At 40.5% G+C, this 282,975-nt stretch overlaps 4 protein-coding genes across 19 annotated transcripts in view; 1 reads left to right on the top strand and 3 right to left on the bottom strand.

The window, feature by feature from the left end:
• Positions 1-123,524, bottom strand: part of GRIA2 (glutamate ionotropic receptor AMPA type subunit 2) — a 128,718-nt gene extending 5,194 nt beyond the window's left edge. For 8 of the 11 annotated variants that reach the window (XR_010601823.1, XR_010601822.1, XR_010601824.1 and 5 more), the window contains exons 1-12: positions 122,836-123,388; positions 122,166-122,306; positions 69,316-69,555; positions 63,619-63,815; positions 59,469-59,522; positions 54,216-54,377; positions 32,678-32,845; positions 32,297-32,401; positions 31,435-31,545; positions 30,013-30,219; positions 29,100-29,470; positions 24,520-24,718 (exon numbers count right to left, since the gene is read on the bottom strand). Coding sequence is in view for 8 of the 11 variants with exons in the window: in XM_065597881.1 (XP_065453953.1) it covers positions 24,520-24,718; positions 29,100-29,470; positions 30,013-30,219; positions 31,435-31,545; positions 32,297-32,401; positions 32,678-32,845; positions 54,216-54,377; positions 59,469-59,522; positions 63,619-63,815; positions 69,316-69,555; positions 122,166-122,306; positions 122,836-122,929 (2,049 nt within the window). In the remaining 3 variants the exon portion in view is untranslated. Of the gene's footprint in view, positions 1-24,519; positions 24,719-29,099; positions 29,471-30,012; positions 30,220-31,434; positions 31,546-32,296; positions 32,402-32,677; positions 32,846-54,215; positions 54,378-59,468; positions 59,523-63,618; positions 63,816-69,315; positions 69,556-116,872; positions 116,989-117,511; positions 117,631-122,165; positions 122,307-122,835 lie in introns of those variants that run through there. The other 3 variants (XM_065597886.1, XM_065597887.1, XM_065597884.1) reach the window with 3 other exon arrangements.
• A 26,808-nt stretch (positions 123,525-150,332) lies between these two features.
• Positions 150,333-263,316, bottom strand: GLRB (glycine receptor beta). 6 transcript variants are annotated; one of them, XM_065596484.1, is made up of 10 exons: positions 263,180-263,316; positions 217,372-217,526; positions 199,838-199,944; positions 197,322-197,389; positions 194,558-194,787; positions 192,657-192,739; positions 180,784-180,924; positions 176,524-176,676; positions 167,861-168,153; positions 150,333-151,183 (listed from the first exon to the last, which is right to left on the bottom strand). In XM_065596484.1, the coding sequence occupies exons 2-10, from the start codon at positions 217,491-217,493 to the stop codon at positions 150,887-150,889; spliced, it is 1,494 nt and encodes a 497-aa protein (XP_065452556.1). In that variant the 5' UTR covers positions 217,494-217,526; positions 263,180-263,316; the 3' UTR covers positions 150,333-150,886. The 6 variants fall into 6 exon arrangements, with proteins under 6 accessions (XP_065452556.1, XP_065452555.1, XP_005299380.1 ...); XM_065596483.1 differs by lacking the exon at positions 263,180-263,316 and adding an exon at positions 236,446-236,566; XM_005299323.5 differs by lacking the exon at positions 263,180-263,316 and adding an exon at positions 219,639-219,862.
• LOC135983656 (uncharacterized) lies at positions 182,957-185,143 on the top strand. Its single transcript, XM_065596487.1, has 2 exons — positions 182,957-183,680; positions 184,674-185,143. The coding sequence occupies exons 1-2, from the start codon at positions 183,104-183,106 to the stop codon at positions 185,141-185,143; spliced, it is 1,047 nt and encodes a 348-aa protein (XP_065452559.1). The 5' UTR covers positions 182,957-183,103.
• Positions 183,686-191,918, bottom strand: LOC135983657 (uncharacterized). Its single transcript, XM_065596488.1, has 2 exons — positions 191,870-191,918; positions 183,686-187,656 (listed from the first exon to the last, which is right to left on the bottom strand). The coding sequence occupies exon 2, from the start codon at positions 186,875-186,877 to the stop codon at positions 185,906-185,908; it is 972 nt and encodes a 323-aa protein (XP_065452560.1). The 5' UTR covers positions 186,878-187,656; positions 191,870-191,918; the 3' UTR covers positions 183,686-185,905.
• Positions 263,317-282,975: the final 19,659 nt, after the last annotated feature.

Below are 282,975 nucleotides of genomic sequence, written 5' to 3'. Positions count from 1 at the left end.
AAGGGAGTGAAGAATTTGGATTGGGTAGCATTTTACATCCCCACTTTGCGCAGGTGGAAATGATTGCAGAAGGAGCAAGGCAGTCCGAAAAATATTGAGCACAGAACAAAAATAGCGCAATGAAGGGCTTTTCTTTTCTTTTTTAATATATTACTCCACTGATGATATTTAGACTTTATTCAGTCTCACTTATTTAAGGAAATGACCCATACCAAGACATGCAAAAATCTTCAAAACAAAAGTGAGGTTGTTCATGAAACCAGTTTTCCCAAATTGTAAGAGTTTTCAAAATATTGTCTAGATGCTTCAAAAAGCTAACCCAGGCCTTATTCTTGGCTGATTAATGGCCACAACCAGCAACTTTCATTCATGTGAGCAGTCAGTGGGGCTACTTTCCTGGGTAAAGATGGCAGAAAGAGGTCTAACAGTACAGGGACATTACATGTAAATACAGAATTGCATTAAACAGACAACCTGCTATCACCAAATTTAGAATTATGCTGCATGTAACTCCGTTATTATTAGATTTGTAATTTGCTATCAAAACAAAAAGCATTTGCTTTTATATTGCCTAGCTACTTATAAGGACATGAATTATTACTGTAAGTACAAATATGCTAAAACTGTACTTTAATGAAGTGCATTATAACCACTTCCCCACTGGTAACACTTTGGGCGAAATCGTGGCCCCACTGAAGTCAATGGGGTTCACAACTTATGTGCACGTAGCTCTCCTTTAACTGAACTGATATAAAAATTGATTACTAGGAGATGCAGAGATTCCAAAAGTATTTTTGCAGCTTTTCTGTCCAAATAATTTGTACACCAGAGACCAGGTCAAATGAATACATATCATAAATATCAACCATATAGGAGTTCTTTCCTTGCTATGGATCTTAGAATTGTATTTCTGCTTTAAATAAAGCATCATTACTCATCGCTATTAAAAAATAAAGCAAACAAGTTAAAAAGTATCGATAATATTTTGTTATAGTTTCCAAGATTTCATTCTCCCTTTGTATCAAAGTGAAAATGGATTTACAGTCAGATTCACAAAGTTCCTATGCACTATCAACTATTAGTAAAGGTCCAGTCCTGCACCAGTGCTTCTTCCTCTTATTATCACTTATGTTTCTGTAGTATCTAGAATCCTTACCTATGGTAAATGAGTCCCTGCCTTAGAGAGCTTACAATTTAAGGCCCAAAGTCAGCAAAGCACTTGAACATGTTCTTAACTTTGAATTGGGTTTGCTGGATTGTATAGAAAGGCCTAGATTCTGAGCAATAAATCAAATGCTCTAAGCACAGCTCAGATGTGTGTGTGTGTGTGTGTGTCGGGGGGAGGGGGAAATGCAAAGAAAGCTTTATGCCACAGTCCTGAGGTTGTCCCTGACATAAACTAGAGCAGTCTTAGGGCTGATTTATTTACTGTTGCTGACAAAGGCTCCCAGAGGGTTGTTCTGGCAGCAGGGCATTGTTGGAGAATGGGATTTCCCACTGCATGCCATACTCCTGGCTATGGCCGTTAGGCCAGTGACTGTGGGGGTGCACTGTAGGAGCCATATGGTGGCTCTGCACCACTCTGGAATTCCTTTATAATGGGAAATCTCCAGGGATGGTTAAGCAGGCTTTAGGACTGTTTTGTGCCATCCGAGCAATACAAAGCAGACAGAACGAGGCCAAGAATCCAGCCCTAAGTCTTACACGATGAGTCTCCACAAGATCTCACTCTGCATTTTGAAGAAGGAAGCTATGAGATATTTTTACTGCACTAATATATAAATCCACAATCATTTGGATTAAAACAAATGTTCCTTATTCAAGGCGCTTCATGATGTAGTGTTATTTAGCATTGTATGTCGCGTCTTAACTATACAACATTTTACTGATAGAATAAAGGCAAGGTCCCAACTTCAAACAGCTTACACATAGGGTCTGATCCTGTACACATTACCAGGTATTCTCCCACTAAAGGCAAGCATCATGACTTACGTATACACAACCTGACACAATGCAGTAAGACATGCCATCAGGCAAGGGACGTGAAGGGAGGTGTACACAAAAAGTAAGAGAGTAAGATGGCTTGTTTTTGCAAGGTATGCTTCATACTGGTTCTTCTGGGGATTTTATTAAGTGATTTAGGTTGAGGTGTTTGAGCCGAAGAGGCTTTTACCTTTGCTAAAATTTCATAGCTTTTTTGAACTATCCTATCTTAAAAATAGTTTCAGCTAAAATTTTGAATTATTTGTTTGCCTTTTAGCAGACTTGCTGCCTTGGACTGTTTTGGTTAATCCTGGAGTTCTGGAACTCATTTTTCTCACACCTGTGAGAACTCTGAGGTCTGTACAAAGTTTTCTTCTCAAGGTGACTGGCAGAGTTAATAATGTCTTCTGGGCTTCTTGCAGAATGTATAAATCCCACATGGTATCTGGTGGAGATTCATGTGAAATTGTGGGAGTTTAGGTTGGGATTTTAAAGGAGCCTATGTGCTAGTCTACATCATGAGTTAGTGTGCAGCACTATAGTCCACAGCTTCCAGCACACTGATTCACTATGAGGACACTGCTACAGTACAGTAAGTCAAACTCCAGTGTCCACCTGGCAAGTTATGCACGGCAAGCTGATGCACTCTAGAATCACACCCTTGTTGTATGCTAACTTGCCATGTAGATAAACTCAAAGGGAATAAGGCACCCAATCCTATAGTATCTCTTGAAAATTGCAGCCTATAAACTCGGCAGGAGCATAGACACTCACTGGATCAATATCGTTTAAAGGGATTATAAATTCTAGAGAACCAGAGAGACCTGCAGGGACAAATAACATTTCTGATTATCCAGATCTGAGGTACTCCAATCTTTTTCCATTGTGATCCTGAAAACCATGCACTCTTTCACCCCCTAACTGCATATCCAGAAACTTTTGTGCCCATATGCAAGAATTCTTTGCAGAGTTTGCAGTTCTCTCATTTTCCTCTTCTAGTCTCTTGCTTGTTTCTTTTTTATTTTTAAAGTGTATTTTCCTGGTACTGTATGAAGCACTTAATTAAGTTTTAACAGCGTTTCAGCAATTAAACCTTCTGGTTTTACCCCTCTCCTTGTCTTGCAAGTCCCTGTTTCCTGCTGTCACCTTACTGAAATCTCAGCATGACAATTGAACAAGAGGGTGAGGAAACATCACAGGAGTAACATCACAGATTGAGAGGAGAGGCTGAAAGGTTGGTGAGAATTGGGGATGCAGAGAAACAGTCAAAAGGAACCAACTAAGAAACATGCAGCGTAGATTAAAAGCTGTGCAGGCTTCCTGGACCTGAAAGACAACCTCATCTAAGTCCTGGCAGCTGTCTCTTGATCTGCAAGGTTTATAAGCTTGGAATGAGCAGAGTAGTGAGCCACCAGATAAGAAGATTAGAGCATTTTTCATAAATGGCTTCCATGATGTGTGTTTGTATGGCATAAACAGAATAGTATACAGTATATGCTAGACATGTGTACGTAGGTTTGTAGAAAATGTATATGATATTGTAGTTTTTTAAAATTGTATGTACTCATATAATTAAGGGCTATAGAGTAATGCATATGTACAATAGGGCCAAATTCAAGGTAACTTTTCCCCTGGCATTTCCTGACTTTGGCATGCATGGTTATTCAGCTTTAATCTTCTCTTAATGTAATTTGAAATGGAATATAAACATATGTATCTTACTTATCTGTATAAAATCATATACATGCTAACAAACACATTGTAAAAAGGAAGACAAGCTTATTTAAATTTGACTGCTGCTGTAGCTGACTACATGTTTTATTCATATACATATGTGAATCAAATCAGTGAATTAAACTTTACTTGGAAGAACATAACAGCATTTAGTGGAGATGGACCAAAACGTTTTGGAAAGTGGAATACATCTGAATTTTGGGTGATCAGAGGACAAACTGGGTATTTACCCACCCATTAGGGACAGATCCAATAGTATATACTGTTTCCTTAATGCCACTGAAGAGGAGGAGGGCAGAAGCACCATAAAAGGATCTCACTTAAAAAAGTGGTCTGAAGAATGAACCCATTGACGAACTGCTACATTAAAAGACAACAAAGAATAAAACTGCATTGGAACAAATCACCAAGAATCTTTCCAGTTACTATAGTTCACTGCTCTAGTATAGAATTATATCTTGGTGAATATCTGAAATATTTTAATCTAACTGTAAAAGGTACTTCTGATGTTGTGATCAATCCCATTGCTACAGCACAGACAAAGCTATAGTATATACACTTACTCTCTTGTATGATTTTTCCTTCTTGTATTAAAAAATTGTGAACTGAAATCTCCCAGAAGCTAAAAATGCCTTTGGAATATCATGTCTTCACTAGGCAGCATAACTATCAAAATTATTCTTTTTGCTAAGTACACCTCCCATTTACATGTAAAATATTGCCTTAATTAAACAGGGCTCTTTCCAAAAATATTCATAAAGAAATTCAATTATGCAGCACTTTATCAAATTAATTAACTATCTATTCATTTTGTGGGGCATCAGATAACTTTTCCATTTTGTTCTTAAAATGGGATGATGTCATTAGTATGTCATTTACAGAAATAGCTCCATAGTCTATCAAAACTGTGCTAAAATGTGATCTGATATTACATGAAGCAGAACTTAAGCTGTGGAATATGGTTTGTAGAATTATATTTTTGACCTTCCATGTTACAAAAAGGATAGAAATTGCTACTGCTACCTACAGATGGTAAAGTAGAACAATAAATGAATCTTGCTAATTTGATATAACGGGAAAATACCATCTAGTTATTATTCTATTTTTATTGTAATTATTCCAAGATGAAATGTTTGGAAATATATTATTATATATTGAAAAGAAATATAGATTCAAACATAGGGAATACACAAATATGGTACAGTGTACTCCTTTTATCCGTCTCAGATGATTTCTTATAAGCAGTTGACTCTTACAAGCAGAAGAAATGGATGAAATTGACCTTTATGTTTTAAACAACAATTTTTTTAATTCAATAGAGAAACATCTCATTTACCATAACTAAATTCTGTAGACTTTAAACATATTTAACATGGAACAAAACCATACCAACATTCTAACTGAGCAACATGCTATTGTTGTTATTTTTTTTATCACCCAATCATTTAGCTCATGCTTTTATTCAAGGCAATTTTTAACACTGTACAGCATGTTATAACTTTGTTTAAAGTGTAAGTTAGCAGAACTTTAGGTTCTTTTGGTAAAGATCCAAAGATACAAATTTTAAAAATCTCTCAAATGAACTGGAACAAACATAACATCTGAAAATGTATTACACTGACTTTTATAGCATAAATATAAATGTAAGATAACAAAATGACTGTCTAACAGTATTGACTCACATTAATATTTATTTCGGAGTATCACTGTCTGTCACTGGAGTGGCATGTCTGGCATGGTGAATGCACAATGCAGTGGCGCAGTCACTGATTCCAACTTGTCCAGTGTTCCCTGGATCAGTCATTGCATCAGGTGACATAAGAGGTTAAAATCATTGAAGCCCCTGTACACTAGGTCTTTGGTCAAAATTTTCATTACATCCTTCATTTGGATCAAGGATGGGACGATTACCTCGCCATCATCAGAGTCCACCACTGCATTATTTTCAGGTTTCACTTCCAATTGGTGTCTGATCTCAGTCACAATGTTCTCATCAGAGACAGGCTGCATAACAAAAGCATTGTCATTGATGTCTAGCCACTCTTCAAATTTGTGTGCATTGAGTTTTCTTGGTGGCTCAACAACAATTACTTCCTCGATGGGTGCTGTGACCAAACCTCCTTTTTTCCCCAGCAATTTCAGATTGTTGAAGCATCCAAGTCAGACCAGGCATTTGCAAGAATTAGAATGGCATCTAAAAGGCTGATCTTACTGGCAATTTCCACATCGGTAGCTTTGTTGTTCTCATCATCAATGTGGTGCAATGCCATGCGAGCTATTTGCTTGTGAAAGTACACCTTGGAGGTTCTGATAATTCCCTGATCACATAACTAAAGGATAGAAGTTGTGGTCTTTGGTAGGAATTCAAGTAGGATGTTCCTCAGTGCTACATCTTTCATCACATGGGTTGTGCAGTTGTACATAAGTAGCAAAAATCTCTCTCCTTTTTTGGCCCAACTTTTGATCCCAGTCCTTCAGCCACTCACCAAATAGATACCCCATCATCCAGGCAGATGCATTGGCAGCATAGCAAACTGGAAGATGTCTCACATTTTTATAACACCATAGGTTTTGACTTTTCCTGATGATGAAAAGATCCTTTTATTTACCAGTCATGGAACAGATGAACAGAGCAGTAATTCTTTCCTTAGACTTTTTTCCTTCTTTTTTTTTATTGCCAGATTTAAAGGTTAGTGCCATCAGGCAGGGCTCAGAAGTAAATTCTGCTTTCACCTGCATTCCAAATGTCGTCTTCAGTGAAGTTATGTCTCATTTCGATCCACTAATTTTCTAACCATTTTTCATGTGACTTAATGTCTGCGTCTTCTGCTTCTCCATGCATTTTCTTTAAAACAATCCCCTCTCGGGTACTGGCCAGTGCTGGCCTTGAAGTTAGTAATGCCCAGGGCCACCAGTTTTTCTGCTTTCTGCATCACCAACAGTCCAATTGGCGGGCGTGGAGGGGCATTTCTGATCCCCTTCTTTTTCTGTCTCCTTTGTTTTGTGTGTTGCTCTCCTGTCCTTGAGAATCTGAGATAATATAGCTTGTGAAATGCTCAATTTCTGAACTGCATCTCTTTGTCTGGTCTTTGGAAGCCTATCATAGGATTCCAGAAGGGGTGTCTTTCATCTGCAGAAAGTGTATTTCTTTTTCCTGCCATGTTGACTCACACATAAATGGCACGATTTGTTTTTTCTACACAGGGATTATATTTTATACGTGCTACATGACATGTGATCAAATTCAAATCAGCTTTACTGGCTTATTACATGACATTGCACTTGATTATCATATTACATGTAGTCAGTTTGCCCCAAAATTATTCTTATAAGCAGATTGTCTGATTCTTACATGCACAATACTTGAGCATGGTTAGTATAGGAATAATTTTGTCCCAGGGGTTTTGATCAGTATATACAGTTGATTCTCATATCAGTAATTCTTATAAAAGAGGGCACTGTATTATATTTTCACCCCAATGTATCTGGAGTTAATGGATATTCCTGAAAATAGATTAAATATTCCAAGGAGACATTGAAAAGTAGAGCAGAACTTTGTGGATTTTGAGGTTATGCTGTCCTGGCTTTCCTTTTAATAAAAATCTGAAAGAGTCCTCTACAAATCAAAAAAGAGTCACCAGAACTGTTCAGCCATTTCCTCATTTTATACATATAAAATCCCTCAAATAATGCATAGGGCTGAGCATTACTCACTATTAGCACCTGCCTGAATTACTGTCATTCTACAAAGTGACTATCTCTAGCAAGATGGGGGGGTGGGAAAATAAGGAAGAACACACATCCCAATACCCCATTTGAGCTGCTGAGCATTTTCCCTACAAGAGCATACACTGAAAAAAGTGACAAATGGGACAAAGGATTGTAAAGATGTAAGACATGGATTGATGAAGTACCAACCATATGCTTCACCTGACTTAAAGTGGTGAACATTCAAGAAGGTATATTCAAACATAGGTGTTAATGCTAAAGGTTCAAAACCTTTTAACCAGTGTTAAAGGTTTTAGTCAGTGTCCATTTCTATGAGAGTTTTGCTTTTATTGAAGTTCTGAGCTTCCTATTGTTCAGTTTCAGCAGAATTTAAATTACCCCAGATCATATTAATAGATTTTAAGGCCAGAAGGGATCATTCTGATCATCTAGTCTGGACCTCCTGCACAACATAGGTACATAACACACAGCTTATCTCTACTCAGATATTCCAGTTCAAACCCACTGTTTTCAAAGTTCTGCCATAAAGAAAATCAGCTTTCTTTTAATTTGTTAAAAACGTCGACAGGATAAGATATGCTAATATAAAAATAGGCTAAATTATTCCTGGTGTAACTTTATTAAAATAACTCTATTGATATGCACATTACAGACACGTTGCATGTCTATGAATGAGACTTTGTTACAGTTTAAATACATATGGGTGATCATTTTCACCTGTGAAAGTCTTCAAAATATGATGTTATGTGATTGTCATAAATTGTATTTGCTTTTGTGCACGCCCTGTATCCAGAACAGTTATTTATTAAATGTTAACCACAGCACGATGCACTTTGGCTAGGATAACAGTAATGTCTCACACAACCAATTTATGCTAACATTTGCCTCCTGAATCAGACACAAACTGTGCTTAATAACAGCCGGAATACTGTAGAAAAAGATGTCTGGAAGTTTGTTTTCTAAAACTTTATGAAATATTAATTAGATAAGCATTTTGGGGATGTGCAGCTGTATTATTCTGACCTTTGGGCACACAACACTGTGTGCTAAAAGTATTTGAATAACACAAAGCAGAAAAAAATCATACATGGGAAACCATATCTGAAGCCACTGATAACTTTTAAAGACAAGACACTTTACTCAAGGGAAAAAAGTGTAGAATCCACTTCTATGTATTTATTTCCGATATAAAACGTTTACTTCTACATTGGGATAAATTGTCTCTCTCTGCATATTATGTAGCTGTAGCAATCTTGCAACACAAGGAAGCACAGTTCAGAATGGGACAGGTTGAATTCTCCAGTCCAATAAAAACTCAGATTTTTTCTTTACTAGCTATTAATAATGTACAAATACCAAAGCACCTCAGTCATCACAGTGCTCCACATCTTCCTCTTTCCTTTTTATTTCAGCTAAAACACCTTTTTATTTCCTCCATCAAACATTATCAAAACCAAACCAAACCTGCTTAAATAAATAAAAGAATATTTGAAGCAGCAGCTGAGATTGGCACTCTCCTCATCTAACATATTCTTTACTGCTGTTCCTCTTCTTGAACTGGGTGGTGAAACCCCCTTTCTAGCAAAGGGATGGATAACTCAAAGATCTGGTGATCTATGTTTCCCTTCTAAGGGTGAATTGGACACTTTTTCTTATTTCACTTGACTTTTCTGTAAACCACAGAAAATAAAGAATAGAAATATTATTGATCATCAACACATCTTCTGTACTCATTGGGGTCTAGACTGCACTACTACCATCTCCACATGTAGTTGTGCTGCCCCAGACCAGCCTCGGAGATTCCCAGTTTCCCCCCTCTGCACTAGACCTATAACTGGCACAGTGTATGTCACCCATTATGCCAGCACAGATATGCAGAATAAGGTTCCATCCAGTCCCCACCTCATCCCATGCCATCCTGCTCTTCAGAGACTTCTTCCCTTCTCATGTTGCAAATCATGGTACAAGTTGTCCATGCAAGAGAATAAGGGAGTGACTCATGCCCTCTTATTCTCTTGCATGGTCATCTAGGACAAGAGACAACCTAGCCCTGGCAATGCATGTCCTAATTAAAATATCCTCTGCTGGTATTTCAATAGCCCTTAGAAAACATTTTGTATCTTCTCAGATTTGGGGGATCTACAGCTTTTTGTAAGATGTTCAGATCCTATTGTGATAAGGACTGTGTAAAGAATTAAATGAAACACAGAGAATGCCTTAAGAGTCAAAACACTTTGTTGTTGTGCATAATCAAACACATTCCCTGAGCTGCATTTCCTTACAAGTTTAACAAAGTTTTTTATGCAGCAATTCTGTTTGCTATTCCATTCTGGGTACCAGCATGGAAATAATCTGTCCCTGGAATGATTGCAACTGCCGGAAGTGATGGACTGTCACACACATTGGTCCTCATTTTGCCATATTGCTGACTGAAACAGCAGCTGGTATAAAAAAACCTCTTAAACAAAACCTTATGTAAATGTCGGATTGTAAATTATCATTATTACTGCTGTGGGTATTCAATTTATTTTATTTTCAAAGTAACTTCTGCTTTGTACTCAATAATAAATGCAATCTCAAATAAGGAAAATGAAAACACCCACCAAGTTAGCTTGCAAATCAATTGTGCACATAACTGGTTAACTGAGTGGGCAAATATCACCAAACATATCTGTGATGAATTGGCTTTGGATATATTTGTGCCCCTTTTGTATTTGCTTTCAATGAGGGTTTCAGCAGGTAGAAATCATGAAAACGACAAAAGCTTCATGGAATGTTCAAAGTGAATGTTAACCTTAGTCATGCTTTACGTCTCTTTATTCCTCTGCTGCTGTGCGGAGGTAGACCTGGTTTATCATGATTTTATTTGTATTGCTGGACCCCAGACATGATTTTGTTCTCCAAAGATAGGTCATCATGTTTCCTAACTAATGTGACATCAGATCCACTGACCAGCTTCGAGAAACCAGTGAAGGGCCTCAGGCTGTTACACAGAACCCTTATATTGGATACTCAGTGGGGCACAATGAAGACTGCGCTCTCTCTCTAGATTTCGGTGGAACTATGGAGATAAACGTGTTGTATGGCTGCACACTGTTCATGGAGTCACTCCAACACATGGAAAGTGGAATTCCACTGCATCACCATGCCCAGAAACATCGGATAGCATTCTCCACTTGACAGCGAGGAGATGATATGCAGTGCAAAACCACAGTCCTGTCCACATTCTTATTCTAATGTAAATGAACTTCATCACTAGCATACAAATGAGTACGTTTTTGGGAAACCATTGTCATACACTGCTTTCTTTGTGTTTTGCTCATTGCCACAAACCCAGAGAAAAACAGAAAAGCTTATCTGCCACTTTTTTATTATAACTGTGGTTTCACCTACATATTCCTGGCAGTGTGTTGTTTCTCAGATCCACAAATTCACATCATGTCATACAGGCTGACCTGCATACACTAATGGTTTCACCATTGTTCCACATGTCTGTAGTCCGGCTAACCCTGCACACTCACTGGCAAGAGCATATTTTACTGTAGAGGCAGTGTTGCCTAGCTAGACATAGCACTGGATTGGGACTCAGAAGAACAGGTTATATTCTCTGCTGTGTTACTAGCCTGCTGGATCACCTTGGGCAGTCACTTCCCCTCTCTGTGCCTCAGTTTTTTTTTAAAGTACTCCCCCATACCTGATTTTCTGCCATTGGTATGTCTATATATTGCATTCTGTGCTGCTTGTCTTAATGCAGAAGTAGACAGCACTGTTGGAATCCCCTTCACCTTGTGATCTCCCTGGATTCAGTAACAGCCTGTGCTCTATCTGCAGCTGATAGGACTATCTATGAGGAGCCACAGGTCGTGAACCTAGATTTTCAGGCAGCCTTTGCATCCCAACTGCCATCCAGCAGCCTGTTAGTAACTGATCGACTGAGTGGCTAATGAAACCCCAGCCCTATCAGAGGCATTGACCATGGGAGTCCTGATTGGAGGAGTGCCCGAACCCACTGAGTGGCTGGCTGAACTTTTTAAGCCAGAAGGAGGCACAACAAATTGTCTGTGCAACTGGGTGAATTCCTTGCTGGCTACTACATCAGACCCTGCCTTCTTTTCTGACTCCTAAGCACTACTTTCCTGCTCCATGCTTTAACTTTATACATCTTGAACTCTGTTTTTCATTTGCAAACTAATCTGCACCCACCCATCTAAGTTTTGGACATGTCAAAACCTGATGGTCCAAAATCACACTCCCAAAAAATTGCAAGTGCAATTTTCAGCACATGTATAGAGTCCTTGATTCGGAAAAGCACGAGCTTTTATCTATCATTATTAAGCAAAGCACTTGTACATATACATAGGTACCTGCATCCCTGACTTGCTCCTGTTCATGCTTTACTGATCTGTTCCTGATTCCCGCCTTGCTCCTGATTTTTGCCCCAGGTGTCTGATTCTCGCTCTGACCCTTGGCTCAACTCCTGATTCGACTCCAGCTCTGTCCATTAGCTTGACTCCCACTTCTGATGCCATCTCCAGTTCTTGGCTCAGGTTTCTGTCTCTTGACTCAGACTCCTGCTCATACCACTTGATCTGACCACCCAAACCCCACTCCTGCCACTCTGACCCAGTGTGGAACTTCTTCACATGCTGACTTGATCCACCTGCTACCAGACACCCACTGATTCTACTTCTCATTTTCTTCCCTCATTCACTACAAAACTTTGCTGCCTCTCTTAATTATTTCATCCCATTGCAGCTTCCTCCCATTGACTCAAAACAGTGACTTTCATCTCAACTTACAATTATAAATGTAGTTTGCATATCATACTTCCTGAGCATATTTAAATAAATCCTGCAGAATCCTTTCTGAGATCTGATTAAAGTCAAGGTCAAGCAGGAGAAGGGTTCAACCAGTACTGGTTGTTATCCCATGGCAACACTTTTCTGTCAGTTCTATCAGTTTCTGCAAAATTTAAGCTTTCATTTAAAAAAAAAAATCTTATGGTTGTGATAGAAAACTTTCCAAACATGAATTAGAGCACTGCTCTCTTCCTGAGTCTATTTATATACAGCACAGCCTAGAACAATAGCATTTAGAGAGATGTGAATTGTCCCCATTATCTTAGTAGGGTAATGATATTTAAACTGTCATGGTTAGGATTCAAGCTAACATTTAAGGTTGTAACCCACCTTTATCCACCTCTAGTGGCTGGATCAAGTATTGAGGTTTTTGAGTCTACTACTTCCCTTAGGCTAACAGACCTCACCAGTTTTAGCCCAAGGAGTAGAGGTTCATGGTTTTACATCCTGAAGTCCTTGGTTTAATATTCACTGATGACTGATTGTCATAAGTGATTACCTCTATAGGGATTCGAACTTCTGCAGATTTCTGGAGCCCAGAATGAGCTTCCCTGGCCAAGATGAAGAAATCTGTGTCTGTAAGGGTCCTGATTAGCCTTTAAAACAGAAACATTTTTGCAGATGAGGTATTTGGTGAAAAACTGCAGCCCATCCCATCTTGCCTGTATATTTTAAGTGGATGTAGCCATAGTGAATTAGAACTAGTGTGGAGTGTTCCAAAGTGGACTTAATGAAAAGTCATTTTGTCATGTCAAATAATTTCATTCTTACCTTTTGGTTGGAACACCTGAATTACATTGAAGCATTCCTTCTGGATGTTTCTATAGTGTCATGATATCTTAAGATACACAATGAATTAATACATAGACACAGACCATAGAATGTACTCCAGAAAAATAATTTCTTACATACATTATTTATTTATAATAAAATTACAAAGTTGGGAAAAACACACCTGTCAAGCATGCTGTCTAGTAAAATAAATCAACCCACTTTAAGGTTGTCAACTCAAAGAAGAATATAATTTGTATATGGAGAAACCTTCAGAAAAGATTAAATGAAATGTGTACATTAGGCATTCTGATATTGGGCTCACAACATCTCTGTTTCTGGTCATTTTTTGGTTAAATAATAATATTCTTCCTAAAATTAAAAATGGCAGGTCAGAGCCTCAGCAGACATAAATCAATGCAGTTCTACTGAATACATGGAGTTCACAGATATAGACCAGCTGAGGATCTGCACAGCATATTTTAAAGAGTTTTCATTCCCCCCCCAGAACTGGTTCTAATCATGGAAATCAATCCACCACCACAATGTTCTCTCATTCAGTACTGCTTTCTTGTCTGTGGATCCCTCATTCTGTCCAAACCTAAACGTGTCAAAATCAAAATAACTGAACAGAGTCAGAGTGAATCAAACTGAAGTAGTTTCATGCTTTAACATTCTAAATTTTAAACTCTGTTTTATATTTGCAAACTAATCTGCATCCACATCTAAGTTTTGGACATGAAAAAACCTGGTGGTCCAAAATCACACTCATAAAAAATTGCAAGTGCAATTTTTAGCACATGTATATAATCCTTGAGTCAGAAAAAGCATGTGCTTTAATCTATCACTATTAAGCAAAGCACTTGAATATATACATCGGTACCAATGCTTGTGTGCTTTGCTGAATCAGGGCTTGAGACATACATTTTGGAACCATGGTTCTCCAAGTCTGCTTTGCAACTTATTTTCTGATCTAACCATTCCTGGAAGTATTAGGGCTGCTGAATATGCTGCTTTTCAAAGGTCTATACTGCTACAGAAATTGGCTGCTGGCTTGGCTAGACTAGAACGTTGCAGTATTTAACTAAAGATATTATTTTAATCTGGTTTAGTTAAACCAGTACCAAAGGCTGTGTGGACACTCAGACAGAACATCCAACAGACCAGACCCAACAGCTCATGGCCCTGGATCTTCAGCTCTTTTCAAACATGAAAGACCCAGAACATTGCCCTCAAAGACTTGATAGAATTTAAACAAAATAAAACAAAACCCTCAAGTTATGATATTCCCTTGATATTCAACTTTTCTAAAACAGTGCTGCCTGTTTGTCAGTCAGATAGGGCGTGCCCAGACCTCTCAAAGAGTCTAGTATAGGTGCTGTTTACTTTCCAACTAATATCCACATACCATGGGACAATGCATGGAAGCAGTGAGACCACTCTCTGCCTCATCCCTAGGAGGAGCACAGAGAAAGCAAGCCTTGCACTCTCACTTCTGCCAAGGTACAGCACAAGGGAAGACCCTGTCTTTGTACAACTACAACCCATTTGCGCTCCCAATGGAGCAGCTGGACATCATCTGGCCCTTATTTTTTTTTTAAACTTCTCGATCATTTAGTCCTACCATTCTGTTGGACAAAACCCAAGAAAGTATATTATAGGATACAATCTTGCACACTGGATAGACTAATTTGAACTAATAGGCCTTTTACCATTGCTAATTTTGAAGATTGATCCTATTAAACTAATCTATATGCTACATGCTGCCCTTGAGCCATGTGCACAACTCCCATTGACATCTCTGACATTAATTTGGAACTTTATTCTAATACATATTTCCAAACGAGAATTGGGTGAAATGATGAAAATCTCAAATCATTACCCCCATTAACAGTTCCCTTTTGACCCCATATTCATCTAAAAATCAACTTGGTTACAATCTAAAGTGCACTCCTTTGTATGAGCAGCTCAGGAACAAAGGAATATGAAGATAATATACAACTACCTTTGTTCTCTCCACCCACTGCTCTGCCCAAGGATTGAGGCCAAAACTTTATGGTTTAGTTTAAATTCAAAATCAAAAATTAACTTTCCCAGATTGTGGGGGAGGGGGAACTCCATAAAAATACCACTGTTTGCTGCCTTAGTGTTATCAGAAAAAAAATCTGAAAACTCAGTCCAGTCACTATGCATTCCTTAATTCCAGATATCATGCACACTCAAAAATAAAGCACTAGTAACTAGTTTTTATATATGAGAACTAGTATGAGTACTCATTTTAATATATGATATTCAGGAGCTAATATTCAAACAAATATCAAAAGATCTTCAAAACAATTCATTCTTAAAACAACCAAGTGCTTAGACCACTTCAAAAACTGACTACAATTTAGGGATTCTGATGGTACCTCCCATAAGGCTCTATGGAAATATGCTTAGAATGTGTTTTATGATACCTATGCCATGTAACATATCTCCATAAAGGTTATGATCTACTGAATGTGTTAGTCCTATTTGCATGCATGTATCATTTTTGTATTTAACGTTATGAATGTTGGCTATGTACTGACTTGATTTCTAAATAACCTTAGTAGAGCATTTGGTCAGTTCCTGGAGAAAGGAATGTTGAAATTAAGTACCTAATCAAGAAACACTTAAAGGACAACGGATCTTGGAATGCTCCAATCCACATAAGAAGTCTACTTGAGGACGTTCAAGGTAGCATGTGAACAAAGAATGCTACCTGTAAAAATTGTGAGTCATGCATGGACATGTGACTTGCCCAGGTGACTCCTAAACTCCATCTTGGAGCTGGACTTTGCATAGGAGTGAGGAGGGGAGTCTCCACCCACAAGAGAAAGTCTATTTAAATCCGTGGGAGACCTCTCCATTTTGTCTTCAGCTGGCTAAAAAGAGGAGGCATCATGAAGAATTCCCTAGCTACCACCTGAGCTGGAACAAGAGCTGTTCCAGGGGAAAGAATTGTGCCCAGGCCTGGAAGGTGTCCAGTCTGAGAAAAAAAAAACTTACTGAAGCATCTCTGAGGGTGAGATAATCTGTATTCAGTTTGATTAGATATAGATTTTCACATTTTATTTTATTTTGCTTGGTAACTTGCTTTGTTCTGTCTGTTACTACTTGGAACCACTTAAATGCTACTTCCAGTATTTAATAAAATCACTTTTTACGTATTAATTAACAGAGTATGTATTAATACCTGGGGGAGCAAACAGCTGTATATATCTGTCTATCAGTGTTATAGAGGGCGAACAATTTCTGAGTTTACCTTACATAAGCTTTATATAGGGTAAAATGGATTTATTTGGGTTTAGACCCCATTGGGAGTTGGGCATGTGAGTGTTAAAGACAGGAACACTTGTGTTAGCTGCTTTCAGGTAAACCTGCAGCTCTGGGGCAAGTAATTCAGACCCTGGGTCTGTGTTGGAGCAGACGGGTGTGTCTGGCTCAGCAAGACAGGGTGCTGGGGCCCCAAGCTGACAGGGAAAGCAGGGATAGAAGTAGTCTTGGCACATTAGGTGGCAGCTCCCAAGGGCAGTTCTGTGATCTAACCCGTCACTGGGATACTCTTGTGTATGACTAGATTCTGTCACTCTTTCTCACACTGAATAGTTCCTTACTTTGGGAATAGTGTCAATGAAGGAGGGGACTTCTTGTGGTCTAAGGAACTGCTAAGCATGAATAGACTCTGAACTTTGGAAATTTAAGTTCAAATCCTACCTCAGATAACAAGTCCAATCAAGTTTGGTGTTCCTATCCAAGGCCTCTGTAGTACAAAACCACCACATAACTGATAGCATCTTCTCAGCAGAGGTCCAGGATTGTGTTTGGTGCTCAGAATTCAGGTGCTGTACACTGGCAAATGTGGGGAAGTTTGCATGGCCTATGTCTCTAGTTAATATTATTAATGTCTATTACATGATCCTCATCTCCATAGTGAAATAAAAAAGTGTTCTCTTTTAATTAATGAAATGATTAAAACAGGAGATAGCAGATTCCAATCTATTGCACTTGCTGCCAACAGGTTGCTCACCTTAGTTCTAGCTGTCCACACAAGGAACTTATGAGCCCGCCCCTTCAATTCACAGATAAAATCTGACATCTCCACTCTGACTCAGGGTCAGATTTCACAAAGGTTTTAAGTACCTAACTCCCATTAATTTCAATGGGAGTTAGGGGTCTAAATGCATTTACAAATCCAGTTCTCAGGCTGCATTACATTTCTCTTAATTTGAAGTGACAGTCACCTCACAAAACACAGTGGGTGAAATGCGAGTTCCACTGAAGTCAGTGACAGAAGTCCCACTGGCTTCACTGGGACCAGGATTTCTGGTGAGAAAGCACCAGAAAATAAATTTGGATTTCTATTCTTGAAAAACAATTGTACAGGTTTATATTATTTTTGATACACAACAAAAAAAACCTTCCCAACTAAGAAGTTACGTTCCAAATTTGAGCCTGGTTAGTTTGGAACAGAAATCAGTAAGATAAAACTCCAGGGGCTGATAACTGAAAGCCTAATTTTTACTAACCATAGTATGCTACAGTACTGCTTGAATTCGAGAGGATCATCAGAAACAAAATGAGTCAGACTATCATTTTCAACATGGTCTGAGCATTTCCTACCTCAAGATGAATACTGCAGAGCATCAGAAACAGAGAACCCCCCAAAATTATGAGGAAACTTTCCCAACAAATCCTTTCACGTGTCCTCGATCTGAAATACACACCAGTGGTGTAGGAAGTGTTGGACTTATTAATTTTCTCGTTAACCTTCAAAACCATGGGAAGCAAAAAAGTGTAGCAGCTGTTATTGGGTGCTGCACATCAAGATTCAGGCAACTTGACAAGCTGTGTCAGGTCACTGGGGTAAAAACTACTCTCACTGGGCCCAACAAACCTACTGCAGACACTTACTACTAGACTTAGTACTTACTACCAAAAGTTACTCTTTTGACTTCAGTGGAGTCCCCCACTGCTGGAAGACGATCTTCATGATGTCCGGGCGAAGGAACCACTTGTGGTGACTGGAGAAAGACCTGCTGAGCAGATCTGCCAGTTTGTTCTGTGCTCCCAGCAGGTAAGAAGCCTCAATGTGGACTGAGTGGGCTATACAAACTCCCATAAGCGAATTGCTTCCTGACACAGTGGGGAGGAGCAAGCTCCTCCCTGCTTGTTTAGGGAGAACATGGCTGTGGTGTTGTCCATGAACACTAACATGCTTTTGTCTGAAATGTGAGACAGGACTGCTTGACACACCAGGTGAACTGCCCTGAGCTCTCTGATGCTGATGTGCAATGAAAGCTCTTCCAGGGACCACAGATCTTGGGTTCTAAGGGGCCCCAGGTGAGTTCTGATGAATCTGAGAATAAGGATATTGAAGGTTTAGGTTTAGGCCTAGCAAAGGGAATGAGTCCCACCACCAATCGAGGGAGGTGAGGACAGGGGAGGCACTCTGAGAACCAAGTCCAGACGGTGGCAGTTCGGTGAGTACACCGAAGTCAGCTAAGCAAGAATTGGCCCGAGGCATAGCCTTGTATGCTGCACCATGTACATCCATGAGGCCATGTGGCCTAAAAGTCTGAGACAGAAATGAGCTGTCATAATGGGGTGGTCCTTGACATGTACTATTAGTGTCACCGTCATCTGAAATCGGCCTTCTGGGAGGAAGGCCCTGGCCTGGGTGGAGTCGAGCACTGCTCCAATTAATTCTATCCTTTGTATGGGAGTCAGGATAGACTTCTGCTCATTTATTAGCAGGCCCAGGACCTGGAAGGTTGATTGTATAAGGTGGATGCTGGGTTCTACCTGAGCTTTGGATTGGCCTTTGACTGGCCAGTCGTCCAAATATAGGTAGACTTGCAACCTCTGTCTTCTCAGAAAGGCTGCCACTAGCTCAATGTACTTTCAAGAGACCAGCGGAGCATTTGACAGTCTGAACAGGAGGACTGTGAATTGGTAGTGGGTTTGGTTCACGACAAACCCAAGAAACTTACCGTGGCCTTGGAAAATTGAGATGTGGAAATAAGCATCTCTTAAATCAAGGATGGCATACCAGTCCCCAGGATCCAGAAAGGGAATGATGGAAGCCAGGGAGACCCTGCCGGGTGGTGCAGATAAAGACACTGAGGTAGGTGGGAGCAGCTGTCTGCACCTAAAACCCTTGTTTTGTTTCCTATGCAGGTCTTGGCGGGGCAGTGGGGTGAAGAAATGGGTGGGCTGCTGAGGCCGGTAATGCTTTCTCGAAGTTGCTGGGGTATACAGACCCAGGGACTGAGTACAGCTCAGGAGTCCTCCAGCCCATGGAGTTTTGCATCTGTCTGCTCTGAAAAGAGCAATGTCCCTTCAAAGGGAAGGTCCTGAAGGGACTGCTGGATCTCATTCAGAAGTCTGGAGGACTGTAGTCACAAGCTCCTATGTACGGCCACCACAGAGGCCATGGACTTGGCTGCTGAGTCCAATGCACCACCAGCAAGGAGAACTCCTGTCTGGACACTCATGGAAGCGAGTCTTTGAAGTTCAACCTGGAGTCCCACACGTTGAAAATGTATCTACCCAGCAACGCCGACTGGGTGGTGATCCAAAGCTGTAATCCTCCAGTAGAATAAACCTGTCTACTGAAAAGGTCCAGCTTCTTGGAGTCCTTTGCTTTAGGTGTCGCTCCTTGCAGGCCCTACCTTTCCCTTTCATTGGCCACAGAGACCATCAGGGTGTGTGTGTGTGTGTGTGTGTGTGTGTGTGTGTGTGTGTGTGTGTGTGAGAGAGAGAGAGAGAGAGAGAGAGAGAGAGAGAAGAGTATAGGAACTCATAATGCTGGGCGGGCACAAAGTATTTCCTTTCAGTTCTTTTGGAGGCTGGGGAAAGGGAGGAGCGGGTTTGCCATCGGGCTTTCACTGGTTTCATAATGGCTTCATTGAGAGGGAGGACCGCTTTTGACAAGCTCGCGGCAGCCAGTATGTAGATGAGGCCATGGGACTATTCTTTTACTACTTTTGCTTGCAAGCCTAAGTTTGAGGCCACCCTTTTCAGCAATTCCTGGTGGGCCTTGAAGGCATCCTGAGGAGGCTACATGCCCGATCCTGACACTGCCTTGTCTGGGAAGGAGGATGAGGATGCCTCCACCAGCAAGGAGCCCCCCTCTTCTCCTTCTGCGCTGATGGGATCCCAGAAATCCAGATCAGAAAGGTCGGTATCGGAGTCTGGGTCAGGTACTGCCTGATGGAATGGAGGTGTCCGTCTCTCAGAGGTCACTGTCATTGGGGGGAATTCCCATAGGTTCCAAAAACACCACTGCACAGGCATAGATCAGTGATCACTGGGCCAAGCACTCTGAGACATCCCTGTGCCAGGGTCCAGGTGGAGTAGGGAAGTCTTCAGTGAGAGGACTAAGATTTGACCTTTGACTCTGACAACGAGCCTTCCTCTGGGGACCACGGAGATGTGGTTCCCACTGGTGCTGGAGATCAGTGCCGGGGTGGGGAAGCTTGCACAGGTGCCAGCAAGGACAGGTTCCCTCTGGAGGGTGCCGCAGGACCTGGAACCGGATGGCAGCTAGGGGCTATGTGCTCTCTCCTGCCCACCTACCCACTTGTACTGCTGGTGCCGGCGGTACCGAAAGTGCCACTAGATCTCTGACTGCGGTGAATGCCTCTGGAATGAACATCACCGCAATAACATTTGCGCTGTGATGACCTTCTGGTGCCAATGGCTCATTCAAGACTGGACTCAATGGAGCCTGCATACAGGCCAGAGTTGATGGTGCCACCTGTGAAGCTGAGGCAGAGGAGTGGCCTGACCTATGGCACACTCTGCTCTGCTCTCCATGCCCAGCCTTCTTCTGAGTTGGGGAATGTCCCGTTTCTTATGCTTTTTTCTCAGCATTGGGATGGCGAGTGGTGCCAAGACTGGAGTGTTCTGCACTGACACCGAGCTACTTGGTATCAAGTCCAACCGGCTCAACTTGGAGGAAGGTCTGACTGCTGCTTCCATTAATAGGAATTTTAGCCTAGACTCCTTGCCCTTCTTCACAGGAGGTTTGAAATCACAGCAGATCTGACAGCAATCTCTGATGTGAGCCTCACCCATGCACTTTAAACGGCTAGATTATGGATCACTCAAAGGCATAGCCTTGCTGCATGAGGCACAGGGCTTGAAGTCCGGTGACTGGCAATGCCTCAGCCTCGGGAGCAGATGAAAAACTGCTAATGAATGAAGAGGTATCAACTAGACTGACTAACTAACTAACTATCAACTATTTACTCTATAATTATACAAATATTCAGAAAAAAATGAAAGAAACAAAATCCACTGAGAACAGCTTGCTCTAACACAGAGAGCAGTTGCAGTGATCATCACAAGCGGTAAGAAGGAACTGAGGAGCACGGGTCAGCTGGGCCTTTTATGCTGGTGTGCAGCACCGAGTCGACCCGACGAATACCACTCAGGGAAAAAATTACAGCAACACACACCCCTACAACAGAGTGGACATGTGCAAGCACTCAAAAAAGAACTGTCTTTTCCATTTTTCAGTAATTAGCTGCAGCAGTAATTCACAAGAGTGAAAATACTGCACTGCTTTGTGATTTACTCCATTCTCTGGGTCACCTGGGGTATATATGTCAGAATTTGTATTGTCTACCTACTTAGATTGTAAGCTTCGGGGGTAAGGATTGTGTCTCCTGTGTGTTTTATGCAGCACTGGGTACTATCATTTTCCCTCCTCTCTAAGGCAAATAATAAACTGGCACATTTTATTGCAGATGAAGATGAAGTAGTACCATTCTGAAAACTCTTCTTGGTGGATTGTTGGAAAGCAAAATCTGCAATGCATAATAATAAAAAAATACCTTTCACCTTTCATCCTGGGTCCCAAAGTGTTTTACAAAGGTGTATAATAATTATTATCGCCATTTTTCTGACAGGGAAACCAAGGTAAAAAAATGTCTGATTTGCTTGCAAAAGGTTACACGCTAATCAGTAGTAGAATAAGGAACAGAATGTATGCCTTCTAACTCCCATAACTAACCAATAGATCTGCTGCCCCCGTCAGTATAATCAAACTTGCTGCTTGTAAGGATGACAGACATGGCAATCTCCTCCAATATCTTTGAGAGATCTTATTAAATTACATTTAAGTATCTTTGGAGTCCTATTAAACACAAAGATTATGTATTATTGTGGGCCTTGATGATCAAAGAACTATATTGAACAATGCGGGAGACAAGAATGAGCTTTTTGAAACAATGCATGTAAAGTGGCTTTCCAGGGAAATATCTAGGGGGGAGTGAATGCAAATTCCTGCCCCCTGCCTCTGGTTATGTAAAAACCCAACCATCTGAACCTAAGCTGTGAGGAGAGGGCAAATGTCTGCTGATTACCTGCTCCTAAATCAAAGGCCCAAACTCTATAAAGGGGTGACTCACAGATTCACAGCTTGTTCTAAGCTAACAGCTGTTATGAACTTGTGACCACAGAAAAACTCCTTGGTGTGGTTTGAAGGACTGAATCCTACTAAAGCCCTTGCTGAAGATGGGAGTATAAGCTTACTGGCATGTGTGGACATTCGTTTATTGTTTTTAATATGTTTTCTCTGTAAAGTTTTCAGCTTAAGAATAGTATGTGCTTCCTTAGAAAGGGCTATGTGGTACCTTGTAACTGTGGGCAATTATACTGTTTATAGCCTTTGGAGAGAAAGAAATATGAACTGTGACATTAAGATAAAAACATTTACCGGTACAGACAGAAACAAATAAAAACTTAAAAGTTTGAAAATTGCCAAGGAAACTCTTCAAATCTGTCCCTACCAGTATGTGGTACAATGTGTTATCATAGACAGGGGTGGCACTTGGGGGAGCGGAGTTTGTGGGGGCTATAGCCACCCCAAAATTTGCCTTAACTCTCCCACCCCCGTGTAACCACCCCGTAGCAGCTGCCACTCTCCAGCCACTGAGCTCTTAATGCAGAGTGGAGGGCATGGCGACTGCTGGTCGGGTGTCCAGCTCTAGTAGCAGCAGAAAAGTAAGCCTGGGTGGAGGGGCTGGGGTGCCCGAGAGCAGTCCCCAGCCTATGTCCCCCCAACCAGAGCATGCTGCCCAGGGCAGGTAGAAGGTCAGGGGCTTCCCACAGCGGCCTGCACTGACCTATTCCGGCTCCGGGGCCCCGCCCTGCAGTCACTGCTCCCCAATGGCTCTGCCAGCCCTGGAGCCGGGTCCCCCCACCTGTGTGGCTTTTACTGGCTGCAAGCAGCCAGTGCTGCACACTGCCTGGTTCTGGCTTCCAGCCTGGCCAGAGGGTAGGGCTTTGGGGTGGGGGAAGAGGAACAAGAGGCAAGGCCATTGAGAGGGGCCTGACCTAGTGGCAAGGCGGGGCTAAGGCCCACCTCAGTGCCCTCACCAGGAAGAGATGCTGCCCCATATCAGAGACTATTAGCAACCTGGTAGTATGTATGGCTGACTATGGACCTACAGATGATACATGGAGGTGCAGGCACATATACAAAGGAAACTCATACTATCCTGAATAACCTCACACAGTTTTGCTACTGTGCCATGTTACTCATGAAAGCCTTGAAGAAAAATCCCTCCCCATGATTTTTCTACTGCCAAGATCAGAGAGAAACAATCTTCATATACAAATGCCTTTGTGTGGCTTTCTCATGAGTTTCTGAAGTGTCTGTTTTGGGAGCCAGAATTTGCCCCTTCACCTCCAGTAGGATATTAATACTAAATTAAATTAAATTCTTATTTGAGAGCCTTAATTTAAAGAATTAAGATAACAAGACAATGGCTTCTTCAAAGAGTAATTCTTCAAATCCACTGCCACCTCACAAGCACAGCCATGTCAAAGAGAGCACAGACACAACACAGCACACACATTCCTCATCTGAGCAAAACTAGTATCCTGTTTGTTTGATTTTCTGGGGTGCCCACCCTACAAGCTGGGATTTTAAGGCTGTTGGGAGACCTACTTTTGGAGGGCTGACACAGTAATAAAAATTGTATCATACGTTCTGAAACAAAAATATAGTATGGTATTAAAGGTTCAGCCTGGATGTGGCCTCTCAGGTACTACTGTAATACAAATAATAACTTAAATATCTTTTGTTGCTGTGCTACTCAAATGAATGGAATAAGCTCTTCTGTACTCTCAGGCCTTGCTTTTTTCCATGCTGTGGAATACTATATAGGTAAATCTTCTTTCAGCCACGTTTCACTTTAAATTTATTTTAAACAAAATTGTTAAGTTTCTTTAGGTAAAGAAATGGTGGAAGCCCCATATAAACAAGGAATGCCCTACTTTTGTGATATAGTGGAAGTGTGCATAACATTTTCATACAAACCTTTTAAAAGAACCTAAAAGAAAAAAGTTAGATGAATGAAGACTATTTAAGATCAAAACAGAAAGCTAGGAAAAAATAAATTCTTACCCTAAAAAACTCTTTTGTGGAGCCAGAATCTAGTGTCCCATAAGCAATTTCTGTTTGCTTAGAAAGATCCTCTGCACTTTCAATAGGAGACACCATCCTCTCAACCGTCAGGAAAGCAGCTAAGTTAGCCGTGTAGGATGAGATTATGATCAGGGTAAAGAACCACCACACACCTCCAACAATGCGCCCAGACAGGGATCTAATAACAAGTATGAAATGGATTTGTAAAATGAAATGAATGTCCTAAAAGGAACACAAGTTATCAGTTTTATGCAAATGATGCATTATAATACAGAGAAGTACTTCAGGTTATCCTGTACTGCTGCTCTGCATGCTAATCAAACAGGAAATTAATTCACTGTAAAGTTCTGCTGGGTGAGACTGTAAGCTTCACTAGATCTGGTGGACTTCGCTGAAATCAGGACTCCAGACTTGAGATTACTTTATGGAGAATTAGTGTCCCAGTTCTTCAGAGATGTGAATATCCTGAAATGAAACTGCTCAGATCACAGTGAGCCATATTAACAAATAAGCTTTTCATGCTCTCTCATTTGAAGTCCTGTGTATGACACATGAAAACACAGACAAGGGAATCAAACAACACCAATGAAACAGCATTTCAGATAAACTAGAAATGTACTTAAAAATTGAATGGCTGAAAATTGCTTATTTTCATGAGACATTCAGACAAAGACTGATATCCACAAAACAATGACTTATGCTACTGTGGACATATAGTAATTAGAAGGAATTAATCTATGCTGAGAAATGGGCAGCGCTACTTGAAATAGGCTTTGGTCAAGTGAATTCTCATAAACTAAATAATAAATATAACTATTTTTGAAAAACAAGCATTTAGCAAACTGGGGAATAGACATGAAACAATCAAACTGAAACTACAGTAAAATGGGTGAGAAAAAGTACAGGTTTTAAATAGTAATCTGACGCTTTAACTGCAACAGGTGGGCTCTTATGGGTCTTTGTTTTGCATCTCCTGCTCAAGAAAAGAAAAGAGGTCTCAAAAAAATAGATCAAACAATTTAGAGTTCACTACTAGAGAAATTCAGTGATTTTCGAAACTGAGAAAATATAATAAAATTGCTGATGCTGACATCATAGTCAAACGTCAGTCTACACTATAAACTTTCCAATTTATTACTGTACTGTTTCCTAGCAATACATTATACTAGGATATACATAACCTTTGGAGATGTGCTTAATAACTTGGTAGAAATCTGAGTATATTTGAGCATAGGAAGCCCATAAATCCAGTGAAACCGCAGCTCAGATATTTTGCTAATATATCTGCACTATGTAATATATAAAAAAGTTATGTCAATCACCCAACCTACCATAGTGTAAATGCAAATTTAAACTAAGTATCAAGTCAGAAAAAAATGCTGAGATTTTAGAAACTAAAATTATTTCTATAAAGCTGATTTATTAAATTGGGAACAAAAATAAAGAGAAACAATTCTAGACAAATCATGTTTGTGATTGTTATTGTAAAAAAACCTCAATGGTAATAAAGACATATTCTGAATAGCTATCTCCATGCAGGACTCTCTTACTGGAAGCCCTGCATAAAAATCAATGGCAGGATATGGCCCAGAATAAGCTACTGAAAAGGACCATAGATGAGAAAGTCTGAAATCCATCCTATTGTTCCTAGACTTTACTATGCTCTGCAAACCTTCTTTTTTCTCAGCTTTGAAAAAACATTTTTTGGGGCACAGCAATCATCCCAGTGCTCTTTGTTTACATGGTAATAATTAAACAGTTGATTACATGATAAGTACTATGTATTTGCAAGGTAAAGTATGTGTCTTTAAAAACACTAGTGCTAATTATATGCTAGTTATGTTAAATTCACACTATATGTAATTGGCAATAATTTACTGAAATACGAGTGTAATCTTTCAGTCCTCAGGCAGGCAAAACTCCCATAATCATTGTAAGAAGAATCAAGACCCAAATCATAACAACTGTTTCTTTAACTGTCTGGTATTTTCCATCTAAAAGCTATTCAGTTATCATTTATGTTCAGAGTTTTCCCATAATATCCATCCCTAGTAAAATAAACAATTTCCTTTTAACGTACATTTTGAACCAAAATTTCAAAGTGGTGCACCAGCAATAACTCACATTTATACAACCAAAAGAGCATTAACAGCTACATATAAGGTAATTCTGCACCCAATTCTCAATTGTGTACACAGTTACCCAATTTGCACACAATGCTTTGCATGTACAAAGGTAGGAATTTGCAGTTAGAAAGGGTGCATGTGCATTTTGAAAATTTGGCTCACTTCAGTCTTTCCTGTGCTAAGAAAGTGGGCTGTAGTCCACGAAAGCTTATGCTCTAATAAATTTGTTAGTCTCTAAGGTGCCACAAGTACTCCTGTTCTTCTTTGTGCTAAGAAAGTTTTGCTAAAATTACCCACCATTGCCACCACTCTTTCAGCTCTACCTGTAGTACCCATGGTAGAATCATTAGTGTAGACAAGGTTCCAGGGGGATGCCAGTGTTTTAGGCCCCATGTGATCTGATCTACTCAGAGCAGGTCACAGTATTTACAACTCCAGGACCCATTGGCAATTTGTCTGCATTAGTGCTCTCCGCAATGTTCCCACTGGTGGAAATGAAATGGTGATAACAATGGTGTGAACTGTGAGCAAAAATATCCTAGTGCAGACACAGCCTAAGTCATCCTCCCTACAGTTTAGGGGAAGAAGAACAGCACAGAGATTTTTTTTTGTCATTACTTTAATTAATTTGTTGGCTGTTCCGTAACCACAGTAATGGGCTTGGTATAAGAACACAGATTGATAGAAGAGCTTTCAGCCTTATTATTTTTATAGTAATATATGAGTAGAAAGACAAAGAGATAATTGTAAAAATTGAATGTTTTCATTATGAATTATGACTAGAAAGGAAATTGGGGAATCTCAAATGCTGTACTGATACTGTATCTTCCAAGTACATCTCCAAAATAATCTGAGTTTTATATACCTTTTGTGACAATAATATGCTAATCTTACTTTTGACAAAATTCTTTAAATTTTAACAAACTAATGCATAGCAATTCTTATGTTTTATTACCCAGGAGTGAAAAAAAAATTAAATCAACCTTTCACATTAAGCTACCAAGGGCTCGATTCATTAAAAACAATTTTGCAGTTATTGATTTAATAGTGTGGTGCCTGATAAGAGAAATTTATACAGCTGCCTAATTATTTGAGATGATGAGCCTCATTGCCATATATCATTTTGCTGGGCAGGGTTTGTGATTATATCCCCGGGAAGAGCAGCCATACCCAGCCACCAAAAGCATATTGTCCTCCAGAATCAGAAGTAGCTACCTTATTTCCATAGAATAGAAATGTGAAAGGCTGCCTTTTTCCTTTAGCAAGCAAGCCCAGGCCACGGAGAATGCTCCTTCATAGAATGTCCAACGGAGGACTGATTGCATGGTCACAAATAGTATTTCTGCAGGTATTTATTAGCCTACATATAATACAAGAATAGGCTTTCCTTGGTAAAAAGTAAATGTGCTAAGCACATGGGTACTGCCATATCAGCGAGAGGTTTTCCTGCTACCTTCCATTTTGTTTTTGCTCAAAAATAATTATTCATACATTACTGTGTAATTAGACACAGTAAACTCAGAGGACATAGACACTTCCCCTCTCCTATATTAGAATGTTGAGAAGAAGGTGAAATCACTGAGCATGGTTAGAAGGCTCCTCTGATTTAATTCCCATAAACCCAACTACCATATTTCAATTGTTCATGTAGGGTCCTGATTCAGCAAGGTAATTATGCATATGCCAAACTACTTTGCTGAATCAAGGCCCCAACCGCTTGTGCACAAAGGAAATAGAATATTTAATGAACTGCAAAAGAAAAAAAGTGGAGCAAGTAAAGTGCTTACTTTTCTCCCAAATAAAGCACCTGAAAATCCCTCAAGAAAGGCGTATGTATTTTTAATGAATCGGATCCTCATTTTCATCCTAGCAATTTATTTCACAATTCCTATAAAACTGAGCCATACAAAACCATAGCGGTTGTTTGTAACTACTTCACGTGGCTTTACAGGAAATTGATTACTTTTATTTCATTTCTCTGTGGAAAAACAATAGGTTAATATGTATGTGAGATGGTATGCAAAGTGGTCTTTGATGGGAAAGTGCTGCTTTGTAGCTAATTAGTGGTGAGTTACCCTTTTTTCCCATTACAGTTGGTGTGAACCAGATGCACAGTTGACTGTAAAATGGGAATATGCAGCAAAAACACGGTACCCCTCCAAGAAGGCATGGAATGACAGGAACCTTATGCATTTTACAGCCTCTGCATGGTGTATATAAGTTCACTGGGGAAATGTATGATCGACGTTAGGAGGATATCGATCAAATATTTCACTTGCCTGCACCGATGGCAATTGTTTTCATTTCAAGGACTTTTGAACTCTTTGGGAAAGAAGTCAGTAACCAGTTTCCTTTTGAAAGTGAATATATATGCACCATGAAACTCCATCTGAGACCAAAAATGCACAAAGCTGAAATGGACAAGTAACCAACCTTGGCGAAATATCGCATCCTTGCTGCATAAAGGCACCCAGGGAAAACCAGAGACTATTAAATATCCCAAATTCATTAGTTGATTCGTTACTTTGCGTTTCTCTTCCATCTTCAAACTCCTCAGTGTGCCACTCGTATGGGCTAAATCTGCTGACCAGGAATAAAACTACACTGACCCCAATGTAGGCAAAAACAATGCACATCCAGATCTCATATGCTAAGGGATCAAGAAACGAAAACACTCCTGGTTTAGACTTCTGTGGCTTCTTGATCATTATAGATATCCCGAGGCTCATAAAGGGCTTTGAGAAGTCAATCACCTCTTCTCTCACCAATGTTATAGTTAACGGAGCGATTGCAATGTCGGCTTTCTGTAAAGGAAACAAAGCATGGTAATAATAACTGATGTGATCGTTAACAAAGAATGGCTTCATTCCTGTTGCATATCACAAATGAAGAATAGGACAGCAGGGACATGGATAATAGTCATTTCACTGATAGTGCCCTACTGAGGGTAAACTAATTAGTAATTTATAGCCGAAAATCTTCTTACTGACATATATACAACCATCTGATTGGACTATTCCAAGCCTTCTCCTTACATACGTATGTTATAGTGCATTTGCAGTTTTTAGACATACTCCTTCAAAGTTTATGGGACTTAAATATGTTAGCAAAGCATAGTGTCTTGTATCTGTAGGGAAAAAAGATAAAATACAGACTCTTTCTCCTCATTTAACTTTCATATTTAAATCAAACTTCATGTTTTAATCTTCAAATATTTCATATCAAAACAAGCTACTATCTCCATAGCAAATATGAGTCAGACCAGTTTCCTGCATGACAAGGAGAACACCTCCACACACATCACTATCATCAGTCATAGTAGCTGTTATTAAGAAGGTTTTCTTACCCCATAAACAAGTTCTCCAACCATCCCATTCCAGATTTTTGTGTCTGCATCCCGGGCTCCATACTTGCCATCCCCAACAATTGTGAGCTTGTACTTGAATCCACAATGTTTAGCAATCTCTGCAGCTAAGTCCACACAGTAGCCCTCATATCGCTCGTTTCCTTCAAGCAGTTCATGATTTTTCTTCATCATGACATATGGGGACTCCTGCACAGAAAGACTGAACTTTAGCTAGCCAATGAAGAGACAACTGTGATAACTGTGCACTTATTATACAAATATATTTGATTTTAGACGGGGGGGGGGAATCAAACCCACCTTATTCACAAATGTTCTGGGTCATTAGATTTGTCACTCTGATTATTCGTTCAACATGTCTTATATAACATTTAAAATTATATGCTTCACAGTCAGATTCAAATGCCAACACTTACAGGTATAACCAGTCCCAGAGATGTTTAAATAATGACTGTGAGTGTAATAGGAATTATGTATACACTGTGGAGAGAAGAGGCTCCAATACATTGTTTATTTTACTTGTTTGTTTGGGGTTTTGAGCGTGGCTGGTGGGTTTTTGTTTGTTTGTTAAAATTGTAAAATCCAAGAGGGTTCTTCCCTATTCTGCAGCCACCTCTCTCACCCAGCCAATATTGCAATATCTCTAGGTAATACATGTATTGAGTTACTGCACAGAAATACTTAGAGGGTCCAGACAATAAACTATAGCTGTGCAGCAAAATTCTTACCACCACCAAAACTGGTGACAAACAATAGGTTCACAGTAAAAAGGGATTTTCCCCCTTCTTGCCCCAATTTATTTTCCCCCAAAAATCTTGCAGCCAGAACAGCTAGATGCTCACGCAAGACATATATCTATGATTAAGCAGCTGTGTAAATTAGATGACATTGCTACCATACAAACAGTGTATGATGTTCTCTTAAGATTACATAGAAGATTAAGTTTCTTATTCATTCCTCCATTTTGGCACAGAAGTTCAAAATGGCTAGAGATAAAACTCAAACTCCTAAATGCTCTTTTTTCTGATTTGGTGAATTCCATTTGCTAACGAGTATGGAGAGTGTATTTTAAAAATAAATAATACAATTTTGCCATTCAGACAAAGAGTTCTTCAAAATCAGGCTATTGGTTCCTTGTAGCTGGCATGGATTGTTTTTGAATAATTTATCAATCAAATAACTCTGTGGTTTTTACAAAGTCCATGTACTGATCATCCTTTCTTTAACAGCAATTGGATGGTATCAGTCCTCTCGTTAATATTCCATAAAAAATAGCATTTCAGAGTCTTCTGTCTTACAGGTATGAATTGGCATAACAATTAACTAATATAATGTAGCACAATAATTCATTATAATACTAAAACATAGATTGCCTTCTCACGAGAAATGTGTTAAATTAATTACCAAAATAGTGGTGACAACAATAGTTTTATTTTCTAGTCCTGTGGATTCATTCCCAAGAGGACCATCAATGGGATTCACAACCATTTTGTCCACTTCACTCCAATATCCAATCTGAAAAAGTTTGTAGGATGTATCGACACTGATGAATATGAACTATCATATATAAACATCTTATTACATTCAAGCATACCATACCCACTCCAAATATGCCACAGAAAGTTATAGTAGCTGCAGCTTCACCTATATAAACATGCAATCATTAGACAGGAATTGACAGGAACTTGGCACATGTAAACAAATTTTAATATTAATTTTCCTACTACGCAGGTTAAAATTTTCAGCTACATATCACCTGATTTTGATATAAAAATCATGCTGCAGCATTGTAAAGGTTATACAAATTAGGAAGAAACATCCACTGCTACTGCATTTGGCTTTTCTCTGAATGGCTAGGGATGTAGGAGAGAAAAAAAATCACATTTAGAGAACCCATTAATGAGAGTTATTCTCTGAAAAGTTGTATTCTGCATCATCAGTTCAGAAAGTCGTCGTTAACGTTTATTTGGATTAGTTGCTCCCACTTATCTGCTCTAACCAGAAAAGAAAAGAAAAACAAATCTACACAATTTATTTAAAATAAAATAAGCTATAGTTTCACATGGTACTTACCAGAAATAAAAGCTCATATTTATAGAAACAAACAGGGCACATTTTTTCTTTGCTCTGCAAGACCATTAAAATATAATCATATGAATAAACTTAATTGCAACATGGTCTTTTGTTGACTATACCTTTCAGTCACCTACCTTTCCATATCACTTAGCAGGGTATAACTTTTAAGGGCATTTAGAATTAAAATTACCTTCCGGGGACCAGTATTTTTGAGCTCCATGATGTTTATTGTATAATTTATTCTCTTTCCATTCTGGTCAAATTTTATATTTCCTGTTAGACCTTCCACCTGAACCTATATGAAGTAAGAATGGAAATAATGGTAGCATTAAATTCGTTTATCATGATTGCATATTGATGCAAAAGAAAAAAAAAGACTATTTAGGTTTATCCTAAAAATTATATATCCTTAATTACTAAGATGTTTTCCTGGGGCATTAGATATAATTGATGCTGGTTTTATAAATCTCTACCAACAAAGTCCAGTTTAGGAAGCAGAAAGATTCTTTCAGAACATTCACAGAGTATTTCATACAGAAATTAATTCCAGAACTGGTTCTAGAGAGACTACCTGCTTTAATGCCCTTTCTATTTCCACACCATGACCCCAGGGCACTGCTGGATTTGCAAGACAGTCTCCAGCATTTCCTCTTCTGGAGATCTCAATCCTCTGTTTACGCAAATTACGGAAAGCTTCAGTCATCACTTGAACAGCATCATAGGTCAGAGCAGATGTATACTGAAAAGGATTAAATATAATGAATTAAAAAGTGGTAAGGAGTTAAAGCTTCAAACACATTTTCCAAGGCTATCATTATTAATGCATTAAAGACAAAAATACATTAAAAATAAAAAGGATGATAAAATATTCTTTGGGATTAGACCATTTTCTTGTCATTTGGGGCTCTATTTTCCCACAGGAGTCCATATATTTTAATGGAGTATATAAGCACTTTCTATCAGGAGGAAGTGTCACTGGTGCACTAATGAATCCAAACTAGGGGTTTACAAACTTTCTCACCTTCCCTCCTAATTGCAACTGTGCAGCATCCCTGTTTGCAACTACAGCAAGTGTTCCATAGAAATGTGATGTTTGGAAAATATTTGTTTTAGGATTGTTGAGTGATTTAGCAGCAGGAAATAAGGATGAGATCCCCCTTTTGATCACAGTCTTCATTAAGATTCCATGTATAACTAGTTTATATAGGGTTAATAAATGACTGCTATATGTTATAAGCTTGTCTAGTGTATGCTATGGAGAGTTATAAGCACATCAGTAGAAGGTGTTATAGCTACATTCCCTGGTTATATTGATCTGTTGGCCTGTTGGAATCTATAATAATTGATTAACCATTTATTGAAGCAGCTATTAATATTAATTAACACTTTGTAAACTACAGTTAAATGGAACTCCAGTATAAAATGTGAACCACTCTTTAGCCAGACAGCTGGTCCACAGACCACCAGTAGACCATGGATCATAGTTTGGGAATCTCTGGTTTACACTGTATTGTTAATTAGAATGTTAGCTCTCTGGGAAAGGGTTCCCCCTATATCAGGTGCAGCAGTGAGCACATTGACAGCATGCAATAAACAACAACAAAAATAGCAATAATAATAAGTAGGGCCCTACCAAATTCACGGTCCATTTTGATCAATTTCATGAACATAAGATTTTAAATCAACCACTCTCTGGCCACCCAGCTCTGAAGGCAGCACAGAAGTGAGGGTGGCAATACTGCGACCCCCTAAAATAACCTTGTGATGCCCCTGCAATTCCCTTTTGGGTCAGGACCCCATGTGAGAAACGCTGGTCTCCCCAGTGAAACCTTTATAGTATAGGGTAAAAGCACACAAAAGACCAGATTTCACGGGGGGAGACAAGATTTCACAGTCTGTGACACATATTTTCATGGATGTGAATTTGGTAGGGCCATAACAATAAGATAACTTAACCCCTTACTAGCAAATAAATGAGTGCTCTGGAGGCAGATTTATGTAAGCTGAAATGGATTTACTACAGCTGAATGCAGTATTCAAGATGAGCGCATATCATCAATTCATATCTGTTATAATACTTCGATTTTAATTTCTATCCCATTCATTATACATTCTAACAGTTTATTTTTATTTTTTACCACTGCTGTCACTGAGCAGAGGTTTTCTTTTCCTTTTTTAATTTTATTTCTGTATAATTCATTTCATTATCAAGGTCTCTCTAGCATGCAGTGAATGCTGAACTATGCTATTAATACTTTATGACAGCCCTAAGTTTCATGGGATATAATGTTTGGTGTGCTTCAGGGAGTCATGTTACCATGTCTATTACTGATGGATATTAGTCTTCATTGACTAGGAAATACAGGTAGTGTTTAAACCTCAAATCCATAGCATTATGCTATTATTATTCCTTAATATTTATACCATGATGGCAGCTAGAGATCACAAGCCGATTTGGGTTCTATTATACTAGGCACTATACATATGAAAACCTGTTCTGAAAAGTTCATAGTCCAAGAAGACATTGTTATCCAAAGAATGGAGGGAGAAGGATGCAATTGTCACTCTATATCTAGATATATGTATATAAAACTGTATCTAGTTATTGCAAAACTTTTTTCTGGTAGTTATAAATATATAAACTAAGTGCCAGCTATCCCCATCTGCCTCTCAACACATTATGAGTTGGCTGATAACCTGTAGGCACATTGCAAAGGTGGGTTTTGAAGGAGGAGAGGGTGGTGGCCTTAGAGGTCAGTTTAGGGAGAGGCAGCATAAGTGTGTCACATGTTTTTAGCCCAAGACAAAACAAAGAGTTTTGCACAGACATCGTTTGAGACATTTGGGGAGAAGTCTGCTATTATATGCATGGATTTTATTAATCTAAGGCTAAACATTCACAATGGGTTATCTAAACTGAACAGGAAAATTCACATCTGCATCCATTCCATGGACAAATCCCACAGATTTCCTAAAGGTTTCATAGGTCATGGTGTATGAATATAAATAAATATTCAAGTCATCAGAGCAGATTCAACCCTAGATTCTGCCCAAAGGGTAGCCCTGGTGCAGGAAGGCTCCTACTCTTCTGGAAGATGAAAATAACTTGCAGTTCTTTAATGCCATGCCAAAACCTGCCAAGCCTAACTAATGAGGGGCTATGGCCATGGCAGCCTGGGGATGGACTGGTTCAGTCTCATTTATCTGGGCTCCTGTGGGATCCAATATACAATTTAAAGCTTCTTCCTCTTGGTGGAACTTCCAAATGAGCACACTGGTGCAAACATAACTTGCCCTCCTCAGGAGATGAATAATTCCTGGACTTTAGTGGCTCAGAGATGTGTAGTATGAGTACATAATACGTTACTCTAGTCATTTCTGTCTTCATTCCACAAGCCATAAATCAATCTGGAAGCTGATTTAATAAACTAAACTGAACATTTTTAAAGGTAATTTCAGGAATAGCTTCTTCATCCCAGAGGTTAAGAGATGGTAAGTGGAATCTCTATCCAAGCAACCAGAAGGGAGTCCTGCATTTTTGCATGTGCATTTAAGGTTGAATTTTGAACCTGAAATGAGCATCCTTATAAAAGCTCAAAAAACAAAAGTGAAATACAAAAAGAACAATTTTATTTTTTATTTATACTCTCATGGTTTCAAGCCAATCTCATGATTTTTAGGTATCTGACACATTATTTGGAGCCTCTGAACATGGCAATACTCTTTCTGTGTAGTTTTTCACAGTAAAGGAAATGCGATGTGCAAAGTTTTTAATGAAAGGAATTTTGGTTAACAACATTGCAATCAATGGCTGCAAAGGGGGAATAAAAGCTTATTAGCATTTTGTACCATCCTATAATTATTTATTCCATTCATTTTACTTGCTCTTAGCTGTATGTTTAGTCTTCCACCCCTCAGAAGTATAACAAGTACCCAGGGGAAATTATGTCATTATTGGGGAGAAATGTAGTGATATCCATGAGTAAAGTCCCTTTGTATAAAACATTGCACATATACATCATCTTTAAGTGGAGGGGCTCAAAATGATATACAAACCACTTACCTCCCTGTTACATATGGAAAATTGAGAGCTGGTGATCTAGTGACATTCCTATGTTGAGTTAATGGTGGAGTCAAGAACAGCACCTAAGTCTCTTGACTCCCAGACTATTTCTAATGTTATATATTTATTTGAAATTTAGACTATGATAAGTGAAATACAAGTATTTATGTGATGGTTACCATGATTATAAACAGGATAAGAAATATATATAAGTACAAAAATTGTGTAAGTAGTGTCTTGATTTTCCTATATATTGGAGGCTTCATCCTCCTCTCATTTAGGAGAGATTCATAGATTCATAGATTCTAGGACTGGAAGGGACCTCGAGAGGTCATCGAGTCCAGTCCCCTGCCTGCATGGCAGGACCAAATACCGTCTAGACCATCCCTGATAGACATTTATCTAACCTACTCTTAAATATCTCCAGAGATGGAGATTCCACAACCTCCCTAGGCAATTTATTCCAGTGTTTAACCACCCTGACAGTTAGGAACTTTTTCCTAATGTCCAACCTAAACCTCCCTTGCTGCAGTTTAAACCCATTGTTTCTGGTTCTATCCTTAGAGGCTAAGGTGAACAAGTTTTCTCCCTCCTCCTTATGACACCCTTTTAAATACCTGAAAACTGCTATCATGTCCCCTCTCAGTCTTTTCTTTTCCAAACTAAACAAACCCAATTCTTTCAGCCTTCCTTCATAGGTCATGTTCTCAAGACCTTTAATCATTCTTGTTGCTCTTCTCTGGACCCTTTCCAATTTCTCCACATCTTTTTTAAAATGCGGTGCCCAGAACTGGACACAATACTCCAGCTGAGGCCTAACCAGAGCAGAGTAGAGCGGAAGAATGGAGAGCACCCAATGGGAGTTTTATTTGGAACCAGCTTCACTGAGAGAAGGGTCAAGGCATGACTATATAACACTGAGGGCAGGTCTACACTACTGGGTTAAGTTGACCTAAATTATGCAACTCCAACTATGTGAATAAAAAACATATCTGGAGTCGAGATAGCTTAGGTTGACTTACTGCGGGGTTGACACTGAGCTGGGTCAACGGGAGAAATTCTCCCATTGACTTACCTTACGCTTCTCGTTCTGGTGGAGTACCAGAGTTGACAAGAGAGTGATCTGCAGTTGATTTAGTGAGTCTTCACTAGACCCGCTAAATCGACCCCCGGTGGATTGATCGCCACAGCGTTGCATAGATATACCCTTATACACCAGTATAACTCCACTGACATCACTGCAATTACTTCTGATTTACATTGGTTTGACCACAGAATCAGGGCCTGTTTCTCTAATAGTAGTTATTTTCTTGGGTACAGTGGTAGATTTCTTTAAAAATCTTCATTTCCATGACTTCATTTGGATATTTTTTCCTTAAAAAAAAGCATGATGAGGATAACACAGGCTCACAAAGCATTCTCTGATGAGCCTGAGAAGAAACCAGAATTTAACAAATGTACATTGCCAAGAGTCACAGTAATAGGTCAGCAGCCCGCATCAGCTCTCTCCCCCACCCCCCAATACCAGCGCCTCCCGCCCACCGGCAGCCCTGCCGATCAGCACCTCCCCCCTCCCTCCCTGTACCTCCCGATCAGCTGTTTTGTGGTGTGCAGGAGGCTTGGATGGGGGAGAGGGGGAGGAGCGAGGGCACTGCAGGCTCAAGGAAAGGAGCGGGAAGGGGTGGAGTGGGGGCAGGGCCTGTGGCAGAGCCAGGAGTTGAGCAGTAAGCACTCCCTGGCATATTGGAAAGTTGGTGCCTGTAGCTCCAGCCCTGGAGTCGGTGCCTATACAAGGAGCCACATATTAACTTCTGATGAGCTGCATGTGGCTCCGGAGCCACAGGTTGGCCACCCCTGGGATAAGGTCTCAGAGGCTACTGAGTGTATAAGGTCTCAGAAGCCACCGCATCATATTCCTGAGTCTCTAAGGCCTCAGAGGATACTCCAACAATTATGAGGTCTTGCAAGGAATTGAGCTTCCTCCCACCTCCCCAAAAAGTCTAAATAATGTAAATAATAACATATAGCACTTTTCATGCATTGATCTCAAAGCACTTTACCAAAGGGAAGTATGTGCCATTATTTGCATTTTCTAGATGAGGAAACAGAGGTACAGAAAGATGAAACATCAGTAGCATAGCCAGAAAAAGAACAAAGGTCAACCCTAATTTACTGTAAACAATTTAGAACATATTCTTTTGGATCATCATTGCATGGATGCATAAAATCTCCTTCCTGAAACACAAATTCCTGTACAAGAATCTGACACATCAGAAAACGGCAGAAAAATAAACAATGACAAGTTTTTAAAGTGCTTGTACACAAATGGGGGTAGGGGGAAGGAATAGCTCAGTGGTTTGAGCAGTGGCCTGCTAAACCCAGGGTTGTGAGTTCAATCCTGGAAGGTGGGGCCATTTAGGGAACTGGGGTAAAAATCTGTCTGGGGATTGGTCCTACTTTGAGCAGGGGGTTGGACTAGATGACCTCCTGAGGTCCCTTCCAACCCTGATATTCTATGATTCTATGAAATGCTAGAAGTCTAAATAATAAGCTGGGTGAACTAGAGTGTCTCGTGTTAAAGGAGGATATTGATATAATAGGCATCACAGAAACCTGGTGGACTGAGGACAATCAATGGGACACAATCATTCCGGGGTACAAAATATATCAGAAGGACAGAACAGGTCATGCCGGGGGGTGGGGGGAATGGCACTATATGTGAACGAAAATGTAGAATCAAATGAAGTAAAAATCTTAAATGAATCCACATGTTCCATAGAATCTCTATGAATAGTAATTCCATGCTCTAATAAGAATATAACAGTAGGGATCTATTATCGACCACCTGACCAGGACAGTGATAGTGATGATGAAATGCTAAGGGAGATTAGAGAGGCTATCAAAATAAAGAACTCAATAATAGTGGGGGATTTCAATTAACCCCATATTGACTGGGTACATGTCACCTCAGGACGAAATGCAGAGACAAAATTTCTCAATACTTTAAAAGACTGCTTCTTGGAGCAGCTGGTACAGGAACCCACAAGGGGAGAGCCAATTCTCGATTTAGTCCTGAGTGGAGTGCAGGATCTGGTCCAAGAGGTAACTATAACAGGACCGCTTGGAAATAGTGACCATAATATAATAACATTAACTTTCCTGTGGTGGGAAGAACACCTCAACAGTCCAAAACTGTGGCATTTAATTTCAGAAAGGGGAACTATGCAAAAATGAGGTTAGTTAAACAGAAATTAAAAGGTACAGTGACTAGAGTGAAATCCCTACAAGCTGCATGGACACTTTTCAAGACCATAATAGAGGCCCAACTTAAATGTATACCCCAAATTAAAAAACACTGTAAAAGAACTAAAAAAGAGCCACCATGGCTTAACAACCACATAAAAGAAGCAGTGAGAGATAAAAAGGTATCTTTTAAAAAGTGGAAGTCAAATCCTAGTGAGGTAAATAGAAAGGCGCATAAACACAGCTAAATTAAGTGTAAAAATGTAATAAGAAATGCCAAAAAGGAGTTTGAAGAACAGCTAGTTAAAAACTCAAAAGATAATAACAAAATGTTTTTTAAATACATCAGAAGCAGGAAGCTTGCTAAACAACCAGTGGGGTCCCTGGACGATTGAGATACAAAAGGAGCACTTAAAGACGATAAAGTCATTGAGGAGAAACTAAACGAATTCTTTGCTTCAGTCTTCACGGCTGAGAATGTTAGGGAGATTCCCAAACCTGAGCCTTCCTTTGTAGGTGACAAATCTGAGGAATTGTCACAGATTGAAATGTCACTAGAGGAGGTTTTGGAATTAATTGATAAATTTAACAGTAACAAATCACTGGGACCAGATGGCATTCATCCAAGAGTCCTGAAAAAACTCAAATGTGAAATTGCGGAACTATTAACTATGGTTTGTAACCTGTCCTTTAAATTGGCTTCTGTACGCAATGACTGGAAGATAGCTAATGTAACGCCAATATTTTAAAAGGGCTCTAGAGGTGATCCTGGCAATTACAGACCGGTAAGTCTAATGTCAATTAGTTGAAACCATAGTAAAGAATAAAATTGTCAGACACACAGACACATAGAAGAACATAACTTGTTGGGCAAAAGTCAACATGGTTTCTGTAAAGGGAAATTGTATCTTACTAATCTATTAGAGTTCTTTGAAGGGATCAACAAACATGTGGACAAGGGGGATCCAGTGGAAATAGTGTACTTAGATTTCCAGAAAGCCTTTGACAAGGTCCCTCACCACAGGCTCTTACGTAAATTCAGTTGTCATGGGATAAAAGGGAAGATCCTTTCATGGATTGAGAACTGGTTAAAAGACAGGGAACAAAGGGTAGGAATAAATGGCAAATTTTCGGAATGGAGTGGGGTAACTAGTGGTGTTCCCCAAGGGTCAGTCCTAGGACCAATCCTATTCAACTTATTCATAAATGATCTGGAGAAAGGAGTAAACAGTGAGATGATACTAAACTGCTCAAGATAGTTAAGACCAAAGCAGACTGTGAAGAACTTCAAAAAAACCTCACAAAACTAAGTGATTGGGCAACAAAATGGCAAATGAAATTTAATGTGGATAAATGTAAAGTAATGCACATTGGGAAAAATAACCCCAACTATACATAAATTAGCCCCGATCATATTGTAACTACAACTAATCAGGAAAGAGATCTTGGAGTCATGCAGACGTCCATGCAGTGTGCGGCAGCAGTCAAAAAAGCAAACAGGATGTTAGGAATCATTAAAAAAGGGATAGAGAATAAGACTGAGAATATCTTATTGCCCATATATAAATCCATTGTACGCCCACATCTTGAATACTGTATACAGATGTGGTCTTCTCATCTCAAAAAAGATATACTGGCATTAGAAAAAGTTCAGAAAAGGGCAACTAAAATTATTAGGGGTTTGGAACAGGTCCCATATGAGGAGAGATTAAGGAGGCTAGGACTTTTCAGCTTGGAAAAGAGGAGACTAAAGGGGGATATGATAGACGTATATAAAATCGTGAGTGGTGTGGAGAAAGTGAATAAGGAAAAGTTATTTACTTGTTCCCATAATATAAGAACTAGGGGCCACCAAATGAAATTAATGGGCAGCAGGTTTAAAACAAATAAAAGGAAGTTCTTCTTCACAGAGCACACAGTCAACCTGTGGAAATCCTTGCCTGAGGAGGTTGTGAAGGCTAGGACTACAGCAGGGTTTAAAAAAGAACTAGATAAATTCATGGAGGCTAAGTCCATTAATGGGTATTAGCCAGGATGGGTAAGGAATGGTGTCCCTAGCCTCTGTTTGTCAGAGGGTGGAGATGGATGGCAGGAGAGAGATCATTTGATCATTGCCTGTTAGGTTCACTCCCTCTAGGGCACCTGGCATTGGCCACTGTCGGTAGACAGGATACTGGGCTGGATGGACTTCTGGTCCGACCTGGTATGGCCATTATGTTCTTAACACTATATCACAGTTTACAAACAGCATTTTAAAAATATAAACTATTGACAAGATGCCAAGAACAGCATTTCAGCTTATTATTGCAGCAGTGAAAACAGACAAGATGAAAAAATATAAAATAGAGGATGAAAATGAGATGTAGCAATAGAAAACCAAAGTCTCCAGCAGCACTGAAAATGGATTTGAAAGGACTGATGTGAATGTTAAAGTGTAAACATGATTGATATGTAAACGAAAATTGATGGCTCATCCTGAAAGGATTATTAGATTAATATTTTGGTACTGATACACATGTACAGGACATATCAAACTGGTGTGAAAAGGAAATTTAAAAAGAAAAAAACAACAATAACATGTCTCCGTGAATTTAAAGTTGTTCCTACCTATTTTTCTTTTTGGTTGCGGGTTTTGTTGTTGTTTGTTTTTTAATGTGACTATGTGGCAAACTCAAAATTTAAAAAAGTCACAGTGTCACCTTTTTTATTCCACAGGCAAAAAATTGTAAGAGCTGGGAAACAAAGGACTAGTCTTTAATTTCTTCTGTCAGCTACCTGTATTACTATTATTAGTATAATGAATGATATGACCTGTTGCCACTGTAGACAGAAGAATATATATTAGACTAGTTTAGTCTTGCCTATTGTTTCACCACTGCACTCATGCCATAAGCAAATAAATATTTACTCTTCTCTACAGCCTAATATAAAATGTTATGTAAAAGCCATTAGGTTTCTGTGACTTACAGCAAAGGTATTCCATATCCCCAATCAACATTCCTTTTTAATTAAAATTAGTAATCAAAGCGCCATTAAGTATGATTAAAAATATCATTAATGATTCTGGGTTATTAGTCAACCAAGATGAAGTTATTGAGATGATCTTAAAAATAGTTTCTTATAATCATTTTGCTGGAAGAAATTCAACAGTCCTTCACTGTAAGATGATTGAAAACAGCATTTTATAGGAAGTAGGAGAAAACAGAATTTTTCATAGCAGCATAGTCTAACAGCCCAGTATCTTGTCTTCAAAAATGGTCAGTGTCAGATGAAAAAAAAGAGCTGTTAAAACTCCATTAAGCTCCTTAACTGTGCTATTTTTAAACATACCCTTATGGGAAAGTCCTACACAGATTAATGGAGATAAATCCTAGGGATAAGTTTCTACAGAAATTAAATAACATTCTATAGAAATGACTCTAAAGCCATATAGAATTTAAAACTGAAATGTATCCTTTCTACAGAATTTTGAGCTCAACCTCCAGAATATAACAGAGAATGAAGGCCTTGCTATAAGATTATTTATCATCTCTTTTTTTAAACTGCAGAAATGTTCTCATATTCTATTATGGTGTGTAGGAGTGCTCCACCAGGAATAAAGGTATGGTCTTGCAAAGTGCTAATCACTCAGCACCGCAATAAAGTCAATAGGAGCTGAGGGTGCTCAAGGAAGAGTTCAGCATCTAACAGGCTCAAGATTAGGGTTACCATTCGTCCAGATTCCCCCGGACATGTCCGGCTTTTTTGAGTTAAAAATAGCGTCCGGGGGGAATTTGTCAATGTCCGGACTTCCCCCCCATGCAGAGTGTGCGCGGCTTACAGGGCAGCCGGACGGATCGTGCCACTCGCACGGGCTCCGGCAGCCAGAGCCCTTCCTCCGCTTCCCCCTCCTCTCCCCTGCAACTTGAGCCCAGTCCCCTGCTCTCTCTCCCTCCCCCTCCCTCCCTGCATTCACAGATCGCCAGCCGTCGCCTCGGCCTCCGGCAGTCTGGAGCTCCAACCCTGCTCCCCTCCCCCGCTGCCGAGCGCGCTGCTCTGCAGCACAGTAAGGGGGCCGGGGGCCAGAGAAGCGGCAGGGAGGTTGGGGGGGGGCGGGTAGTCAAGAGACAGGGAGCAGGGGGGAGGGTTGGATGGGTCAGGAGTTCGGGGGGGGCTGTCTGGGGGTTGGGGGTGTAAGGTTTTGGGCAGTCAGAGTACAGGTGGGGGGGGTCTCAGGAGGGGGCAGTTAGGGGACAAGGCACAGGGAGGCTTAGGTAGGGGGTGGGGTTCTGGAGGGCAGATAGGAGCAGGGGTCCCAGGAGGGGGCAGTCAGGGGACAAGGAGCGGGGGGGGAGGGTTGGGAGTTCGGGGGGGGGCTTTCTGGGGGCGTGGATAAGGTTTTGGGCAGTCAGGTTACAGGTAGGAGGTAGGGTCCTGGGGGGCAGTTAGGGAGAGGGGGTCTTAGGAAGGGGCAGTTAGGGGATAAGGAACAGGGAGGCTTAGGTAGGGGTGGGGTTCTGGAGGGCAGTTAGGAGCAGGGGTCCCAGGAGGGGGCAGTCAGGGGACAGGGAGCAGAGGGGTTTAGATGGGTCAGGAGTTCTGGGGGGGGCTGTCAGGGGGTGGGTGTGTGGATAAGGGTTGGGGAAGTCAGGGGACAGGTAGGGGGTAGGGTCCTAGGGGGCCAGTTAGGATGTGGGGAAGGTCTCAGGAGGGGGCAGTCAGGGGACAAGAGGCAGGGAGGCTTAGGGAGGGGGTGGAGTCCTGGGGGGCAGTTAGGGGCAGGGGTCCCAGGAGGGGGCAGTAAGGGGACATGGAGTGGGGGGGGAGGGTTGGGGGTTCTGAGGGGGCAGGAAGTGGGAGGGAGTGGAAGGGGCAGGGGCGGGGCTCCTCCCGTTCTCTTTTTTGATTGTTGAAATATGGTAACCCTACTCAAGATAGGAAGGAGCACACTAATACTGCAGCAGTGCCATTTAAAAAAAAATATGTACGGTACATCCCCAAAACATAACAATATGTGACGAACCAGCATCACCATTCTATGCAAAAACACCCACCGAAAATATATAAAAATACAGCATCGACTTCCCCTTCAATACTGTCATATACCCCCATGAGAAACAAGTATTCACTCTGCCCCTCCTCCTCTTCGTCACTCAGCCCCAACTTCTGACCTTCCTCATCTCCTTTGTCTCATGACCTCTGAGAACCTTTCTTCCTCTGCTGTTTCAGCCTCGTGTCTCATTCTGATACTGTAAGCATCCTTCTCTTCTTTCACACGGCCCCCAGTCTTCCTTTTTCCCCCCTCATCTTACAACTTTCAGGCCCCTTCTTACTCGTCTTTGCCCCCTCTTTGAACCCTAAGGTTCCTTTCTGCTTCACTGCCCCTCCTTTATAGTCTGGTGGCCCTTGTTCTATTTGAGCTCATGAACCTGTCCTGCTCCCTATCCCACATTTAGGGTTTGTTTTTTGTTTTTTGTTTTTTTTGCTGCTTTGGACCGGTGGAGGGCCTCTGCATTGTGTGGCCAGATGTATGAATGACCCTCCTCAGGGGTGTGGAGTGCAAGGAGCAGGAGACTTAAAATGCTCAGATTAGTTGTATGCAGTCTGGGCTGGCTGCTGCGTAATGCAGCCCCTCCTCAGGCCACAAAAATGTGAAGAGGAAGGTCCACTGGGGTGGGCAGAAAATGGGAACAGTAGGTCTGCTGCTGCTTTTTCTGTGTGCCTGTACCCTGCAGACTGCACATCCTACTGGTGCCACTTGACTGAGAGTAGGTCAGACAACAAAAGAAGCTGGGCAATAAGCGGGGGCATGTCAAGAATCAGTTATATAGTGAAGATTTTGGCCCGCTATCCTACAAATGCTTTCTTCCACAGAAGTAGAGTCTTTGGATCTGGACTTAGTGGGTCCATGGGCATCCATGTACCATGTTACCACATCTGTGGCTCTATGGATCCTGCATTAATCCACCCCTGCTTGCCCTGATCAGTAGTTTAACTTTTTCAAAAAATTTGAAGCATTTTGGATTAATGATCATTTATGCCAAGAAGCCTTAATCTGTTAATATGGTGCATTCAGATTTATATTTGCAATTTTTTGTGCATGCATTTTTTCCACACCTAAGTTTTTGCAAACATGGAAACTTAAATTTGTAGGTCCAAAGAGCATTTGCATAGTCAAATCAGATAGTAAATCAGCTAGCTATCAGCTCTCCATCCCAATATTTTGTGCACACAAATCTGACTGGGTAAGCAAAATAATGGGCATGAAAAAATGCATGCACAAAAAACTGCAAATGCAAAACTGCAGGCACAGTTTTAGAGGCCACTTTTGAAAACATGGCCCCAATTCCATCTCAGTGTTCTGGTTACATAAAGTCATAAATCCTAAAATTCATTAACTCAGCCTTTATAAATTACTGTAGTCTCTGTGGAATTACTTGATTGTCAGCCTAATCAATCATGCTTTTCCCATTAACACTGTTGCAGGTACAACAGAATAGCATTTATATAACCCTTATTAATAAGTTTGGCATTACTGAACAATTTTACAATGTGATGTAAACATAGGAAACATATCTACTAATGGCAGTCATCTAACTCATAAATTGTACATTCATTTTCACTTAATGGATTACCTCTAAAATGCATACTCTGAAATTCCATTTTAAACACGAGTTCTCACTGTTCTATTCTATTCCTCATTATTTATGAGTTTATTATTCAGTCCTTTCTTCAGTTGCAGAAATAAATGAATTATTCTACCTGATATGTAATCTACAGTATATTATGCCTATGTATATTAGATAAAGAACCAATGCAACAGTCAAATTGTCAGCCTTTCATTACAAACTTCATTTTTTCTGAATTAGCAGTTTGGGATGGGGTGAAGTGTTGTTAACTCTCACAAGGTTATCATGAATCTCACAGAACTGTTGGGTATTTTTATTAATCACCTAATACCAGGAGCTGCAGCTTTATGTCAGAATATGTGCTTTCATTTTTTTAAAAAGTGTCCAGCTTCCATGGTTCTGGAGAAAAGCTTGAAAATATGAGCCCCTGAAGTCTCAAAAAACAGAAGACAAATAAAAAGAACCCAACATTTATTATTTTATAAAATGTCATGATTTTGGGGGGACCAATCTTATGATTTTTTAATGGTGCTGACAATATTGGGGGTAAGAAATTCACTTGAAGTCATCAGTCATAAAAGATTTCAGTCTGTGAGCAAATTTTGTACACATTTTTATAAATGTCAACAACGTTGTACTAACAATTTAATTAGTTACACAGGGTAGACCTAGATTTGCTTAATAGTGTGTACATGGATCGAGTGTATGTAATCATTTGGTACTTGACCACAGTCACTACAGAGCCTACTATTGCCTTGATCTCAAGCTTTCCTTTTGGTATTGATAGTCCTGAGTTCAATCCAGACCGATATACTTGCTTCCTGGGTGGGTACATATGGCCATGGTTTGTTACAGAATGAGAGCTGAACTACAGTGGGCTTCCAATGCTTGATATGAGCTTGTCTAATGGGGACTACGTAATATGTTGGCCTTGTCTGTGTAATCATAACTTCTTCTAGTTCCAGTGACCATCCAACCTATTACTATCACATACATAATGGCGTTCAAGTTGTAGAGGCTTGAGCTTTTGCTGCAGCAGGTCCCAGATTTGATGGCAGCTGATGTCAGTCATGTCTTTATGTGCATGATGTTGCTATGATTTATTACATGTGCACGCATCATTTGGATGTATAATTCTTCAGAGCATGGACTTTGTTTTTGTGTTCTGTATAGTTGTAGGTGCTTTACAGTAATAATGTATCTGATAGTGCTTTGAGATTGTTATTGTTTTATTATTTTGCATGTTCAAAATTAAATGTGGCCATTGCCACCAACCAGAGGGCATCTGCAGTGACTAGTCTGGGGGCATGTAACTTCCTTTAATTTACATATCCATAATAGAAAACTCCTATTAGCTCATGTCCATCCAGAAACTGTGATGTTACCTTTGGAATTACACTTGAATAATGTGATTAAATACTAGTAATACTTGCCACCTTCTGACAAAACTGTGCCATATAGGCACAATCCATTGTAAGGAAGGCATTCTGCTCTGCCCCATCTCCCTTGTGCAGGGAATGGAGTATGGCATGTCTCTGTCCTCCTATGTATTGAGAGGCAGGGTTGTCTTGCTGTGTGTGTATGAAAAGGGTAAAATGCTATATCAAAAGAATGTAGTAGTGGGTATGTAGGATATTGCCCCTAGAAAGTAGGATACCTCCAGAAGCTCCCAAGTGTACCCAGTATAATACACCTCACAATAGTGTTTGAATGCCTTCTTGCATTTGTAAATTGGTTTAATAATTTTAACATACATTTTATGTAGCTGTTGTTGAACATTAAGTATTATTCATTGGACTATTCCTGCCCTCCTTGCTCCGACAACATAAAAACTCAAAGAATGCAAGTTCAGACCCAATGGTTGTTATATAATTATATTAAAACTAAAGCTATTCCTTAAGATTCAGTTCAGTTTTTGTTCTAATCAATAAACACAGAAGCATCAGTAGCAGATGACTTTGCTTCCATAAAAGACAACTGTTCCCACTCATCCCTTTCAAACAATAGCAGAGATGAAAGCTGCAGATGGACAAATTCCTCTGGAAGATTTAGATGAATTACACATCAGAGCTTCATAGATTTTAAGGCTACAAAGGATTATTATGATAATCTAATGTGACCTCCTGCAAAACACAGGCTACAGAAGTTCATGTAGTAACTTCTGCATCAAGGTCATAACTTTTGATTCAATTAGAGTGTATCTTTTGGAAAGACATCCAATCTGATTTAAAAATGTATAGTGATGAAGAATACACCAAATCCCTAGATAAGTTTATTCAGTGGTTAATTGTTCTTACTGTTAAAAATTTGAAAACTGAAAATGTATTTCCAGTTTGAATTTGTCTAGCTTCAACTTCCACCCATTAGAGCTTATCATGCATTTTTTATAAAAATGTATGCATATTAAACGAATTAGCCTACTTTACTTGATTCACACGGTCACAATTTTCTGCACAGCATAGTTAGGAATTCAACAAATTTCCAACACCCATAATACTTAAACAGTCAAGCTCCTTATATGGGCAAAGGAAGTATCAACAAAGGATGGACTAGAGTATATTGCCACATTCTACATTGCTGTTATTTTTGGGATAATTCAGTATGACTCTTCATAGATGCATAGAATGAAATCCAAACCCCCCATTAACTTCAGGGAGGACAGGGTTTCACCCATAGATTTTTAAGGCCAGAATGGACCATTGCAACCAGCTCTCTCATAACATAGATCATAGCTTTCTTTCATTTAGTTCAACATTTTTTAGTTAAACTATAGTTTGTCTTTCAGAAAGACATCCACTCTTGATTTAAATACTAAAGTCATGTGCATTTAGCATATCCCTTGGCAATCTGTTCCAATGATTAATTATTCTCACTGTTAAAAATTTGCATCTTATTTCCAGTTTGACATTGCTGAATTCACCTTCTGCCTCTGGATCTTGTTATAACTGTCTCTCCTGGATTAAAAAGCCCACTAATATCACATTTCTTCCTGTGTAGGTACCACTATACGTATAGATAAGGTTGGCAAGATTTGATTTCTAATATAATTTTGACAGATAATATTGATGTTTATTTTTAAGCATTTTTTATTTTTATCAATTTAAATTTTCATGGGAAAAATTATGAGTTAAGGTTTTTTTTATTTTTATCAATTTACAGTTGTGGGAAATTATGGACGAATCAGACAACAATTATTTAATGATAGTAGACATTGAAATTCTAAAAGTTAAAGCTTTATAACCTCTATAACACAAATTAGGGAGACAAGGTGGGAGAGATAATATCTTTTATTGGACCAACTTCTGTTGGTGAGAGGGACACCAAAGCTGGTCCAGTAAAAGATATTACCTCACCCTCTAATATCTTGGGACCAACACAGCTACAACAACACTGCATAAAAGACAAATTGTCATCATCACACATCAAACTATACAAAATAGATATCCTTATACTCTAGTGAGTTTTCAAGCAGCATTTTTCTTACTTTGTTTATCTCTAAATTTCAATGATTAAGGAGGGAAACATTTTTTCATCAGTTTGCGTGTGTACAGTGAAATAAACCTTTATTGACATTTACCAATAAAAATCTAATCCTTCCTTATAAACCACAACGCTCAAATGACCTCTCAACCTACTTCGTGATAAGCAAAATAGCTTGAGCTCCTTTTGTCTTTCATTGTAAAATATACTTTCCAGGCCACAATCAATTTCAATTGATTATTTGAGGAGTAAGGTAGAGGAAGGGGGGAAAATGGGGCCCTAAGGAAAGCAGCAGCCTTCAAAGAACTCAGAAGAGAACAACTTATAGGTTGTATTCATCATTCACAGTCAAACTATACCTTCAATCAGTGCACTAATGCAAATTGCACATATGAACTGAGGGAGGATGCAGTCAGATGCATCATGGAGGTGAATGCCTGGCTGCGAAGATGGTGTCGCCAGGAGGGCTTTGGCTTCCTAGACCACGGGATGCTATTCGAGGAAGGACTGCTAGGCAGAGATGGCGTTCACCTTTCGAGGAGAGGAAAGACCCTATTCGGACACAGACTGGCTAACCTAGTGAGGAGGGCTTTAAACTAGGTTCGACGGGGACAGGTGAGCAAAGCCCACAGGTAAGTGGGGAACATGGAGACCGGGGAGATGGGTCGGAAACGAGAGGGAGTGTGGGCTATATTGGCAGAGAGAAAGGAGAGTCAGGACAAAACTGTGAGGAAAGATCAAACCAGTATCTTAGATGCCTATATACAAATGCGAGAAGTATGGGGAATAAGCAGGAAGAACTGGAAGTGATAATAAATAAATACAACTATGACATTGTTGGCATCACTGAAACTTGGTGGGATAATACACATGATTGGAATGTTGGTGTGGATGGGTACAGCTTGCTCAGGAAGGATAGACAGGGGAAAAAGGGAGGAGGTGTTGCCTTATATATTAAAAATGTACACACTTGGACTGAGGTAGAGATGGACATAGGAGACGGAAGTGTTGAGAGTCTCTGGGTTAGGCTAAAAGGGGCAAAAAACAAGGGAGATGTCATGCTAGGAGTCTACTACAGGCCACCTAACCAGGTGGAAGAGGTGGATGAGGCTTTTTTCAAGCAACTAACAAAATCATCCAAAGCCCAAGATTTGGTGGTGATGGGGGACTTCAACTATCCGGATATATGTTGGGAAAATAACACAGCGGGGCACAGACTATCCAACAAATTCTTGGACTGCATTGGAGACAACTTTTTATTTCAGAAGGTTGAAAAAGCTACTAGGGGGGAAGCTGTTCTAGACTTGATTTTAACAAATAGGGAGGAACTCGTTGAGAATGTGAAAGTAGAAGGCAGCCTGGGTGAAAGTGATCATGAAATCATAGAGTTTGCAATTCTAAGGAAGGGTAGAAGGGAGAACAGCAAAATAGAGACAATGGATTTCAGGAAGGCAGATTTTGGGAAGCTCCGAGAGCTGATAGGTAAGGTCCCATGGGAATCAAGACTGAGGGGAAAAACAACTGAGGAGAGTTGGCAGTTTTTCAAAGGGACACTATTAAGGGCCCAAAAGCAAGCTATTCCGCTGGTTAGGAAAGATAGAAAATGTGGCAAAAGACCACCTTGGCTTAACCACGAGATCTTGCACGATCTAAAAAATAAAAAGGAGTCATATAAAAAATGGAAACTAGGACAGATTACAAAGGATGAATATAGGCAAACAACACAGGAATGCAGGGGCAAGATTAGAAAGGCAAAGGCACAAAATGAGCTCAAACTAGCTACGGGAATAAAAGGAAACAAGAAGACTTTTTATCAATACATTAGAAGCAAGAGGAAGACCAAAGACAGGGTAGGCCCACTGCTTAGTGAAGAGGGAGAAACAGTAACAGGAAACTTGGAAATGGCAGAGATGCTTAATGACTTCTTTGTTTCGGTCTTCACCGAGAAGTCTGAAGGAATGCCTAACATAGTGAATACTAATGGGAAGGGGGTAGGTTTAGCGGATAAAATAAAAAAAGAACAAGTTAAAAATCACTTAGAAAAGTTAGATGCCTGCAAGTCACCTGGGCCTGATGAAATGCATCCTAGAATACTCAAGGAGCTAATAGAGGAGGTATCTGAGCCTCTAGCTATTATCTTTGGAAAGTCATGGGAGACGGGAGAGATTCCAGAAGACTGGAAAAGGGCAAATATAGTGCCCATCTATAAAAAGGGAAATAAAAACAACCCAGGAAACTACAGACTAGTTAGTTTAACTTCTGTGCCAGGGAAGATAATGGAGCAAGTAATTAAGGAAATCATCTGCAAACACTTGGAAGGTGGTAAGGTGATAGGGAACAGCCAGCATGGATTTGTGAAGAACAAATCATGTCAAACCAATCTGATAGCTTTCTTTGATAGGATAACGAGCCTTGTGGATAAGGGTGAAGCGGTGGATGTGGTATACCTAGACTTTAGTAAGGCATTTGATACGGTCTCGCATGATATTCTTATCGATAAACTAGGCAAATACAATTTAGATGGGGCTACTATAAGGTGGGTGCATAACTGGCTGGATAACCGTACTCAGAGAGTTGTTATTAATGGTTCCCAATCCTGCTGGAAAGGCATAACGAGTGGGGTACCGCAGGGGTCTGTTTTGGGACCGGCTCTGTTCAATATCTTCATCAACGACTTAGATATTGGCATAGAAAGTACGCTTATTAAGTTTGCGGATGATACCAAACTGGGAGGGATTGCAACTACTTTGGAGGACAGGGTCATAATTCAAAATGATCTGGACAAATTGGAGAAATGGTCTGAGTTAAACAGGATGAAGTTTAACAAAGACAAATGCAAAGTGCTCCACTTAGGAAGGAAAAATCAATTTCACACATACAGAATGGGAAAAGACTGTCTAGGTAGGAGTACGGCAGAAAGGGATCTAGGGGTTATAGTGGACCACAAGCTAAATATGAGTCAACAGTGTGATGCTGTTGCAAAAAAAGCAAACATGATTCTGGGATGTATTAACAGGTGTGTTGTGAGCAAGACACGAGAAGTCATTCTTCCGCTCTACTCTGCTCTGGTTAGGCCTCAGCTGGAGTATTGTGTCCAGTTCTGGGCGCCGCATTTTAAAAAAGATGTGGAGAAATTGGAAAGGGTCCAAAGAAGAGCAACAAGAATGATTAAAGGTCTTGAGAACATGACCTATGAAGGAAGGCTGAAAGAATTGGGTTTGTTTAGTTTGGAAAAGAGAAGACTGAGAGGGGACATGATAGCAGTTTACAGGTATCTAAAAGGGAGGAGGGAGAGAACTTGTTCACCTTAGCCTCTAAGGATAGAACCAGAAACAATGGGTTTAAACTGCAGCAAGGGAGGTCTAGGTTGGACATTAGGAAAAAGTTCCTAACTGTCAGGGTGGTTAAACACTGGAACAAATTGCCTAGGGAGGTTGTGGAATCTCCGTCTCTGGAGATATTTAAGAGTAGGTTAGATAAATGTCTATCAGGGATGGTCTAGACAGTATTTGGTCCTGCCATGCGGGCAGGGGACTGGACTCGATGACCTCTCGAGGTCCCTTCCAGTCCTATAATCTATGAATCTATGAATCTATGAATCTAACCTTGTTCTGTCAGAGAAATAGGATAAGGGATTCTTGTGCACATAATGTTTTTAACCAAATCATATGCACAAAGGTAAATGCAAAAAATAATGTCATTGACTGAGTCCCAAAAAACTGAGTCCCAAAAAACTGTCACGATTAAGTAATCAGCTATATTCATTTGTACTTTACATTATATTATGGTTGTTGCACATTTTTTGTTTGTTTTCTGCAATTCATAGTCCTGATGAGAATTTTTATCATCAGATGAGAACTGTTATCTATTTCCTTATGGTTAGTATAATATAGTAAAGATAACATGCTACTTATGTAAACATATTTTAGTCCCAATACATATTTCCCCTGCCGCTTCTGATTATTTGATTTAATTGTGCTGAATCTATAAATAAATACTAAAATCATTAAGTATTAACTGAGCACTGTTCATCTTCAATATGCCTTACTAACATTAATTGATCCTTATAACACCCCTGTAAAGTATGAAAGTATTATTATCCTGATTTTCCCAAGAGGGGAAACTAAGACAGAAATTAAATGATTAGTTCAATGAGTCACTCAGGACTGAAATCAGACCACACCTCTCTTTTAGTATAGTACAGTTTATTGTGAATATTTTAATTTTAAAACAGACTTTGTTCGATTTAAACATCTCTCTCAAAATACAATGCTTTTCCACGCATTTATAAGCCATTTATTTTTCAGGATACTGCAGGAAGAAGATGATGCTATACCACAAAGGGCTGTGGATGCATGTGCTCATGAGTGTGTTTGTGAGTGTGCATGTATATTTTCATCTAGAAGATTTAAGGAAGAGATTTTAAAATAAAGAAAAAAAATAAATCCCCAAAATGTCAGTGCCTATATGGTCATATCATAAACAACTGCACAACATGCTGCCAGGCACAGCTTTACAGTGGTATCTTGAACATTTGTGACAGTACAGGATCTCTGTTAACCAGCCCTAAGGGAGAGAATGTTAAAAGTAGCTTGGAGGAACATAAAACGTTGTTGGCATAGCTGATTTCATATGCCTTGCTCTATCTTTTGTCTTTCTCTCCAAACCCACCCCATCTTCTCTTCTATCCGAGTTAAAATAAATAAAAAATGTACCTTGATTGTACTGGTGTGTGCTCCTGGATATTCTTTTTCTTCCAATGTTGACCAGCGCTGTACAAATTTTGATACCAGGGGATCATCATAGTCCACTATCTGAAAGCCTGAGACATTAGCTCCTCCAAACTGGATTTTTGATAAATCTCCATCAGTAAATCCCTGGGCACAGAAAACATGTGTCAGTTATTTCACCACGTCTATCAGATTAGTAGGTACAAGTAAAGAGTTATCATGCAATTTTTATTGCAGAAATGTAACCCAACATTTCCCTTTCTCAGGGATCTGGGCTCAGACCAGCAGTGAAGATACAGAGAGTGTGTCTTGTCACTCTCCTTTACCATTTAAAAGCTGAATTTAGCAGTCCTTTTTAATGATGAGCATTTACTCATGTGAGCAATCTCATTTGTTTCAATGGGACTACTCATGTGAGTAAGTACTCACTATCATGAAAAACAGCTACACAATCTATCCCTAACCAGTGACAGTGAGTCAGCCACTGTCTCACTGAAGGATTGCTATGATCTGCCTTCACAGAGAGTATGGTGGGAAGACCCTTATAAGCCTCCCTGTAATAAAATATTATTTTTGCTGATATGAATATTCTTATTCTGTCATGGAAATAAAGTTGTTCTAGCCTAGAGAATGAAGCAAGTCATTTTAAGACAAATTGTTAGGGCCAAATTCCACCCACAGATACATGGAAACAGGGCTCCCCCTAAAAATTTGTGGAAGCCAAATACATGAATCTGAGGGCCTAGTTATGTCCCTGCTTCACGTATATGCAGTATAAAGAGAAAATGAATTACAGTGAAGTGTCACTTGCCCACATTAAATGAGGGGAATTATGTTAATTTTGACAAACTAGCTGTCAAATAAGCAGGTGATTTTTCAATTACTTCTCATTTTTTTCTTTATGCTTCATGAAGAAAAGACCAGTGTAAACAGCAGGGAGGAGCAGAGCTGTGAAATAGCCTTGAAGCCAAAGACTTTCTATGGCAGAAAAGGGGAAGCCAATGAAAGGATTCAAAAAGGTGGTCAGAATGACAGGCAAGAAATACAGGATGATTTTAGCAGCTGCTCTCTGAACAGACTGGGCGGGGCAGGATAATGTGCATGTCAGAAAGAGCAGAGAGAAGGTTATAGTAATTAAGACAGAAGATGATGACAGCCTGGATAGGTTTTCTCTGTAGTCTGAGTTTCTGATTTTCTTGTGGCACTGTTATAGGGAACAGTTAAGGTAGTTTGGGTCCCTAAGCTGTGAATGTCCATACTTTCAAAGTATTTTCATTTCTTGTAAGTTTAATGTTAACTCTGAATTTCCAGAGTTTTTCATTTTCTTAATTTTGCTCTCACTACAATATTCTTGGTAGGATTCTTAGTGCTATGTACCCTCACCTTCACCTTTAAGATTTTCTCTGGGAAATTCCATTTTTTAAAATAGTGCTAACATGGGACTGGTGAGAACAGACAGCTGGAGAGGCAGAACAGATGGGGGTATCCCTGTCTCCTTGAAGCTGATATGAGGGAAGCTCCACAACTACGGACATTCAAAGGTCACCCAAGTGCGTCTCTAACCAAGTCAGTAATATCAGTTCCTCACTTATTCTTAGGAGCTTGTTAGCCCTCCAGTAGTCTGAGGCAATGATGACACTTATCCTCATCCCTTCACCCTTACTTGGCTCTTCAGCCTCTGACAAGCCTAAATAGTGCCCTCAGAGGAGAAAGACTGTGGGAGGGAGAGGGAGATAAAGAGCCTTTTAGAGCAAGTCTACGTGGAGCATTAGTCTGGTGGAAATTCTAACATGTACTAACATGTTGCGCACTACGTGGCTCGTGGACCCAGCTGGCATGTACTAAGAGTCCTCTAAAATGTTAATGTAGTCCATTTCAAACAGCATTATGGTAAAGTGCACTAGGCAACTTTTAGTGTACACCGTGTTGACATGCCTAAGACTCACTGTGGGTTCTCCTCTTCTGCTGACCACAGGAGAACCATAGGAAAGGGGGAGAGAAGTGTTCTTCAGTCTTGTTCCCAAGCCCCATGTGATCTCCAGAACCCTCAGTAAATACCATTTTAGTAACTTGTGTATATTTTTAATTAGTGTGTATGTAGCTATAATAGTTACTGTATGCTAAACATACACCAACAGTCAAATCCTTCAGTCCTTTTTCTTACTGAATCAAAAACATACTCTGATTTCAATAGGAGAGAGACTAGGTCCCGCTCCTGCTCCCACTGAGGTTAATTGGGCTCTATGTCAGGACTGAAGGATTTGGTCCCAGCTAATGAACTGATCCATGATGGGTGTATATTTATCATTCAGCTGTACAATTAAAATAAAGATGTTTTGATTTTAATAATCTGTTATTGCTAAACCAACATAGATAATTATGCTAATTAATTTCAATGGAAACCTTAATCTGAGACACTTAACTCGAAGTGCACCCAAAATGTTTTCACAATGAATACAAAAAGCAGCAGCAACACCAACCACCATGACCAAAAACTGTCACAATTGCTATGGTGATGCATCTTAGCTGCTGTGCTCACAGTGGATGCCACATTGCTTGCTAATATGAGCATTTACATAGGAATCATGCAGTCTTTCTGAATCTGATCTTAACCGCAGGTTGTTTTGATATAAACATGCAATACATAATTCACAGTATTAACTATATGTCATCGGGAATCCTTCAAAGTCAAAGATGATTGTCTTTCATTGAATACCCAATTCAAATTATCTATGGGTCCACTGATGGCTGATAAGATGTACTTGCCTTGTATATTGTGTAGAACATTGTATACTGATCTGTACTATTTGCATTTGAATTCTTACTGTACAATTTTGTAGTATGCAAATGTATTATTAAAAAGGAACCTCCAAAATATTTTTGAGATAGTTTGGTTCAGTAAATTACAATCACACAGGTTCTCTGCTGCAAAATGAGAGCAAATGGATGAAATATCAATCTGTGTATTGAAATGGATTAGTCACACTTTTTAAACAAATATATTTGCTGTCCTTCAAAATTAAAAATTTATTTGAAATTAAGCAAAGTTTTGTAGTTCTTCAAATTTCATAGGCATGACATATTTCTCTGTTGTTTAATAAACCTACAGTAAATGGGGGTTGGGTCTTTTATTCTCAAGAAAGATAAAAATGAAGTTAATTCCAAATATGTTTCCCTACTATTCTGTTTTTAAACAGACATTCAGAATCTGAGTCTCAGTTAAGCCAACACCCCTTTATATCACGCTGGCAGCAGAAAGGGGCCTCAAAGTGGGTAGAAATGGCCCCTACAGAATATGTCCTGTACATGCGAGTGGAGAGGCTTCTTGATGTCCCAATAGAGGGTAGATTGGGAGAAGGCAGTGGCATGTCTGGAGCTGTTCTGTTTTCCCAAAGCCTTTAGAGGACCAGGGGAAACAGAATGTAAATTAGAGCAGCCCTAAACCAAGTCAAGCACCTACAAAGTGCCACAATACAGGAAACATAAAAGTGGCTTATAGCTACTTTGCGCCCATGTTCTCTCCCTGCCCCAAGCACAGGAACTGAGTAACAAAGAATCAAGCCTTCAGAATCTGGCCTTTGGGCCAATTTCTCTACTGGTGTAAATCAGCATACCTACATTGAGTTCAATGGCTCTTCATATTCAAAGAAAGAAAAATAGCAGTTCAGATCATTAACCTTAAAACAGTAAAGAGTTTGCTAAATCTCTCTTAGATAGGCTATTAACTAGAGGGTCAGATTGTGATTGACCCCTATGCAAGTGTGCTGTAGGGAGAGAGGGCTGTAGGAAGAGAGGACTGTACTCAATTTTTCCTCTTTCTGTGGCCTGTCATTGGTGCAGCCCCCACACTCAGATGGCTTCCTCAATGAGCCCCAGAGCTGAGAAGAGTAGGGAGGCCTCCTTTCCACATCAGCCCACTGAGCAGGCTAATCACAAAAACAGGAGAAAGTTGTACCATCCTAAAGATGGTATAGTCTGGGCACTGCCCTTGTTCTTAAACAATGTGCCATTTGCGGGGCCACTCACTGCTCATAGCATGGTGCAGCTCCACACTGCCACTTCTTAAGCAAATGATAATGTCACAATTTGGCCTTGGGGGTCCATTTTCTGTCTCGGTTTTGGTCTTGATTGTTCAGTCCTTACTCATGTTGCTGATTGCCAACACAAATATTGTCACTGAAGTCAGTGGGATTATTTGCCTGATCAAGTGCTTACCAATGTGAGTATGAACTCCAAAATTGGGCCCTGACACTAGAATCCCTTAAAAGAAAATAATGTAGCATGATCTTGGAATATAAGGTTATTTATTGGCTTTTTGTAATAGTTTAGTGACACAGTTTTACTGATCTTTGCAAAATCTAGACCAAGAGTTTTCAAAAGAGATAGCATATAAGATATAGTTCACCCAACATTAATTGGGTGAGCTCAAGTTCAACTTAATATTTATATATTATATCCAATAATATTGTATACTTATTCTCAGCCCAGTCCTGACCACACTAATAGCCAAAAGCAAACCCAGTCAACATTGTGATGGGAATAAATATCAGATGTCAGTATTGAGGTGCATTTGGAATAGTTTAGTTGGATGGTGACATATTACTTCTGTACATCTGACTTACTTTACTTTTTGTCTTTTCATTTTAACTACACATATAACATCCAATGTAGGAAAGACCTGCTATGGCTGTCCTGTAACATTCCATTAACTTCAGTGAGAACTGAATGCATGGACTAATTACAGTAGCAGCCTAAATGTAAAGCCTAGGAATTTTGAAAAGAGAAGATGCACCAAGAACAAAGCAGAAGGACACAAAAAACTGGTTCCCCCAATTAATGGCACAAATAATTTGCAATGGTAATGTTTTTTCCCTAACTGAATGATGTGGTCTACATGGAGGGCAATGAGTGTTCTAATTCCCACATATACTCAGACTGCTCTCATGCATATAGATTGATCCTGCAAAATGCTGAACATCTTCCTGGAGGTGATGAGCACCCTCAACTCCCATTGAGGGGAACCTGATAGAAAGCATTCAATACCTGAACGCACCAGCCCCAAAAACATTTTTGTAAGAAATAAAATAGCAAAAGTTTAGCAAGGAGGAAGAAATTTAACATCCCCCCACACCAAAAAAATATCTATTACAAGCTCATAAAACATAATACTGTCCTGGTATGTTACTATTAACGCTAAAAAAAGTAACGCAGGCACATGGTAATAATGAAATCACTTACCAGATTTGCAATGATGTAATGGTATCCTTTCACATGTTTACCAATCGTAATAACCTGTAAAAGAAAAGAAAACTCATTTTCATTGAAAATGAACAGTTACTACATGGGCTTACCCTAAAAAAGTAAAATACCCCCTGATTAGTTCTAGTCACTAATCTTTATTTATTTATATTGTGCTTTTTCAAAATATTTGCTTTTATTTTACCCAGAAAAGCCATGGGCCAGATCCTCAGCTGGTACAAATCAGCACATGTCCATTGAAGTCAACAGAGTAATGATGATTTACACCAGCTGAAGATTTGTCCCCAAGACATTGAGAGAGGTGTATTGAATTCCAAGGACTAGACTGTATCTTTAGGCATACTCCAATTGTAGTCCCAGCAGACACTGTGCCTCAGACACACCTTCTGTGGCACAATTCCCTCCCTGCTTCCTCCTTACTCTGAAAGAGCAGTAATTTACTGTTGGCAGTACCAGCAGCAAATAATGACACCCTCTGTGCTGGCTCAGCTGTCCTGGACACTAATTGGTGGAGGCAAGGGGAAATGGAGCCAAGGCTTTGCCCATCCCTGCCATGCTGTCCACTCCCTACTTATTGGCTCTCAGGGGAAATGGGAAGGGAGGCACAAGTGGCCATGCCTGCATCCAAGATCTAGGTAGTCGATCTACACTGGCACCCATCAAAGCTGCACATTTTTCTATAAAGTCAGGCTTTTGTTTGATAGAAACTTTAGCTTCATTCAATTCATGTAAGATTTTATATTTTTACATCTTGGCAGGTATACTATTATAAAAGATTTAGGGTTCATTATCACTGTATTTATATTTGCTCACAGAGTGTTCTTAGGAGGTGAAAATTAATGTACCAGTCAGCTTGTAATTAGTTTTTTTTCTGTTATTAATTGGTTTCTGTGAAGTATTGGATAATAAACTAAAATTTGGAAAATGATCACACTCAAAATTGTACATGAAATTTAGTATGGACCCCAAAATACTACTTAGGCAAAAAAAAAAAAATTGCCACTCCCCAAAGCAGTCATGTCTACTCCAAAATGGCAATAAAATATCAGAAATATAGAACACAGAATGGATTTATATAGATAGTAGTTTTGTTGCTTGATTTTGAGTCAATTTTAAAGATATTATTTTTCAGTGAAGCTAGGGATGAATGAATACATGATTAAATTTGGTCAGAAAATTTGCAATTATTGATATAATATATCTGTGGCATTTATATCTTTTTATATGATCTCTTCTGTACTATAGGTGTCATACCATATGTATTACTTAAAAGCTTGATTCTTCAAACACTTCCTGAGTGTAGGGCTTATTAAGTGAACAGTCTCATCATCACTCTGCACTATTGACTTCAATAGGACTATTCATGGGCTTCAAATTATGTATATGCTTAGGTACTTTCCTGAATCAAGATCTATACTTGGTGTTTAAATTGGTCTGACAGAAATAAGCACTATGCTTGGCAGGAAGTGTTTGCAGAATTAGGGAGTGAAAGTGACACTGACAACTTACAAATCAAAACGTTGCCTGAATGTTTTTCTACTTACTTTGTAAACACCTCTGAAAAAGATTAGAAAATAAAAATCTCTTTTTTCTAATTTGTTTACCCTGTACATTTGACAGTACTTTGTGTGTAGTCAGTTTCATTGACTCCCTAATACAATCTTTTGTCAATCAGTTTGCCCTGTTGTGTTGGTCTTTCACATAGTAACAGGAGAGAAAAAAACATTTTTAAAATAAGAAAATACAACTGCAAACCTGCCAAAATTAACAGGGACAGTCTGGTGGGAGCACAGACCAATCTGAAGTTGTATAGGGTGAAGCAGCCCAGATTGTACTAGGGCTGCCTTAATCTCCCTCACGGCTGATTTCCACCGCTTTGTAGTCAGTGTGACCTCTGGTAACAAAGGGTACAGATTAATAGTGTGAGAAGTAGCCTACTCTAGTGGATCAAGCATGGGACTGACAGCAAGAACTTTCAACTTCTGCTCTGGCACTAGTCAAATCACTTAATTTTTTATCATTATTTCTATCTTTCTAAATTTGGGATAAAAATACTAGTAATATATATAAGTGTTAAAATTCACCAGAATGTACACTAACCTCTTCAGTAGCTGGGAGTCTAATAAATTCCAGACTCCCTGCCAATTTAGAGAATTGTCCCTTGAAAATCATTTGAAAATGCTGGCAATTCTCCACAAGCCGCTAGGCTCCAGATAGCCTGCATCAGGAGTCCCATCCCAATGTCTGCCCTTTGCATAGTGCTCTGATTATGGTGGACAGGAGTTGGTTACTTTTCTAATATTCCTTCAAAAATCCGGAGTCAGGCAACAAATCATGAGATTTTAAAAATGACTATTTTATTTGCTCTTGCTTTTGAGCTTTTAGGAGGTAACATTTTCAAGATTTTCTCCTCAAACATGAGGGCTAGTAATTTATTGTTTTTAAAAGCAGAAATTCTCACAATCACTTGATAGCAGACACTGCGGCTTTAAGAAAAAAACTCACCAAATATCATGAGATTCACAATAAAATCACATGAGCTGCCAATATTGCTTTTCCAGGGATTGGAAGCCCACTCAAAATACTAACCGGCTTTGAGTTTAGGGAGGACATTCCAGATGCACTGGGATTAGGCATTACATGGACACTTGCAACAGTCTCTTTTCTGGGAAGTGACAGTGACATCAAAGACTCTACCCAGTTCAATAACTGTACTGAGAGGAAGGCACTCTGGGTCTGCACTATTCAGTACACCTCCCAGTTTTGAGGTCCTAATGTAGGTGCTGATCTAAAATAATTTACAATCAATCCAGAGTTTTAAGGGAGTCACGTGGTTCAAAGACATTTGCATTTCCCTGCCTAGCAGGTGACGCAAGGGACCAATAGAGCCATCTGCTTTTACACTGCCCTAAAAAAATAAAGACTGGAAGAAGGAGGGACTCTTCAGGTCTTCCCACATCTTTCAAATAAGTCAGAGGAGGAGCAATTTGAACAAGGAAGGAGATTTAGTTGATTCTCTCATTTAGTTTCTGACAAATTCACAGAGGCAGGGATGAGCATCCTGTAATTTACATTAAGCCAAGAATTAGTTGGCCAAATTCCACACATTAGCTTCAATGGAGTATATGGGTATAAGTAAATGCAATACCTAACACCAAGTATTGTAAATGTTAAGGCCAGAAGGGACAATTGGAGCATTTAGTCTGACCTCTTGCAGGCCACAGAATTTCATCCAGAAACTCTTGTGTTGAGCCCACTGATGACGTATGGTGTATGAACATAATTAAACTAATTACTAGTTATATGCATTAGATTATTTAAAGCCTATTTGGTTATTAAATATTTTTATTACTGAGGTTTAACAACTATGCATATATGCATGTAGTTGCTGCTCCAAGAGACATTGCAGTTAGATTGAGTAGATTAGTTACTCCATATTAAATGATTATCAATTATTGGTTTGGGATTTTATAATTGGTGATTGCAAATCTATTTATTGATGAGTAGCCACTGTATTAGATATAGAAAAAAATAATAATAAACCCACATTAAGCAACAGACTTACTTCCTTATCCGAAGTTTCTTTTTGCTACATCAGCATCATAGAAACACATCTATTATTGCTCCTCTGGCACAATGGAACTCTCAACAATAAGAGTAAAGCACGCGCGTGTGTGTGTGCTCGTTCCAAGACTGTGCAACAAACTTTCCCATGAACTAAGGAACATCACCAACCTCACCACACTCCGCTCTGAGAACAAGGTGAATATCTTTGATCTTGCCTTCTCTAACATAAACACATCGCAATAGGCATATGTATTTTAAAAAATCCCACCAAAACAAAACACTCCACTAGGGAGAGGATGAGAGAACAATCACGTGACAGATATGTAGTCATATTGCTTAATACACTACTGAAAGGTACTCAGATACTACAGCGATGAGCATGATATAAAAACCTATATAGAACAGAAAAGATTCAAAGGGTAAAGTAACTGATTATCAAAATAGAATCATACATAAATAAAAACTGCTGATAAAGCAGCACTACAGGAGCACTCATTATGTATCCTTATACAACCAGAAGTCTTCCATTTCTGCTGTCATTTAAAAATTGAGTGTAGCAAACCTGATCAACAATGTCGTTCACTTTATCCCGCTCGCAGTCCAGAATCACTCGTCTTTCCTTTTTCACCTCCAGATCTTGAAATAGTGAACGGTAAGTTTCATCTTTTCGGTCATTGTTAATATTTCCTACATTGATAGCAGTCACTTGCCATTTCTTTTCAGCAGCAGAATCCAGGACCGCTTGCAATGTTGATAAGCCTGGTAAGAGGTGAAAGACAACAAAGTCGCAAGAATAACACAGGCCCATAACATGTGAATTGTAGCTAATTTATTTTAAAGACCACTCAGTAACTTGTGTGGCTGACAAACAGAAAAAGACAGCTGTGACAGAACTCTCCTGAAAAGGTGATGCACCTGGCCCTGATCCTCCATGCCTTGTGCACACACAACTTCCATATAGGTCATTACAAGGAATACAGGATTGGATCCTATAAACAATTACATTTTGTTTTTGCTTCAGCTGGCTTCAGGAAGAAATTGTATCACCCTACAATAAAAGCTTCCAACGCATTTGGGAGATACTCTACTTTTCATAAGAGGCCTTTTAGGAGAAAAATGATCCAATTACAGCAGCGGCATCTCTTGTTTATTACTAAATGCTATTGAACTGTTTACTTTCCCATGCTTTAGCGGCAATGCATTTAAAGCCTGATCCTGATCCCAGTGTCATTGAGGTCAAGGCAAAACTCCCAGTTACTTCAGTGGTGCTTCTTGAGCCATTATTTCTGTTGACTAAAGTAATAACCCCAGTTATAGAAGATCTGATTAAATGCTTTTCTTTCTAACCCTAAACAGTTTCAGTACTAACACCTCACAAGCAATTTTTACAGATGTCTGATGTTATTTTATTTTATTTTGGAAGGACATGGAATCTTGATAGAGAGATGGATTCTGAGTACAATTTCAACAGCTAACAATATCCTGTAAGATCAGTAGAAATGTTAATGGTTTACATTTCTCTTACACAAAGTAAAGGAGAACAGAATAAAGAGAGATATGATTCAGTGCCAGTAATGAAAGCCTACCCTGAAATAAACACTATTTCTCCAACTGCCAGCAGTGAGTGAGAATTATCAGCTATAAATTTTACCCAGAGAATCCCAAAAGGAGTGTTTCTAGGATGGCATATAGTATTTATCTCAAGTCAGTAGATTTTTCACAACCACACTGGTGTCTGTGTATAGTTTATCTACCATAAAACCTGAGTAGTCATTTCTGATTTGTGTAAATAAACTGAGCCATGCATTTTCTTTGAGACAAGTTTCTGCCACAATATGTAAAGAAAGTTTCACACATTACTCTCATTAACAATAACAGCAGTTACACACATAGTTGGACAAGGAACACCATGAGAATTAAATTTGAATTGTAATTTGCAAATGGTTCATTAAACTAAGACCAATAGATTTTTAACAATTAATTTTGACACTTTGAAAATGTTAATGATATACAAGATTGGTCACCATCATTTCAGACTTAAACCTCTACATTCATTGTCTCCTGAAAACAACTGTAGATCTTTACATTGTGTGTGGGAAATCTTTTATTTTTTGATGGATGTTGGCTTTTTAAAAAAGATATAGATATCTTATCTAAAAATCAAATTAACAGACTCTAAAACAGATCAGGGCAGGCCAGCAAAACCAGAATCATTGTCCTAGCTCACATTTTGCAGCTTGCAGTCCTTCCACGGTCTTTAAACTATACACTTTCTATGTGCTGGCAATAATTTTAGTTGGGCATGGTTTGAATATATATTGTTATTTGCAATATATTCCCATGCATCTTTGCTCACAAAGGTTTCTATACTTTAAACTTAGGTGTAGACTTGTTAAATCTCCCTTAATAAATAGAATCTTCCTTGGGAGACTCCCTCTTTTTAGTGCCTTCTCCACGGATCCCACGTGGCAGCTTGGACCTCTTGTTTTTTTTATGGGCAGGCTCAATAAAGGGCCTCATGCAATAGATTGCATCCTTAAAGAACCACAGATTAAAGAACAGCCACAGCAAGGTCCCTACACAATTAGGGGTAACAGGGACAGCAGACCCTGGTGGTGGGAATGGGTCACTGCACCTCAGTAAATTAAAGCAGCAGTACCAGGAGTGCAACATGGTTTCCAAGTGGGAGTTGGTCAACAGAGAAATGAAAGTGGCTCATTCACCCGAGAGCAGGACTCATGGTCCAAAAGGATTACATGACGTTATGGGAAAGGCAACCACAACTGAAACAACAGAGGGAATTTTAAGAGAGTGGGGGAGGGCAGAATTTTCCTGGCTAGCATTTGGCCAGGACACTTGGGTTTACACCCCAATCCTTTCTGACCTCTTCAGTGAAACCCCACAAGATATTTAACTTCCCTCCCATACACACACACTGTGTAGCATAGTTTTATGTTACACTGGATAGATTATACTTATATATATATTTTTAAAAGTTTGATCCAACTTTAGTGCCTTTTGCATTGGCTTTGATTTGCACATGAAAGATGGCTAGGTCCAACAAGGGACACAAAGTTGAGCTCCCTCATCATCAATAACTGCCTCCAAGGGGCTTTCAGATTGTTATAAACTGATGTAAAGAGCTGCACAGACGAAGCCATTTGCAGTACACAACAAGACATTTTACTTGTCCTGCAAAAGTCAGGAACTACATCTACTTGGACTTTATCTATTAACTATGTACATAGAGATTTAGACTTCTCTCATAACACAAGTCACTCCCATGGCCTCCTCTACTTTTAAGGAAAAATCATAGAGTATTTATGATTGACCTAGAGAGAAAGAGAGGGGAGAAAAAAGGGTGGTGATTTTTTCATTCAAATGGATAAATGATTCAGGTTGTTATTGCACAGTCATCAAAATGCAAATTAGGGTATTGATTCATACATGAAATCTCGAGATTTCTGGCCCTTCAGCCTTAAGAGGTGTTTGATAACCCACTTTCGTGACACTTATACATGTAGAACATTATCACCTCTGATGAGACTCAGACAATGTTCATTCCATGAAATCCTTCTGAGTAAATGTAGCAAATGACATTTTCCCTCAATGAGTTTAGTTTTTGGAGCAAGGAGATGGTTACATATGGACATATATCTGACATATTGTCCCTATTACTGGACATGTTTATGTTGACATTGCATAGCTGTTAGGGTGGCCCCAAGTGCAAAGAGAGAGTGCATGAGGCCTAGTTCTAGTATATTAAATCTTCAAGTACTAATTCAGAACTTGGGGAAAAACACTTCTGATCCTCAAGTGCTCATAATGAGCACAGATAGTTGGTTCAGTGATCTTTTGAATGGGAGGACTAAATGGAGGCAATTGCATAAAATGTCAGATTGGCATTTTCTTTTTTGAATTAGTAATTTGGCTGCAGATAGAATCCTCTAACACTGTCTCCGTTCTCCCTACAACCTAGGCAAACTCTAGTTGCTACCACTCAGTATTACAGACAATGCACACACACACACAAAAGGGTATAGAAGGTAGAAAACACTAAAAAACAAGATGTGATTAATCCATACGAGAGCAAGTATTGTACTAAATAATGGTCTGATCCTTAACGGTGAATGGAATGGGATGTGAGAGCGCTCAGCACTTCACAAGATTGGTCCCTAACAAAGGTACTGGAGCTGTAGTAATAAACTCACTGTTGCAGAATAAGTAATTGAATTGTAATTGCTATTAGTTCACTTTATTAATGTTTTATCTCTTCCCACAGTAGAAGAAAACCTATAGACGCCTCCTTGGCACTGGTTACTGAGGTGATGGTGTTTTGAGCTGAAAAATGGCTTTTCCTCACTTAAGGTCCAATTTTGCCACATTTATTGACATTGAGAAGTACTTGACTCTGCAGGTAGCTCCATTAAAATCAATGAGAAAACTCCAGGAGTAATACATTTTGAGTAGTGTTGCAGATTCATGCCCCTAGAGATTTACAAATGGCACCTATCACCTTCCCTACTTCAGTGCCTTAGGGTTTGGGTGAAAAAGCAAACAAAAAATGGCAAAACCAAAATGTGGCAATATATAACTATTTCACTTAGTTATTTACTCCTTTCAGTACAGCGGACAGTAAGATGTACTGTAGAAATGGGTGCTTTGAAGAATTTTCCTAAATAGAAATCACATGCAGTGTATTGGCACACACTGCAATGCTAGCTGATTGATGGAGCATTGAATAAGCTATTTGCCCTTTCTGCAAAGACAAAGAATGTTTCTGATTCAAATGTGAACTTGAAGAGAATCTGAGAGAAGTCCAAGTTCAGGGATCATACTGCATGACATGAAGTCATTTTTAGAGGTCAGATGAGAGCTTTACTTTACCTAACTGCAGGGCTTAAAAAACAACAAAAACATAAACGTGCCTTGAAGAAGCCCCTTTTGATTTTTTTGAGCAACACAATGCAGACCAGACCAGTGGAAGGTGGTGACATTTGAAGGTGAGTAGGCAAAACCCACTGCACTGCTTGATAAAAAATGGTATGCCAGGGTAAATTTGAACTATCCTTTAAATCTAACTACATCTTGACCATTTTCTGCACATTTATTTACGGCAAGGCAACTCTAAGCAAAGTTTTTGGTCCATGAACATACTGAAGAACCACCACACACTCGCTTTCAAAGATAGAGGACAAAATGAAAACAGAAAGAAGATGAAGAAAAAGTAAGGAGCACTTGGAGACAAATAAAAAAGTGGAATTCCAACAAAGATAGTCAAAAACCTTCCCCTTTTCAACTTTGTATAAAACCCCCAAATACAATTAATTAACATACCTGCCACCTTCCAACTTTGCAAATTGTTTGTTTTGATTGTATAAAATAATATGAGTACTGTAATAAAAATAATCTTGAAAGGAGATAGGAATTGTGCAGGACATGCCTGGAGTGAGTGGGTTATCTGAGCCATGGGTAGTGGACTTTTGATTTGGTACTGTAAGTCAAATTCAACAGAGGGGGAGAGGAAAGGGTTGTGTCTAGAGTGCTAGAGCTTTTTCTTTAGTTCCTGTTTTGCTCTGGGATCCCCACTTACAGCTTCTGCACCCTGTGTGAAGTGACTCTGTGGGACTGAACCATACCTTGATGCCCTTGACTACCACCAAGTCTAATTGGACCTATGAGTGGTGTTCTAGGTGGATGGGATTTGTGATGAAATGAAGTTCTGGATCCTCATAAATTGGACAATTATTTTTTGGAACTATGAGACTGCAGCAGTGAATTATATGTTGGGGGATTTGCATTTAAAGTTGCTGTTTGGTAGAAGAAATGAACTGACTGAAATTTGGTTTAGTTCTCTAACTTTAATTGGTATGGCACGTGTAACCTTAATGTTCTAATTTTTTAAAAAATAGAGAAATGTTAAGATGCATTTTTTCTAAAACACTTACATTTTAAAATAAATTTTCTATGGGAACTATTTTCCAAAGACATTATTACACTTGCAGCAATGCTTATTAGCACATGTCCATAATTCTATTATATACTGCAACTATTTCATTCTCAATTAAACACATTTATTCTTTGACCATATACAGCAGTCAGATAAGCTTCTTTTCCTGAGACACGAGTTTTATATTGTTAAAGTGGCACAAGAGGAAAAATATTTCTCCTTGCTCTGCTTGTCTTTGTAATATTGCTTTAGCATTTCAATTAGGTACATCTAGCAAAAACTATACTGATAAGTTGTACTGTATCTTACCTCTGTCACTGTCATATAGATATGCAAACTTGTTCCACTGATAGTATTCAATCAAGCTAAGAAGAGCTCCCTTGAGGTCAGGTCTCATCTGAATGACAAATGGGTGTGTTCCATCAGTCGGAAAACTGGGAGTTATGAAGGAGACATGAAGAGTTCCACAAAATGATGTTATGGTATTTACTGACTTCTTGTCATAGAATCCAAAAATTGCAAAGACGCCTCTTGAAAACTGGGAACAGACTAGGAGAGATAGAAACAAAGAAAGATCAATTGTATGAAACAGCATGGATTTGTAAAAGTTTGAAACCTATTACATATTTATGTTCTACAAACATGTACACTCACACACTTTAATTAATGGAGAAAGACAATATTTCTAGATATAACAATATATCTCATATTATTAATCACTAACAAAACTTGATATACCAAAAGCTACCTTAAAACATGATACAATGTAATAATGTATTATATGGTTTACACTCATAAAATAATTATTTCAGAAAGAAAACGTAACGGCTGATTTATAAATTCCATGTATATTGTAAAGAACAGTATTCCAAGCACAAAAGCAAGCTGGAATTTATTTCTTTAAAAATTGATAATTTCATGTCTGACTATAGCACAATTATGGAAATTGCTACTTTTTATCCTATTAAATACAATCTGGTTTTGGTGACAAGGCTTTTTTAGACTTTTTTTCTTACAAAACATCTTAAACAAATACAGTTTCCATTTGTCCTGCTTGAGGAAATTGCAAATTCAAAACTACACACCAAACACACAAAACAGCAAACATAGAAAACAGGAGGATAAGAGGTAGTGGCACTGTATATTGTTGTGTTCTAGTGCATTATTTAATTAAATGTTTAATATCAGCTTTTTAGGACTCAGCAAAAACAGGTCTTCTGGATAACACTTGAGGTCACATTCAAGAAAGAATAATCTCTTGGGTGTAAATAATATGCTGATTATTCATTTTTTTAATCACCGCTACAGACAATTCAAGCCAATAACAATGCTGATCACTGCAGCCTGGGTAAACATCGATGCTTTCTGGGTCATTCTGTTCACTGACACTGCAAATGTCGAATGTGTAGAAGAATATATGGTTCTGTTTACTAAAACTGGGGAGAGGAGGAGAATAAATGAAATATTCATTCTGCTTTTGCTGTGTTATCCCTGAACATCTGTGTTATCTGACTCACATTTCTCCTCCCTGCTTTCATGGTCTGTATGTAGTCAACTGAAATAGTAGGCAGATCCGTCTAGAGCATATGCCCATTAATCTTGACTGCAGTCCTTCAACACAATGTGCTGAGATCTGCTCTCAACTGAATTTATGTAAATCTGGTGTGTAACAGAAGATGATGTTGCCCAAGTATTAATTATGATGATAATTGACCACAGAGACTATATTTTAGGGCAGTGATACTCAAACCCAAACCTCAGTGGTTCAGAAGCCAAATTAGCAATCAACGTTACCCAAAAATAAGAGTAGTGTGAATTCATTGTTTCATTTACTATAGTACTATATATTCATATTTAAACTGTATGTCAGGGGAAATATTATATATATTACATACATACATATATACACATACACACACCTCTACCTCGAGATAACTCTGTCCTCAGGAGCCAAAAAATCTTACCGCGTTATAGGTGAAACCACGTTATATCGAACTTGCTTTGATCCGCTGGAGTGTGCAGCCCTGCTCCCCCAGAGCACTGCTTTACCATGTTATATCAGAGTTCATGTTATATCGGGTCGCATTATATCGGGGTAGAGGTGTGTATATGTGTGTGTATATATATATATTATATATATATATATATAATTCTCACAGCAAAATGACTGACCAAGTACTATTATTTTATCAACTACAATTGGTAACATAGTAAAAGCATCTTGATTGGTTAATAATTAAATCACACATGATAATTAATATCATGTGCTGCAAAGAGTCAATGAAGCCACATTAAAGAGCCACTTGGGTCTGGCGAGCCTCAGTCTGAGTATCACTGTTTTGGGGCATATGTGGAGGGGTAGAATTAAGGTTGAGTTAATTTCAGAATTAACTGACTTCTCATTGATTTGTTTCTCAGACTTTGACTAGTATTAATTAAATGTTTTCTATTTTTAATTTTCTTGGTGTCACAAGCTAGCTGGCCCTTTAAGGCAAGCCAGGCTCACCTTTGCCTGTGACCAAGCAGCTAACCTCCATCTGATGGTAATATGACAACTTAATGATAATTAGTGATCCAATCTGTGAAAGGGTTAGGAAAAGATTATACAAATAGAGAGGAAAACTCAGTTAGGGATTGTGTTGTATGGGTTAGGAGCAGGAATACTGAGGTGGCAGAAAAGACTTGGGAAATACATGGGGTTTCAAGTTCTCCATAGCTAAACCAAAAGATTGATCTTTACAAAAAGGATAGCTACAAAGGAATGGAAACTGTATCTGTATGGAGAACAAATAAATATAGTTAAAAGGTTTAAATTCCTAGGACTAATATATGATACTAAATTATTTTGGAAAGAACATATAGACTATGTTAAAGATAAATGCAAAGGAAGGATCAACTTATTTAAAAGTATTGCTGGAACTAATTGGGAAGCAGATAAGAAAAAACATTACTGATGGTATACAGAGCCTTAATCAGACCAGTTATCGACTAAGGCTGCCAAGCTTTTTGGGTGGGCAACAAAATGAGCACTTTAAAAATTAGATTTAATACAAGCACAAGAACTATAAGTTGTGCATGGTGCATTTATTACAACACACACATGTGCTACAGATAGTTGCTAGTGAAATGCCCGTTACACCACAAATGAAATTATTGGACCTACCTTTCTGGGCCAAAGTTAATGGGAATTGCGAAGATGGAAGTACCAGATAAATATATGAAGATTGTTGGGAATTCAATAGGCAACCTATAGCACACAATGTTAGCGCTCCAGCTGCCGTCTGAGTGAATGTGGAGTTGAAAGACAAGGAAAAGTTGAATGAAGTCAGAACTGTTAGTCATGGGAAAAATAGTTATGGATGGAAATTAACATGTCTAAATGTGGATTTAGATTTATTTTATAAATTTGTGTGTAAAAAGGAGACAATAGGTATAGAAAATGAAGTATACCAGTATATAGATCAAAAGTGGGGTTGTTTTGTTAACTATATATAAGTGGGTCCAAAAAAGGGGAAAAAAAACTAAGACGACTAGGGACAGCATATTGTATATGAAAATTAGGAATTAGTACATCTAAAAGAACATCCAATTTTGTAGCTGTCATGACAGCTGAACTAGTAATAACAATGCTGGTGTTAAACTGGATCTGGGACATATGCCCAGCAGTGGTGGTCATTTTTTGGGACTCAATATCAGGCCTTATGGCAATAAAAAAGGGAGTCTCTGTAAGCAGAAGTGATTTACTCAACTAAATTATATTTCTAACAACAGTACAGATGGGAATACATGTAGCATTAGCCTGCATCCCAGCACATATTGGGATAGCAGGAAACAAAATGGTGGACAAAGCAGCTAAAAGGTCTGTAGGAATGGAAGGACTGATAATAACCTGCAGTAAACTGGAATTCAAAACCCTAGTACAGAAAAAAATAAAAGAAAAATGGCAAAAAAATTGGATCAATGAAAAAAAAGAGGAAGAAGATGTTTTTTGAATTTCGTTCTGGAGTTGAGAATAGCGACATCCTTCAGGGCCTGCATAGGAAAAATGAATTGATTTTGTTTACAGTACTAACTGGCCATTATGGATTAAACAAAAATATTTTTGAATAAACACAAAGATGGATTATGTGCATGCTGTAAGATAAAAGATGTTCAATTTTCTCTTATATGGGTACGTGAGGGTTGAGAAAGAAAGTGAAAAGTTTTCTGAGGAATTTAAATGGCTCAAGGTAACAAAAGTTACATTATGTTATTTAGTGAAAATATGAGAGAAATGGGGTAGTATTAGAAAGCAGTTGCTACATGACCTGAAAGACACAGGGCAGCACGAGAGAATATAAACTGCCCAGTATTTAGGAATTATAGTTGGTGGTGGCTCTAGACTATCCAATCAAGTCTACTTCACCATGGGGACGGAAAAAAAGAACAAGAAAAAGGGAGGGAGAGGCTGCAGAGAAGTAGGGTTGCCAGGTGGCTAGTTGAAAAGGGTGCTGGTGGTGCTGACCGGGAAGCTAAAAGTCTGGTCAGCACAGTGGAGCTATGGCAGGCTCCCTGCCTGCTGTAGCTCTGCACAGCTCCCGGAAGCAGTGGCATGTCCCCCCTCTGGCTCTTAGGTATCGGAGCAGCCAGGGGGCTCCACATGCTGCCCCTGCCCCAAGTGCCAGCTCCACAGCTCCCATTGGCCAGGAACCTCAGCCAATGGGAGCTGCAGGGCAGCGCCTGTGGATGGGGCAGTGTGCAAAGCCGCGGCTACGCCTAGGAATCAGAGGGGGGACATCCTGCTGTTTCCGGGGGCTGCTTGAGGTAAGCGTCACCCGGAGCCTGCACCCTTGACCCCCTCCCGTGCCCCCAACCCCCTGCCCCAGCCCGTATTCCCCTCCCGCCCTCTAACCCTCGGGGTCAGAGCCCAGAACCCCCTCCTTCACCCCAAATCCCTCATACCCAGCCTCACACCAGAACCCACATCTCCAGTCCGTCCATCCCCCGCACCTCAACCCCCTGCCCCAGCCCAGAGCCCCCTCCTGTACCCCTCATTTCTGGCCCCACCCCAGAACCCACACCCCCAGCCCAGAGCCCGTATACCCTCCCACACCCCAATCCCCTGCCTCAGCCCAGAGCCCCCTCCCATACTCCGAACACCTCAGCTCCACTCCCCCAGCCCAGAGCCCCCTCCCACACTCTGAACCCCTCAGCTCCAGCCCAGAGCCCCCTTGTTCACCCCAAATCCCTCATCTCGGGCCCCAACCCAGAGCCCTCACCCTCTCCCGCATCCCAACCCACTGCCTCAGCCCAGAGCCCCCTTCTACCCCTGAACTCCTCATTTCTGGCCCCACTTTGGAGCCTGCACCCCCCAGCCTAAGCCCTCACCCCCTCCTGCACCCTGAGCCAGCCCAGTGAAAATGAGTGAGTGAGGGTGGGGACAGTGAGTGACAGAGGAAGAGGGGATGGAGTGAGTGTGTGGGGGGGTGCCTCGGAGAAGGAGTGGGGCAGGGGCAGAGCCACGGAGGAGGGGAAAGGCAGGGCAAGGGTGTTCGGTTATGTGTGGATAGAAAGCTGGCAACCCTACAGAGAAGGCAGGACTCTGCTATAGGTAGGAAAACCCACAGTAAGCAGGGACAAGCTTCTGGGGCTGAGACACCTGAGACAGGACTTAAATAGGCAGGAAGTCAGGTAGGAAGACCCACAGGGGAACAGCACAGGGTCCTGCAGGGGAAGCCCTGAGCTAGGGCCTACAAGGAGCAGGGAGATCGCCAGGAGGAGCCGCCAGAGTCCCTGGGGAAGGGAGACCATGAGCAGGAGTGCCACCAGCTTTTCTGCCGCCCTAGGCAGCGGAAGGTCCCACCGCCGAAATGCTTGCCCCCACTGAGGCAGCGGAAGGTCCCTCCGCCGAAATACCGCCGCGGTCACAGCCCCCCAAATTGTAGCGCCCTAGGCGACCGCCTAGGTTGCCTAATGGGTTGCGCTGGCCCTGACTATGAGGAAAAAACTGCTATGACAACTAGTGATAAATGAAGAACTTTGCAGGGAGGCCATCAGGGAGGGCCAATAAGAACACTTCAGTGGAGCCTGAGAGGGGTGTTAGAATTATTATTTATTCATATACTCATAGATTCTAGGACTGGAAGGGACCTCGAGAGGTCATCGAGTCCAGTCCCCTGCCCTCATAGCAGGACCAAATACTGTCTAGACCATCCCTGATAGACATTTATCTAACCTACTCTTAAATATCTCCAGAGATGGAGATTCCACAATGTTTAAATGGATGTTTAGCTTAGACTTTCAGTTGGACCTTTCGTTACCCCGGAAAAGGACAGAACTTTATGTGACTTGACTGGAGGACCGAGCTACAGAAGACCTGGAGAGAGGAAGATGGCTCTCATCCTGACATAAGGGGGAGCTACTGGTAGTGAGTGCACTGCCTTACAACTGTTTTTTAATCAAGGAGAAAAGAAAAGGGAGTATCAAGTATTTTTTCCTTTCTTTTTTCTTTATCATTCTGCCTATCTTGCCTGCCTCTCTCTAGTACTGAGAGTCCATCTCTGAACTCTAAAAATGTATACCACTACCATCACCACAGCATCTGAACACTACCGCTATGTCTACACTGCACATCAATGGTTGCTGCAGGTAGGGTGAAAGGCTTTGGTGGGGGGTGGGGTGGGAAGGGAGCAGGGAAAGGCTCTGGCAGCGGGGAGCTGCTGGATTTTTCCCCCACTGCCTCCCCTCTGCCAAAGTCTTTCCCAGCTGCTGGAGCCTTTCCCTGCACTGAGGAAAGACTTCAGTAGCAGGGAAGCAGTGGGACGCTATGCTGCTAAAAACAGCAATGTAGATAGGGAAGGCACTGCTCGGGCATATAGAGAACTATGCATATACCCACAGGGTTCAGACATGTCTTTACTTGCCTAAGCAATACCTCACTGTCTCCACTGCTACTTCTACTCATGCTGAGGGGTGTGCAGAGTACATACTCTATATACCACTATAAGGGCTGTGCAGTGTAAACGTATCTAAAGGGTGAAATTCTGACCACATTGACTTCAGTGGAGCCAGGATTTCATTCCAAGTGTACAGGTCTCAGAGGTCAAAGTAGAAATGAAAGGAATTAAAGAAAAAAAATATAAAGACTTCTAAATATCCCTCACTACAGTAAGATGCTGCAGATCTATCAGGGCTAGAACTAAATATATTCCAGTCAGGAATCCCCTTTTCAATACTATAGCATTAGAAATTTCTCGTTTCTTCTTCTGATGGGCTATAAGCTACGGTCTTTAAGCCTGTTATAGGTATAGAACTTAATATTGGCAAGTGTTGGAAACATTCCACATTTGGGGGAAGGAAGGATATCTCTCTCTGGCAGGTCATTTTGTTTCAGGCTTTTTTTTTTTTAAATAGTTTTTTGAAAAAAATCTCAATGGAATATTAGAAGTAGATGCAGCAAGGATGGATTAGTGGGTAGAACACAGATGAGGTAGTCAAAAGTAACATTACAAATTGCATTTATCCAATGGATCTGCAATTTATCACATGCACATCAATACCACCTGTGGATGGTGTCTGTATGTGCCTAAAATCTCCACAACTGCAGTTCATTTCTCAGTAGGTATCTCTGCAGGTTTCTAAGAAAGGCTGTATACTCTCTGAAATTGTCTTCTTATGTTTTAAGCTACTGAAACTCCCAGTTCTAGTTACTGCTTTACTACACTTGGTTGATAAGAATCAATGGTCAAAAACAACTAGCTGCTTCCAACACTCCCAAGAACAAAGAATCCCTTAAACTCTGCCAAGTGAAGGGACTGCAATCCTTGCATGGGTCACACAAAGGAGTGGGGTTGGGAAGCTTCTTTAAAGGTTAAAATGTTCCCCACTCCTCTACTGTGCAGCTAAGCAGGGGGCAGTCAGAATCCAGCCTGAAAGAAATAAAGCTAGAAAAAAAAATATTATGATATCTTCAATGTAGTCTAATATTATCAGTCACACATTGTGTAATGATGTTTGCTGTGCTGTTAGAACTGATTACAAACGTTATTTAAATGAGTGATATTTAAAGGCAATAAAAATATTCACTTTGAGGCTCATTTACTTCTAGAAGGTTGCACAGATGGGAAAACAGAATTTGCTCCTGATAATCTATATAAACTGTCAAGCAGTAGGAAACAGCATACAATTTCAAATGTTAAACTATGTGGTCCAGTCAGAATATGGGTGTCAATTTTAAACCTGGACTACATTTTTCCCCATTCACAACAATTAATCTTACAATTGTATACTAAAGTAGCCCAAGCCTGTGGTGCTTTCATGCGCAAAACTCCCGTTAAAGATCAATGGGAGGTCATCCATGGAATGCCAGCAAGAGACACATTTACAATATGCTCCTAGACTTGTCACAAGGCAAATGGTCTCAATGATTCTAGGGCATTTGGCCTCTTGGGAGCAGGAGGGAGGAAATGAGGAAAGATGCTCATATGTATATATAAGATGAACCAGTGAATAATGTAAAAACTCTAATTCTTTTTGGCAGAATTCCCACTCTGCAAAGGTCTACAGTGATACTGCTATTGCTGGAGGACATTAGTTTTACAATGGTGAATCACAAGCTGTTCACTGTTATTAGGTTAAATAAATCATGACGATTAGGACTCGCAAACCACTGTAACATGAATGATATATTTAATTAAAGACATTATAAGCAACTGCCAGGGTTAATTTCTTCCAAGCTGTCTTATTTTCAAGTTTTTTCTTGTGTATATCCTTTTTGTTAGGACTGGAAAATGGCCTACCTGACAACATAAAGATTAGTGGAAAGCAAATCCATTATATAACATTTGTGGAGAGTAGTTGTCCATTCTGACACATAAATGCTGATCACCAAAAATGAGGTAAAACAATACAAGGTACTGGAGAAAGAAGAGACCCCAGTAGGTTTTGCTCTCACTCAGCAAAGCATTTAAGTTTGTGATTTAGTTCCATGGAAGTCAACTGAACTTAAGCACATGCCTAAATTTAAATGTGCTAAAACGCTTTGCTCAACTGGGATCTAAAACACTTGGTTCCTCCATTATAATCTCTTGCCTTGACAACTGTAACCATCTCTTCTGGAGCTCCTTACTATTATCCTGTTGTTCCCCTACAATCTGTCCCAAAATACAACAGCCAAAATTATCAACTTTGACTTTTGGCCAGACTATGTCAACCCTCTTTTTAAAAATAATTTCCACTTGCTTACTGTTCTGAGTTCAAACTTCTTGTCTTCATCTTCAAAGCCCTGCAAAACTCGTATCTTATCAAAACTCAGCTTATATTTTAATATTATCTTTTCCCCTCCTCATCACCTTTTCAATGGCAATTAGACTGTAAGCTCTCTGGGCACCAACTGTCATGATACTTGTTTTTTTTCCCCACATTGTTGGGGCTAAATAATAATAATAATAATTAAAAAAAAACAGCTGCAGAAATTATTTTACTCCTATCATTAGTGGCCTGCTTTAAAAAAGACATGTTAAATATACAGTCTACATATTACATTCACTTTGGTCCTTGAATTGAATCCAGTCCTTGAAATATCTAACTTTAAAAGAGTCACTGCAGATTTAAGAACTTAAATATGAAAATTCATAATATGAAATTATCAAAAATATGTACATTTGTTGCATTATAAAATGGTCCCAAATGAAGGGTAGTTAAATTTCTTCAGTTCTTATCAAGGTGAACATCTACAGAGGCATAAAGTGAGTCAGAAATGGTTTTCTCAAAGTATGTATGTAGAACAGGTTTCTAGTAATGCCTTTCTAAACCAACATCATCTCCTACATAGAAGAAAGATAAACCTAAATGTCCTTAAAACTCAAAGACAATGTAGGAGGGAAAAAATCCTTGAATTCAGTTAGTAAATGTTCAGTTAAGTTATTGTAGCAGGTGCTTAGCAGGATCTTCAACTAGTTAAGGTTGTAATTTGCTTAAATTATAACTCTTTTCCTCATATGTTCCTAACTTTTGAAAATATTCACCTTTTGTGCTGTAAGTTTCTATACTTGGTCTTCACCCAAAGGCAAATATTTTCAGTAAAATCCCTTAATCTGATTTTAGCCTTTTAATGCTCATATTTTGAACATCATAAGCATTAATCTACTGTAATTATATTAGTTTGTTTTGACAGTTTTGTGCTAACTAGACGGGGGTGGAGGGCTTGGCAAAATGTGTTTTTTGGGGGGTATATTCATGGTTAATATGAATTTTTATTTTTAATCTTTTTTTCTGATTTTTATCAGTAAATTTTCTTACTAGTACTTTAGGAGGGTCTCAGTGCGGCCGCGGGGCAAGTGGCACCAGATCTCTGCAAGCACAAGATGTGGGGAAGGTTGTGATCCTTGTAGGACAGATCAGAGACTGCCAGCCATAACTGCAAGGAGGAAGATGAGCCCCTGGTCACAGGAAAGGCCACCCCACTGTTGAATGGCCCATGAATAGCCCCCACATTTCAGTTAGTGAGTGGGGCTGTAACAACAGGGCTGCATGGGACTCCCTACAGGTTGACCAGACCGCAAATGTGAAAAATTGGGACAGGGGATGGGGGGGTAATAGGAGCCTATTTAAGAAAAAGACCCAAAAATTGGGACTGTCCCTATAAAATCAGGACATCTGGTCACCCTAAGGGCCACAGAGCTGGTGACCCCGTATCCCTGAACATGAAAGGTACAGGGGAGGTTGCACTTGCCAATACAATTTCAGTGTGTCAGGTAAAATCGATGCATACCGACATTTACCAATTTAAAGTGAATCCTGCCAAGCCTACACACACAATTTTATTTGCTATGGAGTCTCTGGCACTAATTGTTGACTGAATCAGAATAATTCCAAGACTAAAATAAGTACATAACTATATATCAATTTTCAGAGCAAGTTATTTAATCATGTCCAATGAAGTAATGATTCCCTCACTTCTGAAGAAAATATGGCACAAGAGTAGAGAAACAGCTAAAAAGGACCAGAAAATAAAGGAAAATGCATGTTGGGCTGAAAAGTTGATAGATGAAGAGGAAGCAGCCAGGAAATGAGAGACAGAATTGAATACCCAATTGGTAATTTCAACAATCATTCAGTTTCTGTGATAGGCCATGTTAGAAACAAATGGACATTAGAAGAGAACAACAAACAACAATACACTGAACAAAAGTAGTGAAGAACAATCAAGAACCACAGCTGCCAAAAGAATTCTTAGATGATAGATGCTACATTAGAAAAGCATTATGTGAATAAAGTAACAATATGGATTGTTTTCAAAAGCTATCAACCAAATGCAGCCTAGCAGAAAGCATGGGTTTCTTCTCAGCAAGGCTGAAAGGTGAAACATAAAACAATGGCAATTCAGAATCTGAAAACTATTGTAGTTCAGGACAGCACGATCTAGAAATATAGGGGGGGAAATAACTATGCAAAGTATTGACAACCCCAACCATTAAAAACCGTGAGTCAAGCCCCACAAAATAATTAGTTTTTTTTAAAGTTACACATTTAGATTTCTTGCCATTTGCTGTCCAGTCAGCTTAAAGTTCTCAAGATTTTCTCTGCAACCATGAGGGCTAGAAACCTCCTCTTTTATTTTATTTTATTTTATTTTATTGTAAATGAAGGCTGAGTTTCTCATATAATCTCTAAATTCAAGCAACTGGGCCTTCAGGGGGAAAAAATCACAAGACTGGGGATAAAATTGCAAGGATTGGCAATACTGAATATATAGGCTTAAATTAGACAATTCAAATGATTAAAACTAGGAAGATATGTTGGGGTTGGAGCCTGATTTTCATTTACCCAAAGGCCTACATTTATACTAATTTTAAAGGTCCTTTTATACTGTCAGAACAGTGTAAAGAAGCCTTACTGTGCATCAGAGTCAGGCCCTTACTGTACCTTAGCCCACATCTTTGCATAGTTATCTCGTGCAGAACCAGAGTTGGGTCATAATGAACAAATGCTTTGTATTTTTTTTTCTTTGGCAAATTCTGTGCATACATCAGATCTTCAACTTTCAACATTATTGTATGATATGATTACTGAATAAAGCATGGTAAGGAGTGATAAAATTTGACACAGTAAATTCAAATCCCAAACAAAAAAAATGATAATCTACTCAGCGAGGAATTGCACATCTTCCATACATTTCTGTAGAGTTTTCAGGACTGTACTGGGCTCATAATCTCCAGTATTATGAATCACAGTGGCTAGACACTTCCCTGAACCCTGGATTCTATGGTCTGGCAACTCTGTTGAACAGTGGAAGTACAAATGTATCAGCCTTCCAAATCTATCTGAAATCACAATATAATTCCTCAAAGCTCAACTTTAAGCACCTACAGATAACTGACACAAGCTGACCAGAGGCTGCAGAGGCAGATTATTCCCACCTGCCCATCCCCTTTTTTATATATATGAAATTTACTACTATATTTAAATTTGCATTTATTTTTTTCTGCTGATTAAGGCTGATCCTGCAAAATTTTACTCATATGAGCAGCACTTACTTGCACTAATAGTCATTAAGACTACAGGAGAAACAAGATGGGTGAGGGAATATTTTTTAACCTCCTTGTCTCTCTCATATCATGGGACCAACACAGTTACCAGGGCTGGCTCTAGGCACCAGCAAAACAAGCTGGTGCTTGGGGCGGCACATTTTTAGGGGCAGCATGGCCGGCACCAGAATGCCGCCCCTGCCACCCCTAAGAATGTGCCCCAGCCGCCCTAGCTCACCTCTGCTGCTGCCGCCGCTCACGCACCGCTGCTCACCCTCCCTCCCAGGCTCTGAAACCTGGGAGGGAGGGCGAGATCCCGAGCGGCCGCGGCGCGCAAAACAGCTGATTCGCGCGCCGCTGCTCCCCCTCCCTCCCAGGCTTGAGAGCCTGGGAGGAGGAGGCAGGGCTGGGGATTTGGGGAAGGGGCGGAGTTGAAGTGGGGCCAGGGGGTGGGGTAAGAAAAAAAATGGGGGGGGGCGTGGCCAAAATTGATTTTGCTTGGGGCAGCAAAAATCCTAGAGCCGGCCCTGACAGTTACAACAAACACTGCAAACATCAAGACTACGTGTGAGAGAGTAAAGAGGGCCCAGATGAGTGAAAGTTTACAGGATAGGGCTCTATATTTGAAAAACAATGCCAATAAAACATTCCCTGTTTCTTCTGTAGTAATTTTGCACAGTAACATAAATTTAGACTTGAATCATGAATTCTGTTCGGATTTATGCCTAATAAGTATTCAGTAGGTGTTTCCATTAAAACCATTGTTAATTAAATTGGCATGATCAAGAAGCTATTTCAAAATGAGAAACATTTAAAGAGAGATTGTACTGGGTAAAAGAATATTGTACTGATACTTTAGTTCCAAAACATAAGCTTTTTTTTAAAAGGGAAACAAAAAGCTTTTTACAAAACCTATAATTAAATGGAACTGTTTCTTAATTATTTCATTTATTTATTTTTATGAAAAACCTTTGTTCTTGATTTAAATGCAAACAGTGTAGCTTAGTGCTAATGCATGAGAACTAGGAAGTGAAACAAGTCAATTCCAGGCTGAGAGAAATGCAAGAAGTAAATAAGTATAAAAAATAGATATTGATTTTATTAACACACCTGCTTTATTTTTTTTAATCTCTGACTTTAACCTGACCATGAACCTTCTGTTTGAGAAATTTTCTTCCCGTAATGTTACAGGAAATTTATGACAAATATTTCTTATAGAGTTTGCATTTTGCCAGCACCTAAAAATTATAGTAATTTTAACACTTATACCAGTTTTCATCCATAGTCTTTAAGTACCTGACAAATTATTATCCCCATTTTATAAGGGGAGGGGTGGGTAACTGTCTCAGAGAGGCATAATGATTTATCCAAGGCTATGCTGCAATTCACTGCTGGGTCAAAAATAAAATGTAGGACCCTTGATGTCCAGATCCATGCTTACTCCACTAGGCACTCACTGCTGCTCTTCATTTGAGGGTACTGCAGCTGCATAGTAACCATGAACTTTTGCCCCTAATTTGAATACTGGGAAAATTGTTTTAAAATTATTACATTTATTAAAACAATACTTTTTTTTTTTTACTATTATTCATTTATTTACTTTTGAATGCTTGACACACAAGTAATAATACCTCCCCGAAAGCACTGTGTATTTTTGTTTATTGCTTTAAGTAATAATCAAGTATTATGATTGTTATACACTGTTATACAGCTATATTGTATTTTAAAGATATTTCAGAATGAATAATTATTAGATGGAATGTGAATAATTTAGCATGACATTGATTTTAATATATTGCTTAACAGACATTGATAAAATTTGCAGTTTTCCTGTTTTGACAATTATTGTTATTGATTACATGATAGCTAGTACTTGGTATAAAGATGAATACAAAAATGTTATTTTTGGCCTGTGCATATTTTTTGTAATTACTAGTAATGAAACATGGCATAGGAAAGATAAGTTCTACCAGACAAATATCTGAAAATATCTGTTCAATTATAAAATATGTAATGAAGATAAGAGCTGCCAGAAACACGATTGAGTCAAATGGAATTTCTGTTTTCATGAATTTAAACGGCTGGTCAGGTACAGTTCAGAATGAATATATTTTTTTCTGTGCCAAATTCTTAGCTGATGTAAATCTGAATAGGTCAGTTAACCTGAATGGAGTTATGATGATTTACACCAGATGAGAACGCGATTTTTAACATGACTATTAATACAAACTCTTAAAAGTAACTGAAATGTACTATATTTAATAGAAGAATGTTTAAAGTTCTGTAATCTTGTTTAGTATTGCTGGAAGCATCTTCTTTTCTATATTTCAGTAAACTCACCATCTTTCACAGTACCTATGAGATAGTTTTTATGTATAATTGAATGTTTAAAGTCACGTCAACAGACTGAGAAACTAGTTACTGAGTGGAAGTGCTTTGTATTAAACTGGCTAGAGACCATAGTTAGATTTATGAAACCAGTTTCTCACCCCCTGAACTGAAAGGGTCTGGGAGTATTGCCAAAACAGCGTGCACAGCACCTGGCTAAAGCCTCTTATATTGCTCAATAACACCTCAATTCAATAAGAAGGAAACATGGTTGGATTCAGCCCAGTGCTCCTTTGCAGAAAAAATAGTGGCTATGTTACGAGGCTCAGAAATTGAGTTGTAAATCAAAAACTGGTGTAAATCAGAAATCATACGGAATTTGATATGGATGAAGTCGTTTCCCCGGGGAGAAAAAACTGGAAAATATGGAAATGAGCAGTAGCTGTTAGCATTCTTTATGTTTTTTGGACTAATGACATCACAAAAATAAAACTGGATGCCAACTTCATGTAAAACTACTTAGTTAATTTTGTGGTGTGTGAAATCTTTTTAAAATATTTTTTTACCAATTTCTTCCAATCCTTGAAACCAGCAAAAACTTAATGAATCGTGTACATTCTCTTTTTACAATTTCACATTATAGGAACTGATACTATTACACCAGGTCTATACACAAAGTTATACCAGTTTAATTGATGGTGTGTTTTTAAACTGATTTAGTTAAACTAGTGCAAAGTACTGTGTACATGCTCTTTTGTCTATCTGAACCTGGCTTACATCAGTTTGAACTGATATAAGTGTATCCAAACAAAGTTGCAATTGTTTAACTAAATCAGTTTAAAAGATACTTTCAGTTAAACCAGTGCAATTTTGTGTAAAGCCCTGGGCTTAGGCTACTACTTGGATAAAGGGATGGGGATACTGTCCGTATGATGTGCCAGTGAAGCCACAGAACAAATCGAAAATGATGATCCACTAAATTCCTACTTGAACACTGACAATTCCAAAGTATGTGTTATTTCTTTAGCTGAGCAAAACTAACATGATGTCAAAAAATATTTACTGTGCATGCAAGACCAGTGATTCATTTTTACAAAATGAGCTTTTTCATCACAGAGATTGTCTTCATTCTTTAAAAGTTTATCATAAATTAATGGCAATAAACATTAATTAGCATATTTACAAACACTACTTTGTAAATACTATAATAATAAGAAATTATAAATAAATCATTGCAATTTCCTTTGCAAATGTTTCATGCAACTGTATACTCAAATGACAGGTTTCAGAGTAGCAGCTGTGTTAATCTATATCCGCAAAAAGAACAGGAGTACTTGTGGCACCTTAGAGACTAACAAATTTATTTGAGCATAAGCTTTCGTGGGCTACAGCCTACTTCATCGGATGCACAGAATGGAACACACAGAAAGAAGATATTTATACATATAGAGAACATGAAAAGGCGGGAGTAGCCATACCAACTGTAAGAGGCCAGTCAATTACAGTTGGTATGGCTACTCCCGCCTTTTCATGTTCTCTGTATGTATAAATATCTTCTTTCTGTGTGTTCCATTCTATGCATCCAATGAAGTAGGCTGTAGCCCACGAAAGCTTATGCTCAAATAAATTCGTTAGTCTCTAAGGTGCCACAAGTACTCCTGTTCTTTTTGTGTATACTCAAATGTTCAGGATACCAATTTAGTTTAAAAGTGATGGTTTTGGGGCACTTTTTATTAACTGTGTGGTGGGGGCAAAAATCATCCTTTGCTTGTATCAAATATTATTTTGCATCGAGAAACAATTTTTGATTAAAGCACCAACTAGGAAACATTTCAGTTTTTTCTGGTAACATACTAAAAAAAGAATGCATGCTCAAATATCACTAGGTTTTGATGAATTCCTAAGAAAAGTCACCCTGTAACTGTGACTCTCACAATCTGAGTCTCATAATATTTGGTGTATCTCAAAGTCCCAGCTGCTGGAACGAGATTATAATGTGAAATCTCAGCATTTTTTTAAGTGAGCTTCTGACTCTTCTGGGTAGGAGAAAAGCTTGGAAATGTGAACCTAAATACCCCAACACCAAAAGGCAATAAAATAAATAAATAAATAAACCTCCAAAATGTGTTTTTTATTATTATTATTATTATTATTATTGAGACCTCACTCGTGATTTTGGAACACTGGATGTTGGCAATTTTGTGCAGTAAATCAAGTACCCTGGCTCTTGAAGACTAGATTCAGAGGCCACTCAACACAATCTGCCATCCTAGTCAACACTACACTGTGCCACCCCCACCCCACTCAAATTAGGCCTCGCTGCTCCTCTGTCATGACTCAGTTTGAGTGAGCGATGTTGCAACTTTGCAGATGGGTTCACAGGGCCACTCAGTTTGGCCCAGCCACCCCTCTGTCATGATGGAAAGGTGGCTGGTCCAAATCTGCCACTCCTGGCAGCTGCCAAGAAATCTGCCACCCTGGGCAGCTTCCTAGCTTGCTTATAGAGATAGAGTGGCCTCTGGCTAGATTATGACTTTAGGTAGATCCCTGAGTAAGAGAAGTTGTGCATATTGCACAACCCAAGGAGGCATCTTACAATTCCTCCCCTGCTTCTTCTTTGTTCTAAGGGGTAGTTATTTGGTATATTCCAGCATCAGATTAGACACCCCCGTTCTGGCTTTGTTCTGCTGAGCAGCAATTGGGGATGCAGGGAGCTAAAGCTGTTTGCCTATGCCCTACCCACCCATCCTTGGGATGGGGAAGTAAGCAGGTCTGCAGCACCTGTTTACTCCTACATTTCTGGACTCAAAGACCTGGAAGCTTATGGAAGGATAAATTCAAACAAACAAGGCATGTACAGGCAACATAGTCCCTATGCTGCAATTGACATAAGGATAAAATAACTGATTTTTTTTCCTGGTCTGAGACTCTCCACGTTTAGACATTGTCCCATCATATAGTTGTAAAGCTCTGAAATTACTCTTACTTAGTTATTAAAAATAGTGGAGCAAGGCTTTATTGAAGGGCAAGCCAGAAAAAGTTGTCATTGTCCAGAAGATTCAGATCTTATGCTGAAACATTTTCATTTCAAACATAACAGAAAAGGCAAATTTCCAGTTTGAGGTGGGTTGGATGAAGAACAGAGTGTGGGGCAGGATTTAATTCACTATTAGATGGATTTAATTGCAGCATCACTACTGCACAGTGCACAGACCTTAGTTTTCAGCATCAGTTTGTTGGGATTTCTCCCATATTTGTGGGTAATTTACAGAGCAGGTCACCTTAATATTAATGGGAGCTTTAATTGCATATATGCTAGGTATTATAGGTGAAAGCTCCAGTATAAGGTGTATACACCTTGTTAAGTTCCAATCAGCGTATAGGCCACATGTTAGACCTATGCACAAGGGTGAATTCTACCTTAAGAATAGATTATATGCATAAGAGAGTATATTTTGCTTCAATATTACCTTTGGAGGTAAAAAGCAGGGATAGTACAAAATGGAGAATGGAAAGCATTTGAAATCATCAGTCTATTTCACAACACTGTGACAGAGAAAATGCCACACACAGAGCACTATTTAATAAATGAGATGCTGCTTACTGTTTAATCCCATGGATGGTCTCCTGGATATGGTTTGATTTGGCTGAGTAACATCAGACAGCAGCTTGCCTGAAGCAATGGCTTCATTGGAGCCGTGCTCTGATTTTCATATTGAGATGTCTATGCTATTGACAGTTTTGCAGTGTAAAATGTGTATTTCATTGCTTTTAATGAATGTCACTTGTTTTATAATCTCCTTTCTTCTTTATTATCAGAGAATATATTTAGAAAAATATATGGGCCAAATTCTCATATTTCATTCGGTCCTTTCTCAGGTAAAAGTCTCATTCATCTTCGGTGGGAAATTTTGCCTGAATAAAGAGTGAGTAAAAATTCAACCCTTACCTCACTACACTCAAATCTGCAAGTAAAGCTGTCTCTTTCCATGTGGAAGAAAGGCTCAGGCACTCATATACTCTAGAACCATAACCTCTTTCCATAGGTCCAGCTGAGATCTTTCCATTGGCCTAGAGATATACATAAGGGGAGAAGGTTGAGAGTGGACAGGCTAGGGAAGTGGGGGACTCTGTGAGGCATTGTGGTCCTTTTATGTTGCCGGAGAAGAAAATTTGTTCCCTTGTTAAAAAAGACACTTCAGTATTTTTTTTCCATAGCCATCCAAACCACTGCAGTGAGTAATACTATTGTAAAATGGAGTGTTTGGGACAATAGCTGATTATTGTAGCACTTTTGTTTCATAAGGAAGGGTTGGCCCTCTAATTTTTGTATAATAGCATAGTACAATAGGTATATAACACCTGTCTTCTATAAAGATACAGGGTCAAATAGTGGCTTTTTCAATGAAAAAACAAGTTTCAGCTGAAAACAGAATATTTTTCTGCCCATGTGGGGCATCAGAATTTCTATCAGATTGCGGCCTTTGACTTTTAAATCTCTGTGTTTCTGAATCTGGCTATGGGAAAGATTTTCATGGTTGTGCTTTAGCAGCACATAGCTCTCTGTGCCTCAGTTTCCCCATCTGTAAAATACGAGTAGTATAATCTCACAGTGATTCTGTAAGGATAAATTCATTAATAATTACAAGAGGCTTCAATACTGCAGTAAGGAAGGCCTCATAAGTATACAGATAGGAAAACAATAGCTTGCCCAGTTGCTGGGCTTAGAGCTAAAGATTCTATTCTATTTAAGGTACTTAATTCAGACTTCAAACCACAGAATGGACTATCTGCTGTTTCTCCTACTTGTAAGTATAAAAATCATATTCCAAACTCAGGGCAATACTATCTGAATTGAATGTATTATTGGGCTAAAAGAACAGGACCCAGAAATTAGATTATTCCAGATGATACTCATTGAATAAAGATCATGTCACATATATGGGCCAGCATTATTTAACCAGTGGAAATATTACCAATACTGATAGCATTCAGGGCAACCCAATATTGTACACTATCAACCCCTAGATTGTAAAGTGTACACAGATTTTCCTCATATAGCTTTCTAATACCCCTTCAATGTTTTCAGCACCAGATAGCTATGCTTCTATAAATATAACTTATCAGGATGTAATGAAATAAAATGCAGCATTTTGTAGCTATGGCATGTATGTCAGTGAAGTGAAGGACATGTCTGGCTCTCGGCTGCAGTATGCCACTTAATTTGTTCCATAACACTTATTTTACCATATGGCACATCTTAGGTGGCATGCCACCGCTGAAATGCAGGTGTGTGTTACTTCACTTAAATCAGTGACCCATGCAACAAAATACTGCAACCACTTCTCCTAGTAAGATAAGCTATGTCAGTCCTTTTGTATCTCTCTAACAACGTTGGTCTACAAGAGCTGGAAGAAAACACTGCATTACAACTGGACGTGGAGGAAATACTTGGTCCCCATAAACAAGAAGTCCAAAGGCCTGATCCAAAGTCTACTGAAGTCAACAGAAATCATAGAGTAGGGAGGATGGATTTAAAAAGGTAGGTTTCTGCTCTGAGTGTGTCACCTTATTTTACTTCTTTTTTTATAAAAACTAATCCTAAACCACCTAAAGAAAGGGCAGATGGGAAGGTATGTCATATAGAATATGAAAAAAGGTCATAAAGTTAGTGTCTAATATATAAAGCATATGCTACTTATATTAGTAGTAGTAGTAGTATTATAGAGCCATAGTCATGGCTCAGGACCTCACTGTGCTAGGCACTGGACAAACAGTACAAAAAGACAGTCCTTGCCTCCAAAGAGCATACAATCTAAGTAAAAACCAAAAGCTAACAGATGCAGACAGATCAACGGGGGAGTACAATGAAACAATGAGACAATATTGGCCAACATGATAGGCACTGGCCTCAGCCCTTGGAAGATAGCAGGTAGGCTGTTCGGTGTTGGCTGTCACAATTTTTTGTGGGCATCACAGCAAAGAAGAGTTTTAAGGAAGGTTTTGAAGAAGGATTATGAGGAAGCTTTGAGGATGTTTACAGGAGGCTCCTCCTGAGCATGAGGGGCAGCATGGGAGAATTCACAAAGGCATTTGTCTGAAAATTCAACAAGTGAGGGATGGAGGTTGACATTTCCAGTCAATCAGAGATGAGAATCGACATTTCAATACCAAATGCTAGCTGATAAGAAAGGTGAGGCTAAGCCATGAAGGTCCCTGGCAGTGAAGACAAGCAACTTGTGTTTGATGCAATAGAGAATGTGAGGAAGACAAAGAGAGGGCTGACATGGTCAAAGTGACAGCTTGAAAGAATGATCTTTGAAGCAGTTTATTGAACAGATATCAGTGGAGCAAAATTGCACTTCTCAAGGCCAAAGAGAAGGATGTGGCAATAACTGAGACACAATGACAAGAGCCTGGACAAGAGTTTTAGCTGTGTGGATGGATAGGAAAGACCAGATATTTTGCAGAAAGAATTGGAAAGATTTAGACTGCCTGGATGTGAGGACCCAGAGAGGGGTATTAGCTGAAGATGATTCCTAGGTTATGGGCCTGAGTGACAGGCAGGATGGTGGTGTTGGCCACAATGATTGAAAAAGGAGATAGCAGGGAGAGCGTGGGTGAGAAGATTGAGAGTTTATGTGCCATTCACTTATATGATGCTCACTTGCATTACAAAAGATTTGAATTTTATTGGAGCAAGATTATAACTCTTCGAAGAGACAATCCTATGTCTCATTGTAGTGTTCTTTTGCTCAATTACAAATGCCCTTCACAGATGTCACTGATCAACAAGAAAAACTAATTTTTTCATTTGGATCACTAATTTACAGTATCTGACTGAGAGCAGATGCCTGTCCCAACTCTTTTCTAAAACAAAATCTGAACACTGTGGAATCCAAAAAACCCACCATTCTGGGGGTTTAGCTTTTTTCTTTTTTTTTCTTTTTTAACAAAGAGATAAACAACATAATTTCAGCTCTAACCTTCTCCCCAGCCTTGGCTATCCTAGGGTTCCTACTTCAGGACTGATCCTCTCCCTCTAGACAGCCACTCCCACCTCCCTTACATCTAAGTGGAGTGATGAGCCACCTGCCACAAAAAGGCATCAGATCAACTTAACTCTTTTCCAAAAAGAATCAACATCTACAAAGAGGCAATGGTGTTTCAGGCAAACACTGCTAGCTTTTTGCCCTCACATATGTGCAAAATCACAAGTAGCTAGACAACCTTCCTATTACTCACACATCTGAAAAGACTCTAGTGTGTAAACTATATCTACTGTTCTCTACATTAACTTACCTAAAATAATTGCTCCCGACTTTCCTGCTTCAGTTGTTATATAAAACTAATGTTAGGATGGTTTTGCTAGATCAACATGCTCATTAAACCATTCCCTTTTGGGGGGATTTTGAAATGCACATCTGGAAATCCTCTCTTTGAGGAGGAATGTGCTATATCAGTTCATCCTCAAGTAAGTGCCCAGATGAAGTAAAGCCGTATTCCAGAAATTTTCTGTGCAGATCTGTCACCAAAATATCAGAAAGTAGCACCAGAAATTCAAGAAAATTAAAACACAAATATATGCAACATACTAAGGTCCAAAGCCTATTCTCAATAAAATCACTGGAACTTTTTCCATTTACTACAATGGGAGTAGGATCAGGCATAAATGGCTCAATCTTGCAAACCTTTATTTATGTGAATAGTGTTTCCTCACTTCTGTCTCCATTGTGCCTTATCAGCATTCCTCTGGGTAGGATTGAGGAGCCACACTATCCAAGGAGAAGAATTTCTCCTATCACAGGATTAATCCAGGAGCTCCCTGGCATGCTGTGGCATGGCCACTGCTACTGAAGTCCCAGTGCTACACCCCCTCTCCAGCTCTATGTATCAGGCCCCCACTATGGTCACAGGATGGAAAGGAGCAGTTCCATGGTCCTACCGCCTCTCTGTCCCTTTTGGGCTTGTGTGTGCCTTCAAGGCTGCATGGAGGACCAGTCACTGTGTTTCTAGGAGCATGACAATGGTGTCTGGTCTTTCCATGGAACACAGAAGACTTCTTCCATGTTCCCTTCATAAATACCCATGTAAGGTCTGGTCACCAACCGGGCTCTTGAATAGTCTCACTGAAGTCAATGGAACTACACAACTGACTATAGGTTTGCAGGATCAGGCGCTGTAATTCTGTGCACACAATTTTAAATGAATCCAGACCAAAGCTGCATCTTTATAGTTTCTACCTTTACTAATGTAATTTACAGAATGCCAGGAATATGTTAAGACATTGTTATGTTAAGACACTGATAAATGGCAGATGAGGTCATGTATATTCCACCACTGTCTTCTGTCAAATAAATACTAATCAAATACCTCATCAACACTTACTATGTATATTGGGTGCCAGAATGAAACAGATTTTTTCATCTTCACAAGACATTTTAACCATATGGCTTGATCAATTTATATGCAGATCTCTTCTCTAAGCAGAACTTTTTTGCAACACCTGTTAGCCCATATTGTTTAATTGAATCCAATAGAACAGAAATGATTTTTTAAAAAAACAACATTGCTACACTTATTTGAATAGCAATAGAAATGCAAATCAAATAAAGGTACTGTTTTTACAAGAGTCTGCAGAAGTACATATACATGGCAAGTGAAAAAATGTAAATTTACAAGGGAAGTAAAAAATTCTTAATATAGGAAGAATATGGTCAAACATTGCATCAAAACTAATATATTCCAACATTACCTGAACCACTGAAGTTCACACAAGAGAACCAAGCTACTAGGCTAGCTTTGAATTTGGGAATCACTCACACTAAAAATAAGTACAACAAATTAAAACAGTGTCCACCTGGGTCCAATTTTCTACCTCCTGAGAGGTGTCCAGTAGCCCCTACCACTTGCTGTTGAGTTCAGTGGAAATGAGAGTGCTCAGCCCCTCACAGAGTTAGACTTCAGTAAGCACGTGATCACAACATGATTTTATGGGGCACAGTGAGAGTTATGGCTTTGCATCTATGGAAAAGGGCTGTATAATTCTATCAGCATATGATTGGAGAATTGGTAAGATTTTACACCCACTGTGCACAGGTGCAAATGACTACACAAGATGCAAGACAGTGGGGGGGAAAAAATCAAGCTCTATGTCTTTGTTACAAAGTTGCTAGTAAATCTCTTTCATACTATCATATATATAATATGTGAAAGATTTACTAGTAACTTTAGGGAAGTAAATTATCTCCTAAAACATCATGCAAAGAGAAAAATCTGCACAGGACATCTTGCTCTCACTATTACTATGCAGCCAAAATTATTCATCGAACTTTAAAGATGGCCTTGTTTTCATGACTACAATCTGTCTATGTAATGTTCATGCAGTGACTGTTTAGTATATTTTAAAAGTCAGTCAATCCTAATCTATTTACAAAGGAAAATTTGAGGAAATAAACCTATTTCCACTCTCTATGAAATGCTCTAGTCTAGATAAACAGAATTATGAAATACAATATTGCATATGCCATGTTTCACTGTGTAGTTTCTAACACCAAAGGGAGACACAATCTCTTTTTGCTTAAAAACACAAACCATCTTACACTGCTTTTGTTGCCTGCTTTTAAAGTTCTGTGTTCAGTAAGTCTATAAATTGTAAAATTAATCTGAAGGCTGTCAAACTGGGCAATTCTAAGAACCATGTGGGTTATTTAACCTGAGTTAATACAAGTACTTGTGCTATGAGAAAAATTGGAATTATAGTCCACAGATAACAATATTGGAATAGATGAATAATATTAGAATATATGAATAATCAAAAGAAATATTCACATGTAATAACAGACATTTGTAATCACTTTGAGAAGAGGGGGAGTTCACATCAAGAAACCCTTCTGACAGTAAAGAGTTTAGTATGGCTCATCTTCCTGTTTTGCCACTCCTAACACAAAAGTATGGAAGATATATGACCTCATTTATGTAAATCTAACTATTCTCAGCCTTCCTTGACAAATTCAAATGACAACCATGAAAGTCAAATTTTGAGCAAGCATGTGCTAACTACCTTAGGCAAAGTCCATCATCAAACATTATTCATACTTTATTTAAAAATGTGACTTGACCAATGTTTGTTTACCACACAGATTGCATTGAAAAGCTTTCTTTGTCTTAAATTTCATTTTTGGAGGCCTCAACTTAGAGTGAGCTATTTTATTAAAAATATGCTTTGAGGAATGGTTGATTTATTCCGTTTTTACTTTCAATCCCTCTCACTTCCCTACACCAGTTTTCTTTTCCCTCCTCAATCGTTGTATCTTTTCTACAATTACCACTGTGGGCTCTTCACATTTAGGTAGATAAATGTTGATTTGTGGCTCAGCTGCCAAACAGCCAGCCTTATGACCAATGCTGCTGTCATAGCCATTAAAGATGGGAAAGAATGCTAAGTCTTCTAGTCCATGCCTCTGTCAGTGCAGTACTCTACTTTTGACCAAATGCATCACTATCATCATGTGCTTGGCAGGTTTCCATTAGGCTAAAGAAGTATAATCTCAAACTTCACTATCTACTTAACATGACAGTGCTCAACTCTGAAACAGTGGCATCTGAATACAAACTAACAGAACTAATCTATTTCTATCTTTTTTACAAGCACACATTTCCCAGAGCAAATGGATTATCATTAAGCCAATTGCTATTTCTGATAATACTTTAGAAAAAAATCACTGAAATCTTTGCACTTTCTTCTAACTGGAGACCTCCTTACGTGACCATGCATTGGGAGCTTTGTAAAGAGACCTCATAATAAAAATATTATTATGGTTGTGTTGCCCCTTTGCAGAATTTGGGTCCAGTTTCTAGCAGGAGCCAAAATTGCTAATGTGGAGTCAGATATTTTCTTGGATTTATTTATTTACAAAACATACATAAGTTCTGTTTCCTTGAACAGAGGTGGAGCAAAACGCATGCAAACAACTTCATGCACAAACTAAAGTAAAAGCACCTTTAGCCAGCCCTCAGAAGCAGCTGTCAGGAACTTCTGTCTCTCTCCAGGGTCTCACACAAGTCTAACCTAACAAACTCTGTGCGCCTTTTCCTTCTTCAGCCTCAGCATGTTTCACCTGGGAAACCCCTAATCCCCTCCTCACAGGGTGCATTTTCATTAGGAAAAAAGGAGTGTTCTTAAGTTACTTAAATTGAGTTAACTAACATGAGGTAAAATCCTAGTGAGGACAAGCAGTTTGTAGTTTTCACACTATATCTCACCTGGATATTCCAGGGATTTAAATTTCATGTGGATCCTGCCCCTATTTAGCTGTGCACAAAAAGCATTATATGTCTGTTGAAATTTCCTAACAGGTCATTTTGATAGGAGCTGTATCTTAGGAATCCCCTGATCAAGTGACCTCAAATCTGCCCCACACACTCCATCATAGTCATTGAACTGTTATGCCAATTTTCAGGCTGATCTATATATGCAGATTTTAGAGAGGATGCAAAATTCAGCTTTAAATAGAAACTAATGTTGCATCCTTAGCTATAGGGCTTTTAAGATTATGCAGTGAAATTGGTAGTGGATACTTAAAAGAGAAAATTGCCTAATAGTCCCACAGGTTTTTGGACAGAACAAAGCAAGTGTCAGACCAACTGGACTCAAACTGGTTTTGACTACCAGAAGTTTGGAATGGAGTAATATAGTGCTAGCATGCTAACTGACCTCTGAATAGCAGCCCAATGGACCATATGTAGGGTCTCAAATGACAAAAAGAAACAGATACTTCCTGGGTCTTGAGAACCTTTTTCAGAGACTAAAAGGCAGACAGATTGGCAGCAACTGGATAAGTCAAGGAATTCCCTTATATGTAAGGTTTTCATCTTTTTCATCAATATTCTGTGTTTATAAATAAGTTTCGGGCCTGGCTAGATAAACATGTGATCAATTCAACTGTGTTTAGATCTTGCTTAAAATTTGTTCTGCCTGTGATATTTTCTGCCTTATGCAAAATCAGAGTTAACTTTTATTTAACATAACTGAAATTGATGTTACTTACTACTGCTACTGGATGCCCTAGAACAAAGGAAACTGACTTCTGACTTCCATGAAGGCAAAGGCAGAAGTGAGGTGATGGCTTGGTCACAAGGTCAAGGGCAAATAGAATTGCAATTCCCCTCCCCAAACAGTAATGAAAAGGGACTGGCACAGGCCAGTGTGTGCACGCAGGAAGAGCCGAATGACTGGAGGGATGAAAAGCCTGGTTATACATACACTCGAGATTTTCATTACGTCTGTCATTGCACAGCACTGAAACCTCAAGAGCTCCTTATTTATTAAGTTTCACTTTAGCTATATTACTGATTACAGTATAATATTTCTAAGATTCTGGTTCATTGCATGGTTGACTGACTGACAAGCCTTTAAAGGCACATGCTAACTGTGAATTAAAATTACTCCCAGTTTGAATGACTTGTTTGGTAAATTGTCTTACTTAAATAAGCATCGCCTGTGTGTGTCTAAAGAAGTTTCTTTATAACCAAAATTCTCATAACTAAAGTTATGTATATTTAATTTGTAAAGTTTAGCTGACCTGGAAAATATTCAGTTAACCAGTATTTTAACTCACAAACATTGCACAGGGCATTTAAATATACAGGACTGAGGACCTGTGAATCTGACCCCACCCTTCTCTGTTAAAGAGAGTAATGAGCAACTGGTACCTCTCCTGGCGGGAACAGCCAATGTAAATTTAGTAAAGGGATCATCTCTTCCTCATTCAAAAAAAAGTATAGTCTGACCAACAATGAAGAAACCCATCCTGGAGAGACTGGACATGGCTCTAATACCAAGCAATAAGCTTCTTGTTCCTGAACAAGCTCATGCAGAAGCTAGCCAAAGGCTACCTTCAAGCTCTTCTAACTAAGCCAATACCATAGACCCTGCATAATCTGGATACAGATAAGGACATGGAATGAAAGCAGTATTAGTGGTCTGTTGGATGATTTCCTAATGTCAATGGATGGAGGGCACACATCCACTCTTCTATGCCTTGAAAACTCTGCAGTATTTGACATAGTCTATTAAGAAATATTGCTGTCCTGTATCAGGGATGTGCACTAAAATGCTCTGTGTTCTTCCTGGAGCCAAGGGATGCACCCAAAGGATAGTTATAGGAAACTGCATCTAAAGCACCAAACCTTTCATTTGCAACATCCCACTAGGATCAATTCTCTCTTGGTCATACACCTCTACTCCGCTATAACGCTACCCGATATAACACGAATTCGGATATAACGCAGCAGCTCCGGGGGGGAGCGGGGCTGCGCACTCTGGCGGATCAAATCAAGTTTGATATAACGCGGTTTCACCTATAACACAGTAAAAAAATTTTGGCTCCCGAGAACAGCGTTATATTGAGGTAGAGGTGTATTTATAACTCATGCACAACCACTAGGGGAACTGAGAAGACAGCATGGACTCAAGTCAAAGTCAAGAGTCAATGATATGCAGGTGACATATCATATCACAATACAGTTCTACCTATCCTTCACAACGAAGACAACAGCACTGTCATTAAGCTGACCGAGATGAACAGTTGGTTGAAACTGAATTCACTCAGAACAAAAATCATATTGGTTGGCAGAAGAAAACACTAAGAGTTTATAGGCACTGGTTAGGGATACAAACCACTTGGACAAATCAGTCTACAATTTAGCAGGTTCCTGGATTCTTTGCTTCTAAGCTCTCACACAGCAGCATCTGCACACTATACCATCTATTGCTGGCTAGCAACCTGCATTCAGGTGGACAATAATCTGCAATTGAAAATACACTTCTTTGCTATGCAACTACCTGGAAACTACACTAGTACAAAAATGCATGAGCACTTGTCCTCAGGAACACAACTTAGCACAAGCGCTTCAGACCTGTCCTCTGCTCACTACATTGGCTTCCCATAGGCTACTATGTAAAATTCAAAAAGTTTCAGTCATCATCTTTTAGGTGCTTAATGATCTGGCCTTGGGATACCTAAGAAATCACTTCTGAGATGAGGACTGCAGCAGCAAACTCCATTCTTCAGGCACAATAGAACTTTTTGCTGCAAGGATAAAGCTTGTTTGTATAGGAGATAGAGCGCTTCCTCAGCCAGTGCACAATTGTGGAACAATCTTCTGGAGAATCCAAGAACCAGCAAAAACTTCTTCAGCATCCATTGCAAATGCAAGGCACATTTCACCAACCTTTCCTTCACTTATAAAATATATAGTACATGATACAGAAATAAAAATCTTAAAATTGAAGAAATCCACTTGCAATTTTATCACTGAAAATATGTTAGGCCTGGTATTATATTTTAGTTCAGTAAATAAAGGGTTAATTATTTCTCAGATTGCATACTCATGATCTGTGATGCAGATCCTCTGAGATACTGTGTTCCTTTATTGGCTGGAAGAGTTTGGTATTGTAAAAAAGGCACAGTTCTACAATTTGCTCAAGTCTTTACTTGTATTTCTTTAATTAGTGTGAATTTGCTATGTCTAGAGACTGAGCTCTGCAAGAACACTGTCTGGAAACAGGTTAGGCTCATATTTTGATTTGTGTCACAACTTGGAAACTTTTTTGTTAAGAAAAATTAGACATTTTATTATGAACATACAAGTGGATGCCTTGTGATTCTTCAATATATGATACAATAAAATACAAAGGATGCCATTTTCCCCCCTCTGTTTTCTAATGAGCTTTTGCCCAAGGGAGCATAGTAGTAAAGCATTAAACTACATTTTTTGCAATTCAGGATGAAGCCTTCATAATCAGCAAACATGGACTTTTCTGTACCCTTGAATGCTAAACAATAGCATAATACAGTAAAAGAGGAGCGGAACTATGGCTGTGGTTCTCAAACTTTTGTACGGTGACCCCTTTCACATAGAAAGCCTCTGAATGCAACCCCTCCTTATAAATTAAAACCACTTTTTATGTATTTAACATCATTATAAATGCTGGATGCAAAGCGGGTTTCCTACATGAAACCGCAAGAAGAGTTACACTTCATGATAATATCTTTTCCAAACATGAAGTAATAGCTGGTAATTAATTTCTTCCCAGTATTTAAGTATTTGCAGACTTTTGAAGCAATGGGTGAAATAGTTATAGATTACTGTTCCTGAATATTCCTGGGAAAACATCCAACTTAATTATGTAAGTGGTAGCTAGTTATGCAGCTATGAACCCCTCAGAATGATACATAAATGTAGAGTGTAAAACTAGGATCAAAAAGCTAGGATTCTACCCTGCCTTTCTATTCATGTGCAACACTTGCATTGGCATTAATGGAACATGCCCTCTTGGAAAATGGAAATAAATGGCAGAGCTCCACAAAAAGGCCAAATACCAGCCTGCAGTATGCATTTTATGGTTGATTCTGATCTTTGTTAATTTCAATGACATTTCTCCTAATTTACATATGTGTGAGTTTAGAATAAGGTCCCTCAGTTTTATGGCCAACAGTACTAATCTATTACTGGCTGGCCAAAGATTTTATTTAGCTATTTTTCTGCCCCAATGATTGCTGTTTTAGATTGCAATGTAATTCTGAGGCAAAAAATCTTGGTTAAACTGGAATTAAGGGGGAGTCAAGACACCAACCCTTCTGAAAAGATTTTAAAGAATTTTTCAATTCTAAGGAACAAAAAACAAAAAAACCAAGAAAGCGCAGAAATTCAAAGCCAAGGTTCCACCTTAAAAATGACGAACAATAACAACATAAGTGCCCATCTCAGTCTCTCTCTCTCTCTCACGCACACACCCACACAGAGCTTGGCATCAAAAGCCTTTAAGCTTAAATCTCCCAAGCATCTTTCGGGGGTGGAGGAGGATAATAAATTCCAAAATAGAATTATAGATCATTGTGATAGCTAAATCAAAAGTTCCAGCAAAAGGCAAAAAATAATTTTTCCATACCTGCTGGGATTTTAAAAAGACAGTATTTAGTCTCATATAAAACATTTCACCTCTCTGTTAACACACTGTGAGGTAAAACACGGCAAGGCAAACAACAGAGGAGGGCTCTAAAAATAATAATACATTTTTTTCTCTCAGAAAGAGGATCATGTCTACATCTTAGGCACGGATTGAAATTGGCAGCTCTGGGGTTCCTAATGCCACCTTAATTTATTGCTAGAAGGTAACACTAATAACGATTCCAGAAAAGCGTAGGAAAAACTTCATCCAGTTTCCCTGAAGGAGCCATCATACTGAATTCAGATTTTTTTTTTTTGTCATAAAAGTGAATAAGAATTTTTGATGACATGACAACTTTTTTCCCCATGGAGTGAGTTTTTCTTGCATATTAGCAAAACTGAAAATTAATGCAACATATCATGGAATATTGCTTCCACAATGAGATTTAATAAACTATTATTAAAGAAATGTTGTGTCCTATTTTGGTGCTCTCTCTCCATTATGATAAACACGAAGATAAAGCTGTTAAATACGTTCGTATTTTTGTGATTGTTTCCAATAATGTTTACAGGAACACAGAGACTAGAACATGCATATTGGCCAGATTTTCTGATGCACTTGAGCAATGCTTAATCATATAAAGGGGGTGGTGGGGAGAGATGGCTTTCAGCCACTTTTGTATCCCTGATCCCTAGAGTGGCTGGCGGCTGGCTTGGCTGCTGGCACATCTTAGAATAAGCTGCCCTTCATTGCATCAGGATGTAAGGGGTTGCCTCCCCAGGGGCTGTTATGACAACAAAAATGGACAGAGAATAGTATGCTACTCCAACATGTCACTCCCTCTCCCCTGCCCTTTGCACACCCTTGACATACCTCCTATGCTAGTGGGAGAGGAACCAGGAGGAAGTAGCATAGAGCCAGTGTAGGAGCAGGATTTTATAATGTCCCATGAGAATTAATATATGCTTTGATTTCAGCCTGTCAGCCACCCTTTTTGAATAGCAGAAATAGGGTGACCAGATGTCCCAATTTTATAGGGACAGTCCCGATATTTGGGGCTTTTTTTTCTTGGGTTCCTATTATCCCCCACCCCCTGTCCCAATTTTTCACACTTGCTATCTGGTCACTCTAAGCAGAAAGGAATGACAGACCAGAACAATGCTTATGACTGATTATGGTCACCCTTTTGTTTTAGGATAAGTTATAATGTCTACTATGGTTTCCTATATATATTACAAATTAGGCACTCTAGTTAAATATACATTTCTTTGTTTTAAGGTTTAGTAAGTAAGAGACAGGATCTTATATTGTATCTATGTTAAGGAGATTAGAGGAATGTTGAGGGCCTGATGCCCCAATGTGAATTGTTTTTGTTATAAGATTTAGCAAGGCTTGATTTACAATGTATTCTGCTGAATATACAATACTGCTGTCTGTATACCTTTGAAGGTTTCTGTAAGAGATTGTTTGTGTGAATGAGGAATGCATGCATCAGGAAAAGAGAAGGTGTGAAAGCCATCACAAATGTCCGGATGGTCAAGAAAAAGTGAGAGACTTGGAAAGACCAGGAGACAATCAGAAACATCCATTGTATCTGATGCTAAACATGTTAGCAGCATTGACGACCTCAGAGGTGAGGCAGGCACCCCCGAAGGCGAGACAACAAATAGGAGATAATGATGGGAAGACCGACAATAACCATCAAATGATAACACCACTTAAGGACTAATGATTACAGGATGACATTGCAAAATGCATAGACTCAAATGGGAATTTACAACTATAAAGCTGGGGTGTTTTGCCATGGAACTCTGGGTTCAGTCCTGCAAAGCCTCTGGAGCATCGGATCGCGATCCCGTGTGCTTTGTATGAGCATAACACCAGTTAAGCTTTGCCAGGAGAATCCCTAGTATACTAGGGGAGTCCACATTACGGATAGTTTTAAGTGCCCTTAATATCACAGGAATTGTGCAAAGGGGACTTGGTGGGGCTAAAGGATCTGACCCACTATATATTTATGTTTACACACAATATGTTTTCAGCACTCGTTTGGATAAGCTGGTTACTCATGAGTGGCACAGCAGATAATAAAGAAAACTAACCAAAGATAATCTGATTTCTCACAAAAACTTAACTTTTTACCATCTGACCCCATCATGTATTCTCCATGTTCCATATATGCAATACACCACATATAGTATCATGGACTTTTTTATATAGCATAGACAAGCTATTTTACAAATATTCTAGAACATTCTTTATTGAAACTTTTTTCCTCCAGGGTTAAGGACTATAGTTCCAAATGGACTGAGCTCAAAGGGAAGCCATAATAAACTTCTAAAACACTAATAACTATCTTTAAAATAGCTTTTCAAAACCTACAAATGTTATTTTAAGATCCAACATGTTGGTATCTTCTAAGACAAAAATTAAGCATGGTCTGTCTTAATGTTATAAAGCTCTCCTTTCCACTCCTGCAGAGTTGTGAAATACCAGAACTTGGGGTTTCCTAACTGAATAAGCAGAACTCTCAGAATATTATTCTCAGTGTAAATAATACTTATGGTTACAAATTCAAATTATGTCAATATTAACTTAAAATTATATTTTCTTGAACATTCTTTCTGTACACATCTGCTAGAATACTCACAGACGTTGAATAAAGGAACACTATGTGTCCTCAAGCACCACTTACACCCTGAACTAAGGCAAATTACTACTAACACCTGCATACCAAATACACATACATTTGTACAATTTGGCAAGTGTGGAATTCTGGCAAACAGTTTTTGCTCATTCATATATCTACCTAGATCCAGACCAGCCTTTTTCCCCTTTCCTTTTTTGTCCTGAACTATCCATAATTGGGCCTCTTAAACCCTGACTAGTTAATCTGAAGAAATACACTTTCAGAATACCTTAATGCTTAACTAGGTTGGTGTTCAGTCTGTTTTTGGTTGCTTAGCTGGATTATTCCGGCCATTGTTGTTTGGCAAGTAAAGAATACAGGCTGACAGACTTCCCACATGTACCACTGTTCTAGTCAACAATAAAATATATTTCTGGGCTATAGTCCCAATGAAGCTTTTGTAGCTTTGTAAAACACATATGCCAGTGGGTTACACTTTTATGTTATCTGTTCCAACCTTAATGAAGTTAAGGAATTTTTGGCCTTTGTAATGTTCATCAAATGACCTTCACCTAACCAGCAGACAAAATCACCCAACATGCATTGCCTGAGTCAGCAGAATAGAAGCCTTATAGTGAGGTTGTAGAATGGCATCCTAAACCATTCAAACAACTAAAAAAAAAATTTTTCCTTTGTTTGACTAGGTTGGAGTCTTGCCACCACATCAAAGAAGAGGTGATTTTTTCATCAAGTAGCTTGTGAAAAATGTACCAAAATATTAGTACTGAAATTTTTCTAGAAATACCATTAAAATATTATTTCTTTATGGAAATTAGTAGCTTGACAGAGCTGTGCCATTATCTTCCATAGGATCAGGAAATAATACAATCACATTCTTGGGAGATGGCACTTTTGGTTGTTTAGTTTCCATTGTTCTATTAAAAGAGGTGGAACTACAACTAGATCTAGTTGAAACTTTTCAGCTTATTTTTTCCCCATGAAAAATGTTTAAAAAATTATAAAATGTGGGTGACAACAGGGGAAAGGAAAGAGAGTACTACAAACCCAGCAATGGCAGCAGTAGGTGGGTTCTGGGCACTTTGATGCATCTCTCACACAGCTGCAGCTATATACAGGCCTGTATAAATGGCTAATCTGTCTTGCCCCAGGATCTTAGATATCTTGAAAAGAAGGGCCAGGAAAGAGCAAGACAGAGGGAAATGAGAGTAGGGAGAGCGAGAGAGTGTGTGTGTGTGCAATTCGGGAGTGGGAGAAAAGGAGAAACAGAGATAGATAAAATGGAGGGAAAGACTGATATATAGTTAGTACTACATGTGTGAGAAAAATACAATAAGGGGAATCTCTGGGGAGATTAGAGATGGGCATTAGAAAAGCAGATAGGGAAATTTTTGGAGAAATATACAAGTGAGGTAAGAGGTACAGAGAGGGGACTCTAGGAGAGGCACAGTTTTGAGGAGGCCGGAGAGAAGGGCATATTGGGATCTTCTCTATCTGCCAGACATAGCAAATAGAATTGTCCTTAACCAAAAAACATTTTCAAATCTTCAGAAAAATTCAGTTTGGGTTTGCTATGAAGAATGAACAGTGGTTTAGAGGAATTCTTACTGAATATTTAACCAAATCAGATTGCACATCCCCAGTCATTATTAAGTGCTGACATATGTTCTACCCTGTACAACACAGAAATAAAGACATTGCACTGGACCATGGATTTTACACTCTGGATAATTTTCGTTACTATAAAGTTTATGCCATAGTTCTACTCAAACCACACGCATGCATCAATTAATTGCCCCGAGCACTCCTCATGCAAAGTTGTTATTTAAAACACAAAAATGTTTTCTATATACTCTGTTTTTCATATTTGTGTGTGTGGCTCAAAACTAGATTAAATGTTTTCAAACACATCAAACAGCTAAAATGGATGGGAAAGTATGGGCCAAATCCTGTGAAGTGTGAACTTTGGCAATTCCCACTGACTTCAATTAAAGTTGTAGATGCTTAGGACCTTTCAGGATTTGGTCTGTGTTACTTGTCAGAATTAGTTAGATCAAACAAAGAAAAAAAAATCAAACTGTTCCTGAGGGTTGCATAAGATTTTGTAATCACGGTGTTATTACACTGCCTGTAAAATAAATAAATAAATAAATAAACTTTTTTTGTTTGTTTGTTTTTTCATTTCCTGTTAAGTGACAAATGGCTACAGTTATTCTATTCTATTCTACAGCTTCAAATTGCTCACTTCTTGTGCTGTGCAAGAGAGGAATGTATCGTGTAGGGAGTTTGGTCTGATCATATCCATTTTGTTGTTATTTTAAAACCCTGCTAAATTTTCTATACAGCAAATGAAAAAAGAGGAAGCCATTCATACTGTATTCTCCTCCTCTGTAGGAGGAGATCAGGAGCATAAAGTGGGATGCAACTTTCACCCTTTGTGTCCAGTCATCCCAAGAGTAAAAAATCTGTCCACAAAGAAAAATGCCCTCAACATTGATTAACTCCCCATCTGGGAATGGAGCACTTACATGTGTGCATTGTTGATTGTGTGCATACACAGTGGAGATCTTGCGTATATGTTGATTGATTTATAAAGTGAGCTATGTCTACATGAACAAAATTTACAAAACAGACAATAATGAAGAGAAAAATACTCCTGTGCCATCAAATCCTTCCCCCAACCATGAAGGTCAACTACACCTTATCTGAGCTGAACTTTGCCCTGGTCTCAGCCATCTAAATACCAGATTTGGCCAGGCACTGGTCAAACACTGATACTAAACTGTCCAGATATGGAAAAAACAAGGAAAATCTGTATATCTTCTTCACATTAAGGACACCACACACCCAAATTTCCTTACCACCTCCATGCAGACACTCACAGATGTTGAAAGGAGGATGAGAAAACAGAGCCTAGCAAAAACCACTACAAGAGCTGCCTTGCAGGCAACTGCCCCAAATCACCTTCTGAGATCGATGGAAGAGAAAAGAATATCTACCTCAACCAAGGGCTGCAGGACAGCTAACAAAACCTCATGGGCAATAGTATCAAATGCTGTTAAGAGATCTAAAAGAGTCAGTATAGCCACCTGGCTATTATCCATCACCAGGAGGATATACCAGTTCATGGGAATAGTGTCATTTCCCCCATGATCAGCACTAACGATGGACTGGAAGGGATCAGTGAAATCCAAGGCCTTGAACTGATATCAAAGTTGCCTCTCCACAGCCCTCTCAACAATCTTCCACAGACAGGGAAGTTTATGAACAGAACAATAACTGACAAAATATCAGTGTCAAGACACAACTTCCTGACTAAGGGCCTACCAGCTGTTCATTAGAGGGAACTGGAACTCCACCTCCAATTGGGAGGCATCTACAGTATTTAACGCCAATGGATCCCATATTTCCCTACTTAATTTTACAAGATACGAGAGCATGAGTTCAACAGTGTAAAGTTTCTGGTACGCTTCACCAGTAAGTGGACAGAGAATATTATTGCTGTGTCTCTTAGTGCCTCTTTCTGGTACCCTGAAGACTACCAGGTTTTTGTCCAGACCTTCACAGCTTTTCCTCTGAACACAATAATTCCAACACCGAGACAGGCCACAGTTGAGTACTCTTTCAACCCAAGGTGGCCATCCTTTTGGACTAGTTACCAATCTGAACTCCAAAGACTTAAATGACAATGTGTGCCAAGATGATCTCTTCAGTCAAATGGTTACAATTACTGACCAAGAAGATGGACTGGATGGAAAACCAATCTTCATGTACATGTTCCTTGCTGAACTTGGCCTACTTATCATTGTTCGTCCACATGAAAGCCCGCCTTTGCAGTGATGCCTATAAAAAAAACTTGACAGTGGTTGGTGCACTGAGACCAGCCTATGAGGCTGACCAATACTGTCGCCTTGTTTCTTTGTACTCCCTCACCTATCTGTTGTCTCCTGTCTTATACTTAGATTGTAAGCTCTTTTTGTTCTGTGTTTGTAATGTAGCACAATGGGGTCTATGACTAGACTCCTGATCTATAACTAGGGCTTCTAGGCATTATGGTAATACAAATAATTAGTAATAACAATTCAGAGGTTTACAGTCTAAAATCTCCACTAGTACCGCCAAATGTTCAGTGAAAGAATCTGGTCAAAACATCCCTAGAAAAGATATCCCCTTCAGCCCTGGACCAGCCTCTACAATGGCAGCCATTCTAGATTGAATCCACAAAGTATAGTAAATGGAAAATTCCTCACAAAAGGAAAAACTATTTCTAAGCAGGGATTGCTGAAAATTAGGAGGCTGTCACACACACTATAAAGAACTATCTGCCTATTTTACAGAAAAGATCACAGAATCAGGGATAACCTCATAGAAAGTATGTAATGCTACCATCCCATCTTCATTCTCAGAATCTGAGATTCACACAACAGGAAGGCCTACTAACATTAAAGACCATCCAAACCTGACCAATAGTCCTAAGGATCTGGAGGGCTGCCTGGACATGCTCTAATCTGACTCAGAACCTTACTCTCAAAGTGCTCCCATAGTGTAGCAATAGACAACTGCACCTCTCACTTATGAAGATGTGCGAGGCTATATTGTTTCTCTCATGTCCTATTTAATGCATCTATGGAGTTACATGGGGGATTATGAGATGTCAAGGTCTACAGTGTTAAACGTATGTAAATATACTCAACTATGTAGCTCCTTCACTACCATCACCATCACTCAGCTGATCCAGTGCCTATGCAAAATCAACTCCTAGATCAGGGGTGGCCAACCTGTGGTTCCGGAGCCACAGGCAGCTCTTCAGAAGTTAATATGTGGCTCCCTGTATAGGCACCGACTCCGAGGCTGGAACTACAGGCGCCAACTTTCCAACGTGCAGGGAGGTGCTCACTGCTCAACCCCTGGCTCTGCCGCAGGCCCTGCCCCCACTCCGCCCCTTCCTGCCCCCTCCCCTGAGCCTGCCATGCCCTTGCTCCTCCCCCTCCCCCCCAGAGCCTCCTGCATGCCACAAAACAGCTGATCGGGAGATGCGGGGAGGGAGGGGGAGGCGCTGATCGGCGGGGCTGCCGGTGGGCAGGAGGCACAGGAAATGGCGGGGGGGGGAGCAGATGGGGGGCTGCTGACATATTACTGTGGTTCTTTGGCAATGTATATTGGTAAATTCTGGCTCCTTCTCAGGCTCAGGTTGGCCACCCTGTCCTAAATGAAAAGTTTCTTGCTGAAGCTGAACCTCGGAAAGTTGAAAATGATACTAGTGGGTAGAGGAATGGTCTACTCTCTCAGAACCCTGAGGAAGGAAATATTTTTTTTTGGGGGGGGGGGTGCATTGGTCAGGGGCAGAGGAGAATAGAAGAGCCCAGAAAAGGGAAAAGTAGGATTTTTTGTATCAAGAGGGAGAACTAAACATTTAAACCACTATCCTCCAAAACATATGTTTGAGCTGAATGCAGGAGGGAGCAAGGAACACAGCGACATGTTTGGTAAGTGTTTGGGTTTTTTTTTTTAGTTGTTACCAAAAGTGACACAGAAAGGTCACACCTGCTTCTGGGTGCAGTGAGAGCTTCAGCATCATGTTTCAAAGGATACTTACAGACAAGGTTGAAAAGAACTTTTATTTATTTTGAATGGTCAACCTGGAAAATTGCAAGATATAAATTTCTCCATATAGAATCACTGGTGAATCAGAATTAGAGAGTTAATATTATTATTTTCACAAACTTTTAAAACAACAAAGTAGTAGTAGCAGAGCTCATGTTTTTGAGAACAATGAATGGGGAAGATTTAATGGCTTGATATAAAGCAGATCTAACAGTGTAACACCTGGCTCCCATCACAACAGTGTTCACTTTTCTTTCATGTTTGAATATTGGACTAAAAAAGCTGACTCTGCAACATGATCTACGGTTTTCAAGGCTAGAAAATACAATAAACAGTACAAACAGGTGAAACAGGCAACTTCAAAACCAGGTGAATGCTGTCAAAAATATTTCACAGAAAGGAAAGAAGATAAACCTATAAGCAAAGTTCTGCCCCACTCCTTCATTTTATTATAATGGGTTTTTGACAGTGTAGATTCAGTTTGAAATTTTCTGTTTTTTCACATGCTGAAATGTTTTCTTCTCTATTTATCATGTCAGAATGAAATATCACACAATACAGGCTATTAGACGGATTTTGAATATTGACGGGATAAAGCCCAGAAACGGAGGCAGAAAAGCTTACGCAGTCATCTGGGTATACCATAAAATGAAACTAATACTGATAAGCATGACAGTATTCGTGGGTCCACATATAAGCCAGAAACACCTACTTCTCAACAGGGTGGAACACAAAATTCCTAAAGCAGAAGCAATTAGGCATTTTTGTCATCTCCGAAAGGATAAGGGTAACGGGAAGAGAAAAAGTATCATGATTCAAATGGTGCTCCAAATGGTTGTCACAGATGTAAAGTATTCTGTGGAATACACCATTTATTTGACACAACCAAAAAAGACATTATGATCTAGAATGATCCACTCCTGTCACAGCAAATAGGAATTAATCATGTCAGAAAAAAAAAGCACTCTAAGAAAGCTTCTGAACTCCCAAGAGTCAACACTCTACATGGTTGTAGGGATGTAGAGATGCTATTTTCATCATCACACTGAAAATAACATGCCCTCAGACTTGATAGTTCTATGAATTATGGTATATCTTCATACTTTCCACGTGCAAATGCTAATTCAATGGCACTGAAATGTCACTTGGGGTGGTTTTAGTTTGATGGAAATAACACATTTAACAGTAACTCAAGCATCATCTTTTTATTATTGTAATTATAAATTGATGTCAATGGGAGTCACACCTGCATAAGTGAGATTAAAATTTATCCCATAATTCATAGTTTAAATGGGGATCTTTTTTTTTTTCAAACCAGTAGGGAATACATCATCTTTATTTTTTAAATAAAAGACTTTCTTTCCCATTTCTTAACCAAAGCCTTCTCTTTTAATACATAGTTTTACTATTTGATCTTAATATTCAAGATGTGTATGTGTTTTATATTGTTCCACTAAATTTACTTTAAAGTAACATGCAAGAACCAAGACATAACAATAGCCCCATTGTTTTATCTTTGATGGTAGTCTAGAGAAACACACAAAAAACCCTATATAATATTTTAAGAAACATTTCATAGGTGACACAAACCTACAAAAAACAATCAAATCCTTTATGTATCGCATTGGGCTTTAGTATTGCACATTTCATAGAATTCTTTCATCTGAGAACCCTGCAAGACCAAGTCACACTGACAAACACAGAAAGAATGGCCTTTTAATATATTTGCTTTTGTCACAATATTAGTGTTGTTTATTTCAGTTTAGAATGTCAATTTATAGTCAACAGAACATTCACACTAGAGTTACAGATCTAAGAAACAACAACATTTACACAGAGGGACAGATCCAATGGAACTATGACCATTTACACCAGATCAGGATCTGCCCCAGATTGTTTGAATTAATTATATCATAGTTGATAGCCTCAGAAATTGATTTCACTTTTCATTATATTACTTTACAAGGACTACAGCTAAAATCTTCAAAATGATTAGTGATTTTGGGTGCCCAATTTGAGATACTTTAAGGAAGCCTGATTTTCAGAGCATGGCTAATCAGAATTTTCTGAAAATGTGGTCCCTTGAAGGTGTCTTACATTGAGTTTCCAAAAATTGAGACACTCAAAATTACTAGTCACTTTTGAAAATGTTGGCCACATACATACATACATACACACACACACACACACACTCAGGCAGGCACACACACACACACAGAAGTAAATATAAAGTTGTATTTTCCTCCAAACAAATGTTAGAATGCTCTGTTTCCTAGAAAATTCAGTGCTAGTAGTTCATAGTTGTGCACAGTTATTTCCAGAGTGGAGTTTTGCTACTTTCTATAAGAGCAGAACTGGAGCCAGTTTAAGTAATCCTGCAAGTAATTTCCTTTTTAAATTTCACATAGATATTGCCTAAATAAAGTAAGTATCATGACAGTATTCTTTTAAAGGTAAAATGCAAAAGAGGAAAGGGAAAAAGCATTATCTTTGCTTTGCTGTTCATTTTTAAGACCGATCTACACAAGCAGAAATCAAACCCATTTTCAAAAATGGCTTAACTAACAGTTTCAGCTACATACTTGTGCTAAATTACATTGTTTTAACAATCCTGCTAGTATTTCCACACTTTCTCTTTAGAAACCATGTTAGAAGTGTTTTGAAATACTTGGAATCCTGGGTCACATAAACTAGAGTACCTCATTATCCTCCACAGTGTTCTCTTGTCAAGAAAGGTAGATAAATGGCCAAATATTTTAGTACAATTTTCTAAAAATGTTCAGATTTCTCCCTTTTACACATACACTGCAATATACTAGTCCGCCATATTTACCGTGTTGACTAGATTGGAAAACTAAAAAGTCACACTACATGCACTTAGGGCTTGATCCTGTTCCCACTGAAGTCAATAGGAGCTTTGCCACTGCCTTCAGTAGAAACAGAATCAGGTCCTCAGCTTGCTGTCTTCATACTGCAAATTATCAGATCGCCTGCAGGGATGAAATCATCTGGTTATGTAGTAATCCTGTCCATATTACAAAGTAACCTTTAGCACATAGGCATAACACTTAAATATTGGCCAGATGTAATGAAATGATTGAATTGAAATAAAAATTGATAGCATTTTTAAATACCAAAAAGGTATTCTCACTGGAACTCACAACGTATGGCATAGCACCTCAATTCTGCTCTATTCCCTTATTTTTTATATCTGTCACTCTCTCTTTTAGTACTATTTAAGAAAATCACTTGCATTGTCAACAAGTGTAAATCTTTCATTAGAAGTTGGTAACTAAAACTATACTCTATGGGTAAAGCTGGTCAGTTAGTATGTGTTGGTTGAATAATTTACTCAATGATCTTCAGGATATTTCTACAAAAATATGTGATTTGTTTAACTCTGTGCCCAATCCTATGAAGAGATGAGACTCTCTAGTAAGCAGCAGCTCAGCCCCCTCAAGTCCCACCATAGTCAACAGTTTGAAGCAATGGACCCACTGAGCAAATGGCTGTAACACTTCCAAATGAGCCATTGGAGTCTATATGGTAATGTAGTTGGAGACTTTTTAAAAGGCAGATTATTGATCCAACTGCTTGCAAAAGCTCCAAATGGTTTAAATCCCTATTTTGTGCATCACTGAAATGACAGATCATAGCAGCTTTTTGGTGTTATGGGCACAGAGCAGACTTAGATAAATATCACATACACTAGGAACAACTCCAGAGCCTAGACCTAGACCGCATAACTTGGCCGGGGACTAGGCAAATGAATTGGGACAGAGATGGAAAGTGGGGTGGACCGTGAGAAGAATCCTTCCTTCAGGCTACAGAGCTACTTTATCGTCTACACTCTAGCTCAGCGACTGAAGTAACCTGTGAAGACCCTTAAACAATCCTCTCACTGCACAACAGTGGCTCTTTCAGGCGTATCTCCAGCCCTTCCCTCTGCCACCATGCCTCAACCTTTCCTCCCTCCGTTCCATTGCAGGGGTGTTGCCACTCACAGAGCAGGGCTCTGCACCATATAAGGACTGCATACTCCTTGAGCAGCACATTCACAACCTGTGCAGAAAAGCCATCTTGTCCCACTACCAAGAGGCCTTTCCTCAGCCTTGGAGAAGGAAGCTGGATATGCCCTTACTCCTGTTAAAAGGTAACAAATGGCATTTTTTATTAAAAAGGTTAGTTTGAATTTGCAGTAGCTATTTCTCTTTCCACCTCAAAACAAGCCACTAACTGATAGCTGATGCCATGCATTAGTGGGCTGCAAAATTTCTACAATTCAATAACAGTCATTTAAATTCTAGGAGGTGGTAAAAAAGCAACTGAAAGCACTACCTAATGGATGCTTTGTTTTTTTTGCTTTTCATTCTTAACATTTTAGAGTCAAACCCTTTTATTTTTCAAATAATTAAAAAGGAAATAAAATCAAACACTTTGCTCCCAGGCTGAAATATCTTTATGCCCAGTTTCAGCCTGGGTCAAAATTTTAACTCTTTATAAATGGACATTTCTAATAAAAATGCTGAGATGACATTCTTAACTACAGTAATATGAGAAAATGCAGCATTACGTAACTGAAATTCAATCAGAGACTAAAATGAAAAGGTGGGATAATATAGCAACTAGACTTCATCAGATGATGGTTATTGTGACCATTTTATGTACTGTCTCAGTTATAGTAACCTTGCCTCGAGTGGACTTGAAGCTGGAGTTAAGCCGATTTGGCTTTATCTATGAAAGAAACTTCATTTATAAGTTTTCAAGGGTGATACAGTCTACTGGTAAACAAAATAGAAATGGTGGCACAGGTTTTCAAGAGAGTCCAGTGTTCACATAGGCACCAAAATAAGTAGCCATATTTTCAAAAGAGCTCAGCATGTTTGGTGCTGAGTTCTTTTGAATATTGAGCCATGAAGGTCACAAAGAGAACCTGCTGAGTGCGGAACTCTTGAAAATCTAGCACCAATTGCGTATTCTGAAAACTTGAAAATCTGGCCCTACATGAACATTTTTACTGACATTTCCCCCTACACTGCACATGACAAGTAAATACTCTCATGGACTTCAGTGGGAATTTTGCCAGCAAAAGGATCATGGGATTAGACCACAAATGGGAAATTGCCATTTTTCTCTTCTTTTCGGTATCTAAAACAATTTAACTTCAGTGTTTAACAAATGAAGATACATTTTTGATGTGCACAATAAGCTATTCACAGAATAATTCAAGTAGCAATTCAATTGTAGGCACAGCACCATCAAGCAAACATCCAAGAGGATCCCATGCCAAGTTAACTCTGTTAATATAGAGCTGAACAGCCTGGTCTGATATAGAATAAAGTTATAGCTTTGCCCTGAAACAGGAAATTTCTTATGGCCTGATCTTGCCACCTTTAATTGCATTGAATATAGTACCTTCCTTAACCCAAAAAGCAATCTCATTAGTTTCTATAAGGTTGGCTGTGGAGTAAGATGATATTCAAAGTCAGCTACTGTAGAAGAACTGGACCCTTATTTTGTAGAGAATAATTAATATCTCTTGGTGAAAGTCTTTTCTTTGTTACATCTTTTTTTACTCTTTACCTAGGCATACTGAAGACCAATAGAGTTACACTGTCTGAAAAAGTGTAAATGAAATCAGAATCAGGCCCAAAAAGCGTTACTCACTGACTTCATTCTCCAAATGGAAACTTTGCACAAATACACTTCCCTTTTAAACTGACCAATGTATAGGTAAGAAAACGCTTAAAGTTTCTTAAAAGCATACAAAATGTCAAAGATGTATTTAGGGAAAAGTAAAAAAAAAATTAGGATGCATTCCCCTTGATCAGTGAGTCACAAAGCACCTCTGCACCACAGACAAAAAGATACATGAAGCATAGATATTAGAAGTAATACTTAAAACAGCATAATCCGTATCACTGTAAGTACACATTACAAATTAGAAATACAGTGTGGTAAATGGAGCTACTGATGACACAGTATGTATTATCTTAACAGGTGATTTTTTAAAAAATATGCATTCACTATATTTGCCTAGTTCTTTTAATCGCTCCTTTCCATTCAAATAAATTGTAAAGCATTCACTAATGGAATGCCAGACTGTTTATTTATCAAAGTATCTTTTCAATTTTAACTACCTTAAAACTAATATGTATTTGTAACCAATGTACAATTTTGATTAAACTTTTTAAAATAAAACCTGAAGATTTTAAAATAAAATAATAATGCTGATACAAAACACATTAATTTCAAATAACATAAGACAGATTTCTACAACAGCTAAACCTTCTACAACACTGAAACCAGATTTCAGTCAACTATGTGACACAAAAGAATAAAATCACCATGGGCAGAACAACTGTAGAAAACTACATGAGTGAATCCCTAATTCTTGATCTTCTACAAATATAATTTCTCACAGTACTGTGATGTTAGCCACTGTATGCCAGATACTTAACTTGTGGTACCTACAGTTATCAAACAATCTAAATATATAATAAAATAAAAATATTTTGACTCAGGAGTTCTCATATGAGAAGCACAATACTTAATCAACATGTGTGTGATGCATTTACCTTTTCTCAACATTACTTTGAGCCTGATCCTACAGGCTTTGGCTTCGGTGCCAGTGTCCGCTATCCAAGAATGCAGGACAGAGCCTTCAGTACAAAATATTGGTAATTCATGGTCCCAAATGATTTATAGAGATGGGAAGGTTGACTTAAAATACTAATTCTGGTTTAAACAATTTCCGTCTTTTTCTTTATATTACACCAAGTATTTACTTATTAGTTGCATTCATTTGACAAGTTTAGTATGGAGTATTTTCCCAACCATTTTAGTATCAAATAATTGGTCTTATTAGAACTTTCTATAAAGGTCACTTCAGATTTTACAAATGGTCTTATCATTGCATAAACCTTTTTCTGTCAAGATGTAGACAAGACATGTTCTAAAACAGAGGTGGGCAAACTACCGGCCCGCGGGACTGTCCTGCCTGGCCCTTGAGCTCCCAGCCAGGGATGCTAGCACCCCTCCCCCACTGTCCTCCCTACCCCGCAGCTACGCCGCTGCACGGGCAGCGCTCTGGGCAGCGGGGTTGCGCTCTCCTGCTGAGCAGCGCGTCTGGCTCCAGCCAGGTGGCGTGGCTGCCAGACATGCTGCTCTGAGCGGCATGGTAAGAGGGCTGGGGGGTTGGATAAGGGGCAGGAGTTCTGGGGGGCCTGTCAGGGGGCAGGGGTATGGATAGGGTCAGAGCTGTCAGGGGACTGGGAGCTGGGGGGGTTGGATAGGGGGTGGGGTCCCGGGGCGGTTAGGGAACAAGGAGCAGGGGGCATTGGATGGATCTTGGATTCTGAGGGGGGCAGTCAGCGGCTGGGAAGTGGGAGGGGTCAGGGGCCAGGCTGTTTGGGGAGACACAGCCTTCCCTACCCGGCCCTCCATACCGTTTTGAAACCCCAATGTGGCCCTCAGGCCAAAAAGTTTGCCCACTCCTGTTCTAGAAGAAAGTTATTGATAATTAAATTAAGTATACTGCTTGTATACACATTGACATAACAATGATAGCATACCTACAATTTCGTTAATAATCTGGAATTAATAAAAAACATTTTCCCTCAAGAATTATCAACTGTGCAAGTAGAATTGTAGCAGTTACACACCTCTTAATTCTCAAATGTATCTTTAATCAGAAATCTGATCCACTCTATTGACATCAGTAGTAAGACTATAATTTTCTTCAACAGCTTTAGATCAGTCCCCAGTTCAGGCAGTAGGTCCAGATCATGCAAAGATTTGTGCACATGTTTAACTTTAAAAGGACTACTCACAGTTCATAAAGTCAATGTAAATTAGTTATTAATAGTAGTAATTCACACAAATATATTACTAAGTATAAGGAACTAAAATTAATTTCAGTAGTTATTTAATGACAAGTAAAATAATAATTCATTCATCAAATATTTAGAGACTAGTAAAGATTTAATTGATGTGTATCTCATGATTAGCAGTTAAACCTAACTCATTTGATACTTAATTAAAATAAAACTATCTTCAGAAATATAAATAGGATGTATATTTAAGACACAGACAAGATTTGTGCAATAAATGCAAACATGCAATGAAAATCTGGAAAATCAAGCTGTCAAACCAAAAATGTCACTTATGTTTTAACTCCCCAACTTCTGGTTCATGGATCTGTGTATGTAAATTTAAATATCAGCAAGAAGCAAACAGGCACAGCAGGGAGGGAACTATCACAAGGAACAAGTGTCCTGGGTTTGATTTTGTAAGACCACCAGCAGCAAGAAAGTACTTTAAAGGCTGCTAAAGCTCTTGATTTAAGTGAGAAGATGTGGGGAGGAAGAGGGTTATTTGGGAGTGTGAAAATTATGACAGTTCATATAGCATACCATCCACAGATATTTTTACATCATTTTTATGGTAGGTACAGTTTGGCACTTGTCAGTTCTAACTATAAGGAAGTTCCATAGCTTTCCTGTGTAGAGATTTGTAAGGGAAAAGAAATGAAAAAGAACTAACAGGAGAAATATAAACAAACTTAAGCATAACTATTGAACCATTTTCTCTTCTCCTTAAAACCAAAACCAAACCATTATTGTGCAATATATTTGCTTTTGGTCCAGAGCATATTTACTCCACATAAACACAGATACATCTCTCCTGGCTTTCCTGGAATAGTCTCTGTTTATTTATTTATTTTTGAAATGTTTTTACTGGTGATGTTCTAAATGCTATTCTCTTAAGAATTCCATCTGTAGCATTATAGTACAAAATAGCTAGAAAACCAAATACCATGAATACCTCTCTCCTTCAAAGCTGCTGGTTGAGGATATAATGAGAGGATCTGAGATTTATGCATGAATCAGCAACTCGTTGTCATAATGTCATGGTGCAGTGATCCCTGCAGAGCTGTAAGACTTGATTTAAAATGGAAATGCTCAACCCCCCTTGAGCCAGCAAGATTAAACTTCCAAGAGCATACATATATTACCTCTGTGCCACGGCTACTTTATGAATAACTTGTTACTGTTATTGAGCTTTTGCATTACCCTGAGGAAATTTCTCTTGAAGGGACTCAAATCTCTTTTTAGGGTGAAAAAAAAAATCAGTGTTCACAAAATAATTGGTACTGTTTAGTTTTGAAGGGTTAACAGGAAGATTGTCAAGGTTCATCACCTCAGCTGTTTTCTGTTTTGATGTAATTACACAATAGTATCTATTCCTTATATTGTAGATGATGAGGGATTTCATCAGTTGCGTTGGGTTTAATTATACTGTGCTAAAGGACTAATAGTTCATTTTTCTGGATAACCTCAAGTTTTACGCTATAAACTATTAAACACCAAAAGCTCCCAAACACCAGTTTGTGGTGCATGGTAGTGACCTTGTAACTTTCCTTTCCCCTTGACTTCTTTCCCTGATTTACGTCATTGGAATCACCTATGCGCATCGAAATCTGCTGCTTCTAGCCCGCTTCCCCCTTGGGGAGAGATTGTACTCTTGCTCCAGAGCACCACTCACGCTTGTCTCATCCATGTAAGGGCTGCACAGCCCCTCAATGAAAACCACGAACCAGAGCCTCACCTCCGGCATGAAAGAAATGGTGCTACTCGATTGACACCAGCTGCTGAAGATTTGCCCTCAAGTATTTGCTAAAGACCAAAATTAACTCCCCCCCCAAACGACAGCTTGCGGTCTGTGCTACACAATTTACTGCAACCTGTGCTACCCAAAGCAGAGCCTCCCTCCCAACAGATCTGTCTTTTGGTCATTATCTACAGATCAGAAGGACTCACTCACCATATTGTTTGCTGCCTGTTTTGACAACTGTCAACCGCGCATGCCTCCTTCCTTTGTCTGTGCATATGGGAACGTAATACTTTAAACAGTACTGCTTTATGTAAAAGCCACTCGTTCCGTGTATAGACTCAGTATTTAAGTGCAATTAAATGTTTTCAATAATACATATGATCTTTAACTAAAAACACTTGTTGAGCACCCTGCGTCCTGGGTTTCCTTTAGTTATTTTGGGAGGTCCTTTGCTTAGGGTCCATTATTGGTTGTTGATGTGTCTGGGTGCGTGCTAATTTTTGAAATGTGTCTCTGTTTCAAAAGAATGATTTACATACATTGAAAATCAACATCCAACGCTGAGTAAGACTTCCTATTCTCTCAACAATTTCATCTGGTAGGAGAGGAGTTGGAAAGGCTGACTGCCTGTTGTTGGAACTAGTCTGCCATCTGCTGGGTGCTTAATCTATGTTTGACATTTTTGTCTTCGGTCTGTGAACCTACTCTTAAAGGTACAGAACTCCATTTTTACAAGTACTGTGTAGAGTTTCTAGCGGTCAGAATAGCATTTTGTTTTATTCAGTCACTGCCATGACTACTTTGAACAGTCACAGTTTCTCCTGACTATGATGATTGTCCATTTAGCTTACTGAACTTTGGTTAAGGGCATGGTCTAAACTAGCAGAAGAGCACCTCTGCTAAGCAAGGTTGATGAATTGACTACCGTAAAATGCCTGGGTAAAGATACAGTAGCAGTTTTCAATCTCAGTTTTATTTCACCAGTAATATGCTTTGTAGATAAAGCAGCCTGAGACAGAACCAGATACAGAATCTCAGAACTCAAACAAGAACGAATTTCATAGGATGAGGTAGTGGAAATGGTAATGGGGGGAAAAAAAGCTAATTTTGAAATGTTCAATATCTCCAGTTCTAAAAAGCAACAGAGAGTCCTGAAGCACCTTTAAGACTAACAGCTGTATTGGAGCATAAGCTTTTGTGGGTGAATACCCACTTCGTCAGACACGTATTCACCCACAAAAGCTTATGCTCCAATACAGCTGTTAGTCTTAAAGGTGCCACAGGACTCTCTGTTGCTTTTTTCAGATCCAGTCTAAAACGGCTACCCCTCTGACACTTGACTCCAGTTCTAAATGAACTGCTAATTTTTATCTGTCTCAGCAAATACTGGTCTCCAGTATCCTCTGTTGGCTAATCACAAACCTTTCTTGGATGGTAATCGAAGAAGTACTATTTCTAATTATTTGTAGTATGTGTCCCTTGATTCAATCCAGAACCAACAGGATGCCTGCACTAAACGGTCACTTATGATAGATTTGAGAGATACTACCTGCTCTTACTTTACTCACATTAGCTTGTCATGGACCAAGGTTGTTATCCTGGACACCGATCTTCAAGTTGCTTGAAAATGGAAGTTTGGGATTTGGCCACACACAGAAAGAAAAAGGAGAGCCCACATATCATCAACCTATTGAAAGCCTATCTCAGCTCTTTAATGACGTCAGTGCCTTTCATTAAGCGCCCCCCCCCCCCCCCCAAGGTCCGATAAATATTGTAGGAGTTATCTGGAGGAAGATATTTAAGATCAAGAACGAGTCAGGCACAAACATCCAATGTGGTTTATTAAGGAAAGCATAATTCCTCCACTTTCTGGAAGAAATTTAAAAGCAGCCATGTTTGCCGTTAGAGATTGTTAGCAGCAGGAAAATCACTGGTGCTGCTTTAACTAAATCACAGTCAAGAGTTCATTGACTTGGGAGTGGAAAAGCAAGAAAACACAGAACAATCATTCAGGCTGACCTTGAATTTTGTGAGAACTAGGATTTTAAGGAACATCTAGTTCAGTTGACTAATTTGTAACAAAATGTCTTGAAAATACTACCCAGAAATAGTATTAAGTCCCTGGAGTCTCCCATGATATTTGACGAGCTGAGAAATCGACAATTAAATAAATTGAGCAGTTCTCTCACATTATAGTAAATAACTAATGCAATAAAATTATGAAACTAGCTGGCTGTTAGAGGAAATCTGTGTTTTTCCCAGCCATTAATACCCTTATTCAAAGATAACAGCAAGGTTTTTCTTTAAAAAGGTACCTTCTTCTTTCATTCCCACTTTTTAAGGACATATTTAAAAATGAGAGACTCTGGCTGAGTGTGCAGCCTACACGCAGAATTAAGGGAAACTTCAGTGTGGCCGTGCAATGCTCTCTTCGTAGTGTACAATAAGGAACAGTCATTTTCCTAAGCTAGTATCAATGTGTGTTGCCTGTTTGTCCTTGTAAACGGTGTCTCTGCAGTGGGCTCATTTTCACTGCAAAAAGATGTGGTAGGAGAGCAAGACTGAAAGCTGGAGACTATGTAAGAAGCCTTTCGGAGCATGGGGGACAAAATACAGCTTTTAATGCTCCACCTGGACAGGTGTGCCTTTTTAGGGCTCCTGGATTTGTTACAATTGTCATTTTAAACGGTTGTTTGGGTTTTCTACTCTGTATCGCACGGTTTTCCCTTAAAGTTAGAATGACAAATTGCAGCTCTAATCGGCTGGGTCTGAGATGATTTTTCTCGTTAGGCAGGCGCCTAAATGGACGTCCCCCCTCCCCCCTTTTTTTTTAATGTGTTGCGCCGCCACTATACAATCAGGGAATCTCACAGGCCAAACTGAACGTTCATAATTCATTCCCCAGAACTTAAAAGCGCCTTTCTCATTCAAGATACTGCACAGGTTTAAACAATCCACCGACACTGAAACAATGCGAAATATGGGCGCAAAATTATCCCATCGGAATCGGTGTGTACACACATACACCACTAGCTAAAATTTGCAAATGATTCTATAGCATACGTAACTGCAAAGCACCCTACTCGAGGAATGGCTCTCCCTTTTCATCGAAATAAGACTAAAACCCTGACTCCAGCTATTTTGATATACCCCACTCAAAGGATGTATTTGTTATACATCCAGGCAGATTTATGATGTGCTCTTGATGTATCTTAATTTTATCAAGGAGACGAAAAACAACAGTCTCTGCCTGAGTGATTTTAAAACGGGGGGATAATCATGCCTCTCGCGTCTACATGCTCAGTCAAAATTGTTAATCGTTCAATCAACCATTTCGGATAAGGTGATGTGGTTTGCAACCGACGATGTTCCTAGGGGCTTTTCAGTGCTGGTTTTACTGTGGTATTTTTCCGCGTGACCCTGGCATTTTACTTATTGTCTGAGCCCACTGCAAAACAACTGAACACGGGGAAACAAACAGGAAATCCTGAGGATGGGAAGGGATGGCAGCTGTTCTGGCCCTATGAAATTATAATACAGTAGATTATAAGAAAAGCCCAGAGTCTGTGTCGGAAGAAAGCATCCGTTTTCCAACAGTACAACCCTCGAGGTGGCAATGATTAAATACAGGGAGTGAGCGGGCTCCTTCTTAATGTGCATTTCCTCCCGAAAATCCGATCTCTTTGCTGGTCTCTTTGTTAAGTTGCCCCCCTGCGGGGGGTTCCTCAGGGAGGCTTGAATTATTGGGGTAATGGAAGGAAGGGGGAGCTTGATGTAATATGGAGAATTGCAAACAGTAAAATGGCTGATCCGTGTCTCATTTAGCTATTGATGCTCAGACTCGAGCGGATACACTCGCGTTTGGCTTCCCCCGCTCCCGATCGCCTGGCACATCCTGCTTTATTTGCCAGAGCACCGCTGTACCACACCAAGGCGGAAGCCAGGACCGCCGCGCAACGGAGCTAGCACTGCACAGCTTTCGTGGGCAGCAGGCTCTCCCAGTTAAGTTTAATTGATTAATTGGAGAGTTAAATGGATCTCAGCTCAACAGCTCCTAGCTAATCATGGAGCGCTTAATTTGCTGAGCCTGCCTGTCCAGCTGGACGGGGAAAGCTAGCATATGGTCCCACGCCATGTGCAGTAAGCCAGGCTTATGTAATGTATGGAAAGAGCCTAAAAGGAACCATTTTAAACCTGGACCATCTGTAAAGCAGTGTGTGCCATCCGCGTGGGAGGCGCCCTTTGAGCCCCAAAGTCATCGCCAGAGGAGCGCATTAGATGGGCGCGTTCTCCCCGAACCTGCCCCGCAGCTACCCAAGGGGCAAAGCACTGCACAGCCTGCACACCACCCTCTCCCACCGCCCCATCCCCATTGCGCACGCGTCCCTGCTCCCCTCCCTCCCCCGAACACGAGAGAAAGGGGTCCCTGCGGTTTCACGCCCTCCCACCCCCCAGAGCAGCCCTGTGCACGGTTATTTGAATGACACGAGCATTCGTTACTCACAAGCATTGGTGACGGCGAAGCTGTTGGCTACCTCCAGGTTGTCGATGTGGGGCGTCAGCCTAAACTCTGAAGTGGAAAACTGAACCATCCCTACCCGAAATGCACTGTATTCCTGATCGGCACCCCTCGGAAACAACCCCCCTGCAGGGAAACAAACACACATAAAACAGAACAAGAGACCCGATCAGTGCTGCAAAGTGAGAAGCTTCAGGCAATAGGGGCATCCCCCCTTGGGCATCGCATCGCTGGGAGCCACTTAATCTCGCTGTCAGGGAGAGGGGCAGCTACATGCACGCTCGCTCTGGGGCGGTGGAGCTCTTCTAGTCAGCTGTCGTGGGGGGGCATGTTATTTGTCGGGAACCGTTGATTCTGCATCACGCCAGAGAGATGCGAGTCTCTTAACGTGAATAGCTAGCATCGCCAAACCGCTATCGGACCAGCTACACGATTTCGTTTCGATTTAAGGCAAACGGGGAATAGCCATCATTTCTGAAAGGAGGGGGCGTCATACAAAATCACACACACACATGTGTGTATAATACATAGCATTCAGGGCTTGACAGGACATGAATACGCGAGCGCAATGCCAGCTGTGAATGAATGAATAAATAACCCCTTCAAATTAAACCTCAATCCGAAAAAAAAAATCCTGCCAGGCAGGGACACCTACCTATTTGTATGCTGTTAGAATAGACCCCCCAAATCAGTCCCCAGAACACAGGAGCCAGGAAGACAGAAATATGCATAATCTTGTGCATTTCCATGAAAAGTAGAGCCTCCACGAAGCCACAAACGATCCCTTTCCTCCTCCTCGTTCTTCGTCCGTTCTCGCCAGCGAATTAGATCCTCTGCAGTGTTGGCCGAGGGACCAGACCACCCAAAGAAAGGAAAATAACCCCGAAGCGGCGGAAGCGGGAGAAGCGTTTGCACAAGGTCTGGTCCTTGTCCCGGCTCCAGAAGTAAGAAGGCTGCTTGAACGCTGCCGTGGTCCCAGTACATCCAGCACACGCACATGCACTCACACACTCGCACCCCCTCGCGCTAGCTCACAGGCTGGGGACCGGGGAAGAACCTGGCGCGCGTGCGCGAGCAGCATAGCGCGCGGGAGCGCGCGCCCACCCCCACTTTCTCTCCTTGCCCCGGCCCTAGAGCGCGGCTTGCGCTGCTCGCCCGGCTCAGCATCAGGGCTGCGCTGCTGCTGCGGCTGCTTCTCGCGTCCCTCCAGGGCCGCTGTCGCCGGGACAGCGCTAACCAGGTGGCTGGTGCCTTTGCGCACCGCGGACAGCGCCGCAGCAAGAGCAACGAAGCAGCCGCGGACCTACCCGCCGCCTGCCCCCAGTGCTGCAGGGGGCTCCCGACAGGCTCGCCTGGGGGGCAGCGGGAGGTTCGCTGGCCTAACCGGGCCCCCCAGTTGTGCTAGGTAAAGGTCTCCCTTACCTGTCAGTGGCTAGGTCAAGGAGGGGGGTGGGTGTGTTCAGCTGCGGCGGAGCACAGGGCCTCCCTTCCCCCACATCAGAGCCTTGCAGGCGCGTGGCGGCGGTAGGGGGAACTGCAGCAGAGCTGCTCTCCTGCATGCTCCATGCGGGCCGGCTTCCGGCTGGCACCCGGCGTTGGCACACTGGCCAAAGCGCCTCGTGCTGCAGCCGAAAGGGACCCGGAGCCACCGCGCGTGCGGCCGTGACACGGGATTCAGGCTCATATCTTATTTTGAGAGTGATATTTTATGTTTAAACAAACAAGCAAACAAAAATCCTGTTTGTGAGTTACAAAATACACAAGAAAACAAACAACAGCAAAATAACCTGAGACTATTTTGTGCTTGGATAAAAATGAAATGTAGAATAAATCCATTATGTGGACTCGTTGCCTTTACAGTTTGGAAAATAGCTAAACTGGCCAATACATATACGTAGAAAAAATATCTATTCATGTGCACATATATTTCTTTGCCAGAAATGTTGTAAGGATAATTTATGATGACACGTTTTATCCTGTATCTAGTAAAATGTTATTTTTATTTTTTATATCACAGTAACAACTAGGGGACTAAACCAAGTTGTGGTCCCATTGTATTAAGCGCAGCACATTTATATAATAAAAGACAGTGTCTGCCCCAAAGAGATTATAGTTGTGGGGGCTGAGCAGTCCACCTGTATGCTATGTAGAATAAAGGCCTAAAACACAAGGAATAAGAGGTGGATGAAACAAAGAAGTAGCAAGGGTAGAAAAGTGAGGACTAGGTAAAAAAAATGTTGGATGTTTAGCATAGACTGTGTGCACGGTTCTTGTGTAATAACAAGTCAGTAGTAATAGTCTGATCGTGTTATTGGAGAATTAAAAATAATCAGTTTTTCTTTTTGTTTTTATTTCACTAGGTGGCCAACTGCAGAAAAATATAAAAGCCATTTGGCCCCATTCTCTTTTCAGCTCCACCCTGGTGAGCCCACTGACTGCAATTTTGGTGAAATGGTTCAAATAAGAGGACAATGCAGTCCAATGAAACTGCAAGAAGGTAATTTCATCAGATGTTACAAACAGATGTAAAAAGTTATGCTGACAATAAAATAAGGCATCTCTGCATTCTTTTTCTATAAAAATCCTTAGTTCAGTGAAAAGTTGCAAGACAGGCAAGAGAGAAAAAAAGAAAAACTGGCTGATAATAAATTATGCTAACATAGTAAGAATAGACCATACTAATTAATATTATATAAAAAACCCAAATAATATGACTGAGATTCGTGTTCAGTACTCTTTGCACAAAAAAAGGAAAAGATTCTAGTAAGAATTCGGGTAAAATTGTGATCTAAAATAAAGAAAAAGAAGGTCATGTTCTCTCATGCATCCTTTCTAAATCCACTTTAAGAAATGTTTATAAGAATCCAAATCATAAGCTTAGAACCTGAACCTGCGGACTTCAGTGGAAGTATTTTGCGTAAGTAAGGACCATAGGATCAACTTTTATTAAAAGGAATGTAAGAGTACTATCATACTGAACCACCAAAGATAAATTACGGAAGTCCAGACCACAAACAACAGGGACATGCCTTTCAAAAGTTTAAGAACCTCATCTTAACTCCCCTGTAATCAATGGGATATTTGCCACTTACTTCTGTGGAAGCAGAGAAAGAACTGACAGGAAGGGGATGCAATGCAATGCATCCCCTTCCTGTCAGTTCTTTCTCTGCTTCCACACTTCAAAGGATGCAGGATGATGCCCTGAGATCCCAGTATGATCATTTCAGTGTTCCTAGCTAATTGATAGGTCTCTATACGTAATTATAAAGGGGGGGGATCATCATCAAGTGAGTGTGTTTCTAGTGGGGCCCGGCAAGGATTGAATCTTGGCCCTATGCTGTTTGACGTTTTTGTCAGTGACCTGGAAGAAAATTTAAAATAATAACAGATAATGTTTGCAGATGACACAAAGATTACTAAAATCATAAATAAAGAAGAGGGCAGGTCACTGATACAGAGCGATCTGGATTGCATGATAAATTGGGTGCACGCAAATTATATGCATTTCAGTACAGCAAAACATAAAGTCAAACATCTAGGAACAAAGAATGTAGGCCATAATTACAGTATGTAGGACTCTATCCTAGGGAGCAGTAACTGAAAAGACTTGTGGGGGTCATCGTGGATAATTCCTGAAAATAACAAACCAGTGTGACATTGTGGCCAAAAGGACTAATGTGATCTCTGGATGTGTAAGCAGGACAATATCAAGTAGAAGTAGAGAGATATTATTTCTGTATTTGGCACTGATATGACCACTGCTGGAATAATGTGTCCAGTTCTGGTATCCACAGTCCAAGGATATTGTTGAAAAATTGGAGAGGGCTCAGAGAACTACGAAAAAATTAAAGGATTGGAAAACTTTCCTTATATTGAAAGACTCAAGAAGCTCAACCTATTCAACTTATCAAAGAAAAGGTTAAGAAGTGACACAGTGTATAAGTACCTACAAGGAGAACTTTGATAACAGAAGACAAATCTAGAAGACAAAAGGTATAAAAATGTCTGGAAGTTGAAGCTAGACAAATTCAGAAATAAGGGACAATTTTTTAAGAGTGAGGGTAATTAACCTTTGGAACAACTTTCCAATTGTACTGGCGTCTCCATCACTGGAATTTTTCAATCATGATTGCTTTTTTTTCTAAAAGATAGACTCTGGTTCAAACAGAAATTAATTCAAGCAACTCCTATAGCCTGTGTTATGCAGGTGGTCAGACTAGATGATGATCACAATGGTCTTTTCTGGCCTTACACTCTATGAATCTGCATATTTGTTTTTCATAACTAGGAATTCACCTCTAATTTTGAAATCATATCAAATACATTTTTGTTCTTTCAAAAAACAAAGGTTTGCAGAATGCACAACTGCAATATCTGCTCAGATGTAAAAAAAAATTCTGATTTTAGACAACTAACATACTCTCCAAGGCTTGGTGTCTGTCAAGGAACAAAATACTCCATTTGTCCTAAAAAACCTGTTTTCTTTGGACTTCTGAAATAAGTAAATGGTTTTCTCCAAGCGAATGTAAAGTTCAATACAAAAGTAAATGAAAGCAAGGTGTTCAGGCCCTAAAATTGACTTACTTTAAAATTATTTAGTCTGACGTGCAGGTTCTGGATTTCAAATGTCTCTTTAAAAATAAAAAATACAGCAATGTCACCAATGTACAAAATAAATAAAGCCATTAGCCATTAGAACAACGGTTTCTGCTGTACTGTTCCCTCTGCTGGCTCTTCACCTGCAATTAACTAGCATTGTTTCTAGATATATAACCACTGGTGGTGAGTTATAAGGAAGACAGTCGACAAACATAGCCACGTTAAATTTCTGCTTCATGATATTGGTGGAGAAAAATTGCATCATGAAGCTTTGGAGTGGCTATTACAAATAATGGAAAGTAATAAGCAACTATCAGACAGTATCATTTAATGTCATTTCACTGCATTTTTGCAGTGGTTTAGTTATATAAATAATATGTTGGAGTTTCTAGTGCATTGGGATTCAGTATATCAATCCAGGTTATTTTCATCCATCTGTGACACATTTTCACATTATTTTGAGGATAAAGCCACTCAGATTCAAGCTAAGCTGTCTGTGTGTATAATAACAAAGCCATCTCTGGTGGAGACAAATACAGTTTTTACTGCTTAGATTTTGGCCTATGCAACATGCTAGATTTTGGCCAGTGACACAACCTGCAAATTAGATCTATGATTCTTGGCTGGAAAAAAATATGAAGCTAATTTTGGAATTAGTTGTCAATGCTTCCCTTTGGGAGTGGCTAAATCTTGTAATTTTTTCCACCACAGTAACTAAAAAAATTTCTCTCTTCTTTCAGTCCCAAGAAATAAATTGCTTTTTCATGTTCTAATTATCTCCTGCCTCACCTGCTAGTTCCTCTCTGTTGGGTTTTTTTTTTTTTTTTGCTTCCTCACCTCATCCCTTTCATTTTGTCAAAAATGCTGCCGCAAAAATAATTTTCTCATGCATTTTTTCATTACATCACCCATCTTCTAGTCCTTCAACTGGGTGTAGCAAGTCAAGCTTTTTGTCATTGCTTTTGAAATCCTGCAGCACTCAGCCCTGACTTTGTCTTCTTTCAAGTTCTGCCCTTCCCATCTACTTCACCACTTATGCCAGCCTTGACTTCAACTTTGTTTCTTATTCTCACTCGTGGTTTCCATGCCTTCTTCTATGCTGACTTCTGTGCTTGAAATGCACTCCCTAAACCCATTCACCAAACTGGCTCCCTTTAATCATCCAAATCCCTATTTAAACATCACTTTGCTCTGTTACTTATGAGAAATGAGTTAATAATGATTTTAAAAGAAAAGCATTTTGAATAGCCAAAAACAGAGGATTTCACAGACTAGCTATGCAAACAACGATTTAATAGCTCTCAGGATTTACAAAAAATGTGATACAAATGTTGACTGACAAGTACCAGCTATAAAAGTGTAATAGTCCACTTTCTATTGACATTTAGCATGTACATCTGTCACATTTACTTGTGAATTACTCATGTCTTATTACCTATATAGACAACAGCAGTGTCAACAACAAAAGTGGCTTCCAAGAATAAGCTGTTTTTTATTCAATGATTACAGCAGTGAAAGTGCTCACACATCCATTAAGATTCTGGCCAATGCCAGAGATACAATAGATAATTAAATCCATGTCCATAAACTGCATACAGCGATGATCTATGGGGCTAACATATATCATAGCAAGTGTCATCTGTGTATATGCTTACACTCCCCATGGTTGTGGATAGAACCATGAACAGCAAGGTATGTTCAACATCATAGCAAGCAGAAAGAGCACTGGAGTCATTGATTGAGCAAGGATATTCAAGCAAACCCTACTGCTACGAAATGTGCCATGTAATGATTAAAGTCTACATAGAGCAGACAGGGCCTTAGTTTTAAGGTCTTATTGACAATAACCAAACATAAAGAATGTGCATACTCTACCTACCTTAGAAGGATGAAGAAACTTTTTATAATATTCCACAATACAGTAGTGGATCAAGACGCTCTCAAACTAGTCTGTTTTGTTGGAATTTCCTTGACCAATTGTAATATCTTACTTTGAGGCCTTATAGGTCCTTTCAACTACAATAAACTCTGCTGTGAGGCTACTAATGTGCAGACTGTTTCTGGCCTCCAGGCCTAGATACTCAGCAACATACCATGGGGGGGAGGGGGAACAGGACTGGCATAGTGTATGAACTCTCTCTCTTTGGACTGAGAATCTATATTGCTCACAAGACCAGCAAGTGATTTAGCAAGCTGTCAATTCAATTGGATTCAAAATTGTGATTGAACTCACACATATGAGTTGTCTTTTGCTGGCTAAGGTGAACAAGTTTTCTCCCTCCTCCTTATGACACCCTTTTAAATACCTGAAAACTGCTATCATGTCCCCTCTCAGTCTTCTCTTTTCCAAACTAAACAAACCCAATTCTTTCAGCCTTCCTTCATAGGTCATGTTCTCAAGACCTTTAATCATTCTTGTTGCTCTTCTCTGGACCCGCTCCAATTTCTCCACATCTTTTTTAAAATGCGGTGCCCAGAACTGGACACAATACTCCAGCTGAGGCCTAACCAGAGCAGAGTAGAGCGGAAGAATGACTTCTCGTGTCTTGCTCACAACACACCTGTTAATACATCCCAGAATCATGTTTGCTTTTTTTGCAACAGCATCACACTGTTGACTCATATTTAGCTTGTGGTCCACTATAACCCCTAGATCCCTTTCTGCTGTACTCCTTCCTAGACAGTCTCTTCCCATTCTGTATGTGTGAAACTGATTTTTCCTTCCTAAGTGGAGCACTTTGCATTGTCTTTGTTAAACTTCATCCTGTTTACCTCAGACCATTTCTCCAATTTGTCCAGATCATTTTGAATTATGACCCTGTCCTCCAAAGCAGTTGCAATCCCTCCCAGTTTGGTATCATCTGCAAACTTAATAAGTGTACTTTCTATGCCAATATCTAAGTCGTTAATGAAGATATTGAACAGAGCCAGTCTCAAATCAGACCCCTGTGGATCCCCACTTGTTGTGCCTTTCCAGCCGGATTGGGAACCATTAATAACAACTCTCTTCAGGAGTAGTACCCCTTGCGTTTGTAACATCTCACTGTTTACTCATTTTCCAGATCATTTATGAATATGTTGAATAGCCCTGGTTACAGTACAGCTGTAGGGGGGACAATGCTATTTACCGCTCTCTATTCTGAAACTGACCGTTTATTTCCACCCTTTGTTTCCTCTCTTTTAACCAGTTACTGATTCATGAGAGGGCCTTCCCTCTTATCCCAGGACAGCTTACTTTGCTTAAGCATCTTTGGTCGGGAACCCTATCAAAGACTTTGGGAAAGTTCATGTACACTGTATCCACTGTATCACCCTTGGCCACATGTTTGTTGACCCCCTCAAAGTATTCTAATAGATTGGTGAGGCATGATTTCTCTTTACAAAAGCCATGTTGACTCTTCCCCAACAAATTCTGTTAATCTATGAATCTGGTAAAAATGTTCTTTACTATAGTTTCAAACCAATTTGCCTGGTACTGAAGTTAGACTTACAAGCCTGTAATTGCCAGGATCACCTCTGGAGTCTTAACAATTGGCATCACATTAGCTATCCTCCAATCATCTGGTACAGAAGCTGATATAAGTGGTAGGTTACATACCACAGTTAGTAGTTCTGCAATTTCATATTTGAGTTCTTTCAGAACTCTTGGGTGAATACCATCTGGCCCTGGTTATTATTATTTAATTTATCAATTTGTTCCAACACCTCCTCTATTGACACCTCAATCTGGGATAGTTCTTCAGATCTGTCACCTAAAAAAAATAGCTGAGGTGTGGGAATCTCCCTCACATCCTCTACAGTGAAGACCGATGCAAAGAATTAATTTAGCTTCTCAGCAATGGCATTGTCTTTTCACCATCTCAATCATCCAGTGGCCCCACTGATTGTTTGGCAGGCTTCCTGCTTCTGTTGTACTTAAAAAAAAATTGCTGCTAGTTTTTGTGTCTTTTGCTAGTTGTCCTTCAGATTCTTTTTGGCCTGCTTAATTATACTTTTACATTTGACTTGCCAGAGTTTATGTTCCTTTCTATTTTCCTCAGAAGGATTTGACTTCCAATTTTTAAAGGATGCCTTTTTTTGCCTATAGCTGCTTCTTTTCCTCTGTTGTTTAGCCATGGTGGCACTTTTTTGGTCCTCTTACTATGTTTTTTTTTAATTTGAGCCTCTTTTATGGTGTTTTTAAAAAGTTTCCATACAACTTGCAGGCATTTCACGCCTTTCACTGTATCTTTTAAATTCTGTTTAACGAGCTTTCTCTTTTTTTTTTTGTCATTCCTCTTTCTGAAGTTAAATGCTGTGGTGGGCTTCTTTTGTATTTTCCCGCCCATGAGGACACTGAATTTAATTACATTATGGTCACTATTGCCGAGCAAACATAAAACAAAATAAATTATAATTGTACTTAGGCATTCTAATATAGCCTTAAATATGTAATTAAAACTCAAAGTAAATGCACAGAAAAGTGCTTTCTTCCAATTGTATGATTTTTATATGCAAGATTTGATAGATGAGTTTTCTGCAGAATTCCTTGCTTACCATGTTGCAGCAGTAGAGTCAACACAAATGATTATTTTTCCTAACAATTATGTATGTGTGAGCCATGAACAGACACTCCCAATAAAAGGGGGACTCACAGCCCTGGCATTTTAGATGTACTCTTGCCTACTAGCACCACTTTTGGTTTTTCTGTATTTAGCTCTCATCTGGACATGTCACATATGTATCGCTAAAAGATGATAATGAAATCATGGGGAATAGTTGCTTTATAACCACATTTGAAATCAGACTTGTAGGAATCAGAGACACTTGTGAAATCATGATGCAGTGAATCCTGCACCACTTTGTCAGTTGCCTTAGGCAAAAAGATATACAGTAATGGTTGATGAAAACTGAAGATGCTGTTAATATAAAAAAAATGGTTCTCTGGGGCAGGATCTCACCACAACCTGTCTACTGTCCTGCTGTGAGGCTTTAATAATCCTTGCAAGAATGGGCCCCAAGTCTGTCTGGTAAACAACAGCTATGAGGAACAAGAGTTAAACTCACAGATAATGAGGTGCATTTACCCAACACATGTAAGACCTCACTTAGCAAAACAGAGCGAAATGGAACAAGGGAAGCCATATAAAGCTTCCTTGTCTGGCCTGTATGGATCTGGCCTTCAATTTAGCTGGATCTGGTTGAATTTCTTTCACAGAAGTAAATCAGTTCTTGTGAATAAGACTTCGCTAATGGTACAGTGGAAGAAAATAATGGTGTGGCCTCACTGCCCCAGTATAGGGGCAGAACAGTTGTCTATGCTACAATTGTTCTGATTTGGAGTGAAATTTCCACCACTTGCCCTCTAAATGATTCATTTAGTATTTTATCAGTCACAGGTCATCTGTAAACCAGTGCCTTCTGAACACAATGCGAGGTTTCATGTTGTGTAGATGTGAATGTGTGATGCTTGTGGATAAAAGATTTGTTATACTATCCCACTAAACAACTGGCAGAGAAATTCAATGATAGAGTAGTATTATCCTGCAAATCTGCCTGAAACCTGGATTACCACCTAAGGTGAACCATTAAAGTAAAATTCTCACCCTGATAGGCAGTAGTGCAAATGGAATCCATTTCTTACTGGTACGGGGGGCAGCCTGGGGGACACGTGACCTCCTCACATTACCCTCCACGTGACTCCTACCCCACAGGTCCCCAGCCTGCGGCCACCACACTCTCCCGTCCCTTCCCCATGATCCACCCCCCTTATCTGGGGAGGGGAGGCTCTGTTCTCCCACTGCGCCGGAGACTTCGGAACCGCAGCAGTGAAAGGAGCAGAATGTGGGGCCGCTGGGCAGCTGTACCGTCCCCAACCCCGCTCCCAACCCTGTCCTCCTGCAGGGTTGCTGTACAGACGAGGAGACCTTGCATGGAAGGGCTAGGGACGCTGTCGTACAGCTGCACCAGAGCTGCCAGTGTGGGGTTGCCCAGCGGCCCCCACATTCTCCTCCTCCTGTGTCTTTCTGGTACCCCGTATCAGCTATAACTATCATGCTGGTATGGTGTATTGTACTGTACCGCCCTACTTGTACTGCTGCTGATAGGAACAGTTTTAGGCTCTGACTTTAACCTGGAGCAATGGTAATCTGTTTATGAGCATGACAAATGTGTGAAATTGATACTTTCAATTTCCAAAGTATATGCTGACCCAGAAATTTCCATGGTTTTGTTTAGGGAATGGATTAGCAGATCATCATAGAAACAGGATTACTGCCCCATACAAGAGAATATCAGAGATTGCATTGCTCACTTAAGTGAGCTCTCTTCTTCAGTATTTATCTAATGATTTTTGCCTCACATTCCCAACTAACACATTCATGTTCTTCTAGTATTGCTTAAAAACTATTTTAGTAAATGGCAAATACCAAGATATGAGCATTAATCTTCACAATGCAGGCTTATAAATGGTACTGTATAAAACACTTGTTCACAACCTGAAAATGAAGAATTTATTCCAATTCAGAATTGTATGTCCAATTGTATAATTAAAAGTTACAGTAATAGATTCTCCACTTCATGGAGCACATGACTAATTAATATAGACAACTCATAAAAATGCATGCATAATCTGATATTGATGTATTTTGGAAGTAGTAGCCAACTGACAATAATAATTTAAGGGAAGATTTCAGTACTTTGTTAAATCCTGACAGACCACATTTCATGCAGCTTTAGTCCTAAGCTTTCTATTATATTAAAAGAATAAATAAAATATATTTATCACTTTCACAAAATACAGTATTTCCTATTTCTAGGAAGTGTGCAGGTGCTCCCAGAATTTTGATCGGGAAGAATGTGTTAGCTTCTTTTAGGAATATTATTTAGATATTCAGGAAAGAATAGTATCTAAGATTATGTGTAAACACAAAGGGCGTGATTCCTTTCTCAGTCACACCATGGTAAATCAGGAGTAACAATGCTGTAAAGCTGGTGTAAGTGACAGTTGAAATCAGGGTGAATATCCTCTGCAGAAGTCAGACCACAACAGCGCATTGATGGTAGACCAAGGTGGCTTTCAACTACCTTTCTGCCCCTAGATCTGTAGTTGTTACTAACTGATCCAAGTCATTATTATTAATTATTTGTAATATGAGAGTGTCTAGAGGCTCCAACTGATATCATGACCCCATTGTGCTGGTATGGGTCAATAATCATCCCAAACAGCTTCCAATCCAAATATAGAGGACAAAGAGTGGGAGAAAAGAAGTATTATTATCCTCCTTTTACAGATGTGGAATTGAGGGAAAGAGAGAAAAGACAGTTACCTTTTCCATAACTGGTGTTCTTCAAGAAGTGTTGCTCATGTCTATTCTACAATAGACACTGCACTGGTTCTGGAAGTTTTTCCCTTAGCAGTACCCGTAGGGGAGCGCCCCTAGCAACTCCTAGAGTGGCACCTCCATGGCGCAGTATGAGGGGCACTGCGCACTCCCCCCTCCTTCAGTTCCTTTTTGCCAGACAACTCCAACAGAGGGGAAGGAGGGCGGGATGTGGAATAGACATGAGCAACACATCTCAAAGAACACCAGTTACGGAAAAGGTAACTGTCTTTTCTTCTTCGAGTGATTGCTCATGTGTATTCCACAATAGGCGATTCCAAGCTATATCTGTTGGAGGTGGGTAGGAGTTCACAAATTCTCGGGACGGAGCACAGCACAGCCAAATGCGGCATGTTCCCTGGTCTGGGAGACAATCACATAGTGCGAGGTGAACATGTGAACTGAAGACCATGTGGCAACCCTGCAGATGACCTGAATGGAGACATGGGCTAAAAAGGCAGCAGACAAGGCTTGCACCCTAGTCGAGTGTGTCCTTACAATCGATGGGGGAGGGATACCCGCTAGGTCATAACAGGTACGGATGCATGAGGTGATCCAGTTGGAGAGCCGCTGAGTGGAAATCGGCCGACCCCTCATGCGTTCAGCCGAGGAGATGAACAGCTGCGAAGACTTACTGAATGGCTTAGTCCATTCCAGGTCAAAGGCCAAAGCCTGTCTCACATCCAGCATGTGGAGGCGGCGCTCCTCACTGGACGCATGGGGCTTGGGGCAGAGGACCGGCAGGAAAATGTCCTGACCCATGTGGTAGGCAGAAACCACCTTCGGAAGGAATGAAGGATGTGGGCGGAGCTGCACATTATCCTTATGGAACACTGGGAGTCAGGGCCCTGAGTTCCGAGACCCATCTAGCTGACATGATCACCACCAGGAAGGCTATTTTCTACAAGAGGTGCGACCAGGAGCATGTAGCTAGCGGCTCAAAGGGGGGACCCGTCAACCGGGCCAGCACCAAGTTCAGGTCCCATTGTGGGACCGGGGGCCTAATGTACAGGAAGAGACAATCCAGTCCCTTAAGGAATCGGCCAGTCATAGCGTGGGAGGATACTGTGTGCCCCTGCACCAGTGGGTGGAAGGCTGATATGGCCTCCAAGTGCACTTTGACGGATGAGAGTGCCAGGTCTTGGACCCTAAGGTGAAGGAGATGAGCTGGATTGGGGCAGCCACAGGGTAAATGCCCCACTCAGCTGCCCATCGGGAGAACTGAGACCACTTTGCCAAATAGGCTTGATGCGTGGAGAGTTGCCTGCTTTCCAAGAGGACGCATTGAACTTCTTCTGAGCACGTCCTTTCTTCCCGGCCTATCTGTTGAGCAGCCATGCCGTCAGATGGAGAGCCACTAGGTTGGGGTGGAGGAGGCGGCCCAGGTCCTGGGAGAGTAGGTCCAGGCGGGATGGCAACAGCCACGGTGGGACGATCTCCAGGCTCATGAAGATCCCGTACCAATGCTGCCTGGGCCACGCCGGGGCTATCAGGAGGACCCGGGCCCTGTCCGTCTTTATATTTTCCAGGACCTGGCCAATCAGCTGGCATGGGGGGAAGGCATAGCGAAACTGGCCTGACCAGGATAGGAGGAAGGCATCAGAGATAGCGCCCAGTCCCAGCCCTCCCCGGAGCAGAACTGGGGACATCGATGGTTCTGCTGAGTCATGGACAGGTCCACCTGAGGAGTTCCTCATTCTTGGAAAAGTCTGTGCACCACCTCTGGGTGAAGAGACCACTCATGCTGAGAGGAGAAGTTCCTGCTCAAGTGATCTGTCCGCGAGTTCTGGGTGCCTGGTAGGTGGTAGGCCTGTAGGCAAATATCATGGGCTATACAGAAGTCCCAGAGCCTGAGAGCTTGAAGGCAGAGGGCAGAGGAGCAGGCCCCGCCTTGTCTGTTGAGGTAAAACATCAAGGTTGTGTTGTCCGTGAGAACCCTGACCACCCTGCCCTCCGGGTGCGAGCAGAAGGCACGCCAGTCAGACTGCCCTGAGCTCCTTGACGTTTATGTGGAGGGCCAGCTCCTGTGCAGACCACAGACCTTGGGTCTGAACGTCCCCATATGGGCTCCCCACCCCAGGTCCAATGCGCCGGACACCAGTTCCATTGACGGGGGCCTGCCTCTGAACGGGACCCCGTGGAGGACCACCATTGTAGGAAGGCGATCACCGGTTCGGGCACAGTAAGGACCTTGTCCATCCTGTCTCTGGCCTCGGAGAACACCAATACCAACTAGAGCTGGAGGGGCCTCGTCCTGAGTCTGGCATGGTGAACCACATATGTGCATGCTGATGTGACCCAAGAGCTGGAGACACGGTCTGGCTGTTGTCACTGGAAACCTTGTGACTGTGTCGATGAACACTTTCAGGGTCTCAAACCTGTCCGGTGGGAGGGATGTCCTGGCCAACGTGGCGTCCAGGACTGCCCCGATAAACTCTATGCACTGTACCAGAACTAATGTGGACTTGGTGTCGTTCACCAACAGGCCCAGAGTGGCACACGTGGACAGAAGGAGTGCCACGTGATCCCACACCTGTGACCAGGAGCTGCCCTTGACATCCAGATAGGAGACGATCTGGACCCCATGGCGCCTGAGGTAGGCCGCCACCACAGACATACACTTTGTGAATACTGTGGGGGCAGCGGACAGGCCAAACGGGAGGACCATAAATTGGTAGTGTTCCTGTCCAACCATGAAATGGAGGAAGCTCCTGTGCCCCTTGAATATATGGATGTGGAAGTACGCGTCCTGGAGATCGAGGGCGGCATACCAGTCCCCAGGATCCAGGGAGGAAATGATGGAGGCCAGGGAGACCATGCAGAACTTGAGCTTCACCATGTTCTGGTTCAAGCCTCGCAGGTCCAGGATGGGCCTGAGCCCCCCTTTGGCCTTTGGGATAAGGAAATAGCAGGAGTAGTACCCCTTGCGTTTGAACTCCGCTGGCACCAATTCCACCACTCCTAGGCCAAGGAGCCGCCCCACCTCCTGCTCGAGCAGAGTCTCGTGAGAGGGGTCCCCCAGGAGGGATGGGGCGGAGGGTGGTTGGGCGGGGTAGAGGTAAACTGTAGGGTGTAGCCCCAGGAGAAGATGCTGAGGACCCATCAGTCCAAGGTCAGCCACAACCACTCCGTGAGAAAAGCACACAACCGGTTGGAGAAGGGAAGCTTTATTGTGGGTGGATACCTGATCTGAACTGGTAGGTCGCCCCTGGGTGTCCCTTCAAAACTGTCATTTTCCTGTCTGTTTGCCCTTGGAGGACCCAGGCTGGGGGGCAGACCAGGACTGCCTCTGAAGACGTTTCTTATAGTCCCGCGACTTTTTATAAGAGGGCTCGTATTTAGAGTGGGTGGCCTGGGTGGGTGCCTGCTGTGGCTTAAACTTAGGTCTAGCCGAAGCCGGAACATAGAGGCCAAGAGTCTTAAGCATAGTGCGGGAGTCTTTCAGGCCATGCAGTTTTATGTCCATCTGTTCTGCAAACAGAGCCTTGCCGTCAAATGGGAGGTCCTGCAAGGAGTTCTGTGCCTCATTGGACAGTCCAGACAGCAGGAGCCACGACGCCCTTCTCATGGACACCCCAGAGGCCATGGACCGTGCAGCCGTGTCTGCCACATCCGATGCTGCGTGCAGGGTTGCTCTGGCAACCGCTGTACCCTTCTCCACCAGAGCTTTGAATTCCTTCCTGTCACGCTCCTGGACAGAGTCCTTGAATTTGGGCTGAGAGCCCCACAGATTTAACTTGTATCAGCCCAGGAGAGCCTGATGGTTCGCCATCCATAACTAGAGACTCGAGGACGAATACATTTTTCTCCCAAATGAATCCAGCCTCCTGGAGTCTTTATTTTTCGGAGAAGGAGCTGGTTGGCCCTGCCGCTTCCTGTGGTTGACTGACTCGACCACCAGGGAGTTGGGACAGGGTGGGCGTATAGGTATTCATGCCCCTTGGTGGGCACAAAATACTTGTGTTCCGCTTTCTTTGAGATGAGGGGCAAGGAGGCCAGGGTTTGCCAAAAGGCATTTGAAATTTTTGAAACCCCTTCGTGGAGTGGCAGGGCCACCCCGCCTGGTACTGAGGTGGACAGGACATTAAAGAGGGAGTCCAAGGGCTCCTCCACTTCCTCTGCCTGAAGTTTGAGGTTTAATGCCACCCTTTTCAATAGTTCCTGGTGGGCTTTAGAGTCCTCCTGTGGTACGAAGGGAGGAGGGCCTGTAATTGCCTCATCATGGGAGGGTGAGGAGGTGGGCGCGGTACTTTGCATGTCCACTGGCACCAGAGGATCTACCACTTGGTCGCTCTCCGGGCACGGTGCGGAAGATGCACGTCCCACTGACTCCTTCCTCGGAGGCTGAGAGAGGGAGGCCGATGGCCGTTCCGAGGCTCTGGCCACCGAGTGAGCCCCCTCCGGGGGCTGCGTTGGGGGCCACGGTGCCCACTGGTACCACTGTGCTGGCCACGGAGCCTGGTGCCATTGCACTGCTGTGGCACTGGCAGAGCAGGCTGTTCGGCCTGTCTGGCCTGTCCCATCTATCGACGACTACGAAGGGAGGCTGGGCTAGCGTATGACCTGCCGCTGTCCCTGGACTGGGAGGAGCGGCGGCGCTGGGAGTGGTGCCGACCAAGAGACCATGATCACGACGTGGAGGAACGGTATCGCCAGTAGCAGCTGCTCCGCAATCGGCTCCAGTGGGCGGATCCATGAAGGCGAGGCGCTCGCGATCGACGCCTGGGGCTGCAGGAGTGGTGCCATGGCAGGGTCCTGGAGCGAGATGACGAATGGGAGTAGCGTTGACGTTTGTGTTGCGACTGGCTACAATAGTCCCTTGGAGATGAGGACCTTCGGCGGCATCTGTGACGTTATTGACATAAACTGGGACCATATAGATCACTGTTGCAACCAAGGTCCTGTAGTGGCACCCAAATCTTGTATAAAGGGGGTCAAATGGGGTGTCTAAGACAAGGTTATGGTTTACGGGTTATGATTATGCTGTCTATATGTGTCTATCAGTTTTGTAGTTGAAGTTATGAATATTGGCTCTATACTGTCTGTATGGCAAACTTATGCTATGCTTCTGGGTGACATCCCAGACAAGCTGAGATTAGCTCTGCCTAGCCTGCTTGATGGCCCATTAAGGACCATCAGCTATACAATGGACTCATTGAGAGAAGGCAAATATGCCTTGAGACTCAGCAAAGTATGCAGGGACTGGCCCATGTGACTCCAGGCTCCATTTTGCTGTAATTTTCCACAGTAAGAACAAAGAGGTGTTCTTACACCTGGAAAAGACTATATAAGACTGATGCCTCATCTCCGTTTGGTCTTCAATCCTGCTTCTTACCTCTGGAGGAACTTTGCTACAAACTGAAGCTCTGAACAAAGGACTGAGGACCCAACCCAGCGGGGGATGTATTCCAGAGACTTGATTTGAACCTGCAGTTTATTCCATCACTGCTACAAGCCTGAACCAAGAACTTTGCCATTACTGTATGTAATTGATTCCATTTAACCAATTCTAACTCTCTTCTCTATCTTTTTCCTTTTATGAATAAACCTTTAGATTTTAGATTCTAAAGGATTGGCAACAGCGTGATTTGTGGGTAAGATCTGATTTGTATATTGACCTGGGTCTGGGGCTTGGTCCTTTGGGATCAGGAGAACCTTTTTTCTTTTATTTGCGTATTGGTTTTCATAACCATTTGTCCCCATAACGAGTGGTACTGGTGGTGATACTGGGAAACTGGAGTGTCTAAGGAAATTGCTTGTGAGACTTGCGGTTAGCCAGTGGGGTGAGACCGAAGTCCTCTTAGTCTGGCTGGTTTGGTTTGCCTTAGAGGTGGAAAAACCCCAGCCTTGGGCTGTAACTGCCCTGTTTGAGCAATTTGTCCTGAGTTGGCACTCTCAGTTGGGTTCCGCCAGAACCGCATTGTCACAGCATCTGCCTTGGTCCCGTCGGTGTCCGCTTCTTGAGGCAGAGTGGTGCCTGGAGCCTCTGTCAGTCGGAACCCAGCCAGACAACCTGGTGGGGGTCGATGGTGACCTGTGTGGACTATGCAAGGGGCGGTCGCTGAGCAGCAAACGGCATCGGGAACATTCCCTTGACCATGACCGATACCGAGTCGGGGGTGACTGCCGAGATCCCAGTGGTGGCTTGCGACTGGACCGCGGAGCCAGCATTGGCGGGGCCCCTGGTACCGGCATGAACATAACATCCCTGGTCGCTTGCAGGGCCTCTGGCATGGAGGGCATCTGGACGTCCGAGGCTTGAACGACTTGCAAATCTTGCAGCCATCGCTGAGATGGGTTTCACCCAAACAGCATAAACAGTCCGTGTGTGGATCACTCACTGCGATCAGTCGCCTACTAGTGTTGCACGACTTAAAACCAGGGGCACAGGTCATGCCCCAGACCGGGCGCACTAACTAAACTGAACTAAACTAAAAAACTACTTTAACTACAGATACTACTACACTGAACGAGCAAGAGTTCTGGAGAAGAGCTGCAGCCAAGGTGGAGCAGAGCAGTTCCGAAGCACCTTCACTGGTGGCAAGAAGGAACTGAGGGTGGGAGGACCGCGCAGCGGCCCTTATACTGCGCCATGGAGGTGTCATTCTAGGGGTTGCTAGGGGTGCTCTCCTACGGGTGCTGGTAGGGGAAAAACTTCCGGCACGGGAGCGCATTGCGAGCACGCACACCTGTTGTGGAATACACATGAGCAATCACTTGAAGAAGTGACCTGCCCAAGATCACACAGGAAGTCTGTGTTAGTGCTTGGAACGGAATCGAGATTTCCTGAATTACAGTTGTGATGGGTTGGATCACAGAATCCCCCTTGGGAACTGCCAACCAATGTGCCAAGACTACTGCCCCTGCTTTCCTGCCCTGGCAGCTTGGGACTCCAGCTCCCTGTCTTGCTGAGCCAGACACACCTGTCTGCTCCAACACAGACCCAGGATCTGAATCACGTGCCCCAAAGCTGCAGACTTAACCTGAAATCAGCTTACAGAAGTGTTCCTGTCTTTAGCACTCAGATGCCCAACTCCCATTGGGGTCTAAACCCCAAATAAATCTGTTTTACCCCGTATAAAGCTTATACAGGGTAAACTCATAAATTGTTCGCCCTCTATAACACTGATAGAGAGATATGCACAGCTGTTTCTCTCCCCCCCCTCCCCCAGGTATTAAGGCATACTCTGGGTTAATTAATAAGTAAAAAGTGATTTTATTAAATACCGAAAGTAGCATTTAAATGGTTCCAAGTAGTAACAGACAGAACAAAGTGAATTACCAAGAGAAATTAAATAAAACAGGCAAATCTAAGCCTAATACAGTAATACAACTGAGTACAGATAAAACCTCACCCTGAGAGATGTTTTAATAAGTCTCTTTCACAAACTGGACGCCTTCCTAGTCTGGGCACAGTCCTTTCCCCTGGTACAGCCCTTGTTCCAGCTCAGGTGGTAGCTAGGGGATTCCTCATGATGGCTGCCCCTTTGTTCTGTTCCACCCATTTATGTATCTTTTGCATAAGGCGGGAATCCTTTGTCACTCTCTGGGTTCCCACCCCCTCCTTCTCAATGGAAAAGCTCCAGGTTAAAGATGGATTCCAGTTCAGGTGACATGATCACATGTTACTGTACGACTTCATTACCCACTTGCCAGCACACATGTATACAGGGAGACTTACAAGTAAAACAGAGCCATCTGCAGACAATTGTCCTGGTTAATGGGAGTCATTAAGATTCCAAACCACCATTAATGGCCCACACTTTGCATAATTACAATAGGCCCTCAGAGTTATATTTCATATTTCTAGTTTCAGATACAAGAGCGGTACATTTATACAAATAGGATGATCACACTTAGTAGATTATAAGCTTTGTAATTATACCTTACAAGAGACCTTTTGCATGAAGCATATTCCAGTTACATTATATTTAAACTGATTAGCATATTTTTATAAAATCATATAGCATGCAACATCACAACAGTCCAGTGGTATAACCAACAGACTATCCTTCCTCCCTGATGCTGCTCTAAATTATGCCAGGGAGCGAACTGATGTCTCCCCCCCCATCTCAGGGTCTGCACCAAGCAAAATTCAGGTAGACTCAAGTGATCTGGCCCATAATATTTAGCTAGAAAGTAGAAACTACTCCATCCCTTGAATTATTTAAAAATGAACTGGTCAGAACACTGAAGCATTTACTGTAGGAAACAGTCCTTCATTGGCAGGGAATGGACATGACAATAATGGAAAAGATTACCTGATAATTTCAATAAAGCTATTTTTTTCTTTTCTGTTGGCAAATGGAAAGTATTTGAAGATTGAATGTTTTCTTGTCTTTAAATATAGGATTTCCTTTCAGCCAAAGTGGTTTAGTTCAATTGTCTATGTTCATCAGACTCTTAGCAGGAGTTTTTCTTGCATTAATGGATTCATTTCTGGCTTTGAATTTCTTGATGGAGAATGGCAAATTCACTCTGAGAAGCTATCATTTAAAATGCTCCATATCCTTTTTTATATTCCTCAAGAAAATAAGGTAAACTGTAATATGGTTCAATATTGTGTATATGTAAAAACTATAAAAAAACCCGCAAAGAAACCCCCCCTACCTTCCTAATTTAAAATGCTTTTCCATGGGAATAGCATGGAAGAATTTTGATAAATAAAGCAATAAAATGTGGTTGTGAGTAATATACGAGATAATAAATTGCTGCCAAACTTGGCTAAGTAGTTGGTATTTTCTGTTTAAAATCTCTTAGGGTGAATTTTTGCAGGGCAGGGATCCAAGCTCCCAATAGAATTATACTGCAGCATTTCTCAGTAATGGGCGAAAATACAGCTATAGCAGTAATACTATTCCAAGTTGGTGTTTGGGTCATTACTATAGAACAGCAACAGAGAGGGATTTTTGCAGTGAGAGCAGAGATTTGGCAGCTTCCCCCTACCTCCACCAATCCTCTGCTGTCCCCTTTTGTTGCCCCTATTGTTTTTCTTCACCTTTTCGCTCCATAAGTCAAATGGGGGAGGGGAGCTTAATTATTCTCTCTGTAGCAATAGTGACGTCCTCAAATCCTCAAGACTTGTAAGACCCAAAGAAACCAGAGACTGCTTGGCATATTTCTAAGGGGATAATAGCAACATTTTTTTCCCACCTGTGTTGGGCTAAAGGATTCTTTCCCCTGTATTTATGTTTGTTTAGTCTTCATTTAATTAATTAAGGAGGTCCTAATGAGCAGCCAATTAACAGATGTGAAGCATTAATAGATTAGTAAAAATATATAATTAAATTACGTAGATTAATTAAGTACATTATAATGGATAATGTTTTACCTATTGACATTCTATTGAATGTGCCATTCTCTAACATAGGCCTGATCCTGAGAGAGATCTTTGAGAGGAGCAGACACTTAGGCCTGGATGATCAAAAGGTATTTAGGTCCCTAACTCCCACTGATTTAAATAGGTTGTAGGTGCCTAAATACCTTTGAGAATCTGGGCCTCAGAAATTCTCAGGAGCATGGCTTTCAGCCTTTGAAATGGCCAAACCTCAAACCAACTCCAGATTCCAATGCAAGCAGGTCTTCAGGAGTAAAAGAAATGAACATTTTAATCCAACGAAGAAGCCTGCCTGGGACGCTGAGAAATACATCTGTTGTAAACACTTATTAAACACTGAGAAGAACTTATTGTGTTGGCTCAATGGGTCAACAGAAAATTTAGAAGGTAATAGTCAAAATCAATACGACTGAAAATGTTACAATTTGTTTCTCATAAGTTGTTTTCAGCAATAATCTCTAGAGAGAGCTGGAAAATATCATGCCTGTAGTGGGTATTCATCCAAACAACATATAATTCTACAGTTACACATATATCTAACAGTGGTGAAATATAGTTACCTTTCATACATGAGCACTAAATAAGGCCAATATATTTTTATCTTATTTACTATTCACATGCACTTTAACATCCAGATCAACCTTTATTCAGTCACATTCGCATATAGTCTTACTGCTGCTCTCAGCCTCACCCCTGCCAAATGTGTGCATGTGAGTGTGGGTTTCACTTTGGCACTACAAATAGTAATAAAAAAAAACAAAGTAAATCACTTTTGCCACAGCTGTCAGTAAACCACAACAAAATGCAAATATGGCAGAAAGCAAATATGACATACAGGGAGCACCTTGTACAGACACTTCACTCCATCATTGCACTTGGACAAAGTGTCTGACTGCAGAGACATTCAGTTAAGTTTTCCAAAGAGATTCCACAATGACAATTTTAGTCTTATTTACCATACCAAAAATCCAAGGCTGTTACATGATATCACCACTCATGTCTTGAAGCCAGGTCATGGTAAATGATCAGTAGATTCCTGCATTAAATCATTTCAAGATGACCAATTATTAGGGTATTGGGTATTGTCTGTTGAAATCAGGAACAAGGCAAAGGTAATGCACTGAAGATTGAAAGTGAAAAACAAATTGGTATCGGCAGCTGAGAAATATTCAGGTACAGATTAGCCCCACCCACTTCCTTTTCCCTCTTACTCAAACTATTAAAGACACAGAAGAAGTAAGAAAATAGGGTTGGAAGTGTGGAGCGATATGGGCAATGTTTTCTAAAAGTTAGGTTATTTATTAGTAAGTCTTTCTTTTTCTTTCAAGAATTGTTTGTATAGATTCCCTCTTGTAGAAAAGAAACTAGAAGTAACATCCCTTAAAGGAGAATAAAAGGAGGAGGATTCGTCATATAACGGTTGCAGAACTGCTCTCCAAAATTGGACATCTGATTTAGATGCCAATTCTAGAGAGTAATGATCCATAAATGTGTGATTTGTGCTCCAGGCAACAGCCAAACTCATTCCCATGGAAATTACTAATATATGTTGTTTTGGACCTGGTGGAATGCATTCTAAGATCTTAAGGTATGGAGTCACTTACAAGTTCTTAGTACATTTGAATACAAAGTTTGATCCACTTGGATGTTCTCTGAGCAGGAGCTGTGCTGTTCAGGGGCATTTCAGAGCTGGTTGTACTAGATAGCACAGCGGAGACAAAGGGCAACCGCATGCCTATTTTGAATTCCCTGAGGCCAAGTGAATCTTGAAAGATGTACTGAATAAAGAGAGAATGGAAACCTGTGTTTCTTCTGCTTACAGGGGTCGAGGTGGGAAAATTTAAAGGAAACCATGCAAGTTAAAATTTGCAAAGATTCCTCCTTTCAGAACAGGTTGCTCCACTATGGAGGTTGTTCAGAACTACTATGTTTAATCTAATTATAAATCTGCTGTTTGCTCAGGAGGAATTGAAATTTTTACTTTCACTATTAGAATTTCTCAATTGTTATATTGTTTTCTTAACAACCCCTATTGTATTAGTAACTACAGTTATCAAGCTTAACTCTTTATTGAGCCTGCTAGTATTGTTTTACTCTACAACATCACTGTGCTTAATCTGTATCCCCCAAATAGGCAATCAGTTTTGCACTTTTGCATCCTATTCCAGAACGTAGCTGGCAGATGTCATTCTACAGGCAGAATTTTACAACTAGAGGGAGCTGAAGGACCATGATATGATAAGATGACATATGAAACTCTTCATGACCTTTTAACAGTAGAGTGAAAAATAAAATTTAAAAGCCTTCTTATATCAATTATTACTCACTGGAGCAAGTAGAGTGTTCTGCAGTGATAAAAAATATTGCTACATTTGATATCCTTTGCTTGTCAAAGTACAAGGTATCTTCTATTTTAAGCCTCATATGGATGTTATTCTAAATTTTATGTTTTGGATTTGGTACTGCATTTTATTCCTGTCCTTACTTTTTTGTGCTTTCAGGAAAGAAACAAAACATCTACCATAATAATATATATTCCTTTTGCTTGCCCTTGTGGGAGTTGAATTGGAAAGTAATTATGGTGTATTAGTGATTAAATGTTTTGTGGTAACCACGAACACCATAAAGTAAGCAGGAAAACAAGAAGGAACAGAGATTAATTTAACATATTTTATATGTATAATTCCATTACAGATTTTGTTAAATTGATATAAAATACTAACAAAGTATCTTTCAGAAGGCATATAATTTCCAACACTGGCTAATTATTTGCTTGCCCTCCAGAACCTTAGAAAAAAAATACAAGTATGAGAATAAATTATATACACCGCTACCTCGATATAACGCAACCCGGTATAATACGAATTCGGATATAATGCGGTAAAGCAGAGCTCCGGGGGGGTGGGGCTGCGCACTCCGGTGGATCAAAGCAACTTTGATATAACGCATTTCACCTATAACATGGTAAGATTTTTTGGCTTCCGAGGACAGAGTTATATCGAGGTAGAGGTGTATATTACTCTGCCTTTATGTAGCCTTCCCTCTCTGAATCTTCTTCATCTCTCCTTAGGTTTTGTAACAACTTCCAAACCTCAACTGGAAAAAAATGGCAACTTTGAAACAGAGCCTAAACCAAGGGTTCTCAAACTTGGGGTTGTGACCCCTCAGCTGGTCACAAGGTTATTATGTGGGGGGGGGGAGGTTGCAAGCTGTCAGCCTCCACCTCCAGCATTTATAATAGAGTTAAATATAAAAAGATGTGTTTTTAATTTATAAGGGAGGGTCACTCAGAGGCTTACTGTGTGAAAGGGGTCACCAGTACAAAAGTTTGAGACTTACTGGACTAAACAATGTTAACTCCTCCCTCTCACCCCTCAACTTAGAATCATAGAATGATAGAATATCAGGGTTGGAACGGACCTCAAGAGGTCATCTAGTCCAACCCCCTGCTCAGAGCAGGACCAATTCCCAACTAAATCATCCCAGCCAGGGCTTTGTCAAGCCGGGCCTTAAAAACCTCCAAGGAAGGAGACTCCACCACCTCCCTAGGTAACGCATTCCAGTGTTTCACCACCCTCCTAGTGAAATAGTTTTTCCTAATATCCAACCTGGACCTCCCCCACTGCAACTTGAGACGATTGCTCCTTGTTCTGTCATCTGCCACCACTGAGAACAGCCGAGCTCCATCCTCTTTGGAACTCCCCTTCAGGTAGTTGAAGGCTGCTATCAAATCCCCGCTCATTCTTCTCTTCTGGAGACTAAACAATCCCAGTTCCTTCAGCCTCCCCTCATAAGTCATGTGCTCCAGACCCCTAATCATTTTTGTTGCCCTCCGTTGGACTCTTCCCAATTTTTCCACATCCTTCTTGTAGTGTGGGGCCCAAAACTGGACACAGTATTCCAGATGAGGCCTCACCAATGTCGAATAAAGGGGAACGATCACGTTCCTCGATCTGCTGGCAATGCCCCTACTTATACAGCCCCAAATGCCGTTAGCCTTCTTGGCAACAAGAGCACACTGTTGACCCATATCCAGCTTCTTGTCCACTGTGACCCCTAGGTTCTTTTCTGCAGAACTGCTACCTAGCCATTCGGTCCTAGTCTGTAGCAGTGCATGGGATTCTTCCGTCCTAAGTGCAGGACTCTGCACTTGTCCTTGTTGAACCTCATCAGGGTTTTTTTGGCCCAATCCTCTAACTTGTCTAGGTCCCTCTGTATCCGATCCCTACCCTCTAGTGTATCTACCACGCCTCCTAGTTTAGTGTCATCTGCAAACTTGCTGAGAGTGCAGTCCACACCATCCTCCAGATCATTAATAAAGATATTAAACAAAACCGGCCCCAGGACCGACCCTTGGGGCACTCCGCTTGAAACCGGCTGCCAACTAGACATGGAGCCATTGATCACTACCCGTTGAGCCCGACGATCTAGCCAGCTTTCTATCCACCTTACAGTCCATTCATCCAGCCCATACTTCTTTAACTTGGCAGCAAGAATACTGTGGGAGACCGTATCAAAAGCTTTGCTAAAGTCAAGGAATAACACATCCACTGCTTTCCCCTCATCCACAGAGCCAGTTATCTCATCATAGAAGGCAATTAGGTTAGTCAGGCACGACTTCCCCTTCGTGAATCCATGCTGACTGTTCCTGATCACTTTCCTCTCCTCTAAATGTTTCATAATTGATTCCTTGAGGACCTGCTTGTTTTTCAGTTCAACAGTGTCCAGTAACATTTGGGTTACTTCCATCTTCTCCAGTCAGAAACCAATCTATGGGCTATATTCAGGCTGCCTATGTAAATAGCCCCTGAAGGCTGCATACCTGTACATTGGAGATGCAGGATTGTTGAGCACCCAATATCCTGAACAGCAGCACATCTCTGAACCATACATAGATTATTACTGCTAGAATCAGAAATTATGTACATGCATTGGAATTTGCAGTGTAAGAGCTGTCCACAATGTTTTGCTGAAAATCAAAGAATACCCAAATATTGAAATTCACCTCTGTGCTTAAGTGGGGCATACACCTTGCACCTCAGAAAACAACTCTACCTTTGTTCATGGATGGGCAGTTATTTGTTAAAACTTGTTTTTGTTTGTGAGCTGCCCACTGAAGCTCTGGTGAACTTTTCTGTTCTATACAGGTCTGTCGCATTTTAGGCGCATTTAACATGTGCGATTTCAGCTTTACGCGGTCAGCAAAAACAAAAACAACAAAAAAAGAGAAAAATAACAATTTAAATACTGTTTCTGTAGTGCGGGCGATTCCGTCCGCCATTACACTCAATGTAATTTTGACTATACGTGATTTTCGCTTTAGGCGCTGACTGCGGAACGTAACCCCAGCGTAAGAGGAGACAGACCTGTATGTGCAGTTTTGGGGGCTGCTAGGTCAGATGCATTTTGAGCTCAAGTGCACAGGGACATATGACAAGTTACAACATGGAAGCCATGTGATGCTTTTTCTGTCGCCCATCCTGGTTGAATCTGCCCCTGTGAACAAGAGGGTCAGCTCAACAGAAGCTTTATTACCGCTTCTCCTTAAAGACTGCATTTCAGTTGAACTCTCTGATTCACCTGGAAAAAAATCAGACTTTTCTCCCAGCCCATTTCTATCTTTTAGCGGGGGGACTAGTACATATTAACTTTGGTAAATCCCCCAGTTAGTAGGAAATGTCTTATTTTAATATTTTGACTAACTATAACTCAGTTTTCCAAGAGGAAATGTATTCCCTGAGGTCACAGTTCTGCTGCTGCATTAGGGCTGAAGCAAGTTCTCACTGTGTACTCCTGGAGGAGGGCTACGTGGTTCGTACCTTCTTCGATTCCTTCAGATAGCAGAAAGTCATTTTATCATTAGTCTCACTTTATATCTTAGTTTCACAAAGGACAATGTAATAGTAACCACTGGAGTCTGTGAATACTGACTGCTGTACTACATACACTAAGCTAATGTACTTTTGTAATCCTAACTCATGTCATGTTACTGGGTCATAGAGTCATAAAGAGTTTAAGGCCAGCAGGAACCACCAAATCATCTAGCCCAAACTTCTGTATAGCACAGGCCTGAACACTAAACCCAGCAATTAAAGTTAAACCATGATATTACAGTCCTCATGGGACTAAACTATTAGGAAATTAGGGTCTACAAAATAAAGAGCAGCTTCTCATCAGAACTCCTGTGTCACACCCTTACTACATTTAGGATTTCATTTTCAACAAATAGCAGCAGTATAAATGGGTTGGTATGGACAGACACTGCACGCCTGCTCTCTGGCTTCTACACAAGACGACTTTTTGTATGGGCCTCAGCCTCTGAGTTGTTCAGAATCAGAAACCTGTCCCTTTCATTACAGTTGCTAAGCCTCACTTTTGGTGATCTGTTCTAACTTGTGAAAATGCAAACCTTGAATATGGGTCATGATGAAATTTGAACATGGGAAGAATGGGTTCACTTATATTCAAGCCTTTTGAACTTCAGAAACTGCAAACCCATGCAAACCAGACCAGACTGTGACCCCTACACCGCAAGCTTGGAAGGGTTTGCCACAGAGAAGCCAGGTACAGATTTTAGACCCTACCCTGTGATGCTGCTCCATAATTCCTGTTGCTTTAGAAGCCTGGAGAGCAGCCTGTTGATAGATTTTTGGGGGGCATGTTCTAGAAATAGGAAATACAGCCTATAGCCCCAATTTCTCTCTGCCTGCAGGTTTTCTAACATGTGCCTTGTGGAGATGGCAACCAAAAAGTTGGTCCAATATTTATTGCCAGCACATTTTCACTCACTTTTGCAGTGGGTTTGCTTGAAGGATGCAAAGTAATATTTCTAAATGAGCTAATTTTACAAAATTAGTTATTCTCTGATCTTTATTTTTTCACATAGACAAGATCAGCTTAGTCAATACTTTCTCCACTTACTTACAAAGTCTAAAGAATATTAATTACAACTTAGCTTTGTCTTTAACAGTGCCATTTAAAATTATACAAGAACAGATTTTTTTCTCTGAAAGTCATAAGAAGAGTTGTTAAATACTACATGTACTAGAATATTGATCTTAATACTCAACATGCACATTAGTTTCATTATCAGAAACACTTTAAATCTGTATGTTAATAACTGAAGAGAATTATTTTGCTTTAATAATGTGGTATGCATCATTCTTCATATATTCCTAAAGCAGGATGTATGCTGTACATTTATATACAACAGTTGGTTTCAGCACAGACATTGCAGTGTCATGCTTTCATTCAAAAAGATGCCATATTTTCATTACAATCGCATGGCATCTCAAATGCAATATATTGCTTTGCAAATGCAAAATAATTTCATAGACTGGCCTTCATGACTGGGGAAGGGAATAATGAAATGAGATATATTTTACACAAATGAAAAAATAAAAGATTTATCATAAATATATGGACCAGTATATGACATTGAAGAACAAGAAGCAGAAAGGAAACAAAGCTCTTGCATAAAGATCAATTCGCTTTGCTGCTGATGGAATGACAGGCTTGGAAGGAGGTGGCTTCTTGTTGTTCTTTGCTTGAGATTTCCCGAGCCCACTGTTGACTTCAATGGGCTTTCCATAACAGTCGTAGTTTGATAATTCAAAATCTCTCGGCAAGCTTCCAACGATGCTGAAATCATTGGATCTCAGATCAGATTTTGAGGTGCAAACTTTTTTGCATCTGGTCTCGCCAACCTATGAAATAAAGAGTTTGGGAAATCATGATCTACTCACAAATATTTTATTCACAATCATAATGCACCTGTGAGAGAACTCAGCAAACAAATATATATGAAATTACTTGTTGATGGGGATTCACAACATTAGCTTAATTTGCAGGAATGGTTGTAATATAGAGTACTTAAGGATGATCAGTCTATCATATAAACTAATCTAAACATTCATAATTATATAATTTTGCATATACAAGGTGCCTCATGCTGTGGAACTAACTACGCTATATTGCTAGATTATATTTTAAGGCTACAGAGAGAGAGAATATTTTTTCTAAGTGGATTCAGAGCACAAGAAAGTTGTTAGATTGATATTATTTAATACCTATGTTACACTGGGGCTCAGAAGCTGCAATTAGGATTGGAAACTGGAAATTGCAGTACTTTATCCACCAAACTTGAACACAGAAAGGTTCCCCATACCAGATAGCTAATATGCCTAAACCCAGTCAGAGAGGGACCTCCTCTAAAGGAGAGAAAGCACCCTCCTTGTATCAATAGTCCTTGTCCCTCTATAATGACCTCAACAAAGGTAATCCCAGAGCCACACATTGGCATGCTAGAGGATCTCATTACTGGAAAACTCCGCTGAGAGACTGAAGGGCAACCTTTCTCCCAGCTGTCTGTCCCCCCAACACTCCTGGGGCAAAGAAGAACAGATCATAGGGAAGGGAATTTAAACTCAGCTGAGTCTGTCTCTATCCCAGACTTGCCCTCTCTGCTGATACATAGAAAGGCAATTTTAAAAATAAATTGATATTTGATTTAATTCAAGGACTAAGGTTTTGAAAAACAGTTACCAGGGCCCCGATACCTGATCTGCAGAGAGTTTATATTTCAGCTGTTACAAACACCAGAAAAAGATTAAACCACCACACAATCCAGTCAGCCTGAAGAGATTTGGAGACCACTGCTAGGCAGGTGGATATCTAACTGTCTTCTATGCGTTTGAAAACCTCTCCCAGAGACTCCTTTCATTTTAGAATATTCAGAAAAGCAGTCAAAAAATAAAAATGTAAGTATACTCGTTTAACAGGTAATTTCAGGAGTGGACAGCACATCAGGGCTTTTGGATCGACTGAAAAAATATTTTGGAGTTTATATTTTACCCCTCTTTGAAAACTGCCAAGGTATACTGCATAAAAATAAATCGTAGCATCAAGAGAGGTACATCATACTATCACTGCTCATTTATTTATTTTTCTCATGCTGATCACAATGGTTTTGGGGGAGGTAATCAGCAAGTGTTCCATTTTGGCTATGGGGTTCATCATATGGTGCCACATTTGCAAACTCAATTTTGTAGATAAAAACAGAGAATTTGCAAACAGAATGCACTAACATTGCTGTGCTAGTTACCCAACAAAAATCTTTTTTTTTTTTTAAATGATACATTTTACTTCAGAGATAAGGAGGAAAAAAAAGTTTGGATGCTGCAACTGCATCTGCCTGAGCAGCAAGAAAGGAGAACTTGAAGGATTGGGGCCCAAGTCAGTTTTTAATTTAAATGTTTTAGATAAAGATTCATGGACTTCTTTTTCTTCACCAGTTATTAATCTGTATGTATTTTAGGGTAGCTGACTCATTTTGTCATGATTAAAACCAATCAGGTTTGATGAATGGATATACCATAGACTCATAAGAACATAAGAATGGCCATATTGGGTCAGACCAAAGGTCCATACAGCCCAGTATCTTGTCTGCCAACAGTGGCCAATGCCTGGTGCCCCAGAGGGAGTGAACCTAAGAGGTAATGATCAAGTGATCTCTCTCCTGCCACCCATCTCCACTCTCTGACAAACAGAGGCTAGGGACACCATTCCTTACCCATCCTGGCTAATAGCCATTAATGGACTTAACCTCCATGAATTTATCTAGTTCTCTTTTAAACCCTCTTATAGTCCTAGCCTTCACAACCTCCTCAGGCAAGGAATTCCACAGGTTGACTGTGCGCTGTGTGAAGAAGAACTTCCTTTTATTTGTTTTAAACCTGCTGCCCATTAATTTCATTTGGTGGCCCCTAGTTCTTATATTATGGGAACAAGTAAATAACTTTTCCTTATTCACTTTCTCCACATCACTCATGATTTTATATACCTCTATCATATCCCCCCTTAGTCTCCTCTTTTCCAAGCTGAAAAGTCCTAGCCTCTTTAATCTCTCCTCATATGGGAGCCGTTCCAAACCCCTAATCATTTTAGATGCTCTTCTCTGAAACTTTTCTAATGCCAGTACATCTTTTTTGAGCTGAGGAGACATCTGTACACAGTATTCAAGATGTGGGCGTACCATGGATTTATATAAGGGCAATAACATATTCTCTGTCTTATTCTCTATCCCCTTTTTAACGATTCCTGACATCCTGTTTACTTTTTTGATTGCCGCTGCACACTGCATGGATGTCTTCAGAGAACTATCCACGATGACTCCAAGATCTTTTTCCTGATTAGTTGTAGCTAAATTAGCCCCCATCATATTATATGTATAGTTGGGGTTATTTTTCCCAATGTGCATTACTTTCCATTTATCCACATTAAATTTCATTTGCCATTTTGTTGCCCAATCACTTAGTTTTGTGAGATCTTTTTGAAGTTCTTCACAGTCTGCTTTGGTCTTAACTATCTTGAGCAGTTTAGTATCATCTGCAAACTTTGCCACCTCACTGTTTACTCCTTTCTCCAGATCATTTATGAATAAGTTGAATAGGATTGGTCCTAGGACTGACCCTTGGGGAACAACCCTCTCCAGTCTGAACATTTGCCATTTATTCCTACCCTTTGTTCCCTGTCTTTTAACCAGTTCTCAATCCATGAAAGGATCTTCCCTCTTATCCCATGACAACTGAATTTACGTAAGAGCCTTTGGTGAGGGGCCTTGTCAAAGGCTTTCTGGAAACTAGCATGCAGATTGGTTTTTGGACAGTTACACTGAAGGCTCGTAAAGAAATTAAAATGTTTTAAAAGACTCTCCACTTTCCATTCCATGTGCGCACTGTCTTTTCATAACCAGGCAAAACAATGTAACTCGACGGTGGAAACAATTTTATAATAGCTATTTTATAATTTGCTCTATCCTAGGTCTGGAGTAGCAATAGCTTGAAACATTACACATAGGACCTACATTTGCATGATAATATGGAAGTTTTTTAGATGCTAAGGCCAAAAGGGACCATTTTAACCATCTAGTCTGACCTCCTGCACAACACAGACCATAAGAGACTTCCTTGAATTAATCCCAGCTCCAAGTCCAATAGCAGTGGTTGAACTAGCACATCTTTTAGAAAAAAACAATCTTGAATTAAAAATCTCCAGTGGTGGAGAATCCACAACCACCCTCAGTAAATTGTTTCAATGATTAATTAACCTTGCTGCTACAAATATTGCCTTATTACTAGCCAGTTGATCTTGCCTTCTAGATCTTTTGTCTTCTACATTGAAGAGCCCTCTATTATCCCCATGTAAGAACTTATAGACTGTGATCAAATTCACCTCTTAACCTTTCTCTTGATAAGTTTAATAAATTCAGCTCTTTGATTCTTTCATTATAGGGAATTTTTTTCCAATCTTTCATCATTTTCATGGCTCGTTTGAACCCTCTCCAATTTTTTTACATCCTTCTTAAACTGTGGACATCATAATGCGACACAGTATTCCAGTAGCAGTCATCAGTGCTGAATACAGAGTTAGTATAACCCTCCTAATTGATATTCCCCCATTGATACATCCAGGGATTGCTTTAGCTCTTTTAGCTCACATTTTCACACTGGGGACACATGTTTGGCTGATTATCCACCATGATCCCCAAGTCTTTTTCAGAGTCACTACTTCCCTTCAATCTGTGCGTCATCTTCACACTTTATCAGTAATGATTTTATATTTTTTTCCAGGTCATAGATAAAAATATTAAATAGCATAGGGCCAAAAAACATTCCCTGAAGGAGCTCACTAGAAACAGACATGCTCAATGATGATTCCCCATTTACAATTAGTTTTTGAGACCCATCAATTAACAGGTTTCTAATCAATTTAATTTGTGCCATTTTAATTCAATATATTTCTAGTTTCTTAATCAAAATGTCCTGTGGTACCAAGTCAAATGCCTTACAGAAGTCTAACTATATTAGCTCAACACTATTACCTTTATCAACCAAACTTGCAATTTCATAAAAAAAGATATCAAGTTAGTTTGACAAGATCTATTTTCCATAAACCCATACTGATTGGCATTGATATTACCCTCTTTTAATTCTTTATTAATCAAGTTCTGTATTAGCTGTTCCATTATTTTGCCTGGACTGATGTTAGGCTGACAAGCCTATAATTACTTGACTTATCTTGTGCCAGTATTTAGCCTTTTTGGAGTTTACCACCAGCTTTGGCCTGCATTCCCAAGCAACCCGACTCCAAGAAGACCCGGTCCTGGCGCGCCGGGGGCCGCTACCGGCCTCACACCGTCCACGGGCTATGCCTCGATCAGAAGACTTGAACTCTCTCTTCAAAGTTCTTTTCAACTTTCACTTATGGTACTTGTTGACTATTGGTCTCATGCCAGTATTTAGCCTTAGATGGAGTTTACCACCAGCTCCTAAGCAACCCGACTCCAAGAAGACCCCAGTCCCGGCACGCCAGGGGCTGCCACCAGCCTCACACTGTCCACGGTCTATGCCTCGATCAGAAGGCTTGAACTCTCTCTTCAAAGTTCTTTTCAACTTTCCCTTATGATTCTTGTTGACTATCAGTCTCGTGCCAGTATTTAGCCTTAGATTGACTTATCTTGTTCACCTTTTTAAATATTGGTGCAATATTAACTTTCCTCCAGTCTCCAGGAACTTCCCTAGTTTTCTAAGACATTATTAAAAACAAACAAACAAACAAACAAAAACCCATTAACAGTCCAGATAGCTCCTTAGATAGCTCTTTTAAAGCTCCTGGATATATGTGATCCTAACTCGCCGATTTAGCAGTGTCTAGTTTTAGAAGGTTCTATTTAACATCTTCCTTAGAAACTGCTAGAATAGAAAGTATTTAATCATCATCACATGATATGAATTGCTCATGTGTCTTTTCCCCAAATGCAAAACAAAAATAATTATTGAACACGTCTGTCTTTTCGTTGACAATTCTACCATAGATTCCTATGTGCTATAGTAAAATACACATTAAATAACAATAAATTTATTCTGTTTGCACATAACACATGTAATCAAGTCATGATCACTTTTACCTAAGCAACCATTAACTTTTAGTTCTGTGATGAATTCCTTTTTATTTGTCAATCTGAGGTGTGGTAACAGAATCTCCCTCATAATGGTTGCAACAATTTCTGAGTTAGTAAAATTGTCATCCATAATTTCTGGAAATTCCAGAGTTTTTTTTTCTCTACACACTATAGCTAGGTGCTTAAGGAGCCAGTCATCCTGTTCTCTAGTGTGATTTGGTGGTCAATAACAGACTAACTAGTACTCCATTTTGTGCTTTCTCTCTTAGAAAACTGATCTATTGAGTCTTGCCCTTAGCAGGCAAACCTGATGCTAATACACAATGTGATGAGTTCCTAGGATCATTATCTAGAATGTATTTTACCTATATGTTTTTAAGGCAGTTTGACTAAGTTTCTTGTGTTTTATCAATGAAGTTGGCATGATACTTAAGTACCATCTTTTCTGTAAATTCTCAACACTTGTCCCTAAACCATCTTTATGGCACAGCAATAGCATCAAAAGTAATGCTTAGCTACAAAAGACACAAACCAACAAAACCCAAGGTGCCCATGGTCTGCTTGTCTTGAAGTCAGCAACAGGTAAAAGGTATTTAATATTGCCTTCACATACATGCACAGTGGTTTAGCTGTCAAAGTCAAAACTGTGCACGTAATGAATCTGCAAAAAAAATCTCTGAGGTTAAAGCACACCGGTGAAGGAAAAAGCACTATAGTAAGATCAAAGGAATGGTCATATATGTTATAAATCAGCATAGATTAACATAATATGCATCAGATGCCAAAGCCCAGAAATATGTTAGCAATGCTCTGAGACGATTAGCAAGAAATATGCCTATTTCTCCTTAAGACTGACTGAATTGGGGGTGTTATCACCACCTTCAGGGAGCCATTCATCATCTGCCAAAGTCATTATTCTTTTAGCAAATGTTCAGTTCAGTCATCAGCACACATGTGTGGGATGGCTTCTATAAATGGGCATGATGAAAATGTGACTTTTCAAATCCAGGAGGATTTGCCAGAGTTAACAATGTAATCTCTCTCTGCAATCACACCACCAGTGGTAGCAAAGAAAAGATGACTCATCTTTCAAACAGTTCTCCTTTTCCCTGTTTTTCCTCACTATATGATGTTACTCTGCAGGGGGGAAAAAAATCAAACTCCCACAATGGTTCCCATTAAAAAGTCAGAATTTGCTTAAAAAAAAAAAAAAAGTTACCACAGCCTCAGAGATTATCAAAATTTTCTCCATGCTTAGAACCAGTGATATCTATGGAAACTGTGTGGTAAAGGTGGCTCCTGAAGTGTAGATTGATATGCATTAGAGCTTTCTGCACTAGCAAAAGCTACAACAGCAACTGAATCTTCTTTTGTTTTCTCACACACAGGTGTCCATGTGATTTTGTTAGATCTGCCAGATGCCTTTCGATAGCAGTGATCATGAGGCCCTGTTAACGTATCTGTAAACCCTAGCACTTCCCTTTATATGTTTCATATAAACTCCCTTAACTCTCACAGATTCTAGAAGGTAATTTGGGGCAATTGGTTTTCTTTACTAAGGACTCTCTCGCGTGTAATTCTGCAGGGTTCGGTCTTGTCTCCTTTCATTCAGTATGTATATGGATGATATATAGGAGATCAGACAAGATGATCTAATGGGCCCTTCTGGCCTTAAACTCTATGACAGTTAGGAGGGTTACTGAAGAGGCTGTGAGGATTGCAATAGACTGATGACACCCAGCTCTATTTCTCCTCATTCAACTCAGCCAGTACTGCTGAACACCTTATCCAGGGTTTGGGTAGAGAGGAAGTTTAGCTATCTGAAGTGTAGGTCAGGGAAGATGATGCTGATAGGAACATCTGGAAATGCGGCGATAATTCTATCTGTCCTCTCAGCCATGCGTGTGTGCCCACTTTTTGTTTCTAGAGTTTACAATCTGAGGCTGTTGTTGAAACCCCTGTTGTTCTGAGTGCAGAATTGAAGAGAAAGGCTTTTCTCCATCTTTCTCTGGCTCAGAAATTGAGACAATTTCTTGGGACCTGTCATATATGATCCCTTTGTCATACTGTCACAGCTGCACTCAACAGAAAAACTCAAGCTAGGCTCCCACTGGTTTAAAAGAGGGAGTTTCTACCAGGGAGGGGCTTTCTTGACTTTGGAATTTACTTTTATTCCCCACTCTCAGTCCTAAATAGCATCAATCGTAACCTTTAGAACATGCTGCAAAGGCCACCACTTTACACAGATTGGGAACTGGAGGAGCTAAGGGAGGCAGAGAGATATGTCGATGAGGCTTTCCGGGACACTGTAGGTTTGTTCCACCTCCGGTCAGACAGCCCCTGCACTGTTAAGGAGGATGAAAGGCTCGGGGAAGGAGAGCAGTCAACGGGAGCAGAGGGAAACCTTCCCATAGTTGGGACCCTCCTTCCAAATGATGTTAGGGTATCCTGTCACACTGAGGTTACCTCTCTGGGGGAGAGAACTCAGTCATTAGGATAAGGCAGGTATTAGTAATGGGAGATTCAATCATTGGAAATATAGATAGCTGGGTTTGTGATGACCGGGAGAACCGTATGGTGATCTGCCTGCCTGGTGCGAAGGTTGCGGATCTCTCGAGGCATCTAGATAGACTTATGTATCGTGCTGGGGTGGAGTCGGTGGTCATGGTACATGTAGGTTCCAATGACATAGGGAAGGGTAGGAGAGATGTCCTGGAGGCCAAATTTAGGCTGCTAGGAACGAGACTGAAATCCAGGACCTCTATGGTAGCATTCTCAGAAATGCTTCCAGTTCCACGCACAGGGCCACGTAGGCAGGCAGAACTTCAGAGTCTCAATGCGTGGATGAGAACTGGGGAAACTTTTGGGATAGGGGGAGCCTATACAAGAAGGATGGGCTCCACCTAAACCAAAGTGGATCCAGGCTGCTGGCACTTAACATTAAAAAGGTTGCAGAGCAGTTTTTAAACTAAGAGATGGGGGAAAGCCGATTGCTGCAGCGGAGCACGTGGATCGGACAGAGACTTCTCTTAGAGGAGAGTCTATTGATAGAGATTCTCTAGGTTCTAGTCAGGAGGAGAGGATTGAAGAGGATAAAGTATGGGCCACATCAGACGAGAAACATTTACATAAAAAAGGATCTGACACATCAGAAAAGGGAAGACAAACAAACAGTGACAAGTTTTTAAAGTGCTTGTACACAAATGCTAGAAGTCTAAATAATAAGATGGGTGAACTAGAGTGTCTTGTGATAAAGGAGGATATTGATATAATAGGCATCACAGAAACCTGGTGGAGTGGGGACAATCAATGGGACACAATCATTCCGGGGTACAAAATATATTGGAAGGACAGAACAGGTCGTGCACGCGGGGAGAAGGACAGGACGAGACGATGGGGACGGGCACTGTATGTGAAAGAAAATGTAGAATCAAATGAAGTAAAAATCTTAAAGGAATCCACATGTTCCATAGAAATGCTATGGATAGTAATTTCATGTTCTAATAAGAATATAACAGTAGGGATCTATTATCAACCACCTGACCAGGACAATGATAGTGACGATGAAATGCTAAGGGAGATTAGAGAGGCTATCAAAATAAAGAACTTGATAATAGTGGGGGATTTCAATTATCCCCATATTGCCTGGGTACATGTCACCTCAAAATGAAATGCAGAGACAAAATTTCGCGATACTTTAAATGACTGCTTCTTGGAGCAGCTGGTACAGGAACCCACAAGGGGAGAGGCAATTCTCGATTTAGTCCTGAGTGGAGCGCAGGATCTGATCCAAGAGGTAACTATAACAGGACCACTTGGAAATAGTGACCATAATATAATAACATTTAACATTCCTAATCTATTAGAGTTCTTTGAAGAGGCCAACAAACATGTGGACAAGGGGGATCCAGTGGACATAGTGTACTTAGGTTTCCAGAAAGCCTTTGACAAGGTCCCTCACTAAAGGCACTTACGTAAATTCAGTTGTCATGGGATAAGAGGGAAGATCCTTTCATGGATTGAGGACTGGTTAAAAGACAGGGAACAAAGGGTAGGAATAAATGGTAAATTTTCAGAATGGAGAGAGTAACGATTGTTGTTCCCCAAGGGTCAGTCCTAGGACCAATCCTATTCAACTTATTCATAAATGATCTGGAGAAAGGAGTAAACAGTGAGGTGGCAAAGTTTGCAGATGATACTAAACTGCTCAAGATAGTTAAGACCAAAGCAGACTGTGAAGAACTTCAAAAAGATCTCACAAAACTAAGTGATTGGGCAACAAAATGGCAAATGAAATTTAATGTGGATAAATGGAAAGTAATGCACATTGGGAAAAATAAACCCAACTATACATACAATATGATAGGGGCTTATTTAGCTACAACTAATCAGGAAAAAGATCTTGGAGTCATTGTGGACTCTAGTTCTCTGAAGACGTCCATGGAGTGTGCAGCGGCAGTCAAAAAAGCAAACAGGATGTTAGGAATCATTAAAAAATGGGATAGAGAATAAGACGGAGAATATTTCATTGCCCTTATATGAATCCATGGTACGCCCACATCTTGAATACTGCGTACAGATGTGGTCTCATCTCAAAAAAGAAATACTGGCATTAGAAGAAGTTCAGAGAAGGGCATCTAAAATGATTAGGGGTTTGGAACGGCTCCCATATGAGGAGAAATTAAAGAGACTAGGACTTTTCAGCTTGGAAAAGAGGAGACTAAAGGGGGGGGATATGATAGAGGTATATAAAATCATGAGAGGTGTGGAGAAAGTGAATAAGGAAAAGTTATTTATTTGTTCCCATAATATAAGAACTAGGGGCCACCAAATGAAATTAATGGGCAGCAGGTTTAAAACAAATAAAAGGAAGTTCTTCTTCACACAGCACACAGTCAACCTGTGGAACTCCTTGCCTGAGGAGGTTGTGAAGGCTAGGACTATAAGAGGGTTTAAAAGAGAACTAGATAAATTCATGGAGATTAAGTCCATTAATGGCTATTACCAGGATGGGTAAGGAATGGTACCCCTAGCCTCTGTTTGTTAGAGGGTGGAGATGGATGGCAGGAGAGAGAACATTTGATCATTACCTGTTAGGGTTCACTCCCTCTGGGGCACCTGGCATTGGCCACTGTCGGTAGACAGGATACTGGGCTGGATGGACCTTTGGTCTGACCCAGTATGGCCGTTCTTATGACTGAGAGGCATGATAAGGACTGGCATTTCTGGGTGAGCCTGGGTATTGTTTGCGTTTGATTTTAGTCTCTGGTTGGTTATTTTCTAGTTTTGGGAGGAGGGAAAGTTACTGTTTTTATCTGTACCTTTAATAATGTTATGGGTACCCAGAGCCCAGGATAGATTCTGTTTTATTGATTATAAATTGAATGAATAAATAAATAAGAATAACACCGGTTGCCAGACTAAGCCCCATGCAGGCGGTATATCTGCCCTACTAAGAAGAATGGTTTAGGTGCACTCTGGATGTTTACTTTTGGGTGTAATGTCAGCACATTTTTTCTACTAATGTGCTTTTTTGCATTCAAGATAATGATTGGGGCCCAAGACCTTTATTAAAGATGCTGATGACACTAATGAAGCACTAGAGGGAGTCAAAGGGTAATTTGTTGCCAGACTGATTCTAGTAATGTAGTGGTCACCAACCGGTGGATCGCGATTGACTGGTCGATCCTAGAGGATCTTCCAGTCAATCACGATCTCAGGTGGCACAGTGTGCCTGCCACTAAGACAGGCTCCCTACCCCAGCCCCATGCCACTCCCAGAAGCAGCCAGCGCAGCCCCACGGCCTCGGGGGCAGCGGTCTCCCTCTGCGTACTGCTCCTGGTTGCAAGTACCACCCCCACAGCTCCCATTGGCTGGGAGAGCTGCGGGGGTGCTGCTTGCAGAGAGGGGAAGCACACAGAGCCATGTGCCCCCCGCCCCCTCCATGGGCGCATTTGCCCCTTCCGGGAGCAGTATGGGGCCGGAGTAGTCAGGGAACCTGCCTTAGCCTCACTGCGTCTGCCACTGACCGGGAGCTACCAGAGGTAAGTGCTGCCCAGTGGGAGGCCGCACACCTTCCCTCATCCCAGAGCCCCTTCCTGGAGCCAGCACCCGAAATCCCCTCCTGCACCCCAAGCCCCAGCCCTGACCCCCCTCCCAGAGCCAGCACCCTGCACCCCGTCCTTCACCCCAACCCCATGCCCCAGCCTGGTGAAAGTGAGTGAGGGTGGGGGAGAGCAAGCAACGGATGGGGGGGGGGATGGAGTGAGCGGGGCGGGACTTTGGGAAATGGGCAGAGCCTCGGGGAAAGAGCGGGGTTCACACTGACAGCTGCCTGCACAATAGCGTGTTCACACTTGCAGTGCTATTTGGAGTGGTGCACTCTGGGCAGCTATCCCACAGAGCACCTCTTTCTTTTTTGCCGCTAAGACTTGTGGGAAGGCGGAAGGGGTCGCGGGGCATCCTGGGTCCTTGTCCCAATGCCCCGTGATGCGTTGCTTTGCATCCCAGCAATCCCTGTGCTTCGGTCCGCATTTGGCGCCACCTTTCAATGGTTTGTGTACTGTTCGCCCTGCCCTGCCTCTTTCAGGCTGCAGGAATGGATCCCGAGCTGTTGACCAGAATGCTGCTCGCACTGACCAACACATCACGCGTGGCAGTGGAGTTATTTCTTAAACCACAAAGGCAAGAGGAGGGCGACATTGATCTCACCACACATATTAGCTACAACACGAGAATGCTTGTGGCATTCACGGAGGTGCTGACCACAGTGGAACACCGCTTTTGGGCTCAGGAAACAAGCACTGAGTGGTGGGATCACATCGTGATGCATGTCTGGGATCACGAGCACTGGCTGCAGAACTTTCGCATGAGGAAAGCCACATTCATGAGACTCTGTGATGAGCTCGCCCTAGCCCTGCGGCGCAAGAACATGAAAATGAGAGCTGCCCTGTCACTGGAGAAGCGCGTGGCGATTGCACTGTGGAAGCTGGCTACTCCAGACTGCTACTGTCGGTCACTAACCAGGTCGGAGTGGGAAAGTCGACCGAGATCCGACTGCTGTGACTGGCTAGGCTCCTCCAGGGTAGAAAAAAGCTCCTGACTGCATACATCTCTGGCTTCCGAGTCATCCTCTGCCGCTGGTTCCCCCTCACCCTTGAGGGCGCAGCACCGGAGTGGCGGTTTGCCTCCCGTGCCTTGTGGTAGGCATTCCGCAGCTCCTTCACTTTGACCCTGCACTACAATGTGTCCCGGTCACGGCCCTTTTCTATCATGTATCTAGAAATCTGTCCATAGGTATCATAATTCCGATGGCTGGAGCGCAGCTGTGACTGCACTGCCTCCTCTCCCCAAATGCCGATGAGGTCCAGCAGCTCGGCATTGCTTCAAGCGGGGGATCGCCTGGTGCGTGGAGCAGGCATGGCCACCTGGAAAGATGCACTGAGATCACTGCACGCATCACCGAGCAAACAGGAATGGGACTTTCAAATTTGCAAAGAAATGTATGGGGTAGGGCTGACAGTTGGTCACATGAAGGCAGGGCAGTAGAGTTCAAATTGACAGCAAGAGAGGTGAGAACAGACATTATGGGATACCTCTTGGAGGCCAATTGAAGCACTGTAATCACCACAGTGTCTACACTAGCACTGCAGTGCTGTAGCCCTGGCGCAGACAGCTGTACGCCTCTCATTGGGGTGGGTTTTTTAGAGCACTGCATCTGCGCAGTTTCTGCACACTAAGTGGCTTGGCAGTGTGTACACCTCGGGAGTTACAGTGCTCGAAGCTGCTTTACTGCGCACAAACTTGCCAGTGTAGACTAATTCTTCTAATACTTAACTAGACAGTATCATTTGACACCTTTAATGATGATTCCTCTCTGCCTTTCTTGACTTGTAAATTGGTTTCAGTTTCTTTACGGAAATTGTCAAAAAATAAGAAGTTTTGTTTGGACAAGAGGTGCGTTTGCAAATGCACTTAATTCTCTCTCTCTCTCTCTCCACCACTCAGCTTCTTTTGCCTCCGTAGTCTCCAATCTTGGCACTATCTTTGAGCTCTATAGCTTTCCTCCTCCACCCACTGTCTCAACTCCACCTTTGGTGAAATCTTCAGGTATGCCTATAGTCCTTCTTGCCTTAACCATTACAAGTCTATGCTCTCCAGGATTGCAGTATGTTCAGAAATCTGCTGCCCTCTCTCTTACGAGGAAAGAAGCATCACCGTCCTCAAGCACCTCCCCTGCTCCTCTTCATTCATTGTAGGAACAAGTTTCACATAGCTTTTCTTATTCTGAAAGCTCTCTGTGGGTTTGACTCCAGCTTACCTCATCAATCCATTGTCCGCTTACCCCTCCCAACACATTTAGGGCCAATCTCCACTTTTGCCTCTCATGCAATCCTATTCCCATTGTTGGTCTCAAAGCCTCCTTTTGAAGTTCCTGCTACCCATAGGTGCCGACTCTGTGGGTGCTCCAGGGCTGCAGCACCCATGTGGAAAAATTAGTGGGTGCTCTGCACCCACTGGCAGCCAAGCTCCCCTCACCCCCCTCCCACCTCCTCCTCCCCTGAGCGCACCGCATCCCCGCTCCTCTACCTACCTCCCATGCTTCACACCCGGCTGCCACCAAACAGCTGTTTGGCAGTGTTAGCATGCTCCAGGAGGGAGGGGGAGGAGCGGGGATGTGGCACGCTCAGGGGAGCATGCGGGGAAGAGGCGGGGCTGGGGCCTGAATTTGGGGAAGGAGTTGGAATAGGGGCAGGGAGGGGGCGGAGTTGGGGCGGGGACTTTGGGGAAGGAGTTGGAATGCGGGTGGGGCGGGGCAGAGGGAGGTCGAGCACCCACAGGAAAGAGGGGAAGTCAGCGCCTATGCTGCTACCTGAAACAGCATTCCTATATTTATTTTTGGTCTCAAATTCTCCATCTCTTTTAAAACATCATTTCTCCCTTGCCTTCTGTATGCTTCTTAATGTTTTCCTCTCTTGGTCATTGGCCTTCATGCCTTATTCTGTTCACCATTAAGTATCTCCACACTATGGTTTCTGTAATCTGTACTAGAGATAGGCCCAAACTGTATAATTTGGATCTACTTTTGAGCTCCTTTTCAGCCCTTCTTAGTACGAAGAACCAGCTGTGAAATGTGGATTTAGATATCAGAGCTCTCCAAAATGTCAGGCAGTTCAGATATGGAGTTTCCAGTCAGGCATACTTTTAATTTCCAAACTTGGGTGCCAAAATTTAGGCACCTAAGCCCATAGTTGGACACCTAAATAAATAGGCTTATTGCAGAAGTGCTGAGCATGCTCAGAAAGGTGTATCAAGCTCAAAAGGAATTAAAGCTGAAATGTTGAGTATATGGAGCACTTTGGCCCTCTCCAGGAACTACCAGTCTCAGAACACCTGTTCTTAAAGGGGCTGCACCTTGGAACAGAGAATCAGCTGGACCCAAACCCCACTATCATTTAAGGAGACAACCCCATTACAGAGCCAAATTCTGTCCCACTACATAAATGCTTCCAAAATTTCTCAGAAAAAGCAGTGTTTCATTTGTACCTACATTCTGGCCAGCAGAAGCCATAAGCACAGCTCTCGCTATCCAGCAAATATTATTCCCACCAGGAGAAAAAGGTGTTCACATATAAGGGACCCTGATAGCTTGGGCAAACACACAAAACTGTGCAGACCAAACCGTCTCCATCTTGGAGTGCTCTACCCAGGCTCCTGTAATGAATGACCCACAGAGTAGGCCCCTGCAGTTTCTGGGGAGAGAAATCAGGACTTGAGTACAAGCCTTCATCCCACTTCTACCCCTCCGTTGTTTATGTGTATGTTGGAGGGAATATTCCTGTTGATTGTCTATGCACAATGCCCTACCTACATCTAGTCCTTAAAATCTATAGTGATATGCCATCTTTTAGGAAAGCTTTGCAGAACACTACTATTGTATAGCACAGATGAAAGACATGATCACAGAGAAACACCTAATGTTCTCACACAGTGTGGTTAAAGCAATTAAAAGGACCTCACACAGTGGGTAGGGGATATGCAACCAGAGGAATACATTATTTGGATAGAGGATCACATAGATCTGTTTTAGCTAGCAACACCATAGTCATTTTAAAATCTTAACCTTAATTAAGCTGCACAAAAGTAATCAATAGATTCCATGCTGCTCTGCTGGAATGTTGTATCTACACTATTCTATTGTAGGGAATTACTGAAATTGGTGCCCATCAAATTGCTAAACACAAAGGGCATGGGCATAATTCCCAGCTGTTCATGCTCAGTGCACCAGAGATTGGGGAGGCAAAGGTGTTGCTATGCCACCTTTACTCCTCCCCCCAATCCAGGGATGACTGGGGGTCCAGAGTGGCTCCTTGCACCAGTTAAAGCAGCCACAGGGTTGGTTTAACTTATGCCAGCCAGAATGATTTCCTAGGGACTCTACTGCCAGCTGGGAATTTGTGGAGTATACAATAGTCCAACCCCAGCATGTTCCCGGTACTGGTGGACTAGTAGGAATTGGTGTATGTCAGCTTTTCACTAACGCAGGATCCCCCCCATGCTGGGTGAATCCTCACATGCCTTCTTAGGACAGCTTTTTAAGGTAATTTGTTGGACTCGAAGTGTCATTAGCAGGACCCCAGCCGTATTTTTGTTCAATTAAAATTGTTGAGTCATTGAAAACCATGAGCCAAATTCGTGCCTGGTATAGCTCTCTATTTCTTCCTGCAGAATAGGCAACAAGTTAAATATCATCTAGGACAGGTGGGGGTTGGCCTGTGGAGTCCACAGCTATCTAAACAAGAATGGTGTTACTGCCGTATAAAGCCAGCATCAATATAGAAAACTTTGGCATGGGACAGTATGCATAACCATATGACAACTAACAGATTTCTCCATCAGCTCTAACAGCACAAGAAAAAGGGGGGACAGTTTAACAGACAGAGATCTCCCCTATTTATAAATGCCAGGACTTCTGGGTCCCTGGGATTAGAAATTCTTTATGTATAATGCAGTACAGCTGTGGCCATTTCAAGCAAAGCAGTGAGACTGTGTTACTTGAGTATGCTCTTAATAAATGCTTACTGAAAGCCCTGACTGAATTAAACCCAGTTATAATTTCACAGGTGCTATTAGAAGTGCAAGATTATCAGAAAGTTGCTTGGTCACTTGATTTACATGAAGCACAGCAGCAGGCATCTTATTAGGATGTTAAAAACATGTGCTTCACGTTTTTCCACTGGGAACATCTGAACACAAGTCATTTGTGGTGGACTGTTCAGAACGTTGCCCATTAATGACCATGGTACACAAAGAATAATGTGTTTTGGCTATTTCTAATCCCATTTTTAAGATTAAAACTATTAAACTATGAAAAATATTTCTTAAATAACGATGACTGAGAATCACATATCATTGCTCTTACCTGTAAAGTGCTGATGTGCACAGGGGTCCCTGTACCATTTACCGTGTTCTTTTTGGCTACATTGCCTCCTTTCCCTTCTGCTTGATCTGCCTTGGCAATTTTTGCTTTTTCAGCTTCAATTCTCTTTGGATTGTTCAGCATTACCTGAACCACTGCATACTCAACCAGTGAAGCAAACCCAAAAAGAAGACAAACAATCAGCCAGACATCTAAGGCCTTCACATAAGACACTTTGGGAAGTTCAGCAGCAAGAGTCATACATTCAGATGCCAAGCTGAGCACCGAGAAGATACCTAGAAACAGTAAAGCAATATATTAAAGTAATGAAAACTGTGCAGTCTTCTTAGCCTCTTCCCTGCTGGAGCTCTCTTCCCAGTCCCCGAAACATCTATACTGCTAGATTCTAATGGATGAGATTTCTTATGAGTGAATGGAACTTCATGATGTAGCAGGTATGCTTTGCGAGAAATGACCATCTGCTGAATATACATGATACAGATGCCTTCAGTTAATTAATGATTTAATAATCTAATCTAGACAGGATTTTATGAATATTAATAAACCCTGAATGCCTTGAGAGATAGATAAACAGACTTGCTAAATTACTTATGGTTACACACATACACAGAGTCATTTGAGTATGTGTATCTAACTCTGGGAAGATGGAAGGGAATGAAATACACTGTTAAAACCCTGTCTTTTCCGCCATATCCTTTAGCTCTAACACGATGGCCCAGAATTAAGCCAGAGGTGTCCCAGGAATCTAGACAGCATGGAAAATACTTTAAATGGTCTGTATCAGTGTAACATGTCTAAAGTACAAGTTAAAACTAGGTTTTTGGCTAAAAATCAAAAAGAAAACCTGTCCATAATTAGCTGTGCAAAGGAAGGAAATAAAATGGCTAGGGACTGCATGGTGTCTTAGAATCTCAGGTTCAAATGACTGGTGCTCAGAGGGGGACTTTGTATGGTCCCAATGAGCACTACTTTCCTAGAAGGTTCTCAAAACTCAGCAACCCCCAGGGATACATCTCACTAACGACAAATGTGGAGATCACTTCAATGAAGCAATTCAGTCATACGCAATTATGTGTCGAAAAGGCTATCAAATGGTTATCAGATTAGGCACACTTACACCCTCTTCCCAAAGTCAGAACTGCCATTTTTGGTGCTATGGTCTCTATTGGTAAAATTCTTCCCTCAGTTGCACCTGTGCAATCTCAATAAAGTAAGTGATTTTGGATGTATGTAAATAACTGCAAAATCTGGCAGAGGCATCAAGGCAGCCCATATTATCATCTAAGTCGATGACATGTATTGTCCAATATACACACTAAAATATTCATTTATAGGGATTTTTTTCTGATCCTTATCCACTTATGCTTGAAAAATTTTAATGGTCCTTATAATATTTGTTCTGCTCCATCAAAATAGTTTTAAGCTGAGCAGGACACAAAATATAAGACTTTATCACACCGTTCCCTTGTTGTTTATTTTGCTTAGATTTTGGTGAGATTGTAGTGGCCAGTATATTCAGAACTGCTACAATTAGAAATTTATCTGCCATCACCTTAGAATCCCAGATTTTATTTAGTATGAGGCATTAATCTAAAACTGGCAGCTTGTCAGATATTAGCTACTAAAACAAAGATGGGGGGGAATGATAATAATCAAAGTGATATGATTTCAAAGTCAAAATCTTTCAATATACTGTCTAGAAAGAGAGAATTTCCCTAGACCATTCTAAAGCTCAAAATTCCAGCTTTCCATTGGTGTAATGTATTTATTTCCTGCCATAGTGAGATATCAGACTGATATCACTGGGCCAAGAGTGAAAGTAGCAAATCTCTGTGCTTGGACCAGATGACTTTCCCTGTTTCATATCTGAAGCATTTGAGCACATACAAGAAATCCACCTTTTTTCCTTGCCTTTCACATCATTATGAACCATTTATCTGAGATGAGCTCATTAGAGATTTCCACTTCCCATTTTTAACAGTGGGGAGTGGAAATGCAAATACAATGTTAGAATTAAATAAAGCTCTATGTCCTATTTACTGCTCACTCTATAGAAAATGCTTACTACACCTATCCACTTTCATTCAACAGCCCTGAAAATCAACACCTATGCTGAACCTGAATCACCTCACCAGTAGCCAAACAGACTACCAATATGGGCTAGTAAACATCTCTTTGTAATTGGATATTCTTTGTAATATGTAATTATTTTTACTGTCTTTAAATATGTTTATTGGCCTAATAAGCTATTTTTGTTAGTATTATGTGATAGGTGTTGAAAACACTCAGCTCTTTACAGTCACTGCCCAGAAGTACGTAAGATCTTGGCGCTTACGATTTTGGACTTAAAGTTGGAAAACTAACTTGTAAATCCTACTGACTGAAAAGATTACAGCAGAGCTTTCATCACTTTGTTCAACAGGGCAGCTGAGGCCACAGTGACCTTCTGCTAGTTTCCATTTGTCTGGAAACCTGGGGTAAAAAGTTCAGTCTCAGAGTGAAAGAAAGGAAATAATGTTTTATCAGATTTCAAGGAAAGAATATAATCAGGTGGAGGAAAAAGAAATATTCTATTAAGTAAACATTCACTGCAAAATCAACACTGACATGGCTTAGAGAACCTGACAGCAGTTTGGTAAGTTGCACCTCTGAGTGCTGCTGTATTAGGTGCTTACCTAAACTGGCCCAAAGCAAAATGCTGGAATATGGTTGGGGAGAAAAAAAGAGAAACTCAAAGTTGAACTATAAACAACAACATTTTATTCCCCTGGAGCACTCAGAGGAAGGGCTAGGAGACCCTTCACAATTTTGCTGGGGTAGAGAAGTGCTTGGCCTGGGCTGGGAATGTATCTGTTCCTCTTCCCTCTCCTAGGGCCCCAGGTTGGTGGCAAAAGGGGTTTAGCCAGGAATACGGAACAGGGCTGCTCAGTGCCAAGAACAGTACCAACCTTTGCATTTCACAGGTTTAAGGTTACATTTCAATTCCTAAGCCTCATGTCCTGATTTCCCTTTATGGGGACTCCCCTACTCTGTGCACACACCCCTCCTACCATAATGTTCCTTTCCCAGTCACATGGAACTCTTAACCTGACTTCTCTCATGGCTCCTTCTAGCAATGTGCGATTCTTTTAGACCTGGATCCTCTTGAAACCCCCTCCATATGTAACCTGTTACTTGGATTCCCTCTTTAACTTCCTTCTCTCCCAGCTAATCCCTATTGTATCTTTACTGCCTGACTGGTGAGGAGTTTGGGGGGGAACCTTAGCAGTTTCCTCCATGCAACAGAAAGATGTTTTTCTTTTCAAAACAGCCCTTGTTCAACCACGCAGCTAGCCTAAACCTGGCTCCTCTTAATTTCATGGGAGAGGTGCCCAGTAGGCTAAGTAATAACATTTCCCCTTCCTTCCCTGATTTCTGTGTGTTGCTCTGTAGCAGAGCGCTGACTCACCAGCACGGCACCTTCTGCTGGTCATCTGGGAATTAGCTCTCTCAGCCCTGGAGCACCCTCTATGGGCCAGTGTCTCACCCTCGGTTACCTACCCCTCTGCAGTCCCTTTATCTCCAGCACATATAGGCCCCACATCCCTCTCAGACTACACTGCCCCTTACCTTGGGGTGCTGCTCCTCACCCAGGGAACCGCACTCCCCGGAGCCCACCTCACCTCAGCAACCCACTGCCAGTCTTCGTCTAGCCCCTTTACTCAGGGGAAAACTGCAGTCTACAATGGCCACTCATCACTGCCTAGGGGGTTGGACCTGCTGCCATTCCCTACAGCCCCAGTACCTCCTTTAGGCCTTCCTGTCAGGCCTCAACCTGGGAGATCACCAGGCCTGAGCTCCCCAGCTCAGCCTGCCCCTTCCCCAGCACTGCTCTGTTGAAAGTACCCTGTGCACCCAGGCAGCCTAGTCCTTCCCACCCCAAGGCTGGAGTGAGATTGCCTCACAGCCCTCTTTATACCATCCCTACCGTGCCCGAATTGGCTGCTACCTGTCTTCCTCTGATTGGCTCCTCGGGGCAGCCCTTTCCCAGATCTGGTTTTAACCCCTTTCTCTTTGGAGCGGGGTGCTTGCCCTGCTACATGCTCATATAGCAACTGATAGACAGTTCCTTTGCTCAGTACACAGTTTCTGGGGTCTCTGCACGGTACAACAAATGTAGGCAGCAACCAAGAAGCTGGGTTTGAGGAAACACAGGTACATAAGAATTGCCATACTGGATCAGACCTGTTGTCCACATATCCCACTTCTGTTTTAGAGAGATGTGTAAAACAGCCCTCGGTGGACAGTAATGGAATAACCAGTTCATAGAAGTTTCTTCTTAACCCCTGTCAGCTAGTGGTTGGCTTATGGCCCTAAGAGTGATGATTTATAGCTCTTATTTTTTAAATTTCTATCTGAGGTAATGGTGGGCGTTTTCATTACGGTGCTAATCCAGCAGAGCACTTAAGCATGTATTTTGCTGGACTGGGATGTAGTCAATAATCCCTTTTTGAATCCTTCTAGCTTCTCAGCCTCAATGTTATTTTCTGGCAATGAGTTCCACAGGTTAATTATATGTTCTATAAAACAGTATTTCCTGTCATCTGTTTTAAACATTCTGCCTTTAAAAACCATTGGTCTCCTCTTTGTTCTTGTATTATGAGAAAAGGTACAGAAGCACCTGATTTGCCTTTCTTGTGACACTGATTATTTTTATAGACTTCTATCATGTCCCCTCTTATTCATCTCTCTAAATTAACAGATCTAATCTTGTCACATTCTCTCTTCAAATGGAAGTCTTTACATGTCTCTAATTATTTTGTGGCCTTTCTTTGTATTTCTGTTAAATTTTATATGAGATAGGGTGACCAGAACTAGCAGAATTCATAGTGAGGCATATCACTGATTTGTGTAATGACATTAAAATAGTTTCATCATTATTTTCTCTCTTATTCTCTATACAGCCTAACTTTTTTCTCTTTTTTTTTTTTTGACATCTGCTGCAGAGGAAATGTCATACACAGCAACCCCCAGGGTAGTTAGAGTTAATTTAGAATCCAGGCATATGAGAAGTTCAAATTGTTCTTTTCAATGTGTATTACCTGGCATTTGTCAATAAAATTTCATCTGCCACTGTACTGCCAATTTATGTAGCTTTATTAGATTTCTCTGCAATTCTTCAGCCTTCTTTAGTTTTAACTAGCATAAATAACCCTATGTCATCTGCAAATTTTGTCCAGGCCCGCTCGTTTGATGGATGCCAGCAGGTTGTACTGAGATCCACCTACTGAATTCCATGTGCTGCTAACCCCCTTGTGTCTGAGTAGTGATTAGTCACTGTTTCAAGCTCTGGCTCTCAAGTGCTCTCCCCAGCTGCAGACCCCATGTGTGACACTCCTCTTGGGCAGTGGGACCCTGAACCCTGGCTGCCTAGGCCCAGGAACCAGTGCCATAGCCCTCCTGAGCCCCCAGTTGTTTAGACCCATTCTCCCCCAAGAATAATCTGGCTGGCGGAGCTCTGATTTCCCTAGTTACACCCAATGGGCACCACATACTAGTAAAGTAAGGCACACAGTTTAGCAAAGGAATTTCTTAAACAGACTTTACTCTTAGAAAGTATAAGAGAATTAGAGATCTATTGAAAACAACAAACTCTCGATGCAATCCAACTTAATCTAATCTCACCCTCTTTTGGGACTCACTGGATTTGATCCAAATCTTTAGAGGAGGCAAAGACAACCGTTTTTTTCCACACCCTCCTGCTGAGTTATGTGCTCTTGGTGATGAAAAGTCTCCCCTTGGCTTGCAGAAACCCTCTTTTATTAATTGTCTGTCCCCCTTTGGTCAGCTAAAGAAAAAACACAGCTCTTCTAGTCTAGTCACGTGATGAGGCCGGTGAGGATTCCAGCCCCCTCCTCTCCAAACAGGTTTCTGTGAAGACACAGTCCAGTCAAAGGCAGAGGACCTGTAGGCAGAAACCTCATTGTTCAAGCAGGTGAGAGTCATTCAATACTGATGGCCACTTGACTTCTGTGGCACACCTTTCCAGACATAGCACCTCACTGCTTGCCAGGTTCCTACTACCAAATGATCTAATTCAGTGGTTCTCAACCAGGGGTCCGAGGCCCCCTGGGGTGCCACGAGCAGGTTTCAGGGGGTCCGTCAAGCAGGGCCAGTGTTAGACTCACTGGGGCCCAGGGCAAAAAGCTGAAGTCCCACTGCATGGGGCTGAATCCCGGGGCCCTGAGCCCTTCCACCTGGGACTGAAGTTGAAGCCTGAGCAACTTATCTTCCTGGTGGCCCTAGGCAATTGCACTGCTACCCCCCGCCCCCAGCTTTTATAGGCAGAAAACTAGTTGTTGTGGCACAGGTGGGCTGTGGAGTTGTTTTATAGCATGTTAGGGGAGGTTGGGGGGGGACTCAGAAAGAAAAAGTTTGAGAACTCCTGATCTAATTCATAATGACCGCTACAAGTACAAATAGAGTTCATAAAACCAACTGGAATTTGTAATTGGACACAGACATATTCCCCACACTAACACGTCAATTCTCCTGATTAATTAATGAACATAATAAACAGCTTTTGGCCACTGACTTTCAATGGGTCTTGTGCTCCTAAGTCACTCAAAAGCTATTGAAAATCCCACCCATGGAATTTAGGCACAATTACATTTATTTCTTGAACCAATTCCTTAGGACTGAATTGACAGTAACCACTCTCTCCTCTTATGGCTCTCTATAGCTTGAATTGACAGTAGCCACCCTCTCTTCTTGTGGCTCTCTATAGCTAGCTATTCCAGAAGCAATCTTTTAAGGTGTGGAGCAATTGCTTCTCCAAAGGTTGTACAAATATGACATGATCAGTCGAGACACAGGGAGTTGACAAAACCCATTACTGCTGCTTTGTTGGATTTAGTTGTCTCTGAGCTCTCTCAACACTGCATACACAATACAATTTTCCTCATACAAAGGAAAAACATTAGTATAATTTTACAAGCATATTTGTATTTTTTGACTTGGGATTTGTTTCAATATGGATTATAATGTAAGGTCCACTTCACGCAAAAATTTTCATCTCATTAGACTATAAAAAGTCAAAACTTCAGGATGCTGCTATAAAGTTAGGTTTATCCTGATGCCTTACTGCAAAACACAATGCCTGTAATTTGTGGGGACTTAAGTCCCAATCCTCCCTCAGTAACACTCATTCCAACCTCCTGAGAAAGGAGTAGGCAAATTATGTACAATCCATTGCTTCCTTTTGGGGTCACACCAAATACCACATAATTATGCTGCTGTATTACATTAAAAAAAACAGACACATATATTCATTTACTGAGACCAAGAAATACTCTGAAGTTTGTATATATATAATCCTCAAATACTGTACAATCTGCAACATGCTTCTTATAAATTTAATGTTTAATTAGTTCAACCTTTCTACTAAATTACTTTTAAAAGTTGTATTAATGCATAAAAAGCTGAAATATAAAAGTTCAGGTTTTAATCATATTGAAAATGACTATATGAAAGAGACTTGTTTGCAACAGATTTTTTTTATTTCACAAAAATATATATTTTCCGTGTATTACTTTATAAAAATTCCTCCATCTAAACATTTATTTCTCTCTGTTGCACTTTATATTCATGATCCTTGTAAAGTTGTAAACACTGTAAAGTTAGAATATGATATACTCCATGTGCTATCAAACTAAAATAAACAATATTTCATAGACAAATTTATGTTTTTAAAGGAGCAAGTAAAAAAGAAAGGAGAAAGCATATGCATGTGATGGATATGCTAAAATACTCCTTTAAAAAAGACAAATTTTAAATATATTTATTATATTTAATGTAGATTTTATTTTCATTTAACATCTATTAGAGTATCACGTACAGTCCAATTAGTCAAGTTTGTTTTTTCTTAATCAATTCTATGCCCCTACTGCTTGGTAGCAAATGGAGGATCTGATCTTGCTCCCATTCAAATCAATGGGACTTTTGTCATTGACTTTATCAGAAGCAGCAGCACTCCTGAAGACTAGTATTACCTCTTCTAAGCCTGAATTCAGCCCATAGGAAACCTTAATGTAAATTCTTACGTGTTTTGCTGAACAGGATGGAGCACATGGTTAAAGTACTTTTATAAATCAAGGCCCTGATGAGACAGAAGCCAGTCTGGTAACATTGATTGTTAATCCTCTTCAGAACATTACTACTATTTAATCTTCAAACAACTGCTGCAAGAGGTAGGTATTCTACACCTTAATAATCATCTTGATTAGCCATTATTTTATATATATTATTTCAAGTTTCTATAAGGTGCCTATCACCACCATATCTGTGGTGCACGCTATACATGTATAAGATAAAAGCAAGAACTTTTCCAGTTATGGAAAGTAGATACATCACAACCTCCTTGCCTCAAAACACATTAGAAGGCAGAGATAGGAAAGCCATGCCTAAACACTAGATATGGCATTAAGCAAAAGCCAGGATGAGGAGATGTGTTTTATAGAGGCTAGAAATGGAAAGGTTTCAATGAAAATGAAGACCATGCAATGGGATGCAGTTGCTTTCAATACCCCATCTTTTGCTATCAAAGCAACTGAAAAGGGTAAAGTGGTGCTAAGTGCATTCTGACAGTAAGTGTAAATGTCTGTTACCCAGTGGCACTCTTGCAGCACTTGCATCAGGATTGATCCAAAATGACAGCCATGACAGAACAACAATAAGCAGTGTAGGAGCATAAACACCCATCATGTAAAATCCAACTTGTCTTCTTAAAGTGAAGATTACTTCTACACAAGTGTAATAACCTTTAAAGAAATAAACACATTAATGTTCTAAATGTTTTACAGGCCAACCTTTTCAAATTTGAATGCCTTAGCATTACTCAGAATCCTGCCCTGTTGAAATCAGTGGAAATTCTGCCCATGATTTCAATAAGGCTCTCAATGAATTAGGCTTAAAATAAATTGTTTTCCCCAAAACCAAATAGTTCATCTGAAAACATGTTTGAAGCACATATGAGAGCTTACAAAACCTGAATGAAAAGAGAGCTGTAGCTCATGACTGGCCTGTTGCACTTGACCTTTCAGAACACAGAGAAAATCACAGTGCCTGCTGCTAAATCAATCTCTAGATTTACAAGTCTTTCTACACAGAAAAGTAAAGTAATATCTTGTCATTGCTAGTGGGTGTTCCTGCAGGCATATGAAAGGTCATATTCAGGAAGCCAAATAGGGACAAGCAAAACCAAAGGGAGAAAAGGGGGCCAGAGGGGATTCTTCTGTATTCCAAGGAAGTGTAATGCATGGACAGAGACTAGGGTTTTCAAGCATCCAAAAAGAGTTAGGCTTCCCAACTCACACTGGCAAAATTCTGTTCTCGAAGATGCACGGTCTCCAAAAGCAGAATTTTGCCAAATGGAAGCAGAGCACTTATCTCCCTTAGGCTCGTGAAAATCCCAGCTGGTATCAATTTTGTGAAAAAGAAGGAAACGCTTATTAAAATAAGGTGTACAGCTATGAAGTCTTGTTCAGATTAGAAAAAAATTAGAAAAGTAGAGACCTAAAGCAGGGCTTAATGAAAATCGCCATGATAATGAAAGTTGATACAGATATTTTTTTGTTTTGGTACAAAATTTTAAAAGATCTCTAAATTTAAAATTGGGAAAAACTAGGCAAAGAGGCTCAGGCTTATTTAAATATGGAACTTCATCACACAAACATACTGCTGGACTACCTGGAAAGGTGACTGGAGCAAAGACTAAAAATGAACTCCACAGTCCCCTATATTTGCTGATTGAAAACAAAGGGATCAAGGAATATGGTGGTAAAAACAGTAGCCAAATTCTGCTCATATTTAAATGCATGTAACTTCATTGACATTGTCTTATGTTCACCTGATTTGATAGTATAAACACAACTCCATAAACTTCATTCTCACCATCTCAGGGCAAGACTTTTCCCAGGTGCTAATGTTTTCACCCCTCAGCTCATAGAGAGTCGAGAAGCAATATTATACAATAAAAATTAGTCTATTCCAGTTAGTAGCTAAAGTTGGTGAAAAGCAAGTATATCTTAAATATAGAGCTTAAATAGCAAAAAGGGAAATACATTCTTTATGTTGTTACATTAATAAATTGTTCACCACACACAGACAAAAACAGAGTTTACAGTTAGAAGCTGTTTGAATATATAATAATCACAAAGCCAAGTACAAACAAAAAGAGAAGTTTCAGAGTAGCAGCCGTGTTAGTCTGTATCCGCAAAAAGAAGAACAGGAGTACTTGTGGCACCTTAGAGACTAACAAATTTATTAGAGCATAAGCTTTCGTGGACTACAGCCCACATATGCATCCGAAGAAGTGGGCTGTAGTCCACGAAAGCTTATGCTCTAATAAATTTGTTAGTCTCTAAGGTGCCACAAGTACTCCTGTTCTTCTTTTTACAAAAAGAGAAGGAGTTTTCCTTATTATTTTGTAGGTAGAAGACATCCATATGCTCTTAATTCTTCTTCTCCCCTTTTATTGATCTTTAGTCTGAGGAATTCTTCCTATGCAGTTTGTGAATGGTTTCCAGATATTTTCAAATTCTTATTTATTTTCCACACTATTTATGACTTTAATGTGTTCAGCTGTTTGTGTTAGGTCAAATCAAATTAATTCTGGCTCTGGCTAATGGCCTTGTATTATCTTTCAATAAGCAGAATATAATATTCTTTGCCATCACCATTTATCATAAGGGTATTCATGAGAAATTTCTGACTGGCACACAAAGAAAAAGAAATGCAGGGACTTTTATTTTAGTGCAGGCAATGATGATCATAAAAATGTAATCCCCAGATTTGCTTTTGCTTGGACAAGTACAGAACATACGGATCCAATCCTACATCTACTGAAGCAAATGTTAAAAACACCCATTGACATAAATGGGTGAACAAGGTCGGGGACTATGTTTGCAGTTGTCATGCATTTCCAGCATAAACCATAGCTTTGAAATCCGGTTTGTACATTAATGAGGTGCTCTTGTACAGTACATGAGATTGGCTTTAATTTGGTATTGCAAAGAGATGCTCTCCCACCATATGCCTTCAAAATATGAACCTTTAGTAAATCAATATGCAAACCTAGCAATGCCTGTCTGTATCTGCAAAGAACCTACAACAATATCTCAGACAGTCATCTCAAGGGTGTGTTAAGTCCTAGTTATTACAAAGGTGAACATTGCTAAGAGAGTTGGTAAAAAAAATTGATTTTTTGACAAAAATGAGTCAAAATTTGACAAAAACTTTCATGAAAATCTCACCAGTTCTAAATGTTAACTCTTTCTTTCATATGAGAAAGAAAAAAAGAGGAACATCGAAGATATTCACAATCTACCATTCAATATCTTATTTTTCTATCATAAGGGAGCACCACTACTTCCTTCCCTCCCTTCCCCCCAAATATAAACAAAACCCCAATTAATCCCACTCAACTGTCAAATATTTTTCCAGCATCCAAGCATAGCACAGCAATTGGTCCTAAGTATTCCATTTTTCACCATCCAAATAAGATGCAACAGCCTCTTTTGTATGATCTGGTGCTTCCCTATTTTATTTAAACACTATCTGGCCATTTGAAGCTCAAATTCAATTTTTTTAGTCTAATTATTAGCACTTTTGTGAGTAATGTATTGTTTAACTGTTTAAGAATTAAATACCCCTGTAGCTGTTACATAAACTGGTATTTTATCCGAAAGTAGGGTGAATAGAATTGTTGACTAGCACCTCTGGATTGTACTTTTTATAGTTGTATAATTTTGCTGGATGTGGAGTAATTCTATAATATTTTAAAATGGTAAATCACCCAGAGACAATGGATTACCTAGCAAAGACTTAACAGATTGAGAATTCATTCCAGTTGTAGTTAAGACCATAGTTCCAAGGAATATTTACACTGAAACCTGAAATAATGCAAAGCTTAATTGATTTCAAGTTCCAATACAAACTTCAGACTCAGATCAAATTAGCTCTGAGGATTATTACGATTACTTGGGAACTCTCCAGATATAGGGTATGATTCCACAGTACCTGCAGGATAACAAACACTATCCTTTGACGGAGCAGTTTCTTGATGATCGCAAGGGGAGCCTCAGAGATTCCCTTCCCCTTAGCTCTCCTTTCTGTGTTTTGCTGGAAGCTTTCTGCAAGCCAGCAACATATGTTTCAAAAAGCTCTGACCAAAATACAAAAACATGCTCAGTTGAAAAAGAAATGCTGGTCTTTGCTTCTGGATGTGAGCAATTTCATAGCTATGATTGTTGGCAGAAATCAATGGTGGTAGAAACAGACAATAAATCACTAGAAGCCATATTACAGAAATCATTGTACAAGCAGAGCCTGGATTTCAGAATATCATGAAATTGCAAAAGTACAAATACAGGACCTGTAAACATTTTTTTAAGAGCACCCTATCAAAAAACATGAAGCTGCAGGAAGAAGAGTTTGAAGTAATACTCAAGTATTCTGAAACAAAATTTGACAAGCTCAAACAAGAAAACTAACATGACTCAACCATAAAACAATTTGAAAGAGTAGTTCTAGATGAACGACCAGCCAGAAAAGCCCAGGCACTTTCAAACATAAAAACGTATCAGCACAATGGAAATGAAATTGCTATGGGAGGATCAGAGACATCTAAACAAAAATAAGGATGTCATCTATCCTGACCTCCAACATCTCAATGTCTGTATTAGTTTATGGTTATTATATTTGACTGTTATTGTGTTATTCATTTCTAAATTATTGATTAGTTAAAAACTAATGTCCTCTTCTGCAATACAAAAACTATCAATGCAACTATTAATCATTAACAAAATACAAAAACTAAATGCAAATTGAAATCTTTAACAAATAAATTAGTTAACAGAATTACGTACCTGTGCCTTTATAATATTTGGTACAGTTACCATATTCAATATCCTCTTCTTTAATGTCAAACTGGGGCAAAGCAATTTTTTCTAACTGAACAGGATCTCCAGATTGCCAGATAAATCGTAAATCATCAGTTGTGTAACCAACTACAAGAAAAAAAAAACCCGAAAAACTTTAAAGCTACCTTACACCAGAGTCAATTCAGCAAAAACATATATATCTATATATATGCATGTATGTATTTCTTTCATTTCTTGATTCCTGCTTCCTGTCATAAAATTATCAGTTGATTCACAACTAGATTTTTATTGTCTATTTGTTAATTAGGACTTGATGGAACTCTGTATTACTGAAAATCTGAAACTGAATGAGAGTGTTATTTTAGCACTCAGTATTTAAACAGAGAAAACAGTGCCTGATTCCCCACAACTTTTAACATTGTATTGTCATTTAGACTCTGATTCAGCAAAGAACATTAACACATGCTTAACCTTAAAACATGTTCTTAAGTCCCATCAACTTCTATGGGATTTAAGACTGTGTTTTCCTGGTTTTCTGAATCTGGGCCTTTCATGTGTACAAAGTGGCCTTTCATGTGTTCCTTTCTGATTTGGACAGACTTAAGGGCCTAATTCAGAAAAGCATCCCTTCAGCAAAACACTTAAGCATGTGCTTAACATTAAGTACATGCCTAAATTCTACTGAAGTCAATACAGTTTCAGAACATACTTCAATTTAAACATTTGCTTAAGTGCTTTCTTAAATACAGATAGACTTAAGGACATGCTTAAGTGCTTGCCTAAATCTGGGCCCACATAGATCACTTTTGACCACTGCATTTAAACATAGTGCAAAGCAGTGGAAAAAGCAGGCCCATGATGTTTGAGCATAAAAGGATGTTAAACAAAAGTGCAGTCACAATCGTGATTTTACATGTCACTTTTCTGTCTGCCTGATATTCATTAAAAATGGAGTTAAACACAGATAGAGCATGAAAAGTAGTGGGAGGAATGGGGGAACATATAAAGGGTAAATTGAGAATGCAATATAATTTTTTTCTAAGAATGCAGAATCTTTAAGAAATGCTTAAAGAGCTGTTCCATTCAGGGGGTGAGAATTAGGCACATGATTTTCACATCTGAAAAATATCTGTGATAAAAAACTAAAATGTGAATGACCCTCTAAAACTTCTCAAAACTTAATACTTATGATCTCCCTCCACATTTGTGTCATAAAAGCTATATCATGAAAATAAGTTTTAATACGCCCTTAATAAATGTATCTCACATCCTCAATATGGACAGCAAATTACAACAAAACTGTTCTAGTCAAGTGGGGGAGTACAGAGAGTGTGCTTAGTAGACAGTGAGAGGTGTTTAGAATTGTTAACAATAACTGCAAATGTGAAGAATTAGTGAGGGAGTGGGAGGCAAGCATATGGTCAGGATAGCTGATGATGCAGCAAAGAATCAGAGTAGAGGGAGAATGTAAGTCTAAGAGGATACCTCAATTGGCAGAGCAGAAGAATAAAGAGACAGGAGACCAGAGGTAGTTAAGGGCATAGTCATGAAGGATACTTAGTATGAGTCAATTTTCAAGTGGCTGGGAAGTCAGTAGAGGTCTTTCAGGACAAAGGTGATAGGTATGAGAGAGGTGGTAGCACTCCCAGCAGACTGGAGTTTGGATAGGAGGATCTCTAGGAGGCCTTGCAGGAAATGTGTTGTAAAAATCAAGGCATGAACTAATTCACAAAAAAGCAGTTCTTCGTGTGTATGCTGAGGAAGACGAGGACTATATTGCAGAGATGGTAGTAAGGTGGACTAGTAGAAAATAGTAATGAGTGCTGCAGTGGAGATTTTGGAGTCAGGGATAACTCCAAGATTATAGCCCTGTGAAGTGCCAGGAAGGTCAGAGGCGAGGAAGGAAATGCATGTCTTAAGCCTGGTCTACACTAGGAGGTTATGTCGAATTTAGCAGCGTTAAATCGAATTAACTCTGCACCCGTCCACACAACAAAGCTATTTAGTTCAACATAGAGGTCTCTTAAATTCGACTTCTGTACTCCTCCCCAATGAGGGGAGTAGCGCTAAATTCAACATGGCCATGTTGAATTAGGGTAGGTGTGGATGGAAATCGACGCTAATAGCTCCGGGAGCTATCCCACAGTGCACCACTCTGACGCTCTGGACAGCAGTCCGAGCTCGGATGCTCTGACCAGCCACACAGGAAAAGCCCCGGGAAAATTTGAATTCCTTTTCCTGTCTGGCCAGTTTGAATCTCATTTCCTGTTTGGACATCGTGGCGAGCTCAGCAGCACTGGCAACGATGCAGAGCTCTCCAGCAGAGATGGCCATGCAATCTCAGAATAGAAAGAGGGCCCCAGCATGGACTGATCGGAAAGTCTTGGATCTGATCGCGGTGTGGGGCGATGAGTCCGTGCTTTCGGAGCTGCGATTGAAAAGACGGAATGCAAAGATCTACGAGAAGATCTCAAAAGCCATGACAGAGAGAGGATACAGCCGGGATGCAACGCAGTGCCGCGTGAAAATCAAGGAGCTGACACAAGGGTACCAGAAGACCAAAGAGGCAAACGGACGCTCCGGATCCCAGCCCCAGACATGCCGTTTCTACGAGGCACTGCATTCCATCCTAGGTGCGGCCGCTACCACTACCCCACCACTGACCGTGGACTCTGAGGATGGGATATTGTCAACGCCTGCTTCCTCGGAGATGTTAGCGGACGGGGAAGATGAGGAAGGAGATGAGGAGGACGAGACAGTCGACAGCGCTTACAACGCTGATTTCCCAGACAGCCAGGATCTCTTCATCACCCTCACCGAGATCCCCTACCAACCGTCCCCAGGCGTTAACCCGGACCCAGAATCAGGGGAAGGATCAGTCGGTAAGTGTTATAAACATGTAAAGATTTATTTTGAACAGAACATTAATATTAACAGTGAGTTTTTCATGATAACTTTGCCCTAGGCGCTTAAAGTTTTAGTCTTTGGCAGTGCAACTACTGCCAAAAAATCTAACAATGTCCGGTTTATCATGATTGGTTTGCCCTAGGTGCTCTACTGTTTAGTCTTTGCCAGTGAAGCTACAGTAAAATTCGGTCTATATGTCCGGGGATAGAGCTGAAATCCTCATGGGACATCTCCATGAAGCTCTCCTGGAGGTAATTGGAAAGACTTTGCATGAGGTTCCTTGGGAGAGCGGCCTTGTTGTGTCCCCCGTAGTAGGAAACATTCCCGCGCCAGGCTAGCAGCAAGTACTCCGGGATCATTGCCTTGCAGAGCATGGCGGCATACGGCCCTGGTCTTTGCAGGCTTTCACGAAGCATGCATTCTTTGTCGCTCTCTGAAATCCTCATCAGAGTGATGTCGCTCATGGTGACCTGCTTTGAATTAGGGGAATGTTAGTATTGGGACTGATTGCCTGTTCCTTTACAGAACTGTAACCGGTGGTTTACAGCCATGCGGTGGAGGCGGGAGAGGGGCAGCATACAGGGATCTTTCCCGGGGACAGCCGCGAGGGGGTGGGACAGGGGCAGAGTTCATGCTTGCCGGATTGCTGGCAGCAGGAACTGGCCAACGCTAGGAGCATTGCTTTGAACGTGAAAGCAGGGCACTGCTATTATTAAAGTTTTAAGCTGCCACAAGTCTACGGCTTACCATGTCAGCCTGCTACCCAAATTCCGCTGTCCAGCCACGCTTGTCTGATCTGCACTGCAAGACCCCAGGCACTGAATGCGAAGGCCGAAAATTCGACCTTGTCCTGAGTGCGCATGTGATAGGTGCTGTGCATGGTCTTGTTCACAGAGAAAGACTATGTTCTTTGTTCACCAAAAAATTTATCTTTCTGAGGAATTCACTCCCTTTTTCCCATCCCACAGCTGTGACTGTCTCCCAACCTACCCTGGCATCACACTCCCAGAGGCTGGCGCAGGTTAGGCGTAGAAAGAAAAGGACACGGGACGACATGTTCTCAGAACTTATGGGCTGCTCCCGAGCCGAGGCAACCCAGCAGACCCAGTGGAGGGAGAACATGTCGCAATACCAGCGAGCACACAGCGAACGGGAGGAGAGGTGGTGGCAGGAAGACCAGCAGGCAACTCAAACGCTGCTTGGACTAATGAGGGAGCAAACGGACACGCTCTGGCGCCTTGTGGATATTCTGCAGGACCGGAGGCAGGAGGACAGAGCCCCGCTGCAGTCTATCTGTAACCACCCTCCCCCGCCACAAAGTCCCATACCCACCTCACCCAAAGTACCAAGAAGGAGGGGCAGCAGAGTCCATGAAAACTGTCACTCCACCCCTGCAGACTGCTCAAGTACCAGAAGACTGTCATTCCCCAAAATTTGATAAGTCCTTTCCTTCCCGCTTCACCCAAGCCCCCATCCCAGTTTCATCCCCTAACTGTGTAGTTGCTAATAAAAAATACGTTTCTGTTAATTACTGTTTCCATCATGTTTTTTTAGAGGACAGTCTGTTTGAAGGGGGAGAAGGGGGTTGGTAATTGGACAGGACAGTCACCTTTACTAGGGTACAGACACGGGGACAGGTTCAGCAGCAGGTCACACACACATTGCAGTCACTAGGCACCCTGGTCAGTCTGGGAGGTGGTTTTCATTTTCTGTGGGGGGGGGGGCTATGTGACTTTGTGGCGGGGGAGGGTGGTTAGAGATTTAATGCAGCGGTCCTTATCCTGGATCACAGAGCCACGCAGCAGGGGATCTGTAACCGTCCTCCCCCTGCCAGAAAGTCACATAGCCCCCACAGAGTCCAGAACAGAAGGGGTGGCAGGCTCCGTTGAAACAACCAGTCCACCAGTGCGGACCACTCTAGAAGCAAGAGCATGTCATTCCTCGAGTTTAGAAGCGTCCTTTGCATCACTACACTACACCCGCTCCCCACCACAGTCTGCGTCCCAGTTTCAACACTTTACCGCGAAAACAGTAATAAAGAAAACGGTGTTCTTTAACAAATTTCCAGTGATTTTATTTTTAAACGTGTGTTGGAGGGGGGGAAGGGGGTGAACGGGGTATGAAACTGGAGAGGATAGTGAACATTCACTGGGTAAAGAAACGGGGGCAGGTTCAGTTTCTCTGTAAACAAACGTAATAGTCACAGGTTACCCTGCTCACTCAGGAATCTAGCTTTCAAAGCCTCCCAGATGCACAGCGCGTCCCGCTGGGCTCTTCTAATCGCACGGCTGTCTGGCTGGGCGTAATCAGCAGCCAGGCTATTCGCCTCAACCTCCCACCCCACCATAAAGGTCTCCCCCTTGCTCTCACAGAGATTGTGGAGCACACAGGAAGCTGCAATAACAATGGGGATATTGGTTTCACTGAGATCAGAGCGAGTCAGTAAGCTTCTCCATCTCCCCTTCAGACGTCCAAAAGCACACTCCACCACCATTCTGCACTTGCTCAGATGGTAGTTGAAGAGTTCTTTTTCACTGTCCAGGGCGCCTGTATAGGGCTTCATGAGCGAGGGCATTAGCGGGTAGGCTGGGTCCCCGAGGATCACAATAGGCATCTCCACAGCCCCAACAGTTATTTTGTGGTCCGGGAAGTAAATACCTTCCTGCAGCCATCTAAACAGACCAGAGTTCCTGAAAACACGAGCGTCATGAACCTTGCCCGGCCATCCGACGTTGATGTTTGTAAAACGTTCCCTATGGTCCACCAGTGCTTGCAGCACCATGGAAAAGTAGCCCTTTCTGTTAATGTACTGGCTGGCCTGGTGGGCCGGTCCCAGGATAGGGATGTGAGTTCCATCTATAGCCCCATCGCAGTTTGGGAATCCCATCGCGGCGAAGCCATCTATGATGACCTCCACGTTTCCCAGGGTCACTACCTTTGACAGCAGTACCTCAACGATTGCGTTGGCTACTTGCATCACAACAACCCCCATGGTAGATTTGCCCACGCCAAAGTGGTTCGCGACTGACCGGTAGCTGTCTGGCGTTGCAAGCTTCCAGAGTGCTATGGCCACTCGCTTCTGGACAGTCAGGGCCGCTCGCATCCGGGTGTCCTTGGGCTTCAGGGCAGGGGACAGCAACTCACAAAGTTCCATGAAAGTTCCCTTCCACATGCGAAAGTTTCGCAGCCACTGTGATTCATCCCAGACCTGCAGCACTATGCAGTCCCACCAGTCCGTGCTTGTTTCCGATGCCCAGAATCACCGTTCCACAGCATCAACATGACCCATTGCCACCATGATGTCCACGGCGCAGGGTCCCGTGCTTTGTGACAGGTTTGTGCCACTCTCAGATTTCATGTCCTCACCGCGCTGCCGTAGCCTCCTCGCCCGATTTCTCAGCATCTGCCTCTGGAAAAGGTGGATAAGGTGCGAGGTGTTGACAATGGCCATAACTGCAGCGATGGTCGCAGCGGGCTCCATGCTCGCAGTGCTGTGGCGTCCACGCTGTCACTCACCAGAAAAGTGCGCGAACTGATTGCCCGCCGGCGCTTTCAGGGAGGGAGGGCGGGAGTGACGGTTGGATGACGACAGTTACCCAAAACCACCCTCGACACAGTTTTTTCCCCACCAGGCATTGGGGGCTTGACCCAGAATTCCAATGGGCAGCAGGGACTGCGGGAACTGTGGGATAGCTGCACACAGTGCACCGCTTCCAATGTCGACGCTTGCCCCATTAGTGTGGACTCACACAGTCGAATTACTGTCCTTAGTGTGGATACACACATTCGACTTTGTAATATCGATTCCACATATTCGATTTAAGTAAAATCGAACTACTCTCGTAGTGTAGACATACCCTTAGAGACATAGCTGAGGATACTTCTCTTGCAAAGGTGGAGGATACCTGTGTTTCTAACATTCAATTTAACATCACATCAAGGATTTATATGCTTCAGAGAGATTGGGAGAGAGCGGAGGGAAAGGTAAATGGAAGAGTTAAAAGGAGACAGAATTAGATGTCACTGGCATAAAAATGGTAGTTGTGCTTAAAATTGTTAAATTTTTAGTGTAAAAAAGAGGCGGCAAATGAAGCAGAGAGCTTTTGGGAGACTAGAGCAGAATGGTTTAGAATCAAAGGCACAGTCATCACTAGAGACAAAAACAACGAGGAGTCTTTGTGACACCTTAGAGACTAACATCCTTTCATGTATTTATACCTGCTCCTGTATTTTTCACTTCTTGCATCTTATGAAGTGGGTTCTAGCCCACGAAAGCTTATGCCCAAATAAATTTGTTAGTCTCTAAGGTGCCACAAGGATTCCTCGTTGTTTTTGCTGATACAGACTAACATAGCTATCACACTGAAACTAGAGACAAAGAAATGGTCATTAGAGATATAGTAGCCAAACTTGGTGAGGAGGGACTCGTATCTATTTAGTGTTCAGGCCAGTCAAAGAGTATATTTCTTGACGTCAGTGTCATATGCTGCACTGAGATTAAAAAGAATAAACAGCACAAGGAGTTATCTTTAGCAAAGTGGAAGAGGTAACTGAACAGTCCAAGCAAAGCAGTTTCTTGCCATGGAGGAGGTTGAAGACATACAGGCCTGGATCAAAAGAAGGTGAGCAGTAAAGTAATTGGAGAAAGTTAACTTCGCTAACCTCACCAACACTTTACAGAATGAGTGTAACTTGTGCAGGTGGTAATAGCTGTTAGGAATATTGGGGTCAAAGATAGATTTCTTATCAATTATGAAATTTTTAGTGCAGTAGTGAAAATGCTACAAAGTAAAATGACGATGGCAACACAGGGAGCTAAAGCTGGAAGGCATCTCGAATTGAGTGAGCTGAGTTAAGAACTAAGACCTACCATACCAGATCAGGACACCGGTCAATCTAGTCCAGTATCCGGTCTGTAACACTGGCCAGACCACACGCTTCAGAGGAAGGAGCATAAAACTCTATAGTTGACAATTATGACATAACCTGCCCATTGGGGAAATTTTTCCTAAACCCACCAGGCAAAGTTTGACTTATCCCACGATGCAGGAGGGTTTATATCCCTTCTGTTTTTTAGAATCTTAAATGTAACTGTAGATATTTCTTTTCTGAATCCCACCAGGCTCTGTCTCAATAACATCTAGTGGAAATGAGTTTCAAAGGCTAATTCTATTTTAAATAAAAATGTATTACCTATTATCAATTTTAAATTTGCTGCTTTTCAACTACAATAAATGTCCTCTTGTCCTTGAATTATGAGGGACGATAACAGAAGCATTTAATTTACCTTCTCTGAACTATTATATACTCAATTCATCTCCCTCTAAACTAAGCAATGCCAGTCTTTTCAGTTTCTCTTCATATAGAAGCCTTTCCAGGCTTCTAATAATTTTCATCACCTGTTTCTAAACCCCCTCTATTTCTGCTATTTTCTTTCAGACACAGGGTGACCAGAGGTGGTAGGGAGATCAAGAAGGAGGCGTTTTACTTTCCCAAGGGAATGTTTGTGCAGCCAGATGTGGTAGGAGCAGAACAGCTATAGATTTTGGGGAAAGACTAGCGGTAAAGGAAGATAGATTATGGAGTTGGTGGCTGTGGTGCTGTTATGGATTAATGAAATTTTGTATTACAATGATGTTACAAACTCTTGATAACTGCTAATGGGAAGAGTAAAACGGAGTCAGGTAAGTGAAGTGGTGTGATAGTGCAGAAGAGTCAGTGAAGATTTCCAGTGCCTTTGGTGTCTGCAAAATAATAAAACAGTGTCTTAACAGATGAGAGGAAAACATGTTCATACCTACCTGGTCTGTCTCAGTTCCCACCCTTGGGCTTTCCAGTAATGTCAAAATAGGCTTTTGTGTGTCAAATAACACCCCTTCTTGGGGTCTGGGTTTATTAACAAAGTTCTCAAGGAAACACAAGAACCCCTACCCAGTCTTCCTGGCTGGCTCAATTGTTGGTGCAGGTTTCTTAGTCCTGTCCCTGCTGAAGCTCTTCTCTAGCAGACTTATTCTCCACACTTTATCCGTCCTCACTGACTCCTGTGCTCTGCTGACATGCACCTCCAAACCTGCTGCTGGGGAACTAGGGAGAGTCTCTCCCTACTCTCTATCAAGCAGCAACTACCAGGACTTTCAACATAAGTCTTTCTTTCTCTCCCCTCTGGCTCTCCATAGGTCTTGTTTTACCCCATCCCAGAAACCCTGATTTAGTCATAAGACTTGCCTGCCACATGACTTCAAACATTTTCTCCATATGGAGAGGCAAGCTACGTGTGTTACAGAATTGAGGCTGGACCCTTCTCCCCTTAAAGAGCCAGTCACCTTGATACATCTCTTAAGGGCTCTGTGTTCATCATTATGCCAGGGGTTCTCAAAGTGTAAGCAATGGAGAATGCTTTTACAAAAGCAAGTTGTCAGGAAAAAAAACAAACACCAGCCCCCCAAAAACACAACCACAGGGCTTGGTTCTGAGAGAATGTCCACAACTTCCATTATCGTCAGCAGGAGCTATGAGTGTTCAAAGCCTCTCCAACTCAGACTATTCAGTGTAATTACTATCTCAAATTACATAAAGGTTATTAGAGACTTTGGAATGAGAGAAAGAAATATTGCGGGAGAGTCTCTCTTTGCTGAGATCTGGTTACGGCTCCCCTATCCTGAAGTACAGCTGCCATATGCAGCTGTGTAAGTTATCACCTGCCAGTTAAGAACTGGTGGACTGGAACTGCGCCCAAAGTGCCTTTCTTTGTCCTCTACACAGAGGTAAGGGGAAAGTCAGCAAAGGAGCCAGATCTGCTGGCTTCATTCCTGCTGAGAGATCCTCCTTAACAGGGTGTGACAGGGTGTACCTAGCCTTTGCAGCTACCTAACAGAGGCCCAGCGGTTCTACTGTACCCCACCCCAGAAAGCAGAGACGTGACAGGAAAGCAACAGCAAAGGTGGGTCCTCCAGGCCTGCCTAGACAAGCCTCATGGAAGAAGCCAATAAGAACCCAGCAGGCTCAGATAAAAGGAGATACCGGGCCTTAGCAGGTAAGTTCCTGGTTGGGATCAGAGGATTAAGGACAGGTGTGCCTCTGCTCAAAGGAACTTGAGGGATAACCAGAGTTTGTTTCTGACTGCATTTCCTTGATCTGGGTTTGCAGGGAGAGGTGAGTGCCCCCATTACACTGGGGCATTCCCAGTTAGTCCACTATGGCCAGATTCCTTTGTCTCACCTGAGTAGAACAAGACAAAGAGAAGAGAAGAGAATTTGGCCCATAATTTTTAAACTTTCAAAACAGCAAGTGATTAACCCACCCTAGAATCCAAATCTTTCTTGACTGCTGGAAGCCAAGACAATATTTAATTATTACTACTTTAAAACATTTGATCTGTATGATCTAAAGTAAAGCCTGGGTGGGATTTATTGTTCAGAAGATGTATCTAAAAAAACCCCATCGCTCATTAAATCCTTAAAGCCCGAGAGTCTGTATGTAAATAAAGACCTCCTATTATATATAGCTCTCTGCTCATCTAGTGGGTAGCCCACTAAAACAGAGCTCTTAACTGTAATCCTTCACTAGTTACCAGACATTTTCCTTTAGCTCAAGTGATATGCACCTGGGTGACTGGAATCAAGGGTTCATGATATGATCCCCAATACCATTTTAAAGCTTTTTCCAATCACTGTGATGTTTCTATGTATGCAGTTTGTGGCTTTATTACACCATTTTTAGTAAACTGTGCTCCATTTTGGTATGTTTAAGCAAAGGTTTGGATGATATACATAGCTGTTCTAGTAGATTGTTAGAGTTACAGTTTAACATGGTGCCGGGGGCTTTTTTTAAATACACATATTATGCCAATATTTTGTGACATGGGTGTATTCAATCTGAGGTCAGAATAATGCCTAAATGCATACCATTGGGGAAAATGCATCCAGAGACCTTCCATCAGGGACACATTAATAAGATTGCTCTAGAATTCAAGAGCATAAGCACATAGTCAAATCCATTTAATTTAGTGAATTTCATGATTTTTTTTCCAGATGGTGACCTTTTTTAAAAAAGACTGACACTAGGTAAGAAACAATTTGGTTTTGGAAGTTCCATTAGTCAAGTAATTAAGTAAAACAAAACATCTTATAGGTAACAAATAAGTGAAACAAGAAAGCATCCTCACTGTTGGAACTGGAAGGAAATGAAGTCCATGAGCTAACTTCTTACTGTTGCTAGTTGAATAAAAAAGGGCAAAAGCTTAAATCACACTATCACTGAAGGGAGAGAGTGATAATCAATTCCTCCTCCTCACCAGTTTGAATTTAGCACATCTGGTATTAAAGAAAGGTCAGTGTTTCTAATAAAGTGGAGAAAACTGTTCATGAATACTTCTTCCTTGAGTAAATATGATATCTATAATGCTGATAATGGGCCTTGTATTGAAGTTTTTCTCAGGCAAACTTCCACGGATATCAGGGTTTTGGGACTCAAAGGACTGTAGGATTGAGCCCAGTATTAATTAAAAGTATAAAACCTAATTCAAACCTATTATAAACAGGGGCAGACCTATTTAATTCAGTAGATTTACACTCAATAATACAAGAGCTAATTTATCCCAAAATATTCTGCAGAGGAAGTGGTTGTCATGCAAGTTAAAACTACCTGAGGGAACTACTAATTCATTTTTCCAAATGATATTTATGTCCTGATTTTAAATGTCTTCAGAAATGCTAAACAGTGTCATTATGTGTTTGTTAGCAAAAAACTAAATCTAGAACAAATGGTGCCATAAAAATTAGAAATTTTTGTAGGAAAGAACCATAAATTTAAATTTGTAATGATCATGGAATATTAATTTTAAAATTCATTAAGAAATGTTGACACTGAACAACATATATAATATATTTCTTGTTTGATTTTCAGGCCTGCCTAGAAGGTAACTATTTTTATGCACAGACTGATTTACATACAGCTCTCCAATTGCATCTTGCAACGCTGTGTATCCATAGGAAACAAGGTCAAATCCAAAGGGCATGACAGAGTAACGGATAATCTGAAAATGGAAAAATAGATCTTAGACACAATTCGAACTGTTTTGCAAGTAACAAAAGTAGAGTAAGATATATATATATATATATATATAGCTTTACATTTAAAGAAGTACAAAAATAACAAGAATGTATAGAGTAGAGCCTCAATAATTTTCTTTTGTCACAGAGTCTGATTCCAAAATACCGAGGTATCGAACAAACATAATTCAAAATTTATTCATGTATTTTGTCGGCTAAATTCTGTATGGTTTAAAAATAGTGCAATAAGGTTTTAATGGATAAAATTTTGAGGGAAAAAATGCTCAACTCACTAGTCAGGATGTGTCTTTGATAGGTCCAGGAGTAGGGTGACCAGATGTCCTGTTTTTAAAGGGACAGGCTGTGGAGGAAAAGGGGGAGGACCATGTCCTGTCTGCTCCTGCTCCACTGAACAGCAGTAGGTGGTCAGGATAAGCCAGCTGATTGGCTCTCACCTGCTGGACTGGAGGAGGATTGTTTCTGCTTGCTGTTGGCAAGTAGCCAGTTTAGCTCTTTTCCAGGCCCACTTTTGTGTAGAGAGCTAGATCTCACGATGCCAGGTACGAAGCTGATTGCCAAATTTTGTTTGGGGTCTGGAAGGGATTTTTGTTTTCCCATATGGAAAAATGGCAAACTGTTCTGTAGGTTTTTTCACCTTCATCCGGCATCTGAAAGGTTTACTTGGGGAATTTAAATTACATTCATTGCAACTTTTGAAGTGAGGTCTCTGTAACCCAATGGGCTATTGGGCATGAGCCTCATGGACAACACTGCATAGTGATGGACTTGCCTCTATGTCTCATGCAGCATATGTCTCTCCTCATCTCTTCTACTTCTTGTGTGGAGGAGAGGAATGGGTTGGGACTCTGACTTCCAGCCAGGGTCTCCAGACAGGCCTGAGGGAATAAAGGGGGCATTGCTCCCATATCCACCCTCAGGTTTGTAGAACCCAGGACCTGATGCCAGGTGAAACCCACACTAGAGCCAGGTAGAGTGTGTGTGTGTGTGTGTGTGTGTGTGTGTGTGTGTGTGTGTGTGTGGTGGGTTCCCCATTGGTCAGTAGTTTTAATAAGGTTGCAAGCCTCTGCATTTAACTATACTATGGAGCATTGTTTCTGTTCTGTGTCTTTTACCACTAACTCAATACTCAATAAAAAGTGTCATTGTATTTGTAAGATAGTCTTCTAATAAAAAAAATATTTGGATCCACTGAAAAACTTATATCCATTATTACACTGACCCAAATCAGTATTTTCCTGCTACATTTACAGACCAATGGACAATCCCCTACATACATTTTTTTTTCATTTTCTGCCTCTGGCTGCAGCAATTGTTAGTAGCTATAAATCAAATTATTATTAATTTAAGGGGCATCTAAATGTGGTCTGAAAATTGTATCACTTACTCTGAAAGACCCTAATTATTGTCAGTTTCACCAGGCTTTTGCTGAATTTGGCCAACTATCTCACTAAGATCTTTATTCCATTTTGTAAAATCTTATTTTACCTACATTTGGTATCTTAAAATGATCTAATACATACCTAAGCTTCAGAATTTTTCATACTAGCCAAAATATCAATCAATATGCTTTAGAATCTGTAGTTTTATGAGAATTCACTCTGATTTATTTTTATGCATTTTTAATATCAATATCAGCTGAAAGTTCTACCAATGATTATCTTTGTAAATTATACATATTACTAACCTGCAAAGCGAGATGTATGTCCTACACCAAATAACTTATTGAAGATTATTTAAATAAAACCAACAGTAAATATTTACAATTAAAAATAACACAATACCTCATACTGACTAGAACATCTCCATCCCGAAATATAAATAGAAGAATATTTTCTTGAGTGACATCATGGAAGTTGGCATTCTTTTCATTTGCAAAGAACAAGTCTGGTTTCCACAGACATTTAAACATTGTAGGATCCACTGTCAGTGTATCTGAACCCCTCCAGTCATTGGGCAATTTAAGCCTGGGGTCATTCCACTTTTGTCTTAGGAAGATGTTAACTCTGTAATCCTGATGAGAAGAATTTGCAAGTGTGTATTAATCTAACCACAAAACAACAAAACAGAAAACAAACAAACAAACAAAAAAACATGCAGGCTCCAAAATAAAAAAAAGATCAATTTAGATTTTGTGGTTTTCCTCTAATGGATACAGCTGATCATTCTTCAGCACACAATTGTCTTGGTTTTAAAGGAATTAGCTAAAAGATACATAAAGTTAGGTTACATAAATGCTTTGTTTCTCAAGATTAACCATGTTAAATTAAAATAATATGGGTCAAATTCTGCCCTCACTCACATCTGTGCAGCCCCAATGACACCAATGGTGCCACATGTGTGTAAAGGAGGACAGAGTGTGGTTTTATATTTCTACAATATATATGTATTTCAGGCAACAGGATATCAGGCAGGACCCATGTGGATTTCACATTTACATCAACAACCTGGTAAGTGTAAACTGCAGCACATGCTCCAGTTGGTTAGATGGTATGTTAACAATATGGCACTACATTATCAAAGAAGAAAACAGAGCAGAGAAGTTAATACCCACAGAATAAACAACAAACGAAAGAAAAATGAAACATGTTTCTAAATGTTGGTGTCAGTCCACTGCAAACACTTATACGCATGCTTAACTTTAAGCACTAGAGCAATCCCATTGAAATTGTCTTAGGACAGCACCGATGTGTGTCCTTAATTTTAAGCACGTTTAAGTCCATTGACATCAAAAGGGGCTTTTACTATTATTATTTAACATTTATATTGTAGTCCATATGCTTACATACTGTCCTTAACAGGGACGTTTTCCTAAATCAGAACCTGAAGTAAATGGACTGATTTTCAAAACTGCTGAGCTCCCAAGGGAGCTGGTCGGTGCTCAGAACCTTTGAAAAACCAGGTAACAAAGGACTTGATCCAAAGCCCACTGAAGTCATTGGAAAGATTCCCAGTGACTTCAAAGGGCTTCAGAACAGATCCTTATTTAATTAGATGTTTGAATATGGATTGAGGAGCCTAACTTTTGGCATATATTTAAGAATCATGGCTTTAGATAGTGGAGCCATGATTAATACGCAGTGAGGATTTAATAAAGGAAAGCTCTTGCCAGACAAACTTGATTTTTTTTTTGAAAGAGCCACAAAACTGGATGTAAGGAAAACAGTAGATATATGACAGGGTATTTAGGCCCTAATAAAGTATTTGATACTGTGTCTCCTAAAATGTATTCTCAGATCAATTCCTGCTGAATGACTAAGCTAATGATAACTGAAAATAGCAGGACTGAGTTGGGGGAGGAATCCAGTGGATTACCACAGGTATTTGTGTTACATCCGGTTTGATTAAATGAAATCTTCCTGAGTGATACAGGAGAGGAAATAATGTCATAGTAATGAAATTCACAGATGAAATTGCAGTCCTGTAGGAAATTGGGAGGAGTTTCAAACATCAGTGAGGACAGAGATATAATACAAAAGGGACTTAAAGGGATTTAAAAAATGAGCAAAAAACACAATTTAGATTAGTCTTGAAAAAAGCAGGTTAATATCTCTGGGGGAAAATAATCCCAAAGTAGATATTCAGTGTGAGGGAAAAACCTGAAAAACAGTAACGCAGAGAGAGTGAGTAAATAATGCAATACGGCAACAAGAGAAGCCAATGCAATATAGGATACACACACAGGGGTGTGATGAATGTAGGTTATTTGTATTTGACCTGATACCAAATAGTTGGCCTGGGCATTTACTGACTACTGAATATGAATCCAAACAGTGGGATGGGGCCAGGGAGGGGAGGGAGCAAAAGACTGGAACAGACTGTGACAAATGGAAAAGCTTTAAATTTAGACTCCCCCTTCCTAAACCAAATTCCAAATTTAAATGCGAGTCTTTCACACTACTTCTGCTAATGTCATTGGGTCCAACAAGGACTAAGCTATTGAATATTCCTCAACTTTTATGACCATAAGAGAATGCTCACCCTGGCACTCAGAAAAACTACCAAAATGACTTACTGTAGTAGGGAATTCCCAATCATTACCATCTGTCTTTTATCAATAATCAATTTACCTTCACTCATCCTGGGTAACAAATATGGGTATAAGTGTGATCAACTGTGAATTGATATTGCATTTCTTTACATTCCTCCACTGTGCTTACTCATATCTTCAGGTGCCTGGAAAATTAAGAATTTGTACACTACACATCCTTCTGCTCTTGGCATGGTCACCTTTCTTTGCGTCTCATTTATGGACTAAACATTTACCTTAAGACTGCATAAGTGACAAAACTGGCTCTCAGGGATGTCATTGACCTCACACTAATACAAACTAACACATTGCTGAGTTGAATATCTTAAGCAAGGAAGAACCACATTTCACACTTCTCAGAAGCCACTTTTAATTTTTAATTTTTTAGGCCTTGAATCCATCAGATAATAAAACCTCTCACAATTTATGAACAAGATACAATCCTCTTTGTGGATGAGTAGATTTAATTTAGTTTAACTTAGAAATTTTGTATGAAAATATTCAAATTTCACACTTACCATCGTTGTCTCTTGGATTGATCCAAAGCTGTTAATGAAAATGTTGACTGTTACATCGACTGGAATTCCTAAAGGAAAAAAAAATAGAAAATCCACACTGTAAGGTTTAGGGCCTGATTCTCTTGTGAACTAGTGACTATTTATACCATTCTGGCAATGTAAAGGGTCCTTACATTGAATTACACCCACTTAGGGCCCCTTTTAAATGCGCTTAACACTGCTCTGGCACTGAAATATAGATAAGAATCAGGCCATTAATATCTTTTTATCTTCTAATATACATTTACTGGGTTAAAGATATGGTGTCCAATCCTGCTCCCATTAAAATGAAAATTATGAAAATTATTTTCATTCTGGTGATAAGAAACTAGAAAAATTCCTCAGCCCACATATTTAAGCTTAAAATGCTACATGAACAGTAAATTGGAATCTTTTACAAATGTAATGCTTGTGTGTTATCACAAAGCTCACAATCTAGTACCAGCCCCTGTATATAGTGTAATGGATACAGACAACATACGTACAGAGGAAAGACATATACTTTCGACTCTCTTCACTGATTTGTGACTTATACTGTCATATTTGCTTAAATTCTCCAGACCAACTGTTCTTTGTGCAAGTCTGGTATGAGCATGTAAAGGGGTTGGTGGTTGTGGTGGGGTATAAAAATGGCCCTTTGCAGCTTCTTCGTCTGCAGCACAGCATAGTTTAACTGAACCTGAAGGTTGCTCTTATATACTCTTCCCTGGAGACTACAACTTGACATGTCGGGGCAGCTTGTGTGTTCCAATGACCCTGAGAGCTATGCTGGCGGGAGCTTTAATTCCTGGTGAGGTCACCCATGATGGATGGTCAAAGGATAGAGAGGGACCAGATGAAAAACAGTCCTTTGGTCCTCCAGGTTGGGTTGAGAGAGAGGTCGACACAACAAGGTAGCCTTTCCAGCAACCAGCATGATGGACAGGGATGGTAGAATCTTGTTTGTGTCCTAAATAAGGTCTGACAGCATGGGAAACATTCAGATTCAGAATCTAATATAAATTTTATTTAATTAATATTGTTCCAATTCATGCTGCTAAGAATGACTGGTGAAAGTGTAGATTCTGCCTTATGTGCAGGCTTGAGACTATGTCACACTAAGCCCCTCCTGCAAGTGGCTAAGTGCCCTCAACTCCAAATGCCTTCAGTACCATTGAGGGTGCTCAGTATCTTGCAGATTTATGCCAGGTCTATGTGCAAGCCAAGTAAATCAGTCATGCTTGAGAAATATTTTAATGTGGGCAAATCACTTGTCAGAAGATATTCTTCTTCCCCCATCGCCTCCCTCTGACATGATGTAACATTTCTCCTCTTTCTTCTTCAGTCCTGATTCATTCTGGACTGCCAGTGATGGGAGTGGGTGGGAGAGAAGGAATCAAATATTGACAATAAGATTTTGGGCTATATGTCTACCTATTGCTGAATATCAAGTAGCCTATTAGGTGGACATGCAATCCCTGTGACAATGCCTAGTGTTGAAAATAATTGAGTAAGCTTCCATAGTGAACAAAAAGGGGGTGAAGTTTCTTCTGAGGTAAGATATAGTATTTGAGATTGGGGGGCAGGGTTAATAGTTTTATAAAGTGAGTTGAGTAGATCTATCTGAAGAACTGTTTCCCATTGGGAAGAGGAAAAGTCTTTATCTTGAGGACAAGGTGGTAATGGAATATCTGTAGCACTCTCCTCAGAAGCACAATCAAGATTATAGCTTTCCAGACTATTTTCTTCATACTATATATATAGTTGCATTACAATTATATACGTACACATGCAAATTTATAAGTGATTTTTACTGTGGCAAAAGCCACACTCACAAGCTGCAGTTTAAGTAGTGTAATAAAAATTGTTTTTTTTAGAAAGAATCTCATTCCTCGAAAACTTAAGATGCAGCTGTGAGAATTATCACATATTATTTAGAGGATATATACTCCTGTCATTATTATAACAGTACAGAAGTGATAGCTGCTAAGGGCATGTACTTAAGCATATGAACCACATTAATTTCCAAAATGCAGCAATAAGACTTAGCACAGATTTAAGGGAATTATAACTTCTGTGTGCTTTAGAAATACTAACATGGTAGGGCCTATATTCTGTAGTATTTTCATGATCACAAGAACCGGTTTAAAAAAAAATTAAGTAAAACTGTTTAATGTTTTAAAAATACATTGCCTTGACAACAGTATTCAAATACTAAATAAAACCATATCATTTAATTTTAAAAAGGTATTAATTAAAAAAATCCCTAAAAACACTCCATGTGTTAGCAGCATGAAATATGCATATGCTATCTATCCATCGGCTAAAAAGGGTAAATATCTTTCAGCAGTTTCACCCCCTTTTCAGAAATTTTATCCTGATTCTTTCCAGAAATCTAGTTTCCAGAGATTCTGTGCATGTGAATAAAAAAATAAAAAATAGAAGAAGAAATGTTAATAAGTTGAAAAGGTAGAAAATGTCTTTTATATGTGACAAACCTTTGAAATTTGGCCTTATCCTGGGATCATAAGTAAGCAACAGCCTATTCAAGATATTGCTGGTAGAATTAACAGGTACTCTTGCAAGATCTTCAGCTGATTGCTGGCTGTGAAAAAGTGCATTGGTTATTGTTAAGATAGCAGGTACTGTAACTTTGAACTTCCTGAGTCATTTTAAAATGCCATTCAAACTATCCAAAAGGCATCATACATATAAACCTCCCCGAAGTTTACCTCTTTCAAGTAACTTCTATAGTATTTAATTTTCCTTTACCTATCTTACTCTAATACACTGTAGTACTGACATTTCAATATTTTCTTCATAATGTTATAAAAACAATGAAAACTCTCAGTTTCTGATTGTAAACTAAATAAAAAAACGAAAAACATCAAATAAGCAAAAAATGTATTAATGACTTTTATATCAGAGATGCTTTAATTTCTTCATTAGTAGAAGCAGCCTACAGGACTATTTTTAGTGACTGTCAAATTAGGAACAAACAAATTGACAAGCAATTTTAAGGTGCCAAAATATTCAGAGGTTTTTGGCAGTCTATTGCTTTCATGTGACAGACCCAGCTATCCCACAGAGAGTTAAAGGCTTTTCTTAATTTAATTGGTAAATCCTGATAACCCTTTTCAATTGCAAAAGAGGTTGCAAATTCTCATTTTACTTTTGCAGGGAGAATTGCAATCCTCATTAACCTTCCCATTACAGTTCATGTTTCAGGTGATCAGTAAAATTAGTTAGCTTGGGATAGGTAAGTGTAGCTTATCTACTGAATTTTGATATTAAGATCAGCAAGCACATGCGTGCACACAACGCCACACACACCCCTCCTTGCAATTCACCCATGCAATTCAGTGGACCATCCACACACAGAGTCTGGTAATGTTACGTACGTGTGGTAGTGAAATTCCAAGACTCCAGAGTAACCTCACACAAAACTCATGAGAACAAATGAAACATCAAACCTAAGCCTGTTTGTGATTTATCATATGACTAAACAAATCTATCATTTTGTATTACTTACATTTTGTACTACTTACACCCTGACTCAGACTCCATAGGAGATAAGACAGTAAGTTTATACATAAGTGTGTTGCATCACATAACCCAGATGGTGAGGTTATTTCATACCTCACTCTAAACTGAATAGTAGGTCACTGGACCTAATTTGCTCAGCTTGTTATCATGCTTCAGTTTGCTTGTACATATTTTATGTGAGGATTCAGTGAATGTGTTGAGAGCTTTTGAGGTTACCCTTGTTTCATGAAATTTACAACTAAATGCTGTGCATGTGGAAGACAATAGATTTTATATTTAGAATCCAAGATTACTTCCTTGGACGTGAAGTATGGTTTCACTTATTAGAGTACTACTACCCTCAACTTGATTATATTAGTGTGGAGGCTGTGATTATAGGAGCAGCAGTATCTCTGCATGCTCAGAAGCACTTCTAAATGAAATAATCAAGTTTCTAATATCTCAGACAATGGAACAACATACCAACAGGATCAATCTTCCACTCATCCACATATTACCACAATGTATTATTGGTTATTTCCCCAAAATGTAATACATGCTATGATAAAAAGGATACTTTCAGGAACCAAACTCAAACTAAATGGAATCCATGAAGGTTTATACAACAGAGAAAGGTCAGGAGTGCACAATGCATCACAATTGGTTTTACAATTATGACTTTCAAGATGCTCCAAAAGAAGGAGGGGGGGGGAAACCCGTATAATCTATATGAGAACTTTCCTTGTCGATCCCTCAAAGCTGAATAAACCATATATCCTCCATCAGCAGCTGCTAAGCTACCATGAAAAACCTGATATTTAAACTACCTGTAAACCTGGCTTGATTAGGGTTGCCAATTTTGGAGGTTTCATCACATGACATAAACTTTAAGATTAATCTTTAATTCCTGGAGACTCCAGGACAATCCTGGAGGGCTGTCAACCCTTGGCTTCATATTCATTTCAAATCACAACCATATAAAACAAGAGTAAAACCACTGAAAACAATAGAGATCATAGTCAGGCAGACAGGACCAGACCCTGGGCCCTGGCTAAGGCTTATTTTTGCTACCCCAGTTTTGAAAAGCAGCTTTCAAGCTTGTATAGCTGGCTACCCACTGTAGAAAAAACTCACTAGAACCAGCTATTTTGGCTTTACAGCAGGGGTGGGCAAACTTTTTGGCATGAGGGACACATCTGGATATGGAAATTGTATGGCGGGCTATGATGCTTACGAAATTGGGGATTTGGGTGTGGGAGGGGGTGAGGGCTCCAGCTGGGGGTGCGGGCTCTTTGGTGGGGCCATAAATGAGGAGTTCAGGGTGCAGCAGGGGGGTCTGGGCTGGGATCGATGAGTTTGGAGGGCGGGACGGGGATCAGGCCTGGGACAGGGGTCGGGGCACAGGAGGGGATCGGGGTGCAGGTTCTGGGCAACACTTACCTCAAGCAGCTACCGGAAGCAGCAGCATGTCCTCCCTCTGGCTCCTATGTGGAGGCACAGCCAGGCAGTTCTGTGCATTGTCCCATCCACAGGCGCCGCCTCTGCAGCTCCCATTGGCCACAATTTCCGGCCAATAGGAGCTGCGGAGGCGGCGCTTGGGGTGGGGGCAGCATGCGGAGCCTCTTGGCTGCCCCTACCTGTAGGAGCCAGAGGGGGGACATGCTGCTGCTTCCGGGAGCTGTGCGGAGTCACAGCATCCACCGAGCAGGGCAAGCGCCGGAGCGGGGCAAGCCCAAGACCCCAATCCCTGGCGGGAGCTCAAGGGCCAGGCCATCTGAAGGGCCGGATGCATCCGCCAGGCCATAATTTGCCCACCTCTGCTCTATAGCATCCGTTACTGAGCACTTTACTCCAACAAAACAGGGAATGACTGGTGGGGGGGAAGGAGAGTCAGAGAACTGCTGAGTTGTGGGTCCAGGTGCCAGAATGGCCCTTTCAAGGCTAAGTTGCTCCTTGGCCCACCAATTGTGTCCCCCAACACTTCTCTGATTTGTGCCAGGCAACAAACAGCCAATCCCAAGGATGTGACCCACAGTATTATGATCCAAAAACAAGACTTTATAACACAAGTTGTGTAATTGAAAAAACTTTGTTAAATGGGCTTCAACTACAACATTTGTACTGCAGGGTAATTCTTTGACAATTAAATTCTTATAAAGAAAGTGAGAATAAAACATCAAGAGTCCATAGTATTAATAAAAATATGTAATCTGTGGGGAAAATGCATAGTTTAAACCAAGAGTGTTTAAAAAAATCACATCCTCTTCACAACTCACCAAGGTCTCAGATTTCTTTTCCTATATTGCAGCTGAAAAACATTTCTAAAACCTAAAACAGCGTAAGCAATGCAGTTACCGAGCAGCTTTAGGTTTTTATTTGTGTGCTCTTTTATGCTGTTGCGGGTGGGGGGGGGAGGAGGAGAGTGCCTAAACTTAGTTCTTAAATTATAAATATTCATTCACTTCACCTTGAAATTGCAAACTGGACATTAGATATTCTTTAGACAAGTTTCAGTTCAAATCAGAATTCTGAATCCTATTAAAAGACGATGCAAAGGATTACATATGTTATTGTGCCACCCCAAACTCCAGAACTAGAACATGCAAATATGAGGTAGAATTTAGGAGTAATATTAAGTGGCTGCATTATACAGCTCCCTGATCACATCTGGGTGAGTCACATGAACTTCTACCCCATTTAGAGGATCTGAGTAACATCATTATTAGATAGAAAATAAAATTAAGATTTTTTTTAAATATTAATAGAGTCAGTGTAACAATGTGAAATAGTACAAAATGTATTTATCAAGAGATAAACTGATTATATATATGGAATAAGCAGTGGTAACGAGAATACTGTGAAACTCTTAATCTAACATTACTGCTATTAATCAGTAGTTGTTATTAAGATCTGATATTCAGTTTTATATCCAGAAGGAGGAAGGTTATTTCTTTTCCTTTACTTATGTTTATTGATTAGCTAACAGAGTGCAACATGTACACCCAAATAGTTACTCCTGGTGTGGATTTTCTCCTCCATTATGTAAGTGTGTGAAATTTCTCTTACCCATCCATTTTGAGATATGGGTTTCAATACATTCATTTTCAAATAATTTTCCAAATGTCATGTCTGTGAATTCCCACATTTGACCTGGGTCAAAATTCTGAAGTAGAAATGCAAAACCCATCTCTTACACATCTTTAAATTATTTTGTGTTTAACTTTTAGCATTGACTATTGGCCACTACCAATGAAAATATCAGCAAACAGCTTTGGATAACCTTTTTGCAGATATCACTGACTAGTTAACAAGAAACATCTAAACTTAAAGTGAAAAAGAAAATATTTTTTCCCTTTTAAATGACCAAGATCATTCTGCATTTTAAAGAGGGAGCAAGTAAGGAAAGATGAGTGTCCATACATCACATTCACAAGTAGAATTAATATAATACCATACTGGCTTGATCCTAAGATGCACTGAGTCTTCAGAAGTCCTGAGCACTTATAAACCCCACAGACTTCAGTGTAAATTTCACTGCTCAATACTTAACATGATCAGGTCCTAAATGTCCAGGGTAATTGTTATATATATATTTAGTGGGGTCTTCCTTTCACAGGCAATAGCATTTCTTTCCAAATTATATATGTCCAGCATTTAAAATATGAAACATTTTAGAAACCCTTGTTAGCAGCATAAATTACCAGTTTCTGGTGCAAATTTCTAAACTGTCCTGGTTGCTATAGTATATGAATATTATAGTACTAGCCCAAAGTAGTTAACAGTGATATTTATCTGACTCATGTAGCAGGTTATCTGTGTATAAATTAAATTAATAGATTCTACAAAATTGGGAGATGGCAGACATAAGTAAGAAGAAAGAAATAATACTAAGAGAGCTAGAGAGACTAGGAAATGAGCAGGAAAAACAAAAACAAAAACAAAAGGAAGCCAAATGTAGATGACATTCAAACAGGTTTAGTTATCTCTTTATGTACCAGGAATACATGACTGTGGCTCTGTGCAATCTTAGTTGACTGGAGATCCATTTCTTGACTTAGGAAATGAGACATAGAATATTATTGTCTTCACATCCATCATCAATTACCAGGATAGCCAGTTATCTATGGATTCCAGTGGGATTAGCTGACGTGTATAGTCTAGGACAGGGGTGGCCAACCTATCGCTCCGGAAGTGACTCTTCGGAAGATAAGGAACTGACTCTGGGGAAAAAATAGTGGATGCTCAGCACCCACCAGCAGCCCTATCAGCCCCTCCCCCAGCGTCTCCCACCTGCTGAAGTCCCCCCTAATCAGCGCCTCCTCCTCCCTCCCCCTTGCCTCCTGCCCGCTGCAATCAGCTGTTTCGTAGCATTCAGGAGACTCTGTGGGGGAAGGGCAGAGGAGTGAGGATGCGGTGTGCAGCCTCACCCCTCCTTCCCCCAGTGCCTCCTCCTCACTCCCTGTGCCTCCCGCCCACCGTGATTAGCTGTTTTGCAACGCGCAGGAGGCTCGGGGGCGGGACAGTGTTTTCCCCAGGAATTGAAATTAAGGGGGGGGGTTGAATTTACGGGGGGGAGGGGGAGTCAGGGCCAATGAGGGGTGAGACCGTGAGGGTGAAGGTGGGCTGTATGGCATCATAGTAAAAACTGAAAAATGTTTGATGATCATTTGATTAGATTTAACACATGTTTTAAAATCATCACACAAATTAAAGTTGGCTACTCAAGCCTTCTATGAAGCACTATATCTATATCCTTCTTGCTTTCTTGTTATAATTTTGCACAACTCTGTTAATTAACTTCTTGAATGCAATGCGTTCATCTTTGGTGGCTTCTCGTGTGTCCGGTACTTCCATTCCTTCAATGGATATGCTCATTAGTTCATTCACATGATCAGGCAGAAGGTGACTTCTTTCAGAACACAAAATTCTACTCAATGATGAAAAAGAATGCTCAACTGTAGCTATTGTGACTGGGAGTTGCAAGAGATGAATTCCTACTTCTTTCATCCCAGGAAAACATAGAACAAAGATCAGGTCGAGCCACTAGTGATGATAAAAAAGAAGTTGAACTCAAATCTTCATTCATTTGTTGTATGATATTCCACTCTGTGTTCTAATTCTCTATTCTGTCCTGAGCACATGGCAGCCCCATTGCTGGTAGCGTCTCACTCCACTCAACTGTCGGTGTTTTATAGGACAGGCATCTGTAAAAGCTACGTAGAGGTTGAGTAGAATCTAGAAGTTGCTGTTGTAGATTTTTAAGACTCGAGTCTGTGTACTTTTTCAGTTGTCTTAACAAACACTTCTTGTCCTTTTCACTTAAGGATTCAATATAAATACCTTCATTAGTCAACTTCTGGACTGAAGTCTTTGCTTCTTCCAGTATTTTTTCAATGGATAGCTCTCTGATCCAAATGTAGCTTCTATTGCTGGACAAAGATCTACTACTGTTGTAGCAGATGGGTTGATGGCATTTTTAATGACCCAAGTGACTTACAAGAGAGAGAATGGCAATAGTCTTCTCTGAACGTAGTAGCAAAAGTAATCCACCAGCCTCACTAATTAGATCCATCCCATCGTGGTAGATACTTTCCAAAGCCAGTAATAACGGCTGGAGTAATTTTAAGACAACAGCCAAGGATTGCTCATGAGAAAGCCAGCGGGCTTTCCCAGGTTGGACTAATTTGAACTTCAGTCCCAGTGTATCTTCTATATTTTCCAAGCTATTCAGTCTTTTTGGACTCTTGCTGAAAAAAGAATATAGTGAAGACATTAAATTTATAGCTTTTTAAATGTCTTTTGAAGAGTCTGCAGCTCGTACTAGCACTAGTTGGAGTAGATGGCCTCTGCAGTGTGTATAAGAGAGATTAGGGTTACACTTTTCTCTGAGCAAAGCTTGTGCTCCACCATGTCTTCCAGAGAAGTTTGCAGCTCCATGAAATGCACAAGCAGCCATCTGTTTGAGGTCCAGGACACGGCTCACTTGGGGGAGGGGCCGGGATGAGGCATGGCGGAAGTGGGGGTGGGCTTGGGAAAAGGCGTGGATTGGGGGCCAGGGACTGGGACAGAGTCAGGGGTCCAGCACCCACTGGCCGGCAACAGTGTCTCCTTGAATAAAGCACACGGTGACTAGCTGGTGTGGAAATTTTGAATCAAAATTTTTCTTACACTATCTAACAATGGAAGGCAAGTGCAAACAGGAAAGAAAATACACAGATGAAAATCGAGGGTTCCAACTGGAGTGAGAGAATAAGTACTTTTTCGTTGAACGTAATGATAAGGCCACGTGTCTTCTTTGCCAGATGTGTATCTCTCTGTTCAAATCTTCAAACTTGCAGCGTCATTTCGCTTTGAGCCATGCACACATGAATCAAGAATTCCCATAAGGTTCTGAACTCCACACTTTAAAACTGAAAACTTTGAAAAAACAAACAGATGTAGAAGCCCAGTTCTTCACCAGATTAGCCAACCGATCGCAGACTGTAACATTAGCCTTCTATTATGTGGCCTGGCACATAGCCCATGCGAAAAAGCCCTATTCTGAAGGAGAGCTTATAAAAACGTGCCTCACTGATGTGATTTCAATCCTGTCACCAGAGAACGAGAATCTATAGAAGAAAATGTCTGGCCTGCAGCTTTCACACTACACAATAGAATGCAGAATCTCCTACCTGAACACTGACATCGAATCGCAACTGCACTCGCAACCTCAGCAGTCTGAGTATTTGAGCATCACTTTGGATGAGTCGTGCCATGCACAGGATAAACCTTATTATCTGTATTTGTCTGCACTGTGTCTGATGACTGTGTTGTAAGGGAAGAACTCATCGATATCGTGTCACTAAAGGACGGAACTCATGGACGAGATCTAAAGGAAGCGTTGATGTTTGTAGTTGCGAAAAGCCACTTGCCTTCACAGAAGCTCGCTGCCATTGCAATGGATGGGGCTCCGTCCTGTGGGGATCTGCGAATGGATTAGTAGGGCTTTGTAAGTCTGACGCGAGCTTTGCCGATTTTGGACGTTTCACTGTATTATTCATCGGGAATCTACAAATCTCAAATTTGATCACGTCGTGAAACCTCTCTTGCACATTGTGAAATTCATTCTCTCAAATGCACTCAATCACAGACAATTTCAAAATGTAGTTGAACAACTGGATGAAGACGACTCCCCTGCTGATTTGCCATTTCACTGCGCAGTTGGATGGTTCTCAAGAGGTAAAGTTATCTCCCATTTTTTCAAGCTCCAAGAACCAGTAAAATTGTTTATGGAGGAGAAGCACAGAATACACCCCAAGCTTACAGATCCTGGATGGGTTCTAGACTTGGCATTTCTTGCAGACATACTGCTGCATTTGGATAAACTAAATGTGGACTTACAAGGAAAATTCCGGTTGCTGTCTGATCTAGTGCAAGGAGTATTTGTGTTCATGAACAAACTGCCATTGTTTAACAGACAAATGCTTGAGGGAGAGCTGACACACTTTCCCTCAATGTCACAACTTCAAGCCAGATCAAAAGAAGATGCCGCAGAACCCCTAAAATGGAGCACAACTAGGTATGCAAGCGTGATTAAAGATCGTAAGGACAGTTTTGAGGAAAGATTCCAAGATTTGCAGCAGAAAAGACCTCAAATCAGATTTCTGATTGACCCTTTTAGTGCTGAAGTCGATTGTCTGAAGCCTCCTTTAGTCACTGTTGAAGTAACATCCCAGATGGAAATAATAGAACTTTTGGAAGATGACAGATTGAAATCTGTTCAGAAGACAGAGGGGACCCTTCCTTTCTGGAAATCTGTACCAAAGAATAAATAAACCAACATCAGAGGTGCAGCCCTAAAATTAATCTCAATGTTTGCCTCGACTTATCTTTGTGAGTCTGTTTTCTCAACACTCAAACATGTGAAATCCAAGCACTGATCCGTTTTGACAGATGGCCACTTAAGAGAACTGCTGTGTTGGAGCACAACTGAACACAAACCAAACTTCAAGGGAATTGTTGAAAGCAAAGACTGCCAGAAGTTCCACTAAGTAAAAGATTAAGTTGTTAATTATTGTTAACTATACATTATAAATATACATTATCAACTATATAAATTATTGTGTGTGTGCATACACACACACACACACACACACACACAATCCTTACATGTTACTGTGGCTCTTTGGCAGTGTACGTTGATAAATTCTGGCTCCTTCTCAGGCTCAGGTTGGCCCCCCTGGTCTAGGACATTAAAGCTCAATCTTGCTTGCATCTAAATCTACATTTTCTTGCCTCTGCAACCACTAATAATGCCATTTCCTCTAAAGTAATAGTTTCTCCTGAAGCATAATCCTCACGGCATGTTAATACAAATGCATTTTCAGCCTGTGTGGTCACAGGCCAGTCAAATATGATCTGCTGCCTCTGGAGGAAAACAATAGACAGGACGAAGAAAGAATGACATTAAAGATTGTGAAGTGCTCATATACTATGGTAATGGTGGCCATATAAGTAGCTAAGATAGATAATCAGGGTCTCTGCCACATAAGTGGCAGCCCCTGATATGAGAGACCTTTAATATTCCATGGACACTCACCTTCAGAACTTAGTTACCATACCTACAAAAGTACATTGTCATTGCAATTTTGTGAAATGTGTTAGAGAGAGAGACAGAGACAGAGATAGAGAGAGATCTGTTGCTTATTCCTAGACAAAGGGGAGATATATAACCTTTTCTTGATTATCATCTCTCATTGTCATTTTTAATGAGCCTATCACCATGGTATCTGGACGCCAAATTTAACAATTAAGACTTCATTAAGGTTGTCCATAAAAACCCTGTTCTCCACTCCTAAGTTCAGTCAATTTACTGGAGCAGTTCTCTTTTTTGGGGGGGGGGTGCGGGGGGGATTTTTAAAATTCACATTAATTTTGCTATTACCTCAATAACCTTGTGATGGATTGGAGATGCTCTGTGACATTTCATAACTAAAGTATATTGGCTAGTTATAGGGATGGGTTTTTTGGTTTGATTACACCTGGTGCATGACAACAAAGCTCATACGAAGTTGCTGAGGCATCACGAATTGTTTGTGGTGTCAAAGAAGATAGATATGCATGAATATTAGAAGCTTTCTAACTAATAAAGGAGGGCTGGGTTGTTTTAACTATGACGCGACGGAACTGTCTATATAACCTTACTAGTTATTGTAATCGGGGCTGGTTCTCAGTGGAGACGGGCCGCTCTCTATTGTTGTGTGCACTCTTCAATAAAGAGCTTGTATTGGACCTTGCTGGTGTTGCCTGTCTCTCTCTCTGCGGTCAGACAACGAACGGTGCTGTCTGGGTTAAAAGTCCCCAACAATTACACTGGCTTCAAATCAACAGGAGGCTGTCTAGAAAAACAGGCAGGAAGGGAAAGAATGGCTCATGATGGCCACCCCTCCACAAACACTTGATGCTTGTTAAGGGGAAGTGCCAAGACAATTAGCTTTGAATATTTTGCCTCTTCTCCACCCAACTTGCAAAACTGGTTCAAAGCAGGACAGGAAGAGTCCAACGAACTTTCTCATATCAGTTATCTCTTGTCCTAAGATCTCATTATGCTGTGGCATCTGTAATTTTAATGAGTGTGTGGTATACACTGTTGACATATAGCATGACTATCAGGGAAGAAATAGACATGTCTCAGCCAAGTTAATCCGCATGTCATTTTATAAAACACCATACTACTGTCCAGACTGCCATATGATATGTAAACCCTGTTGCCCGAACCTGCTTATAGCTTAGACATTAGATGATTTAGTCATGTCCCACTATTGAAGAGTTCAAGATTACTGGTGGAGAGTGTGGTAAAAATACACTGCTGTATTAACTTCAAGCATTAAAAAAAAAAAAAAACAATATCACTCAAGCTGCAGACTTTGATTCTAGCTTATCTAACCACAGTAATATTAGCAGATGCTTTACACAAACAGTGATACACAAATAACAGTGATGCAGATATACAATAAAGTAAAATGTAATGCAGTGAAACATAACATAATGCAACAAGACATCTGACATATCACAGTAAACCGCAAGCACTATTACTTTTTATATGAATTATTAGTCTTTTGTGATGTAGGCATCTGATATTCTGAGTGATATGCACCATACTGTAGAAAGGGTCTAGTACCTATATAATTATATAACTTATTTCAGTATGAAGGGAATTATACAATATGTATGTAATGAATATCAGCATTTATCTAACTGTCCCATGCACAATATATCCATTTTGGGACAAGCACTGAATGATATCAGGAACAATAATCCTCCAGAAATTCTAACATGTTCACATGATTTCTCATAATATTATTTTAGATCTGTGGATCTCTGAATAATTAGGTGTATATTCATGTAAGCAGACAACTGCTAGTATCCAACCATACATTCCTTGCATATCCAAAATTTCTCAATTCACTGGGAGTTTTTACATGCACAAAGGTTTCAGGATTGGGCCCCTAAGTGAAGTACATACACAAACTAGTGTTGGCATTATTATATATACATAGGAAACATGGCCAGCATCTGCCTGTTTTAAAGAGCACCAGGCAAAGAAACGTGTTTTAGACTAATCCACCCACATTTTCGCTTGCCATGTTCTTTTTTTCCTAAATATGTGTAGCCACACACAGATAACATATAGATCTTGGGAATAATACTATCTTGGTTAGAAAATATAAATGGAGATACATCACACATACTTTAGTCGATTTTTAAAGATCCATTTGGCAGATCTGAGAACACAATTCAATCCTTGAAATGTTTCTTATATGGTTGTATTGTGGGACGGACTTCCAGGGGAAGTTACAAGTGTTTCTCAACCTAGTAACTATAAGATGAAATACAGGGACAGATTCTGTAACCATTACTCACAGGGAGTAGTATCTAATCACACCAGTGGTCAAAATACATGCAGTATAGCCACACACGTGAGCAAGTACTACTCAGAGTGAGGGTTGCATAAATTAGCCCAGATTATTATGTGTAATATTACAGTATAAATATTTTACAAAAACAATATAATGCACGGTTTATACAAAATTGTTTCCCTTTACTCTCCAGAATGCCTATCCACATTGAATAGAGGGATGTCCTGATACTGAATGCCCTCCAAGGGACTGTCCCTAGCTGCCTCAGAGATCATCTATCCCTTAGTTACCATAACTTCCCATGACAGCCATGTGCCACCAGAACAGTGAAACTATTGATCAACAGGGGAGGCTTATGAGTATGTGAATAATGAAATTTCACAGGAGCCAGATCTAGATTATGGTGCTTACTTATCTTCAGAAGGGCCACAAAACCTCACAACTTTAAAAACTAAATACACAACCCATTTCTTCAATTTAGCTTTTCCTCATAATTTTACTTACACTCCCAGCCACTCACCCCCAAACCCTTGTAAACTAGCAAACTATTTCTCCTACAAGCTAGGAAAGAAGGAAAAAACAGAGAGATGATTGCTCATCCTTTTCCCTCCCTGCCACACTCCCTTATTTAAATATTTGAGAGGTGCTCAGACACTGCAGCAATGGAGCCAAGTAAGTACCCAGCTAGATACCAGGTAAGGAAAGAAGAGGTTATTTTTAATACTGTGTGCCAGAGAGGTTCTGCAGAGCCAAGATGCATTCTCTACTTTTCTTTTAGTTATTTAAGGAATATTTTGTGGACCGGTAGTTCGCCAAGAAAAATTCTAGGATAAATTTTCAAATAATTCCATTTTTTAGCCAGCTAGAAAATCTTCAATTCCACTAACATTTTAAAATGTATTTATTTTCTTTAAAAATGAGCGATTTATTGGACCTTGTTGTCTCTGACATTTCTGAGTTTCTGCTTCTGGCCAATGGCAGAAGTTATAGTCTCTGAAAGGCTTAAAGGGGCTATTTCTCAGCTTCAGAAGGCGTTGATGCGTGTTACTGAGTACAGACCAGGATTTTGGAGAATATCTTGAAAAAAGTAGGGTGACCAGATGTCCCGTCTTTAAAGGGACAGTCCTGTTTTTTAAGACTCTCTCTTATATAGGCGCCTATTACCCCTCACCCCATGTCCTGTTTTTTCACGGTTGCTATCTGGTAACCCTAGAAAAAAGGCTACAAGATACAGCAATCATCTCAATGTATTTCAATTTGTCTTAGCCAGAATACAAGGGAACTGAGAAGAATGTACTCTGGGGAAAAACAAGTTACTTGATGACTGCTTTGAACAAACCTTAGAAGCAGGCTACAGAATTCCAGTCTCAAAGATGCCCATCTACACATACTTATCCATCATCAACAGCACACAATACTTATATCTATGTCTAACATTTATTAGTTATCTTATACTCCTGCTCTGAGACAAGGACGGATTTTTAAATTAAATAAATACTTTTAATCTGATAAACATTTCCCACCTAATTAACACGTTATAACATAGGTCACATTAGTGCCTTAATCAACTGGACAGTATCCCTTTAAGATTTTTACTACTTAGAAACCATTGTCGGTTCAATGTTCCACTCTTTGAAATCTTTCTAACACCCAAGATCTTTACAAAGATTTCAGTGGCAATAACAGATTCACTTCACAAATGCATTCATCATGTTTTCTATAACTACTGGTTAGTTGCAGCAGACACACCAGAAGCATGCAGTCACCTCCACTTAGTGAACAATGGAGACAATGGGATTTATATAGTTTCTTGATCAAGAGTTTATGTCAAATCATTTCACAAACACATTCTCCATCTGTGGAATTCTTTGCAGGTTTATACAGCAGAGCTCCCTAATAATTTTTAATTAATTCCAATATATCAATTTGTTCTTTAAATCAGAAAATATTCAAGATCAGACACTACAGCAGCCCTGTTCTACTATAATCATTATAGGTTTATATATAAGCATTAAATCTCAAGAAGGATAACCTGTTAATTGTCAATTTAATGAAAGCAAGAGTCTGCACTGTTTCAAAACACAACTGGTAAACTGGTTCAGATCCAATCAGACTACAGAGCAGCACATCATACTACTCACCAATTGTATAATCAAATAGAACACACAGAAAAAAAGGAATCATAAATAATCATGACAAGAGTTTTTTGTCGTAGATAGAAACTGGAATTTTCTTGTTTGCAAAACAAGTTAGTTTCCAGTAAATATTTGTAAATAATAAAATGAACTTATTGCAACTTTTTTTCTCTGCACCCCCCCCCCCATCTGTCAGTTTCATGCTGACACTAGTCAATTTCACTAGGGAGAGTAGTGTTTGGCTGACAGCTAGTACACTGGGAATGGTGCAGGTAAAGGGGGAAAATACTGACATATTTGCCTGTATTACAGAGAAACCTGGTGATAAAGTTTAAAGACGACCTTCACTAATAGTCCATTTTACAGTGTTAAATTACCTGTAGTAAATTACAGTCTCTCCAACCAAAGTAACCAAATATTTGTCCCAGACGTAGTATAAATTTTTCCTAGGAGGAGAATAGCTGACTGACTTAGGACTGTGATTTACATAGTTCATTGTTCATAGTTCACAGTAGATCAGCGGTTCTCAAACTGTGGGTTGGGACCCCAAAGTGGGTTGCGAACCCGTTTTAATGGGGTCGCCAGGGCTGATGTTAAATTTGCTGGGGCCCAGGACTGCAGCCCGACCCCCACTGCCCAGGGCCGAAGCCCAAGGGCTTCAGCATGGGGCAGCATGGGGCTGTGGGGGTCGGGCTTTAGCCTCCTCCCACCCAAGCTCATGTAGTAATTTTTATTGTCAGAAGCGGGTCACGGTGCAATGAAGTTTGAGAACCCCTGCAGTAGATCATTATAACCACCTATACATTTTTTCCTTCACTAATGGCTAGGGTTAATGGAAGACAGATGAACATTTTGACTTTATATATTTAAACATGTTTTCACCAGTTATTTGTATTTCAAATATTAAAACATATTAGTTTAATAAAGAATGCAATAATATTCCGTATCAAAAAAATTAATCTTTTATGGGATTCATAGAATATCAGGGTTGGAAGGGACCTCAGGAGATCATCTAGTCCAATCCCCTGCTCAAAGCAGGACCAATCCGCAGACAGATTTTTGCCTAGATCTCTAAATAGCCCTCTCAAGGAATTGAACTCACTACCCTGGGTTTAGCAGGCCAATGCTCAAACCCCTGAGCTGTCCCTCCCTTTCATTGTTCAAGTAACATTCTCATCCAGCTTTATGAAAAGACCACTCCTTTGAGGCTATTTTAGTCAGCCCTTAAGAGGATACTTATTTAAATTTATTGGCGGGAGGGAATTTTTCCAGGTAAAAAGTATTAAGAACAAAAAGACTTAATTATGTCATCAGCAAAAAACAAACGAACAAACAAGACAACAAAACAAAACAAAAAAACAAATAAATAAAACACAACTCTACAATATACAAGGTCATCAACTAAAGAAGTATCCAATCTGTATCATGCAGTTTAAGGGACATTATGGGAAATTCTCTCAGGTTTGGCAAACTCAAACAGACTAGGTATGTATTTTTTAGGATTTTGGAATCAACTGGCAAAAACAGGTAGTTTCATAGCTGAGTCATCATCTTTTCTTATCAGGACAATAGCAAATAAAATATTAGAATATTTCTGCACAGATTCAGTGCAAGATATCATTCTACCTCAATTCTAAAAATTAATATTTTCACCTCCCACTGTGTTCTCGATGTCTTCTAACTACTCCAACAGGGAGTCCTCCATGTTATAACATCAGGATCCTACTGGCTGTGAGGCTTTGAATTTAAATATGCCAAATATGGGTACTTTGTTTATTTTTAGAAAATCTGATTGGGCCTACCTTTATGTTAATGACCTGAAGCCTGAGTTTCCACCTCTATAAAATAAGAATAATGATACTGACTTCCTTTTTAAAGTTCTTTGAGATCTACTAATGAAACATGCTATATAAAAGCTAGGTATTATTATCAGCCTCAGCTTTTCCTTAAACAACCTCTCTCCAATGACCTAAAAACATTTTATCAAAGGATTCTAAATACTGTAAATAAATTCTTAAACCAAATCAATAAGGCAATTGTTAAAAAAAAAAAAAAAAAAAAAGAAGTAGTAGAACAAAAACCTACCTGTAACATTTCAGGAGATCCCTGGTTACATTTGACACTAAAAACTCAAGAGTTCAAATCCAACTGACCAGCACCCAATTCTTTGGAACCCAATCAAAATAACAAAATAAATAAATAAATCCTTGCATAGGTTGATTGTTCAAAATGAGAGTTCAAAAAGGGTATATACAACCAGTGTTTGTGTCTAGCATTTAAAAGAAAAATAATAATGGCTTTTCCAGTTTATATCTCCTTTCTCTTTCCCCAGAAAGATATGTCCCCTAATTCCTGCCTCTTTCTTATAGTGCATTAGGGAATGACACTGGTTAAAAAGTCTACATTTAGCACAGAAGCACACAAGGTGACAGCAGTATCTCAGATATCCCTGTGTAGTAACTCTGTGTAAAATGCTGATTTTTAACTGGCGACTCTGGTACCTCATGCATGGCCTCTAGCCTCACCATTTTACTTTGGCAATCTCTGCATTTACAGCATGTTTTTTTCTATATTTAGTGGTAACCTATTCTACCCTGTCAATCCCTGTCTGGAGTCTTTACATCACACCATGCAGGACAAAGGGCAATTTGTCCATGAGAAAACTGTTATGCTATTCTAGAGGTTGAAATATAACTAAAGTGTTTTGACATTAAAAACAGGGAGTCTTTGAAAAATGAAATCATCTTAGATTTTCACTAAGGGTTTTACTGTATATGATCTATTATTGATCTCTTTATATTCAACTTGGCAATTCATAACTTTTAAGTTCTATATTTCATTAGTAGAACTGTTCCAAAAAGGCATGTGTCAGTTCACCTAATACGGCAACCATCAATGGTACTTACTTTAATATAAAATGAATATTTACATCTTATCAGTGGGGAGATGTTAAAGACACTAGTTGCATTACCAATACATTATGAATGTGAACAGCTGCATTACTTTTTGGCTGGAACAAAACCTACATACCCAGGAAATGGATTTTAATACCACTTTTTAAACCCTCTTTAGTTACCAGTATATTTTTGATTTGATGCTAGACAACACACAATTATAAGTCTGTACTATTATTTTTGCAAAAATCTGAGGGTACTGGACTGAAATAACAACATTCTAAATCACAATTAAAAACAAAGTCATTTTGCCATCAGATTTTTTTCATGAAAAACTTGAAAGGAAACCCAAAGGAGTCTACGGCAGAAAACGAATGTCAACTGATAGACCTTTAAGACATTATACTGACCAAAAGCCCTTGCTCTCTTTCCCACCCACAAAACTTATTAAACAACTATATGCTTTCAATAGGAAAAATCACGCTCCACTTTATAATTGTATGCAATCTCTTCAGATAAAAGAAAGATAATATCCATCAGTCTTGTCACACAAAAAGTATAAGAGAGATAAGGAACATACGATGGGCAGAGATATTGCTTCTTTTTCCCCTTTCCTTTCTTTGAAGATTTCTCTTTAGAATAGGCTTCTTCAACCCATAACGACAACAAAACAAAAAAGAGAACTGCCAGTAAGAACTTCATCTTGAGGGCATAAGTCTCAGAAGTACAGCTGATCTATGGTAGATAAGAAAAAAGGGCTATATTAGTGGGGTTAATTATGGAAAATGGGACCACATACATATAGGAAGTAAACAAATATATTTCATTGACACACAATGATCACAGAAAACTCAGCTCAGTAAGTTATCTCAAGAGAGAGGTGCTCCTGGGCTATAAATGAGATATAGTGTCTGTTTTAAGTATCCTCCCAATATTTACGTATATGGATAGACTGTATGATAGTTAGGAGATACACAATAGGTTGATATAAACATATTTTTGTTGCTGTGTTTTGGAGGAATACATTTAAACCCTCTAAAGGAAGCCCTAACTCAAGAGGCCTATGAAGTCTCACCTGACATGGATGGACTTCCCTCTCTTCCTCTCCCCTGCAAAAAAACCCCACCATATTCACCCAGAGACATTTATATGCAACAGCATGCTCCACAGTATGCCAAGTATTGAGATCATAAGAATTTCATATTTCATTTTAAAACATTGTGATCAACAAGTTTACCATTAATAGACAAGACACAAAGTTTGGGGCTCATACTGCAACCTTAACTCTCACAAGTAGTCCCCATTAATCTAAATTTTAAGTGTGAACAAAGATTGCATGTGTAGGCTCTTAAATGGGATTGTATATTTGAATAGCATTCAAATACAATACATTAGACAACAATGAATATACCACAAGTATTATAGAAATTACAGATTTCTAATGAACATGGTAATTATCAAGGGTGACCAATAACCTACAGAATACTATGCTTTCCTGCATTTTGTATCCTAAGAACCACAAGTAACTTTTCCATTCTTTTCTCCCTAGAGCAACAGAAGCACTTTATGTATTTTTTTTTTTAAAGAAACAGTAGTTGCATCGCTCTCTCCCTGGGAAGCAGCAGGATACTTATATTCCTTTTAACATCAGCAACAGAAGGAGCTTCTTGTCCACCCTCCAAAAGCAACAACAGAAGGGGCTTCTTATGCCCTAAGCAAACAGCAGCAGGGGCGCCTTGCCAAATTACAAGATATGGGAATCTCCACTTCCTTCCCAAGCAACAGCTGCAGAGCTCTCTGATACCCTCCGCAACTGCAGCAGCAGTCTCTTGACTCTCAACCACAGTAGCAGCAGAAGGATGAGGGATACCTTAACACCATCACTCATATAGAGCATCCAGGGACTTCCTGTCCTCTCTCCCACTTAGAAAACTGTCCTCCCCTCAAAGAAAGCAGCATTAATACACAATAGTAATAATAATCATTTATATCGGATCTGTCATTGGAGGCTCCGGAAGAGCTTTACAAAATGCACATAAGGGATCTTTACATACTCTCTAACTATGGCATCCAGCCCCACTAAACTACCTCCCCCCCCCCCCCCCCACACACACACCATTCTCGAATCACAGCAACAATGGCTCTACTCCTCCCCCACCCAAGCAGAGCAACAGGGGGTTCCCCACTGCCTCCTTCTCCAACCATCGGAAGCTCTCTGGGGCTGGGGCTCTGGCTCCCTTCAGCTGTGGGTCTGGTACATAGGTGCTTAGGGATGGGGGGGGTTGCTGCACCCCCTGGCTTGAAATAGTTTCCCTTAGATACAGGGTTTACAGTTTGGTTCAATGGCTCTCAGCACACCCCCTTACAAATTGTTCTTGTATAGTGCTAGCCACACGTTATCTGCACTAAACTCATCACCAACCCAGCGACAACAGGGGCTCCCCGGGCCCTCCATTCTCCAGCAGCAGCCACCCCACCTGCAACAGCTGCGCGAGCGACGCCCCGCCGGCCTCTGCAAGGCCAACCCTGGGGCTCTCGATCCACCCCTCCCGCGCGCAGCATCCCTGTCTCCCTGCTCGCTCTGCTCCCCACGGCCGCGAGCAGCGGCGTCTCCACCAGCTGCCCAGTGCTGGCCGAGGTACTGAAGGCGCTTGGCGAGGAGGCAAGCGCGCCCCGTGCACAGGGGCCCCGCAGACAGGGGCTCACTGGGCCAACGTGGATGATGGAGCATCTCCTCCACCGCTTCCCAGCCCCAACCCCTCTCCGAGAGCACGAATCCCCCCGCGCCCGTGCAAACGTAGCACACACGCAGCCCCACGGCCCACCCTGCAAACACCCGGTACATACCACGCGGCGCCCCACACAGCCGGAGCGCAGGACGCCGCAGCCCCCGATTCCCCCACCCTTTTCCTAGAGCCGGAGGTGGCTCGGGAACCTGCAGCGCGCCATGGCAGAGCCGCGACGGACCCAGCAGCTCCTCCAGCAGCCGTAGCAAAATGAACCCTGCATCAAAATGCGCCCTTTCCCCTACTGAGCATGTGCAAAATGCTCGGGCCGGCCCTAGTGAGCATGTGCACAGCGCCTGCCCATGTGCCCTGGGGAAGTGAAGCCTTTTGCCCTCAGTTTCCCTGAGTGCTCATTTCCCCAAGGGAATGCGGGGAGGGAGAGGTATAGTTAGGAGCGGAGAGGGAAGGGGCTATGGATGCATATTTGCTCTTACCTATGAGCATCACCGCTAGAATTCCGGGAGGAAAAAAAAGTTAAACTGGGACAGTGGCATAAGGGGGTAAAACGCTAGGTTCGCTCTCCCCACCTCCTCTCAACCAGATCCTCTGCTCTTGTGGGCACCCCCGGGTGCTCAGATATAGAGAAGAGTGGGCACCCACTGTGAGACATGAGGGCTAGAGGAGGGCAGAATTCCCAGCGGAAGTCATGTAGTGGGGTGAAACACTGGTTCAGGATATGGGGGTGGGAGTAAGTATCCAAAGGGGTTCCAAAGTAAACGGAAAGGGGCAATTAACACGCCCTGGAAATAGAAACTACACAAAAGTAGAGAAAATGGAATAGGAATGGACAGTTAATACAATTTTAAAAATAGGGGGATGAAATAGTTTTAAAATATCAGAAAAACATGGAAAGGGAGAAAAAATCAGAATAGGCAAGAGCGGTAATATAGGACAATTTTAGTAAATAAGTAAGAGGAAATAATCTTGAACTACAAGATATGTACCTATGACCACCCTGCTCATTCTCCTTGTATGTTTGCCTATTCTTTTTGTCATTTTTTGTTTTAGATTATGTGAGCAAATCACGAAGACTAAATCCTCCTATGTGTTTGTACAGTGCACAGATGGTTCCAGTTGGGGTCTTGGGGCAGTACCATAATGCAAATAAAAATTATAATAAATTCTTGTTGGAGGAGTTTTGGGCATTGAACAGCATGACAGAACTTGTCATTTAAACTGGTACAATTCCCCTGAAAAGAAAAAGCAAGGATTTCTGTTTCAAAGATCATTGTAATTTTGCATCTCTTGCAGATATAAAAATTACAATATTATAAAATCTTTCCTAATTATTACATAAATTTGTTGTATTATAAATTAAGAGTGAATAGAAAGGGACATCATTTATAAAAAAAAATTAGGCCCCAATCGTGCTGAAATGTACACATGCACAGCAGTTTAACCATATAAATAGTTCCAATGAAGTGCATAAATACTTGCAAAATCAGGGCATTAAGGCCAAATTATGAAAACATGTACAGGAGTAAGTTTAGTAATCTGAGTACACTCAGCACAGAACAAGTCCACTCCCCCATTAGCATCATGGTCCTTAGCAGGGCACCTTTCCAATACCATTCCTTGTTGCAGGGCCTATTCTCAATATTATGTAATATTCCTCAAAGTGTGCCCATCCTCAACTCTTCATGGTTTACAGAAAGACAAATTCTGAGCGTTGCCTTGTGCCACTCAGAATGTTCCTTGCAAGGGACCATGGATGCTAATGGAAGGGCAAGCACATTCTGCTGAGCATATGCCTTAGAATGTGTCTTGCTATAAGAGATGAGAATGTATTGATGGGCACATTCTGAGGCATTTCATATCCCTCAAACATGCTGTGCTATGAGGCCTGGGTGCTAGTGGAGAGTGGGCACATTCAAAAGGGTATTCCACACCCACCAGAACGTGCCCTGTGGTAATGGAAGTGTGCGTGGGTATGTGCTGGGGATTTTTCCTTTGCTGCTATACATCAAATATTGGGATATTTTCTAATATTTGCTCTGTGCTCATCAGAATTTGCAACCACAGATTTCATTGCCAGAAGTTGAGATGGGCAACAGGCTCCTGCTGATAATGGGCACATTCCAAGAGGAGGAGTGCCCCACTGACTGCGTCTCATATTTTGTTGTGTGGACTGCTGTTATGATAGAGATTAAAGGAAAAGGTTAAAGCAGCAGCAGAAATATGCTGTCAAGATGCCTTTGGCTCCCTAGAATGTGATAAAGGGATTTGGCCACCTAATTGTTTCAATTTCTTTCGGCTCAGAAAAGTATTAACATGGAGAGGCAGAGTGTAGTACCTGCAGCATGTGCAGTAATAGCAGCAGCAGACAGCTAGTGCAGCAGCAACAGTGACATTGAAAAGTGTTCCCCATTCCTGCAATCTTCTTCCCACAGCCACACAATTCTGGTGCCTTTAAACTTTATTTACATTGCAAAATGTGCAGTTGCCTTCTATGGGCTTGCTGCAAATCCACTAGCTTTTGCAAGAACCTGCTGCTACAGCTACACACAGCTAATGGATGGATCAGTGCTAGCCAAATACTTAACAGGTTGAAATATGGAAAGTAATGCATTTCACCACCACCCTCCACCTCCCCCCCGAGACTCAAGAAAATGAGAAAAAATGGCTATATCTTTACCTAGCACAGTAGCAATGAGATACATAGATGTTACAAATACAGGCATAGAAGACCTGTCTGGGTCAGATATAGATTTTCTCTCTCTAGCTATACATATAGATGATACCATATAGTCCAAAACCCACAAATACAAGGAGCAGGTATTCCCATAAAACTGATTTGTTTAAAGATGTACTTAATAGGGGACAGATTATGGCTAGCCCTTAAGAAGCTGCACAGAGTGGAGGGATCGAGGGAGCAAGGTCTCCCCTTCAGCCCTTGAAAAGCCTGTGTAACGACTGGACAAGATCACAGCCCTAGAACCCCAGAGCAAATTTTTGGAAAGATGCCAGGGACTAGGCAGAGCAATAGCTACTCCCCCTCCTCGCTCTGTGCTTTCCAGAAAAATCCAGGGCTTTCATATGTACAAGATTTTGCAGGACATTTTACATTTTGTCCAATCTGCTACCTGGTCCACTGCACTGCCCAGTCAGGACAATGGTATCTGTGGATCAAAGAGATGAAGAGGGATTTCTCCACACATGCTCTGTAGCAGGGAGCCAAGAGACCATGAGTTATGGTTTTACCTCTGCTGATTGTTTATATTTCTGTGCACTTATTAATGAGCAAGGTCTCATACACTGCCTAGAAGGAAGCTAATATCATCCCACCCCTTCTTTTAGCAATAAGTTAACTGAGAAGTTACAGAAGTTAGGAATAGAACACAGTTCTTGAATATAGCAAACCCAAATCTTATCCACTGTGCCTCCCAAAACAAATGTACCAAACCTGTGGGCTTCACTATCCTGTCTCTAAATATTTGACCATGTTCACCTTGCAGATTCAGGAAGAGATCACAGGATTCCTGATCTCCAACATTCTACTACTAATAGTAGCATAAACCACTGGCAATAAATATCTAATCCTCTTATAAGGATTCCTCCAAACTGGGGATGCCAATTGCTTCTTTAGCTCAAGTTGTAAGGGTTCATGCTGGGCATCTGAAAGTCCAGCACTAAAACCCTACTGACAACTCACACACAGGGTCCTTGCAATTGCACATGATGAAATTTGTTTTTTCATTTTTTTATAAAACTGGATGATTTAATTAACACACCTTTTAAAAGATTTTATACTGAAAAAAACCACTTTGTCAGTTATAATGTGACATGCAACAAAACACTGATGCACCTCATTTTGGTTATTTGTCACACATTTTGACTGCCTCTGTCACACAGTGGCAGTTTCAAAGGTATAGCAAGTTATCCTTCTTTCTCTCCCAACATTATCAAGCACCTTTAGGAGGGTTCCCCCCCCTCCAAGGGGCAATATGGCTGCACCACCCCTAACAATAGGCTGCACCTAACAAACAAACAATTTATGCACAATTTTATATAAAATAACTGGGTCATGATTAGTCAGATTAGACAGGCAAGTCTTCATCCATTACACCTCCAACTCAAGTTAATACTGATAGCACAGACGTCTTACTCTTCACAGGAGACACTAATGAGAACAAACCCGATAGAAATACCCATCATTTTGTTAGCATGTACCCTCCCAAGAATGCAGAGCGATCTTTTGAATGCAGAATGCCGCTGTGGTTGGTGGAGTCAGCTTGTAGATGGAGTGAGGTCGACTGGATCAAGCTTTATAAGGACTAGTGTCAGAAGTAAAGAATCTGCTACTCAGATTCACAGCACTGCTAGTGCATGGGTGTGCAAGACCTGTGGATGGGACTGTCACTCATGCATCAGACTCATCAGCCATCAAATAACTCATCGGTGCATACATCAATGCTCTGTGAAGAGTGATGGTGCCACTTACTAGAAGTCTAGGCACCTTAATTTCATTTTAAAATATACAATTCATACATTAATCTTAAAATGGCAAATCCAGCATAAAATACCAACATATAAAACAAAATAATTGAAATAATCAACGAGCTGGACAACCAAACACAAAACAAAAGATAACCCATCATTTCTACAAATCCCAGTTCTCCCATACTTCTCAATCTTTCTCAAACATCTAAGAAAATAGATGACCCTTGCAGAGTGTTACCCAAGAACCTATGGATACCAACTAGCAGAGAGCACTGAGGTACAAGGATCCCTGGGTTCACCACAGGAATGTCATGTAAGGTCTCTACTGAAAGCCTGTGTCACATAGGTCAGAGTCTCTCAACCCGGAGTCTGCGGCCCCCTGGGGGGCAGCAAGCCAGTTTCAGGGGCACCACAAAGCAGGGCCAGCATTAGATTGGCTAGAGCCCATGGCAGAAAGCCCCAAATCCCCAGCCCTGCTGCCCTGTGGGGCAGAAGCCCTGAGCCCCCTCTGTCCTTCCCCTCTGCCAACCTGGCAGCTGAAGCCCGAAATCCCAAGCCCCCCAACCCCCACATAAGGCCTGAGCTCCCCCTCCCACTCTGTTGGGCTCTGGATAGCATGTTAGGGAACCTCAGAAAGAAAAAAGATTGAGAACTCTGATGATATAGGTCATCATAATCATTGCAAGATATATGTATGGAGAATAAGTGCAGAGTTGTGTATATACACTAAAAATTATGTTCTCTAGCTCTGTAGTTAAAAACAGGTCACTCAAGACAAACTTCATCCAGAAAGGGGGTAGGAGATACTTATCTCTGGGTGAAAGGAGGGATGATTGTGTGTTGTATGTCATACAACAGGAGTATTAGCATTCTAAGTCAAATGCTAATGAGGAGGAGACTTTGGAAGGAAACTAACAGGAAGAGGTAAGCTGCAGATCGGGGGGAACCTATTCTGAGGTGAACATCAAAGATCTGTTCTGGTATATTTTGGGGTGCAAAGAGACACCTAGGAAGTAAACTGACAGAGTTTGCTTCATGAAAAAGGGATCTCAATCAGGCTTGATGGAAAATTCTGAAGAGAACTTTGGATGAGATAACCTTCTTTAAACAGAAGGATAACTAGTTAGTTAAGTTTAGGCTTCAGAATGCGTTATGATGCTGTGTTATATGCAGGGCCGGCTCCAGCATTTCTGCTGCCCCAAGCAAAAAAAAAAAAGTCGCGATCGCGATCGGCGGCGGCAATCGGGGGAAAAAAAACAAACCCGCGATCGGCGGCGGCAGTTCAGCGGCAGGTCCTTTGCTCCTAGAGGGGGACCTGCCGCCCCCGAACTGCCGCAGGTGCCAGCCCTCTCCCTTGGCCGCCCCAAGCACCTGCTTGTTAAGCTGGTGCCTGGAGCTGGCCCTGGTTATATGTAACCATTTGTTCCCATCTCTCACGCTACTTTTTATTTGAATCTCTATTCTTTTTTAAATAAATGTACCAGTATTTGTTTTATAACTGAACTCAAGTGCTGTGTATAATACAGGAGTAGCGGTCTAAGGTGAACTGTGGTCACTATTCCTTTGGGAACAGAGGATCTGGGAATTCAGGGCATATTTCTGTGGGGTTGGATAACACAGAGGGACACTTTGAAAGGACTCAGGGGCTCAGGTGCACCTGTTGTCATCGTAAAAAGCAAAGACAGGGCGGGTGTAGCCTAGAACATAGTGCTTGAGTGGCTGATAGGCTGGTTTTGTTAGACGCTAATACCCACTCACATTGGAGGCAAGTGATGACAGGGTGACTCACTGTTCTGGGTGCCCCAAGAAGTGTCACACAGAGTGACTTGAATGTCAACAACCTCAGGCTACTTTGGACTGTTGGAAACTGAGTTCTAATGATAAGGGCCTCTTCACATAAAGTACTCTAGCTGCACTCCCTTCTCTTTTAAAGTGAAAGAACTCAAACCCAGGTATCTTCTGGTACTGATAGTAAAGGTAGGAGAATGGAATATGTTTTTCTATTAGTGAGGTCTCAGGCCACTTAATGCTTCACAAATTAATATCAGCTAATAGACATCGAATGTAGACTATGCAGCACTGTTGTAATATGCTCCAAATGAGAGACTCCACTCAACATGCAGGCAGCAGCATTTTTCAAACCACTTAAGTTTCAGAATGGTTTTTAAAGTGCAGCACTCTGTACAGTAAAGCACAATGCAGTTGTCCAGCCTGGAAGTATAAGGGTCCACATCCCAAGAAAAAGGTCACAACCTTTTTTTCCAGATTAAAAAAAGGCAATCCAGGCCACAGCTATCTGATCTTCTAAAAACAGAAGAGGATGGCCTAATCTCCAGCAGAATACAGCACATAGTCACACCATCTGAGTCAGGTAAGCGAGAGACATGTGGGTTGAAACCATCAACATTGTAATCCAGCTCTCCACACAACTAACAACCCCATGTACACTTTGAATAGGAGATGTAAAAGTTTGGAACCTACATTTGAGCAGCCTTGGGCCAGAAAAGCAATTGTCACCTTCTAGCCCCTTAAAGGTGACTCCATCCACTCCTGCTAGGGTGTGCAGATGTATCAACACATCATGAGATACAGTATGAGATCATCATCAAAACAGTCTCAGCACCTTATCCAGGTCTGAACCCAGATAGACAAGAGTTCAGGAAATGAGCTACGTAGGTAGCAGGAAAAGTCTCTCACCTCAACCTTTTCAACCTCTTATTAAAAAATGGAAGTGACATAAGTAAGTTAATTGGCCAGATGGTCAACATCAAGAAACAGTTTCCTCAACCAACTACAAGTACTTCCCTAAAGAAAGCTAGCTCCCTTTTGTTCTAGGGGAAGCACTGATAATCATTACAGCAATGGACCCAATAATATTCCACTGGTCTTCACCAGCGAAGGAAGACTTATTACCAAAGCTCAGGTTGTGGAATGAAATTTTACCAACATCTCCAGAACCTCTTTGAGCAACACATGTTAAAACTCAAACAAAATAGTCTTTGCATTTGTCTCCTTGACATACAGCCCTGCCACCACAGGAAAAAACCCACAACAAAGTGGTTCAAATCAGATCAATTTTATCTTCAAAACACCACTAATTCTTCTCAGAATGGAAAGAAACAACTTGGATGATTCAGTCTATTCAACCAGAACCAATGTGCTGTTTAAGGTTGTAGATGTTACAGAGTAAGCAAAGAAACTTTTGTTTCAGTGAGAGTACAAGAATTCAAAACAATCTGTAGGACTCAAGTCAGTTTGATATACAATATTATAAATTTCATTAAAAAATTGTATATAAGGAAATTCAATAGCTTTCTTTTTAAATTCAGGGTAAGGTTAGCACAAAAGGTATCTAAAACTGAAAAAGTAACACGATCTATTTTCCTTCTCACTTAGGTGCTGCAAGTCTGGAAGATTTCTCCCCTGTCTAAACAGTAATACAAACTATCGTACCTGCAGTATATCTTATTAACATGGTGAATGGTCAGACGTTTTATAAAACCTACAATTCTATTTGCTTAAATTATGGAATCTTAGACATCTAGCAGGATCATTCTCATTTAAAACTACTGTACCAAAATAAAGATAGATAGATCTAAGTACATGCCGCATTCTTCTATGACAATAACTCTATTCAACCTAGCCCCATTAGTCACACATGCCTAATAGGTCTTTCAGTCCTGAACACTATAAGACCATTACATAATAAAGCTGGTCAGACTTTTTTAATTAAAAAAATTTTAGATAAAAAACAAACAGACAAAAAAAGGTAGCAAATATCAGCTGAATATTTTGTTTGTTCTTTATAAAACACCTCCCCTCTAAATTTTATGGAGTTTTGAGGAACTACATGCAAACTCCAGATTTGCTCATGTATGCAAATTAAACTAGGTGTGATGAATGTAATCAATGTATAAATATTTGTAAAACTCCAGACACAGTGCTGCTGAATGGTATTATACTATTTGTGCTCCACTGTTCACTGACACTTGAGGAAGTACCAAAGGTCATCCAAAATTTACAGACTGGACATGCTACTGAACATGCTGGCATTTCACCCGAGCCACTCAAAGGTGCTTCAGAACCAGCGAGCATCAGCTTGCATCAACTGTTCTTAAAAGTGTGGGCATCAAGCAAAATAGCAGCAGAATGGAAAGACAGCATTATAGTATACCTGTAAAAGGGCAAAGGATCTCATACAAAGTGTGGCAACTACAGGCCGATCTCCTTGCCTGGAAAAGTCTTCATTCACATTCTCCTTGGTAGGATGCAGCCCCTCATTAGCAGACATCATCTTCCACAGCAATCATATTTCACTGTTGGACAGATGACAATGAACACTGTCCTTACCCTCCAGCTTCTGGCTGAGCTGCATGGAGAATTTAACCCCTGCTTCACAAGGCATATAATTGACATGAAACAGATTTTGATTCAGTCAACAGGTCAGTTCTTTGGCTAGTACTTAAAGGAATTGGTGTTCTAGACATTCTGCTAAACCTGATGCATGATCTTCACACTAGTCCTGGTGCAAGAGTGTGCATTGATTCATGGCATTTATAGCATTTCTACACAACCTCAGGTGTGTGGCAGGCATGCATTCTTGCCTCAGCACTATTCGGTTAAGCTATCAAGCGGATATTAGGCCTTAGTGTGCCATACCACAGAATCAAAGTTGGTCAAGAATTGTTCACCGTCCAAGACTATGCCAATGATGCCTTGCTTGTAGAGCAGTCAGAGAATTTCAGCCTCATCCTCTGAGGTCTTCAAGACGCTGTTCACAATATGAAGTTGAAAACCATAGTCCAGAATCTCAGAGCTGGGACAGCAGAAACCGCAGTGCAGAGTGGGTCAAATAACAGGAAGAGCTGTGATGAGTTTATCTACCTAGGCGGTAAGCAGCGTTCAGATGATCACAGCAAACACAATGTTCTTCGATGAATAAGTCTCACCTCTTGCATGAAATCAGGACATAAAAATGTGTTTGGGCTGAGACAAAGTTTAAGAACTATCAAACCTGTGTACTACCTGTATTGTTCTCTGAGTCAGAACCTGGACCCTCTTACAGGCAGACTTGGAGTGGCTAGAGACATTCCATAATGTCTCTAGCCACTGCCAGATGCACTGCCAGCAACAAATGCTGAGCATAAAAAATGGTTTGACTTTGTGTGAAAAGTCATAATCTTTCAGAGATCTGGCCTTCTTTCAATCGCTCCTTATATTCAGAAGCAGTGTTGCCTGCTTTTCAGCCATGTTGCCAAAATGGACAAAAACACCCCAGCACACCATGCTCTCAAAACTGTCCCTTGACACGTGAAGGGGTCAATGCCCCTGTGGAGATTTGGGGATTCACAGGATTGAGCCAAGTGTAGGAATTGCCCTAACAATTCTTGCCACAACACTATCAACCACGGTCAATGTGGCTGGCACAACTGTCTGCAATAGACTATGCATGCTTGATGATCCACAGATCCATCTTCTTGATGCTAATTAATTAAATAACTGGTACTGTTGTCAAAACTAATAGAGTATGCTCTAGTTATAACAGACGTATTCATATTACTAAGGCTTGCCATTTTTATTTTCTGGGGCTAGGACATGTGTCTTCTCAGGTGTCTTGGAGTACTTGAGGGCCCCTCTAGTGATGTTTAGCTTTCAAATATAAAAGAAGGGCCCCTAGCCTCTGTTTGCCAGAAGCTGGGAATGGGCAACACATCCACATGCACACTTGCACAAGATAAATAAAGACCTGTCCTCATTTTCTTTCCTTAAAGTGTAAATAGAAAAGAAGAGATACGTGCCCTGCATCAGAAGCCAATCCCCGGCAGAAAGCATTTCACTTCCAGGAACATATAATATTAGTAACCATGGGAAATAAATTTGGGCACATTTTTGCTTTCAGAAATTATAAACACATAACTCTAACTGACATCAGTGGGAGTTATAAGGGTGTATACGAGTGTAGAATTGAGCCCACTGAAAAACAAAGTGCAAAAGGTTCCCCCTTGCTCACCATAATGCATGCATTCTGTCTAGTTACAACACCGAAGTGTCTTACCTTAACTGCTCTTTTCTTAAATGCTTCTTGATTTGTACACAGTCTGCACAGCTGTCAGCTACCTGCTAGACATATGGTGCCTTAGGCCCTTAGGGTGAAACTTAAAATCCACAAGATGCTCATTTTCAGTTGCTGTAACACTCCGAGGGCATTGTCAATGCCTGTAGAAGGAACAGAGCCTATCTAGACCCAATGAGCAATGCCAACCAGCACTGTAATACTGGAACCCTAAAGTTTATCATATGTCTGCCAGCTAAGTAATCCTAACCAAAGCAATTTTTTTCCCCCAAGACACCCACTATTATGGTAGAATGTTGGCACACTAGGTACGAGCTGATTTCAGTCCTTAGGATGAAAAAATGGACACTTCTGGGCATCTGTGTTATAACTAATTTTAGAAAATGTTTCTTTAGCCAACCCTAGCAATTCCATTCCACAAAAAAGTGATATCATCACCACTAGCATAAACTCAATTTCTAGGCAAAATGTCCTTGTTTCCATTTCACAGCAACAAAAATCAGTTTTATTTGTCCCCGTTTGTGTTGGTATTGGCTGTCAGAGATATATAGACCCTCATTTATTCAGGGCCAAATCCTGGGAGTTTTATCTATGTAAAGACTTTAGAATTTGGCTCTGAGGCAATTTATACATGTCCTCTTCTTCAGATGTAATCTAATAAGAACCAAAAAATCAGAAACTGTCAGAAGTAACTCTACATTGCCTCACTTTATTATAGTGACTACAGGGATAGCAACAGAACCAGTTTCATTTGATTGATTTTGGCCTGTGAACTTGATTTGAAAGGAATCTATCAACTAGTTACTAAGCTGCATTGGAGAAATCTAAAGAATTTTGCATGTGGAGTAAGAAAGCTAAATTAAAAACTACCTTCTTGATTCAACAAAGCACTCAAGCACATCCTTAATTTTAAATATATGCTCAAATGCTCTGCTGAATCAGGATCTTAGGACCCTTTTATAATAGGTGTTTTAGTCAAAAACAAGTGTGCCCAAAACAACTCAGGTGAATTTTGCCCAACCAATTATAGGTTGGGGAAAGAATTTTACCCGCTTTAAAAAAAAAAAAAAAGCATTTAAGACATTTTTCATATTTGAATTTCAAAAATGTTTAGTGAATGCCATGATTTTTAATTTTGCCGTAAATATTAATGGAAATGCAGTTTATCATGCAGGGGACTGGACTAGATGACCCCTTGAGGTCCCTTCCAGTCCTCCGATTCTATGATCATTTTCCTCCTTGTCATACCGACAAGCTGGAGAAGCAGCTCCTCCAAGTTTCCCCTCAGTTAGTTTTCATAATCTTTGTGAAAAGTGTTTTCACAAAGAAAAAAAAAAATCACATTATAGTACAACAGTGTATTCAATCAACTTGTTAATCTACATCGGGGTAGGCAACCTATGGCATGCATGCCAAAGGCAGCACATGAGCTGATTTTCAGTGGCACTCACCCTGCCCGGGTCCTGGCCACCGGTCCAGGAGGCTCTGCATTTTAATTTAATTTTAAATGAAGCTTCTTAAACATTTTAAAAACCTTATTTACTTTACATACAACAATAGTTTAGTTATAGATTATAGACTCATAGAAAGAGACCTTCTAAAAACGTTAAAATGTATTACTGGCATGCAAAACCTTAAATCAGAGTGAATAAATGAAGACTCAGCACACCACTTCTGAAAGGTTGCTGACCCCCGATCTACATATTCATAGCAGTAGTGTAGGTTTACGTAACTACTTTGTTTCGATGTGGCGGGAAGCCTTGCGTATCCCCATGATTCCGAGAGCTGTGCTGGTGGGATCATAACACCCATGCCAGATGTCATAGGGTCGGAACCACACTTATTGCATTCACTGATCCTCTGGTAGGGGCTTGGGAGTGAGCTAATGACTGCTGTAAAAAACAAAGCCTGAATTCCGTAAGGTACAAAATTAATAAGCATTTATGTTATTTCACCTAACAATTTTTGCACAACATCTCATAAGGATGACCTATTTCCACAACAACCATTTCTATAAGCATTGTTTCATAATTCAAACGACCTAACATTTATAATACAAACAAATCTAACAGCGAAAGTTCAAGGAGACCTGGCAAGAGTTTATAACATATCAAGTACTTAATTTTAATCTTACTATTTTCCTTGTCTAACTATGTATAAAGACACTAAGGATTTTAGTATTTTTTTTGTCATTCAGCACTAAAGAACACACTGACCTTTCACTATGTGCTTAGAATAACTTTTTTTCTTGCTAACACATTTTCTTTTTCTCTTAGAATAGTTGTGAAATGCATGTTCTAATGGATCTGACATCAATTCTGCTAGAAAAGAGGGAGACTTATTTTTGCCCTTGAAAACAATCTGGTTATTGAAGATATGCTTTATTCTCTGCAAGACATATCAGCATTTTAGTATATTTCTGTATGTAAAGTAATTTAGGCCCAAATGTTTAAGCACATGAGTCATCTCACTGATTTCAACAGGACTGATAATAGAAATTATAGACAAGGGAATCATAGACCAGTCAGTCAATCTTAAGTTTGGTACCCAGAAAGATAATGGAGCAAATAATCAAACAATCAATTTGTAAGCACCTAGAAGATAAGGTGATAAGTAACAGTCAACATGGATTTGTCAAGAACAAATCATGCCAAACCAAACTTATATCCTTCTTTGATAAAGTAAAAACCCTTGTGGGAGGCAATATATGTGAGATATCTCAATTTTAATAAGGCTTTTTATGCTGTCTCACATGACCATCTCATAAACAAACTAGAAAATATAGCCTAGATGAACCTTGTATAAGGTGGGTGCATAGCTGTTTGGAAAACCATACTCAGAGAGTATTTCTCAATGGTTCATTGATAACGTGATTTTAGTCAATCAATCAACAGCGTGCCATCGCGGGTAAATAGTATCAATGGTCAAAGAGGGTCTGGCTGGAGAATCTTGCCTGCATGCTCGGGGTTCTACTGATCGCCATATTTGGGGTCGGGAAGGAATTTTCCTCCAGGGTAGATTGGCAGAGGCCCTGGAGGTTTTTCACCTTCCTCCGCAGCATGGGGCGGGGGTCGCTAGCTGGAGGATTCTCTGTGACTTGAAGTCCTTAAATCACAGGATTTGGGGACTTCAACAGCTGAGTCAAGGGAAGGGGGTGGGTCAGCTATTGTGGCCTGCATCATGCGGGAGGTCAGACTAGATGATCATACTGGTCCCTTCTGACCTTAAAGTCTATGAGTCTATGAGTCAAACTGGAAGGGCATATCAAGTGAAGTCCCACAGGGATTTGTCCTGGTTCTAGACAATATCTTCATAAATTATTTGGATAATGGCATAGAGAGTATTGCTTGCAGACAATACCTAGCTTGGAGGTGTTGAAAGCACTTTGGAGGACAGGATTAGGATTAAAAATGATCTTGACAAACTGGAGAAGTGGTCTGCAATGAATAGGATGAAATTCAATAAGGACAAATGCAAAGTATTACACCTAGGATGGACTAATCAATTGCCTAAATACAAGTTGGGAAATGACTGCCAAGGAAGGAGTACTGCAGGAAAGATCTGAGGGTTATAGTGGATCACAAACTAAATATAAGTCAACAATGTACTACTATTGCAGAAAAAGTGATCATTCTGGGATGTATTCTCAGGAGAGTTGTAAGCAAGACACAAGTAATTCATCCAGTCTGCTCAGCACTGACAAGGCCTCGGCTGGAATACTGTGTCCAGTTCTGGGCACCATACTTCAGGAAAAATGGGGACAAATTTGAGAAAGTTTGGAGGAGAACAACAACAAAAAAGAAAACTAATAGTCTAGAAAACACAACCTATTAGGAAAGACTAAAAAAAAATGGGTTTGTTTAGTCTGTAGAAGAGAAGACTGAGGAGATGACATGATAACTGTCTTCAAATACTTAATAGGTTGTTATAAGGAGGAGGAGGATCAATTGTTGTACTTATCTACTGAGGACAGGACAAGAAGTAATGGGCTGAAATTGCAACAGGGGAGATTTAGGTTAGACATTGGGAAAAACTTCCTAACTGTAAGTGTAGTTAAGCATTAGAACAAATTACCTAGGGAAACTGTGGAATCTCAGTCATTGGAGGTTTTTAAAAACAGGTTAGACAAACACCTGTCAGGAATGGTCTAAATAATACTTAGTCCTGCCTCAGTGTAGGGGATTGGACTAGATGGCTGTCAAGGTGCCTTCCAATCCTATAGTTCTATGATCTTAAAATTAAGTGTATGTTTAAGTGCTTTGTTGGATTAGGGCCTCGGTTTTATTTCATTGCTTATAGATTAAATACTGTTCTGCATGTAGAAGTCAAAGGAAGTTTTCTACTCTGGACAGCTGTAGGACTGGGACTTTGGTTTGCTTAGCCAAACCAACTGTGTGCTATATGCAGTTTAGTTGTAGCCGAGTCCATCCCAGGCTATGAGAGAGACAAGGTGGGTGAGGTAATATCTTTTATTGGACCAACTTCTGTTGGTGAGAGAGACAAGCTTTTGAGCCACACAGAGCTCTTCTTCAAGTCTTGCAAATGTATTCCCAGTGTCACAGCAAAATGCAAGGTGGAACAGATTGTTTCATTTCTTTTTCTGTTCTTATTTAGCTCGGTAACTATTTTGCAGAGAATTGTTTAACATAAGTAATTAGCACATATCATAAGGGACCATTCAACGTAGAGTGGCCTGGCAACACCTCTGCAGTGATAGGACAAAAAGAGGGGGTTAGTGGGTTACAGACAGTTGTAATAAGCCATAAATCCAGTGTCTCTGTTCAGTCCATGATTTTTAGTATAAGTTGGTCCAATAAAAGATATTACCTCACCCATCTTGTCTCTAATTGTGTGCTATGTCAAAGTACAGTAGAACCTCAGTGTTCCAAACACCTTCTAGTTGTTCTTTCAAAAGTTTACAACTGAACATTGACTTAATACAGCTTTGAAACTTGACAACACAGAAGAAAAATGCTGCTTTTAGCCATCTTAATTTAAATGGAACAAGCACAGAAACAGTTTCTTTACCTTGTCAAATCTTTTTCTTTTAAACTTTCCCCGTTTTTTTTTAATAGTAGTTTTCATTTAACACAATACTGTACTGTATTCCGGGCCGGCTCCAGCATTTCTGCCACCCCAAGCAACAAAAAAAAAAAAAGCCGCGATCGGCGGCGGCAGTTCAGCAGCAGGTCCTTCGCTCCTAGAGGGAGTGAGGGACCTGCTGCCCCTGAATTTCTGCAGGTGCCGCCCCTCTCCCTTGGCCGCCCCAAGCACCTGCTTGTTAAGCTGGTGCCTGGAGCCGGCCCTAACTGTATTTGCCTTGTTTTTCTTTGGTCTCTGCTGCCCACTGCTTGTGTACTTCTAGTTCCAAATGAGGTATGTGGTTGACTGATCTTTTCGTAACTCTGAGGTTCTACTGTATCACACTTTGTTTTTCTGCAGTGTGTGTAATTGAATTAGACTTCACATGATGTACCAGTCAATTAAGTATTTACTGAAGATTGTCAAATTAATGTGTTTTAATACATTAGTCATGTTTAATGACATTTCTTTATGTTAGTATAGATATATGAAAATCTTGCTTACCAAAAGAGACAATAAAGTTGCATATAGCACATAAAATTTTCTTATTTTTATACCCTGGTGTAAATCTACAGTAAAATAATATATAATAGTCCCAATAACAGAGTACATATTCTGCAAGTGAAAAAAAAAAGTGAAGGTGTTTGGTAAGACAACTATAGTGTAAAGTTTAAAGGGTGCACATTGAATGCACTGCATTCAAGGGCCTATTCTCCCCTAAATGTAAGGGTAACTTCCATTAACTTTAATGGTAATTGCAGGTGCAGATCAAGGGTACTCCAAGCATCTTTAAGTCAGTTGTTAGATGAATCACCCAGAAAATGGAAAAAAAATCTGTTTCTTTTCCATCCCAGTGCCTGTTGCATCTAGTATAATTAAGATAAGATTTTTAATTCAGCTGTTTATTTTAGTAAAAGCATACAAATGACCTGATGTATTTTCCTTTAAGAACTATTTCTTATGGCCCCTTGATCTATAGCTTTGTAAAGCTCGAAGCCCTTACTATAGAATATCTTTGGCAGTATAAAAGGCTTTTTTTTTTAATTTTTGTTTTCTTGTCTTTTAAAGCAAAGCAGCTTTAGTTAGCTGTCATTTAACTATTTTTAAGTTAAAAGAGCAGCAATTGGGTTAATATACTAGGTGGTAAACAAACAAATGAAAATATATAAAGTATAGACAGAACTTTTTATTTGATTAACCAGAAATCAGGCCAAATGGAATATACTTAGTGAAGATAATGGTAATTGCCCAAAACTGGACTACTTATACTTGCCTCTTTCCTTTGTAGTTGGCTGCTGTGAGTATCCATTTAAGGGAGATGAGAGAATAAAGTCCCCACACAAACTTATTACACTTACACTATTTCTTGAAACACCTGGTGGTCAAGTCCTCAGATCAAAGCAATTACTATTAGCACTTCTGCCTCAAGAAACTAACCATGACACCTGTGGGACTCACAAAGCTTTCACTAGCTTAACGAGCTAGAATTCTTTGAGAGCTATTAAACTTGGGCCTTTCATGAGAACATTATGTTGCTGATGTGCCAAGAGAGGAATTTAAGTGACCATTCCTTTAGCATTTCTCCAATAATTCATTCTCTTACTGTGAAGAACTAAAGCATTTCCTTACCTTTAGCAAAAGCAAAGATTTTCATTAATTATAACAGGCAAGAGTGAGACTTTGGGCTAGATCTTCAGCTGGTATAAATTGGTGTCATTCCATTGACAGCAATTCATAGTAGCTGAAGATCTAGCTCAAAAGTGTTGCTTTGCTTGAGATAGAGTGAGTGCAACAGCATCACCTCATGAATAAACCAAGGAAGGAAACTTCTTTTGGTTTCCCCTACACTCTATGACCACGTCAACACAGATTACCCTCTCACTTCATGTTAGCTCAGCTGCTTTGCTCATCCTCTGGGGTGTAAGGGAAAGGGCAGTCTAGGCTTTGACTATTTCTTATCTGTCTGTGCAGAGGGAGTAGCAGCTCTGCAGAGCCTGCTCTCCCCTAACTGATGATGCAGAGAGACTGTATTGGGAAACAAGGGTAGGATTGCCAACTTTCTATTTGCAGAAAACCTAACACCCTTGCCCCCCGTCCCGCCCCTTTTCTGAGGCCCAACTCACTCCATCACCCTCCCTACATCACTTACTCTCCCCCACCCTCACTCACTTGCTTATTTTCACCAGGCTGGGACAGGTTGTTGGGGTGCAAGAGGGGGAGAAGGCTCTGGCTGGGGGTGAGGGTTCTGGGGTAGGGCCAGAGATGAGGGGATTGGGGTGCAGGAGTGGGCTCCAGGATGGGGCCTAGGGGTTTGGAGTGTGGGAGAGGATCCAGGTTTGGGGTGTGGGAGGGGGTATGGGCTCTGGGCTGGGGGTGCAGGCTCCAAAGTGGGGCCAGTAATGAGGGGACTCCAGGCTAGGGCAGGGGTTGGGGTGTGGGAGGGTGTGAGGGGTTCAGCTGGGGGTATGGGCTCTGGGATGGGGCTGGAGATGAAGGGTTTGGGGTTCAGGAAGGTGCTCTGGGCTGGGACCAAGGGGTTTAGAGTGTGGGAGGAGGCTCCAGGTTGGGGCAGGGGGTTGGGGCATGGGAAGGGATGTGGGGTGCGGGATCTGGTGGCACTGACCTCAGGCGGCTCCCAGGAAGCTGTCAGCATCTCCCTCTGTCTCCTAGGTGGAGGCGCAGCCAGGTGGCTCTGTGCGCTGCCCCTGCCTGCAGGTGCTGCCCCGCAGCTCCCATTGTCTGGGAATCACGGCCAATGGGAGCTGCGGAGCCAGTGCTGTGGGTGGTGGGGAGAGCAGTGTGTGGAGCCCCCATGGCCATCCCTAAGCCTAGGACCCAGAGGGATATGCCGGCAGCTTTCTGGGAGCCAAGGGGAGCTAGGCAGGCACCCTGCCTGCCTACCCTGCTGTGGGTGGCCAACTGAACTTTTAACAGCCCGGTCAGCAGTGCTGACTGGAGTTGCCAGGTTCCCTTTTTGACCAGACGTTCCAGTCAAAAAACAGATGCCTGGCAACCCTAAACAAGAGGTGGGGACCATATATCCTCTTATATGAATCTTGCCCATTGAGAAGAACTTGAAAGTATATAGTGAAAAATGTAGTTCAAAATGAAACTATTGTCTAATTTTTTACTTTTTGTTCCACTAAAATTAGTGTTACAGTTATGTTTAACTGTTCACCTGGCCCATAAATGGTTATGTCTGTCACAATTTGTAAGACAACTGTCACTCACTTGGCAGCAAGCTTAGGGCTTGTCTACATTACCCGCTGGATCGACGGACAGCGATCGATGCAGCAGGGATCAATTTATCGCGTCTAGTCTAGACACGATAAATTGACCGCCAAGCACTCTCCCATCGACTCTGGTGCTAGGCGGAGTTGATGGGGGAATGTCGGCAGTTGACTCACCGCAGTGAGTAGATCTAAGTACGTTGACTTCAGCTACGTTATTCACGTAGCTGAAGTTGCTTAACTTAGATCAATCCCCTCGCCCCCAGTGTAGACCAGACCTCAGTCTTTCTTATGGATTTAAATCCGCTCCATTGAAGTCAGTGAAAGTTCATTTTCCATTGACTTTAGTGGGGATTAGACCAGGGCCTATGATTTTAAAGAAAGCCAGATACTAAGCCAAAATCTGTGTTCAGTTACAGCAGTGTAAATTAAAAGTAACTCCCTTTGAAGTTATAGAATTAAGCGAAGTACTGAAGGCAGACTTTGGGTCACTGTGGTTGTGTGATTATATAGCACTTTTTGAAAACCTCAATATATGCTCTTCCAGCCAAGTTACACTTGGCACAGGAACACAATGTGCAGAGCAAAGGTGGCTTTAAATCTGATCCTGGATCCAGCCTCTGACATAATTCAGAGCAGCCTTAAGGCTAATATAATGTACACTCAGTTGTTCAGAGCCCCAAGGAGCCTTGTCAGCTTCTGAGACTAGGCAAAACACAGAAGTGCTCCAACCAGGCCTCTTATGCTAGATGCTGTGAGGGGAGGGTGAGGGTAAAGCCATTATATCTGTTCTATCCCACACAGGATTCCCCTGCAGTTGAGGAGTGGGAAGGGAAGAGAAGGAGGAACATAGTACCTACTTTGTCTCAGTTTAGAAATGTTGGCCTAGTGTTTAATGTTTGTGATCCTCTGTACATTTAAATAAACCACATTACACCACAACATTTCACTTGCAGTTGGCAGGAGACCGTTTCAAGGGCAGGAACAATAAGCTGTTTAAGAAATTGCCATTATTTGAAAACTATACACAGTTCTCTATTTATAAGGATGTCAGAGAAAACACATGGCAACGGCGATGATGTTCATCATCTGCCTCTGAATCAGCCCAATCTACTTTTCAAAAATGAAAAGAAGGTCCAGTATCTGGTTAAAAAAAAAATCCTTTCCTGCCCAAATACTTTCTTGTCTTGTTTATGAGTCCTGAGTGAAAGAACCAATCATAAAGTGTCAATGAATAAGAATTGTGAAGGGCAGAAAGACCAACCTATCCCTGTTGGGCAGGGGAGAGTAATGTCATTCCCCCATCCCTCACTCCCATTCCAGATGGGATAACTGAGGCAGAGAGTGTGTCACATAGGAAATTTGCACCAGAGCTAGAAACAGTTATTTAGCATATTCTATAGTGATAAGGACTTTTTACATGCAAATAGAAATAGTTTTTGCTTTTGTCTTCTACAATTGGCAGTATTCAAAGACAGGAATAGTAAAAAATATTAAAGAAATGTCTATTGTTTGGAAAGGAGGCATGATTTCCTATAATTGAAAATGGGGGGGAGAGGAGGGCGTGTTGAGCCAATGGAGAATATACTCTGTACTGCAGTCCTTGACTAATCCTGTAATCCAATATCTGGAAATTGAAACTAGACAAATTAGTACTGGAAATAAAGTATAAATTTTTAACAGTGAGAGTAATTAACCATTAGAACAATTTATCAAGGGTTGTGATGGATTCTTCTTCACTGACAATTTTAAATCAAGATTGGATGTTTTTCCTAAAAGAAATTATTTTGGGGAAGTTCTATGGCCTGTGGCATACAGGTCAGACTACATGGTCAGAAAGGTCCTGGCCTTGGAATCTATGAATCCTTCCATTGACCAAAGCAAAAATACAAGTGATGTAATTCTTTTTACAAAACACGGTATCATGAATTAGTTCTTTCTGCAACCCTTGAAATTGCAAGTCTTCCTATAATAATGTGAATCCAGTTCTAATAAAGAAACTGCTTTCAAGACTTTAAATTATCAGCTAAAGTGTCTTTTCTCAAGTAGAGAATCTTCCATAGATTATAAATAAATAAAAGTGTAACTGTTGTTATGATGCGTTATTCTCCACCCACAGAATACAGGCAATTCCCATTGACTTCATAGAATTGTAGAAGTGGAGGGTTGGAAGGGACCTCAGGAAGTGACCTCAGGAAGTGTTCTAGTCATTTCCCCCATTCTGAGGCAGGATTAAGTATGCCTAGACCACCCCATTCAGTGGGAATTACTTGTATTCATTGGTGGGACAATCACTACCAGTACATCTTAGAGGACATGTCCTTTTTCATCATCTTTCATTCAATCTGTCCAAGACATATGCTCTCTCTCTCTCTTTCTCTCTGGGCATGTATGACTTCTAAGACAACAACGTAGAAGTTGCAGGCAGTTGTCTATGTGGAGTTCCTTCCCACAGTTGGCAAAGCAATGTACTCTGTTCACATTCAATTCTGTTCAATCCCTGACAATATAAAATATGGTCCCATGTCCATCATACAGGTCATGAACTCTGAGCTGGGTAAGGAAAAGTTCAGCTCCTGAGCATTCTGAGCTCCACAGGGGTAAGATATGGAATTTCAGAGGCTTACATTGCCAAATTTTAGATAAATGGAAACGTAGGATCTGACTAATGGGTTTTGCAGGCATATAATACAGGTATTTATATGGGTCACAGATTGTTTAAAATGCCTCAAGGGAGCTCTTTCTCGTTATTTTTCAAAGCCCCATGATGATTTAATAAGGTAAATGGAATATCAGTATCTTATTTGCTTTTGCTCAATACATTGTTTAGCAGCTTGGTAAACCCAAAGGGGTATGAGAATGCAGATTAACTCAAATTTTTCCCCAACAAGAAAATTTAGCAACAATAGTTTAGTAATTCTTGTCAAGACACCCATGTGCATCATTGCTATTAAGCTAACATATGTCTTCAGACAGTTGTCATCATACTGATAAGATATGTCATCAGCCTACAACATGGGAGTTTAAAGTTACTCGTGTAACCAGATTCTTCTGGCTACACTGCTGAATATCATTCCATAGAAATCAGTCTTATTGAGACAGCTCATAGAGGGAAAACAGGTTAATATCTAGATTGTATTCCCAGATGATAAGCTTTCTGGCTCATAAGAATTCTACTTTAACAATGGTTAGTTTTGTTCTTTCAATGACTTTATGAATAGTTTTTATTGTTTCTTTTGCTTCAGTAGCCATTCATCCTTGATTTCTCTACTCCTAAATGATTCTTCTGCTTCAGATAATTCACTAGGCATTTTTACTTACTGTTAAGAATAGTTTTAGCTGGATATATTTAAGATGTATTGCATATTATGTCAAAATGTATGTGTCCCACCGATTTCACATTTCCATGAGGCATTTAGTATGCTCTTAGCTTTGATCCAGAGAGATCATCTCTCCTTGACAATTTCTCATTTCTGTGCAAGAACAATGGATAAATGATACAAGAGGCTCCAACTAGTGACAAGTAATTTCCATATGGAAATTACATCTCACTTCAATGCTTTTAAGTCATGAAGGTCAACGTTTTTTCATATATTCCAAAGCCAGAAAGGACCACTGTGATTATGTAGGCCATAGAACCTCCCAGAATAATTACTACAGCATATATCTTTTAGAAAAACATCCAATCTTGATTGAAAATTGTTAGTGTTGGAGAATCCGCCATGACCCTGGTAAGCTTTTCCAATGGTTAATTATTCACTGTTATATAATGTTTTATTTCCAGCCTGAATTTGTCTAGGTTCAATTTCCAGCCACAGGATCATGTTATATCTTTCTCTGCTAAATTGAAGAGTCCCCTTATCAAGTATTTGCTGTCATATAGGCATAGACTAATCAAGTCACCCCTTAACCTTATCTTTGTTAAGCTAAATAGATAAGACTCCTTGAGTCTTTCACTATCATTCATGTTTTGCAATGCTTTAATCATTCTCATAGCCCTTCTTTGAATCCTCTCCAATTTTTCATCATCGTTCTTGAATTGTTGACACCAGAAATGGACACAGTATTCCAGAAGCGGTCACACCAGTCTCAAATAGAGAGGTAAAAAATAACCTCTCTACTAGAAATTCCCCCGTTGAGTCACCCAACAATCACATTAGCCCTTTTAGCCACATAGTCACACTTCAAGTTTATGTTCAGCTGATTATCCACCACAACTCCCAAATCTTTTTCAGAGTCACTGCTTCCCAGGATAGTAAGTATAGCCTACATTATTTGCTCCTAGATATATAAATTTAGCCATATTAAAACTACTTGTTTGCTTGCTCCAGTCTATCAAGTGATCCAGATAGCTCTGGATCAGTGACCTGTCCTCTTCATTATTTACCATATCCTCAATTTTTATGTCATCTGTAAACTTTATCAGTGATATGTTTTTTTTTCCAGGTAATTGGTAAAAATATTAACTAGCATAGAGCAAAGAACCAATCCGAGGGTCCTCCCTAGAAACACACCCTCTCAATGATGATTCCTCATTTACAATTACATTGAGGCCTATCAGTGGTCTGGTTTATAATCGATTTAATGTGTGCCATGTTAATTTTATTTCATTCTCGAGTTGTTAATCAAAATGGTACCAAGTCAAACTCCTTACAGAAGTCTAAGCAGAGGCAGACTTTCTAGTGAGCCAGGGGGTGCTTGGCACCCACTCTGTCCCTTCCCCCAAGGCCCCACTCTGCCCCGCCTCTTCACGCCCTGTTCAGCTCCCTCCCCTGAGCATGCTCCGCCCTTGCCACTTCCCCACCCCTCCAGCACGTCTCAGAACAGCTGATGGCGGTGGGTGGGAGGCACTAGAAGGGAGGGGGAGAAGCTGATCAGGGGAGGCTGCTGGTGGGTGCTCACCTCACTTCAATCCCCGGTGAAATCATGGAGCAGGTCCTCAAGGAATCCATTTTGAAACACTTGGAGGAGAGGAAGGTGATCAGGAACAGTCAACATGGATTCACCAAGGGCAAGTCATGCCTGACCAACCTGATTGCCTTTATGAGGAGATAACTGGCTCTGTGGATATGGGGAAAGTGGTGGATGTGATATATCTTGACTTTAGCAAAGCTTTTGATATGGTCTCCCACAGTATTCTTGCCAGCAAGTTAAAGAAGTATGGATTGGATGAATGGACTATAAGGCGGATAGAAAGCTGGCTAGATTGTCGGGCTCAATGGGTAGTGATCAATGGCTCGATGTCTAGTTGGCAGCTGGTGTCAAGTGGAGTGCCCCAGGGGTTGGTCCTGGGGCCAGTTTTGTTCAGCATCTTTATTAATGCTCTGGATGATGGGATGAATTGCACCCTCAGCAGTTTGCAGATGACACTAAGCTGAGGGGGGGAGGTACATACGTTGGAGGTTAGGGATAGGGTCCAGAATGACCTAGACAAATTGGAGGATTGGGCCAAAAGAAATGGCTAAGCAGCAGTTCTGCAGAAAAAGGACCTGGGGATTACAATGAATGAGAAGCTAGATATGAGTCAGCAGTGTGCCCGTGTTGCCAAGAAGGCCAATGGCATATTGGGCTGTATTAGAAGGAGCATTGCCAGCAGATTGAGGGAAGTGATTATTCCCCTCTATTTGACACTGGTGAGGCCACACCTGGAGTATTGTGTCCAGTTTTGGTCCCCCCCTCCACTACAGAAGGGGTGTGGACAATTTGCAGAGAGTCCAGTGGAGGGCAACGGAAATTGTTAGGGGGCTGGGGCACCTGATTTATGAGGAGAGACTGAGAGAACTGGGGTTATTTAGTCTGCAGAAGAGAAGAGTGAGGGGAAATTTGATAGCAGCCTTCAACTACCTGAAGGGGGGTTCTAAAGAGGATGGAGATGTTCTGTCATCTGCCATCACTGAGAACAGCCTAAGGAGCAATGGTCTCAAGTTGCTGGGGGGGGAGGGGTCGGGTCTAAATTGGATATTAGGAAACACTATTTCAATAGAAGGGTGGTGAAGCACTGGAATGGGTTACCTAGGGAGGTGGTGGAAGCTCCATCCCATCCTTAGAGGTTTTTAAGGCTTGACAAAGCCCTGACTGGGATGATTTAGTTGATGTTAGCCCTGCTTTGACCAGGGGATTGGACTAGATGACCTCCTGAAGTCTCTTCCAACCCTAATATTCCATGATTCCCCCCCCGGGGGGTGCTCCAGCTCCGAAGCACCCACTGAGTCAACGCCCGTGAGTCTAAGTATATTATATTAACTAATACCTTTATCAAGCAAACTTGTAATCTCATCAAAAACAGGTATCAAGTTCATTTGACAGGATCTATTTTCCATAAGCCCATGTTTATTAAGATTAATAATATTACCCTCCCTTAATTCTTTATTAATAGAGTCCAGTATCAGCTGCTCCATTATCTTTCCTGATTGCCAACATCAGACTGACAGACCCATAATTACCTATGTCATCCCATTTACCCTTTAAAAAGAAAACACTGGCACACTATTAGTTTTCTTCCAGTCTTCTGGAACTTTCCAGTTGTTCCAAGACTTACTGACAATCATTACTGGTTCAGCAAGTTCCTCAGCCAGACCTTTCAAAACTCAGCCTTAAATTATCTGAACCTGCTGATTGATACATATCTAACTTTAGTAACTGCTGTTTAATATGATCCTTAGTTATTGTCAGAGTGGAAAATATATCATCTGTTTCCCACCCCCCACTACAGAATATAAATTTATTGAACTCTACCTTTTCTGCATTATTATTGATCATTCTACATTTTCCATCTAGGAGTGGATTGATAGCATTGTTATGATTCTTTTTGTTCCAAATATACTTTTAAAACTCCTTGATGTCCTTAACTCTCCTGGCCATAGATGTGCTTGTGCCCCTTTGCTTCCCTTATCAATTTTCTACAGTTCTGAGTTTCTGATTTATATTTCTTACTGTTGCCTTTTTTCTTTAGTTTGTGTGTATATTATTAGAGATTATGTAAAGATATAAACAGCTACCTTCAGTTCCCTTTTAAACCAGGTCAGTATTTTTAAACCAGTATGGTGCTCCCTCTGTTGTGGCATCTAGTAAAGTGTTCTTAAAGGATTCCCAATTACCATTCACATTTTTCTGATTAAGTTCTTCCTTCCAGCTGATTTGGCTCATAATTGTTTTTTTTAGTTTTGTGAAACTGGCCCTTTTAAAGCGTATATTGTGTATATTGCTGTTTTGGACTTTAGTCTGCTTGTACATTATAAATGTGATCAAGTTATGATCACTTCTAATGAAGCTATCATTAATTTTTAGTTCTGTGATCAGCTTCTCTGTCAAGACAAGATCTAATATAGAATTTCCCTGTGGTGGATGCAATACTTTTTGAGTTAGGAAACTGTCATCTACAATATTTATAAATTCCAAGGATCTTTTAATACTGGGAGTAGGAGACCTCCAGCATATGACACTCAAATTTATGTGCCCCATGGGCATGCAGCTTGTCTCCCCCTATACATACATGGTGGTGTAAGGAGCTGGTCATCCCGTTCCCTAGTGTGATTTGGTAAGTCTGTTGCAGACACCAACTAAATACTCCATCTTCTGCTTTTATCTGTTAGGATATAGATCCATAAGCATTCAAGAGCATCTTCTGGGTGGCCAATGACTCAGAAACAGGTAATACCATTTTTGACATTCAGGCCTTTTGCCCATCAGTCCTTCCTAAATAGGTTATAAACATGGATTTTAACATGCTAATCATGAGAATCATCCCACCTGGATTCTGTAAAACCAACTAGATCAAATTTATTCTCATAAATGAGCACTTCTAATTGTTCTCATTTGTTAGTGAGGTTCCCCCACTGGATAGGCAATTAAATAATTTCTTCTCTTCATGACATATTGTTCCATGATTAATGTTTTTCTCAGCATCTCAATTTGCAGCTAAATGAGTGCTCATATCTTTCTTTTTTTACCTCCCCCTTCCATTATTAGGATAATGCTCTCCTGACAATTCTAGCCAGCCTATCTCCAATAAAGTTGGTTTCCTTTTTGCTGAGGTGAAGGTTATTCAAGCAATACAGTCTCCATTTCTTATAGAACAATGTTTCTCAACTTTTGTACTGATGACCCCTTTCACATAGCAAGCCTCTGAATGCAACCCCCCCCCCTTATGAATTAAAAACACTTTTATATATTTAACACCATTATAAATGCGAGAGGCAAAGCCAGGTTTAGGATGGAGGCTGACAGCTTGCATCCTACCCATGTAATAACCTCATGATCCCCTGAAGGGTCCCAACCCCCAATCTGAGAACCCCTGTTATAAAAGAAACTAAGGTGCCACAAGTACTCCTGTTCTTTTTGCAGATAAAGACTAACACGGCTGCTACTCTGAAACCTGTTATAAAAGGTGGGCCAGTGTTCCACAAAAATCACAACCCTCCACCCTACATACATCATTTACCTAGATAGCAGTTTACTTCTAGAATCTTCTGCCTTCTGATTTCAAAGACTGTTTAGACTTTCTTCTTCAGCACACACCTGAGTTTCCTGAAGTCATCCATTATCTGTGAGAAATCCTGTGATGCAATGTCATTAGTGCCTATATGAACCATTGCCAATGGATCCTTGCCCATCCAACTTCAGAAGCCTATATTGTCAAAACAATGAGTTGGGAGGTGGAGAGGGAGGACTGTAAGGAAAGGCATTATCCACATATCTTCCATTAAAATAACCATGCACTTTCAATGGTAAAAATTATTTCTCAATAGCATATGAAGTCATCCTTTCAGACAATGTATTTTGTTTTCCTCTATTTGAAGGGCCACAACTTCTGGAGAGTACCTTCTTTTGAGATGGTACTCTTTTCAAAGTTGTTTTGTTCATATGTTCCTACAAAGGTTTATTGATCAAAGATCACATGAACATGTCATTGGTTATTCAAAGCTTAAAATTCAATTGGAATTGTTCATTTGTTAAACAGTGAACCAGGGAAAATCTTCAGACACAAGCGCTGTAGACATCTTCATTGTCAGTAATCTTTAAGCTGAAGAAATTATTTGCGAGAAGAAAATATGAACTCTTGGACTTTTATTAAATTGGAGGCTAGTTCTGTGACCTTTCTTCAGCAATGGCATAATGAGAAATCTGTCCGAGGGGTCATTATTTATTAGTCCTTGATACGGTACCAAGCAAAACTTTTTTTGATATGAGCTGAAATGTGCTGCTGGACTTTTGGTAATTGTATTCATGTGGTTAAGATGTGTGCCTGGGGAATGTTATGGAGGGAGAATGTTAGAAGATTTAAAAAAAAAATCTTTCCCCAACAAAGTTCCACCATCGCTGATTGAAATTACAAATATTCTTGAAACCATATAGGTAAATGAATATAAAATTACCTTTTTTTAAGGTTACTGAATTTGTAAATTGATGCATATTTTTCAGCATTATTACACATATGCTTGACATTCTTTGCTTTCTGGTTGTAAAAAGAAAGATGACTGATCCAGGCCCCTTGCCTCATACAGAGGCAACAAACACAGAGCCCATAGAATCCTCACAGAAGATCACCATATAAGCTAAAAACAAACAAGGATTGCTCAAAAATACCAATTGCTCAATATACCCACAATTGCCAGCATCTGTTTCCTCTTTAGGCAACACACTTTATAACCTGCCCAACCCTCCAGCAATATCCTGATCAACAAAGCTCTGACAGTTTTGTGACAAAAAGAACAAAAACAAAAAACAAATCTTGCATTGTTTTTAATGATTTTTTTTCTTAAAACTCAGTCAATTTTTACATAGAATTCAGAATACAGATTTGCAAAAGCAAGGAAGCTCATCCTGTGGGAGTGAAAGAGGGTAAGAAATCCAGGCTGCACTGGCTTCTTTAGACCATTATCTTGAAATGAAGTTAGAAAACCAGAGATTCAAATAACCAGTGGATCTTCCTCTTTCTAAAAGGATTAAAATGGTGTTGCAGAATTGGAAATTCTGTTAATAAAAGTTTGCTTCCACACCATCTCAGTGGCATAGAGTTATGAAAAAGGTTTTGCTGAGAAAAAGAATACCAAATCATTCACTGAAACATGAAACACCGTAGTTTATCCTCTAATTAAAATAAGAATTTGATCTATTTAGTTAGTGTCTTACTATGAATTATTTTAATTAATATACCTAAGCTACTCAGGAAAACCTGTACAAGCAATTTGGTGTATATGAACACAAAAAAAATATTAGAAAATAAAACATTCTGTGCAAGTGTGACATTGCAGACAGTAGTTTGAAATGTAATTAACTTAGTAGTTCTAATACATGACTAATTTATTGTCGAATCTTTTCTATGCACACTAACACCCCAGTCCTGACTCCAGTGAGACTATTTATGGGAGTAAGTTTAAGCATGTGTTGGTGTTTGCTGTATCAAGCTGTCAGTTTGCAACAATCAAGGTCCAATCTTGCCCCCATTAGAGTCAAAGCTAATGCATGAAGGAGACCCTGAATTTAACAAACAAGCATCTGCAGGGTTAAGGATTGGACAAGGCCATTCTTTTACTTCCAGTACCATCATTATGAAATAAGATCACCGAAAGCCATAAAGATCTTTAGCAATTCTTCTCAGCAAGCTTTGTCTCATCTTATTTGCACAGCACCTTGCACAATTGGGCCCTGATTTTGATCACAGCTTTTAGGAACACAGCAATACAAACAGTACTTTCAGACCCAGACATATGTTAGGCCTTAAAAAATGTGCAGAGAAAAATAAAACAAGGCTTAAAGCTATAGCTGTTTATAAGATAACTATTTTCAACTAAAAGTTTGTATAGAAACAAAGATTCTTAATTTTTTTAAGTGTTTGGAAAAATTTTAAAAATATTTATTTCCACCACCACTTGAATTTCTTTTCAGCTTATCATAGAAGAGTCTCCATTTTTTTTTAAAATAGCCATTTTTCATTGAAATTTTTTTCAGCCAAAATTTTTTATAAATGAATTACTGTTATTTTCATTATTATTTGTATTGCAATAGCCCAGTCATGGAGCTGACCCCATTTTGCTAGGAGGCTGTGTAAAATGTATGATGAGACAGTCCTTGCCCTAAAGACTTGCACACTATTTGGGATCAACAGTGCTTTTGAGGTTATTCCCTACGTTGACAGTAGTGAGAGTACCATCTCAGCATGGTCTTCAGAACGCACCGTGCTTCAGGCAGGGCTCAGGAGCAGTATGGCTGCTGCAGTACCAGCAGCAGAGTGCAGAATATTCTCCCCCTGCATCTGGCCAGCTCACCAGGCTGGTGTGGAAATTGGGGGCAACAGGTCCCTTCTCTCTCCTCATTCTGCCTTGTCCCCTTACAGGATGATAGTGTTGCAAGAACTAGGGTGCCAGCACTAGGATTATGCTGGCCTACTGCCTGGATACAGAGGCAGATGAACTTGATGGGGTTTCTTGTGTCCTGTGCCCTCTTTCCACACACACACACACACACACGGTAACTGGGCATAATTTGGTCCTAAATGATCTATACTCTGCTACAGGATTTCATCCCAAACTTATCGGTGCACATTATTTCCTACTTTATTCAAAATTGGGAGACACTTTCTGCACACTAGAATCTTGAAAACAGGCACCAAAGTTTTCCTCCGTACATTTTTTGAATAATGTCAGTTCCCTATTTAGACACCAGTAGACATAGAAGAGTAATACTGAAATGCTTCAGAAAGGCAGTGAAGCACCCTTCCTAGTCACTATTACGGAAGGAACTAGGTCAGAGAAAAGACTGCAAAGTTCAAGTGGCCTATTAAATGACTGTGGATAAACTTTTCAAGAGGGCCTACGTGATTTAAATGGAAGAAATCTTGACTTTTTTTTATTTTGGAAGTGTGCGTCTGTTTCAATGTAACTATTGAACTAGGGGCTAACTTCATTCCTGAATCCTAGTGCCTCCAATACAATTTTGTTAGCTCTGACAATATTTTCATCTGCTGATTCCAGATATTCCATAGCAACCCCTTCCACAATGAAGTGTTCACTCCCTTAGAGGGAATCATTCAGCCAGTGAAAGATTGATGGCATACTTGATGTCATAATAAACTACTTAAATGAAGAATAATTTAATTTTAAATGGAATTTAATTAAATTTGGATGGAAGATGTGTGTTCATATACCCTAGGCTGCTTTGAAGACCTCAATTAAATGACCCTGAAATTCAGAACAAGAAACATTATTTGAGCCTAAAAATGTATCCACAATTTTTTCCTACCAGTTTGAAATTTAGCAAATGAAAGCTGCAGTGCATGGACAATAAGTGAGAAAAAATTGTTTGGTATATCTTCAGATTGCCTTTAGCACAAAAATCATTCATGTATAGTCATTTTGTAACATTTTCTACTGTATGCCATGTATTTACAAAATCAGAACTCGAATTAGCTTACAAACATTCAAATAAATGTAAAATAATTCTGGTTGGCAAAGCTAAAATGATAGAGTGAAAAGAAAACCCCCCAACCTACAAACTTGATCTACAGCTTCCATGGCCTTATACAGGCATGCAAAAACATTTGTTTTCAATTGATTGCTGCTGGACTGATCTTTTCTTTGTCTGGATTCCATTTTTCAACCCCCAATACTTCTCCACAAATATTTTCAAGCTTGAATTGTTATTTTTACAGAAAAAAGTATCAACTTTGAAGCAGCATTTAATTAAATCAATTGGTACAATCCTGTTAAAAAGAAATTAGTGGTTTGATCTGGCCTATCGTGTGTTTAGTTTGTTGTAAACTATCAATTCTAGATGTGGAAAGTAAATTTTGTGGGGGCGGGGGGGATCCTGAAGCAAAGTTACTAATGAAGTTATCATTAAGGCCCTAATCGCACTCCCATGCAAGTCATTAGAATTTTTATAGTTGATTCTGATGGGAACAATATAGGGTCCTACATCCTACTTAGAAACAATGGGTATCTAATTTATTGAGTTTGAGAACACAAAATGAAAACCATGCTGTTAATATCTTACTGCGTTTTAGAATTACAGATACTCCTAATTTTTTTTCTAACTTTCCTTCCATAGATTGTTATAGATATGAGGTCAGCAGTAGACAAAGTGTGGACTGATTTGGAATAGAGACCTGCACTTCAAAAAACACTCAGAAACTGTTTATATTTTGGACTTTAAAAGTTTCTTATTGACTCTTCAGTTTTGATAACCTATTGCAAACTTCCTGCCTACCTGCCACTTCTGATTGTAGCTTTTCCACACATCTAAGGTATGAGATTCCAGCCCTGAGAAGCAGACAATATGATGGTGGTGAAATCAAGGGGGGGGGGGGACAAAAAAACAAAACACAAGCTATTGTTCAGACTGGAAGCGTCTGTAGCTAAGAATAACAAAGATCCCTCTGGTGCCACTTCTGTCATCAACATTCTTATTTCTTTCTATTGTATGCCAGTGCTATGAGATTTTATTGTGAGCACGTGGCTTCTAAATTAAATTAAAAAAGTAAAATTGATGGGCCAACACAAACCTCCAAGAGTCAGGAAAGGTTTCCCTTGCAGACTGAACATAATGGGAACAAATAGGAGAAAACAAGAAGTTGATATATCAAGTGCTGTATAATGATTGTCAAACAGCATGTGCTGTTTGACAATCCCAAGAGATTTCATCTATCAGCCTTTCTACCAATATTATTTAATTTTAAGCTTTATTTTGTCCTAGGAATAATTTACAAGCTTTTTTTTTGGGGGGGTAGATATTTGTTTAGAAGTGACTTTTAAGTGTATAAGAAACAATGAAGAGATACAAAAGTGTGAGTATCAGAGGGGTAGCTGTGTTAGTCTGGACCTGTAAAAAGCAACAGAGTCCTGTGGCACCTTATAGACTAACCGATCTAGTGTGAATGAGAAGTGTGAGTGTTTGCTTGATCCCATACAGACTGATTTTGAATAGCAAAACTCCCATTCACTTCAATAGGAACAGTATTGGGTCCTTACATTTTGAGGTATGCAGTTGAATGCTATCTAAATTAAGTGCCAGCTACTGAGTATGTACCAAATGATGCTGCAAAAAATTCTCATTGGCCAGCAAACACAGATGGATGGGATTTAAGTTAATTTCATCTATCCCAATGATTCTCTGCTATTGACCTATTTATTTATTTATTTGAACAAGTTCAGGGATTAAAGTTACAAATAAATGAATTCCACAGGTAGGCATCTGCAACTAGGAGAGTATCATGTGTAGGCCTGCCATAAGGTTTGCCTGCTTGAATCTAAAATGGAATAAAAAGTAGGGATAGAAGCAAAATAAAGGAACACATAGTAAATGTGTATCTTTGTCTGTCATGCTGAAACTGACAAATCTTTAAGTATTAAAGGGTCAAATCTTAGCCCATAGATACACAGGAAATAGAGGTAAAGGAATTATGCTTCCCTATGTAAAACAACCCTACACCTGACTGATCTTCAAATCATTGGGCCCGGTGCTGGGAGTGCATGATTTTCTTAAACCCCATGTTTATCTCCATGCATTCTGCACCTCTTTCTCCCAGCACAGGAGCAACTCTACAGCACAGATCTGTTTTGGAGAGAAAATGGTCAGGCCAGTCTCCCCAGGCTGGCATTTCCACAACACACTTGTTACATTTTGTGGAATCGTAAGAAATCGCTCTTTTGTCCCTTTCCAATTGCCTTGGTGGAGGGGGACAGATCTCTGACTGGATACCTCTCTCAGCTGCACTTAGAACGGTCAGCCTAAAGCACAGTTTTTGGGAAACATTGCCCTTTACCATTTCCCACAGCTGGCACTCAACCATGGGGAACCTTCCCTCACTCTACCCCAAACACCCCCCCTCCAATTCAGTCAGTGTCTCTGGTATCTATTCAACATCACCCACAAGGGTACAGGTATTGGCATCAGGCATTCCACAGCATGGGCACAAGGGCAGGGCTTGACAATTGGCTCCAAAGCTTCATATCCCTATGAAACATTCTAGGCTTGGACTTCTTTATTCTCTTTTTGACCTCACATTTATTGAAAGAACTTTTTAAAGCATCATCAGTACCTCACATTAAGAAAAAATACTAATGATACATTTTGTATAGATTTGTATTGTACAGCAGTAACACTAAAAGATTAATGTTAATACAGAACATCTTCTGAATCATAGTAAGTACTTTATACATACACTTAAGTATGACTGTTCTGAACTCCTCAAAGCACAACACAGATGAAAAATATCAATATTGCATCTTCAGCCACACAGTCAGAAGGGTATGGGAATACATGGGATGTTTTGTGAAGAAAGAAAAATTAATGCCTTCAGAAAGAAATACTGACTGCATATTATTCACTTATGGTAAGAGATATCTAGAAAATGAGTCAAACACTTGGAAACATGCTTGTATTTTGTCATGTTTCTATATTTAATTTTAATCTTTTAGTAGCCTCTGAAGAGAAGAGAAGAAACTGTAAGGTTGTAGCTCAATATAGACCCTAAAAGTAAAATTCAAATCAGGTTGGAAAGAAGTTCCTTTGGTTAATCTACATAGCTCAGCCTTTCCAAAAAGTGTCTAGGGTTTCTTATTACAATAATAAATTCATCTTGCTGTATCTTTTGAAGTTTTTTTAATCATATACTGACCACTGGTGTTTTTCGAGACATATTGTAATGCATTTTTCTTTCAGCAAGAGAGGCTTGATCCAAAGCTTGCTGAAATCACATTGAGTATTTCCACTTACTTCACTGGGATTTGGATGAAGGCCTTAGCCAGAATTTTAAATGCCATCTTTTTTGATACTTTTTAGAACTAAACTCTGGCTTTGAGTAATATCCACATTAAGGGGTGGAGACAGTGGCAAGAGGCATTATTCCCACAAATGCAAAAAGTGATATTAGAGTGTCAACAATTTGTTCCCAATCAATCCAGTATTTTATTTTAATTCTTCAAATAAATTTGATTAATGCATTTGAGAATATTTTTTTTTCTGATTGTGGACTTGATCTGCTGCTAGAGATTGGATGGATAAACTTCTATTGCCTCCCATTGTGCCTCAATGTACAATAGTTTCTGCAAACCCATAATCTTACCCGTCATGGTTGCTTCCATGCATTTGTATTATTTGACTTTGTCTGTCCTGGTGTGAATACCCACACAAAGAGTGTCTTCTATGATGATTTGTTAAGGATTTTTTTAAAAAATAGGAATTAAAGTGGCATACCCTCAGTTATGAATAAAACATGGTCTCAAAACTTTTGCTTCCTTTCCTCATTGAAGAGCACCTGGACACTGAATGAATGAGGAGACAGGAAGGCTGATCACTAAAGTAGATCTTCTCTTAGGTAACATCCAAGACCTGTTAAGAAAACAGGCATATTCCTTAGAGTCTCATACTTTCAATCCATAAAGGAATCAACTTGTATTACTAGTAAAGCCTATAGTCTTTACATCTTCTGAACCAAACTGAAAATTCTGTTTCTCAAGATTCCCAATGAACATGAACAGACAGATGGAGCGTTCATAGCAAATTAAAGAATTCACAACATCAGCTCTAGCCTAAGAAATTTTTCTATACTTGGATATACTGCTCTCCAGGTGACAACTTTATTTTAAGTTAACCAGAAAGTGTACCTATCTATCTCATAGAATTGGAAGGGACCCAAAAGGTCACTGAGTCCAGCCCCCTGCCTTCACTAGCAGGACCAAATATTGATTTTTGCCCCAGATCCCTAAGTGGCCCCCTCAAGGATTGAACTCACAAACCACTGAGCTATCCCTCCCCCACTCGAGCTACAGAAAGCATATGTATGGTTTAATTCTCTACAACTCCTTAGCTGTATGTTTACTTGTGTCTGAGTAATAAGGTTCATATTGGGAACAAAGGATTGAAAATTTCTCAGCACTCCGTGCCCAAGAAAAAGTTACAGGTTGCAAGGTACAGCCCCACTCCTTAGCTCTCCTCTTCCACTCTTCTGCTGTATGTTGATTATAACTTCAAAGAGGACAACCTGAGATGCTGTGGTCAGGAGATGGGGATCTGTCATAGGGTAGTATTTCAGTGGCTGATATGGACGATTGCTGGGGATGCGAAAAGAAAAGAGGTCATTGTCTTTCCTCTCCCACCTCCCTCCTGTCCAAAAGGAAAAACTGGGACAATTCACAAGAATCAGGCTGAGGAAAAATAGTCAGAGTCTGTCTCCTCTTGACTGTTCTCTCCTAGTTTGAATCTGTCTCCTTCAAATCTAGCTCTACCCTACTCTCTTCCCTCCCACACTCCACTTGTTGCTTGGCTGGCAGAGACAGCAGGGAAGGACTATGCAGACAGCACATACTTCCTCCCTTGGGTAGATTTGAATTAACCCCTCAAAAGCCACACTTCTCTGTTCTGTGCCTCTTCTCTCTGCTGTTTACAGCCCATACACTGCAGGGGCTCCAAGGTGTAGCTAGCCCTGTACTCTGCCTTTGTGGTGCAAACCTGAATTACTCCCTGCCCCTGCCTTCCCCGAAGTCTATTTTGTGTCTGTGACTCCTCACTCTGCTGCTTCCAGTCTACATGCTGCAGGGCCAGTAGCCACTCATGGAATGCAAGTGTACTGCAGCCTCCAAGAGCTGGAACAGCTTGAGCCACACCAGAAGTCCCATGGTGGTTACAGCTTGCACTGCATGCTGCTGTACTTCAGCCACACAGAATTCTGTCTACAATATATCTGACACTTGTGGCATTATTGGCGAGGATTAGCTCTATTTGTGCCTAATGACTAGATGCTCTTCTTCCCAAGCAGTGCTAGTGCTAACCCATTGGGGGCCCTAAGCAGGAATATTTTGCCCCCATCCCCCAAACACATACTAATAATAAGGGGCCCCCTTGAGCAGTTCTGGGCCCTAAGCAATTGCTTAGTCTTCGTATACCTAGCACTAGCTCTGCTCCTAAGTGATTATTAAGAGTGCTGAGACCTTGGCATGTTATGTGCAATGTAGGGTGGGGGGACCCTACACTATATGAACTGAGACCAGCCCATTACAGCTTAAACGGGAAGTGATAGCGAACATGCAGAGGCAAAGTTAAGGAAGTATGTTCAGGGCAGGACGTAGCAAAGCGCTGAATACTTAAATAGCTTTAGTGTCAGATAATCAAAGAAAAAAGTCATAGCTTGGCTTGATACATAAGGGGATTAGAATCCTAAAATATTTACCTTAGTTTATTTAAAACATAAGTTTGGTAAACTTGGGGAAAAAAAGGTAAATTAATTATCTGTGGTTATAACTAGGGGATGCATTTCAGAAGAAAGTAAGGCCATTATAAAATTAGTGTGTATATTGAGGGTTTGTTAATGTCACATTTTGTATGTGCACATGCACATGTGCAAAAGTGACTGGATTTTTTCTATTAATAACCTGGGGAAACTGCATTTTGAATTGATGTTTAATTGTTAACATTATTTGAATTTCTAACTTGAGATGCATTTTTATAATTTACTGATTACTAAATACTAGTTGACAAACTTGAGTGACTGTAAAGTTATTTGAATTAAGGACCCCTGCATAAATGAAAGTGCTCTTCCAGAGCAATAAAACAGAATTAGTATGATCACAGTGTGAAAGTACTTTTATATGATCCTGATACTCTGATGATAGAGTTCAAACAAATTCATGAGGAAGTCTGAAATTGTGAAAATGTTTTAAATACTATGCTTTACAAGTGTAATGGTATAAGAATTAAAAAACAATGTACATGGGAAGATGGATTGTCCCCTCAGCCACCATGCATAGAAGGGATTCTCTGAATATGGATTTCCCCTCGCTGCCTCTGTGGGACCTCTTTCCTGCATACTCTGTGGGGAGTGGAAACTAAGCGACTGGGGAGTGACTGAACTGAATGAGGCATGGGGCAGGGGATATCATATATGATCTTCACACTAGCCCTGCAGACTTTTCCAAGTTAAGTAGGATGTTATATTCATGTCACATAAGGATGAGGAACTACCTTCCACCTCATTAGTGACTAATGAGGATGTTAAACATTTAAGATCAGCAGGACCAGAACTTTCTGTGGCTTAGGAAATCACAGGCAGCCATGCTGCCAGGGAGCAGGATGAGTGTGAGGGGGACAATGGGATGGCTGCTGTGGAGACCCTGACATCTTCTGCTAGCTCCTTAGGATCCACACTCATCCTAGTCTTTCACTGTCTCTAGCCCTCACTCAATACAGTTTCTGGGCAGGCTCCATGGTCTATTCTGTGAGGGCCAGATCTCCAGGATTATTTGGCTATATCTACACTATGAACTTATACTAGTTAGCCATGGTGCCACAGCTATGCTGGTATAATCCAGTAGTTTACACAACCTACACCACTTAAGGGTTCCTCCCTCTCCCAGTCAGTAGGAACACCTCCTCAAACAAAATTAGCAAAATCAATAGAAGCATTTGTCCATCAACATAGCTGTGTCTGCACAGGGGTTAGGCTGGTATAGCTATGTCAATCAGGAGTGTGCTTTTTCCACTCCGACTGGCATAGCTATGTTGATCTATCATTAAGTGTAGGACAATTGCTTGTGATTTTTAAGCAGCAAAGAGAATGCCAGTTAACTTGTAGGGTGTATTGAATTGCAAAGCATCCCTAGCCTTAGCTGATATGGTTGAAAGAAACTACTGACCTGCTTAGATTTGTATAATGATTGGGGGAAAAAAAAACAAAACAGTTGCCTTAGATAATTATGGGCTTGATTGTAACATGCAGGTACAGCCTATGGCAAGGTACTGTGTGGCGTCATTCTCTACTATGTTTTTCAGAGTTGTAAATGACTCCACAAGGGGCCAGCTCCTCAGCTGGTGTAAACAGGTGTTCCACTGATATCTATGCAGATAGTCCAGTTTGCACTCAGAGGATCTGGCCCATGGTGTAAAGGCACTGGAGAATGAGGCCTACCAGAGAAATGGAATTAGGCCTGGAGAAGGGGCTCTGAAACAGGGCGGGGCCAAGGAGTCATAGCCCAGCCCCGACCTCTCCTTTTCCCCCCTGAGGACCTGCCCCTTGGCCAGACCAAAATCTGGAGCCTGGCCTGGATAAGAGCTGCCCAGGCAGCTGTGGGGAGCTGCAGACCCTTCACCTGCCTAGGGTGGGGAGAGCCCCAGAGCAGCCCCTTCCTGTGTCCCCACCCCCAGGGCTCTCTGCCCAGGGCAGGTGGAGGGTCCACGGCTCCCCACAGCTGCCCAGGAGGCTCTTACCATGGCCCAGCTGCAGTTCTTCAGATGCCGAGGTCCCACCCCCAGACCAGGCTGGGCAGGTGGAGGGTCTGCGGTTCCACGACTTGACTCCGGCTTGGCTGTGGGGAAGGACCTGGGGTGGGGGGGGGGAAGAGAAGAGAAGGGGCATGGAGTGGGTAGGGCCTCGTGGCCACCCCCACTTTTAGGAATAATCCATCACCCTTGGCCTGGAGTATGAAGTCAGTATTCAAGGAAAATCTGACCTCAATTGTCTACTACTGGGAGAGGATCCTAAAGTCAGAACAATTAAACTTTACAAATAAATTACATTTAATCAGGTCTAGTACCCTTCCAATCATTGAGTTCTTCATGGCCTGGACCCACAAAGGGACTTTGGCATTGCAATGCTCAGTGTTGCAACACAACTTTTAGGCATCTAGAAAGTCATCAGAATCTGCAAAGCCTGAGTTAGGTGCCCAGGCTCACTATACAATGAATGGGGAGAGAGACAGGCACTTAAGAATGAGATCCACAAAAAGCCAGTATGCTAGTTGGGGAGCCACTTAAGCTAGCCAATAGTCATACTTAACTACTCATTGGGTCAGAGGAAGGGAGGACTCTTTGGCCTACTCTAATGACTAGTTATTTACCCAAAGTGAAACAGCTTCAACAGGAGAGACCAGAAGCCCCACATCAGAATATCACATATCATATCAGTGGGCACTGTCCGGAGAGGTGGACATCCTTGTTCAAATCTTCTCCCCATCAGGCAGTCTCCCATATCCTGGGTGAGTGCTCCAACCACTGGGCTAAAAGTTATAAAGGAGGTGGCACAGAGGAAGCTTCATTTCCTCCTCCTGCTAGATTTTGTATCGGACCCAATCTGGTAGGTGCATTCGGAGCACACCTACTTGACTGGGCTCTGTAGGCATGAGGCAGCAATGTGCATGCACATAGGCAGAAGCTTAGGTGCTTTCTAGGGGAAAATTCAGAGGACAAGTGAGTTCAGATGCCTAATAGGTTAGGATGCAGCTTAGCATGGACTGAGGATCTCAGTGGCACCTAAATTTTGTACTCAGGCTCCTAAAGTGGTAAGTTATGCTCCTAGGTGCTTTTGTGGCTTTGGGACTATGTGCCCACACTTACTGTAGCCAGCCTCTTCTCATTACCTTTCAGGGAGGAGATCACAAGCTCTTTCCTTTGCCTGAGGGTTGAAACCCCATTACCTCACTCCTGCTTCTACCACTAAATTCAGAAGCCAATTTACTTCTCTAGGTGGCACCTAGCTGTGATTGTCCCCAGGAACATTCCACACAGGTGATCCAAATTATCTAAAACAAAAGCTAATCTTACCTGGCATACATTAAAAAATAAAGAGACTCATAAACAAAAACATTGAGCAGAATATAAACACAGTTAGACTAAAATATTATGAGCTCAGGGAGCTGAGCTGTGAACTTAGTTGCTCTGAGTATTGGCTAAGTTACCTGAAGATTTGACATAATAGTATAAAATGTCTCTCTCAACCCAGCCAGCTGTCAGATAGAGTTTAGGATCTTCCTGAGAGGAGTGAGTGTTTCCAATCATTTGTATATCCTGCCCATGCAAGGAAAAGTGCATTTCTTAATTCCTTCCCTATTTCTTTATAGTCCTCTATTGTTTGGTGAGTCTTGATTTCATTAGCATATTCTATATTACCTCATTCTTTAACCTAGAATTGAACACACAGTGTCATTATATTTTACAGTTTTCCCAGCTACACAGGGCCTGAGTCTGTACTGCCTGTAATCAATTTCTTCTGGCAGAGTAACTTCCATTCTGATTGGATTTGATAAATTTAAAACCAAATTCCATAACAGTGGGTGGGGAGGAAGCTTACTAATGTTTAACACTTCATTCCAACTTGCAGTTTTTGTGGGTATGTATTTAGTTGTGTTATAATTGCAGTTCAGTGGTTTGATTCAAGAATAAGGGGATTAATCACTTTCCTGGCTATTGTTAGTGAGGTTAATGTATTAAGATGGCCATCATGTAGTACTAAGGTTTCTGGAATCCTATTTAATTATTGTACAACTCTGAAAAGGTTCAAAGTCCATGTTCAGTTTGGATAAGGCACCTATTTGAAGTTTACCTGAGTTAGCCAAGACTTCTATGTGCAAAATTGGGCTGGAAGTTTGTAAGAGCAGGCTTTGATCAGCTTTCCAGCACTTCTGCTACATGTCCCTGCCAAAGTTTTGGGAACAGTCTCTCTCAGGCTATTTCAGCATGATCAATTACAGTCCCAATCAGACAGCAGGAGTAAAACAAGGTTTGGTTCTAAAAAACAGTCAAGAGTTTGAAACCAGTTTGACCATCCATAATGTTTAAAGTCACAAAAGTGACCATCTCTTAAAAAGAATGCTGTCTGTGTGTATTCAGAAATATATACTTTATGAGCAATTTGAGACAGACAATGAACTGTATTTTTATCTGGCTTCTATAGCATCAGCAGAGTTAATTTTCAGTTGCATTAGCTTTCTGACTATTAGTGAATATGGTGACATTGCTCTTGCATAGTACACAGATGATGTGTGATCCAGAAAGACAACAGATTCAGGTTGAATTTAGAGGGTACATAGGGAGGAAAAACAAAACCAAAAACTTTTACTTTTCAAAGTGGATATGGAAACCATTGACATGGAACCTCATTTTTACACTAACCTTTCAGTGTATAATTACATTATAATATGAAGAGTTAAGTTAAAGTTCTAAGTAGATGTAAAATGGTTCAAACAGATGGTGTCAAGTTTTGGAGGACCCCAAATCATGTGAAACACTTTTGTTTAGATGACACTTCCATTACTCATTAGAATCAGTTAAGTATTCTCTCTACATCAGTCCCTGCACTAGTAACATCTAGTGAAATATTTTATTTTGTATACATAGAATTGAATGTGTAGATGTGCATCTAACATTTCCCAGATGTGTTTTCAATTTTCAAAGGACAGAGGAAGATCCACTTCAGAGGAGAATTCCTTCCTAGAGTTCGGTGGATTCTTATAGTTCAAGCATTTATTTAAGCACTTCCATCCAAAAGGAGTTTTCATGGGTCTGAGGAAATCCATGTAGGAGAGGAGGCGGCAGATTTTTGCTACTTTGTTGAGACAGCAGTAAGGCTATTAAAAATGAAATACTAGAGTTTCAGATTTAATATTAAATTGGAGGTGATGTGTCCAGTTTAGAAAGAGGTACAATTTCCTCCCCACATCCCCAAAACATGCAGTTTTCTAAATATTATTGTTCACTTCGTTACTTATTTTTTAGTTTCCTATTATTCTGACTTGGCATATACATAAACAGCTGCAGATCAAAATGAGAAGCTTCCAGTACTTTTCTTGATATACCTCTGAAGACACAAAAATATCAAATTTCTTTGAAATGTAGGAGGAATTTGTTTTAGGGGAATGAAAGGGTGGACCTGTTCATTTTTAGTTATGGGGCATCCTGGCAGGAAGTGAAACTCTTTCACTCTGAACTAAAGGGAGAAAGCCAAGTAAGAGACATTGGCCTACAAGTCTGATCACTCCTCTCCTATCACATCCACATTTTTTGTTCAAGACCCTACAGAAGATGGGTTAGATTCACAAGGGGGAGCTAGGCACTTAATTGCAATATTTAGGGACCAGTGGCATTCACAAAAACACCACTTACCCCTATAGGCACCTGAGTTTTTGTTGGTGGGCACGTGCAAAGCTACCTATGTCCTGACACCACTGAACAACTCGACCCTTAGCCCATACACACCTAAATCTCAGTGGGATTCATAAAAATAGCAATTCCTCTGCCTATCTCACCTGCAGGGCCTGTTCCAGTACTCAGAGCATGCCTGCACAAAGGGCAGAGGAGAAGGCTATGGTGATTAGAGCACTCACCTAGTGTGGGACACCTGGGTTCAACCCCTCAATCTGGCTGATTTAAAGCAGGGACTTGAACCCAGGTCTTCCACATAATGGGCAAGTACCCTATCCATGGGTACTTCTCTTTCTGCTCAATTGACTATTTAAGTAGTACACAGAGGGGGGAAAGGAATAATTTTCACCACACCAGAATACCCTCCTGTAGCCCAATGGGTAGGGCACTCATCTGGGAGGTGGGCAACCTGGTTTCAAGTCCCTGCTCTGAATCAGGCAGAGTGGGTATTTGAATCTGGGTCTCTCATATGCTGGATAAATGTTCTAAGCACTGGGCTAGTGGGGACTGCAGCACCACTAGTACTACTACTTCCTCATCTGTGGTTTTTCTTGAGAAAGCCCTGGCCAAGTTAACCCTCACATTACAAGAGGATTTAGAGTTGTGAATCCTAAGAGGAGTTAGGTGCCTAGCTCCCTTTGAGGTCAGCACCACCTCCCTGGTTTTGTGAGTCAAGCCCTTCACTTCCTTTGCTTTTACTAAGCAGTGTTCAAAATGCCTAACCTCTAAACAAAATGTTTCATTCAACCCCCAAACATTTTCCACTTTTTTCCAAATTCACCAAGAATCCCCAAAAGTTTAAGTTCAACCCAAACCTGTTTTTGAATACCAGCAAGCCAATAAGTCAATCATGTTCATAGCTCTACTCACAATCCTTGCTGCAGGGTTCTTAGTTCTGTCCTTGCTGAGATTTTCCTGTAGCACGCTTAGCTCCCCACACCTAGGTGACTCCACTCCCTGAAGACTACACTCTCTAAGCCTCCTACCCAGGAGCTACAACAAGGCTTTATGTCTTGATAACTCCCACAACCCATCTACACCTTTGAGACTTTCCATCACTGAGCTCATGCTGCCCTTCATATCTCCCAGCAGGCCTAGTTCTGAATTATATGCTTCTGTCATGTGAACCCTCTATTAATTCCTTCCACCTGGAGAAGTGGTCTAAGACTGGCACAGGTGCAACTGAGCTCCCTTCCTCTTAAAGGGCCAGCTCACTGTGTGACAAGCAGCCTAACTTTGGACACCCACTTTTGAAAAGTCAGTCCAATGTGCTTAACTATCATGTCCTCACCACACTGTTTGAGATTGACTTTCCTTCCACAGCAGCAACTATGGAAATCAGTTTTCACACATTGCCAAACAAGAGTGTAGTTTAAAAAGTTGATGTACTGTCAACCACTTACTGGCTGAAATTACTGATAGAACCTCATGTCCTCAAGTCTAGCACCAGGAGAGGGAATTATGTTTATATGCTCAGAGCTTTATAATATCATTACTAGTAGAAAAGAACCCATGAGGCATGCAGAATAACTACTTTTTACAATTCCTTCATAGTGCCATTTTAAATTCTCTTTATTCATGCCAAATTCAGTCTGCAACACATTTTTATGGTGTTGGCTATAAACTCCTGAAAACGTGAATTTGTATTTGAAATGCTAATAGGAGCTGAACTGATAAACATTGCTGCTGCTGCTTCCAAATTTGCCAGGTTTCACATGGAAATGAACTGACATTACAGGGCAGCCACAAATATTTTAGGGATGGTTGATAGTTATTTATTAGGTTGGGTTGCTTTTTAAATGCTGCCTACTTTTGTGGTGGAACATGAGGGCTGTTTCGTTAGTGCAGTGGTTTCTAGATTGAAGGCTATGTTGAGAAAGATAAAACTGAAGCTCTGGTTAAGAGCTGAAGCTACTAAATAACCCCATAACCATGATATCATTCATGATCTTGAACTCCCCTCTTCCTACAATTCCTATAAAATCCCTTTGTGATGGGGTGCAACTTACCTCTGCAGCACCTCCTGCTGGCCATCCCAGGGATTAGCTCTGCTAGCCAGTGCACCTTCTTCTGGTGATGTCTTGCAACTGTCACTGCTGCTCCTGGACCCATGTCATTCCAAGGACCACAGCATCCTCTTCAGGACACAGCCCTCCAGCTGTGCCACATTCTGTGCCCCCCCCCCTTTGGGGGGAATGTATCACAGTCCAGCCACAGCTTCAGTGGGGAGTGAGAGAGAGACCCAGGCCTGCTCACTACTCCAGATCCCAGCACAGCGACCCTGTAAATGGGAGCCACACACTGCATCCCTTCCAACCTCTCAGTCTATTTCCATGGACCACTTCCCCACAACCACAGCACCTTTTCTGCTCTTATCTCAGGGCCTCAGCTTAGCAGTCAGCCAGGAGCTCACACTTTCTCCCCTGATCCTGCACAACACTTCTCTGTCCAAGGTGCTAGCTTACCTCCTCCCTCAGTACTCCCTCCTTGAGCTCCAGGGGACAACTGCAGCTGTTCTGCTCAGCAGCCCTTCTTATATGAACCTGCCCGTCCCTGACTGGCTGCTCCTCACAGCCCCTCTCTAATTGGCTGTTTTCTCCGCAGCCTCCCCAGGGCTCCATTAACCTCTTACTAGCCAGCGTGGGGTTACCTCTTGTCAACATGGTTAACATGGTTACCTCTGCAACATCTCCCATGTATGGGTCTGTCGTGACTAGTCCACTGCAAAAATTATCACCCACATCTTCATATCGTTTTTCTTTCACTGATTAATAGAGGTTGGTTGAAAAACCTTCAAGTGGTTCCATCAGAAAATGCAGATTCATCCAAGTCAAAATGCTTCATAGGAATGTGTTGATTTTGACTACTTTTTCAATAGGAGAAAGCTGAAAGTTTCAACATTCTCATTGGTTTTAATAAGGTAAAACATTTTGTTTTGACTTCATTTCATATCACTTTGTTTCATAACACTTTTATATTAAATATTAATATAGTATATATTGCATGTGTTATGGTGAATATTTTACAGTATTTTAACATTATTGCAACAAAAAGTTATCTTATTAAAATGAAATGTTTTTACCTTCTTGAAATAAAACATTTTGAATTATCAAAATGAAACCATCCTCTAAATAAAACATTTAAATGTTTCCAAATTGAAACGTTTCAGAATTTCTGGTTTACTGTAAATTTAGACTTTTTGTTCTGATTCAGAATGAAAAAAAAAAATCTAAATATTGGAATTTCCCATGGAAGGGCTTAAGCTCTGCTAATGAAATTTCTCCAGGCCTTCTTCAGACTTTAGCTTCACAGATTCCAGCATCTGCAGAATGCTGTTGCCATGCACTTTCCTGCATATACCAAGAAGCACAGTCATGTCATCCTCCACCCTCCCCACGCTCCACTATCCTGCCATTCATTTTAAGATTGAGTTCAGATTTGTGTCTGTGATCTAGTAGATTGAGCACAATTCTGGGAGTCTTGGTGGTATTCCCCACTCTGTCACTGAATATCTATGGGGCCATGTTACCTATCATTGCTTTAGCTATTCCATCTGTAAAAATGGGCCTAATGCTTGATCACCTGTGTAAAATGCTTTCAGAGCTATGGATGAAAAGTGCTATAAAGTTGTAAGTTAACTCTGAATTATTGCTGTTTTTTTAAATCATAAAAAAACCTTCCCATTCATTTGCTCCAGCCTTACCACACAGCTCTCATCTTGCTTTATTTTTCTCCTTCCTCTTCTACTCTCTTAGCACCAGTGTTCTCTTTTCTTCCAGAGAGGTTTTGCACTGTGGATGAGAGCCTTCTCCTCTGCAACTCCTGCCATACTGAACAACTTTCTTCAAACTCATAAAGTCTCCATCAGTCTCCAAATCTCATCTGAAAATAACCTTTCACTTTTGCCTATAGTTAAGAATGTACCTGTATTAGTTCAACTGCATAGAAAGTTTGGGGATACATCTGGGATAACGTTGGGGAACATTTGAAAAATGTCTTATGAGATAAAGCTGTATTATTGTTTTTATTTTATTGAATGAACAAACAAAACAAGTTTACTTCATATTAACTTGAGGATCTGTTGGTCCCTTCTTGCCTTAAACTCTATTACTATGACAGATGGCCACATTCCACAGCAAATACTATAGAAGGGGTTTGCCTGAGGAAGGACGATGGCCCAGGTCCAATTCCTTTGAGGATATAGGCCTACATACTCTTTGGAGGTGAGAGTGTTGTTTTCTGACTACAACGGCTTATGTTTAGCGTGATGTTAGTAAATTAAATAGCAGATAAGAAACTATGAAAACATGTTTCATCCTAGTTTTGATTTTATCAACTTTTCTATATCAAAGTTGGAGCTAGCTAACATTGTATAAACTGTACAGCTGACCAAAGAACGTGAACAGGGAAGCTTACTGTCATGGTCAGAACTACCAGGGGTGCTGGAACAATTTGTATAGTGGGGCTGCTGAGAGCTATTGAACCAAACTGTAAACCCTGTATTTAATGGAAACCACTTCAAGCCAGGGGATGCAGCAGCACCCCTAGTTCCAGCACCCATGAGTACTACCCAGACCAGAATCTAGAGGGACTGAACAAAAAAGTCAGTTCATAAAGTGAAAAAAGATTGTAAACGCCTCTTTGAGGGCATGGCAGCCCAAGATTGTTGCTAAAAAATTTAGCAGAGACATATTAACATTGTGTTTCACCCTTTTAGGGTTTTCAGTGCCATTTGGACTCCAATATACTGCTATGATGGAGGGTGTTGACAGCTGAGTGGAAATGTGTCTTGAATCTCTGAGCAATTCACTGAAACTGATAGGCTGAATGGAATGCTAAATGAGGGAGTGATTAAATTCCCCTTTGTTTAGTGGTAGCTAAAACAATAGAAGCTACCACTGCCCAAATCATAGACCAGCATGGCATGGTGGGAGTAGAAATTGAGCCATGCAGGCTGAGGGGTTTCCCTAGGAACTGATGGCAAACACAGGCATTGATTGGATTACAGCTGTAAGTAGAAGCAGAAAGCCAGAGTTAGGCACCCAGCTCCCACTGACGCACAGGGTACATCTACATTGCAAATTAAAGTGTGTATGTCAGGGCTAGGCATACTCAGTGGTAGCTTTAATCTAGCTAGTATGGAAGCAACAGTAGTGAAGAGGTAGTGGCACACATTTCAGCACATGCTAGCTGCCCCAAAACAAGCCCACTGGGAAGGCTGGTTACATACTTGAGTTGCTAGCCCATACTGCTGAATCTTCACTGCTATTATGTGTGTTAACTAGATTAAAGCTACAGCACAGATGTACCCACAGTATGAAAAGGGTTGTCAACAGGCTGGTTTTTTCTTGCCTTTCCAGTCTAATGAGGTAATGGGAAGGGTTTTTGCTGCACTATTGCAGCTGTGCATGCAGTAGTTTTAACTACCAGCTGCTAGGCTAGGAATGTGCCATGGCCATGGCCTGGCCGGCACATAAGTCCTACTCTTATCCTCACCTCCCAAGGCTGAGAGGGGGCAATGGATAGCCCTCTTTCTATTGCTGTTGTCTTACCCTTTATAAACTTCCCTTAAGACCAGTTTGGCAGCAGGTAATCAGTGCACCAGACCCCACTCATTCTTAAAGAGGCCAGCCACCCTGTCATATACTTCCATTGAACTGTTTCACAATTTTATATTCATTGTAATCCAAAAAATTAATGAGTCTCAGAAGGGGAAGTTATTGTAGAGAATGAATTTGATTTTGTGATTAGAGCTGGAGACTGGAAATGAGGAGACCTGTGCTCTATTTCTAACCATGCATGGCTTGTAGTTTGACCTTAAGTAAATCAATTAATCTCTCTATGCATCAGTTTCCCCATCTGTAAAATAGGAATAATACTACTTATTTACCTTTTAAAGAACTTTGAAGTCCCCAGATGAAGAGTATAATTATAGGATAATCCTCTCTTGAATAAATGGCAAGGTCACAATTGTATGACTTCTTTGCAGACTTTCAAGACATGTCCTCTTTAGAAATTCTCAAGTCAAATGAGTGTCTTTTTAACTCAAAATGCCACTAAAGATTAAAGTGACTGAGAAGTTCTATTCTAGAAAATATTTTTTTTAAACCTTTTAAGGTGCCAGCTGTACTAAGTGTAAAATGCCTGATCTCCACTGTCACATTGTGACAGCATTTAATACTGTTTCATAATCAGGAACAAAGTACCATTTTAGTTTATTTTTGCTACCTATGGCTAGTGTTTGTATTTATTTTTCAATCTGATCAGCATTTTTCTTCACCAATACTGTGTCACTCCATCCTCTCTTGTGACCCAACCCTGCAAAGTACTAAGTACCCTGCTCGGAGTATCATCAGATCCCACTGATTCTACTGCATGTTTGGGGTTCAAAGCACCTTATGGATGTTTCAGGATAAGAGGTACTTTATTCACTCCTGGAACTGCGGTCTGCCCAGCCATTCCTTTCATAGAAAGAGGCTCCCTTCCTAATTTTACAGGGAATCACAACATTTTAATTTAGCCTTTGTTTTGAGGACCAATGTGATTCCAATTAACTAAGAAACTTGCCTCGTATTTGGATTTCACACCCACTTGAAATCCTCCACTGGGCCAGATAATTCTTTCACTTCACTGAAGTAAATTAAATTATTCCAGATTTACAGCAGTGTAATTGAAAGCAAAATCTGTCCCACCATTGCTCCTTACCTACCATATCACGTTAAATGGTCAGATCTTCAGCTGATGTACTGAAGTCAGTGGAACTATGATGGAGTACACCACCTGAGGTTTTGGACTTAAGAGTCTTGCCCTTGTCCTTACCTTCAAGGCTCTGCCCAGCTCTACATTCCATACCATGATGATTTTGTGTTGTTCTATTTTCCTAATCGAAATGTCATGTGGTTCCAGATCAAATGCCTTACAGAAGTGTAAGTACATTACATCAACACTATTACCTTTATCCACCAAATTTGTAATCTCATCAAAAATTACATCAAGTAGTTTGACAAAATCTATTTTCCATAAACCCAAGATGATTGATATTAATTATATTACCCTCCTTTAATTTTTTATTGAGTCCCATATCAGCTGTACCTTTATTTTACACGGGGCTAAAGTCAGGCTGATGGCCCTGTAACTACTTGGGTCATCCTGTTTAGATATTATAATATTGACACAGCATTAGCTTTCTTCCGGTCCACTGGAACTTTCCCAGTGTTCCAAGATCTAATAAAAATCAACATCAATGGTCCGGTGACCACATCTTTTAAAATTGTTGGATGCAGGTTATCCGAACCTGCTGATTTAAATATGTCCAACTTCAGTAACTGCACTTAAGCATCCTCCTTACTTACTATTGGAATGGATATGTGATATGAGTGAGATTTAAGTCACCTTTGCATGCATATCCCTTACTTGTACTCTCTATAATTCATATGTAGCTGAGAATGTGGCCCTTTTTCTCCAATATGTTCTATAGTTCAATATGTTGCTTATCATAAATGACAATATACAGTTTGGAACCTTAAATTAAGCACTTTGAAAAGTTAAGGAAACTACTATTTAAGAAACGTATCTGTCACATTATGGGCAGATTTACCTAAAAAACCTCATAGCCCCAAATGATTAATATATTTAGTGATTTTAGTAAGACGGTATATAAAAACTGTAAATTAAAGTGAACAACCTTACAATAAGTATTAGAGAAGATTTGCAAAAGCATATCAAACTTTCCACTGTTACAAGATGAAGCAGCTATTTATAATTCCACCATATTCACAAAAGAATTAACTGATACAGCAAAGACTCTCATGTTGGGCAAAACTCCCAAGTCTGATAATTGTATTAGCAGTTTTGAATTAGTCTGTGCAGTGAGTAATGCTTTCCTTATCCATTCAATTAGCAGTCATCTCTCTAGGTTATTTAAGGCAATATGTAACATTTGGATGGATAGCGTCTGAGCTAAAATTTGCAGAAGTTAAAATTATGTCTGCAATGCTCTGTGTACCTCCATTACAGAGAAATCTGACTGTCCGTGGGTTGTGTAAAATATTTGCCCTCTTTCCTAATAACCATTTTCCATTTATTTGAAAAGGATGTAGAAATACTAATGGTTTATTTGAACTGCCTAGTCACACACACTCCCCTTCCTTAATATGGAAACTAATAGATCTGAGCAAACAAATAGTGACCTCTGACTGTAGAACTTACTTGTAGAAGAAATGAGCATGAACATGAATCTTTGTGATCATTATTCAGCATCTGCTGTAAAAGCTTGCATTTTACCAGCAAATTCTCACACAACTGTAAATAAGCAGTAATTCCACTGAAGGATTTACACTGAGGTAAAACTGGTTTAAACATTATTGGTCGACTCCTTCCATCCTTACCCAGGAAAATTCCTACTGATTTTAGTAGGATTTGGTCTTCTATACCATAGATTACTGCAGTGTGTCTTTATTGCTATAATTAGTCACTGGAACCTTTTGGCTTTTATAAGATCCCTCCTGGAAGCATATGAAACTTCAAAGTGAGTATGGCTTTCAGCAAGCACAGATTTCGTGGAAGGTACTAAACAGGAATAACACAGTAGGTGTTAGTTTCTGTTTTCTTCAGAATAAAGATACAGTCATCATAGAAAACTTAAGCAGGACCAAGAATAAAAATGTATGAGTCCTGCAACATTATTGAGGGAGACATCAAGAGAACAACAGAAATGTGGTGCATAACCATTGAAGCTGCCTGTCTTTCAAAACCATCATACTAATTTGCTAATACATATTTCCATGTGACCAGATATGGAATTAAAATTATGTTCTTTTCTATTTTCACAAATGATTAAAATGTGTTAATTATATTATAAGCAATATAGTTAGAGAACATAGAATGTATCATTGGGCAATGTCCTATTTCTTTCCTATAACATGATGGATTGGAGTTGTTTCTTTCTCTATGGGTTTGGAGTTTGTTTGCTTTTTTTTTTTTGGTAATGTTTATAATGGTGTTAAGAATTCATTCAATGAATTGCACTGAACTAGAGTATGGTCAAATCTTGTTTGCCTTACACAAGCCTAGACACAGTGGGACTTGTTACAATAGGATTACTCATGAATGAGAGTTTGTAGGTTCTGGTCCCATCTGAGTGATGGGAATGAGATTTGGAACCCAATCCCTATGAATTAGGACTACTCAGGTGAGCAAAAGTCTGCGTTATCTGGCTATTGGTTAGTAGTTTAGAAATAGTTTCTTTTAGAGAGACAAGATGTGATGAAGTGGGGTTTTCCCCTTGTTATGTTGTATGTGAGTCTATGTGAGCTTTACTGTTTTGCATGAATACTGTGTGTATCTCAGTTTCCCAGTGTCCAGGTGCATTACATCAATGTCTAGGTGCTGGGAATAAGGGTGTGCGACTTTTGTTGAGGCCCTCAGGGGGCAGGTGAGTCTGTTCAAGCTGCCTGCACGTAAAGCAATGGATGGTGCCCTTCATAACCTGAGAACCAGGAAGGAGATGTGACCAGGTGATACCTTGCCCAGGAAGCAAGACAAAGACCGGGAGGAGGGGCAATGGGTGTGTCGGACATCAGGTTGCTGGAAGCTTGGCAGTCGGCTGTTGAGGGGGGGGAGTCTAGGATGTCCAGCCCGGGGTCCCCCCAAGATGGACTTTGCTGAAAGTCACTGATTTCTGTGCTAACAAGGTCTGTTCTACGGTGTGTCCCTGTCAACTAATAAACCTTCTGTTTTACTTGCTGGCTGAGGGTCACTGCTGACTGCAAAATTGGGGTGCTGGCTTCCCCAGGGGTTCCCATCCAGATAGACCCGCCAAAGGGAAATGTACTGTGAGAGCAGGGATGGTGAATGCTCTGAGGTCAGTCCCAGGAAGGCCATAGCCAAAGAGGCTCCTTGCCCTGGACAGCATGCCCTGAGGGGAGTCACGCTACCCAGAGTCCTGTCTGGCTTCATACAGGCAGTTCCAGAGCATTGGACCTGTGACTCCATCACGTAAGATGGGTGAGGTATTATCTTTTAGTGGACCATCTTTCTGTTGGTGAGAAAGTCAAACTTTTGAGTTTACAAAGAGTTCTTCAGACATTAACAAGCTTTTGAACTTACACAAAGATCTGAAGAAGAGCTCCATGTAAGATCGAAAGCTTGTCTGTCTCACCAACAAAAGTTGGTCCAATAAAAGATAATACCTCACCCCACCTTGTCTCTCTAATATCCTGGGACCAACATGGCTACAACAACACTGCAGAGTTTCTTTCGTCATTTACTTCTGAAATCATTAAGGTCCCAGTTCAACAGTCCATCACTATAAGGCAAAATACTTAAACATGTGATTAATTTTAGGCATGTTCTTAAGTGCTTTCCTGAATTGGAGTCTTATCCTGTGAGGTGCTGAGGACCAGAGCCTCAAAGGTATTTAGGTGCCTACCCCACTGAGCACCTGCACTTTTTCCTGGTGAAAAGAAAGGGCATTGAGAGAACTCAGTACTTAGTGCAAAACCCCAAACTCCTGCTATCACTGTTCATCCTTTCAAATTTATCCTAAATATGTAACGGCAAACTGATAGACTATTCAATCCAAAGGAAAAAATAATAATTATATTGTTCTTGTGTTATAATGGTGTGTGATATTTCTTCGCTGGTCACAATGGGTCACGATGGGTACAACACATTTCAGTATAAGAACCATAATATGAAATGAGTGCTAAAATTATGCTTCAAAGACCTCTGTCAACCTGGATACATTTTATGGGATAATCTGTGATCCAGATGTTAGTGAGATTGAAATTGTTCTTTATTTCCCCCCACAGTACTTTGGGAATAAGATACTGTGATTCAATGCCAATGTATGATCAGTAAAGAAAAATGCTGGCAATATTTGGGGTGTGTGTAAATGGATGACCTGAAACTACAGTGATTAGTAATAGGATAACTTTGAAGTTATGAAGAATTACTGGACAAAGCTTCAATGTATTTCATGGTATATTTTCATGGAATACCAAGAATTTACCAGTACAAATAATACCAGTCAGTACATTTTTAATACTCTTATCCAATCATCAGGATAGGAAGTATGATCAGAGAATCTCTTACTTCTAGCTGCATTTAGCTGGTGCACAAGCCTATTGGGGATGCTGGCAGCTGACTATAAATTAGATCCTCCCCTTAAACTGATAAATGGGGAATGTCACAAATATAGCATATAGACACTGCCCTTCCTCTCCCCTCTCTCCATACACACAGTTCCCTGAGCTTTGTCAGGTTCAGCATGGTCTTCACTGAAAAATAAGGTACATATAACTACTATGGCATTATAAACATAGGTCTCCCTATCCTGCTACTCCTTGTGATCAATATTTTTGCCTGTGCTCCTACTGATTGGCAGTCACTAATATCTCATTTTAGGATATTTCCTGTGCCAAAGATAAAGTTTTTCCTTTGACTGTCTCTCATAAGAAGTTAAAACTTTTTTTCCCCTTCAAGAACATATATGCTGTGATGTAATATCCCTTTAAATGTTTGAGCACTCTGTATTCTTCCTCCCCAGTGAAAAGCATCACTTTGGTTTCTATTTTGCTTCCAAAACAATATAGTCACCACAGCAGATAGCTCTGCTTTAAATCAGCTCCCCCTGCATCTCTATCCATTTTTCTGCTGGGTCGAAAAACAACACTGGTGATGTGGAGCTTCTATCCCATGACTGTCTCATTGCCTGAACAAGAAGAGTAAGCAAATAATATTATATAAAAAGAGGGAAAAAGTTCACCAACAGGTACAAGGTGGCAGACTGCTGTTTTGCTGCAAGGGACAGCAAGCAAGAGAGGGGAATTAGGCAAAAAAGAGTAGAACAAAGTAGGAGGTGGCTGCTAAGCTGCTGGAGACAAAACATGAGAGCAGCCATTTTTGAGAGGAGAGCAGCCATTTTCTCATGCAAGCTAGAGAGAGTGAGAGCGACAGAGAGAGAGAGAGCCTGCCTGCACTGGGAGAGTGTTCAGCCAGCAGAGGAAGCCCAAGTACAGTCAAAGGAGTGAATCTGCAGTGTAAGCACACAGCCAGCAGAGGGAGATCAAGTTCACATGGTGCACCTTAAAAAGGAAAAATAAAAAAAGTTTCCCTGTGGAAAAGAACCATCCAGGAGGCAACAAAGTTAACAAGAAAAATGAAATGGCAACTTTTGTGGTCAATATAGGTGAGTTTGATGAGAACTGTGACTCATGGGCAATGTATCTCAAATGTTTGGAACAAGTTGTAGTTTGAAATTTAATTCCAGACAGACAAAGAGTTTCAACCTTGCTGACAATGATGGATCTTCAGGTATACAGACTGCGGCAACATCTATTGTCTCCAATTATGCCTGGAAATGCCATGTATGCTGCAATTACTGCAGCAATGCGTGAACAATTTTCTCCTACCCCATTGAAGATAGAAGAACAATGTCAGTGCCATCAGTGACATCAGGGATTTGGAGAGTTGGTAACAGTTTGTTGTTGCTCTAAGTAAGCTGTCAAATCATTGTCATGCAAACAAACATTAAATGATGCCCTTCATGACCTATTTGTTTCTGGGTTACACAATGACCAAATTCAGAGAAAGTTATTGACTGTATTTGGGCTTACCTTCAAGAAGGCTATTGAGGTAGCTATTGCCATGGAAACTGCAAGAAATGTTCTCTTGAATTTAGCGTGAGCTGAGATGTTCACCTCCTGAATCAGTGAAACAGAGAACCACAGGAACATAAGGAATTTCCATATGGCCATTGTACACAAACTATACACACTGGGAAGGATTACTGGACATGCCAGGTCACACCAGGAAGTGCCAGAAGATCTGTCACACAGTTCAGTGACCAGTGACAAAGTGACCACCTTCCATCAAAGAAGACACTTATGAAGACAGAACCTAAGAAAGGACAGAAATTGGAAATTCATAATGTGGAAAAAGACAAGAGGTCTAGTGACACTGACCAAGACCTAGCACTGCATGTGTTATCCGAAGTTGGAGTAAGAGATGGCATCTGGGTCACACCCTTCATCGAGGACATTCCTGCAAGACTGAAGCTGCCATTTCACTGACTTCTGTATCTGCCTATCAACAGAGTCTGTCACAAGTTCCTCTGGAAGAAACCTCCACAGTTTTGAAAACTTATTCTGGGGAAAGGTTAGTACCAAAAAAGATATTCCAGATGAAAGTTCAACTAGTTGGACTATCAGTGGTGTTGTCCTTTATGTGACTGAAGGAAAGGAAAGTTGCTGACAGGTCATTGCCTGTTAAGTTCAATTTTTGGACCAAAATATGGAATTCTATCATTAGCTGCTGCTCATATGCAACTTTGGGCATTTTAAGTTCAGCTCATTCCTATATTATTCAATTCTATAAAGGGACTCAGTACAGCAATGCTGGTGGGCTGTCATACCCAAGCTTCTGTCAACCCAAAGAAACTTTGGACCAAGTTTTTTATCTCAATTTGATGGACAGGTTACCCATCACTAGCATAGCCATCAACAAAGAAACTACTAAGGATGATGTGCTTTCTCTTGTGATGGGAACGGTACTACAAGGTACAGTGTTGAATCATAAGAATCCTCATTTTACACAATTTGTGTGATGTGAACCCAATTATTGGTGAATAAAGGTTGTATCTTATGGGGAACGTGTGGTCATACAAAAAAATCAGTTCAATCTCACGTTTTGGAAACTCTTCATGAAGTAATTTTGGTATTGTATGGATGAAGACCATATTCCAAAGTCAGGTTCGGTGGCTGGGAATCAGAGACATTGAGAGGAAGGCGAAGTGCTGTACTGCATGTCAGCAAATTCAGCATGATCCTGGCTCAGCTAATCCACTCATTTGATGATGGCCTCAGATTCCTTGGACATGTATTCATATGGACTTCGCCAGCCATTAGAAGGTTATGTTTTTGGTCACAGTTGATGCCCATTCGAAATGACTAGATGTTTTTTAGAATGACTTCTACTTCAGCTACCAAGACCATTGGACAACTTTGTACCTTGTTTAGTCAATTTGGTTTACCGTTACAGTTAGTGAGTGACAATGAACCTCAATTCTGTTCTGAAGAATTTCAGAGGTTCCAAGCTTCAAATGGAATTCAGAACATACATTCTGCTCTTTATCATCCTGCTACAAATGGACTAGCAGAACACTTTGTACAGACACTTAAGAATGCCATAAGAGCTAACAAGTCTATTTTGAGTCATCATTAGAAATTGGACAACCTCTTCCTTGTCTATAGGAAAGCACCATACGCTACTACCCATAAGTCACCTACAACTTTTTTTCCTGTGATCTTTACATACTTGTTGGGTCAAGGTACGTCCTGATGTTGCCTCATGTGTAGCTAAATCGCGAGCTATGCTAATTGCTTCACAATGTGAAACTTGTCATGATTCTTTTCAAGTAGGAACCTAAGTGTGGACTTTCAGCTACTGTTGTAGAGCGAAATGGGTACCTGGAGAGCTTGTAAAGTGCAGAACCTGTTTTGTTCATGGTAAATGTTCCAGTAGGACTTTCTGTTTTTCTGCTCAAACCTCCTTCCATTACAACTCCTATTTTCGATGACTAGTTGGAAGAAACTTTGGTACCAGATCCAGCTGATTCATTACCATTGACTGTTCCTGTTGTTCAAGACAATGTTACACCACCATTACCACATTATCCCAACAGAGTGCAAAAACGAGTGGTGTGCTTGAATTTATAAATTGTTTATCTAGTGAGTTGCTATTCCAGGTCAGAATAATCCCTTGTAATTCAAGAGTCTGCAGTAGTCTGCCCACAACTTTTAGTTAGGTTATATAGTGTTTTATGTTAGCCATGTAAATAATATATTTGTAAAGTATTTTAAAGTAGGGTGGAGAAATGTGATGTCCTGTTGTTTAAGTATTTTGGGTGCCCCATACTCCTCACCCCAGTGAAAAGCCTCACATTGGTTTTGATTTCTGTTTTGCTGTCAGAACAATAAAGCTACCACAGCAGACAGCTATCTTTTAAATGTCTCCCCATGACTCTATCACCTTCTCTACCAACTCCAAATATAATACATACAATGGTGGTTTTGCCTTAAAACATTTTAAATCTCAAATGGTCTAATTAAAAACAAGATTTATTATGAAAGGAGAGAAAAATAAATTGGCTGTATAACATATACTCAAATTATGCAAAAACTAATTTAGATAAAACAGATTCTCAGCTGGTGTAAATTGGAACTTTGCCATTAGCTTTGTGTTAGCTAACGTGTTTTAAAAAGCACACTTTTTATCCTAGTGAAGACATACCCCATGTGTCTCATCTCCCTTCCATCTCCAAGAGGATGTCTACATGATGAAAAAAGGTGATTCTTGAAATCATAATTAGTTTTAACATGGACAGCTAACTGGATTGTAAGGGTGTTAAACTAGGTCAATATTGTTAAGTGGACTTTCCAGTTATGTTAAAGTAACTCTATTGAGCTAACTTGATCAATGAAAATAACTTTTTTGTCATGTATACAGGGTTCAGGTGATTCATGTAATCTTATATATAGTCTGAAATCCTTTTGATGTTAAAGGTGCTGTTCATCCAAATCCTAGATAATCCCCCAAAGATTTTTACACAGGTGTCCCCTGAAGTGAGAGATTACAGCTTCTTATAAAATACATGTTTTCCAAATCTATTTAGGGTATATTTGCTGAATTGGATAACCACTTTGTGGGTTCTTTGTTTCCTTTCAACGTACAATTCCAAAATTCCTCTATTATCTTTGACCTTACCTTGTCCTTGAAAAGTAATAAGTATAGGGAAATTATCATTCCCCATTCCTTTTTCATTATATATTTCCCAGTTACATTTACTTGCAATATCTGCTGTTATAATTCCCCAGTTTAAGCAGGAAAAACTACCATCTGCTGCATTAAATCTAGCCATCATTTAAAACCACTGGATAGAAACGCTCATTGATGAAAACAAAGCATGCACCATTTTTATCAGTCATCTTATTTACCCACAATTTATTATTATTATTTAGGTCACCGCATATAATATATGGTCTTCTAGCTATTCTTCACTATTTCTTGTAGCTCTGAACTTTCTGATTTCTCACATGGGTTATAAATATTATAAATCCTTAAATCCTTGAAGATCTTCTGCATTGGGATCTCAACAGCATTATAGTCTAGGCCAGGGGTCAGCAGGATCAAGGTCTTTGCTTGCACTCTAGACAGAAGAAAGGGTCTGTGCAAGCAGATCCTAGTATAGGATTGGGTCCTTAATCTTCCTTCCATCCTCATGAAAAATATCTTTCCTCCTTTCTCACCCTTCCTTCAAAGCAGAGCTCTCCTTCCATAGCATACACAATAGGAGGTTTCTTTGTGCCTAGCGGAGGAGACAGCATGCAGGGAAAGGAAGAGATTATGGTTCCTTGTTAAGATTGCAAGGGTCACGATCTAAATCCCATTGAAGGCAATGGCAGTCTTTTCATTGACTTCTATGGGCTATGAACCAGGCCATAGAACACCACACCATTAAAAAATGCTGGGTATGCTATAGAGGAGGTAAAAAATAAAACCAAAAAACACAAAGCCACTTGTGGCATTTTCTGTTTTTTATTGTTGTTGTTTTTTTGTTTTTAGTATTTTTCTGCATCCGGTTATCAATTGTTGCTAGCTGCTCTACTTTGTATTTTATATTAAACAACAGAAGAGAGGGAAAATAGAGATTAGATTGGATGTGACCATGTTGTGTCCTTGCAGCAATAAACTATACCAATCTCCACAACAACAAGCATGGATCCAAATCTGTCCAATATATTTTTGTTTTGTCATTGTATTTTATATCTGCATCTTTAAAAATCCAAACACATTGACAGAAACTATCTTATCTGAATGGTTTATTTTTAGGGAGTTGGGGACAAAAAGGATTTGGAAAAAATACAAATAAAAATTTCAAATAATATATTTTTGTTTAAATCCTATGTAACAGGGTAGCTGGCCCCTTAATTGAAATCGGGCTCAGCTCCCCTGTTCCAATCTAGTTGTGCTGTGGTTGGTGTAATGAGGAGCTGCCCTTGGGAGCTATACATGAAAGACATCCCAAAAGCAATAGATAACACAGAACCCAGAGTCCAGAATGTGAGTTGGAAAGTCCTGAGACTAGAGAGAGCTTAAGAAAAGAGCAGTGCTAAGTTGAGAGCTTCAGTGAAGAGATGCCCTTGAAGGAGGAAGCAGTAAGAATTCCCTAAGGAGTAGTAGCGCCAAGTAAGGCAGCTGGGATCACTTACAAACTTCACCAGGCCAGAGAGCTGGGGTTAGAAAGGGCTGAAGGCTGATAGCAGTAGAGGGATATGCCTGCTGGCTCTCAGAGCTGGAGAGCTGAAGCCGGGGAGGGCTGAAGGCTGAGGAGTGATGAAGGGATTAGCCTTCTGATGATTCTGGGCAAGAGTTGGATCCATAACTGGGAAGGAAACTGTGTGGAGAAACACCCAAGCTAGAGGGGCAGGCGTAAATAGTGGTGAGAGATGCTGGAGCCACATCTGAGTGTCTAAGTATGATGAAAAATGCCAGAGTTATACATGGTATGTTGCTGGACTGCTGGGACTTCAAAGACTGAATGCACTGTTTGGACTGTGCTGGGGATTATGGCCGTGGGACTCTTTTAATAAATTAACCCTGCAAAGGCTGTCTGTATGTGGAGATACTGGGGACTCTGGAAAAAGGGAAAACCAGGACAGGCTCACTTGTTATGCCGTGACCTGATGAAGGAGGGTGCCCCAGCTGTGGCTACCTTTTCACATATGGAGGACAACATGGGTAGCTGATCAGCCCAAGGGAAAAGGAAAATTGAGGCAGGGGCTCCTTGCAGGGCTACCCTTAGGTGGCAAGAGAATATTCTAGAAGCAGTTGCCCTATGATACCCTGTAAGTAAAATGTTTTATATATATATATATGGTGTTTTTATTACATCAACCTTTTTGTATTTATGGTGCAGTACATTAAACTGAACTTGTAACTTATTTTGTGGGGAAGAGGGAAGGACTGGAAGTTCACTGTGAACATGGTAATGGAGGGACAGGGAGGGGGGAGAGGAGAGCTACTGAGACTTGGCTGGGGGAGGGAACTAGCTCTCGGCAGGAAGTGGGGGAGGTCCTGCTGGTTTCTACCTGCTCCCAGGCCCTGTGGTGGCTGCCCCAAGCCCCTCTGCGTCCCACGCTTGCATCTGGCCCCCCACCCTGCGTGCGTGTGTGTGTGTGTGAGAGAGAGAGAGTTTATATGGGGGAGATAGCGCACCACCCCCTTGATTTCACTGCCATGACTTGTGTGTTTTGCTTTTTGTCATAACCAAAGTGTGGGTGGTCAGGCCTGGTGGTTGAAACAGGACAGGAACAAGGCTGGGAACAGGAGTGATCACAGCTGCAGTCATAAGTGCTGAACAGCCAGTGACCTGCCGCTGCTGAACTTAAAAGCAGGCCTGCTGGTTCCCTTCTGTCAATCAGGTAGTCCTACCGTAAGTAACCCAGCTGAGCTTGTTAATGTGCCTGGAGGCTGAGCTGGCTAGTCCTCAGCCTCAGCTAAATGAGCTCATCCTTCTAAATCTACAGCTATTGCTTGCTATTTGTAAGAAAGCAAAAATCTCTTGAGCGTTTTAGGCCAATAAGTACTTGATTCAAAGTCCATTGAAGTCATTGGGACTCTTTTTATTAATGTCAATGAGTTTTAGATCGGGCCCAAAGGAAAGATCATATAAATTAGAGCTACTGTGGGTCAGCTCTAATTTATTCTTCCTTTTTTTTTTTTTTTTTTTTTTTGGCAAATAACATATTCCTGTTCTTCCCCAAAATGTAACTGGCTAGTTGAGAAAATTCATTCAGTGTAATCACTGTCTCTGATCCACTTTTGCTGATCTATATCACTGAACTCTCAAACACTTAACTTCACTCAATGTTTGCAAATAGCCTGTTACTGGGTAATGCCAATATCATGATTTTTTCATTTGCCTGGGCTATTTTGGGGTAGTATGTTAATACAACAGCCATATTTAAAAGTTCTTTCTTCCTCAGGCCACATGTGACTCTCATTCATTTCAATGGGAGTGTCACCTAAAATCACGAAGGACAGTATATGTATGTACACAATGCCTATTAATACTAATCCACATCAAAGATCTATGATTAATAATAACTAATTTTTTGAGCTAGACTATGGCAAATTCTCCCCCACCTCTTAAAAGGCATAAATCCAGCTTTATGTGAGAAATCCTAACAGATCAAAGAATATACTCCTTCAGTCATGAGGCTGAACTTCCATTGCCTTTAGTAGTGACACTATCTAAGGAAGGACATCCAGATTTGGCTCATCATTAGTCAATTTGGGGTAATCCTAGTAATTGCAGACCAGTGAACTTCACTCCAATAGCAGGAAAAAATTTGAAATGATAATTTAAAAATGGAATTATAAAACATGATGAACATAAGGACAAACCCATACAGCTTTCTCTAAAGGAAAATTGCGCCTCTCTAATCTATTAGAAATTTTTGAGTGTCAACAAAATAATGAAGTGGTTGACACAATTTATTTAAACTTTCAAAAGTCTTTGATAAAGTCCCTCACATGAAGATACTGAAGAAGCAAAGTCGTCATGAGGTGAGAGGTAAAGTACTGTCATGGCATAGAACTGGCTAAGAGACAACGTGGAGGAATAAATAGTCATTTTTTGACATGGCAATGGGTTAAGAAGATGCAATAGGGTTCTGTGTGGGCTTGGTGCTGTTCAAAGTATTTATCAGTGATCTGGAAAAGGAAATGAACAGTAAAGTGTCAGAATTTTTGATGACAGGGTTAGTTAGGTTAGTCAAGACTAAAATAGACTGAGGAATTTCAGAAGTACTTAATAGTGTTGGATGAACAGGCCTAAGGGCAGGTCTACACTACCGATTAAGTCGACCTAACTTACATCGCTCACAGGTGTGAAAAATCCCCCCCAGCAGTGACGCAACTTTCATACTCTCCATATCGGTGCTTTGTCAGCGTGAGAGCATCTCTCACCGACATAGCTTGAACTTCTCACTAAGGTGGAGTAATTATGCTGATGGGAGAGCACTCTCCCATCGGCATAGCATGTCTTCACCAGACACGCTACAGCAACACAGCTGCATTGGTGTAGTACTGTAGTATAGACTTGCCCTAAGTGAAATTCAGTGTTGGCAAATGCAAGATAAGGTGCATTGGAAGAAATATTCTGAACAACTCATATGCATTGTTGTGTCCTAAAGTAACCAGCTATTCAGAAAAAAAAAGTTAGGGGTTATTGTGGGTGACTCAAGGTAAACCTCTGCTTAATGTGCAGTGGCAATTAAATAAATAAAAAAACTTCAAACAAAACTTGAATGCATAAGAAATGTGATGAAAAATAATAATTAAAAGCTTATTCCATGCCTGGAATACTGTTTAATTCTGTCCCTTTCTAAAAAGGATACAACAGAAATAGTGGGGGCTTAGAGGTGGACAAGAAGAACTAGATGTGTAGAGATTTAATGAAGAGAGATTTAAAAGTAAAGCATTATCTAGTTTATAGAGAGGAAATAACAGGAGATATGGCAGAAGTATACAAAAATAATGCAAGGGATTGGTCCTGCTCTGAGCAGGGGGTTGGACTAGATGACCTCCTGAGGTTCCTTTCA

This window comes from Chrysemys picta, chromosome 5, assembly GCF_011386835.1.
Source record: "Chrysemys picta bellii isolate R12L10 chromosome 5, ASM1138683v2, whole genome shotgun sequence".
NCBI lineage: Eukaryota > Metazoa > Chordata > Testudines > Emydidae > Chrysemys > Chrysemys picta.
Note: the sequence above shows the minus strand (reverse complement) of the source record. Positions and strands in the feature narration are given on the sequence as shown.

Bases quoted from the DNA above. Each gene is read 5' to 3' on its own strand.
- LOC135983656 (XM_065596487.1), top strand. From the start codon at position 183,104: ATGCAGAGCTCTCCAGCAGAGATGGCCATGCAATCTCAGAATAGAAAG. The intron at 183,681-184,673 runs GTAAGTGTTATA...CCCATCCCACAG, and splicing joins ATCAGGGGAAGGATCAGTCG to CTGTGACTGTCTCCCAACCT.
- GLRB (XM_065596483.1), bottom strand. From the start codon at position 236,481: ATGGATACTCACAGCAGCCAACTACAAAGGAAAGAG. The intron at 180,925-192,656 runs GTATGTAAATCA...TTTTTCTTGTAG, and splicing joins CAAGATGCAATTGGAGAGCT to TTGGTTACACAACTGATGAT. The intron at 168,154-176,523 runs GTAACAGACATT...TACTGTTTCTAG, and splicing joins TGCTGCAAGAGTGCCACTGG to GTATCTTCTCGGTGCTCAGC.
- LOC135983657 (XM_065596488.1), bottom strand. From the start codon at position 186,877: ATGTGGAAGGGAACTTTCATGGAACTTTGTGAGTTGCTGTCCCCTGCC.